Below are 224,470 nucleotides of genomic sequence, written 5' to 3'. Positions count from 1 at the left end.
CTTAGAGTGGCTGGCAGCAAAGGCTGACAGACTGCCCAGTTTGAGGACCAAAACCCAACGTGATCTTCTGGAGGAGCATCTCTGAAAGGCAAAAGGACCAGGTAACTTATCTGCCCACCCTCTGGCATTGCAGTACTGCAAAACATGCTTTGGACTAACCACCAGTGAGGATGTACCTGATACCTGTGAAGATGACAGGATGACATACCATGATATCTGGGAAGATGACAGGAGACCAGTTTTCATGCTCATGTTCAGGTGAACTTGGAAACCACTTCTCCTGTGACCTTGGTGGATTGCTTAGTACCTAATGGTTTATCTGATTTTGTGTTACATCCTTCCTTATTTATGGTTACAAACTCACAACCATTGAGATCTCTGCCTCTCTCAAATGTGGTTGAAGTCACTAAATAATGCATAAATGTCATGAGAGGACTGAAACTACAATCTTAGAGGGTTTTTTTTGTGAAATTCAGCTTAAAATGACATGAAGCAAACAGTATATTGCTATTACCCTGCATTTTACTTGTTTTTCACCTGCTTAGCTGCAGCAGCAGTATGTGCTCTCTGCTTTCCTCAATTCCAGTGTAGGCTTGTCTTCAAAACGTTAAGGATTGGACAGCAATATTTTCTGGTTCATTGAACAAATTTGAATGGTCATACCACAGCAATTTTTTTGTTTTTCCTTTTTGGTACCTGTAATGGAAGAGCGCAAGTTTAAATGTTACCAAATCAAGAAGAATGTTTACTGTTTGAAAACCAAATATTATGAAACTAATACTCCTTTTGTGACAATGAATGTTTTAACAGAACAGGTTGTTAACAGGTTTACATTATTTATCTTTGCTAAAATAGGCCATGTAAAAGCTTTACCCTGATCTTCAGCCAGGTATCTGATTGAGTACTTTGAGCCTCTTCCTGGAGCACCAGCCCAACAGCTCTCCGCAGCCAGCTTCTCTGGCAATCGAGGAGTCTAATGAACAAAGCCAAACACTGGGTTAGGAGCGTGATTGAGCATTGCCTTTGCAAATTAAGACATCCAGGCCGTAGCAATTTGCTACTCAATATGCCTCCTTGCTAGAGCTCTGCCATTTTCTTCCGGAGTACTGGTTTCTGGTCTTGCCTCCTGTAGTCCTTGATTTTGGCCTCATGATGTCTGTCTATTCTGTCCTGGTCCGTGTCACTCCACTGGATTCTGACCATTCTGTCTCCTGTAGTGCCGCTGCAGTCATTATTGGCTTTGCTTTTGCTATTTAGCGAGATCTCTTCTTCCCTCTGGAGTGTCGCACCCCTTTCTGATAAGGCTTCTTGATCATCTCTTCTGATTGCTGTCATTATAGCTAGGCCCTTAAGGATTTACAAGATATACTTTTTAACATAATACAGAAGGATTTAAGTAATTCTAATAAATAACAGAAACACTAGCTGCAGATGAGTGCTTTTAGTAAATTAGGGTATAAGCTGCTTTCAAAGATATCAATGAGAACTTTGCTATTGATTTAAATTGTACGTTGTTGTGCAAGCGCTTATGGTAACGTGCTGTAGGAAAGCAGTAAATACCACGTAACATATTCTGTATCTTTAATAAAGCCTTGTTAATATATAGGTACTCTTTGCAGCTTTGCTATTAAATCTTTCAGAGGAGGAGGATTTTCTGTGTGTAATTTATACAGAATTTGGATTTGTAGTATCAATGGCATTACAAAATTCTTTCTTCTCTGTTCCATTTTTCTTCCCCCATTTTGGCAGCGATAGTTTGCAATAGCAATGGGAATTTAAGGGTGTCACTTCTTTTTTCCCCAAGAATGTTGTTTAAATAGAGGGTTTCAGATTAAATTTACTTTAGAATGAAGCAAATGAAGCATATGAAATATGAATGTGAAATATATCACATTTTAAAAAGCAAAATTATAGTTTGTTCTTGTTAGATGAGAACCAGCAGATGCTGTCAAGAACAGTTCTTCTGTCCATCCTATTTTCCAGCACACAATCTTTTGATGCCAAATCCCTCTAGCATTTGCATATGTCCACCAGGACATGGAACTGCATCTTTGCAGCTGAAAGTGGAGTGGCTGTTCTTAACCTTGAATTACATTTGTCCTGAAGGCTTTTCTAATCTTCCCTTTTAACATAAAAAAAGATGTATGCTAGTAACATATTTGTATTTGTGTGCCTGGTGCAACTCCCGATTGCTCCCCTGCACTTTACAGCAGGAGCTGTCATCTGTTTGAACTCATTACTTTTCCTAACGGGACCAAGCGAGGGTTATGCAGAGCCAACACAGTTCAGAAGACCGATGGCCTCCAAAAGTAGACATCTTTCTGTTTCACCTACCCAGATAGCTTAAGTTTATTCCCTGGGTGTCCTCAGTTGTCGGACTCCAAGGCCACGAAGGTGTTGAGGAGAAGGAGAAGCCCAGGCTGTCCCCTGGACCTGCGCTCACCATCCACAATACCGCGGTGCCGGCATTCCCCTGCAACCCAGGCAGGTGTTGCAATTAGGAGGGCTGGGCGATAGCTAGATGTTGGCCCATGTTAATGGCTCATTGAAGAGCTTTTCTGAGATAAAAGTAGGACAGGGGATGGGTACGGGGGTCGTCTTGTGTATAATAAAAGCTGAACCAGTAACCTGTGTGCATAAACCAGCTGGAGCTGATGGCAGGGGGAGGCAGTGCCAAGCACGAGTAGAACCTGGAGGTGAGAACATCACCATGATTTATGGAGTCCTATTACTAAAAATGACACTTTAATAGTCTCTGCATGATTTTTTTTCTTTTCTGGTTGCTTTTTATACTGCTATGAATATGAAATCTTGGTGCCTGCTGTCTGTTGACAGCAAACAAATGTGGAAAAAAACCCCTCTGATTTGAAGACTCTGTTAGCTTCTCTGTTGGCCTACTGATAGCAACATTTAACCTTGGTTATACTGTAACTATATTACTGTTTATTGAGCAAACTGTAAAACTAAAATAGAAAATTTCCATCATATGAAAGAGACTGTAGCAGCACAGATGAGTCATACTTCTATTGTGTTTTAATTTCCACTTAAGTTTTTGTTGGCCGGCAAAATATTATTAGTTTTGCATTACTGCTCTTAAAAGTACTGTCAGCCAGTGATAGATGGGTTTAGAACAAAGTGTTTCAAGTCAGCAAATAATAAGAAAAAAAAAATATCTAGTTTTAACTCACTGGTTGCCCAGTATTGAATGAGAATGTTATGGGTTTTGAGCTGAAATTGTGCACGTGTAAGCAATATACTTGCTTGTTGTTGAGATTCTTCATTTTCACGTTTATGTGAAAGTGAAGTAAAAGTATGTAAGACACTTCTTGGGGGTTTTTGTGGTTTTCTAATTGTGGATTGAAATTGGAATTAACTTAAAATCACAATGTAATTTTTTTACATATTCAATAATATTGAAAATAATAACAAAAATATAATATTTTAAAATTCCGATCAGATTTATTAAGAAAAGGAAGTGTAGCCTAATAGCTAGTGACTTGAGAGGATGGTTTGAGATTCGTATAATCCTACAAGATTCAAATCAAGAAAATATTGTCTTTTCATGTGGAGTCTTTAATGGTCAGAAGCTGTTTTATCATTCCAGCAGGCTCTGGGTACAATGCAGTGACTTTGCTCAGTTCAGTACTGGAAATAAATGTAAACTGCTTGAGTATTATTTCTACCAGTGGGTTACAGTGAGTTCAAGACTTAATATAGTTTGTCATAAACTGAAGTTTAAGTAAATTTTATTTTTAAAAGGAGAAAGAGTAAATTAAATATACAATTTGGTATTTTATTAATTGTTCAGTATACTGCCCATCCCAAATCAGTAGCATGAGCAATTTTAATGATTTTCACTAGTGAGATCCGGTATCCTTTTGTAGATAAGGATACATAAGATTAATTTATGTACCATTTAAACCAAAACAGTACCTCTGGAAAGACCTGACATTTCATCCATGTAGAGTAACAGGCGTTAGGTTCCCACTAGTACTGCAATTATCACACGTGCCGAGCAAACCTAGAACTGCTGGGATTTTGCTGAGTCTGATAAGCACGTTCATTTTGGTGATGGGAACCGGGACGAGGAGATGGTGGTGAGGAAGGAGGCTGGGGGAGGTTACTGCCAGAACCCTCTGTCCCCAGATCATCTCCAGGAAAGGACTGTAGGATGGACCGGCTTGGTGTGAGGCACGGGCTGAATGCCCTTAACTTTCATAATTAGAAAAAAAAAAAAAAAAGACAGCTTAAAACAAATTTTTCTTGTATATTACCATATTTATCACCACCATTTGCTTAATAAAACCATTGGCTATCTCATTATCTGTAGTATAGCTGCATTAGGACATTATCCACAAAACTGTCAGCCAGGCATCAGATCTGTTTGTTTACTCTTCATTTGAATGATGATATGAAAAGCAAACTAGTAGCTATATGTATCTTTTGCAAGGACTTTTTTTCCTGAGCTGTTTTAGAGAATGGCTTTAAGTGTTATTTAAACACCAAGACATCTTAAGAAGACAGATGATAGGAGGCCTAAATGGAATTTTATTCTAATTTATTAGTGTTTTTTTAATGTAATGGGATGTCTCATCTGTTTTCTATTCTCTTTATGTTGTTTAGAAAAAGCAAGACCAGCATTCTCTTTTCAATTCATTAGAATAACATTCACACATACTGTAGACTTAACGCTTTCCAGAGCTGGAACAGCAGGAGGAGGAGGAAGAAATAGAGATAATTAATAGGGAAGAGAATAAAGGATATTTTGAACTCGGATTTGAAATGAGATGAAGAGTCAGCTAGACAGTATTAGTACAGTTTGTTCCAGATGACGGGAACTACAGACAAGAAGTTTGGGTAGGGGCCAAAATGTCTGATGGGGCAGCAACAAAAACTAGTGCTGTAGCAGTGCGGGGGATAGAGAAACATCAGGCTGTTTGTCAGAGAGTGCTTTTGCTTTATAAGCTGATGAAAAATATTCTCTGGAAAGTCTCTTGGAACAAGTTGGGAACTATGTTTGTAAAAATATCAGTGGTGGTGTTCTATTTTAATTTGAATGAGAAGGCTGAAATATTTTCATGGCCTGGAATATGAATTTCTGGGTTTTGGGGAGGTAAAGTGGAGCATACAGAAGGGATGTTCAGCAATGAAAGAGGAAGCTATGCAATGTAATGGAAAATGAGCAAGGTGAAGCCTTTACAGATAGTGGTAAATAGTGGTGGTGATAGATTTATGGGCAGCTGACAAGGGATCAAGTGGAAGGCAAACCTTTAGTCACCCAGCAGTCAGCAGGCTTTTGCACTTGATGAAAAGGGGCCATGATTTAACCCAAAGAATTTGAGAAGGAGTTATATGGGCTATTCAGATTACCTACCTCAAATTCAGAAGATGTTTCCAACTGTAGAAGAGGTTACTGCAGAGACGAGCAGACCTGCTGTGTCAGCAGAGTGTGGCTGAGCAGTTGTTTTGTGAATTCATGGCTTCAGTTTTCTTTACAACTTTTGGCAGCAGGCGTGAAACTTTCCGAGTGGTCATTGCTGCTCTGATGGATGATAGAATGAGAAGTCTCTTTACTCTAGAATTAATTTTCTTTATTCTAAGATATTCCAACTGCCTCTTTAGGATTTGAGTGATGTGGCTATTTTTTATATTTGCCCACTAAAATATGTACACCCCCCGAACTGTTATGTCACAGGTGTCTGCCTTTCTCTATACTGAGGTTTATTCCTTTCTCTGTGGGTATGGATTTCTAATGCTTTAGATCATGCAGAATGGAAAATGCATACATAAAGTTAGTCTAGTTTATTTCTTAATATAAAAAGAAAAAGTATTTTGTGGCTACTTCATTGTAAGTACAAATTTTACTGATTTGTTTCACGTTCCAAAAGATTTCATTTATTAGTACTTGTTTATCCTTACTAACTTCTAAGGAACTTGTAACTTAATAACTTATTTAATGAAGCATGAGATGTGCATTTGTTGCACATTACAGATGTCTTCCGATAAGCGAATACTGCGCTCCTGCAAAACACAATGCTGCAGTACTGCAAATAAAAACTGAGTCAAAAGGCTGAGAACTTTGCCTTTATGAAAGATTGACTTTGCATGCTGTGGTTGAACGTTTTGGTTTTTTTTTTCATTACTGTTTGAACTGAGCTGAAGTTGACATGGCTGTTTTCCTCTGGTCACACAGTTACTGTCACTGGGAACTGGCAAGGATCAATGTGCTCCAAAATAAAAGTTTGTTTTGTTTTAACGTTAGGAGATTGTTTTCATGTGACACTTCCCTGGCTCAGTGCCTCTCAGCTGCTTTTGGTCACTGTCACTGTTGGGTTTCATTACAGAGCTGTCGTAACGCTGTGATCGTCAACTCGAGACCCAGAAATTCCCACGTCATTGCTTTGGCCACCATTTTGCATTGATTTTGCCTGAGGTGTTACAAAGTTCCAAGCCTAATCAGGTCGGTAGGAGTTTTGTTGCAGACATAAATGGAGTCAGTCTTCCTTCTTTGGCTTTTACCCTACAGTCATTGTTCAAGCCAAAATATTAGGGAAGTCAATGTGAATTGGCATGGCTATACTCTGCCAAATCAAGTCCTTCTTGTTGTTGTATATGCAGATAATATTTAGTGTGAATATCTGCTTCATTACAGATGCAGAACTAAATTTTTGGCCTTTGAATTTAATGGGAATTTTGCCATTGATATAAATCAAGCCAAATTTTCTTCCAGAAAATGTTGTTAATGTATCTGAGAGAAGTGTGTAGTTAAAAGAATTATGGAATGTAGCTTATTTTCTCAAGGTAGAGTAACCCTTTATGTGAGGTCAAACTTCATTATAGCTTTCAGATGCAAGCAAAAAAGTGAATGTTAGATAATGAGTGATCTCTTGATCTTGAATTTCTGTTTACCTCTGTAGAAGAAAGAAAATATAATTTTACATGTTGATTAAGAAAAACACCTGCTTTATTATTTTTTCTTCATTCTCAGTAACGATGTTGCTCCTTCTGAGAAAGTTTCACCTTTTATGTCATCTTAACTTTGAAAGTTTCCAGAAAGATAACTTTGACTTTTTCCTTTGATAGTGCTAAAGTAAACTGCAGCACCAGAACCTTTCTGCAATATGTTAGGAAGGGCTATGAGGTCATGGTAATGAAATCTGGTATCTCTTATAATAGTAAATACTTAGATTAAAAAAAATTTAGAGTCTCTGAAACAGGAGGCAAATGTATTATCTTTGCTTTTTGTAGGAGTGTAAAGGTAGTATTTTGGTTAACACATCAGAATATAATTGGATGGACTAAATGATATTGTTTATTTTCAAGAACTACACATGTTTCTGTGAGCTTTGAATGAACTGTTGAGTATTGAAATTCACCTACTCATTATTTCTGCACTCTTGCTTTTCAGTTACTTTCAGTCATGGCCCTTATTGAATAAATCATTAAGTACAATCTTATACAAGTGGGGCAATATATCACAGTCTTGGCTCTAGCAAGGTAAAAAGGAGGGGTTTTTTGTCTGTTTCTTTCTCCTGTAGGTAAAATATATCTAATGCTAAGTACTGTGTTGTATATGCTTTCAGGCTTAATGAAGAGCAATGCATGTTTGATGAAGTGACAGTGAAGTGAGACAAATGTGATTCAAGTTAAGTGGTGGTGGGGAAAAGCTTCTCAGAATAGTTAAAGCACTAAAATCATACTCATTGAAATCTGTGTGCAGATATGCTTTGATTTCTTAGGTTGTGAATCCAGTGACCAGATTATGGAATAATTTGAGGTAAAAAACCCCAAACCACACACTCATCATTCAACCCCTCTCCCCACCTTAATGTATGATTTCTGATCTCCAGAGCAGGAGCAATGGCGTTGCATCCAGCTTGCTTTGCTCTGTGCCTAGGGCCAAAATGCAAATTGTGCTCGCAGAGGCTGCTGAAGAGAGAGAGTGCCCAAAATGGACTAAAGCTGACTTACTTCAGGACATGGTTTAGTGGGCATGGTTGACGGTTGGACTCGATGATCTTGAAGGTCTTTTCCAACCTAAATGATTCTATGATTCTATTTCTCCTGCGCTTACTGTTATTCAGTGGGTTTAAAGTGTAGAAAATTCTGAGCCACTCATCATCCGTGGAAAATGGTATTTCCTTGATTCAAATGGCAAGATTTTTTCTAATTCTTTACAGATATAGTATTTTTAATAACATGCAAATTGCATGGGGGACTTCAACCACCCTGACATCTGCTGGAAAAGCAGCATGGCAGAGCTATAGGCAATCCCGGAGACTCCTGGAATGCATTGAGGATAAATTCTTAAGCCAGGTAATAGACAGCCCTACCAGAGGGGGTGCGATACTGGACATGTTGGTCACCAACACAAATGAGCTAATTGGTGACGTCATGATTGGAAGCAGCCTGGCCTGCAGTGATCATGCACTGCTGGAGTTCGCAGTCCTGAGGGGTATGGGTCAGGCGAAGAGTAAAGTGAGGACCGTGAAATTTAGGAAAGCAAACTTCCTGCTCTTCAAGGAATTAGTCAATAGGACCCCCTGGGAAACTGCCCTAAGGGACAAGGGAGCAGAACAGAGCTGGCAGATCTTTAAGGATGCTTTCCATAGAGTGCAAGAGCTCTTGATCCCCAGGTGTAAGAAATCAGGAAAGGAAGGTAAGAGACCGGCATGGGTGAGTCAAGACCTGCTGGTCAAACTAAAGGGTAAGAAGGAAATGCACAGGCAGTGGAAGCAGGGACAGGTATCTTGGGAAGAGTACAGGGATGCTGCCCGGTTGTGTAGGGATGGGGTCAGGAAGGTCAAGGCACAGCTGGAGCTGAACTTGGCAAGGGATGCAAAGAATAATAAGAAGGGCTTCTATAGGTATGTCAGCCAGAAAAGGAAGGTCAAAGAAAGCGTACCCGCCCTGATGAGCAAAACTGGCAAACTGGTAACAAAGGGTGAGGAGAAGGCTGAGGTACTCAACAACTTTTTTGCCTCAGTCTTCACTGGCAACCTCTCTTCCCACATGTGTCAAGTGGATGGACCGCAAGGCAGGGACTGGAGGAGCAAAGTCGCTCCTGCTCACTGTAAGAGAAAATCAGGTTCATGACTACCTGAGGAACCTGAACATACATAAGTCTATGGGACCTGACGAGGTGCATCCTAGAGTCCTGAGGGAACTGGCTGATGTAGTTGCCAAGCCACTCTCCATGATATTTGAAAAGTCATGGCAGTCAGGTGAAGTCCCTGGTGACTGGAAAAAGGGAAACATTTTTTAAAAAGCTAGAAAGGAGGACTCTGGGAACTACTGACCTGGCAGCCTCACCTCTGTGCCTGGAAGATCATGGAGCAGGTCCTCCTAGAAGCTATGCTAAGGCACACAGAGGACAAAGAGGTGATCAAGACAGCCAGCATGGCTTCACCGAGGGCAAGTCCTGCCTGACCAACCTAGTAGCCTTCTATGATGGAGTAACTACATCAGTGGAAAAGGGAAGAGCTAAGGATGTCATCTATCTGGATTTCTGTAAGGCCTTTGACACGGTCCCCCACAACATCCTTCTCTCTAAATTGGAGAGAGAAGGATTTGATGGGTGGACTGTTCGGTGGATGAGGAATTGGTTGGATGGTTGCATCCAGAGGGTAATGGTCAACGGCTCAATGTCCAGATGGGGATCGGTGGCAAGTGGTGTCTCTCAGGGGTCCATATTGGGACCAGTGCTCTTTAATATCTTCATCAATGACCTAGACAGTGGGATCAAGTGCACCCTCAGCAAGTTTGCTGATGACACCAAGCTGAGTGGGTGGTTGACACCCCTGAGGGATGGGATGCCATCCAGAGGGACGTGGACAAGCTTGAGAAGTGGGCCCATGTGAAATTCATGAGGTTCAACAAGGCCAAGTGCAAGGTCCTGCACCTGGGTTGGGGCAACCCCTGGTATCAATACAGGCTGGGGGATGAAAGGATTGAGAGCAGCCCTGTGGAGAAGTACTTGGGGGTACTGGTGGGTGGAAAGCTGGACACGAGCCGACAATGTGCACTTGCAGTCGTCCATAAGGCCAACCATATCCTAGGCTGCATCAAAAAAAGTGTGACCAGCAGGTCGAGGGAGGGGATTCTCCCCCCTACTCTACTCTGGTGAGACCCCACCTGCAGTACTGCCTTCAGCTCTGGGGTCCCCAACATAAGGAGGACTTGGACCTGGTGGAGCAAGTCCAGAGTCCAATTGCTCCTGGTGGAGCAAGTCCAATTTTGCTCTTGCTAAAATGTATCCAGTGGACAGGGCTTTAGCTAATTCATCTGTTAACTATTGCCAATGAAGACAGTGTTTTCTCTTCATTTAAAGGAAAGGACATTTAAGTGAGAGCAAATCATGAAATGGAAATGGTAGAGGTATGCATATGGTAACAGAAATGTAGCATGTGTGTGTATAATTTATTCCTTTATACACAAAACAGCTGTAAATGTTTTAGGTTAACTTTGAAGAAAAATAGTCTCACTGTTCTAGTAAAACTTTACTATTCCAGACTGCAGAAAAACCGTAGGTGGGAGTGGGGACATATAGACTTCTGATAAATCATTTGCTTATACTGTTTCTCTGTGCTCCAAAAATAAACAGAGGGAAGAAGGGATTTGAAAATCATTCATGAAATGTTTGAATTTTTAAGTTCCTTTGAGTAGGACCTAGTTACCTCGAGAGGTTGGCAGCACAAATGTAACCATAAAACGGGTTGGATTATGTGATCCGCAGCTCTTTCTGAAGGCTTCTTTGGCCAAAGAACTTAGCTGGACAGAGAGCTCTGTTCGTCTAGTACGAGGTTGCTCCTTTTCTGGTTTTTAGGATTTCTGAAGCTGGTAGTAAGTCTTGAAGGCTTGTGTTTGCTAATACACCATTCTCTATTGCATGCATCTGGAAACTACGCAAATTGTAGTTGACAATGTGTAAAAGTATAATGGGAACAGGAAGCTTAGAGGACTTTCCTTCAAATTAAATGCTGCTTCATGGCTTTGCAATGAGAGACAACTTTTCTTCAGGGAAATGAAACCGTTTTATCAAAAGAGCAGGCACCTGCCACAATAGCTCAGGTCCTTCTAACAAGGGGAAATTTAGACACACTAATAATTCAGACTATGTGTTGAAAGGGAATGTGCCCTGAAAATTGGATGTCTTGCATGGAGAGGATGTAAAAACTTGCTCGAAGCATTCATACCACCTGGGTGGAGAACATTAAATCCGTTAGTTATGCTGTATGGATGCTGCTGAACCTAGTTACTTTCTATCTAAGCCCAGCACTTTTGGTGGTTACCATGTTGTACAAAAGTGATAGAAGTTTTACAACCGAGGGGTATAATTAACTAATAACATGTTAAGAATATATTTGTAAGGTATTTTTGTCATAAGAGAAGTAGTTGAGTTGACATTTAGCTTACCTAGGCTTAAATGGAATGAGTGCAGAATAGTGTGAATCAGAGGGAGAATAAATAATGAGTGGTTTTTGTTAAATGCAACAGGACTTAGGTTAGTCATTGGCTTAAAAAAATACAGTATTCATACTGTTTTGGTACAGTGTAGTATAGCTCACAGAAAACACTACTGGCTTTCTCACAGTAGTTTCAAATGGGTAAGTATATCTTGCAATGTTTTAAAACATAACTGAAGAGCAATTTAAATTTTTTAAGGTTACTCCATTCACAGCCTCTGTAAATGGCAACTTCTTAAGGAAACCTAGCAATATTTTTATGGAGTTCAGGTAATATTTATCGTACTGACACCTTTAGAGTTTGCTTTTTTTCCTTTATGAAAGGAAATTTATGTAAAAATGGCATTTTTAAGAGTCAGCTGCAAGTGTTGATATCATTGGGCATCCCAGCTTCTCAGGGGTGTTTTCAGAGTTTGACTCTTTCACCTGCCTGCTTTTTGAGAAATACTTTCTTGCCAGCCTGACTGTCAGACATCCTAATAATTTGCAAAATCAGAGGTTTTCCTCTTCTTATCATTGGAAATGCATCTTCCACTCTTCTGCCATTTTTATGGGATCTTGTATTCCCTGAAGATGTATAATGCCAACATTCCTTGTCTCTTTTCACCCTTTGCACAGATATTTTTCTCATTTATGTATTTTTCTCATTATATTGATGCTTACCAAGAGTCACGTTTTGTTTTCAAAATTATCTTTCTTATATCCTGATTTTTGTTATTGGAAGCAGTTTATCCAGAAACGAAAACGTGGTTGGGTTTTAAAATTGCTTACCTTAACTGAATATGTCTTGCCTAATTTAAAATTCCTGCGTACGGATTTTTGTTGTCCTCACTTTTTGGGTGTGTGTTTGTAAAGCAGTGCTTTGCAAGTATAGGGCACCATGTATTTCATCATCCAGGCTATAAATGCAGGAGGGCGACCATCTCTGCTTCTTGTTGTCGTCACAAAAATAGAGATTTTCCTTTTATACAGCCAAGAAACTCAGTATCTGAGGTTGAGCAGTTATTGGTTAATTAAGCAGCTCTTTGTAGACTTTGTAGACCATACGTGCATGATGATTTACATCATTTTTTAACATTATATATTACACTACCAATAGGTTTCTTTTGTCCAGATTATGTATATATATATGCCTTTTTTTTTTTTTTTTAAATAGAAAAATAGAGGGGAACTTCTGAATTGTTATTGCAAATTTTTGGTCTTTTTTTCTTCCTAGATTTGCTTGCTTTGTGACTTGAGCTGGATGTTGATACACAGTAGCTCAAAGCCTTCCTGCAAACATGTGGTATCTCAGATTTGTAGAAAAGAAATTCAGTAAGAGGAGCTCTGTGTGTATAGAAAGGTTTATAGTGAGAAGTAGAGACTGCATTAAAACTGAATGCATAGGCGTAGTATGCTAATATGACAACCATGCCAGATTTCCAAAGTAATCCAATGCAATAACTTTAGATATTATTTCTCCATCAAATAGTGAATTTAAAAGTTGACTCTGTTACTTAGATATAGATGCAAAATTCGTGTATAGTTTTTGTGTGTACTTGTGGTTCTCCAAGCACCTATTATAGGTACAAGTGCTAAATCAAACGATAACATAATTTATGATTGAATGTCCAAAATCAATTTTCTCATATGTGAAAGTATTTCTACAAACTATGTTGTAAAAGTAATGTTTTGAAATATTTATTCATTTTTAGGAAGAAGAACCATCAATAAACCACATCCTCCAGTTACAGAAGTGACACACCACTATATGCAGTTCCTTTGGGCCCCAGAAAAAACAGCAGATGGAAGAGGATCATAAGGATGATGGTTATAACATTCAGTTGAAGAAAGGAGATCCAATGCTGCATACTTACGGAGTCATATATACGTAGGTGCAAAGTTAATGTGGTACTGTCTTCAAATTTGTAAAGCATTTTGAAGCTGAGAGTGATTGAAATGCTGAATATGTGCTGTAAATGTATCTTTTTCAAAAGTAAAATGTAAAATTAGAATTTTGCATTATATTATTAACATTTAAAGTAATTTATTAATACATATCTGAAATAATATCATTTTTACTGTAACTATTAGTATGGAATATTTTTCTACTCTGCTGTGTGTGGATTTTTTTCAGAAGGGGGCATTGCAAGTCCTGAATAATTTCAGAGCTATTGCATACCTAGTAATCTGGCATGTATTCCTTCTTCTGATCTATCATGGTGTGATTTCTTATGTAGAGAGAGTCAGTCCATGGAGGGATAACATGCACAACTTCTATTGACTTTAGTGGGGATGTTGGGTTTTTTTTACCTTGCTTGTGTGTTGGGTATCTCCCAAATAACCTCTTGACAATTCTGGAGTCACTTGTAACAAACCAATACCTTCCATACGCTTAGATAACATATTCACTTTTTAGGTAGTCACAAATGAGTACTGAGTCTTTCTGTTTCCCTTTCCTCTGAACTAAATACAAAGAGCTGGTGGTAGTAAAATTCGAGTTTGCTGGTTTGGTTATAAAGGCTGCATGCTTTTGTCCTTTTCCTACAGATGACTGTGTTTTCTAGTGACACATATATAATGTCCTTCGAAAATTTACGTAGGAGAGTTTGTCACTAGGTGGCAGAATTAGACTGTATTAGTACTAACATTTTTTATGATTTGTCCAGTTGGCTTCTTTCTATTCCATAAATACCTCTTTGACTATACCCAGCATTCAAAAATATCTAAATGTTAAAATGAATTCTAATAAATGAAGCTCTTTTGAAGGAGTATTTTTTTTTTTAAATAGCAGGTATAATATGCTGGACTTCAGAATTGTTAGTAAATATTTGGTTAATACTTCGCTTTGGATTTGTGATAAAAACTACTCTTCTGAAATCTTCACTCCCACATTTTAGAAGTATTTTAGTATTCAAATTTGTAGAAGATCTGTAAATGAAAATGCCCTTTGGTGATTGCCAAAGATGTATAATATTCAGATACTGCTTTAACTACACGTGCAGCTGAGGTACTTATATGTGCAAATGTCTTTTCTTTTCTCTAAATGCCATTTTTCATATGAGAACAGCTAATTCACAGGCCCAGTTAGGGTTAATTACAAAGTAGGTTTTTCCTGTGGGGGACAATTTTAAATCTCTTTAGCTGGGGACACAAGCAAAACTGAAAAAGCTGTGCTCTAATTGGAAAAACAGTCATTATAGCATTTGTATCCTGGTCTTAATTTGTGACTTAGGTTATATTGCAAAAAATCATTGTGTTGCAATAGAGGTTATATGTTGGTGCCTAGATTTGACAGATGCATCAGTATGGGAGCAGTGATGCAGAACTTGAGGACATTTTATTTTGAGGGATAATGCATATGTTTTGAAAACGTTGTAGAAACATCTCTGATCACTTGCTATGTGCTGAAATGTTTGGAAAGTGTTTGGAATATTTGAAGGAACATATGAGACTTTCTTTTCTTTTTAGAGGATGTGCTACACAGCATGTTGTAGGTGGCTGTGAGCCAAGAATGTCCTACAGATATTGATTAAAGGTCACTAGCCCTAAAGGAGCTTTCGCTTATAGTCCAGTTATCTCTGTGTTCCCTACTAGAAAGTAGTACAGATTTTAAATTATAATGAAGTGACTAATTCAAGGACTCCTTAGACAGATTTACAAAAAAAAAAAAAAAAAAAAAAGGAATGCTTAAAAAAATGTGTTTTCTGAGCAGACATTAGGAAAATCACATAATTTTAATACTCAGATTAACTAATAGGGACTAAAGTTATTCTGTAGATTAAATTGTAGTTATAATAGTCTCTAGAGTGTTCTCTAACATAATTTTTAAAATGAAGAATAAAAGGTTACTTGATTTCCTTCCTCCTTTTAAAAAAAAAAAAAAAAAATTAAAAATCTTTTTTCCTTAGCCAAGTAACAGTCGTTCACGGTAAGCCGGTGGAAAAGCAGCTGCGTACTTTTTATGTAGCCTATCTCATGTCTGCTGGATTTAGGAAAAAATATGATTGTGATACCAGAAATGATTCTATCAATGAAAGTGCAGGAAACAGCATGCATGTCTACAACTTACTTGTCACTTATATTCTCAATAAAAAAATGTTATTTCTTTTCAGGTGTCTGAGACCCTGGTCAGTGAATACCTTGCCTTGAACATGTTGTGCTTCTAAAGTTGTTAAAAATTGCTGTTGGAGGTGTCCAGTGGGATGAGACCAACCATATAAAGGGTGTTCTTAAGCAGACAGAAGCAAGAATAACTTCTGTAACTGGCAGATGTTCAGCTATCATGAGAATAATATAAAAATTATTAATGATAAAAATAGTAAAAATAAAATAAAAATAGTACTTTTTTTCTAATAAACATTCTCAGGCTTAAATAATGTCTGCTTGGAATCAGGCAACTCATTTGCAAGTTTTTCAGAAGTTCTATTTTTGCATATTTTTAGATAACACCTGAAATTACTTCAGGAATTAGTTTTTTACCATGAGCCTTTTTCATTAATTCTCCAAGTTGGCATTGCAGAAGTTTTTTCCACAGTGAAGGAGAGCACACCTAAAATGTGAACATGTGTTTTTATGGATGCTTTTGATGTTTAAAACTGATAGTGTTTAAGAATTGTTGTATAGAATATTTGAGACACTTAGATGCAGTAAACTTATGCAGATTCATTTGTTTGGAAGCACTTCTTCCAAAGCTGAGACATTTCTTCATGCATTTATAACAAAGCTTCAGCTTTTTAAGTAATCAGAACTTCCTTAAAATATTTTTTTAGTTGAAAAGTGTTACTGTGCAAGTTGCCCAGATCATTAGAGGCAGCATCTAATGTCTAGCATAACCTCTGCAACAGGATTTTCTTTTCAAATTCTTGCTCATGGCTGAACTGGAATAACTGTGGAGAATCCACTACAGTAGTAGGTAAATTGTTCCAGAGATTAATTACCCCTGTTAAAAAGGTACACCTTGTTTCTGGTATATACTTCCTTAGTTTCAGGCTCCAGTCGATGCATCTTAGTCTGCCTTTGCCTACTACGTTGAAGAGCTGAGATGTCATCATGGGTTTTAGATACTTTCTAACTGCATTCAAGCTTTTATATTACATAACTGCACAAAGCAGAAATCTCTTTAAGTAGTTTTGCTGTAGGTTGGTTGCATTGCAGATTAGACCGTGCTGGTTCAAGCAGTCCTCAGCTTGATCTAACATCCAGAAAGTCTTAATACTAACATGTCAGTTCATACTATCTAATACACATGTATATAACATACATATGTGTGTTTGTGTGTGTATCTGTGTACATATACACGTGGACTAAATAGAAAAGGTTGTATAGTTTAAGCCTGAAATAACTTGTTGCACCAGCTGGTTTTTGTTACAGTTAATTTGTTTAATATTCAAAATATTTTAACTCTGATTTTTCAAATAGTGTCTGCATATTATACACAACAAAACGAAATAGGTTTCTAATTTGTATTTGGCTGGAAAGATGTTCAATAAATCAGAAAATAAACTGCTCTATTTGAAAGAAGTTTTCTCTCCCCCTTTGGTAAAGTACAAGAGAATTCTGCTTAAATGAAGCATGCAATTTTAATCAATTGTACCCTAAGAAAAGACGACAAACAGCTGCTGCTTGTTAATTGGTGAATGTCATCACCAATGGACTTGTCATTTATTCACTGCTTTTGGTAAATTCTGTAAATAAAGGTGTTATCACCATGCGATATGACTGCCTGCACGTTTGCAACTGAGCAGCTCAGATAATACATGAAAAATTTATTTCAAAAGACAAATATGTGACCTTCACCCTCACAGATTCATTGCTTTCGTCTAATAATCACATTTCCTGTGAAAGGTCAGATCTCTTGTGTGAAACCAAGGGAAAAAATGTATTTAATCTCCCTAGCTAAAAGATTAATTTCTTGTTAAAAATTATACCAGACTGTGAAGATTTCCTCACTCTGAAAAAGGGTTCTTGTGGAGAACCACAGACTCTTGTGGGCTGGAAGGGACCCACAGAGGTCACCCAGTCCAGCCTTCTGCTCAGATCAGATCTAACTACAGCAGGTTGCTCAAGGCCTTGTTCGGTTGAGTTTTGAAGCTTTCCACGGATGGAGATCCCACAGCTTCTCTGTGCTCTGGTTCCAGTGTTTTACCACCTCATGGTAAAGTAAATAGTTTCCTTATATCAAGTCAGAATTTCCCGTCATCCAAAGCATCCATCGTGTACCTAGGGAAGAGGCTCTCCATCTTCTCTGCACCCTCTGTTTGGGAGCTGGGGGCAGCCTTTATCTCTTTTTTCCTCTTCTCCATAGTCTCCATTTAGTTGTATTTATTTTCCACAAGTTCTTTGTTACTTTAAATTATAGCTCCTCTTTTTGGTTGGAATTTTGTGCTACTCCCTTTTTCTGACTGCTGATTTGCAGGTTTGCAGCGGAGTTGCAACGTTTTCCAGGGAAGTATAATGTAGTGAAATACAAGACTTCAATTCAACTTGACAAAAGTTTTGAGTGTTTTCTGCTTTCCTTCCTGTTCTTTCATACTTTTTCTCTCTTGTCTTGTTCCCTTCTGTATCTCCTTTTCTTTTCCTCCTCCCTGCAAGTAATTTTTGCAGCTAAGCACTGTCACTGTGCTCAGTTGTTATGTTCTTATCTTTTGTTCTGCCCTTGCCTCTAGCTTTGTTCTTCCTATTTTGGTTTTGCAACTTGTCTCTTTGAGCTTCCATTGCCCTTGTTTCCCCTCTTCATACAGGGGATGGCTGTTAGGGGCCTCTCTACATGGTTCTGGGACTATTCCAGTGTTACGTATTTACCTGAAAAATATTTGCTTTGGGTTACCTAGCAAATAAACACAAAGAACTATAAACATGCAAAATCTAAACATAACCTCTGTTTTCGTTTTAATAAAAAAGATGTTAAAATTAATTGGTGAGCAAAAGGATACAAAGACTTCATTTGATCCTATTTTGTTTACTTTAGAAGGTATTTTTAAGACAGACTCTGAAGCCACTTCAAAGTTTCCAAAGAAGGCCATATCTGAAATATTTTGTCATATTAATGATATCAGATCTTATCACAACTTTGAATAATATATTACATGAAACATAGCTAACTGAAAATTGTGATAAGGGTTCTGTTGTTGGAGTAAGTAAACCGGAAGCTAAAAGATATCAGAATATTATATTATGAAACATGAAGATTAATAATCTACCAGCAGGAGCTTAATACTATACGACTAAAATGAATGTGTCCAACTCTTTTTTGGAAAAAATGCTTTGTGCTTTACTTTCTATAGGAGAACCAATGGATGGAGAACAATGCCATTGCCTGTTAGTGTAAATGGTGTAAAGGCAGTTTTTTACATTCTTCAAGGAGGGTAAGAAAATGTTCTGGTCTAAAAGAACAGATTTAGAAGTGTTAAATAGCATTATTATGTTATTTAAATGTTTTAATAATGGTGTTATACAATGTTCTGTAAATGTTATTTACATTATAATTGCCATTATAATGTTATAATACCATAAATGACATGCTATTGTACTTTCAAAATTCAATTATCAGTGTATCTTCTTTTATATCAGGCTTAGCTGTTACATTTGCAGATTTTAGCTAAAACTTACTCTGCAAGCATTCATATTGAAGCAAAAACGGACAGAAGAATGGAAATGGAAAAGAGAGGTATAGAGTAAGTATATTTCCTATATGACACATAGAGACTGTAGGACATATAAATATTGCTGTATATATCTAGAATGATATCAATATCTGTATTAAATTATATGAAGTACCTTTTATATCATTGTTTTTTCATATCTGGAGACTGTGATTTACCATCTAGTTCAGATCACAGTTAAAAAATATATTGTTGATTTTTGTCTTGGGCTGTCTGATATTTTCCAGATTTTGCTATAGGTGTTGAAGTTGAAAACAATTAAATTCCCATTCAGACCCCTGGCTGGAGGTTACCATGCCCTTAGCCCATGCCTAGGGTGCAGGTTCTCATCTGCTCAGTTTAAGCCATTTAGCTTAATATCCAGTGAGTGTGGTTGGAGCTGGTTGAACTTGCGCTGAAGCAGATTAGAGTTTCCTTGCGGACTCTCTGGAGGGGATGATGATCTCCAGCCAGAGAATTGGTATCAAGCAGCTGAGGGATAATAGCCCCGTAGCCATGTATAGAACAATTGTGCGTCTCTGCCTTCATGTCCGTGTTGTTCAGGGAACCGGTGGGCTTTGACAATCCGCTTTTGCCTCAGTTTTTAGCACTGAATGTTGTAGGTTAGAAGTGATGTCTTTTACATGGGAGCTAAAGAGTGGAAACTTTTGCTGTATGTATTCTTTACGTATTACGGAAGGTCTGTATGTACTCAGCTCTAACCAATAGTGATTTTTTTTCCCCCCTCACTAATCCATGTGTGCATTCGTAGATTTGCAAGGAAAGAAATCAAACGAAATTAATATCTTTCTTTAAAAATGGCTGTCCCAAGCTAAACTACAGCAGACTTCCACATAACATGGGAGCACTGCCAGATAAAAAGCAGGCATCCTTTTCTGTGTCAGACCTCTCTGCTTCACGTACGTTTTGTGAGGGAGTTGCTTGAAGAAAACCTATTTCTCCATATTCAAAAGCAAACGATCACTGTACATCACTGTACACCGTGCTGTGTGTCCTGCTGATTATCTTCCCTTGTACCCTGAAAGTATTATTATGCTATTTTCACTGAAGATCCAGTATGTAGTCAAATGCCAGTTTCTGTTTATTGTAGGTCAGTTTTTAAGTCCCTTTTACTGAAGGATTAAACAGCTGCAGTTAAGTCACTTAGGCAGGTGAGTTCAGTGTGCTGGATGTGCAGAAGCACTGTTTAAAAGCATAATGCCGAAGAAAGAGGGAGGTAGCTCAGAATTAATCTGCATTAGGCGTTGCTCTTCATTTACAGAATTTCAGGAATTTTCTGTAGCCTAGAGGGTGCCATCCAAATAATGTCATTTTAGGTCTAGGGTTCTGTAGGTGGGTAATTATGTCTTTTATTTCTAGGCTGTTACTAAACGCCACCTCCACCCCCTGTGTTAAAGGGCATCAGCTAGGGTAGTCCAGAAATTACAGAACCTCAGCATAAAGACTTCTTTAGGGATTCGGCAGATGCTTCTTAGTTAAGCTGTAAATCCATAAAAATCCTTGTGTGCTGATTGCTGCATTGTTTGACACCTATTCAACCCCGGTGGTTGGCAATCACAGAACTGATGATCGTGGGGAGGCTGATAAAATTGTTGTTAGCCTCCAGCAATCCTACCCGGAGAACCTGTATTCCTTCTGATGATTTTTGTTAACTGTCTTGGCTTTTTCTTCCCTGGGCTCTGGTGATCCACAGAAGTCATTTCTCCCAACTGTAGCTTGCTACTCTTTAGTAAGTAACTCATGTGCATGTTCTTGCGGTGTTGCCATATTTACTTCTCTGGTGGGACAGCCACACAGCTTCTGTAGGTCTTTCCCTTGGAGCATCCATGTGTCTGTCAACTACTTTCTGCTGATTTTCCCATTATTTTGGTAAACAGTGCTGGTTCTTCTGGGCAGCTTTATACCCCACATGCAGCTGTGCTGTCCTGCATGGAAATTTGATAAATTGTGCAGGAGGGAATGGCGTTGCTTGGTTTCTTTCATGTCCTGCCCATCATTCTTGGACTGCTTAAAATGTTTCAAGAACTGGTGGGCTCACTCTCTCGTATATATTTTCCTATACATATTGTCCCAAAGTTTTTAAGCTTTCTTCTGCATTCATTGAAGAAGTCGATGTTATGATTTACTGTCTTTGCTTGAAAAAAAAATGCATTGCATCATGTTTTCCTCTCTGTCAAAGTACGTATTTGCAACAAAGGAGCCAGGGTTTAAAAACTTTCTGAGCTTATAAAGTATTTAAGGTTTTCTAGCTAAAATTACTGTGCAGCTCTACATTCAATGGGTAACAGTGTATTGTAAAACAGGATAGTTACTTTTGCTTGCTGAGATAATGTTTGTAGACTAATTTTCTGAATCGTGAATTGCATTTACCCACTCAACCAGCTTGTTTAAGCAGGGTACATGACATGCTTTCAACACTGTCCCTCGGGCCTCATGTGCAATTCTTTCTACAAAACCATTTCACTGCAGTGTCAGCTGGACTGTGACTCTACAGCTGACTGAGGATGATGGACAGTGATCACACTTGCATTCTGCTTTCGGCTTAATTTGCTTTATTTACATTTTAACTACATATTTAGTAAATACATTGATGTGGTGTAGAATTATTATATGAGTGACTGTGTAAGCCAGTATAGTACTGTATTTTGAATCACAGTATACTTTGCTATATCCAAGACAACAAGCCTTTTAATGTGAATTTAACCATGGTGTAGCTGACTCTTTGCATATTCATTTCCATGGTGGCCAGTCTGCTTACTAGTGGGATAAATATATCCTAGTACTTGGGAAAAAGCACTGTGATAAATATAAATGGTTTCTCATTTAGAAATGAAAAAAATAAACAGAAAACTTCATCTATTGGTAACTGGAACTTGGTTTTGACGTGACTGACACAGAAATGTTATTTGGCAAAGCACTGCATTGAAGACTCATTAGTTGAGAGTGTCCTACAGTTTTGTTAATTGTAACCTCTGAGAGATAAATGCAGATAATTAAGCACCAATCAGATTTGAGTCTGACTGTAATACAGAGAACTGAAAAAAGATAACTGTCTCAGTAAAAAAAGAAGGTTTTTCACATCAGCATGTTGAGATTTTTGGAATAGCTATCAAGCTAGCAGTGGAAAAATTCTCGTTACACTGAGGACTGTATGTGCTAAATTTTTGAAAGGCATAAAATAATACGGTTGCTTGTAATAGCAGGAGGCTGGACTTGATGACCTGGAAGACCTCTTTAAGTCCTGCATTCATAAATTTTAAGACACATGTACATGTATATATATCTACTATCTATAAATATATAGTATCACAAGAGGTGCTGTGGAACCATGCTGAGGGACAGAAGAGTCATAGGAGCAGAGGATGTCAGCTGAAAATCAACACAATCATCTGATATTTTAATCATTTAAGAAAATAAGTAAAAGAATAATCTCTGATGAGATATTTCTTTAGCTGGAGTGCTACAATATTATAGGGTTCTTTCACCGTACTTTTATTTATTTATTTATTTTATTTCTTATTAAATTGTATCTATTTTAATTTGCTATTATGGTTAAGGTTTTAAAAACCAGAATGATTTTAAACTAAATGAAGTGGATCATCCAAGAACCAGTGGTGTGGCTAGTACAGTTAATGATGTTGAGAGCATCCAAAGCACAGTATTCAATAAAAAGAGAGAAAGGATGAGAGTGAAAATTCAAGACAAACACTTGTTAGTCTAATGTTTTAAACTTCCCCAATGCCTTCAGTCTGTCTAATCCTATAGATGCTTAAAGTCCACCGATGACTTGACAACAGACAAGAACTCAGGCAAGGGAGGTTTCTGGCTGGATATGAGAAAAAGCTCTCCGCCATGAGGACTGCCGAACAGTGGAACAGGTAGCCCAGAGAGGTTGTGCCCCGTCTTCATCCCTAGAAGTCTTCAAGACCGAACTAGATAAATCCCTGAGCAACCTGGTCTGACCAGAGCTGACCCTGCTTCGAGCAGGAGCCGGACTAGAGACCTCCTGAGGTCCCTGCCAGTTTTAATGATCCTACGATGAAGGCAGTTCTAGACATTCACTGAAGAAAAGGTGCAGAGTTTAAGATCCTACCATTTGAGCTGGAGATAATGATTAACTAGAGAGCTGATGGAGATGTTAAACAGCTGCTGAAAGCTGTTCCAGGCACACACACTTGACTGTATTGAAGCATGTGAAGAAGTATCGGAGACACCTGCCTGCTGGTTTTATTTTAGTGGTTAGTGCCACTGACCTCCAGCAATAGGTGGTATAGAAATGCAGTTACAAACCTCTGGAGAATAAAAGCATCTTAAATACCTTTGCCTTTTAGGCATGAGAAGGGTGTTTTAAGAATTTACCCAAGCAGAAGGAAACCTATTTTCAGAGCCACACTTTGTCTCTTCTGGAATAGAGGTGTAAGTCCAGGTCCTTTAGGTTTCAATATTTTCCAGCTGATATATGGAAATATAAAGGTCACACCCTTGCACCAGAGTGGGAATTGAGAATTCAGTGAGAAGAAGAATGACATTTGGTGTAAAATGAAGGTGATGTAATGATATCCCCTTTCTGAACTAATGGATAGTTAAGGCAGTAGGAGAGTTGAGATTCAAATGTGGATTTCTCAGCGCTTGCTTCTGTGCTCGTCTGTCCTCTTTCCCTCCTCTGAATTGAGGCAACCCTTCGAGAGGTTTCAGAAAGCTCTTAGGAGGGCATCAAGCTTTTAAAATATATTTATGGTGTAACACCTTGCCTTCACAAGGTCAAATATTTCAGTTCTCGCATATTAGAGTGAGGCTACCATTGATACATTTTTACTCTTATTTATCAGAAATTTGCATGGTAGTCAGCACGCAAATTTTTTTTTAACAGTGATAATGATGTCCTGGTTTTGCAGCAGGTTAATTTCCTTTTCTTCTGTATTTTTAATATTACAGCCTGATGTTAGCTACTTTTGCTGGTCACCTGGATATGGTTACGTACCTGAGATCACAAGGCGCTTCTTGGGAAGCCAGAGATCTGGGAGGCCATACAGCTTTGCACCAGGCTGCAGGCAGAGGACATTGTCATGGTATTGAATGGATGATTGGTGATGGCTGTAATGTAGGTTTTTCATCTATACATTTTGCAGAGAAGACAGCATTGTCCAAAATGTGAAGAGGTTAATTTTTTATACTCATGTTAGTCCTGCACTGATACATTTCTGAATCCTTTGGGCAAAGGAGTGCTGCTGCTTAATGGAAACTTATTTGCCTGAAAGGATGATGACAATGGCAGGGGTTCAGAAGAGTGAAGAACTGTGAAAATGACTGAAAAATGGAGGAGTGGATAAAACCCTACTAATATGATAGCAATAAATAGAATAACCTCTAAGTCTTTAGGACAGTGTTGCATCAATTGTAGTGATTTTGTAATTAGATCTCTCTTCTTTAGCTATATTTAATTAATGGGAAAATAACAGTTCCTTAATAGGGAACAGGGATTAAGGAAATTTTCTCATTAGTAGTTGATACAGGATATAATAGGGAATTGTCCTTGCCTATAATTGTACATTTTTAGGTTTAATAAAAGCAGGATATTTTGTTTTACTTGCAGGTTTCCATGAAACAGGAGATAGGCAGCATTGCCTGGTTTTGGTTTCACATCATAGAGAGACACAAACGTGTGTTAGCAAACAAAATTGGACATATTTAGTAATGGCTCAGTAAATATCAGCAAATAGATGGTATAATTTAATCAACATGGTTGCAGTTGATAAGGTGTTGAAAAGCTCTGATCAAGACTGCTGGGAGGCTAAATGACAAGCTGAAGATTCAGAGATGAGGATTGATGGATATAATGTTATTCTAATTGAGAATAGTGGAGAACCTAAAGCACTGAGAAATTAAATTGATGACCTGTAAAACAAACTTAGATTAAGAAAAAAAATCAGATCGACAAAGGCTGCTGCAAGAGTGCAGACAGAGCAAGGGGCAAGAGAAGACTGGGTATGTGTTAGATAAGCTTAATGTTTGCCTAATGGTTTTCTTAAAGGTGGGCAGGATAATATGTGTTTTAATAGTATAGGTGTCACTCAAAACTTGTATACTGTGGGATAGAATTTAGTCTTGTAGCCCTTCTGTAGAATTGAGGGTGAGGCTGGGTTTTTCTCTCCCCTTACAAATCCCCTTTCTTCCACGTGCTGTCTCGTTTGGGAGCTGTGAGTTGTGATGAGGTTCCCTGTCCCTCAGCTCACGTCACTCTGCTCCCAACATTAACGTAAGCATATGGTTACTCAGTCCTGGCGGTTCTCTGGGATGAGGGAGGAATGCTGCTTGACTGTCTCTGGAGGAGGGTAGGAGGATGTAAACTATGCAATGGAGATTTGGCACATGTAGCAATGACCCAGCTCTGGAGAGCAGGATGGAGTACCTTCGTTATTTACCAGGTATTACTCTCTCAGCTGTCAGTAGGTTACCAGAGTTTCTGTCTCAATAGCTTTAATGCTGCTGGATATTTGTTATGCTAGTAATTTTATGGCCAAGGTGCTTACAGTTATATAATTTTTGTTACTTAATGCATTTGTAATGCTGTGCAGTACAACATGCTATTCATGCTTATGGTTTGATGCTTTTAGATGAGAAGGAAGGAGAAGTTATTTACTGGGAAGTGCAGTTCTCTGAGAGGCATTGCCCCTGGACACATTCTGCTGTGGGTGAACATGTCCTGAGAAGTGAAGTTTGGAAAACTTTGTGTTTAGCAGTAGCTGCTGAGAGGCGTTTGTCTTAACTTTTTTTCATGTTGTTTCCAGAGTATAAAGGGCAGTAATGTTTTTTGTTCCTCAAAAGACAAGAGACTTTGAAGAGGAAGGGCAAGGTGCAGGATAGTGCCTCTCCAAGAACAGTATTGCACTGGGAAATAACCTTTCTTCTTTAAGCTTTGGCCCGTTTTCTTGTTGTACTGTCGTTGACTTAGGGCTGCTATTGGAGATGAATATCAATTGGAGGACTAACAGATTCAACACTTTCTCCGGAACTTCCTTGCAGCCATAATGTTTTTATTGTTGCATTTCTGTATCCTCAGTACTTGGAATAGCACATTCTGTAAGAAAGGCATTGAAGTTGTTTGGTATCTGATGAGATGAGCTCTGTTCACCATTAATAAAATTGCTGAACCGATTTTGTAACTGTATTTAAAGCATTCTGAGACTCCAGTGACTATACAGTCACTCAGGATAGAGATTGTTATGACTTTTGATTTGCACTCTGGCTATATCATAGACTTCTATAGAAAAGTTGGTCCTTATTTTTTGGTGTGGAGTGCTTGTAGCTGTATCCATTCTAATGGAGTCAGCTGGTGAATATGTTTACTTGGCACTAACTGAGCCCTCGAGGAGACCTTATCCACACAAAAAACAATTTAAAGCATCTGTGATTAGAACTTGGTGCTGGGAAAAGTACCAGCTTTGCAATAATAGAGTTTTTTGGACAGAGGGAATTGTCAACAGTCATCATTGGCTGAAGTGGTGAAATAAGAAATGAATAAGGTTAAGTTAAAGTTCCAGCAGTAACCAGACCTCTCATTGGAAAAAAAAAAAAAAGTTTTGGCTACAGCCTTCAGAAACTTCAGTACATTCCAGATGGGGGGAATGTAAACAGTCAGTGCTGAGATGGTGTTCAGGTGCAGCTGCAGAAAATGAAGAAACAAGGTCTCAGGGCATTTCAATAGACTAGAAAAGTCAAAGCTGTAGGAGAAGAGAAATCTGAAATGTGAGTGTATTGAAAGTGTAATTCATCTGTTCCAATCAATCCATTTAACTCTCTTTACTGTGATTTGTGATAGTGCTTCTGGAGATTATTAGTGGACTGTTGTGGTTTAATCCCAGCCAGTAACTAACCACCACGCAGCCGCTCACTCACTTTCCCTCCACCCAGTGGGATGGTGGAGAGAATTGGAAGGAAAAAGGTAAAACTCGTGGGTTGAGGTAAGAACGGTTTAATAGAACAGAAAAGAAGAAACTAATAATAATAATGATAACACTAATAAAATTACAATAGTAATAATAAAAGGACACAATGCAATTGCTCACCACCTGCTGACCGATGCCCAGTTAGTTCCCAAGCAGTGATCCCTCCATGCCAACTCCCCCCAGTTCATGTACTGGTCATGTCGTCACATGGTCTGGAATACCCCTCTGGCCAGTTTGGTTCAGCTGTCCTGGCTGTGTCCCCTCCCAATTTCTTGTGCCCCTCCAGCCTTCTTGCTGGCTGGGCATGAGAAGCTGAAAAATCCTGCACTTTAGACTAAACATTACTTAGCAACAACTGAAAACATCAGTGTGTTATCAACATTCTTCTCATACCTAACTCAAAAACATAGCACTGTACCAGCTACTAGGAAGACAATTAACTCCATCCCAGCTGAAGCCAGGACATGTACATCTGTGGTTGCAAAGCTTCATGGCAGAAACTAGAGAAAAAGGGAGGGGGGAAAAAAGGAAAAAAAAAGAAGAGATTCCTTAGAGAGGCTTGTATAAGATCTTCCTTTGTAATCACCTTTAGGTTTGGGATTGGCTTGAAAGGCTGAAAAAAAATTGTCTGGCAAGAGAATTGTGCCCCAGCAAAATTTGTGCTGCTGTACTCTGGAGCTGAAAGCTGACACTGGGTGTTACTCAAGTAGTAAATCTGGAATTTGGCCTTATCCTCTGGCCTGGTATAGCAAACGAGCTGTACCCACAGTGTGGTTCTAGGGACCTGGGGCTCCTCTCACTCCCAGAAATACCAAGTGTGTGTACCATCTGAGCCAGGCACAGTGCTGCCGTGGGAACGACTCGAATCCACACGCCTTGGAAAAACAAAGATAATGCTCCAAAGACAGGCCTGGCTGAAATAAGAAGGGAAAAAGAAGCTCATTCATCTAGAGGATTGGCTAGGGGAGCTGTAAGTCTGTCAAAAAGACAACAGAGCACAAAGGGGATACAACAAAAGAAGGAATGAAAGACAGAGAAAGATCCAAAAATGATAAAGAGGGAATATGTGAAGAACGGGTATGCTGGATGTGGAAGGGCTGAGATTGCGCACTTTCTTGAAGAGAACTGAATAGCAAAATGCAAGCGTGAATGTGCTTATTGCAGGGCTGCTAAGGTGCACATATGTGCTCTGTGGGTATTGCTGAGACAGAGGGATCTATCTCTGTGCTCACCTGCGGGTTGCTGTATGTGCACTCCCTCCGGCGGTGGGTAGGGATACCCGTGCTTGAAAGTGGAAATGCAAGCTTCAGAAGGTTAAAAACATACGAATCACATTAAAGCTGCTGTCCCGTAGTTTGTTATGTCTTATTGAATGCTTGAGAATATTGGAATTTTATGTAATCTCTGCGCTAGTAAATCCAGAGGATTTTCTGTCTTTGGAGCTGTTATTTGTCTTTAATTTAGGTTAATAATTTAAGGTAACAGGTTGAAAATAATTGGAAAGGAAGGAATAGTCCAAAATTTATCCAAAATACATTTTTAGGGAAAAGAATTATAAGAACTGTATGTATTCATCAAATGCATACATTTTTCATACTTTCTTAATGCACTTCAAAATTATGCTAGTGATAAAGAAGGAGGAGTTTGATTAATTTTTGCAGATGTTCCTGACCTATGTTCTTATATAAATATGTAGGTCTCATGCAGACTATTTGGGCATTACCTAAAAATTCTTCCAGACCATCTGTTTGATGCAGTTTCCAAGTTACTAGGCTTTACTTACTGCCAAAATCAAATTAATGGTTTCTGTACCAACGTAACAACTCTGCGTTGCATCCTTGTGTGGGCTGTAAGTAACAACAGAGGGTATTAAAGTGCTTTGGTACTTTATGCTTTGTTAAAACCTTAGTCCATACTTTAATGCCAGCCACCAGCACCCTGGATTAGGTTGGTATAGGACGTAGATTAGACGTTTCAAACAGGATTTAGGGTTATTGTTTCAGTATGTGCTCCTCAGGCTCCAGGAGAAAGTCCCCAGACCTGCAGCTGCAACAGCTAGCTGTTGAGATTGTTTTCTCAGGTATTTTTTAGGATCTTATTTCTAATGTTGATGATTCTGCAAAGCACTGATTATTATGGCTCTCCTTCAAGTCTGTAGTCATGCCTGGGGCTGCGCGGTACGAACGCATGTTGGCACGTGGCAAGTAATGTAATGCAACTCTTCTAAAGTGTTCTTCGTCAGACTTACAGGTGTCAGTACCACATAATAAGAGAGAACTTGTTCTGTTGCTGCTGGGAAGTGGAGGAGAAACTGCTGTTAAAAATGAGATAGCTAAAGTAAACGTAGCTTTGCCTCTTTTTTTGTTGTTGTTGTTAAAAGGAATATGCTATTGGTTTTGCTTTTCGGTATTATAAAGGACTCCTGGAAGACTGGAAGGTTTCACAGGCGGATATGAATAATTTCTATATATTGATTTTTCTGGCTCTGGGTGTATTTTTTTAAATGTATTTCCTTCTCCATTTTTAATGATTTTGTTTGGAGCTTGGTCAATTTGTTAGCAGACAAGAAGAAAAAAAAAAAAAAGAGAAAAACTGCTATTTCCCTGTCTTCCAGCTCAGAGATGGGTGACTCAGATAACTTTGTTTTTTTTCCACCAAAAAAGTGAAAATATTAATACTGGACCTCAGTGAAATGCTGTAACTTGCCTGTTTCACCTCTAGTATTCAGTTTTCTGGGTCCTTGGCACTCGTTAAATTGTGGAGCTCAGCCTCCTCTTCAGAATGTTCTTCTGTACTTAAGTGTATCTGTGGGATTTACAGTCACTGTTTTCTTATAACAAAACCAAAACCCTCTTGCCTGCAAAGTTAGATGTAAAGCAAGAAATTCAAATAAACAGACATGCTTTTTGGCATTCCCCTGAGGATACTGCAAACTGTCTTTAAGCTGCTGGAAATTAAATGCTGAATTATTTTTTTCTTCTCTACTGCTTCCCTCTCTTCTTCAAGACCTTTTTTACTTTCATGACTGTCCCTTTAGTAAACAAAAAATTAGCATTTCTTACCCAACCTTGTTAATACTCATCTTTAAATTTTCCAAGGAGATGCTTCTTTACTTCAAATTATGAGCAAAATGCTTGTGCAGCAAATTTAGCTTCAGCTCTAGAAGTGAAGATTCAAGATGTTAGGGCATCTAATAATTCTTTCAGAAAAGTGTATTAGGCTACAACTAACCTGATGTCTCTTTGTAAAAAATATACTTTAGCTTTTGGTTTTCAGAATTAAAAAGTAATTTACAACTTCAGTAGTAAAATAATCTGATATAAATGACCTGAGGTCTTTTCAGACCTGTGTGACAGTGACACTGATGGGAAGGTAAAAATGTTCAATTCTACTCAGAAAAAGATACTCTTCCCTTTAAAGATGTAAAACCTTTATTTTTTGCATTTGACTTAGCTAGCCTGGTATTAAATAATGCCTTAATTTACTTTAAGTTACTGCATTATTGTATGTAGGGTATTATTGCATGTAGCCTGCTCTGAAACGTGAAAGGAAATGGTATTTTTATATCAACACATTTTTAGTAAGAGGCCATGTCGATTGCAGAGAAAGAGAAATGGTGGTTAATTCCTATAGAGTGGTGAGGAATATTTGTAGTTTAATACAAATTGCATTAAATTTTCACAGTGGGAAGACTATGTAGAAAGTAGTAGGACACTGTAAACTTTGAGAACAGGGTGTAGAAATTATATGTTAACTCATCTTAACCATAGCTGGTATTTGGTGGTTGTAGCATAAAATATGCACAGACTAACATTTCAAATATTTTTTTTAAATGCACTGTAATTCTTTCCAGTTTGTAAAATGAAATGTTCTAGTGCTGTCAGGTACTTGCTTTGCTTTGAAATGGCCACGCTGCCCGGCACCCAAGGAACAGCTTGTACAAACTTACAGGGGTAACTGTATGTGAAAATACAAAGTTTGCTCCAAGAAGAAGTAACTTTCATTTTTTGATAAATTCTAATCTATATTTGTTACCTTTCACGATAATGAAAAATGCAATGTGGCTTTCACTTTACTTCTTATTTTATTCTGCTTTTTATTCTAATTATACGGCTTATTCTACCAGTCCTCAACGCATCATTGTTTTAAGCCATGATGTGGACAAGTTGCCGGAACAACAAATACATTCATAGAAACATGGTATTGAAAATTGAAAGTGGAAATTAAAATACAATTAAAAAATAATTGCAGAAATTACTTGAACACTTTACAAGAAGAAAGCTTCTAAAATTGTTGCAGAAACATTTTACTTGGCTGGGGAATATACTAGTATCTCCCTGTGATATTACTTTACTATCTGCTTCTTATGTATAGATGGCTTTAGAAAAAGGACCATATTTCTAGGATACACTTTCATCTATTCCTTTTTTTTAGGTCATTTTTAAATCAGAAAATATTTCTAGCATTCCTTCTACTTTGGGATAGTATCTGCAAGGAAAACTGTTAACTCAGCATTTTAAAAACAATGACCAAAACTTTCCAGAGAAGCCACAGCAAATTATGGAGCCCGGTTTGTTGTTAATTTTTCTTTATGTGACGCAGACGTCAAACTATAGCAGTTTAGGAAGTTTTCAGAGAAACCTGGACGTGGAGAAAGGGGTGCGATTTGACTGGAGGACGAAATGGGAGGAAACGAGTCAGGAGGATGTGAGTGAGAGGAGAAACCTGCTGCCCGGGAACTGGGAATGGTGGGCAAAGAGGCTGGCTCTGGGTCACGGATATCGACCAGGAGGGAACCAGAAAAGTCCGCCTGGCTGCGATGGAGCCAAGATGCAGGACTCTGTCGTCCGTTTGCTGGCAGCAAACATCTGTGACGCTGATAATCAAATACACGCTTTGTCTTCCGCCCGCTGCTGCTGCTGGAAGCCCATCTACTGCTGCCGCTTCTTACAAAAAAGGGTGGTCAGGTAGAGTCAGGCATGCCATAAGGTATGATTTATGGGTTTGGAGGTAAAAAGTAGTCTTAGGATCTCTTTATATCAAGTAACATCAAGATTGCAAAGTCAAGCACTGAAAAATGCAAAATTAAGTTGCTTTTTTTAAAAAAATACAGTCCTTTCTTCCAAATAAAGCATAATCTTATATATAGCATAATCAGGTATTTATTTTTTCCCCACAGGGTCATTCACACATAAATTACATAAAATAAAAGTAGTAGTATGTACACATTGCTTACATTTTCTACAGTGGAAAGGGTCTGCAGGTAATGATTCCCCTGCTCTTGCAAATTTGCCAAAACCTGCAGGGCAGAGAGTTGGAAGCTTTTTAAAATTGCTGGCATGCTCACACACAGCTGAAACGCAGCTAATGCAAGGCCATTCAATGCCATATACTTAAAATCCTGAAAAGTGACCTGTCTAGTGTACTTGCCCAAAGCTAATTCTGGCCCATGGAGAAGCAGGTAAACTACTTCTGCAGTTCTAAATTTCTGCTCTGTAATCACTCGAACAAAGGCTGCTGTGTGAGGCTTTCTCCTTAATGGTAGTCGCTTTAAATTCTGGGTCTCTACCACATGCTCTTTCTATGACTTCAGTTTGCAGGATAGCCAATGCAGCTAATGTTTTTTTTCCTAAATGGCATGCTTTTCTTGGTTTAACTAAAGTTCTTTTATTTAGCAAATCTCTCCTTTTTCAATTCTGTTTAACAGAAGGAAGATCTCCTCGGAATATCTACACATATTAACATCAGTGACATGCCAATGAAAGGTACAAGAAAAAGGCAATTTATTGCATAGTTGGTTTTTTTTTTTTTTTTAATACATGAGACTGTACATGCAGAAAGATGCTCTTTTCTCTTAGCATGTTGTATTTTATGTTGAGGAAACTCTGGCATTTTCATAACCATTTGGGTAATTACATAGGCAAAACACCAAATATAATGAAGAGTATATTTATTGAGAGAGAGTACTTAAGAATGAGCAGATAATTCAGCTGTCGAATTACCAGATTGTGTTTGCTTGAAGCACCTTCAAGTGGAAGATTCCACTAGAAATGCACATGTAAGTTAAAACCTGCTGCACTGGTAAAAACCCACTGGCATAGAGTGTAAAAAGTTTAGAAAACTGAAGTTTAACTGAAGGATTATAAATGAATGGTTTGTAAAAATGGTATGCTGGTCTATCTGCGTTCATGCCACGAACAGCCTGTGATGACATATTAAGCAGTTAATTACTCACCAGTCCTAAATTATTTTTTTTTAACAATAGCACCTTCTCAAATAAAAAATATGCTTTGTATTTTTAGATAGCCTGCCTTAAAGAGTTTTTAAAAAGTTTCTATTCCTTCTCTTAGTTTGTTTACAATCATAAGAAACACTTTGTAATGTTATATTTAAAAATATATAAAATTATTCTTGTGCCAATGCTATGCGCCAGAAAGTTGTGTATTCATAGGTATGTTGAAGGATATAAATTTAGATATGTAAAAATTAAACTCGTAGTAAAGCGTTAAGAATTTATTGTTCATTTGTACAGACAAACAATACCTGTATACTTCTTCAAAAAAAGGGGGGGGGGGGGGGGGGGGAAGAGGGTAATAGAAAAGAAACAACTCTTTCTCCTGAAGATGATATTGGGTATTTGATTCCTGAGTTCTGAATTCCAAGAGTTCAAAACTTTATCTCAATACGCTCTAGGCTTTTAATGCTTGTCTCTTAAAAGTATTATGTGAAAAGGGAAGCTGCCTGTAATGTATGGGGCATCATTAAATTTTTGATAATGTGTGGTGTAGTTATCTGGAAGGATGGTCTGTGTGCAGAATGAGTTCTAGCATTCCTGAGTTTAGAAATTTGTGTTTTGGGGAATGCTTGTGAGATAAAGAATGAATTTGTTTACTGTTACATGGTAATTTACAGTTAAATTAAAAAATACTATTATTTGATTGGAAGTTAATAAGAGGATTAATATTGTATACTCAAATGATCAGAAGAAATCAGAATTGAAATGAAGAAAAAAGCTATGTATCTATTTCTTTTCTGAGCTTTTGAAAAGGCTCTCAAATTATTCCATGAAATTAAAAAAAAAAATCTTGCTGCTCTGATAATTGATAGCTTTTAAAAAAATCTAGGAATGCTAAACCCAAGAGATTTGATGGGGAGCAAGAGGGTAAATATGCAATTTTCTTTTTGTTTACTGCATATTTATTCGTTTTCTTTGATGGTGTTTTGTACTTACTGTTCTATTCATTAGCATAATAGCAGCATTGTCATGCAGTGCTTTTGGGAGAGCACACTGTGTTCTCGCCTTGTCTCTGGAAAGGGGACTTGTCTATACCAGTGTCTGATGTTGAGTAGGTAGGAGGCTGAAATATGTGTATGGGAGAAGAAGAAGAGAGAAAGGAAAGGCAGACATCAGCATAGTCTCTTTAGAAGCTCTCTCCCATGAAGATAAATTGAACACTATAAAACCCTGAGGATTTTAAGGATGATGTACCTTAATTTTTAAAGGGGATTTAAAAGTTAAAGTTTGCTGAGCATAGAAGTAGATGAATATATTATGACAGGACTTAAAGCCTGTGCTGACAGCACTTCTTTGAAACCAGATACGACAGGTCCATACACTGAGCAGCTACCACAGGGTAGCAAGTGCTAAATTTCACATCCTGGTGTATCCCATGGTAATTTGTTTGCTTACACTGTCCCTAAGAATGTAAAACCATTCATCTGGTTTTCACAATGGAATTTTACATGACATCTGCATGTCTAATCATAAAGACACTAATTTGGTGTGAAAACATCACACAGCCAGCTACTACTCACATCCTGGGGAAAAAAAATTGCACCAAAACAAAAGACGTATTTGATTAACACCCCCCCCCCCCCCCCAAATTACAGATCCTTTTCTGCCTGTAGTATTTTTTATCTGAATATGTATAAATATATTTGCATATCTGCTAATTGGAAGGATTCCAGATTATATGACTCTTATATACATTGCACCTACTTGTCTGCTTTGCTCTGAAAAAAAAAAATCAGCTTGTAGTGTGCCAGCAACTACCTCGTATTGGTTTCAAGTAATGGAATTTTTACAGGATATTTGGGTTTGCTTGGCCATGTTTCAGACAGGGAATTATGATTTTTTTTTTTTTCCAAACAGCTAGAAAACTCTAGCTTTAGCCATGTCTAACATAAGATAGTAACTCCATTAGATAATATGTACAGGTAATCATACACTCTTACCTGTAAGACTACATTCCACATCACTGGATACACATGCTTCAGCATCTTGTTTTAGAAAAGTGTTAATAGTTAATAAATTTGACATATACTTTTCTGCTTAGTAATCTACTTAGTTCACAGCTTGTTTAAACGTATTTTTTCCCAGCTTGTGCGCTCTCTCTCTCTCTCTGACCTGTTAAAGGCAGTAAAAGGTGTTGCATTAGTGATGCCCCGTTGCCTCTGGGCTTGCACTGCTCAGCTGCAGAAGCCAAGGATGTCCTCTCACACCTCATCCACGATGAATGGTTGGACTTTGCCTTCCTCTAGCAACAGCAGATGTGATACCGGGCAGCGTATCAGCGGATGCTTGTACTGTTTGTCAGCTCAGGAATAGGCTAACGGCCAGGTATGGGGCTCTTTGAAGGGTACGAGCCAGTTTGTAAGACCATCCAGGCATTTTAATCTAGAAACTCCACTGTGCTGGGACTGGGGACACCCAGCAGTGTCCTTATTATCATTCTTCTGCTGTCTTCCTCCATACGGGAACGCGTGTGTGTGTTGTTTCTGTAGGGGTGAAGAGGGACTCACCTGTATGTTCAGCAGGTTCTCAGCATCGCCCGAAAAGCTTTCGAGCTTTGGTGTGCTCGCGTCCCAGAACAGATGGTCCGTGGACAGTCCTGGACTCGGTGTTGGTGGGATGGCTGCTTGCAATTACGAGGGTAGGATTGGGTACCCTGTATGGGTGTTTCTATACTTGTAAGACTGCATAGGTGTGCCACGTTTATTTTAAGCCTAAAAGTTACTTTAAAGCTGTAAGTTTATACATGTGCTAAGTCTTACCTAAGCTGGTGCCATTAAATTCTGATGCAGATAATACCAACTTTTTAGTCATTTAGTCATTCATTTACTACTTACAGTTTCATCTTATGATTTTCAGCTGTTATCAGAAACATTTTGATACGGCATGATGACTTGCCATTCTAAAAATGGGAGTATTCAAACAAGCAAACTGAGATCATGTGTCTGCTTCAAAGTGAAATGCCCCCCCCCCCCCCCCCTTTTAGGTTTAAAGCTACTGTTGACAGGAAGAAATTAATGTTTTAAATACAAAGTATGTAAAATACATAAAAAGCATCATTTTGCTTTCAACTGCATTGCTGAGCCTAGGATAAGTTAGCATCCTACTGTTGTAGTGATTCCCCATACATAAAGCACTGTTGCTGCTATTAGAGTTGCTTTAAGAATTGAAATGCTTTTGTGAAGCCTTTACTTTGCTATTCAGCAACAAACTAAACTATGGTTTATTTTGGTTTATTCAGCTTATCAATAAACATGAGTGCTATGTTGCTACAACGTGGAATAACTGGGAAAATTAAATACAATTACACTTACTGAAATGCGATCCAAGTTTCTATCAATGCTTTTATTTTTGCTTAAAGAAACAAAAACTACAAGCAATGAGGAAACTAACCTATATAAGGTAATAGTTCCTTCTCCCTCTATTTCAACTGATGTTTGAGAATTGTTTTTATTACAGCATAGGTGAAACAACTGTATTCAGCAGTGCTTCTGAGAAGGTACAGAAGAGATCAGATGTAATGCTACCACATAGTAAAAAGAAAGAGATGAATTTTTTCCCATGTCTTAGGATAACCAAAGTCTATGTATTAAAATATGCATTTTGATTTTCAAATCAAGAAATCCAGAACAATATTTTAGAAGTTAAATACAAAACAGTAGTAAATATGCAAAATACAGTTGATAAGCAGAGCAATGAGGCAAAAGAAATAAGTATAATAGTTGATTCTTAAAATGTAATTCTTTGTAATGCTTGGCTTCCCCCCACCCCCTGCGTGTAATGTATTGTCAGTCTAAACAGGACAGCTGTGCAACATAGTGAGATGGTACTACCTTACACAGTATAGCTGAATTTAATTACCAAAGCATCAAAAAGGTAATGACACTGGGAGGCCTGATATCTGCATTAATATGTACTAACCGTATTCTGTTTGAGGAAAATGAGGTTAAAAAAATACAGTTTTATGATATACAGTACTTCTTCAGTAAGAGAACTTGTCCGAAGCGAACACATCCTCTTTCAGCACAGATTTTTCGACGATTTCAAACAGTAACGTGAAAACTGAAATTACAGTACACCTGCTAACACTGAGTGATCCTTTGGTTATATATATATGTTACGCATCTGTGTGCAGATATCGGGCATTTCACCATGTTCCAGAAGAGATTTTTTTTTTTTTTTTTTTTACCCTGACATCTTTATTCATAAGTTTGTTATGAACCTTTGAGATTGAGTTGTTTATACATTTGATTTATCCATGAGTATCAGCACTCCTTAAGAACAGATCAAAACTAAAAACTCTACATAGGACCAATAGAGCAGAATTATTCAAGTTCAATGAAATATTACAAAAAAGGCTTCCTTTTTAGGAAAACTCAGCTATGGTAAAAATATCTACTACAGTGCACTGCACTGTAATAAATATTCAACATAAATTAATAATTTACAAGTACCTGAGCAAGTATACAGAGCACCATAGCACAGCACAGCACCAAAGGCAGTAGCTCAGAATTCTTAAAAATAATGCTGTTTTAAACATTAAAAATCTTAAGTATTGTCATAAAAATGAACTCCAGCTGGAGTTTAAAGATAGTGCAAACTTCTGTCTTCACTTTTTAAAATAAAGGTGTCAGATTTTCTGGTCATTTCATATCAGCAGTGTTGCTGGACCTGGATACCTGTGGTGGATGCTTAGGAGCAGGTCTGTTGGAAAGAAAGAAAATAAATAGCAAATTGTTATTTAAACTTTTGTTAGTTCTCACTGCCAGCATCATGCTTGAGGCATGAAGATGAATGGTAAAACCTCTTAGAGTTACCCAGGTTAATGTCAGACATGTAGCATGGGAGTCTCACACTGGGAGGAGATCAGATGTGTTACTATATGCACAAATCTCATCAAGAAGCATAAATGGTACCAGCAGACTCCTTTTTCTTTTTTTCCAGTTCACGTTTTAATTGCTGCCTGGCCAGTGGGATAAGCTAGCTCGATGTTTCAGGTGTTGTTCTTTAAATTCTTTATTTCTTTGGGTGCTCATCAATTTTGCACCTGTTCAGAAATGCTACTTAATGCTGTGGAATAGCAGTTGGTTTCAAAAAGTTGTACTAGTCAGCTTGAAATATTATTACTTTCAGAATATCTTACTAGAATAGACAGTCAGGAGCTTAAACAAAGTTCACTCTTGCAGTCTTTTTGCTAGAAGTATTAGGAAACTAACTTGAATCTATTTTTAATTTTCTAAGCAATTAAGTGCCTCACTAGTAGAGTTCTTGTAGCTTAAAATACTACTTTTATCTTCCTTGGAGCTCACTGTTTATTCATAGGAAAGTGAAGAATATTAGGTAAGAAAATACCATTGACTATGCCCATTAACATTAGGCATAGTTATTTCACTTCCAGATAATTTTTCTTCAACGTCCTTTTTTTAAATGTTTTTTTTTAATGTTTTGGGTATTATTTTCAGATGATATAAATTGATGTTCCATTGTGAAATGTGCGAACGGAAAATTCCTTTTATTGGTGGTTGATCTTAACAGCATTCAGTTCTCAGCCTAATTCTGTAGGTGGTCCAAGTAGGAATTTTTTTTGTGCGAGAGCTTTGTTTCTCTTGAAATTGGTGCTTATTAATTCATTTCTTTTGCAAGGAATTGTATTTAGTGGGCAGTTTTTGTAAATATACAGTCAGGTGCTTGCAGTGAAACCTTCATATGCAGTATAAATTCTCCTAATTCTGTGGAAATCAGTGCAATTGTGCTGGTATGCTCCCAGTGAGAATCAGTCTGATACTGGGTGCTTTTCTATAAGCAAATAGAAAAAATGGTTGTCGCGTAGCTCTCAGCAATAGTTACAGCAGAACAGAGTTACTCAGAGCACAGCGGATCTGCTCGAAGACATTTTAGACCTGTCATTGAAGGAAGTACTATCTATCAAGCCATTTTGATCCGAACTAACCTTACGGGAGTAACGGGAGGCAGAGCTTTTGTGTGTCCAGGCACTGCTGTGCAGGCACTGTTATAGCGTGCTTTGGTCAGAGGGTCTGCTGGCAGAGGCTTCCGAGGAGGGTTTGGTTTGTGGCTCTCCTATTATAAAACATAAAGTCGTATTAGTCATTGGCATAACTTACTTAACGTAGCAACAGCTGAGACAAATTGAAGATAAGTTCGGAGTAGTTACTCACTTAAATCTATCTGGTGACAAGCCATAACTTATTTTTAAGAAACAGGCACTTATATTTAAAAAAAAAAAGGTTTAATACTGTATTTTAATGATTTTATTTCTTTTGATTCTTTACTCTATAAATACTGGGTGCATCTATACTGGAGTTAATGATTAATTGGTGGTAAATGAAAACAACATAGACTGAATACATAACATTGTAAAAGCAGTTATATAGAAAGCTGGAAATACTAGAAATGACTTTAAAATGCAAATTCAGATGACCACAAAAACAAACTGCTCAAGTCCAGTTTGAATTGGTAGCATCTGTGGAATTTTTCTGAGAGATGCTGCTGTGCTTTCATTCTGTGGAATTAAATGTTTCATTAATAAAGAACAGAAGTCATCTGCTGTCAGGCATGAGCTAATGTCTCTTCTGTGTGGTCCTTGAAACACTGCAAACATGGTAACATGTCTATTTGTGGTCTTCATTATGAAGAACTGGGATAGATTAAGCGACTTGCTCAGGGCACAAAACTCTCCAATATATCCAAAACCTCACTTCGAGTCCTTCTACTATTTGAACTGCATAGTCGTGCTTTTTCTAAGTAATGTTACTCTTTATTATTAGTTTGCCATAACTATCATTAGTAAAGTTGACCAAAAAGAAACAAGAAGAGCTTACAAGAATAATCTAGTTACAGATCCCCTGAAAGACGTAATCAGAACAAGTAATCATAGGCATGAATTGCACATGAATAAAATACAACTTCTCATTATTCATTTTGAGCATCCCTTTGTTTTCTTACTTTCCATGGCAAATGTTTTCTCTTTCAAGATGGAAATGCAGGTTGACTATCAGTAGGCATTTCGATAAAGAAGGAAATATGGGAGCTAAGTAAACCTTATATATATAGTCATTTCAAATTTACAACAAACTACAGTTTAAAGCTGTATATAACGTCCCTCTTCTTTTTCACTCTCGGCATAACATGTACTAGTTCTTGAGTGAATCACAAATAGCAACAGGAAAAAAATTCTTATTTTAACTTATAGCCAAATCTCATATCCAGTATAAAAATTAGTCTCAACTGTCATCCAGAAGAACTTCCTCTATAAACCAAGATAAACTTATCTCACTCTAAGAAGTTTGTCTGTGAGCTCTGTCTTTGGGGGTAAAAATAATTGCAAATATTCTTGAAATAGGCCTGGAAAATGATGAAATAAACAGCTTGTTTGTAAATACTCTATGTAGCTTTATCTCAGGGCTATCCTGTTGAAAGTCACAGAGTTTAATTAAACACTAGCAAAGGAAGTTCTTCAAAACACGATCATTTCCCATGATACAGAACTAGAACCTTAAAACTGTTAAGAGAAAAAAATCTTACCATCAGGATTTCTTAACCAAAGTTTACTTTGTGCACTAAATTTCTTGCACAATGAAATCTTGCTGTGTTTGTGTGTTTTGAAGTGAAATATACCAGTTTGGAACAAGTTAGATCACAGCAGAAACTGATACTTTTAAAATAACTTAATTATCCCTACAGTAAAATAGAAATCTAAGTTGCTTCTGTAATAATTTTGTTGAAAGTCATAATGTTTATTCCATGGGAGAGTATATGCCTCATCGCCTCAAGTGTGACAGCATTTTAAAAAAAAAGTTGTTACAAACACACAAACATCAGCATTATAAAGACAGCAAACAAGGAATGTATCTTTGAACACCATAAAGCCTTTATTCCCTTGACTGCCTTCATGGAAAAGTGGCCTTTTCCCTCAAGTACTTTTACATGATTAATCACATGAATTAGTCTGATCACATGAGTATTTAGCTGTTTGCTTGATCAGCCCCTAATTGTTATTGCATGATTTGTATTTACTCTTCAGTTGGCAGAATGCTTAGGTACCATCATTGGGAAGAGGAATGGCTCCAGGCTCAGCAGTCTAGAGAAACAAAGATCTCAAGAGCTGAAGATCTGGTAAGGATGAATGAACAAAAAGAGAGGACAACTGCCCTTGTTTATTTGTTTGTGTTAATTAGCTGTGCCCTATGTCTAATCACCACCTGCAACACCACAGAGTAGGGAAAAATTGACTTTCTGAGAAGCTCAGAGCAGCTAAGTACTGATGGGACCCTATCAGTTGCTTTTTCCCCCCCTCTTTTTGCAAGGGAAGCTGGCTGAAATGGCTAATCCAGACGTGGTGATCTAGAACAGCTCTTCAGCTATGGAATGGGCATCTTCTCATGGCTGAGCAGTAAGATAATCTTTGATGCCTAAGAAAGGGTAAAAGAAGGAGGGAAAAAAAAAAGGGGGGGGGAAGGGAATTCAGATAAAAATGGGGATGGAGAATGTGTAATAGCTGAGATGAAGCAAAATGGAGGAGCACTTCATAGAAAGGAGATGCCAGCACCGGAAAGTGCCACCAGGAAAATGTACATCCTTAGAAGGAGAAGAAAAAATATTTGAAGATATAAATCACATCCCCAAAACTGATTACAGGATGGTCTTCCTCAATCTATGTAGATGGGAACTTAATTTGTGTTACCCCTCTGTGTCTAAAGCCAGTCTGAGGTGTCATAGGAGAGGAATTCACAGAAATAACTGTAGCAGAATGAGCGGATGGTGAGCCCAGCTCAGTTTTACTAGGGGAAAAGTGAAAATACAAAGCTATATTTCCTGTAATAAGGATGACCTGTAAAAGATGAGATATATTTTGGTAATAAGATGATGACAGTATCAGAGGCAGCAACTGAATGCTAACAGGAACAAAACCAAGCAGAAGTGATCAAATCAGAACGCGTGGACTGAAGCCATGGTTAGTATAAACCTGCACTGTTTCCTTGATTTCAATGGTGCTGTGCTGATTTATATTGACTGTGAATCTGGCCCGTAAATAAAGTATGTTTGCCTTGCAAGAGCATCTGAAAGAAGAAAAAGCTGTTTATCAGTCAAGATTGGTAAATATTAAACTTGTCAATGGTTCATTTGCCAAGGGGTTTCTTTTGTTTGTTTTTTTGTTGGTTTTGTTGCGTGATTTTTTTTTTACTATTTTACTTACATCTGAAAGGAAATTTTATAGCAAATTAATAATCTGTTCATTGCTGTCTCAACAGCCACTAGAGGGGAAAAGAGTTGTCTTAAAGTCTATTTAGTATGTTGTGCCTTAGCTATCCACTGCTCGAAGCCCAGAGGCAGCAGGAAAGTAGCTCGTGCTTAAATATACCTCTCAGAAGGGAGAAGCAGAAGGAGGCAGCTGTGAAGCCACAGAAACAGTGAATGGTTTCAGATACTCTTCTTCAGCACTATACTGCAGTACTGAGCATCTGGATGATATTATGAATGTAGCAATGATTTTTAAAGTGCTTCCTCTTGATAACCTGATGGATGCAGTTCCAAGAGAGTGCTGAAGCAAGATATTAAGTAGTATCTATATAAACTAGACCAAAACTATTCTCAAGTTAATTTACTTCTGCCAAGCTTTGAGGGAGTAAAATCGTTAACTTTGAAGAAAAGATTTTCTTCCCATACAGTGTTTTCTGTGTCCCTAGGGTATAAAAAGTAGCTGTTTCTGACAACCTTGAATTGATGTTATGGACATAATTTTGAAAGAAGCCACTCTTCCTTATTCACTGGGTTGCCTTGAGTTGATCCCATTTGCCCTATTTCTGTTTCGTGCAGCAACTGAAAATTGAAAACAGCAATATTTTGCTTGATGGAGTAACCATCACAATTAATTTGAGCTGCCAAACGGAAAAGCTTTTTGGCAGTTTCAGATCTGTCAGTCTTTGGTAATGATAGTACTAGAGATCTGGTATTCTACCTTGCACTTCATGTGGGATTTGAAGGGGAGCGCACTTAGGAACATGAACTGTAGTGCTGCATTGGGCTGCTTTGATGTGCGATGACAGGTTGGGGCAGGTACAGGTGCACTATCAGAATGAGAAATGGTTACTTTTTCTTGGAAAGCCTTTTCTCTATCTGTCTTCTGCTAGTGGGAGACAGCATAAGCTTGTAAGTTGCTAGATAAGAAGAAATAGAAGAAATTTCTTTTCTTTTTTTTTTTTTAATGGAGTCATTTGATTAAGAAACAGAAGAGCACTTGCACCTAAAAATCTTAACTTTGACCACTGTGAAGTATGCAGAATGTTTTAAGGAATGCAAGAAAATAAACAATGAAACCATTGGAGCTAAAGACAAAAGCAACACAAACCAATACTACTTCAGATTTCCTATAAAATTGATTTTTTAAAGAATCAGTATTTTCTATTCCCCTGAAAAGGAAAATAAATGACCAGCAAGATGGGAAAGGGAAGAAGAAAAAGCTCAAATACTTTGAAAGCAATTAATAAACTGGCCACACTTATAAAAGTTGGTCTAACCTGAGTGATTCAATGCTCAGACAGACAAAATTAAAACTAGATACATTTTATCCGCTGTCATAATGCGTAAGCACACTGACACGGCAGCTCAGCATTGTCTCATCCCTTCTCGTTTCTGTGTTATTTTTACAACCACTTTTCAAAGCACTGCACTTCAGCAACTGCTTCTGATAGCCATATCCTCGTATAAATCATTGGGAAAGTGTCTCGGAGGAGCTCACGAGGTTGCTGCGGGAAGAAGGTGCTCTGGCCTTGGCCATCCCAGCTCAGCTCAGATGGGCACAGGCACTCAAGACACGGCTGCTTGAGTATGGATTTGCAGTAACTGCATCCAAGTCAATGTGATACTGTCGTGATTTAACCCCAGCCAGTAACTAAGCACCACGCAGCTGCTCGCTCACTTCCCCCCCACCCACTGGGATGGGGGAGAGAATCAGAAGGAAAAAGGTAAAACTCGTGGGTTGAGATAAGAACAGTTTAGTAGAATGGAAAGGAAGAACATAATAATGATAATAACAATAATAAAATTACAATAATAATAAAAGAATTGGAATATACAAAACAAGTGATGCACAATGCAATTGCTCGCCGACCGATGCCCAGTTAGTTCCCGAGCAGTGATGTGCCCCCTCCTGCCCCAGGCCAGCTCCTCCAGTTTATATACTGGTCATGACATCACATGGTATGGAATACCCCTTTGGCCAGTTTGGTTCAGCTGTCCTGGCTGTGTCCCCTCCCAACTTCTTGTGCCCCTCCAGCCTTCTTGCTGGCTGGGCATGAGAAGCTGAAAAATCCTTGACTTAGTCTAAACTCTACTTAGCAACAACTGAAAACATCAGTGTGTTATCAACATTCTTCTCATACTGAACCCAAGACATAACACTATACCAGCTACTGGAAAGAAAATTAGCGCTATCACAGCTAAAACCAGGACAGATACTCATTTAAGATAGCTTGGTAATAATGACATTCTCTTCACTTTAATCTTGTACTATATCCAGAATATCATAATGTCTACAAAACCGAAATAGCTGAGTGCCTGATTCCTTTGCTTAGACACAGTCATGCTACAAATGCAACCAAAAGGGAGAAGCCAGTGACCAGAAAAGCAAGAAAATGGGCAATCTAATACAGACAACTGCACAGACAACTTCATCTACTCTGAATACCGTCTCGAGATGCATCTTATTACAAAAACAAGGGTTACCAGCTCTATTTAAACATTGCAATGAAGGGTACACCTACATGAAATAGTGTGGGTAATTACAAGTCTGCTTTTCAGATCTGTGCTCTGGAAAAAAATATGCAATTCATACAGCCCTTGGCAGAACAGAAGCACATCAAGTTAATATACCTTTTGCTCTTGCACAAGACATCTGCAACTTGACTTCCTAAACTACATCACTGGATTTGGCACCTTGCTAACAAGCCGTACAGTTTCCCTCCAGTTGGGCAGCTGGCAAGATGAGCCTGTGTTTGCCTGTAATATGGAGCTTGTTTATACTGTTGTGTCTTTTGAGTAGTGAAGAGAGAGTTCAGGATCCTAAATTTTAGGATCACAGCCTCAGTTGGCATAAACCAATACACCTACACCACATTTCTAAACTTGTACAAAGTATAAAGGAAATACTGTGGAAAAAGGCCAATATGAGAGATGAGAAAACATTCGTTCTTCTTCACCGCATGCAGATACTCACACACTAAATATTAAATAGAAGAGAAGCTTAAAGCAAATCAACGGTTACCTGGGCAAACCTCAGCGTAGGGTTGGCTGGCAAGGGTCTTTCAGGCACAGCTTGGTGACATGGCAGTTGGGGAAGGGGTGGTAGGACTCGCTGCGGTGTTTTTAGTTGTGGCAAATCGTGTGTCTTCACAGGGTTACTAATGTCGATGATCTGATAAGGCAGCGGTCTTCTTGGACCATCTCTCTGCAAAACCAACCCCAACCAAAAGTTATAAACTTCAAGAGTTGACATAAGCAAGCATTGCTACTTTAATATCTATGTTATTCGCTTACTTTTGTCTTCTACTCTGCTTTTATCTACCTCTTCAACCAGAGAAGCAATTAACAGCTTCTGGAGTCCTACTCAAGCACCAATCCTTCACCATTCAGATAGATAATAGTGTTCTGGTGTAAGCCGGCTGGCTCTATCCTGGAGACTAAACTATTTCTTTTCTGCACTTGACATCTCCACCTGTCTAGAACTTGGAAGCCATAAATGTATTTTGAAGCCTACATCTCCCATTTTACATATTGTTAGTTCTACATGATATTAAGCTCATGTAATAACTGTGTTCTAATAAATTACTTAAATGAGATCCAAACTACATAATACGTGGGTTTTTTTTCTTCTTTTTTTAAAAAACTATTTAAGGACTCACTTTTTGTATGTTTGTATTTTGTGGCTTCATGGTGAGATTTTTACTGAGAGACCTGGTATGAACATGATTAGGCTCAGATGAACTGGAAGGTCTTGCTGGACTCACAGACCTGCAATACAAACATATATTTATTGAAAGCAACATTCTGCTTTATAACATTTTTTTAACAGTAGCCTCTTTTCAGAATGAGATTTTTGCAAGGACTTTCTGACTTTTTATAGTAAACAAGGAAAGTAAAAATTGTCTAGTGCTCCTGCAAGAACAAAAATAAATATTGATTTTTTTGAAACCAGTAGTCTGTTAAATTAGCTTCTGCAATCTGTGGAAATGCAGCTTTGTAACACCCAAGAGACTATTCTAATGAATCTAGCATTTAAACAGTAATGACCACAAATATGAAAGTTTCAGCTCACTCGACTGAGTTTAGATAAAAGGCCATGCAATGTAATGAAACTATTTCAAGCAAATGAAAAAAAAAGGGCAATACTTCCTTTACTTCTTAATTTTTTATCACAAAAGAGCTATATAGTCAACCCCAAACCTACATTATTTACTGACAATCAATAAAGTTAAACTAAACCAGGAAAAACACCACTGTTAATACTTGGTGAATATTTTTGTTAAGGCTGGCTCTTTCTAACATATTCACACTGTTCTGTCATGAATGTCAAGATAAGAGCTGCCATGTTTACAGCTACTTTCTACTAATATCTATTAGAATATAATTAGGGAAAATGATCATACCTTAGCTTCTCTATTGTTGTCTTTTTACTTGTAAACAACCATCTCATGAACGTCTTCCTTTTCAGATACATGATTGATCCAGCAAAGATAAGGCACAGAATGGTTATCAACACTCCTATGGTTAAACTCTTATTATCTGCAACAAAACACATTGAGTTAACTTCTATCAAGAGCCATCTTTACTGAAATGTGTTGTGTATATGGAGGAGGACATTGCTGCCTGGCCCGGGTTTCTAACTGCAATGCAGGTGAAGTGAATAAACTATGAATGAAAGACTAATAAACTCTTATTTCTTCTAGCCTGATGCTTGAATTTTGGCCTGCTTTGAAGTTATTTCTTTAACATTGGGGAAAAATTGGTCTATTCTATTCTGGTCCAAACATGAACATCTCCATGTACTCTCTCTGCATCTATGGCCAGGTCCTGCTTAGGTTGTCATCTGCAAATGGGGCCGTAAGGTCTATGGGCTGTCGGCCTCATCCAGACCTTTTCCTGAGCTGCCGGGGTGGGAGGGAGGCAGAGGCTGAGAGGGAGAGAAAAGGGACGGAAAGGCCTAGATCAGGGTTTGGTAAAGTGCAAAATTTAAATATTCTGTCCCTCAAACATAAGCAGTAACCCTAGCTCCTTTAGAACCAGATTTTAAGGGTTTCATTGTGCTTTAACACCAGGCAAACAGTCTGAAATTTGGGCCACTGTGGTCCAGCCCACACGGCTGTCAAGTCGAATCTGGAGGCAAGCGAGGTGCCGAAGGAAAGACTTCAGCGACGGTGTTGTGTGCTCTGAGGGATGCAGCGAGGGGCTGCAGCCTGCTGTACTTGTTCCAGGTTTCAGAGTGCTTTAAGCTGCTTTAAGTACTTTCCTGGGACCTAAGTGAGGCACAATAGTGAGATGAACCCTGACGAGATGACTTGCAGCTGAAAGAAAGCCTGATGGCCTGTATCAGAAATAACGTGGCCAGCAGGAGCAGGGAGGTGATCGTCCCCTGTGCTGGGCACTGGTGAGGCCGCACCTCGAGTCCTGTGTTCAGTTTTGGGCCCCTCACTGCAGGACAGACATGGAGGTGCTGGAGCGTGTCCAGAGAAGGGCAACCGAGCTGGTGAGGGGTCTAGAGAACAAGTCCTGTGAGGAGCGGCTGAGGGAACTGGGGCTGTTTAGCCTGGAGAAAAGGAGGCTGAGGGGAGACCTGATCGCTCTCTACAACCACCTGAAAGGAGGGTGTAGTGGGGTGGGTGCTGGTCTCTTCTATCAAGTAACTAGTGATAGGACGAGAGGAAATGGCCTCAAGTTGCTCCCGGAGAGGTTTAGTTTGGATATTAGGAAAAACGTCTTCACCAAAAGGGTTGCCAGGCATTGGAACAGGCTGCCCAGGGAAGTGTTGGAGTCACCATCCCTGGAGGTGTTCAAAAAACATGTAGACGTGGCCCTTCAGGACATGGTTTAGTGGGCATGGGGGTGTTGGGTTGACAGTTGGACTCAGTGATCTTAAAAGTCTTTTCCAACCTAAATGATTCTATGATTCTACATACGATTCTATGATTTTTAGGAAGAGGTAAGCAGCAGCTCCAATCATTATGGATATGTGATATGATCATTGCCTGGAAGAGAGGATGTTGTGATTCATCAGAACTGCTGACCTAAAAAATGCATACTCCCACAGTAGGAGAAACATCTTTAATCTTTGCTCGGGTAACCTATCATCGCTGTCTCAGCCTTATCCTGATTGATTTTCAGCCAGCTGGCTCTCATCTACTGGCCTAAGCTCACTTCGATGCTGGTGGACACAGTCAGCAACACTGACTGAACAAACTACACATGGGGCTTCATGGGGCATGAAGTGCTATGCTTTTTACCTTATAGCACTGCAGAATAATAAATCCCTCACCATCTCCAAAAGATTAATAAAAATCAGTAATCTAAGATTACACAATTTAAATTAATTAACTTCCCTACCTAACAATTAAATATTTAAGGCTTCTTTGTAAGAAAAATATAGAGTGTGAAACACATTTGTTCTAAGTCAGTGTGCTGGTTTTGGCTGGGATAAAGTTAATTTTCTTCATAGTAGTGGGTATGGGGCTAGGTTTTGGATTTGTACTGGAAACAGTGTGGATAATTCAGGGATGTTTTGGTTACTGCTGAGCAGTGCTTACCCAGAGCCAAGGGCTGTTCTGCTCCTCACCCCACCCCACCAGCGAGGAGGCTGGGGGGGCAGAAGGGGTCGGGAGGGGTAAAATCAGTTACTAAATACTAATGAGACCATGTGCCTTGCTTGACTAAGATGAAAGTATTTTATTGAGCTAATCCTTCTGTAATTTGATTGAGATGTGCAAACTACTCAGATTGTAATCCAAACCACCCCATCAAGTGTTCATATTTAAATCCAGGTGTTAGCGATAGAAAATTAGGCTCTCTAGCAAATTCCATATTTGTTTATTCCCAGTATTATTGAAAGTAGCACCATTTTTTTGAGAAAAATGGTGAAACTACCACACTATATTTAACTATCGTTAAAACAATTTTCTGTTAAATTGAAGTGTTGGCTTCCAAAACGCAAAATGCAAGAATTATCAAAGATATCCTATATTTGTCTTCTCCACTTAGCGTTGTCTGTGCAGCACTGTACTATAATATATTTTGTAGCTCCCCAGATACTTAGCTTTCAGGTAAGCTGAAAAAGGACTATAATGCTTTAGAGCAAATCTTAGAAGAAAACATTTAACACACAAGTAATCACACTTGTTCAGTGCCTGAGCACGGTTTCTTTGCTATCTTACCAACTGGTAGGTATTTTAAAAAAAGATTGTTCAACAGTGAAATCACAATGTGAAGCTTTGTCATGGAAATGACCGTGATGTCATAAATCCAGTATTACAATTCACTGCAGGATCTAGCATGTAGAGAATACATTTTGGTTTTGAATAGTATTATTCATATGAAAACATGCAGATAATTTTCCAGCAAGTTTTAGTTTATATATGTATATATGTATATGTGAATAGACTGCTTGTCCTGTCAAGTACTCAGACATAAATCAGAAACATCTCTATGGAAGTCACTAAAGTTACAGTACTCTGGAGAAAAATTGGTATGTGATGATTATCAAATCCTATAAAATTCACAATGTGTAGAAATAATTCCTTCTGAGGTTGGCCAAAGGTGAAGTAAGATACTATAACCAATGTTCTGCAGACTGAACAAGGAGAAATTGAAATACAAATTCTAGAAAATGCACGTCTCCTACTACTATCATATGAGAGAGCAACTTCTGGTAAATGTGTGGAAGCTAACTATAAAATGTAGTTTTAATCTGATAGGGTCAGAAATCTGCTATTTTCCACAATACAAAAGATCCTCCTTAGAAGGACCATATAAAATATATTTCTGATTTTTGATTATGCAATAATTTTGCATTTATAATCATTGCAATATCCACTCTTCATTAGGCACATAACTATAGAAGCAGGTTGTGTGTACAATAAGGTATTTCTATCCTGGTGCACTCAGTGGAGAACACTGGAGCTTGGCATATCTCAAGGTGAATCCAAGAGTACTGCAACGTTTATCTACCATGGCAACAGGATTTGCTCAAGTGTGGGAGTTAGCTCCTCATCCTCGGCTTAAATCAATACCATTTCCTACTTATTGCAGCGAGCTGCTAAACTTGACCATGTATCTTGAAAATAAAGGCAGGCAAAGAAAGGCAAAGAAAAGAACCCGCCAGGACCACTGTGCCTTCAGTTATGCAAGAAAATTGATGCACTCAGCCTGCCTTGGTTTTACTTCACTAAATTTTCAGGTTGGTGCCAACGCGTTTGGATTAAGCCGTTTGATTTACTGACTTATTTCCCAAGCTTGCCAGCTCATTGCTTACAGGACGAGAGTTGTATTCCCACTCTTTATCACGGAAACAACAGGTAAAGCATGAATCACTACTAACCTGCTTGCCTAATTGGTCCACTGTCCACGCTGCCACCAAACCCTGGCTTGTCACAGTAGGGGGGGGGCCCAGTCAGCCTCGCAGTGACAGTTCTTTTTATTGTTGCAGACCTGCAAAACAAGACAAATGGCTTAACATGAAAAGGATTACCCTATACATCTGAGAGCAGCACTGGCTGATAAGGGCTCCTAATCAGATAGCGACGCATCTGAAAGAAATAAAACTTACAGAAGGAAAGAGATGTACTGGGATCTGCCTATTGGCACAACTAAGATGGCACAGAGCGACTCTGAGTGCAAGACACCACGGAGTAACAGGGATCCTAAAAGAAGCATTATTTATTTGGCAGGTAATCGTTTGACTTGCACCAGCTGACAACTTCAATAATATAAGGATAATCACACACCTCTTAAGTCTTATTCTCTCTTTGCCTCCAGCAGCAACATTATCTGCTTTCTAACTTCTGTTCCTTCTGCCTTCGTAGGAACAAGAGTCTCTCTACGCTCCTAAGGCTGTAAAGCTTTGTCAGCCCACTTGAACACTCCTAGCCAGCAAGGGCTTGCACTAGGCTGCATACTGATTTTTCCACTGCTCAGGTCCGCCAGCTCTAAGAGGAACCAGTTGCTGGAAGAACACGCGAAACTGGAGTCAGGGCTGAGGAAACCCTCCCTTTGACATCACACCTGCACTGTCTATAAAGATCCAGTCCTCAGTGTTCTGGTGGTTTTAATCTGAGTTAAGGAACAACTAGCAAGACCTGATTTACCAAATGCTCCCTTGCAGAACAAGAGAGATCCAAAGAACTGGAGCCCATCGTTAACATCAGCCTGTTCCCGCTGCGCAGAGCAGAAGGAGCCGGCAGACTCGTGGCTCTTTCTTCAGGAGGTGTCTCAGTCCCAAACACCCATTAAAAAAAAAGGCTGCTTTTTATTTCCTTTTGCTACCACCCAAGCAGTGGCTACATGTCTAATACAGAGGGTAAAGCTCCGTGCTGTACCGACAGAATACATGAACTGAACGGGCCAAAAAATTCTGTTGCACGGGACAGAGATGGCACAGTCTCATGTGAATGTACAAATTGATTTTTAAATAAAGTTTTTGGGCTTAGGGCTAGTTATAAATATGGTCCTAAATTCTGTGCTAACACTGATCATCACTCATCTACCTCCACCATGGAGAAACCATTCAATAGATTAATAAATGGGTTTCTCAGTAAGAAACTAGTTAGTTCACAGGAGTTTGAAAATACGCATTTTTCTGGCAAGGTCAGCTGGCAGGCTTTCAGAAAGACTATACTGACTGTGTCTGCAGAGTATTAAAATATCATTCACATAGCTTAGACTGGCTATGGTCATGTAAAATGCAAAAAAAAAAAAAAAAGATTTACTTTTCAAAGACAACAAGATAATTAAACATATCATTTGTTAAACATTATTTTTTAAATTAAAGCACTACAGGAGTTCCCATCTACAATTCTACGAGGTCACTTTTTGCTACTCAGGAGTCATCAGAGGTTCTCCATCATACAGAGATAAAGATGCCAGTCTAAGCTGATGCTCATTCCAGCACAATGATAACACACAGCATCATCAACACTGCACAGTTTTTCAAATGCGGGATGATAAAATAAGTTAAAGCAAATTAAAATCCCTTCTCAGGAGAGGACAGAGAATTTCCTATGGCTCTTCCAATGTGGTTGCCACAGCTTTTCACAGAAACAAATAGATCATCAGCAAATCAAGGTTAATAAGGCATAGCTTGACATAATTAACATTTTCATAATATAAACTAGGTTTCAAACTGCTTTGATATTATTAACTAATATCATCAAATTTTTCATCCTGCACCACTTTCATACCATGAAACTCATCAATATGGTTTTGCTTTGTTTTAATACTTTTGGAAATGCTTTTCCATTTGACTCTTAATTCAAATGCATATTTTAACTTCTCTGTATCTACATAGAAACTGTATTTTTTTTTAATGTTAATAGGAATCCTTCACGAAGGAAGGTTAGACTTCAAATTGCTTTGAAGATGACAAAATTCCTTTTTATCACAGACTGTTAATTAAGAACAAGATAATTACTACTTGATAAATATTTCTTTGTTAAATAAAAATAATTCCATTTCTTGCAGTTCATATAAGGGACACTAAAAATGGAAATACATAATTAAAAAGTATTGCAGTGACTTTGACTGATATGTTACAAACAATCAGAGATCCCAAAGCTATTACATAAAATGATTTCTTGTCCAGTGTTTATTGACCGATTGTAAAAAACCTGTTCCTATAATGCTTACTCCGCGTCCATGGCACTTTGTTGCACATCTGTGGACACCAAAAACACTTGTATTCTGGCACCGGCGATTAAGGCAAATCTGCAAAATAAGAGAAAAGGAGTTTTAACAGGCACAGAACTGCTGGTGCTCACAAGGTATCATGTCCTTCTTTATATGTCTGCTCATCCATCAATGGTTCTTTTAGCAGTTACAGGTTTCCCAATACACAAGCTGCATTGACAACATGACATTGACAAAAAGATAAGGACACCAGAATTAGGTGTCGTCTTCTTCTTATGCCTTTCTAAGTCTTTCACGTCCAAATCTGGGGAAGCTGAATCTCGATCGGCATCCTGGCCAATACGGAATTTTAGACATAGTTCATTTTGGGTTGATATGCTGAGCTTGTGTAAATGAACACTCACAGTTTCACTGAAGTGGAACTAGTGGCAAGCCGCTGGGGTTTGGGGGGTTTTTAAGCCAATTTAAAAACCAGTAATTTGCATTTTTTCAGGACTAGGAATGCACTGAGCAGGAATCTTCCGTGTACCTGATCTGGCTGCGTTTGTGTCTTCACAGCAGCAGGTGGTTCCTCAAGGAAAGGTTCGGGTCCCCTCGTGGGGTAAATTAGCATAGTTCTGTTTATATCAATAGTGCAATACTTTTTCATGCCAGTACAGAACCTGGACTCAGGACAGCCTGAATATTTAACTGAGGTCATTGGTATATATGGGCTCATCATCGTTCTTCAGCAAAACTGAGACCTTTCTAAGAGTTTTCCCAAGCTAAACAATTTTTTTGGTGTCACATATAAACCAACCATATTTAAAGTGTAATAATGATCTTACAGGAAATGGAAATAAACAAATAGCATATGCAAAGAAATAAAATTCAAATTTTTTTTTCTTCAATCATTACGGGTAAACTTTACTCTGCCAATATAGCTGAAAACTGAGGTAAAGCAAGAGTGGTACCATCTAATAGTACCATCAAACAATCAAACGACTGATGATGATGTCAGTAATAAGAAGTTATCCTGCTCAAAACTGAAGAAAGAAGAAATTAGGACTGGAATAACTGTTACTATGTTATGTTGACGAAAAAAAAAGAAAAAAAATCACTGCACAATTTTGCTCATGTTTAACTGCAGTTCAGTTCAGTAGTACTAAAAGTCAGTCACAATAATTAGCATTAAGCAGGGAATAGTGTTGAAGGAGACGACAGGGATGCTTAATCAGGGCACTTATGCCCTGGGGAGAAGGAAAAATGGAAAGGAAATTAGAGTGAATTGGCATCAACATGCACGCATGTAGAGAATATGGTCTGATTACAGCAGTATTCACAATTCAAATATTCATAGTGCAGTAGCACACAGAATTTTGATCACATTAAAATGGCTGCATTTCAAATTGTGTATCTTCAGCTTAGAAAACTCAAGAATATTTAAATTCATATTCTTAATCCATAATACAAATGCACTAATGTCCTCAAAGTAAAACATACAATTTCGTAAGTATTAGCGTGTGTATTCTATAGTGTGTATGTGTATGATTAGATAGATTAGAAAGATTAAATACTCATTAGTAAAACATAATAGGGTGCTTTCCCAGCGTTGAATTTGCTTTGAAAAGACATTTTATAACAGATTGACTTAGAAATGTTGTAAGGGTTGTTTTCCTGTAACAGAACTGTAGTTTCACTAGGGACATATTTTAAACCTGTTCCCACTGCAGTGTGATAATCCAACATATTTCAAAAGCATTCAGAAATTCAGAGGCTTACTTGAATTTACCAGAAATTATCAAAGCACTTTTTTTTTTATTTTTTGCAAGTAATCCACTGAGGGGATAGAAACCTTCATTTCAATAGTTCTTGGACTCCTTTCCATTCCTCCCCCCCGTAAACTCATGGCTGTCTCCCATCTTTCTCTGTTCCTTTTCTCACAAAAGAAAAACCGAGAATGAGGCAGCCATATGAAATTTGGACTACATTCACATAGGATAACTCACAAAGTTTGCAAAATATGATTGCAAAAATCAGTTTTGGTGGCTGAACATCACTGGGTTTATATTTTTCTAATAGTGCATACAGAGATTGCTTTTCCTGCAAGAAAAAAAAAGGGGGGGGGTTGGGGTGGGAGCCGTAATCAGCAGATATAATATATATTGAAACCTAAAGTGAAGTCAATGACAGTTTTGGAATGCCATAGACACTGGGAAAGTGAATACATTGAACTTCTCAGAAATTCATTAACAAGCCTGTAATGTGTTTTGCTGTGCTGCTGTTGCAGAAAACCTCTAGCCTACATGGACAGATATGTGGGACTGTCCTCAAAAAATCTGTTATAAACTTGAGCAACTTGCATTGCATCTGCAAATCTGTAATCCAGAACAGTGGCCAAAAGAAGAAGGGAGTAAAAATCTGACTCACTGTGAGCATGAGAAACAATTCTTTTGTGGAAAAAAAAAAAAATCCCAAAGCAGAAAACAGGCAGTTTAGTACAAAATACTTGGCAGCATGAGGGTAGGAATGTTCTCCTTGTTTGGGAGCATTTCAGAACCTTACTTTTCCATCTTCACACTTGGTTCCTGACAGCACAAGACCAGGATCGGGCATATCATCACCCAAATACACGTGGGTACCACGACACAGAATCTTGCCACCTTCCTGAAGTGGGATATTAGTTTCTATGGAAACAGCATTGGTACCAATTACAGGTCGATTTGCTCCTCCTTGACACTGGATTTTTCCACATTTAGCATCTCTGAAGGAAATAAACAAACCCAAAGATTAGTTAAACAAATTTAAATGTTATAAGCCCTCTCCCACCACCCTTGCACCTGTTCCTGTGTTTGTAGGGAGAGACCCTACCTGGGTTCACATTTAGCAAAGGAGCTCTTGGAGTCCTTGCCACAGTTGCCGTAAGGATCACCTGCAGAATTGACTCTCTCAAAGCAGATCCCAGGAGCAGGTTTCGCACCTGAAACAAAACCTAATCAGAACTTTCATCTCATACAAGGTGTTTTTAATAATTTTCTTTGAGCTCCACTGATGCTTTAGGGGAAGGTAGCATGTGATCTGCATATTGATGAAGCACAACAAAACAGTTGTGCTGGATCAGCATGCTAATTGAAGAGCCCGAATGTGTGGGTTTTCCACTGTTATTTGTCTCTCTTGGCAATGCTGAGCAATAGACAATGCAGAACTTATTCTTTCTCAGAATTTCTCTAGATGATATCCCTCTTGTGAATCCTCCTAGGACACAAGAATGTCTAGTGAATGCCAAATCTAGTTTGGTGAAGAAAGACAAAGGCCAGCTGGTAAGTTAAGTCCCTTCTTTTTACAGGAGTCCATGTGACTCTAGCGAGACCCCACGAGCTGAAGCCAAAGAAAATACTTTTCAAGAAAGGCCTTTTTAAGTAAATTCAGAACAACTAGAAACCAGAAAAGATCCAGTTGCAATCTAGAGTGCTACGTGTCTGTAAAAACATGAGCACATGACATGGCAAAGAGAATACACCGCTGTTAGCTCAAGCTAATGTTCTGAGGAGAGGAAGGGAACCCATCCCCACCTTAATCCTCAGTAAATCCACTCCTGTGGGAAAAGACCGACTTGAAAGAAGGGTCATTTCTACCTTGGTGGTAGAAGTAGGAATCTGGAAGACAGGCAGCATCTGGTTCTTATCTACTGTAGTCTTCTGTGATGGAGACATATCATAACAGCAAAGGAACTTCCCTGGTGGGAGTAGTACTGGAAATGTTTGTGCAGACAGATTACTCATCCCTACATTTTAGGAGTTAAAAGGTACTATTAGAACATCAATTCTAATGTCTTATACAGACAATCTCCTGTCCATTTTTCCCCAGATTATGACCAACTATTGAATATCTTCTACGGGAAGATAGATGCAGTCATCTGAAATGTCTAAGAGGTGGAGGATCTACTTCCCTGGTTTGACTGTTGCAACAATTAATTAGTCCATGTTATTAGAATTTAATCCCTTTTTTTCTATTGTGAAGTGTGGCTTTTATTTCCAGCCAGTAATTGCTGCTTCTTGCAAGATTAAGAGGCCCTTTGCTAGGACCCTTTACTACTCCATATTTTCTTTCCATGAAGATAACTAAAAGCACAATCAAGTCAGAAGATAACTAAAAGCACAACCAAGTCGTTGCCAACTTTTCAACTACTCCAATACGCAGACCTGCTTTGAGGAGACAAGGTGGTAAGGAGCTATGCTGGCTAAGACTCTTAACAGATATCTGCTGGATACATTTTTGTACTTTTGATAGCTCAGCCAAACAAAACCAAAAAGAACTGGCAGCAAATGATGTGACAGCCTAAAGGCTGAGAATACACCATTTCTACAGTGTTCCCTGATCTTTAAGAGAGACAGAATATCTGAGTTAATGTTATATTTTTTTCCAATGTTTTGAGCCACTTCCAAGTGTGTATGCCTCTAACTGTGGGTAAAACATATTTATTTAAACCAACCTGAAGATTTCATCTGAAAGCCTTCAAAAAGGAAGAAGGTTTTTCTAAAAAAGGGGTTAAATTCCTGGACATGAAAATACAAATATGATTGTAAAACTTCCAGTTAGTGTGGATCTTTTCACTAATAAGTCAGAGATTAAAGCCTCAATTAATTATCTGCATTTCACAGTTAGAAGCTTGACTAATACTATATACTGCTGAACAGCAATCTAATGCTATTAAGGACAAAATATTAAAACTTGGAGAGGCTTAAGATGGCACTCTCTTTTCCTTCTAACATTTTTATATACTGAAACTGGAGAACTCTGAAAGAAAGGCACAGAAGGAACAGAATATGAGCTGTTGGTTCCCTGGAGAGCAGGACAAGAGCTTGAAATTCTTTGGAAGATTACGATCAAGCTTGCTGAGTTCAGAATATTTCTCAAATCTGGAACTATTAAAAAGGACTCACACAGGATTCTTTCACTTCTTTTCATTAAGCCACAAGCAATAATCAAAAAATCAACAAAAGCATCCAGACAAGGCACTGTGCAAAAAGCAAAAGTAAAATTTCCATTTTCAGCATGTAGATTCCTCCTCGTCTTTCCAGGGCAGGAACATTAACTATTCAGCTTGATACAAACATTAACATGTGCATATACTATGCCAGCTTTAGAAGGGAAGGGGAGGGAAGAAAAAAAAAATGTGCTGTAAGCAAGAGGCCAAATAAAACTGCTTTTTCTCCCACATCTGCAAAGACCAACTTGCTCAGACCCACCTCGGCAAAGGAATAAGACCCCACCTACCATGGTCACATGCGATTGCTACGGGTCTCATTTTTTTTCTTGGCCAAGAGCTTTGTGCCCCAACTAGTTCAGCCAATGGTGTATCATCGCAATGACTGGAGGCTTCTTTGGAGATGTGTCAGCAGCAGCCCCGAGCACAGACACACTGTCCCCAGAGTGTTGTCTGGCTCCAAAAGCTGCCAAAAGCAAAATGAGTGCTAATGACCTGTGCTTTGACCGTAAGTGACCTAACAAAAACTTGTTAAAAAAATGGTGTTAAAAAGAGAAAGGGCTTATTGAAATACTAAGAGAGTTTAAGGTATTTATCTTCCTCTTTCACCTGGTGAAAAATTTTTGTTTGGTTGGTTTTTTCGAATGTAGAAATCAAGTGTGTTACATATGATGGAAAGAAGCCTGCAGGAAGAAGAACACATCTGCAGCATCCTTGCAGGGCTCAGACAGCCCGATAATAACTCCAAACAATAATGCCTGACAAGAAAAAAGATCTCACAGAGTACAAAAAAACGCTCCCCTGCCAGGCTCGGAGCAGTCTGTGTATGAAAACACCTGGTACCCAATGATCATCTGCAGCCTGGAAACCAAAATCTAGCTTCAATTTCTGCCTTTGGTATCAAACCAAAGCACGTTGTTGCTTGGGATTCAGGTGGCTGTTCCCTCTCCTGACTTGTTTCTCACAATATTTGGACTTTTTAATAGATGAAAACGTATCAGAGTGTAAGAAGCTGAACAGATGGAGCTACCAAGGTAAAAGGAGGTTTTCAGAGGATGCTTAAGGAAGAGAATTGTAATGTTGTGTTTCTGGAGGAAACCCATTTATCATGACTGCACCATATAAACTGAAGCAGAAAGTCCTGTCTTTCTCTATTTTGCTACCTCTACAGGCAAAGGGAAAATGATTTGTAAAAGATTTCCAGTGGTTATTAAGTGCTTTGAGCTGGATAAACAGAGTTTATTTCACTTTGCTATTGATAATTATAGTATCGTGACCCTGTAATTAAGGTCCTGTCAGCCTTTCCACACCAAGCCTTATTCAAGGGATTAAATCAGCCGTTTCAAACTGCAGAAGGTCAAAGCTCACCACTGCAGTTGTCAGCCTTGAGACTTTTTTTTTCTCCAAATGTGTATATTGATGAGCCCACTTCTTTCCCTATATGGTTGCAAAAAAAGAGATGTTCTACGCTTTTGGATGCGATACAGAAATGCTGTGTCATTTCAGATCAGTGCAAGACCTGCTGCAATGAGAAAATACCGTCACGGTCTCCTGAAAGAGAAGAGAGAAATTTCTGACCATGGTGCTGATTCCAAGAACAGAGAAACACCCGTTATCAGGCTGACAGCGGAAAAGAAAGATATTTCAATTCAGTTCCCAACAATGTCTCAAGACTTATGTAAAAAAAAATAAAATTATACAGTGTTTATGGGTGTGGAGGGGAAAAAACCCCAACCTTTGAGTAACAGACTGGAGTTCTGTTGCTCGGGCTATGCCAACTAGCACCACGAACAACTGTATAAATAAATATAAGCATAAAAATACAGTTCTCTGTCATGTGATTTGCACCTGGATTTTATATCTCATTGTTTTACTGCACTGATGATGCAAAGCAAACTTTCCACATGCTCCCTTGGCCTCTCTCTTCATCTTGTTAAGTCTGTGCAAGAGCGAGATGGGGTTGAGCTGGGGGGTTTTTTTGCATTCAAGGAGTATGCTAGCTCTTATTACCTCTGAGAATATGGCTTAATGCCTTTCACATCTCCAAAAGAAAAGGCCTGACCATAAACCTGTGCTGATCCAAATAATTTGATTTTACTGAATTCAGAAATTTACGGTGCTTGCATAGATTAGTATTTTTGCAAAAAAACCCCGAAACAAAAACAACCAACAGTTAGCAATGGTTTGGTCAGCTAGCTTAGATGTGAAGCCCATCTATTTTGCCTATAGGGTTGTACTTGGAAAAAAATGCAAACCTCTTACACCAGTTACAGGCCTTTGTAACATATATTGACATTAAAATTAAGATTGTTCCTGCCTAAACAAATGGCCATGTCTATGCAACAAGTTTAAGTATGTTCTAATTATTAAGTCAATGCCTGCCATTTGCTTCCCCAAATCATTGCTTTTTTCCCTCTTGAGGAAATGTAGGAAAACACACTGACAAACATCTCCTTTCCTTCCCTAAAGAGTCATTTTCTTGTCAATGTAGAAAAAGCCATGAGTCTAAAGCTGAGAACCTTCTATTCCTTGGTAATCAATAATTTCTCTCTCTTAAGTGGCTTTATCTGCGTAGCTAGTTGCTCTTGGAAAATGCCAATGGAGTACTAGACATCACACAAATGCATTGCTATCGATGTACTTTTCAGTCACACTACTATCAATAGGTCAGATCAGTGCAATTTGATATTTTTGAATATGAAACAAAAAGGTCACAAGCAATTCATGCATGTAGCTCCTTAAGGATAAAAATTACATGAATGAAGGTGAGAGAGAGTAGAGAAATTTGTGTGTTCTGGGAGCAGACTGGAATGAACTTGGTCTTTAAGAGGAATTTATGGGTGTTTTCAGAGACTGTCCCAAGGTGCTCCTCCCCTCTTTCACACCAAATTTTCCATGCTACTGCATATCGGGAATAGCAAAAAATATTCCTCTATTTGATTTGAATTTATCTGTTGAAAGTAACAAAAAAATCCCCATGGAAATGCAAGTACTTCTTTCTGGAAACAGGTTCCTACTGCTCAGCCTAATGTAAACAAGCTCTGACAGTGCTCATCATTTTTCTTTAACTAGATCTAAAAATATTAAGATTGATGTTTATCATTGGGCTACTGGACATCTGTGACCTGATGAATAAAAAAGATATACAAAAGAAGACATTGATAAGGAATTCAATATACTGAATATTATTTCAAGAGAAGTTATTGTGTTTTGTTCTGCATGTAGGCTTTCTCCTACTGGAAGTAAGAAAAAAGGAATTAATGTAAATGAACTATGATCTGTTTTTTCTTTACAAAAGTATAGATTTTTTTCAAAAAACCACACAACTACTCCTTCACTCCAGTCCAACACACGCAGTTGTTAAAAACAATTCTAATCAGTTACAACAATCTGGTAAAAGGTTCAAATGTATCTTTTTGATACGAAGTCCGGAGACAATATCTTAGAATGTCAAGTCTCTTTCTGCTGCAAGCAAGGGTGGAAAGAATGGTTTTTTATCTGTACCATGATATTTTTCCAACTACACAGCCTACCTAGCCCTCTTCCCATCCCACCCCGCATCTGCCAGCTCATACTCCAACCAGATGTAAGTGTGATCAAGTGGTGGATATTCACATCCTTAGTTTTTAAATCCAGAATATAGGCCTTGGTTTTTGCTTGAACCCTATCTGCTACACTGTTTGAAGGTTTCCTTTACTGGCATTATTTCTAATTTAAACTTCCAAAAATGAATTAAGCCTTTCAGTTCAGGTTTGGTAATGTCTCAGCCTCCCTTTCAAAACCTTTATCCTTGGGTATTCCCAAGACAAATACGGCTCTTCCAGTTAAAGTCTGTTTGAGCTCTGTTCTTAACAAAGTCATCTTTCTCATGAGTAGCCCCCCATAGCCTTGACCACTGGAGTCTCCACGCACAGCAGTGCCCATATTGAATAGTCCCAAGAAAGAAGACAAGAAAGAATTAGGGGAGCCTGGGGGGTTTGGAGGACTTGCTGTGTTAGGAAACAGACCTGGCAAGGGAGCTGCAGCAATTCAGCTCCCTGACCTTTAGCTGAATTTTTCTCAGCCACTGAAATTATTAACAGTCTGACCGAGTAACTTTCCATGGCATGGGAAACTGGTTCATAAGGAGATTTTGCTTTATACAAGAGAAAATGTCTCTGTGTCCAGGGGATTAAAAATCCCAGTATGACTAAGACTGGAGGCTATAATTGTACATGCCTATATGAGCTCATATTAACGCTACGACGCGAGTGGGATTCGGAGGAGTATATCAGATACGTGGTTTGTTCCACGTGGGGAGTTTAATCCTGAACTGGAACTCCTCTAACCTGTTCTTATACCCACATGACGAAGCTAACCTGCTATCTGTATCAGTGGCATTATTTCTTGAGATGCTTTAATGCTCTTTAAAACAAAAATTGTGAACGGTCCAAGTCTCTGTGAAGTTAAAAAATAAATCCTTCAATAGGAGGGTTTTGACAAGGGAAACATCTGTGTGTCATTATATTGATACATAAGTTTTGAAACAGAGTTGAAGGCGGAGAGATACTGAATTGGAAGAGGCTAAGGGAGCTGAAAAAAAAGTTAGTTTAAAAGAAATAATTCAATCTAGCTCTAAATAATGCTTCTCTTCAGGAGAGGTAAAAGTGGTTTTCCCCTTTGAGAGAGGGGGTGAGTGAGATGCTGAAGGAGACATGACTTGTCCCCAGCGATGCGGGAGGGAATAGCAAAATGCTGAGTTAGTGCTTGTATCTCAGTGGAAGGGCCACAGGACATTACAGAAAAGTGAACGGCTTTCCTGGGATATCATGTTTCCGATAACCCAAGAACTCATGCTATTACATTTTTGCAAAAAGTAAGTAAATTCCCACGGGAGAATAAAATCTCTTTCTGCTTGACTGCGTACTGTGCTAAGAGCACTGTCAGGAGGTACGCTTACAGGGTAACACCAATTAATAAAACACACACAATGATACAAGAATCTAATGTTAATGTCAAATACTGAACTCTCTTTTGGGATGTAGACCGGCGTACACGTTTCATAGATGAGCAATTTAGAAGCTTACATACCAATCTGGAAAAGGATGCAATTTCAACCTGTCAAGAGCATTCAGCACTTCGTAGGATGACATAAGGCCATATCAAAGTCAATATTAAATGATTTGTCTAAGTTCACCTAGCCATTTGCAGCAGTGTTGCAGAATGAACCTAGTTACTGTTGCTCTCTACCTCCTGCTGCAAGAAACGAACATTACTGCAAATCAGGGATAAAATGAATCACGGCATGATTCCCTCATTATTCAGTTCCCCATTTCAGAAAAGAAGAGCTACAGATTGGTACTGTATAAAATTCCTCCAAATCCCATGCTTTTTTTCCCCAAGTCTGTCTCATAAACAGATCTCCCGGTTGTCAAGCTCACCTTGGCCCCAGAGCGTGATACACTGCTGCTCGTGGGTCTGGCATATGCCGTTGTAGCAATAGCCGTCCACTCCGTGGCACGCGTGCCCGTCGTGCAGGTACACGTTAGCTGGGCAGTGAGGGCTGGCTCCTGTGCAAAACTCTGGCAGATCGCAGGAATTACTTGACTCTCTGCAAGAAATCCCCGCTGGTTTTAACTGCAAAACAAACAAAACCCCTTAACTGCTGTAATTCCCATCAATCAGAGTTATGCAGCGGTATAACCCATGCAGCGCACGAACAGCTTTTTCCACTGGCTCTGCACCAACTGACCGCAGAGGACAGTATAAGAATTATGCAGCTTTTTAAATGCATTTATTTGACACATGTTGCGAAGGGTTTGGCAGGAAGGAGGGCCAAACTGAACTCGCAGCTGCAAACATGGCTCACGTGGCTCAGGTCAGAAGGTAAATCCAGCCTTTTGTTAGTTTTCAAATACGAACCAAAGTTTTCAATCCTGCAATCATACCTAAACATCACGGGCGCAGAAACAGCTTGGGCTGTACTGCAGAGGATGCTCTGTAGCACTGACCGAAAGTCAGACCAGAAACTTTTTCATCCATATCATCCATATCATCCATAACAACAGAGCAGTGACCAGGGCAGCCAGCTGATCCCGTAACGTTATGGTACGTGTTATGTTACGGCTCACGAAGCCACCAGCCCACCTGCCTTTGGATTCAGGACCCTGACAGCTTCCTGGAATGGAGGTGCATTTCCTCATGGAAATGTCACTCTGTCATGGGCATCAAGATCTTCTTCAACTTATTTATACAGCTAGTCCATGTAAGTGTTTCTGTCCTGATTTCCCTGGATAACTACATTTTTTTCAGAGCTGAAAGTAACTAGTCGGTAATGGTGGAACATGGCAATCTGAACATTCCCTTATCAACAACCTTAAAAGATGGGTGTGCTCTGGGAGCAGCACTGAATTTTAACTGCATCACCACAGCGCCTTTGGTAAAAAGCAAAAAGACATGAAGATTGATTTTGCTAAAAAGCATTTGCTAGCTGTTTTGATAGCTTGCTGCTACTGAGCTTTTAGGCAGATGGTTGCCACAGACACAATGGAAACTTGCTGAATGCTTTATTAGCCCATATGCAAGAGATGGTCTGAGAATTCAAGAAGGTAAATGCCTGCGGCAAGTTGGCTTTTTATAGTATGTTAGGAATCCACAAGAGCTGATGATCTGCATTAAAAATATATATGCTGTTGATAGAATCAATATTTTAAGAGTCTTCCCATAAAAAGAGGGTCCAGCATTTAATGACTGCTTGCCAGAGCGCAACATCCATATAAGCATGAAAAGTATCAAAGCATACAAAAGTTCCTAAAAAACAAGAGGTTTTGCATGAGCAAATGAAATGGCTACAAATAGCACAGATACCATTGAAAAAGTCTGCCGATCAGCTCCTTCGATAACGGTTAACAATTTGAGAATTTTTTTTAAGTGCTTACATGAAATGCAAGTGTCTTAATGCTTAATGATACCAATTTGCTTGTTCTCCATCCTTGCTTACTGCTCTGCAGTTGGGAAGATTGCGGAATTCTGCCCACCCCACAGAGATAAGAAACGTTCCCGTTGGTTCACCTGGCAGTCTTCGCAGCAAAGTCCATGTGCACACACTGCTCCCAGTTTCAAAGTACAGGTAGTTGCATTACAGCACCGGTTTGTACATTCCTAGATGGAGGAGAAATTTAGAGCAGACAACTTTCAGTCACAATGAGCTGTAAATCAAGAGGCTGCCTATAGCTCCGCCAAGAAAAGCTAGGCATAAAATAATGAATTATGCATGAAATTCTACAACTTGATCCAAACAGTCTTGTCTGTCCTTACATTCAACAAGCGCAATAATTGTAGTAAAACCAGAGAAGTCATTGAGAAAGGCTGGTTTATTCTAGCTATGGATCCAATCCCAAATATCACAAACAACTCAAGTATGCTGATACCAATCCGGATACAGTAGTACGGTGTTTTATTTCCACAAAAGTCAGTGGAACGATGCCATTGCCTCAAGTGAGGATCCAGGGCCTGTGTTGCAGTTACTGAGCATCACGACTACAGCTCTCTATTTTGTGATAGTTGCTCACCAGGCTTCTGTATCGCATGGAGACCGGTGGCTGCCACAAAGAAAGATGATGACACCGTTCCATGTAATCTCTTATCAGGGTATGCCAGTAATAGAGCTTTGAGAAATGAAATGAGTATGAATTGCATTCTCACTAACTGATACATCCCAATTTCACACTTACGGATTAGATGGTGGCATGTGTGGGCTTTTGCAAACTTTATTTTCAGTAGAAAGAGCTGGTAAGAAGTTTCAGAAAATAATGGATTTGTTTTTCCCAGATCATGCTCACAAACTGCAAGTTACATCAGCTGTGCTGGAATCTCACCTCTCTAACAAAAATAGCAGCAGATAAAATTGCTCTTCAGCTGTGTTAAGTCAGTTTGATTTAACAAGGGATCACTAACAACATAGGGAACACAGGAAAAATAAGTGGGTTAGAATGATGTTCACAGCCTCTTGTTACTTTATTGGCTTTTGTAAAGCTTTCCAACTGGAAGATAGGGCTACCATTGCACTCACAAATAAAGAGCAAAATGATTCTCAGCATTTCACTGTTTTCTTAGATAATATCTGCCTGAACATACAAAGCTAATTGTGCTGCTCTGAAGCAGTGGAACAACTTCCTGCACCTATTTTTGATCATGCCGGAAGGCAGCAGGCTATGCAAATATTTCTGTGCAGCTGCTGTATTTAAGAAGTAACATTCCTCTGCACAGAAGCACATTTTATAAATTCACCTCAATAGCAATCTGAGAAAAGCAGAGTGGAGGAAAGCATTGTCAGTCCAATTAATGTACTTCTGAAACAGTCAGCTCCTATACCCTGTCATCTGGCCCTACACCAGCCAGCCATGGAAAGCAATCGGCATTCCACAGGCAGACTGGGATAAAGACACAGCTCTTTGAATGATGTTACTGCAGCCTTTGAAATTTCCAATTGCTCACTCACTTATTACTCATTGTAGGGAATGAGCTTGGTAAACAGTTTTTGTGCCTAGGCTATTAAATTGTCAGGAATGGTTTTAACACAAACAGGCAAGCAAACAGAAAAGGCTCAGAAGGCTTTTGGAGGCTGGAGGCTGCCACCCAAAACTACTGCTGTGCTGTAGTTTATTACTATTAGTTATTATTGGTAACAACAGCAACGATGGGAGTTGGGTTTCTTGGTGTAGGTCTCCTGGGCTCATCAGAGCATCTCAAACAGACTAACGCAACAGCGATTCTAGCATCACCTACATGAAGCCAGGTACTGTAGACAGGACATCTTGTTTTCACCCCCTTTTTTCTAAGAACACAAGATAGACCACATTGGGCCAGCCTATAACCCTTCTAGTCTTGTGTCCCCCTGACAGCAGCCAGCAGAAAATGCTTGAGGACAAGAACGTGAACACACACACGATACCTTCCTAGTCTCCTGCCTTTCCCTTGGCTCCACGGACAGTTTTAGCACCTCTAACGTTCAGTGGAAAGGAACTCGCAAGTAATCGACACAGTCTGGGGAGCAGCTCCTTCTGCTTGTTTGAAACCTGCCACTTTCTAACTTTATATGCACACTTCTTGTTGGGGAGCAATCGCTCCCTACTCACTCTTTCCATTTCACTCACAATTTTATCAGCCTCTCTCACATTTCCCTTCATTTTCTTCTTTTCCTGCCAGAGCCCCTTCAAAACTTTGAACCTCCTTATTGCTTTTCTTTCAACCTTTTTCATTCTGCTTCATCCTTCCTGAGATCAGGGAGGTGTAGGAAAAAACTGCACATGCAGTTTCAGGTGGAGCACGCTGCAGATTTATAGAGGCCTACTGGTGCTTTGTTTTGTTTTCCTATTTCTTCCCGAGTAATTTCTAACAGCCTATTTACCTTTTAGACCACTCTTGAGCACTGAGTTGACATTTTCATGAGACTATTTATTGCAATATGAAGTCTTGTTCCTCTATGGTCAGAGTCAGCTCAGAGTCCATCATCTTATATGTGATGTTTGGGATGTGCATCACTCCGCGCTGAATCCCATTTGTCATCTTAATGATCAGTCCAGCTGTCTCAGAAGGTTCCTCTGCAGTTCTTCACAGCCAGCTTTCATCTCCACCATCCTAACTAATATCACCAGCAAATTCAAGACCATTCCTCTTCCCAGACTGTTTATGAATATGCTGAATCATGTAGTCCCCAGGACACATCTCATGGATACATCACAGCAGATTTCCTTCCACTGCGTAAAATGGATGACTTATACCTGGTTGTATTTCCTATCTTTTAAGCCAGTTTTCACCCGTGCAATATTCTCTTGTCCTACAGCTGCTTAGTCTCCTAAAGAGGCTTTGGTGAAAGGCCTTGGTCTAAAACCTCCCTGAACTCCTAACAGGCTGCAATAACAGCATCGTCCTTTCCCATCCACTTGTTAAGTCCTTCACAGCACTGTGATAGGTTTGTAAGACAAGATTTCCTGGCACAAAAGCTGTGTTGACTTGTCCCTGGCATGTCACAGCTGTTCAGGCACTAGCTCTTAATTACATTTGGAAGTAATTTGTCTGCTTCTGATATACCAATTTGTAGTTTTCTGATTCCCCCTTGCAGCCCATTATAAAATTAGCTACATTTGTCACCTTTCAGTTCTCAGGGACCGAAGATTTTTTTTTTTTTCCCCACCTTATTCTATCTTCCCATTTGTAATCTACTTTAACCCTCCTTCCACAGACACCGTAGCACGTCAGACATTTTTGGTAATATAATTCAAAATGAAGTTGGAGCTTAATTGGCAATATAATCCTTGGTCAGGTCTTACACCCTTGGCCTGGTGGCGGGCATGCCGGCATACATTATACTCAAGAAGATGACCAGCGCCTCATGCACATGAGACCGTAGTGCGGATGGAGGTGATCAAACATTTCCTACGGTATTAGCATTTCCAGAGTTGTCTGAAGGGTGGGAGGTGGGCTACAGTCACGACTCTCCACTCTCATGAGTCCATTGCTGTCCTACTGCTAAGGAATGTCAGTGAGCACAGACCTCAACACGGGGCTAATATTTGACTTAGGGTAAAGGAGAAATATCCCTACCAACCACCTACATCTACATGTTCAGACTGATAGTTAATTCTGATCACTGACAAAAGAAAACTAGCATATGTTATTGTACATGTACGTTGTATCCATGCCATAAAATACTGCAATGCTATCGACAAAAGTCAGCTGGTATAAATGACTGGGCAGTGAATTATTAACTAATCTAACGGGTTTTCTGGTACAACTCAGATTATAGCAGTAAATTCAAAATTAATTTCACTGGGCCAAAGCTGCAGTTTTCCAATATAATTAAAAAGGAAAAACATAGAAAGAAGAGGCAAATCAAGTCAGCGCTTGCTGACGTTAAGTGGCTTTGACTTGAAAAGGTATTGCTAACATTCAAAAGTGAAAATGAGAAAGATAACTGGGTTAGAAAGACATTTGCAAGCTGCTTGCACTCTATTGACTTTAAACAAGAAGATAAGCCTGCTTCCTCCAACCTTGTTACCCCGAAGAATGAGTGAACTGTCAGAAAATCCTTATGGCTTGTGTAAATCCAATACACTGTATAGACAGGATACAGCAATATCTCGCTGTTTTAACTGCCCCGATCTATTTTGTCTGCAGAACCATATTTATCACAGGAAACAAATGCCTCATCTGCTGATGTATTTAATTCAGATAATCTGAGAGGAGTTCAATACAGCCAATGAGCTTGGGATGCCAAAGGGATAAGGATGTCGGCTCGGATATTGTTTGACCCCCAGGTTTTGCCTATCTCCTCCTGATCTGAGCAGTCCTCTGACACATTCACTAAACTAAATGGAACGATCTTTGAAGTAGTAGCACTCTTTTTGGGAGGCAGTAAAGTCTATTTCTGTTAGTAAGGTAATTGGCTAGAGGCAAAGAAAAATCTCATAGTGAAGGAGGGAAAGGTCTCGTACCTAAAAACTGAAGCTGTCTGCAATAAAAAAATACCTAGCCAATATTAATATTTATATAGCTATTTATATTAATATTAATATATGAGTGGCTTCTCATATAAGGAAACAAACCTTCAATTAACGCATGGTATCTTGAGAAATTTCAACAATGTTAACAAATTTATTTTGAGTCTAGCTTATTAGCTAGTACTTAAAGGAATTTCTGTTGTTAGGAACATGACAGTTAGTCACGATTAGTCTGTTGGACAAGCCACGAGAGAGTTTGTTCTCTAATGGTGAATCAAGCACATTCTTAACTAAAGCCCTGCCTGAACTTTAGCAACTCAAATGCAAGTCAAGCAGAAACTCCCTGCATTTCTGAGGAGTCTGAGGTTTAAGATAATAATAGACGCAGAGAAGGGAGAAATTTTTTTTACACTAAATAGAGTTAAACATGCCAAACCAATTCTTTACTGTTAAAAACCTGCAGGCAGGAGGTGAGCAGTAACTCTCAGGTGGTGTCTTACATCAGGTTCCCCGCAGTCGCACTCCTCTCCGTCTTCCACGTAGCCATTCCCACACTTCTGCCCACCGAAGGACTCCTTGACTTCAGGCAAGTTAAACAGACACATTCCCACTCCTTTTTCCAGGCTGTTTTCCAGGTCCTTTCTACTGCAGCTACTGAATACCATGGGAAATGGATAGCTAGAAGAAAAGTACACAGCGACAAAAAGACAGGTAGTATTATCGGATGAAAACGTCTCTTTCCTGTCACGCTGGTGACCTTTCAGCACATCTGTGCACTAACAAGAAGATTGCATTCATTTTTTTTTTAACCCTTTAACACAGGATGAGATACAGCAATTCACGGTAAAATTGAGCCGAACACATTTATAATAATTTCTGACTATGAGTAAGGGAATTTCCATCTTTTTCACTTAAATTTGTAGTGGCTTTTAAGGATTGGAAGTGTTCACATTTGGAATTCCTTCTCCCTCTTTTGCATATGTAGTTATAGAGCAAATTTTGATCACCATCCTAAAGAAATGCTGGGCTTGCAAGGAGGATTCCTGCATTTACAGGACTGCAAAACATCCTAATCCTTCTTGGAAAATTTAGCCTCAAATGGCAAATTCACTCATCTTGCTCTGCAGTATGGCAAACTTCCTGCTCTTTTCAGGAAAAAAACAACAGAGAAAAACACCGAGTTACTTGATAAGAGCCTGCTTCTGCAATTCATCAAAATTGAGCTTGGGAACTGCGTGATTAAAGCAAATACAGTTCTTGTTTTAAATCAGGATGACTCTGAGACGCTACCGAAGATACCCATATTTTGAATTCACACTGCTGAGAGCAGGATTTGGCCCTGCTGTGCAGGTACATAGCGGCTTTGATTTCTTTTGCAAAACACATGGACAATGTTAGCAAGAAGATCCAGTGTAGTACAAATATCACTATGTAATTTGTGTTTTTCTGTTGGAGGACTTAATTCCATTTTTACTAATGAATGTTTGCAGTTTGACTCACAGATATGAGACAAAGTGGCACCTGGGTCTGGCCATCAGTGTCATGTCCTAAAGTCTGCTGTGCCCTCTCTGCACTGGGATGTGCACATGGTTATCTTAAATCTGTATCACAATCAAGTCATAAAACAGCATCTCCCCTAAGACTTGGTACCTTCGTCGCTGCCGCTCTGTGGTCCAGCAGTAGTTCAACATTATGGCAGCACAGGGAGCCAACCTGCTAATGACTGGACTTTATTCACTGAATGCTTTGTACCACTCACGTGTTGTTAGGGCATAATCTTTACAGACAAGCAAGATAATAGATGGGAGTTCTGCACTGCTGAACTTCAGACTTCGATTAATCTACTGTTGTTTCTAATATCCTGAAATGAAAAGCTTGCTTTGTGAATGATGATGCCAATAGGTATCAGAAAGGGATCGTTTCTATTAAAATAACCAAATGTTTGATAATCACAAATGCAACAGAGCTTCCTATGCTGACATAAGGAGGTTAATTAGGATCTTCTAGAAACATTATGGGTACCTTATGGAACAGAATTTATTTTGTGCCTATTTAAAATTACCTCTTTTACAGATTCTTTTGCAATAAAACAGCCAGCCCATTGGAAAAGAACATAAACAGGACTCTGAAGAAGAAAATAATTTTCGTGTATCACTATAGGGCTTGTCTAGTTAAACTAAACAGTTCTGTGATTCACTGACATATGACTTCAGAAAGTTAATAGGCATCTCCACTTAAAAAGCTGATTTCTGGAAAACATCAACGTTTAGGCAAAATGACAGAGTCTAAGATAAACAAAGAAATTTCAGAATAGCGTAAGGTAGGAGTCAGACTGCTAGCTGCAGCTCTGGGCCCCAAGGGAAAACAGGGAAGGTACTAGGAGTAATGGAATAGAAAATATAAAGGCACTTGGGAAACTTCCTACTGACCATTTTATATTGAGCAATTGGAGATGTTCTTAACAGGACACCACAAACTCCTGTCCTACTCTTAGCTTGATTGGAAAAAAACCCACAAAATTTTGTGTACGTGACTATGAACAAGTAGATGGATGTACACTACCATCAAACACCAGAAAAAAACTCAAGAAACCCAGATACATCTGACTGATAAATCCTGCACAAAATATATGAGTGCTTGATCAGACATGATCCTTGTATCAAAGTATGAATAAATGAATACTGCATCATCCAGGCAAGACCCTTCACTTCAGTGACACAGATTTACTTTGATATCCACTGAGATGAGACAGGGAGACATGCATACCTTACACAGACTGAAATCAATTCAGGAACACAAATAATGCATTTTTCCCTGTGCCATATGTCTCAGCCACACATGGATCATGAGAATAGCTCACCAGTCAAAACTGTCAATATTTTAGGGCTGTTCCTTTGTATCCATGAATGCTCAGGGTCATTTGCATGAATGTGAGATGTGTCTGTCCATCACCGGGAGAATAGAATCCTTACTCTGTACCAGAGGTGAAGTAATGTCATTGTTAATGAATGAGGTTTCTGTTTCCCCCCAAAGGAACTTCAAGCTGTTTCCTATTTTGAACTAAGAGATCCATTCATCTTCTGGCTTTTCCTGCTCTTGACGCTGATTTCCTCAGCTGACATCAGTGCAGCACATGTTATTTGATGAAATTTTCTGAAAATACTTTTTCTTTACCAAGTAAGCCCAAAATAAAGCAACACAAAACCAGACATGAACCCAACAAGTGGAAACAGAGAGCAACCGAAGGGTAACCACACCATGCAAGAGAAGATCCCACATCAATTGATGCCAGTTGGTATTTCATTGGAAACATAATTGATCTTTAATACCGTCATATTCTGACATACAACCATTCTTCATTTTTTTGACAAAAAAAAATCCCATGTAAAGCCACAGCATTTGATCATTGTGATTTTAGGCTACATTTTGGCACTCTTAGCAATTTTAAAGCTTTTTCATCAGAAGCATGAAATCCCTGGCAGATGGGAAGGGAAGCTATAGATACCAGATGTCAGTAGCATTAGGCACGATGTTTAAGTGAATCTGGAGCTTGGGAAAAATGATGAAGTAATGGTCATGTGAAAGAAACTTGTCCTCTGAACAAACGCAGCAAGCTTCCTTGCGCTACCATCTTAAGAGGCTTCAGACCTCACCTGGAAGGACTACCTTTGGTGGGAAAAGGTAATGGGGTCTCCACAGCGAAGTCAGTCCTTGAACTGTCTCCAAGATTTCAGTAACATGCTAAACAGGGATATTTGTGCTTTCCGTGGTAGCTCAGACACTTATCCTATTGGAAAAACCCTCAGCTACCAGCTCATATAGGCCATTGGAGAACCTTCCAAAGGTGAAAAATTCATTAGCAATCAGTATATTCCATTGTCCTTCACTCCAGACATTTGCTTTTACAGATCCTTATTTTTCCACAGTTGGGAAAAGAAAGGAAACTTTAGTCCAAATTCCTATTCTAAGATGCTGAATAGCCCACACATTTTCTACACTCTTTCAATCTGTAGATTTAATACACAATGGATCATTTTGTCAAACCATTCTGGCCGTGGGTACAACTCTACAGAACTCAAATTGTGCCTAGCACTACACCAGTGTCTTCAGTGGGTTTGCAGCAAGGAAAATAATTTCAGAGTCCTTCTAACCCTCTTGAATCCACAGCATTCCTCAGTGTCTCTTGGTGCTTAAAAGATGCACTTAATCTCAAGCAATGGATATCCTAGTTACCAGCAAAAATAGCTTTGACTGCTCCTGCAGATGAGAGCTTCACAGTAGTAAAAGGATGCCTGGTAATTGATTCCTTTAGAAACAGAGTCTGGTCTTGTCCCATTCATTTATATTTCAAGCACTCAAGCCATTCAAATGCCAGTTTCCTTTATGTAGTTTTGCATTTAGCCTGTATTAGATGGCTCCTTTCACTAACTAAGTGAAGTGGCATCATCACTGCGTCAAGTCCCTTTTAAGAATAGAGGTCTTTGTGCTAGCACCGTGTTGCCCAGCATAGACTTTTTTTGCATGAACTATAAAAGTTCCTCTCCATCATCTCCATTTCAGAGGCATTCCCCCTCTTAACGGGCTGAATTACAAGAGAGTACAAGCACAGCAAGAGAGTCACTGCCCCAGAAAATTACAGCCTTAAGAGATCAGACAGCCAAAACATTCAGGAGAAACAGAGTGGCTACTGATTCACGCAGGGTAACACAGCGGGTCAGCCACCGACCTAGCACCGATACCAGCGCCGAGGCTGGTGTGCCACGTTCACCATCGCTGTTTTTCCCATTGCTCCATCTGGAAAATGCCTGGAGGGGCACTGTCTCGGGCTGCAGGAGATCTTTGCTCCGCTCCAATCCCTACCACTGCATTGCAGCAATACCTGGGGAAAGCCAGCTGAAGAGAAATTCCCTCGGTTCCTCCAAACCATGTCTATCTACTTCTTTAGGCATCTAAACATTTAGTACCTTGGATCTACCTCCTTTGTGTTCCTCCACCATAAAACACAGCATATTTTGCTGTTTCTCAAGAAGCATCACTGAAGTGGTGATGCCATCAATGCTTCTGGCAATTCTCTATGCATTGCACAGGAGGATAAACTGAGGTTCACAATATCTTGAAAACTATTATTTTGATTATTATAATTATCGCTATCCAATCTCAGGATTTTTTTCTTATTCAAGAACTGTAGGACTTTGATAAAGTAACCACCCTGTTCTCTCAAAAATGTTGGTATATATACACACACATACATTATATGAATATATAAATTATGTATCTATTTATAGGGTTCATTTATTCCAGTTCATATCGCAACCTGATTATTCAGCATTATGGCAATGTTTGTACAGAGCCTTTTACCGAAAGGCCCTGAAGTGTTTTACAATTATTCACTCAATTAAAATGCACAACAGCCCCAAAGAGCTCTATTAAGTACCACCAGGCCTTCCTCCCTAAGGTAATATGATAATTGGAGATTATATTAATTTTAAAAGGGCATTTTGATTTTCCAGAGCATACTTATTGAAACAACTGTTGACTAGCTGATTTCCAAAGGTGCAGAAAACTGGGACCGGACTTTGTCCAGAACGCTTGAAAAATCAAGCCTGAGAGGCTATATCTGGAATAGCTAAGGTATTAGCTGTGCTTTTTAGGAGCACGAAGGTGCCCAAGGACAAGAGGGATGCTGAGTCCCAGCCCTCTGAGTTGGAAATTTCACTAGTCAAGCACCTGAATTTCCAACACTTTCCATGCCAACACCTTGTCTGAACTGAACGTTGCAGTGTCTCTTTGTGCCTGACTCGACCTAGGACCCTTTGAGATTCAGAAATATGAATACTTACTCTCTTTAGTCTCCAAAATTCTTAGTTTTTGGCTGCACAGTGGCTCACAACTGGAGAGGAGGAGAGCAACTCAGATCCCTTTATTGGAGGCCAAAGACGTGAGTTTGAGCTCCCTCTTGTTCAGACTCTACAGAATGACTTACGCAAAACTGTGTAGGTTTTCTGTTGCATATCCCAGTCTTACATAGGAACCTACAAATGAGGGGGGTTAACTTAAAAAATAGAGATAGGGTTGCTTTTGTTAATTCAGGTATAAGTTATTTTTCCATGCAAAAAATGTCAGCAGTAGACAGAATAACACAAGAATAAACCTCTAGAAGGTGGAAGCTTAAGCGACATGGATGTTTCTAGACCCAGTGAGGTGTTGATTTCAAGAAACTATGACAATTTTCCAGCCTCCTCTAACTCCCGATCTAATTGACATAATTCTTTCTCACTAAAAGGCAGCCCCCTTGGTTTTAACCTTCTAGACTTTATTACTGCTTTCCATCTCTTGAAAGCAACTTTTTATGGTCTCCTAAGAGAGATGAGCCTACTAGAATAAAACTGAATTTGCTATTAGATGACATTTTTTGACACTTCAGCTATTCTGTACAGCATGTATGTTAATGAATTAGTAAGCATAAAGAACCTCACAGAATTAGGTATTAAGCAGGAGATAAAATCCGGTTTTCTTTGATATTGAAATAGGTGTTCAAATACTACACATCCCTTCATGTATCAAGCTCTGTCATTACACATTATTTCATACACTTCATGTTTTAACAGCAATTGTTTAAAATTAGATAAGTGCCATAATATGGAAGGGCTTTTTAATCTATTATTTAAACAATGTCTTCATTTGTAAAGTACTTCTGAGGGAGAAAGACACAAACGCAGTTTTAAAGTAGATCCCCCAAGCACAATAAGGGGAGACCCTAAAGGTATCTGCAGATTCGCAAAAGCTTTGGGTGGGAGAGAATGGCAAACACCCAGGACAACTGGGAGGAGGGGGTAAACTGGAGGACTCTTTGCGCTCCTGGAAGATGTGCAGGCGCTTGCAAGCAGCACATGATAGAGCTTTGTACAAGACACCAGTCCCAGAGCTGATGGGCCACATCTTTTTCGGCAGTGTTGGAAGGATTCAGCTAAAAATGTAGAGTGGTTTTATATATATATGTATAAGTATTGAAATGGGAAGTTTGCTTCAAAAGGCGCTAGATGTCTGACAACTCATACTTATTTTTCTAGCCTATTTTTCACTCTCTTGCTCCTCTTTTATAGTTTTAATCCCTAGAGCATCAATAAAGTAGAGCACGGAATTGGGCCATGTAGTTATACATGACATCAAAGCTCTTGCTGTCTGAGTTCATGGTCAGTGATTTAAAAATTTCTCCTACAGCTTTTGTCATGTTCACTACATGGTAGTTTTTACACTTCCAATAAATAACTGTGAATATGTCACACTAGTGGTTAATTTAATTGATGTGTAGTGGCAATGGCTTGTTGTGCTACAATGAAATTTCCAGGGTTATTGAAAAGAAAGTCTTTCCAAGTAAATGTTTAAACTTCACACACAAATGCTTTAGCTTCATTTTAATTTGGCCCTGGGGACAGTGCAGATTCCCAGAATGCATTCAAGTAATCTCACTTCAGGTGCCTAGACTGGATTGCCATAGCCCCAGCTGAGACTTGACCTCTCCCATTAAACTGAAGGTGAAAATTTAACTACCTGAAATATTCAAAAAGGCAGATTTATAATACTGAATGTGGGACTTCTGGGCAGAAAGCAGCAATGAAACAAACGGCTGGATGGTTCAGGAAAGTACGTTCTGCAAAGGAACAACACTTAATGGCTTTATACAGTATACACTGTCGTGGCTTGCTATTTCTGCAGTCACAAAACTGCCAAATAAAACATTATTAGCAGTTACTTTTACTTTGACAAATGTGTGGTCAGAGAAGTTTTTTCTTGTTGAGAGGCCTATTGTGACTTTCCTTTCTGTGTTCTGGGGGTGAAGCAATACTAAACCAATTTATCAATCCTGACAGTATTCTGACTATATGCTGGAGTTATCTGCATTGCAAAAGCTCTATGGGAATTGAACTCAGACAACTGTTCTTCCTGTTGGAAACTAGACAGCCAAGGAAAGTAGCTATAATCAGTTTGAATTTGCCTCTGGCTCATCTTTTGCTCCGTTTCCTTTTAGACCACTACCTCATTAATAAAAATTTGCTGGATTGCCCGGAGTTCAGGTTTCACAATCTACTACTTAGAAATTGAGGTTAATCCAATGCTGACTACAGTAAAAGTGAAAAAGCAACAAATAGCAGAGGGAGGGATGAAAAGGCCAGGTCAGGTCTGGTCCCAGGCTAAAGAAAAGCAGGGCAGCAGGCAGACGCTGCCTGCCAGCACTTGCCAGCAACGAAGGAAACAAAGGGTAGAGAAGAAGCACAACCAGAATGCCCTGTGTCTAAGTTTGTCACACAAAACACAACATCCTCAGCACGTGACGAACAAATAAAGACAAACGGTCCATCCCGTTGCTCAAAATACCTTGCTGAAGATCAGCTTCCTACTGATTTCTGGTTAGATAAAAGGCACCCGTTGACCTGGCTTGAAAGGCTGGGGCAGCGCGACATCATGATGACACTTCATTTAGTTCCCAACATGATTTTACAATCAGCTTTTGTTTTAGGCAGTTACATTCTGATTTTGTCCCTTGAAAAATCTTGGAATTGTTTTTTAAATGGGTCAGGAGCAGACTGGGAGAAAACATAAATAAATCTGACTTCGGGAACTGTTTTGAGAGAAGGACTTTACAGAGAGCATGTTTGGGTGAGGGAGAAGAACAAAATAATTTTTCAAAAACCAAAGCAGACCAAACAAAAGGGAATATTGAACCCAAATTGTAATACAGAAAAATCAACCCATGGTATTTATTTATGGACATTTCCCCCTTTCACCAGTACAAGCTCCTGTCCTGCCCGTGTGTATCCTAAACACAACTCGTGATATGCTGCACCCTAAAGAATGAAAGAAGTATACTCAGTTATCCTCCCAGCTGATGTTGTGATCACTGTGACCAGCTTGATTTAAAGACCTGCCATACTGCGGGTACTTGGCCTTAGCAGACGGATTTGGATGAGGATGAGCCCGTACTTCAGGTCGGCAGATCAAATGACAGCAAATTAAGGGAAGAGGACTCCAAGGAGGGCTAAACAAGGAGGAACCCAGGCCAGGGAGAAGAGATTTGGGAAGCGGTCCTCTGGACAAGGTACGTGAAGAAGCTGGCAATGGGAAAAGCAGTAGCAGAAGCACTAAGAGAATGAAGCTTATGGGGATGCCAGGCGGCGAGACATGGGTGCTAGAGAAAAATGTCTGAGCCCCACAAAAAGCTACAAAGAATATATACCTGGGGGACAGGCTCATATTGATTTCACTTAACATCGGTACTACCCGGTCTCTTAATAAATCAGGACTTTGAGACAGGAGTATCAGACTTGCAAGCAGCATGGCTCAATTTTTTTTTTCTTTTAGAAGATCCAAAGGAAAGATAAGTGCCAGAAATCAGACTGCATTCCCCCAGCATTTCCACCTTCCTTTCTTCTGCTACAAGATCAACACTGAGAAAAAAGCAGTTTATCCCATATCATCTAAATCACCTCAGACAAATGGAAGTGGAATTCTTTCAACCCCCCCCAAATATAAAATAACAATTAATCACTTTTTCTAGCTTCTCTTTTCTTTTTCACAAAGCTCAAACAAAGAAAATAAACTAATTAGTAGCAGCATTGTATGTAACCATTATTTCAAGCCATGAAGAAAGAATGGACGCAGCCACGATCTGAGACTTAGACATCCTTAAGCGAGCAAATTTAAATTTTCACTTACAGGAATGAAAGGCTTCTGAGAAATCTAAAGGAATCCATAGGTATCCTAATGAAATCCTGGCCTTATTGAAGTCCATAGGAGCTTTTCTACCAAATTTGAGGGAGCCTGGATTTCACATCCAGTGCTGGTCGGCTGCCAGGAGAACATCAGTGACGCAGATGAGCGCAATCTCCATGCTATGTTAGAAGCAGCCAGAAAGGCTCCCTAGGACACCAGTTATTTCACCTCTTTATTTTCAGTGACTTTACACTAAAATAGGTGGTTGCTTATCTTCATCTCACCACTGGGGCTGTGCCATTCAGTTTTAAAAAGGTGAAATGGGGCCTACGTGCATTTCTGCCACAAGAATCCACAGTAAATGCATCCGGGACTTTGTAATAGGCTTTGACGTTAGAAAAGAAAAAGAATGACTTTGCAGGAAGCAATTGTTGGGGTAAAATGGACATCTTCTATTGAATTTTAAACATTTTGCACATCTATCCCAGGCACAAAAAAACTCTGTGATTCCCATGACAACTGTGGCAAATGCAGCTGTAGGCATCATTTAATTACAGTGATTCAGCCTTCCAAGTCAACATCAATTCCTTAAAGTGCTTCGGGGCATACAACACATGTTCAAAAAGGAGCATTCATGTGACCTTAAGAATATGCCCTTTTAGGTATGTTTCCATTTATACTCTGGGAATTTGGAATTCATTAACACCAATTAAAACTGGACATTGTGTGCTTAATTCTCCATGCACTGCACTACAGATTTATCGCTGCAGGTTGAGAAGTTTTTTTGATGAACCAGAAAGCTAAGATAAAGGGAAATGTCCTTATATGATTTGTTCTCATGGGTCATGGCAATAGCAGTACTGCAGGAGAAAAATGTCCCTTACAGAGCTATATTTTCTATGGATATTACACCGACAAGACAAAACGCAGCTGAGCTCTCACATACCAGCATCCAAGTCAGTAAAACTGTACCCATTCTGGATACATCACATAGTAGAAACCACGACTTGTCCTTAAGTATCTGCTATAAATAATCACACCAGAAGTAAAATGTGTTTTCATTTGAGAAGTAACCTCTCTCCTTGTCAGCTTCACTTACAGAAAATGCATGCTGTAAATCTGTATGAGTTCTCCTCTAGAATACACCAGAAAAGCCAAATATTTTCACTTCTAACAGCACATCTACTGAAATGTGGAAGACTAAACTAAAATAAAAAGCACTATCTTTTCTTTAAAGACCTGCCCCGTAGCTCAGTGTGCTAATTGCCAACAGTGACCCACTCCTGTAAAGGACTGGGAAGTGTGCAATGTATTTCAACCAACACTACTCATTCTTCAACGCACATCTTATTTACCACAACAATTAAATATATCTGTAATGTATGGAAATTATTAACAAAAAGGAATGCCAAATGCAGTTAAGACATGGGGCTACTTGGAGTTAAGTGAAAGACTGACATAAATCTATTCTGTAATCTCATGGCTGTTTCCTACTAAAGGAAGGACCAGAATGCAATGTGCTAAATTACTAGGGCACAGGGATACGTTGCTTAAGTTTTTTTAAAAAAGCAGTTGCACTGCTGGCACAACAGACCTAGCTCTGTCACAAGCAATTTATTACATCGGTATATCAACTTTATTAAAAAAAGAAAAAGACAACAAAGAAGTCTGTCTTTGTGCAGAGCTCAGCTCAGACTGGTTTGGAAACATAAACAGCTTCAGAGTTTAATTAGAAACTGTTTACATCTTAAAGATAATTTCATTTTCTTCAAATTGTAACAGAGGTAATTCCAGATAGTTCTGCTGACTCCACAGTTTAATGTCTTTAAGCTGCCAGACTGAAAAATGCAAAGTGAGGTCTGCACAGCTGAAAACAAACTGAGAGGGGTCAGGAAATACTGCACTAGCTAATAATGGTTTGATTAACGTTTAACAGCTCTGCAGCTACAAGATGCTGTGAGATGTCTAAAAAGAAGAAAAGACAACCAGTCAGTAAATTAAAGTGTCCTTTCCTACACTGTATTTCTGATTTCTGTCCCGTTTCTAGCATGACCTTTTGCCCCCCCCCCCTTTTTTTTTCTTAGCTTTTTTCTTTTCTTTTTTTTTTTTTCCCTTGTGAAGTGTTGGAATAACTGGTTTTCACTTCAAGTTGATTTGGTACCAAAGCCAAAATGCTGTTTGCATGGCATACCTGACCGTCTCCTGAAGTTAGCATGCTGGAAATCTCTGCAGGGTGTATGTTTTCATAGCCCAGTTTGGTAGACTCCAGTTCAGAATTTGAATAACCAAAATCAAGGTGACCTTATATCCTGCTTCCTTGAGATCATTTTTCAAAAAGAAGTGTGATTGAAACTAATACTTAATACAGTAAACGATACATATGATTAGTACTTTCCTAACTTGTCCCTAATAGATTTTAACTATGTTTTATTTATTTACATACATTTTTATAATGTAGTTAAGTATATTTTTTTTTGTATGGCAGTTTAAAAACAAAAATCAAACAAAAGCAGAAGACAACAAGGCTTCCTACAAAAGCCTTTGAGAGTCAACCCTACTGAGCAGAACGGTTCTCTAGGAGACATCAGCCACCCATCTATCATGCAAATATATATTTATGCATTATAAAATCAGCATTACTGTTACTTGCCTTCTTTTGATGTGCAGTCCTAAATCTCATTAATGATAATGGGTGATACACGAGGGAAGAACAGACCTGCAGCACCATCAGAGGACATCAGTTGTGTAACATACTTTAACGACAGGGTGCTGTTCCCCCAGACGCTGCCCTTGGTGGGGAAGGCAGACAAAGAAGCTGCTGAGCATCTCCTCACCCTGACCCAATCCTGCTCTTCACAGTTACCCGGCTGCATCGGGATAACCGTGTGCCTGAACTGCCAGGCAGATCACTAAATAATCCTCATTAGTATATGTTCTTCTGCCTCCACAAGCCTTGTTTTTAACTTGGATGATTTCCATCATCTGGATTATCACGTAGCCCCACAAAACATTATTCGAGTTCACCAGAGGTGGAAGTAAACTGCAGCACAGGAGTAAACCAGGTTGGGGTTTAGATCCACAGGCCAATTTCTCTGCCCAAATCCCTATATCGTGGTGTTTGCTGTGGGTGTAATGTGATAATCAGAAATATCTGATGGCTTTTGGATAGAGATCCTGTACATAGATTCTATAACTCACATGCCCATGACCTACCATTTAATTTTACTTTAATAGAGAGAACAAATACCTAATCCAAGTTGTGACACCTCAGTGGCTCTGGGGACCATTTCCAGAAGCACCCTTAGACCCCAGCAGTTTGGGGAAGAGGGACCATACTGATTGCTGGACTCCTGAAATACCAGTTACATGCAAGTACTAAAACGTCTCCTAGCCCTACCCTTACATTGAGCATGAACACTGGAGAAATCTTAAAAGCTTGAGCACTGCAGAATCTGAATCAGAGCATTTACACTAGGAAAATCAGGAAACAAAACAAAATAAGACCTTCAACCATGTGAAAGTAGCATGAACTGGGCATGGGGGGAAGAGGAGAAAGCAAAGAAATAGCTATTTTAGATGTCTGATAATATACTTGCTACCACAAAGGGCTGTCAATAGAAGGGCTGACAATAAAACCAATTTTTCTTTGCCAGCAGAAATGGAGGCCATAAATGACACAAACTAAAGTGTACTGCACCTCCCCTTGGCCACTGAACTTAACACACAAAAGGAAAGTGTCAAATATAACTGTTTCTCACTTGCAGGACAGCTGCCTTTCAAGCCTAACTTCTCCCAGATCATACAGCACTACGCTTTCAAAACAGTTGGGAATTGGCCTGTAACATGCAACAAAGAACAGATGTTTCCTAACCTGATCCTTGGATGCCTTGGCCACTCGTATAATGAACCTATGGACCAGTTTATCACCAGTAAGGGAAATGGGAATGTTCACATTTACAGTATCTTCTGTGCAACTCATAGTCTTGCTTTTTAGCTACCCGGAGACATCTGGTACTATTACTCAGGAAAAAAAGCCGTATTTCCACTTAAATATTCTATTTAGCCTTAATTGTAAATAATGTACTCAGTGTTCAGCGCAGAAGACCTAATTGTTCCTAGAGGGAATTAAAATATAGTACGTACCAATGCTCTTTTTCAGTAGTATCTGGAAGAAGCCCACCTGATGGTCCTTCCCATCTTTAATTTTTCCCCATTTCTCCTCAGCAGTACTTAAATAGAGTCAATTAGTTTAACCTGGGACTGTCACTCAGCTGATTCTTAACAGATCTTGTTTTGCTCTCACTCTTAGTCACAAGTATGCATCTTCTCATTGTCTATCTCTTTGAATTCTAACATAAAGGTTTCAATTTTACTTAAAAACAAACTCGTAACAGTGGGTATTTTTTTGATTGGTTGAAAAAAAAAAAGGCTTTTCCAAATTTCAATATTAAATGAACGAGTAGTTTTCTACACACTTTGTACGATTTCTACTATGTGCTCTTTCTGTGTTCCTCATTGTTCTCCCCCAAACCCTGCCTCCCAAAACTCAATAATTAAAGTGAAATTGTGTACTGAAAGGCAATTACTCAAAATTAGCTGTTATTTTCTACCGAGAGGCACAGTTCCATAAAAATCCTCTAAAATGATCAATAGCTGAGAGTTTAAATAATTGATCTCAATTCCATTTCTCCTTTTTCTTCACTTATGATCAGTGCACAAAACCCAGTCCCCTGGCTGGAGCAGAGCCTCAAGCTATCCTGCAGCACAGGCAAAACACAGGCATTTCCACCAGCACGAAGTCACAGTGTAACAGTCCAACCTCCACCTCCCTGTAACATATGCATTCATATTTATCTGAGTAAATTGAATTTAAAACCTGACTGAATCAGAAAAAAACCTGACTTTAAATTCTAGCTGTGAAAATGGAAATGGTAACACAAGATCCAAGATAGGAACAGGAAAAAAAAAGGGCAGGCATAGAGGGATTCAATTCATTCTTTGACTTTTCAAAAGGAACATCACACTAAAAGGAACATGACAAAGAGGAGACGTTGTGCGGAGAAATTATCATAGAAAAGCTGCTTCCTTGTTTTTGTCCCTGGCCCAGACCTTCCTGTGTGGCACCAAATGGCTTTCTGTCCCTAACACTTCATGCCATGACTGAAGAGATATTCTTTCATTCAAAAGTCTGTTGCAACGGCCATGCCCTCCCTCACGCATCAGCTTCTGCACTTCTTAAGTATACACCACTTGTTTCATGTCTTGAACCAATAGCCCATACAGCATGTTTCTTTTCCAAAGGGTTTGTTATTTTAAATTCGTGGTCTTTGAGGAGAAGCAATTTACACCCAAGGTGGAAATGAGAGTCAAAGCAGACTTACACGACCTGCTGCCAGACTGTGTTTGATGTGCAGCAGCGTTTGGAAGACTGGACACAAAGTGGCAGTGCTTGATGCTAGAATTCAAGGGCATTTGAAGGCATGCCCTTGCAGACACCGTCACGGTTCCTCAGCACAAGCCCATCCTGCCTTCCTGCTATTGTACCTGTTTGCAGGGACAAACTCCAGGCCGGTTGCATTTTCCATTTGTAATCTCAGTGCAACGGGGTAAGTGGGGTCTGCGGAATGGGTGTGTAGAAGTCCCCATGATTTATAGCTGTCAAGATAGCTTTCAGCCTACGGTTAAAGCATGTACCCTTCCAGGTCCATATGAGCTATTTCATCTCACAATACACGGATAGTGAAAGAAATGGGGTGTGGGCAGTAGGACAGAGCTGGAGAGAAATCTCTCATTCCCATAGCCAGGTGCAAAGGGGACTGGAGGAGAGACTACAAAGCAGCCCTTTCCTATCATCCTCTTTTCTATCAGCATGGTGAAAAACCTGCTTCTGTCTACAGAAGTGCAAAGAGAGTTGAAACAAATGGCTCTATCCTAGGAGCCTGCCTGGCATTTCAATTAGCTGTGGCTGGGATGATTCAGCAACAAGAAATGTTCCAGCAACAAGAAATCATCCTGGTAAGAGCAATACGCTTCTGCGAGAGGACAATGAAAGAAGCTTTCATTATAGCGAGTCATGGGACTCCACAAAGGGATGGAGACTACAGTAGGATCAGCATCTGAATGACCTTGGTAAAACTAGCTGTCCTTAGCGGATTCCTGGTCTCTCATTAACACCTAGACTAGGATGGGGGGAACGGAAAGGCATCAAGGAATACTTTCTGTAAGAGGGAAGGAAGAACATGTTTCCAGTATGCTCAACTTCCCCGATGACGAGTTAGTTGTGTAAGTCACCTATATATAAACTAGAAGAGCATGCTATTGGCAAGGACACAGATGTGCGGGTGAGGGGAAGTAGAAACCCTTGGGCCTACAGGAGGGGAGAAGACTAACTATAAAAATTTTCCTTCCCTTAAGGCTGGCAAGAAATTTCAAGCATATATGAACTCTTAAGCTTTCAACTGCTTTGGGGCAACTCACCCGATTTCAACCCCCATGGAGATACCTGTGCTCAATTTTGATGAAGGAGCACATAAAAAGTGCATTTCCAAAATTATTAAGTAAACCAGCACTGCTAATTGGCATAATTTTCCTCCGCAGCTTGTGCTAAATTCTGCTTTTAGTTGCAGTGGTATAAATCTAGACTAATGCCTTGGGTTTCACCAGAACTCTTCTGTATTTATCTAGCTGTCAGGAAGAATATTCTCACTCCTAAGAGTGGAAACTTTAGGGAGATACTTGGAAAACAAGTGGAATACTAAAATGGCCTCACTGGCTCAGCCTAGTCCCTTAGTTTTCAGATACTTCGAACTCAGTAAAAAGATTTGCAAATCTCTTTAAGACTCCTTATATCCTTCTTTTTCACTTGGAACAGTCTATGGTCAAAACAATCTAAAAGAATTGGCAGAATACCATTAAAACATATGCATAAAAAAGGCAACAATGTGTTAGTATTAAATATTTCCTTATTGATCCTATTTTTACAGCAAAACCCCAAACTTCTACAGTGGGATTTATGTGATTTCCGTAGCAGATATTTGAATCTCTAAAAGGCCTGGAGTGCCTCAAATTTTGGGTTTTATGTGCTTAATTCCATGTTACACAAAATATATTTTGCTAAAGTAGCAGGTCTTCGAGGCATTTGTAGCTCACACACAAGTGGTACACATCTTGCTGGTATCTTTTAAGAGTAAAAGCTATAGGAAGCTCATTAAAGGATAGCTCCAACAGAGTTTAAATTCCACACTGATCCCTGGAGATTTTTTCCACCGAGAAGTAATTTCCAAGACCTCTTCAAAGACTGAAACATAAGAACTGAAAGAAGTGGCAGTAATTAATGAAATCACTTTTAAGTAAAAAGCCGTAAAACATTCCCTTTTGCTGCACAACCACACAAATGACTCCAAAATTAAGTTTACAGAGGCCTTTCTGTTGTAACCCAGATATTTCCTATTCTTTTTAGATATCAGATAAGGCCTTCTTGGGGGCTTGTACTTTTTACACTAGCTTCAGCCCAAGGACTTTTTTTTTCTTGCACTTGTTAAATCTACCTAAACCCAACAGAAATTAGAAGACCACAGAGTGAGTGCCAACGAGTATACTGAGAGAGGAGGCTGTCTTTCTAAATGTATATGGCTTCCCTGGGATGCTCTTTGTTTTGATGTTTTTGCTAGTCTAAGAATGCATTTCAGGGAGGGAATATTCACTTGGCCTTCCCTTAACACACACGTATTTCCAGAGCTGAAAACTCTTCGGTGTTCCTTGAATAATGGTGCTCAGAGGAATACTACCGTTGGTCAGATGTTGGGCAAATATTCAAAGTGTTAATTTTAAATTGGTAAAATGCAGTTTGGCTTAAGGCATAAAGTATTCTCCCAGAATACTTATTACAAATTGACAGCACAGTATGAAGGTAAAGCCTAAGGCTATAAACCTGATGTTAAAATTTCCATTTATAAATCAATAATCACTGCAAACAAAACAGCCTACTCAGTTCTGTGAATGCCACAATGCTTCCTCAGGCACAAGTTGTATGTAAGTTTGGTAAAAAATCCAAAGAGAGCGTTGCAAAGCTGAAGTGTACCTGATGGCCCCCTCCCCAAACTGTCAAACCTGTGGGGTGCTGGATCTGGGCACGGTGTTTCTGAAGGAAGCACAGCCTTTAACCTGTAAAGTGCTACAGAAATCCCAACATAAAGTGAGCTGAGCTGCTTGGACTCATGTCTGAGGAATACACAGAGCGGCTACACAAAAAGATATACCCAAAGGACTTTGGTGCGGATGGCAGGACCAGGGAAGAGCTATCTAATCTCACGTTAGAGATACCTTTACAAGATGAGTTCAGAAAGTGTCTAGAAATTTCTGTCCTGGGAGCATCTCCCGTGTTTATTTCCAAAAGCGGAGTAACTGGATGCCCCACCAGTAACTCAGCTGAGATGACTAAAGCTTGCGTGCATCTTTTGGGAGCTCAGAGCTCAGAGCCCAGACCTGTCTGCCCACTGCTTACCAGCTATCACACCACCTCACCTCAGAGCCCTGTTTCCAGTTTCAGTTTGTTTTCACAGTGTGCGTATGAGCATTGACGTGCTGCAGAATGCAATTCCATATGGATATTTACTACCTATTGTTTTAGAAGAGCCAAGTTCTTTTTCTTTTCCAAACTGTAGAAACCACTCTCATTCTCCTCCACACACACAACTCTCTTTTGTTTGTCTCTTAACTTGCTGTGCTTGGCCTCTGGCCAGAATCCCTTTTTCTGCCTTGAAGGAGGGTGACAGCACGCCTTTGAAGAAACGCCAAGGCTGCTGTTAGGCTGACCAGCAGGGAGCAATCCTGCCCAACACTCCCTGGCCTCTCCCAGATCGCTCTCCTTCTTTCCCACAAACAGGCAGTCTCGGAGAAGGCAGAGGTTAGAGCTGATCACAATTCCCAGAAGAGATTTGAAGTTTAAGCACATGCAGAGAATGCTGGAGCTGGAAGAGACATCAGAAGATCATCTAGACCATCCTCTTGCCCTAAGACAAATCCAGCTGCACCTATAAGACACTGCTGACAGATATTTGTCCGACTGGTTCTTACCAGCTTCCAGTCACAGGCAGTAACATTTCTGCAGGCAGTGCAGTCCAGCACATCACTTACCATTAGAAAGCTTTGGTGAATCTACTCTCTCTTACTGCAATTTAATCCTACTAGTTCTTGTCTGCATATGGACACGGAGAACTCATTCATTACATCGTTCAGTTTCTAACAGTACTTTAAAATACAGAGAAGCAAGCTGTAACTAGTTACCCTGGTCACGGCGCCTGTACTTTTTGTGTCTGCAAAACCACTATGCTTCCCTGTTAACATAGCGCCTTTATCATCAGCAGAGTGACTGTTCAGCACTGACTCAGAGAGGTGACCATGGGTTCACTGGCTTTATTTCCCACAGTGGCTTATATCTTTTCTTGGAAGATCTCCCTCCGGCCACTGAACAGCCCTAACCTGACCGACCTTACAGATCTAATTTGCTCATGCTAAAACTTCTACACACTTGTAACAAGGGGTGAAATGCAAAAGTTTGTGCAAAACTAAAAACGTTCTCTGCACAAGACAAAGGCTTTACAGAGAGTCTAATAATATATTTCCTGCATTACTTTGTTTCCTACACATTCGTCCTACTCTTGGCCTTGGGACGCTGCTCATTTCCTATTATGACTGATACTCAGTTGGCAAGATGAGAGAAGGTGAAATTCTGATTCAACACTTGCAGTGCAGTTTGGTTTCTTGGTTTTTTTTTAAATTAACCAGTTCCTTACAGCATTTTTGTCTTTCCCACTGGTAACATGGAAATAGAAATGTACAACGGTGCATGTCATGCTCTGATAACAAGTTTAATTGTTTCAGCTTGAGGGGGATAACTGCGAGAAGATTTGACAGGTGTTGAAAAGGTTTTTCTTTTTTCCCTTTAAATGTTCCTGAGACACAAAATGACACTAAAAATTTTCCACTATAACTGTAACTTGCCAGTGCTTACCCTTGCACTTACCCAGTAGACGGGTTCATGATGCAACCCCCTTTATCGGTAGATGCTTTGCAGTTACAGCCTCTCTCCAATGTATCGTGATTCATTCCAAAATTGTGTCCCAGTTCATGAGCCAGTGTGACTGCTGCACCTAGAGGGTTTTCTGAGTGATCCTTAAAAAACCCAAAAGAACTAGTCAAGTCAAAATATAAAACCAATTCAAAATACACATTGCCCCTCTAAGGTCCCATTGCCTGTCCTTTGAAATGTTTTATAAACTTACCAGCTGTAGTTACACTGTTGTTAAATGTACACAATTTTAAATTCATCCACATTTACCAAGTGCAGACCGGGAATTTCAGGACAGCCTATTTGTCCCGGCCATCCAGTTTCCCCAGCACATTAGACATTTGAGACCATTGGCAGCTTTGAACATCTGGGCCATCTGTTTATTTAGGGCTTAAAATTCGCCTGCCCAATAAATCCCCCAAACTCCCAAGACTTGGCCGTGGCAGAACACAGTCACCCAGATGTGGGGTGTTGGAAAGGGTAATCATTTATGGCTGAGGATGAGTGTGATGAGGGAAAAGCGAGAAGATCCTTCATGTCAGGAGGTAAATTACAAATGCAGCAAGAGACTTCACTTGGTCTATTTAATATTCTTCAGACTGTTTCTTTAATACCAAGAAGTCCAAGACTTCACAAGCTTTGTAGGAAAAAACAAGTACCTTTAAAAACCTCTTTTTTAAAATGAAATGACAAAGCAAGAGAAATCTTTGATGGCGTCTTATTAACACCTATGAATATTCTACATTTTGCAAGTGTCAAATTGAAATATTAACATTAATCCTCATTGAAATGCTGATTTTTGGGACACTTATTTCCGAGAAATTCACTGCATGATCTGATTACAGGCTGCTGATCAGACTGATGTTTTGGCTTAACCACAAGTAAGAGACCTTTCCACATTGATCATTTTCCTTGAGGGAAAAGAAAATCCACTGTACTCATATGAAAGCTTTCCCTAAAGGCAGAAACATGTAATATAAATGCATGATCCACTATTTATCAGTCAGTAAATGGAATTACTATGTACACCTGCCTGCTCTAAAAGCGTATATGAATATATTCAGTTTAAATAACTCTTTTAGTATCATCTAAGCCAACCTTCAGACTAAAAAGAAGGGAAAGGTAAAACTGTCTAAAACATTAGCTATATATTAACGACGCCCTTAATGTGTGACTTGGGGTAGATTTAAGAGTTTCTTCTTTCATCTCTCTGTGCTAATATCTTTAGTAAATCATTTCTCAAACAGAAAACAAAATAAAAAAGAGAATACAGCCATTCTGAAAACAAGAAACTACTCCTTTACATTCCGAATAAACTCAAAAGAATTTTATCATTTAACAAAGGGTTTCTTTTTAGTTTTTTCTGAATTTTAAAATTTTAACATAAAAATCATGTGACTAATGTAACAGCCAGTTTGTGTGCAGTTATATTCTAAGATGTCTGTTTGCTGAAAGAAGCTGTACAACCTGTCCTAGTAAAAGAAACAATGGAGTAAACCTACGTAGCAAAATAATCTGTAATAATCAAGAAAATACATACTCCTGCACAATGCTTACATAAGGAGGTATCTAGATACTAGTCACATACAGATTGATTTATCTTTATACTTATAGTAATTTATGAAACATTTAGAGAATTCAATGTAATCAAACCTGATGTCATAAAAAGAGCACAACTTCTCACTCAACTGGAAAACAAACCAGGACCGAAGATCAAGAAAACAATGAAATAATTCCATATAATTTACCAGAGACACATTGGAGTGATGCCTTGAAATGTGGGCTATGTGGTCAAGACAGAAACTCCTCCAAGCTTTGAGCTACCTAGACAGACGACAGAGCTCAGTTTTTCTTTATTTTGCCCATATCTCTTCTACTTACTGAACAGAGATTATACTCATCTGAAGACCTCTAAAACTGGCAATTAAAAATAAAAACAAGAATTCACACAGTCTGCTCCAGAACTAGAGCAATAAATGATCTGAAATGTAATTTGGGTCTTGAATAGGCAAACAATTATTACAGCCCATGCAGTTCTCATTACTTGCTCAGATCCACTTGGAATGTAATTTTATCAGTTTCTAGAGAGGGTTTTTAAAACAAGGAATGTGATTTCTCAGCAAAAGAGGTTATTTGAAGACAGCATAAATGAAGATTATCAAAACAAACACTGACATGTCCCATTGATACTGAGACCATTTAAGTATCACAAGGACTAAAGAAATGAATAGCAATGTGACTTTGATTTATTCCATCAGGGTCTTTTAACAGAGTTAACTTGAGCAGTAAAAGTCATTACCAAACAGTTTCACAACCACTGAATAAGCAACCATTAAGACATTATAAGCGGTTGCACAAAACATGCAGCTGCTTTCAGCTGGACGCTGCCTCATTCCACTGAGACCCAGATCAAATCGTAATAATAAAATACTGTCACCTACAACTGGAACAGGCAAATGCCCCAATCCTGGTGCTTCCATGCAGATTCACTCTGTTGTAAGAATAAGTTTCCTAAAACACCCTTCTATTTCATTTAAGCAATTCACTGAAATGTGAGTGCCTCAGTTCCACACTTGTCATTTAGCCTAACTTCCCACTAAAGTCAATAGAAATTTGGCATGAGTGAGAATACTACATTACATTACAGCAACGCAGCAATATTTTACTTTTAAACCCATTAATTTAGTGGGCACTCTTGAAACAGAATGAAGACTGAATCATCTGTCAAAGACTTGCTTTAATGTCAAATTCTGTTTGGTCTTTCTACAACACAACAGAACCATCACAGTAAAATAAAATGATAATGCTTTTAATACACCAAAAGCTTCTCATGCTCAGATGCCTGCTCTCCCCACTTCGAATTTCTCTTAAAATTAGTGGAAGACAGGGTGTCACCTACCACTGAGAGAATTCAGCCCTATGTAAAAGTAGAGAGGGGCAGGCTCTCAGGGAGGCGTGACAGAGGAATTTAGATCATATAGTAGAGCTGAGTAACTACAAAAACAGTCAGGAAAATCAGATCATACAAGGATGACTCCAGTTTTTGTATTCAAATGTTATTTCTCATGCGATCTCACCATCGTCTCTTCTTTCAGATCGGTTTTGAGACTGGGAGCTTTTTGGTATTGAGTGTTTGGGGTGGGATGGGTAAGAGGTTGGCTGAATTATGAGGATGGCCAAATGTTCAGTTGCCCAGTGTTGAGATGGTTGAGCGCTACAGCTTCCCCGATTAACAGTTATTCATTCTTTCATTTCTGTATCTTCCAAATTTAGAGCTTTCTTCTGTAGGTACTGGTATGTGTAAAATTTTTTTGTATACACCTGAATTAGCCTTTGTTAAGTAGGGGGGAAGGTTGGGCATCTGCCCATTTGGGTTTTGAAGGTCAGTGTTTGCTTGTTTGGGATTTGGCTCCTTTTTGAGGATTTGCTTAAAGAACTGGCAAACTTTTCTAGTTATTCTGCGCAAGCTTCGAGTTAATTTGCACCTCAAAAGTTTCAATTCACCGCGGTGGGAGTCTCTGGGAAACATCGCGCTCCCCTGCACGACTGAAGCTGCAGCCTGGCCCATGATTCATACACAGACACTGGGTTTCTCCTGGACATATAAATCAGTCTCTCCTCTGTCAGAGCCCTGAGAGTACTTTAAAGAAATGCTGATTCTTGTTTTCTTGTTACTGGAATGAACTATTTTTTTTGTTTCTGTTTAAAATGACAGTTTCCAGAGTGAATAGGACTGACTTTGCAGTAAAACACACTGTAGCACATTTTAAAGCTTATGCTAAAAATTTAAAGGACAAAAAAGTCATCATTAAGGGCATCTCTGACTGCAGATAAAGCCAAAGCAGCGTCTGCTGGCCTGAGGGTGAAATGGATACGATGGGGCTGACTGCCTCATATATGCTTTTGCCAAGATTTGGAAGTGCACTGGGAGACTCCTACAGCCTTTTTGTCCTCTTTTCCTCCTTTTCCTTCTGTACCTATCCCCCAGGTATCCAGTGAAAAGCTGTAACAAACACCAATTAGAGACTCAGCTTCTAAAGCTACCAAGAGACTGAAGCTTTTGTCTTTTCTACAATTTTGACGTGACTTTCTCCAAATTATGTGATTTGATTGTTCTTTCCCATTCTTTCCTATACCTCAGCTTCCCTGCTCACCTCGTAAATCCTCCCGGTCTGAACCATCTGTACATCATCTTCCATGAATGCACACACCACCCCAGCTTGGCTTCTTGCCCACTTGTCCAAGAGACCACAAAGGAGCCCTGCATTGCGGACCGACCTCAGCTTGCACGCCAGTCAAGACGGAAAGCGATGCAGGAGCTTCAAGGGGCTTTGAAGAACTGGGAGCTTTGAGACCATGCAAATTCTGAATGTTGTGTGTTCCTGAGCTCCCACCTCATTTATGTAGGGATCTACAGCTCAGGTGTCCAGCAGAGCTGGAGAGAACTACCGCATCACCTAAGGTGCTGGAAGTCTGGACAAAGCTGTAGGAAACACAAAGGTTTTTCAGCACGTGTGGGCTGAACTCAGAGAATATCTAAGAGGTTTTTAGGGCTCCTTGGTTTTCTGCTCTGGGCTTGAGCTCTGAGGTCACCAGCTGAGGCTGCAAGTGGCCTGCAAGCTCGGGGAGTCCACATCTAAATTTATATAAAGTACTTCTACTGCAAAGCTTAGTTAACACAAAACTTCTCCCCCTGCTTTTGCACAGAACAGTTAAAAATAAAAAAAAAAAAAAAATCTGAAAGAAAATATTCCAGAACTAGTTCCAGAAATTGGCTAAGATGTTTACTTGTATGTTCATCGTGTCTAGCATCTAACAACAGCATTACCAGTAATATATTTTTGAGAGAGGCTCAGGTAGAATAAATGTTGCCATTGTTTGTTCTCGTTGTCTGGCAATGTAATAAAAGCACTGCGCTGCAAAAATGGAAAATAAGGCCTTACACGGGAAACTCTGTAAATACAGAATAAAATCAATATAATAAAAGATTCAGGATAGACTGTTGTTGCCTGTAACACTAGTATACCTAAGTGCATAGTAAATACATCCTCTGGTTCTCATCCTTCACAGCACCTCAGCACCTGATTTAATGATAATTAGGAGTAGAGGATTCTTGCAAAGAAGTCATGCTATATTTTAATGAAATATTTTGATTTTTTTCACTATGGAAACTATCATTTACAAGCAATGTGCATGTAGGTATAGATAATATTGGGACTGAAAATGGGACAAATGGGGCTGATGTTCTGGTACAGAATACAGTACTACAATACTTGAGATTGTGTCGCACCCGTTGGGCCAGTTTCAAGTCCCGTGCTTTTAACCACTTACCATGACGACCCCTCCAGACTGCTCTGCAGTGCACATGCTCATTATGGGCGCCATGCCAATGGTAGTCCCTTGGAAGTACACCCCGCTGCAGGAGGGCGGGAAAGGAGAAGAGGAATCACAGAGTCACCATTCAGTGCCAAGATACCGCCCTATTATTTTCACTCTTGTATTTCTGCCAATCTCAAACAAAGATCCCATTTCAAATGTGTCAGCTCCAGACATTTGCAGGTTTGAAACGATGAAAAGCACAGATTAGTCATGCCGACTTGCTGAACCACAATGAGAGCATCCCTGCTATGAGAAGGATCCATTTGATCACCGTCCTTTGGGTTTACTGCTGCAACAGGACCCCTCTTTCCTTTCTTTTTTCCCTGACTGAAGTTGGGAATAGAAGTACAAATATAAAAATAATGTCTCTAGCTCAAAGAAGGGTTATTTTAAAGCAGTGGGAAGTTTATATGCTACTTGTTATAATATACAGCCTGGAATGTAATCATTCCAAGCAAAGTATTATGCATAGAGACTACTCAGATATCTCATGAGGAACAGTTTGGAAGGGCTCACTCTATTCTTACACACCTAATATACGAATATCGATGTAACGAGTAAAGAGCTCCTTTTAATTACTAAGATGTCAGGTATTTTTATCTTTATAGTATAAAGAATACTTCATTGATCAAAATGATACCTGATTCAAGAAAGAGGTGCTTCTCTTACTCACTTTTTTTTTTTTTAAGAGTGCTTTTACTTTGAGCATATTTACTCAATTATTTTAATCCAGGAAATAGCAGCAGGGTAAAAGATGTGCATGATTTAATTTCTAAGTCACAAATGCAAATGAATTGTCCACTTCAGGCTGCATTTTAAAGTTTACTGAGGTCTTTCTACTAACAAACAGGCTTCACATAGTGCTCCCTCAGCTCTACATTTGGGGTGAGGGCAGGACTGCCTTTTTCGGTAACAATTTAGACTGAGACCAGCTTAAACCACTTGTAAATTCATACCCTAAGTATTTAGCAGCTTATTACGCATCTACACTTCTACATGAGTTGTATTCAGGAAAAGCCTACAAGTAATAGAGCTATTGCAGAGCTGAGGAAGGAAATTAATCTGAAGCATCTGCTGAAAGGCTCTGCAAAAGGCTTTTATGTTTGATGTTTGCAGAGGGGAAAGACAAACCCTCAGGAGCACAGATGTTCCTCCCAACAGCTTAGCAACTGGGGAAGAATTCAGTACAGCTATTCTCAAATCACTGAAATCCCGGTGATATTAAATAGAGTGTGAATCTACCTTATCAGCTGTGCATTGTCATGGGCTTTACGAGGTAGCAGTTTTAGCTTTCTCCAGTCCAGAAACTCATGGAGGCTGGTGAAAGGGTCTTGAGAAATAGAGCACTTATCCATGTCATTCCATACTTCCACTCCAACCAGGGCTACTCGAATATTTAGTGGCCTATAGAACTAATGAGAAAAGAAAAATAGAAACACGTCTCTAAACCCCATTTTAGACCACATTGGATTAGAATATTTCAACGGAAGCATAATGTGCATATGAACCTTTCTTGCAGAGGCTCAAATGGTCTCTTCTCCAGAGCACATGTGAACACCTGACAGGACTGACTCAGCCAAAATATTTCCGTGACTTACAGAAAACAGTTCTGACCTGACTAAATACTCATAAGGCATTCAAAGACATTCAGAGATATGCTACTTCTCTATGTTCCACCCAAGTTTGGTGTCTTCCTTCAAGATGAAACGCTGCTACTACCTTCACAGGTCCTTCACTTCTTCTGAACAAACTTGTTGCTACGGCAGATGACTCCCTCCACAGCTGCCCTCCGTCACTAGCACCAATGCAATTCAAGAGGTAGAGGCAGCTGTGCTGTACTACGCTTGTGATTCAAAATAGGAGCTGAAAATGCAGCCAGAGTCGTCAAGTCTTGCTCACGGCAGATAAAAACAAGTGATTCTAGCACTGTGGGCTACAGACACTATTATGCTACTGGTAAATGCCACAGTTGCTGCAAGAGGGGAGACGAAGCAGCATTAGCAATGGAGCGGAGATAACAATTCTAATGTGAGACTAACGTGAAGAAGGATTCAAGAATCAATCAAGTTCGGATTTGGCTGACAATCTGAGAAAAGCATATACTAAATCTTTGTCTTGTTTATATGCATTACAGTCATTTGGATAACATTGGCATTTGCTGAGCATAAATTAAGCGTGAAACATAAATATATTATAACATGCAAAATTAATTTTGAGCAGGTAACATATAAACACCTGTCCTCCAGTAATAAGTCAGCAAGACAATTATGGAAGAGGTGGAGGTGTCTTCAGCAGCTTGTTTTTAATCAAGAATGCTTCTCCTTGAGTTATTGCCCTTGAAGTATCACTTGATAAGTTCTCAGCTAAATTAAGACTCCCTCAGTTATAATTTCACTACTGGACTCCTAATTTTTCCTGGCCATACTGCACAACAAAAATAAATTTTTTTTTTTTCAAAAGACACTGTAGAGGATGCTTAGCGTTTATTGTTTATTGTCAAGAAATTACTTAAAATACAAAAAAAATCCAGAGTGTGTCTCTTTCCTATTGGTCTCACTCAGCCATCAACTTCTGCTTCCTTAAGCACTGCGTATTTTTAATTCTGCTATATTCCTTGGGGTATATATCTTATTGACAGTGACTTCGCAGGCCCTTTGTTGGCCTTACAATTGGGCCATCCCCTGCTGCTGCAAAGGACTGTGTTCTCCAAATTCCTCCTCAAAATTCCTCCTCCTTTTCCTATGGGCTGTTCCATATGTGATTATCCCCACCCTCTTCCCAGGTTAATAAAATCCTAGGGCTAAATTGTACTTCTTCTTAGGAATAGTGTTTCCAGAGATATATGCATTCCATATATAGCAGAGCAGAGCTCACAGCTCAGTATGTTGAAGGGCATATGAAAACTTTAAGTCTACTTTGTGGAGGTTTACTGGTTGGAGAGGAGCATTGCTCTGAAATACTGGAGTATTAGGAAAGCAGCAGGGTTAGCTCCTTGGAAGGGTGGGTGGATAAGGAGATGTGGCAAAGGTTGTGAAAGCTGCGGATCTCAGCATTGCGGCTTTCTTAATTTACTACTAGAAGAAACACAGATTTCACAGCAGCATCCTTCAGAAAGTGTAATAAGTTTGGAAAAAGTGAAATAATGCTCGTGTTCTTACCTTATCAACATAGTTTGCAATCTCTATCAGCCTCTGCTTAATTTTTTCCACATCCTTGCCTTGCCTCTGAAACTTGGAATGTAAAGGATCAATGCACTAGCAGCACAAATATCATAGAGTTTCCCCCCAACAGCCACCTTACTCTGCCAGCATGGTTGGTGACCTTTGGGAATTACACAGTGCAACCAAAGGCCACTGCCAGACTCCTGTTGGCTTCATGGGACCACGGTCTGCCTCAGAATAACCACAGGCTATGGGATAGGATTTTGGTTCTCACGAAAAGATTTTAAAATCCCTAAGTCTTACATCAGGACCTTTCAGGGACTGCTGTTTTGTGGAAAAGAAAAGGTTCTTCTGTTAGCTGTTTCGGCTCTTGCAGCAGAGTGATTGTAATTCCCTAACTAGCAGTGTTCAAGGAGACAAAAAAAATGTAAGCGGCAAAATAACTCAAACCAAGATTTAGATCTTTGGCTGCCATTCAACACTCTGGAACATTTCTACAGCCAGTCCTGGTTATTCGCTTTGAAGCTCTCTTTGCAAACCGTCAGGAAGGCAGTCGTGCTTCATGCAATGTGATGGTAAAGGACTGCTTCAAAAGCAAGTGCAGGATCCTACCGTGTCTTCCAAACAGTGACAGTCCCGCTGAGGGCAGAGTCAATAGCAATGAAGACTTAACCTGCTCAAGGAGATCTTGAGCAGTGAATTCGTATTTGCCTCTTCTTCAATTATTGCTAGATATCCCAGTTATTTAAGAGTCAAATTCCTTATGAAGTATTCCAAGAAATTTTACAGTTGACTACCAGTGTTCTTCTATCTTAATAGTGCCTTCCATTGCTTAGGCCTAATTAGGGAAGAAGCTTTACTTTTGAAAACCATCATATTACTGTCTGAAGCACATTACTTGCAATACCACCGTCGCTGAACAGAGCTACCCGTTCCCTACCCATGCTTCCCATAACGTTTTAGTTTTAAGTTTCTTACCTCACGATTATCTGCCACAATAACAAGCTCCACATACTTCGTTGTCTTCAGAGTCTCCCTCTTGTACTGCCAAAAAAGATGAAAATAGTATTTTGTTTTTGCAATAAGTGACCCTTGGAATCAGCTATGCCTCAGTCCAACAAAGTGCTTGCAAGAGGAGATACACAACATCTCAGACTTCCAAAGATTTCACTACACACAAGTTTTTATTGTATTCCTTCTCCTCATGGAAGTTTTCCTTTTATCTACTACAACAGAAATAGTCTACATGGTACTTACAAACCCCCCCCCCTGGATTTAATCACAGCAAGCAGGAAAGTGGTGCAAAGTCTCTCTCAACCTTTCAGCTTTCTGCAGTTGAAATGTTTGAGTTATCTTTCCTCACAGGAGAGTATCATCTCTAGCAGAAAGACCTTTGCTATTTCCAAGGCACATTTAAAGAAATGATGAGATGACTTTTAGCAAAGATTTCACACAATAGACAAACTGGCTACTAAGAAAAATGAGAGATAAAGGGATATTGAGTGAAGCAGAGAAGAGATCAAGTGGTCAACTGATAAATTATGTAGGAAGAAAAACCCAAGAACAAAAACTGCAGAAAAAAACGGAATGAACTGTCAGTGTCTGGGGAAGAAAACTAAGACTCTAAAAACAGAAGGCACACACTTCATTTTCTATCTGTATATTCATATAAAACAGCTGGTCATGCTACTTGCAGCTCTAAATGCAGGTCTAAAAGAATCATAATGCTTAGCTGCAAAAAGATCACTGAAGAAAATGAAGTTATTTTGTAATAGTACTAATCATAGCACAGCTCCTCTGCTACCCTGAATTTAAGTGACCTATAATGCCTGTAAAAGTTCTGTGATTTACAGCAGCTGAGCATCTATTCTGTCATTCCTCCCTTGTTTCTGGAATAAGACAGGGAAAAGAGGGCACAGCGGTATATCTGATCTTCATGCCAGAACTTAAGGAGCTTAAGCATGTGTATGACCTACTAACGACCATGATGTCTTGAACTATCCCAATGCTCTATAACCTAAAACATGACTAAAGCTTTCCAAAGTAAACAGCTCCAAGGCAAACTGTGTGATCTCCTAAGCTAAATCAGTGCTGGACATCACCTTCCAGCCAAATTTCACAAAGTTTTCTTCACGTTACCAAAGTGTTCCTCTCTGTTATCTGCAGATTAATGATTTTGAATGTTTTGCAAGCAGCACTGTGTTTAGAGGAAAGTGACAGATGTAACCTTTAGTAACTCTGACTTTCAAACTCATATTTAATAGTGTTACACAGCCTTCAAACCACAATAACTGGAAAATAGTTAAGTTCCATTTGGACAGCATTTATGAACCGAGAAAGCAATATAAGCTGTCTTTATTAAATAAACATCAATGATACAAACACTTCACAGGTGTACACTTATTAGGGGGTCTCACAAATGAGCTCAGGTAGATATTCTTACAACTTCTCCTGGTATTGGGGTTCTCTGTCACCTTCTTGTGCTCTGCTGGAGGCAACCGTCACCGGCATGGGGTCACGGTGTGTGCACAGACTTGGCGCACGTGCCCATGCCTCGTCTGCCACACAGGTCATCGGCAGAGCCCGGTGATATGCTGGCTGGGAACCAGGACGCCAAGGAGACAGCATCTCCCCTCCTGCTGCTCCTGGAACAGCAGCAGATGCAATGTCAAAGGGCCTGCCATGTCTTGGTAGACTTCAGCGGAACCTATAGTGCTCTGGCAGAGCTCGATTTACCTCCCTGCAAAATATTCCAGACATGAGTGAGATGCCACATAAGGCAAATGACCGTGTGGGTGGAGTTTGTGATGGATTTGATCTCTCGGACACTAAAAGTCTTACATAAACCTGAAATTTATTATGCAGTCCTGACCAGAGATGTAACCCCAAGGTGCCTCAAGTCTTCTTCCAAATGAAGGGTAAAAGATGAGACATGAAAATCCAGGTACAAAGATATAAGAAGAGCTCTGTTACATCAGTGAGTTTAAACCATTTACTTTTTACCAAGAGTAAAACTGTTTGGGCTGGAGAGAGTTAGCCTGAGAGAAATTGGCTAGCAGGCTATAATCATGTAAGCCTCTGGTGACTAACTTGCATAACAAATCCATTCCTGTGATTTGCCCAAAGGCTATGTGCATTCCTTGGATACAATATCTATTTATAAAATATACCTAATTATGACTTCTTTCAGCTTGCCTTCTGCAACCAACTACATCAATGCACAATCCATTGACTGAGTTAATCCTTCAGAATTAAAATGAAGAGTCAATAATACAGCTGTGATACATATACACAATGGGAGACGATATGCTTTGCTCCGCTGACCGTTGTCTTTCTCCCCTGCTCCTGCCACACCTGATCCTATCACAAAACTGCTGTCCCATCCTGCTGTAGCCCTTCCTCATGCTTCCCTGCCTGGGAATTGGCATGGCTTGGATTCACACTGCAATGTTGCAGCCTCTCTCTTTCTCCGTGATCCACTTGCCCGGAACAGCTCACCTGCCTGATCCGTGGTCCACCAGCACCACCAAAATGGCTTTTTTGTGTGGCTACTGAGAAAAAGCCATACTGTAGGGCTGTCTTATGCATCAGGCTTGCTTTCTGTAGGATCCTGTCTCAACGGAGCTCAACTGAAAAACACACTCCCTGCTGCAATTTGAGGGTCCACTGAGTTATGAAATGACCCAGTATTTATAGAGACCCAGCTCCAATGGGGCAAAACATGTCTGCACACATCTGTTACATTATCTGACTTGCTCTATTAAGTCTCATGTTTGGATCTGGGAAGCTGAGTCTACTGTTTGTCCCATCATTTATCTGTATTTAAATCTAACCCGAAGGCTAGTCTAACTTTGTGATATATTGATCTCACATCTCAGCTCTGCTCAGTAAGAATTTAGTGTAGGTAGTTGAGTGAAGGGTCAGGGGAAAAAAAACAAACAAAAAACTCTCCCAAACCTGTCAAGAAACCAAAAATTTTCATCATGCCCTGAACCTGAGATTTCTGCTTGCTTCTGTCACCCAGTGTAATTTGGAGCAGCCTTATGTCTCCACACTTTGCAGGTCATCTTTATTCAGTATGTCCTGACAGCCTACTTGGCTGATGACAAGATTGAAATGTGAAAACTCACTCCACACATTACATTTGACAACTTTCAAAATTCATACATTAGAAGCGTATCCAACATACTCATTATATATATTGTACCTATCCATATGATGTGGCTGTTGACAGGTTTTATAATTATGTCCACTGAACCACAGCAAAAATATTTTTCTGATATTTAAGGTGTATTCTGGCTCGTAGTTGAAGCCATCAACAAAATGTGAGAACCATGAGAGTAATAGTAAAATTGCTTTGATTGTATCAGCTAGTTGCATGCACACGTTTTATTTCAGTTTCCTAGTGTTACCTTGATTACTTCAGTGAAATTCAGTCAAAAGTCAGAAAGACTTTGGGGGGAACCTTAATAAAGCTGTGAAAAGTACTTTTCCAATGCTTTCAACCTACACATATTTTTAGAAATATGCTTAGCCCATAAAATGCTATATGCAAAAGCTAATGCATTAGATGTAATATTTATTATTCCTAAAATGTAAAATAACTAAGTTCTGCTACATAAATAACATCTAGGGATGCCATTTAGGTTGCTTTCCTTAACAATTAACTTGATGCAAAGGCTTAGTAGTATATGCAAGTATAAATCCCAATATGTGACATTTAATAAATGCTGGGGGCAGATTTGTATCATTGTATAATTTCCAAACACCTAAACCAGTCTTTTCTACAATCCTCATCCAATATGCAGATGAACTTATTACAGTATTTCCTCTTCCTGATTTTTAGCTCATTTAATTTTCTACAGTTTCCATTAGCTAGATGCATTTCACATTAAGTGCATTTCTTCCTACATAAAACCAACTATGATAATAACATCTGTAAAATAATATGGTGAGAATTTGTTTTGTCTGCATAAGATACTTTCTTACTAGAATGTAAAGGTTCAAAACCCAATATTAGCAAAGCATCACAGTTATCATGCTCTCTTCCATTTTGGGTGGGCAAGAACTTTACCGAACATTGCTCAGTGTTTTTATGGGGTCTTAAATTCTGGCTATAATCATACATGAACCAAAATATATTACCACAATATGAAACCATAAACTTTTCTGTGCCATCTCATTACCAAAAAGAAAATAAAAAGCAAGCTACGCATGCAGGATCAAGAAAAAGTAATAAAGCTTTAGCAAATCATGTAAGTATATGCTTAATTTTAAGCATGCACTTAAGCACATGATGTCAACATAAGTTGACTATATGGTTTAAAGTTTTGCTCAGTAGGGACTCTTTGTATCAAAGAGTTATGGCAGGCAGTAATGTGGAAATGCTACCAGAGATGTACTCGGCAAACCACAAACATAAAAGTGCATCGTCCACCTACCCTGCCAGCTTGAGAATGGTGTGGTGTGTCATTGTCACCAGCTCTCGTGGCAGAGACGTCCAGCTGGTGGCCACAAGATCCTGGGGCTATTTTCAGATTCTCTGCTCGGTAGATCTTGTGTTCACTTGTAGCGCCTTCTAATGGCTCCAGAATGTAGCTTTTGTTTTCAAATACAATAATTCCCCTGTTACAGAAGAGAACAGAGTAAGATACATGGTTTTCAAGAGCTAATGTATGTTTGTCTACAACAAAGTTATAACAAGTTTTAATAATGACGGAGTATGAAAAAGCAGAATGCTGATTTACAATGTCATGGTCGAGTGGAGCATGAAACATCAAAGGTGTATATTTGTCATTGCAGCACACTATACTTTAAAAGAAGCAATGGCTCAAAGAAAATTTTCCTCTTCTGAAGTGCTGTACTGCAGAGCAAAATTATATTTGTGTTTTATGTGTTTTCCATTCTCCCAGTGATGCATTGCCATTGCTGAGTGGAGTCACGATGTGTGTGCTTCTGAGGACCCATGGCAAACAGTAATGAACAAAAGCATGGTGAAATGCTTTTGTAAGAAAAGCTACAGAGTGAAAGTATTCATTATGATCTGCAGTGTACATTACACCTTTTAAGCCAAATGCTGATGCAAGCATCAATTCTGCCAGATGAAAGAGGCATTGCAGTATCAAAATGGATTATTAAATACTGCACAGTGGGGCAGCAGACCGAAGCTCAGATACATGAACCGGTGGATTCCTGTTTAACTCATTTTACTACCCCAAATAATAATTTTTACAGCAATACCACCTGCTCTCTGAGGATCTCAAAGATTTTCCATCAATGAAAGCACTCTTATTGCACTACTGGAAGCTACAGTATGCAAAGAGGAAAGAGGGGTTTAGGAAGAGGTACGCTACCTTGCTCCAAGAAACATGTGGAAGAACCTAGGATATGTAGCCAATTCTGGGCTTCAGGTGCTGCCTCTTAACCAAAAACCTGTCCCCCTATATACTCCAGACAACTCACCAAATAAAAGCCATGCTTGGGTTCTTGTGCCAGGTCCTGCCCAATTATTCTGAGCTGCTACAGTAAAACAAAGTTGACAAAAGGTTGAATATCTTTCCAATATGGCTGTTCTTTCAGCTCAGCACAGGAAATATAGGCAGTGTGGTATGGGTGTCCATGGTCTGCCCATGCTGGAATAGGATTTCTGGTACTATATGCCATAAAGTAGGACGATCTCCATCAATACCGCTGGAATTACTAATTATAACTGCAACTGTAGGACCACAGAGTAAGAAGACTGCTCTACTGTACACCAGGACTGGCACAGCATAAGAAGGCATGAAGTAGGTTTACAGACAGGGCTCAGGTAGAAATTACTGTAAGAGAAAGGAATTTATTATTCTGTGCCTAACTTGCGAATGTATAACTTGCATCCTGAGCACATACTGCCAAGCACACAGGAGAGTCCTACATAATTCCTACATCGAGCTGGACACCAGGTTTTGTCACGTAACTGTGTGACCAGAGAAAGGGACCCTTTAAAACCCATTTCTCTTTTCTAAACTAAGGATAAGGATTTGCTTATGGGGTATTGTAAGCATTCATCTATTAGCCACTACACTGAAGAGTGCACTGCGTTACTAATTTCTTCCTGCCTTTAAATGATGAAGGCATTAATCCTTAAGCACTGGCAAGGGTTCAGCAACAATAAATACAATCTTCCTACCTGGAATTCCATGAAACTTTTAATTGGCAAAGGCGTTCTTCCTCAATTCCTCCTCTAAACTGCTCTATACTGTCTATATATGCTATTAAAGAGCAATTATTTTCAGCCCAAAGCTGGCTGCATTTTATTAGCATGTCTTTTTGGTGTATAGGAAGTGTCTGCTCTTTTTATTTCTGTCTGTACCGTAACAAAGGTAAGGTACTACAACCATTGTGAGACTGATACGTGTCTCTATACAATTCTTCTGCAGAAAGCTAAAAAAAGAAAAAAGAAAAAAAGAAAAAAAGGAAGAAGGGGAAGGACCCAGAAGCAGGTTAATGACACCATACAGACTGATTTAAAAATAAAAAGTAAAATTATTAGGAAAAAGCTGCCCTAGCTATTCTATTCTTAGCAAGATATGATGAAGCAGCTCAAAGTTTTTGGCTTCTTAACCAGTTAACTGAAATTTTCATTCCAAGCTGACTGCACAGTTTTGCTACAAAACATCATTAGCATCAGTTCAGCCAAGGCAACAGATGACCATTTTACTGTTAACTAGAACAGCTAGAAGTCCCAGAGGAAAAAAAAAAAAAAAAAAAAAAAAAAAGACTGGAAACCCGTGATATTAAAGGCTGTGCAAAAGCATTAACAGAAGACTGCCTGCTTTACTGATCTGAACCAAGAATCAGGGTCAGATGATTCATTTGTAGCTTCCTTAGTACCCTTGGCAAATCAGGTAAGATATATTATTTACCCATCGCACAGGCATGCTGCGTATGATGGATCACGGTTAGAAAAGCAGGACTGATTTATCACAGCAACCCTTGTAGCTCCAGTCAGGATACACTATAGCCTGCATGACATACGAGAGACCTCCGAGCAGGTCACCCCATGCTTTGAGTAACCTTACACCCTACAGTTCTAAATTATTTTCAGATCTGCCTTATTCCTTGAAGAATTAAGGAAACTAGGACAACATATTCCCTTTACTCCGATAATCAGCGACTCTGTAATCAGCACAATCAAATAAGGATTGTTGTCTTTCCCTTGTGCAATTAATCATTTAATTTTGGAGGCAGCTGGATCCATAAATGGAGGCAGAAGTCCATCAGTCACTGTTTGAAATGGGCCAGCCTGACCATCTCCCTTTACTGACAATTCAAAACCAATGTAAAACCATGAAGGGTTTTAATTTTAATGTTAAACATTATCATGCTTAGAACATTAACTTCAAAAAATATAGACTTAAATAATTTTTTCAGAAGCCAGCATCTTGTTGTCAAGAGTTCATAGCCAAAACATGCCACATCAATGCCAGGTTTCCAATGTACCCCTTGTATACCCAGCAACTGCCTAAAATAACTAAATAACCATTTCTTTACCCCTCATTTTCTTTAGCTGCAGAGGATATGGACAAATGGTCAGATACCAGAGGGATTAATTTTGTTTTGTATTGAGCACGCCAGAGCGAGGGCAGCCTATTCAACTTGCCACTCAGACTCCCAGCCCAAGTGACAGCAGGAGCCTTTAAGAACAGTTCCACCTCTGCATATGAAGTAATCCCGTGGTAAAAAAAAATCCACAGATTCGGCATAAAGGAAAATATACTTTTCATTTAATGCACACTTATCCTTTGAGTGCTGCCTACAGGATATCAGCACTTGGCTTGTGACCATCTGTAATAAGATAATGAATATCAAATATGAATTTTCTTGGCCAGATCTCTGTTTTTGACTAATTTTCTTTTCCTACAATTGCATTTTTCTCCCATCGATCAGTGCCAAGCACAGCACCTTAAAAATGTAACCAGTCAAAAGCTATGGTTTCTTTCATTTTTGGTGTGGCAAGATTAGATGAACAATACCTACCAGTCATTCAGTACTAAGCATTTGATGCAAATAAAATAAATCCATAACTACTTTTTCTGTCCACTTTTGTCACGTGTTTCAAAAAGCCTCCGTTACTCCTACACCATTTCTGTGTCATTCTCTTGAACGTGGTTCTCCCACATTCCTGGGTCAGCCTATGTTCCCCAAAGAACAAGATGGTGCAACTTTTCAATTTTTCAGGAGACATTAGTGTTAAATAATATAATGTTTTCCAATGTGGCAAATAGACAGTATATTCAACTACAGATCCCCAGCCAAAAATTATCCAAGGAACTCCAAAGGGATTTTGGCAACTCTGCGAGTACGCCAGAAGTGGCTATTCGCTAAGACCAACTTCTCCTGAAATCTGTGGGATTTCTACCATTACCTCTACCAGGCAAAAGACTACCAGAATTCCCAAGCTTATAAATGTTTGGGGAAAATGCAATATAAAATACACGTTTTTTGATCTCCAGGTCAAAATTCATGGCATGTGTATTTTCCCCAGTCCCAAACCATACTGATGCTGGGAAGTCAGAAAGATCTTGCAAATGAGCCAGGCAGGAAAGACAAGAGACAACTCAAGCGCTAAAACTATCGGGCTGTCCTTTTCATCACTGGTAGAAGAGAGGGAGGAGGAAAAAAAATCTGTACCATACAGCATGTCCAGAGATCAGTTCACAGGCTCCAAGCCAACTGGAAGCAGCTTCAGTGTGGTCTTGAGCCTGAGCTAATATTTTACTCTACCTCTCAACAGGGTTTGGACCCTGCTCGTGTCTGGTGGTCAGCACCATATAAACCACAGCCACATTGCCGCTAATCAGCTCTAAACATGAGCGACTCATTGGTATTTACCTACCGTACGCCATTATATGCCATATGGACACATGGGGAATGTGTATATGAGATGGCCTATGATGGGAGAACTCTCTCCATCTCAAAGAAAAAGAAATTTAAACATAACTTAAATAATTAATTGGTTATTAATAGCTGTTTAACTTGCCAGGACTCTCTCAATTAGGGAAATGCAATTTGGTGGAATAATTCCACTATTTACATTGTCGATAAAGTAAAATACGATTTTTTTTTCTCTTAAAAAGAAAAACCAAAACAAAACCTAATGCAAGACCAGTCGTATTTCATAAATCAACAGACTTTAGGAAATCTCAAAATATAAATGGGATTTTTCTTTTCCAGCTTGTCAGCAGAAGCAAAGGCCCTGCCAACATAAACCATCAATGCATACTTGTCTGAGAAATTGTGATGCTGAAGTAAAACTTGGCTAGGACAGCATTATATGAAACTGTTATATATTATTCTGCTGTACTATACAGGGAAAGTTAAGTAAATCAATAAATCTGATATCCATGAAAGCAATTAAACATTTGGTTTTAATGAAGCTCAAAGTTATACTCATTTCTGAACAATAATAATAAAAAGCTCTATTACCACTGGAAGAGGAATGTAGATGTTTTCAGTTTGTAAGAAATTAATTAGGCTATAGAGGGCTGTCATGCTTACACACCACATATTCACATTAAGTCTGCCTCTGCCCACAGACACAGTGAAAGACTGCGCAGTACTCGCGTGCCACCTAAAAACCTACAGAACCTTCATCTCATAATTAACGCTACAGCTTCAAAAGTAAAGGGTCTGATCCCACAGCTGTACTACTGATTTCAGTGAGAATCGTAAGTGAATAGATAACAGAATTGGAGCCTTGTGGCCCTGGGCTGTTGTTCTCATGATGCTTGTGCTAGAGGTATAGCAGTTACTCACTGCAGTGTGACTCAACATGCATGATATCAGAAGGTGATCCATAAAGTGATAGGGCATTTTTGTTTATTTTTCTTATACGTTCTACATTCTCAGGACATTGTATAACAAATTCCCAGGCAAGTAAGCAGGCAACCAAACAAAAGAAGAAAAAGAATGGAGTAGTGAATGAAAACTTCACTTTTAGTCTGTTTTAATAAGTTGCAGATGAATACTGTTGGGATAAATGAACAAGATGACCTACCGACTGTTTTTCTAACGGGCTAGGTGATCTTTAGATAGTCTCAAAATGGTTTGGTCATTCTTTAACTTAAAGGACTGGCAAATACAGAGAATGGGAGCTGGACTCCAGAGGCAGAAGCATTCCCTTCTCCACCACTGCCTCTGGGCAGCCTTGGACAGGCAATTCACCTCTTTCTGCATCAGTTCCCCACCTTTAAAATGAGGTAAATTTTAGTAACCACAGACAATAATTAATCTGTTGATGAAAAGCTTCACACAAGACCCAAGTAATGTCATTATCCTACTATACTGCACATCAGGATTCTATTAAAATAACAAGTCTGACCCAAATCAACAAAGGGCAACATCTCAAAGGGAGGTTAAAGCAGTAGCATTACTGGTTTTACATATTGCAGTAGTGGTAGAGGTGTTCTCATGCAGACACATCATTAGTCAAATATGTTTTATTCCAGCCAATGCCTTTCATTAACCTGAAAATATATTCTATAGCACAGTGTCTAAAATTTAGTCATACCCAGAGACTACTGTAGCACGCACTTAATCCTTTCTCAGTGCAAGACAGATTTGTCCAGAGTGAATGCATATTGGTCTGCAACTTTGATGCCTGGAATTTAAGCAGGGAGTTACTTGAATTGGAAGCAATAATGCAATTTCATGTCCAGCATTTGGGTTGCAAGAAACAGTAATTGTGTTATCAGAGAAAGTGTCACATGTGAGCTCAACTGGGAGGGTGACAAGAGAGACCAAGGAAAGCAGAGAAAAATGAAGAAGGAAAGAGGCATTAGCATCAGTGCCAATTTAGTGAGCACATTTTATAGCACTGTGCAGCAAACAGTGTAGCGATAAAAGAAGGCTTGATTCAAACTTGCACATCACATCGAGGCTCATAGGATGCTTTTTCAAGTCACAAAATGTATAAAAATAGTTTTAGGGGTAGGTTTTTGGGGGGGGGGGGTTGGGTTTTTTTTTTGTTTTTGGTTTTTTTTTTTTTTTTAAATTAAGTGCTGTCAGACACAGACTTGATGGAGAAGGGGCAGGCTCAAACAGCCGGGTACAGTTTATCTCTCATACTTCTCCTGGCAGTAGCAGTGATGCTTGGGGGATTACTCTGCACCTGGGGACAGCGTGCACATAATTGTCAAAGAATGGACATGATGTTCATCTCAGATCACAGAGGTGATCGTGATTCAGGAGCTGTTTACCACTTGAACAGCCAGAATACAGAAGTTATGAAACCCCAGAAGCTGAATGCTTTCTAACACTAAGCTCAAAAACCTCCAGTAGTTTCACGGTCAGATAACTTACAAACCATGTGAGATGTTTATATGAACTAAAAGCTCTTCAGAAAGTATGGAGAAAAAGCACACATCCAAACCAGTGCTTTTCTCAGCTGGGATTTTCTCCTAACTTCTTTTTTGGATGAAATGTCCCCTTCTGGGGGGAAATCATGCTTGAGGAGTCAGGAGGAATTTAAATCTTTTTCTCACTGGTTTCCTACTTCCATGACTTTTTTAAATAGTTGATGTCTGGAGTGTCATATTTAAATCCCCTCTTCAGCTGACTGCGTCTGGGATGCAGTGGGTTCAGCCAGACCATTTGAAAAACGGATGGCTCTAGTATTGGCAGCCTTGTGTAGCATAAATATGTAATACCATTAAAAATGACTGTCTGTTCAGTTCTGGGGCCTTATCCCCATCACTGTCACTGTAGACACAGCATCTTTCAGTTGCCGATGAGGTTGGACAATGACGGAATACTTTTTGTATGTGAGAACGGGCTTATTATCTCACAGTTGGGTAACTCTGAGGGATTCTTAGGATTTTCAAGAGCATTTTAGTGTTTCAGAAAGAAAAGGCTTCCTGTGAGATTTGTATCCTTAAACTACCGAGGCATTTCTGAGAGCACTTCTCAAGCTCCCCCCTCCAGAGAGGTCACTGCGGATGCCTTTGTAGCTGCACATCCCCGTGCCAGCATCCTCTGCCAGCCCCTGGACCATGGAGATTGTGCTCTTCTTCAGGCTGCATTTTCCTGTGTATTTGCTAGGTTCTGCATTTGCAGAGAAAGTAATAGGGGAAAAATCATTCAAGTTTATACAAATTTATCACAGAAGATGTGTGTGGTGGCTACAGGCCAAAATTATTTGCTAAAAACTTGAAGAGCCTCCGAGCTAGATAAACAGAAGGGTATTTCCTGAGGACAGGCAGGAAACGACTTGACTTTGTCGTACCTTCACCTTCCCACAAGCTTTGACGGTCTAACTGGCTTTCTTATCCAGATGGAAGCGCCGGAAATCCTGATTACCCATTGTTCCCATTTCGCACATTCAGCATTTACTGTCTCCTCTCTGCCATTCAGCTCTTCCTCCTCTGGAGGAGCCAGCAGGATACAGATTATGGCATGATTATATTCTCCTCTAACCTGCATTTTAGGCAGCTATCAGTATCAATCCAACTATTTATGCCATTGTAATCCTACGTGAAGGGAGGCACTGGAACGTTATGTCTGAGAGGATGTAACATAGCTGGAATACGTGAGGGTCTGTGTATAAGAGAGGCGAGCCTGCTTCTCATCTATCTTTGTATCTCACCCCCTCTGCCTGAAAAACGTAAACTAGTCAAAACTCTCTTAGTTTGCAGATTTCACTCTTGATTCTTTCTGTAGCTCATCATAGAGTAATCATGTCATATTTACAAGCTAATAACACACTTCAAACGCTCAGCCACACGGCTGCACTGTAAGTGAGAACTTGATGGTTGCAGTAGGTCAGAGCAAGGTTGCTCCGGCTCAGCACCTTGTCTCTGGACCTGGCCAACAGCAGGTACTTAGGGTAAGATATAAGAACATAACAAGCACCCCCCAGTTGGTACCCCCAGCTCTGACAGCATGAGTGTCAGCGACATCTTTGGGTTTCACAGCCCTGGAGAGGCTCCCCCAGCTCCCCTCCCCAAATTGTCTCATCTTTTTTGAATCTACTGATAACTTTTTACATTGACACCCACCTGTGACAGTGAGCTCCACAGCTTCATTATGTGGTGAATAAAAAAGTACTTTCCTTTGCTCTACAGTTTCATTTGATGTCTCCTAATTTTGGGGTTATGAAAAATATTCAGTAATTGTCCCCTCTTCAGCGTGACATCCAACCTTGTTTCATCATACCCCTTTCTCCGTCATCTCCTTTCAAAAGTGACAATTCCTAGTCTATTTTCTCTTCTTGGATAAAAGCTGTTCCATACCTTTGATCATAATTTTTGCCCTTCTCTGTACCTTTTCTGGATATAATGCTTCCTTTTCTGAGATGGGGATGGGGAGGGGAAAACAAGAACTGCATGCAGAATTCAAGATGTGAGTGCACTATGGATTTATAAAGTGGTAATGAGGGTTTTTGTTCTATCCTCTATTTTTGTCTCAGTAATTCCTATGATCCTTTTTGCTTCTTTGACTACCGCTGAGCACTCAGGCTTCAGAGCATACTAAAATGTGGAACCTATTCTTTATGACTAGTTTCATGTCTTTTAATGAACTCTCCTAATCTGGGGGAAAAGACGCAGTCCCTACCTATCCACACCTGGAACAATGCCCAAGGTGCCTGTCTAGTAGGAGTGGGAGAATATTAGTGCTCTGAGATTTCAGCGAGCTAACAGCTTGCACTTCCTTTCATTAGATGTTTTTCAGGCGCTGAAACTTCAGCTCCATGCAACAGCTGCGTGAGGTAGGTAAGAATCATTAAATGAATTTCACAGATGGAGAAACTGAGACAGAGAGATTTGTCCAATTCACTTAGAAACTGTCACAAAGCCAGGAACAGACCCTGAGAACGAGACCAGTCTTTCCTTCTACTGGCTGCTGCAAGTGAAATGGCTGCTCCAGGGACTGTCCTCACCCAGGGCTCCATGGCCACACGATGTCTTATGTTTCTGCCCCTGCAGCTTGCAGTCTTTATCATGCAGTGGAAAAACCAGGGTGCCTACTCTAGCAGGTTGGTGGGCAAGCACATCATCCTATCCTATCCTATCCTATCCTATCCTATCCTATCCTATCCTATCCATCTCATTCTGTCCTATCCTATCCTACCCATAACCATTCTTTCAAGTTGCAATACTAGTAAAGTTGCCAGCAAAGTAAGCCATGAAGTAGTTTTGAATTGTCCTATTTCTCTTCATATTATTTCAGACTGGATCACCTGCAGTAAATCATAGAATCATAGAATGGTTTGGGTTGGAAGGGATCTTTAAAGGTCATCTAGTCCACCCCCGCTGCAATGACCAGAGACATCTTCAACTCGATCTTTCCACTCAAATTCTCAAGGGATATATTGCCACAGTAATGTTTTGGTGGCAGAGGTATACAGTGACCTGTGGGCCTGATTCTGGAAGATGCTTAGTCCTGTCAGGACCTCAGTGCAGCTACTTGGGATTTCACACCACCTGGCCTTTTATTCCTAACCAGTTTTAATGAGAGGGCCTGGGTGGTTCAAGGAGCTGACAGTGCATTATGAAGCCTTTTAAATAGACATTGCTGGCTCAGATCAAGCACAGGTAATGACTGGAAGTTATTACTATTGGCTATCAGGCTGTGAAATGAGTTTTGTGCAGTAAGTCAACAGGCATCCTTATCACAAACTGTTCTCGCTCATGGACACTTTCTTAACCAACCTCAGCAGCGAATGCAGCGATTACATGGGCACAGATACTGACATACGTCCTCAGTTGTTCTCCTGCTAGAGCAAAACACGCATTGGCAGGGAAACTTATGAAACTTTGTACTGAAAAAGATGCTGCTACACTTTTCCTATGGGGAAGGAGCCTAACACTGTCAGCTTGCACTTTGGGGATTTATCTGGAATAGTGCCAGATAAGAGAAAAATGTCACTGCCAGCATATGTTGCCTTGACATACCTGACTATCTAAAACTGGGAAACAACACTGTGAGCTCAACAATTCTAAAAAGAGCACATTAGAGAACAAAGAAAATGCTTTTAATGTGGAGAAGAGTAATTTCTCTTGAGAGTTCTTAAATGTTTAGGTAGCTCTGGAACAAGATATTGGTGCAGACCCTGTCCCACAGGGTGCAAATCTTCCCCGTGGACCTTGCAGCAATACAATCCCTTTAACTAAAATACCAAGAGCACTGCATTATATTTTTACAGACTGCGAGAACGACTGGTGAATGCAGACTGCCATGGTCCATACAAGGGGTTAATTAGAGTAACCTTGCAGAACATGCCAGATACATACCCAAGCACCCATAAAACCCCTCTCTGTGTGGGAATGAGCCACAGCAATCCCATCCACTACAGCGAATGGGTCCCTCCAAGAGGGAGAGGGGTCCTGGTAACAAACTGTTTGCTCTCTCTGCTGCTGTCTGTCCCAGAGCTCCGTCATAAAAGCCTTGATAATGCCATTACTGCACAAAATGCAAAACCAAGGGGAAAAGACTCCAGCTACTCATGCTGTTTGTAGAAAAATTAAGCAAATCCAGAAAATGTTGAGATAGCTGGAAATCTGACAGGAAAACTGGGTTTTCCGGGGAGAACACTAGAGCCAATTTACAGTTAATTACTGTGATTTGGAACAGCTCTGTGAGTAAATACCCGTCTCTGATTGTCCAAGTAAGGAAGATAATTGTTTCCTGAACTGTGTCCATTGTGTATTTAAAATGTTGTCAGCCTGTTCTTTTCTCAAACCTAGAAGAGGTTTGGTTTTCGGCACTGTAAATCTGCTACTCTTCTGTTAACAAGTAGCTAAAATCCTGATGCTGAGCATCATACCTGCCATGAACGCAATTTATTGAGCTCCACAGCCATATTTATAAAGCAATCTCTCCTAATGATGAGACTGCTGGATGATGCATGGGTTTGCAGCTGCAAAGCAGTCCAGCCATCACTGGTGAAACAGCTTTGAGGACAAGGAGGACTGGAGGGCCACCGGGCACTGCTAGCCCAAAAATGTGCCAAGCACTGCGCTGCTGCAAAAGGGCATAGGGAAGCATGGGCAGCAACAGAGAAGGGAAATCATGGAAAACCCCCAGATTGCATTACCTATTTCTTTTTTCTCCTCAGAGCAAGTAGAGGCAAAACGTTTTTACAGAGATTGTACCAACATTTGAAAAATGGATATTGATACATTCATTACAAGGCAAAAGAAAAACTCAACGGGTACTAGGATGCTTTCTTAAGGAGCTCAAGTACTACTAATACTCAAGTATTACTGAAATACTGGCTCACCTGAGTCCAGAGCAGGTACTGAGACTGACTGAGGAGTCGGGGTACCCTCGTACATTGCCGTGGTAATAGCAGTGACCCTGATTGCAAAAAAAGAGAAAACATTTCAATAGTCATAAACGGTCTTTGCGCTCTAGTTTTCTCATGGTTTTCCATCCCTTTTATTTCAAAGCGATTATCAGTTTCAGGCTACAGCAGTCAGAACCACACTGACAGAACCTTTCCTGCCCCACTAAATATTCACCGTACTTAACAGTCCAAATGGTTCCTAAATGGAAATCTTGGGTGTTTTTTTAAACCCCAAAGTGTGGGAGTGGGTTTTTTGTTTTGTTTTGTTTGGTGGTGTGTTTTTTTAAAGAGGGTCAATGGTGTTTAAATTGCATGACTGACCACCTTTTTCTGTGTTATTTTAGTTAAAGCTACAATATGGAATATTTTATAAAATTAATCAGGTGAACAAATCAGCTGACACATTTTGTTACTTTCTGTAGAGGCACATTTTTATTCAAGGTCATTCACATCTATGTATGTCTATAAGAGGTAGCTATGTATAAAAAGAAGTATAAAAAAGCCAGACCTAACCCTATAGTCTGAAAAAAATCACAGAGCAGATGAAGGGAAAGGGAAACAGGTTGGAAAGGAAACGTTTTATTGAATTACCCAACCGAGTGGCTGCATGTTATTAAGAACAACCAAGAATAAGAGGGTCTTCTATTTTGAGAGGCAATAATCCAATTTCATTTTGTGGGCTAGGTTATTGTATTTCCTTAATAATCTACTGCTTGCAAAAGGCACCCACAACAGAGATACTTTCTCAGCACATATACATATCTGTCTGGAATCAAGGTTAATTTTATTGTTGACTAAAGGTTATATTACATTCCCAATTATGTGACTGACTGGAAAGCAATGCCTGTGTCACGTCCAGCATTTCTTTTCTCATGGCTCCTTTGAATGCCACCTGGAAACTGAAAACACTGTTGTAAAAGGTTCCTATCTTATTAGCGCAAAGGAAAGTTATCACTCATGCTTCAACCTGACAGTCATCTCACCGTGCCTTTTTATTATTTGGTTCATTCACATCCATCTAGCTGCATTAATTAACCTTTTCAGTTTTGGGGCATGGCTTTGACTTACAAAGCCTCACATAGCAGACTGCTAAAGACCACCTTGATTTTGTTAAAGAAAGCAATAGGCATGAAAACGCTAGGCAAGATGGAGTAATTCAGATATGAATTTTCTGCAAATAAGGTTATACCATGAAAAATATTTATTCAGAGCATTTGTGTTTCCAACATGAGCAACTGAACGCAGAACAGCAACATCTGACTTTCTAAATTCACATCTCAATAGCTTTTCTCAGTGAAAGAAATGACAGAAGCAGCGTAATAGTGTTTTTACTCTTGGGCATTTTTATCATCAGTACTCATAAAGAGTCAGTAACACATTAGCAAGGATAAAGCCACAATAGAAGGGAGGAAGTCATAGACTGAATTTTTGGGGGTTTATTGCTTCAGTCACAATTGCTGTGGATGTCAAAGTTTTCAGTGTAAGTGTACTATTTCACTTCATAGTTCAGAGCTCTTACGAAGGCAGTCTTTGGGGTTTAGCATCACCGGTGTTAAGCGCAGTTCTCAGTTAAAAGGGGAAGGGAAAGCTGATATCTCGTCCCACACAGGCTGCTGCTGCGGTCTAGCTGTCTTTATCAAAGAGTGAATTATGGCAAAGGTCCTGATTTCTTTCCCTCTCCACACACAACTTGTCATTTTATTAACTTCGAGCTCCTTGTTGTGGCCCATTTCACAACTTCTCTGAGATCCACATGCTATATGATGCCAAAGTTCAATACCGAAAATGTAAACTTATCAGACCATGGCCTGCAATTGGACCGGTAGAAAATTGATTTCTAGCTCAGTAACTCCACTGAACTGCAGGATTTTTTTTTTTTCTCCTATCACATCTTTTTATACCTGTAAACTAATATATAAAATGGATGACCCCCTAAAAACAAATAATTACCATGGCTGATTTGTCATACTTAAAACAGTACTCTACCCTTACTTGAGATCATTTAATAAAAAAACGCTTTTGACAACTGCAAATTTTTCCAGTGCTATAAACCAGAAAAATAACCTAGACACTGACTAGCATACTAGAGAAACTCCCCAAATGACAGCTCCACAAACCTGACTTGGTTTGACTTCCAAGCAGAATTTGACTAAGCAACTTTCAACGGGAAATTGGATTTGGTTTCAACTACAGACTATATTGATGTCCTCAGTGAAGAAGAGATATAAAAATAAAATCACAGAGACTTATCTTTTTTAAACCATATTGCAGCATTTAATGAAAAATGAATTCACTGATCTCTCAAAAAAAATCTTTTAGGCAGCAAAATGCACTGTCAGTATTAATCATGACTTACTACCATTATGAAAACAGATATTTTTTTTTAGTAAAGGAAAGCCTAGCTATCATTAGCTGTACACATATTCATGTTAACGTAGGTTAATCTGTCAAAGACTTGTGTGCTTCATTTCTTTCCTTTTATTTCCTTTAGGAGTCTATACAACCTTCCTGTTTCTAAAACAAATGACTATTTTCTACTAAGCTGATTTTGAAGAAGATATGAGCATCCAGCAAAAAAGAAAACACTGAAAGCTTTCACAATGATTGCTTTACTTGGGAGGTCTGGAGCTATAATGAAGATGCTTTTTCAGAAGTAAGATGTTATGCATAAAAATAATGCCTTTTACTGATACCAACAAAGCCCATTATGGATAGGAACACAAAGCACGATGACTCTTCTGACAGTGTCAATAAATAAATAACATAACATAACAAATACTTTGCAGCACTTAGGCAGATAAAAGATAAACTTTGTAATTAAAATCGCTTGCTGCATTGTTTCTAATTAAGGCGTTCATACTGTCAGAGGACAAAAACCTTACTGCCTTAAAGCCTTTTTTATTTATAAAAAGCAGTTTTTAACTACTGACTTTAACACAGATCATAGTAGCCATATTTTTTTATATATGCACATAAACATACACATACATACATACATACATATGTGTATGTATAAAGTACATCCATAACAGTCTTACGGTCTGGTTTAAAAAATAAACCCAAACAACAAACCCTCTCTCCCAAACCTCAGCCATGGCTTCCCCAATGTGGAAAGACACCCAAGCCTTCAAAACCTCTGATGTGAGCTTCTGCACTATAGAAATCAGATATTTAGGGCTTTCTTCCTAACCAAACCAGGACTTTCCTCCATAACTGATCAACAATGACTGCATTTATTATAAAATTTTAATGGGTATATTTCCAAGAAGCTGAATAAATCTTGCAGATTTTAGAAGTCACCTGGTTGAAACCCCAAAGCTTGGCTTTAAAGTCTCTCTCTAAAAATTCATGTGTAGGATCACAGCAGTCAAAAGGTACTGAAGGCAACAATAAAAAAAGATCACACATCGAGCTGTTTCATCCCATGGCTCAGATCCCGGCAGAGAGCACTTTGGGTTTTAACGATGAAGCATCATGTACCCACGAAACACCAACCTTACCGTGTAATTGCGTGCGAGAACCACATCAGTGCCGTCTTTCAAATAATGTGTTTCTGTGAAGCTGCTGGCTAACAGGCCCCTGAAAAAAATAGAGCACACGTAATATTAAGGCCACATCACCTTGACTTTGTCCTTTAGTGGTTCCGTTTGAGATAGCGATCAAAGCCAAGCATTAACGATACAATGACTACTGGGGCTGTGTGCGAAATAAGAGAAAATATAACTCCAAATACTGAAGCTGCAGTGCATGAACACTTCCTTCATTAATTGTAAAAAGACTACAAGTTTCCAGACTGCTTTCTCTTCCAAATGAGGACTGCATGCCAGCATATTTCAGTATTGAACCTTCCATGTAATTTTCAACACATTCTGAAATCTAGACATTTGGAGTATTGTTAAGTAATGGTGGTTTGTGGAAAAGGAAAATGTTTTCCCTGTGTTACTTATTTTACTATATAATGTATTGTATTCATCAGCAAGTGACCACCCAGAGACTAGTTTAGCTCTTGGTAAATGAAACAAACTTCTTTCATTGATGCTCAAGGAAAAACGCTCCGAGAACTTTACAGAAGTTAGAGAACTGGATTTATTCCGATCATCCGAAAAGGATATTCATGAATGGAAATCTAACAACTTGAAATAACGTATCAGGAGTTGGTAGAAGACCATGTCTGTGATGAGATATTTTGTTCTCATTCTCTCCACACTTCCACTCCTGTCTTTGGCAATGATATAAAAAATTTTGACTTGCAATTGCCATTTTCCAGAAATCTCCAGAGAAGGGCATGTGTGTGACAGCTATGAAAACTTTTCTTTTTGTAGTAAACTCATGGAATAGGGAAAGCAGCATCTGCCTTTAAAAAAAAAAAAAAAAAGAAGTCTTGCTATTGATCTGTTTTTCAACTCCTTATCTAAAGAGCATTTCTAACAAGGCCAGAAGGAAGAATACATTTCCACATTTACTCCTAACATAGGTCTTAAGCCATGCTCCTCAACACAAACGTGCTTGAGTTTTGACAAATATTCTAGTGAAATGCAAAAGCACAATATGGAAGAAACCAAACATAAATGCCAGCATTACCTTCAGAAAACTGGAGAGTTTGGGCTATTGAAAAATCTTTGGCACAGTGTTTCACAGTGTTCTTTCTGTTCCACTTCAAAGACGCATTTCTCCCTTGGGTTGTTCATTTGAACAAACCGGGCCCTTTTATTTAAAGCTGGTTAATGCTGCACTCTTGCATATATATTAGTGTGAACTAGCACACAGTCTCGGTGCACATTTCTTGCACTTTATATAAACATTAAAACTAGAACATGAACAAACATTTAATTTTTGTTACTGATTTATTTGCATCACATTAATATCCAATGGCTCAGTCACGCTCGGGACCTGCTTGTGCTAGGAACTGTACTAACACTTATTAGAGAGAAAACCCATCTTTAAAAGCTTCTATCTTAAGGTAGAAGAAAAAAAAAGATGATGAAAGAAGACCAAAACAAAAAACGAAAAGGAAAAAAAAAGGAAGGAAACGGCAACGTAAAAAGATGAAGATAGCAAAGCCCCAACACAATGAGTATTCAAGAGCAGTTTCTCACTTTACATTTTTCAGCTTGTGGGAAATGTTAGTATATTAATAGATACCGAATGTTAAAACACTGCAGCATTTGGTGGGTTGTAGAGGAACTGCTCTGGATCTCAGCCAACCACCACACCTAGAGCAGGATTTGGTTGCCCAGCCAAGCATCTAGTGTTGATTTAGATACTCTCTATATTTCACCAACCAGCTCTGTAGGGACACCTCAACCCCCTGTGGTGTCTTGGAGGGCACTTGACACCAACGTTTATCTCACCTCTTGTGCCTGCAGCCTCTAGAAGGCCTGCCTGAAACAAAGTGTGCTGTGTCCATGTTTCCTACTGTCTCATTATCACAAAGAGCAGCTGCTTTCTTAATTATCATTATTATTTATATAACAACAATGCTAAGTTCTGCGCTTAGCAGGCATTAATTACCTTTGTAAAGGCAAAAGGTAAGATTCCATCGTCGCTGAAGCCAGCAGAGTTCTGCTGTGCACTTTTTGGAAAAGGGATTTTATATAGGATACCAGAGCGATTTTTATTTAATGGGACAAAATACAGGCAAGGGATATGGTAACAGATGTAGCATAAGGGCAAAATGATTGAGCAATATACTTGCTTTGTGCTCTGCTATTTCCAAAGTGTTTGACAGCAGTGATGATAAAGGTGACCTTTCTGCTTCTGTTCATTCTACCCTCAGGCACAGATTTAGAAAATATTTCATAGATTCATAGATTTTAATACCAGAAGGGAGCGCTGTGATCAGCAATCCCACCTGCCGCATTACATAGGCCATTTGACTTGAATTATTCTTCTAGTACGATGACTGTGATGGAACCACATCCATTTTCTTACTGTATAAAGCCCTTGTCTGGACCTCCCATGATGAAGAAGCTATCACAAGCCTGATAAGTTTTTAACAGTTAATTAAGCTCAATGTAAAAACACTGCACTTCTTTGTATCTAGATTGACTGTATCAACATTCAGTTTCCAGCCACTGGATCTCATTCCCTTACATCACTGCTTCATTTTCATTTGAGTCTTTCATGGACAGTTCTACTTACCAAAGTGAGGGAATATTGCAGGCAAACAAATTCCTGGTGTAGCTGTCCTCAATCTCCCTATCAGGATGGAATTTTGTGGTCTACCCTGGTGAAATACTGGCTGAACATAAGAATTCCCAGTGTGAGTAGTAAAAGACTGGTAAGAGCACCAAGATGATGGACTCCCACTATTGGACCAACCTAATAAAATAAAAAGCAAGCCCTGATGTAGAAGCTAAAGAAGGATTTCAAATCACAGAAATTTCATGTACCACTGAAGGACCTTTTTAAGAAAACGAGGAAGTTTTTCAGAAGCCTGCATTAACACTCCTTCAGTTTAGTAACTAAGACATCACTGCTGAGAATTCTGTTTTCCTGCCACGTACGGTGCCAGTACTAGTTTGAGAGCAAGACAGAGGAAAGGTTTTCTCTGCACTGTAGAGGCTGGGGACCTCTACGAGACATGTTGCCAGGGAGTCCAACAATTTCTGGCAGAGAAAGAAGCTGTTATCCCCACTTTCAAAATGCCTAATAGCTTAAAAGCTGTATAGCCGTATAAGCACACAGCATTAGTATCCAGGGACAGCAAGTCATGTAAAGGCATGTCTTGAAAGGTTATGAAAACTAAGTGTAACAAGCACTCAAATTCCACAACCGAGTGTGCACCACTTCACTTTCCAATTATGGCAATAATTTTTAACATACCAAACAATGAATTCAACATATGTGTCTATTAGGTAATTTAATTACCCCCCCCCCCCCCAAAGATATGCAAAGTAATAGATTGATTTACTTTTCTGGTTTTGACCCACAGTAAAGGAGATTAATAGAGGAAAGTAAATTAATTTAGATGGCAAGCTACTTAACCTAATTGGATCAATGTAATTTTGAAAGAGCAGGGATCAAAATAACATTAATATATCACAGTGCAATTCATCACCATGTCTGGAGTTTCAAATGTTGTCAGCTACAACGCTCAACAGTACCAGATGATTATCAGTTTTTTGCACTGCATGAAGAATCAGAAACAAATGCTTTTGAGAACCAGATCAACTGCTGGATACAATTAAAAAAAAATCAGTTGAAGCAACACCACAACTTTCTCATTTAGTGTCTGAAGATGCAAAAGTGCAATTCTTGAGTTAAATTACTTATGTACTTAGTTGCTGTGTTTGTCAGCACCGTGGATTTTTTCACATTTCCCAGAGCCAAATTAACATGTAGAAGCTTTGATGGCCCAGAAGGACAAGTTTTATCCCTCCTGATCTATGACAGACACAGCACAGGCTTCATCATCCTCTGTAAATCAGTAGGAAGCTTACCCGTCAGATTTGCTGAAACATTTTCAGGTGTCAAGTAGCTTCCACTAACCTAAGCCTCAGGGAATATGATGAACATTATTTAAACTTCTAACTCTCACCTTCCTGGCCGCACACAATGTGAACTCTTAGGTGGTTTGTTTGGGGAGGGGGAAAATGTCCTGTTTCAAACACATCACATTTTTTACTCAATCCATTTAATGACAGGAATGGTAATTTAATGCACCGCCTCTCACTTGCAAATGAGAAAATCAGTCTCTGCTCTCCTGGCACCAATATATTATTCTAAAAGGTTATAATGATATTTCATCACCCAGGGAGAGTCAGAAAGACAGAGTCGCAGAAGTTAGAGATGGCAAAAAATCTAGTGGATCATACAGATGGCCTCCCTGAAAGCCAAGTATGCTGTAGATCAAATTAGGTTCTGTCTCGTCGAGCTTCAAATGTCAGAAGCAATGCTGATCCCACCACTTTCAATGGGAGATTACTTTGCATTCCAACAGCTGTTACTGTCATGATGCATTTCCTGATATTCAGCCTTTCCTAGTTTTTCCTAGTTACACTTCTTTCAGTAGCTGAAACAATTCTTTTCCTTCTTGGTACATATATCATTCAGATAGGTGCAGATTATTATCAAATTCTCCCTTAACCATCCACATGCCAAGTATAGAATATCAGGCTATAAAAAATGACAAGAACTGTGTACTTTTCATGTTAGTGTTACTCAGGAAAAATCTAAGCATCATCACAGTAGGAGCAGACACCAGGGTTTCCCTTGGTGATATAGGAGAAACCGGTAGACAAAAGCCTAAGGAGCAAATCTCTTTCTAACAGTACACGGGCTTGTTTTTCGATCTGTCTTTTAGGATGAAACTTCTTTGGTTGCCCTCCCTGTTCCAGGTCAGCCCCCTGCAATACATCTGGGGGAAGACACCAACATTGTTATCCATCAAAATGATCTACAAATCTCTCAAAGCTGCTCTGTGAGACTGAAGTGACATCCAGCAAACGAGATTCAACAGCACTGCTTTAAAGCCAAACGAAATGATGTCTGGATGGTCTAGTACACATTTCTTCAACATATCCTGGGTGGTACGTGGCTCACCGTTACACATCTCAGAAGTACCATGCCTTGCTCTGGCCTGACATGGAGCATAAAACTTGACCTTTGCTTCAGTAGGGAATCAGGGCTGGCAGAAGACACTCAAGTTTTTACAATAATAAATCCCTGCTTCTGCTAGCACTGTCTGATTGTTAGTGCTAGTGAACGAGCAGAGACCTGGGCTGCTTCTCCTGGGCAGGCGCTCTGTGGCATACAGCCCAAACCCACCAGCACTCCCAGGGATGTGGCGTCATCTGCCTACTACCATCAAGCGTTAACGAGGACTTTGAGTTGGGGTAAAGTGAAGCAGGAACTGGACACTTAGCTAAAATAAACGCCTGAAACAGAAACACCATGAGCAATTTCTAAAAGCAGCACTGTGTTTTCTTTTGGATCTCATGGAGGTGTAGAGCAGCCTCAAACCTGAGCTAGAATGTTGTCGACTGTTTGATTCTGAGGTCTGACATGCCTAGGAATGAATCTTGGGTAATCTGCATACACACTGCAAGACTCACAGCACTGAGATGTGTGATCTGATTTTAGTTTATGCAACTCCTTATCCTGTAGAAAGGTTTGGAAATGCAGCCCCTGATCTTCCCCTTAAATCTTGTTTCAAATACGGTCACACATGGACATCTGTGTTCTGGGGTCCAACATCAGAGCAGTGCGCTCTTTGGTTAGGAGGTTGCACAGACTGCTTTTAATGATATAGAGAAGGTGCTGTGAACCTATCGAGCTTTGGAGACGAACACACACTTTTCATGCCCTTAAGTTTGCTCTTCTGCTTCCCTTTGGTTTTGATTAACTTGTCAGTATAGTTACTCTACTTTAAGAACTGGTGTTTTAGGAAGAACATTAAATATTCCTGTGACTTCTTAAATGATAACAGTCAGCTGCTGTACCTACTCTGTGGGAGCATTGATCATAACAAGCCACTGGTAGTGCAAGGCTGTGGTGCTTCCCTTCTCCTCAGATATGGTGCCTGCAGCTCAGACAGACATCTGACCTTTACTTATACTTGTTACTCTTTCTCCTCCTTCCAAATGATAAAGTGCCTGTTTTCTCCCCCATCCAAGTACTGCCTCACTCTGTTAGACAAATTCGTATTAAAAGCCCTCCGGCTATGCATTTTAAACCTTGCCTACAAATGGGGGAGGCGAGGAGAGTGAAACAGGATGGCATATTGGCAGTTAGAAAAAATGTCATCTAAACCTCTGCCTGCTGACACCAGCATACTCCATTAATTCTTAAGCATCTCAATTCAGGTCAGTTTGACCTTTAGACTGGAATTAGTTGTTATTTCTTCAATTGCCGTATTTCTTCGCAGGTATATCCATAGGAATAAACAAGTCAGTTAAGGCTGCTGCTTCTGCGGTGGTGGTCTCAGTGCAAGTACCTCCTGATATTCATGAAGGCGATACTCACAGAGGCGTTTTTCAATTCTTCTTTCTCATTACAATATAACGAATGAGTGAAGCATGGGTAATGAGTTTCCCATGCACAGGCACCTAACATCATCCTATTCACAAAACTACCACATATTCTTTAAACACGCCACATTCTTTCCCCTTGTTTAATTATCTTAAGTGATTTGAAATGCTTTTGGACATTTTCCCATTGAATGTCTCCACTTCATAATATCCTATCTGCTACACTCCAGTGTGCTGCCATAGAGGGACTGCAATGTCATAATTGAAGAACCTGAGAGATTGAAATTTGCAGAGCTTAATTAGCACAACAATTCTGAGGAAAAGAAGGGAGCAAAATAAAACTATAATAGCTAGGAAATCAACCAAGCATCCAAAGTTTCAGTATAAACTCCATGATAGTAGCCTCTGGCCTATTTCACATGGTCTGTAGATAGACGATTTGAGTTGATCATACACTACGTTTGAAAAATAGGTCTCTCTACTTCTACCCAGTTCTTTTAATGCAGAAGTTTATATAATGCTGTGTTTACTGCAGTCCATGTCAAAATCCCACTCCCATCCCCTTGCACGAGCGGAACAGTATCTGGCACAAAGAGCAGATTTCCATAAACACATGCTACAATGCCAAAAGTGAGAGCCGCGCTCTGCGTTGTCCCTAGACAGTGTGTTGAAACACAGGTACTCTCAGCGATAGCTGCTCTCCGGTGTGCTGGGGCTAGGGAGGCGAGAGGGACAAGCACAGCATTTAAAGCCTAAAAGCATCCCGTCTTCAGAACTAGTCACTGCATGAGGTTTCAGTGTATAGAACACAGCAAAGAACAGTCTAAGCAAACAAATCTTAACAACTAAGGGAGAAAACCACCTCCCTAGCTGGCAATCACTGAGTGATTGAGAGCTTTCTTGTTTCCTGACTGCTTGGAAAATAAACCATAAACCTCACCTCCCCAAACTTCAATAGAAAAAGATTGAAATGAAATTAAGCACGTCAGTGGCCTCCCATGCTGTTCCAGGCTCTCGGCTGTACACCCTGCTTCCATCACTCATTGTAATGTTTACGGCAAACTTTTACTTGCCAAAACTGTAGCACGCATTTTACCATTCTAATTCCAAAACGTTAATGAAGACACTACTGCTAACCACTGTTGTGGTGAAAGCATGTTCTCCCTTGGAACAAGATTAACAATGTTTTCCAACAAAGCAGATGGGTAAAAACAAGTTCTCTCCCTAAAATGGCTTAAGCTCGGCCAAAACCCTCAGGGTAGTCATAATGGGACAGCGTTAGGTACCCTGCAACTCAGGTGGTCATTAAGGGAAGAAACAGCTCACACAGCATGTGTGGGGGAATGAGAAGAATACCAGCAAGGTTCGCTCCCTCTCCGCAAGGGAGCTCGAAGACACAGCAAAACTTCTCCCGCACAAGACGAAATGGCATCGTTCACTTCTGTGAGCTTTGACTAAAACTGCTCATCCCGCGCACCGAAAGTCAAAGTCAGAACAGGTTTCCCAGCATCCTGCCCGTGTTAACCTCAAAGATGTTCTGACCTTGTTTTTCACCAGCCAGGTCCAACATACCAGAGCAGCATTTGACGGTTTTCAGCATCTGTCTCACAAAATTGTCCTAGGAGAGCTCCTTGTGAGGAATATTTTATATTACCTCCTTGAGCTTCCCTGTGTAGCAGAATAATAGAAATCATGTTATCGGTTCAGCTGGGCAGTATGCCATGAAAAGCAAACACCTTCAGTAAAGGCTCCAGAGTAACACTGGCCACAAACTGTTGTCTGCTACAGAGAGGTGACAGCGCTTATGGGCTAACTAACTGATTTCTGATGGAAAAATACAATTCTGTACATTTAGGCAAACTATGGAGGCTGACTGCTTTTGAGATACTTTACTGTGTGAGCTGTACTAAGTAGTTTTAACTTAGAGTAATGGAAGCGGCTGTGAAACCCTGAAGCAACATGTCAAAAGTAAAGCATTAGGCTGGAAATAACCACAGAACTACTACACCTCTGAAGTATCTATGGCAAAGATCAAAAGTAATGTGCACTGCTACGCTGCAGGCTGAACCCAGACAAATTTACGCAACTCAGTATTCCGAAATGGCTTTGGCTAAAGACTAACACGGCTCTGAAACTTCTGGCTCCCCTTCCATGGATCTGTTCCTCAGATGACAATACTGTGGTTTCTGATGAAATGCATACTTCCTATTATAATGCTTCCACTAAAACTTGTACAAGATAATCTAGGGGCTTTTTTTTAACACTGTGATCTTGCATGCAGAATACAGCATTGGAGTTACAGATGTAGGCAATGCAGACAGTACTGTAAAATCATGGCTCGAAAGATTGACTAGAAAACATTGAGATGTTTCAGAAGCTAAGAAGTACATATATCACAAGTGGCAGACATAATATTTTAATGCATTGTTTTCTAACATCACAGTACTGCCTTTCATAAAACAAATGCTTTATAGTCCCTGTAACACTTCCAGGATGGCCTATTTTCATTAAATAGTAAGTTCAGAGATACTGGGCTGGAAAGCTGTCAAATTCTATTTGAAATGTTTCATTCAATTAAATATGCCATTTGTAGCTGAGTAAAATTATGCTGCTGAACAGATGTCATTGGGCAAATTGTCTAACTGTACTTTCATTCGAACATTTTCAGACTAGTACAGAATTCTATTTAAAACATCCAAGAAAACTAGTCCTAACATGGAAAATTTATAAACACAGAAATTTAAGCAATTCCAATGAAAAATCAGAAGTTATTAAAATATAACTAACAAAATGTAAATAGTGCTGTGGGATTACGAAAGATTATATGCAAGCATATGCTATACTTTTAGAAAGCCAGGCTCTTAAATTAATGAAAAGTCACTGAGCCTGGGTTTATTCTTAGACTCTAACCAACAATCACATCCTCGCCGTATCTTATTCTTGCTTTTGAGTGTGTGCCTGTAGGTTTGCATTTGCAGTTTTAATTCAAATGAAGTTGTCTTGCCATTTCTGCCAGTTTGTTGAAACATAAAATAGTATTTTTGTTTTACTTAAACCCACAATTTCTTCCTTGCCACAAGAATGAGCCATTTGCTCTAAGTAGGCTTTACTCATATTTCACTTGCAGAACACCATTGACTTTTACAGATACGCCTTCATTTTGCCCTATGCCTCACTGTCTTTCTCACTAACCTTTTAAAATTCTGGACTAAGAGGGCAGAGATGTGTAAGGATACCTTTGTGCAAAATCTGTGTTTAAGTCTCAAGCCTACAAATCTGGTAAGCACGCTCATTTAAAACTAAGTAGGTGCAAAAGCCATAAGATTGGCTGCAGGTTGTCAGACCAAAGGTCTACCTAGTCCTATATTCTGTCTCCAGCAGTGGTCAATACTAGGGAAATAACTCGTGAAGAGGACAAGTGTGCCACATTTCTCCAAAATACCGCTCCCGCTCTGCCTCAAAATTCTTTATGAGCCAGGGACAAACGTGGGGTGGAGACTGAGATTAAGCAAGAGCTCACTCTCCGCTGACACTCTTCCTTTCCAATTAAAGCAGTGTCTTCCATGAAGATCAATTAATTTGGTAACACAACAAGACTGCAGCTGCAGATTTCAGGCAACGAGTTCAGGCTAATGGCAGCAATTACAGCGTGGCATGCTCGAAAGTCAGCTCCCGTGGAAGTCAGTGGGTAAGGCTTTAACTTTGGTGCCTAGCACAATTTTACTGGGACAGAAAAACAGCCAGTAAGGTACCCACTGTCTCAGTAACCTGTATGCTTTTGTTTGGAGGCTGACTATGAATGCTCGTGTGGTTTTCAAGTCTGTAAGGGTTATTCTTACCGGAGCAAGCAAAGCTGCATGAGATCACCGACTCCTGTTAACACTACTCTGATCCAATAAAAATACAATCGCTTCCTGGCTTTGCTAGCAGCATCATTTCTTGCATGAAGGTGTAACTGCACATTTTCTAAACCACTTCTGAAACAAGCACATCCTCCACCGTTCAGGCTTGAAGACGGTGGGCTGCTCCTGCCCTGTACCGACTGCCTCAGCCCCTGCAACAGGGGAGCACATCCCAAACGCTGCATCAGCTGGTGGCATATGGCACTTCAGGTGACTGGGGAAAGCCTGGAGTGATTTTTCAAGTAACATTAGGCTATACTCTCAGAGGGTGATGGCTCATTTCCAACTAACTCTGCTTCAACATATGACTTGAAATTGGGATGAGGCGATTCAGGTGTTTGCAGAACAAAAGCATGGGCCTGAGGTATCAAGCAATGAGTGAGTTTATAGGGTGGAGGCATCTGAGAGAAAGGACGGGGGCTGAAATATTCCTCCTTCCTTTCCTCTTTCTTACCCATTAATTACTTTCCTACATTCCCTGCATTTTACCTTAGCCATTCTTCATCATCTTTCCATTCTCTCTCCTTTTCCTCACGTTATTCCTCCATAGCCCTCCTTTCATCACCTCTGACATGCCTATGTCTATTATTACACTGTTAAAGAGGAGATACATTTTTCTTAATAAGCAAGACACAAAAAAGCAAAACAACCACATTGGTGCTTTTCTTAAATAAATTTCAAATCCGCAAGACGGTATATGAGGCTGGCAGTTGCCAGGGCACCAGGTAACCAACCGTACAAGACGTGACTTCAGTGGGACCTCTAATGGAGATAACACAGATCATCATCCCTCTTTGTCACATCAGGCTCCATGTTCATGTTTTTCAGGCAGGAAAGGAAGAATGGCCAGTGAAATCAGGACACTGGGGTAAGGGTAAACTAGGGGTTTAGATTTTTCTTTGTTTTTTCACCTCTCTCTGCTGCACGCTTCCACTGTATCTAATTCCTTGACCCTGCCATGTGTCAGAACCCTTTCTGAACCAATTAAACCCATTAATTCAACAGCAAATGACTGCAGGAAAACATCAGATCGACGCCTGTGGCTGTAGCTAGGTGAGCTGGCTCACCGCAGACTATGAGCGTGGCAGAGCTGCAGCAGACGGCCGTGGGAAGGAAGGGCAGGCAGCGGGGCTGGGGCGTGAGGATCCCTCCTCCCCACTCCAGAGCAAGCCTGTGGCCAGAAACACAATGAAAAACCCCACAACATCAGCTGCTTCTGCTTTTACTTCTTTAGGAATAGATTAATATCAGAAACAGATTCTGACTTCTTGCTACGGTAAGGTTTTTGCTGGCCCAGGGGTCTAAACTTGCTTCTCACCCACTTCAAGGGCATCTCATTGCACTGAAGTCACTGAAGATATGCTGGTAAACAGCTTGGGCGAGAGAAGGATCAGACACTGTCTTTTAGCAGTTAAGACACAAAATTATAATTTTCTTTTCAATTCAAGGAAGTAATTAGTTTATAATAACATTTAACATTTAGTTGCTGACAGAGATATGACACTTATCTTACATAAGTCATTTTAATTATTCCTACTAACCAAGACCTCAAAAATATTGTGTACTCTAAGCTAACAATGCCTTTCCAGATATTTTTGGTTCTACTGTCATTTGAAAAATTGATGCCTAGAGCATCAGCATTTATCAAGCTCATTATAGATTTCATCCGAATGACTACAGATAATTAAAAGTATGCTTCATTTTTATTGTAATTTTTTCCCCCTAACACTATCATTTTTATTGTAATTTTTTCCCCCCTAACACTGCAAAGTAATTCTGTTGTTGCTCAGGGTTTTAGGAATTAACGTAGACTCCTCTGCCAGAAAACAAAGTTCCACAGGATTATATACAAACTATTCATATATACAGACATGAGTCAAACATGCAGAAATTATATGAGCACACACACACACACATATATATACTTTGGAGCACTATATGCGTTTGCACATACTTAAAATAGTCTTAAAAGTGAATGGCTATTTCAGATACACAGCTTCAGACACTTGGGTAACCATCCTCTGAAAATCAATCTTCTCTAAGGCACTTGGTCTAGTTGGACACGCAAAATCCCTCTAGAAAATGTTTGTCATACTTATATTTATCTGTTACCTCTATGAAATAGATGCACATGATGCCCCATCATCTTACACCGCACAGAATTACTCAACACTTAAAGCATATGGACACTACTACTGCAGACATGAGTGGAACAGTCTTGGCAGCACATTGCTTTATTTTGTCTAGGTTGTACTAACTTAGAAGATGCCCAGACTGAAGGAACAAATCTGTTGAGAAACTGTTCAACAGGATTCTGGAGAGCCATCCTTCCTGACCTAAGATTTAAGTGATATATTGAAAGTTGTTTAGTGATGTAAAACCCATGGGGAGACCTCTGAGCTAACTCAGCTTCCTCTGCATTGGGAACTATGTCATGCACATATAAAAAGCTGGATTGCTGTATAAATGTAGGGCATGCATTTCCACACAGCACTGAATTAACAGCAGTTTAAATATTTTTTTCTACTATTCATGGATCAGGCTATGTCTGTCATACCTGAAACTGCTACGATAATTGTTAATAATGCTCACAGAAAACATACATGTGATATTTTTTAACTGTTTATGAGTTTGCAATAATTAGTACTACGCTGAGTTTGACTTGCATAAGTATAATACATTGCACCTAGAAACCTGCTTCATTCTAGGATCCGTAACAGTACTTCAATTAAATAACATCATGTATGATGGATTTTCCTTGGCACACCTTTATCATCAAATGCTTTATGTTTTTACATGACTTTCCAGGTTACTTTGAAACTAAAATTACCCATAAATAGCAATGGCATTAAAAAGCAATTACAGATACATGCCTTTTTAATGCCTCTATTATAATCCGCATTTTGGTAAATCAGAGAGAGACTATTCAATGACACAGGCACAGAAGAAACTCTAATCATTTAGTATTAACATCCATGTGAAGCAGTGCTAGCAAAGAGGTTGGTGAGGTAGTTTCAGACTGAGGTAAGAAAGAGGAAAAAAAATATAATGAGTAGAATCTGACATAAATATTAGGAAATAGATCTATATTTTATAAAGGCCATTTTATCCAAGACAGTTCAGGTTTCCTCCCACTCACAGAATGAATTCACAGTGAATAAGCCCTTGACTCATGAGAATATTTCACATACAGATTTGGATTTTATGTAAATTATTTAAGTATGTTTTAGAAAGTTTGGGCAGTGATGTAGAAATGTTCCCCTGCCTATGCATATCAGTCAAAGAAACAGCACTCATCACCAAGGAATTCATAAGGGTAAAAGTTTTGCCAACAGGCTTAAGACTAGACTGTGGCATGGAAAAGATCAGACTCTATTATCCTATCCCTTAAATTTGGCTCCTCCTGACAACAGGAGGAGAAAGCAGTGCCTTGGATCAGGCTGTGCTAGCAGTACAAAAACCTCTGCCCAGAACAGCACATTGCAAACTGGAGAAACCTAAACCTGAAGAATGTGGAGACGTACATTAATGCCAGTCCGTACCCAAAAGGCAAATTTTGCAACTTTCACATCTGGAATATCAAAAGAAAGGTTAATTACATGAAAGGATAGGATTTTTTTGCTTTATCTCCTGGTTATTTCCAAACCAGTCAGAATTATCTTTATTTTATTTGAGTTACACTCAAGCCAGGACATGTTCCTCCATGTTGTTAGTGTTGGATAGCATCGGATAAGGCAAGAGATTGTTTTTAACAACAGATAACTGAAACAACAAAACCCCTAGAGTAAATCCCACCAAAAGAGTTCTCCAAAGGAGAACTGTTGAGACACTACAAAAGGCTCGAGGTAATCAATGCATAACTGTCCACTGCATTGCAAACACAAAAAAATTCTGTTTGCTTTCTTGCACATCGCTGAATTTTTACTCTTTACATTTATTTATGTCCCAAAAAAACACATACGATATTTTATTGTTGATTGTCCTACCTAAAATAAAGGGTGATTTTTTTTATTTAAGCTGAGCTCTGCCATTAGGTCAATACTAGCAGGGAAACCATGAGGCTGTTTTACTTGACGAGAGATGTTACACTGTGCTGCACCGTAGGAATTAGCTGCAACGCTTCCATAGCAAAAAGCAGGAGATAAAATTTTATCAGTGCCGTGCCAGCTGCCCAAACAACGCAGCACGCACTGAAGGTGCACGGAGGCTTTCTACCGCTCGTGTGTCTGTCTGCTACCCAAAGCCGGACAAGCCTACAACAGCGTTGTCGATAAAGGTTAAAGAGAAAGCACACATTACAGAAGAGATGCCAGGTTGTCAGGGAGATCTAGATAATACTGAACAAAAAAGCTCTAACCCAGCTCAGTTAGGTGAGGGGAGAGAAGACACAATCACAGCTACTAACAAAAAAGCGGGGAATTCAACAATTTGGGAAACGTGTAATGGGATACTGAGCCTTTCCCCTCCAGACTTCTGGTTTTAATTAGATCCTTGTCCAAAATAATGGAAAGGTTTTTAGCAACTGATGGCTGATGTGTAGATTGCAAAAAATGAGCTGGTCTGAGATTAGATAGTGATATCATAGTACAATACATTCAATCTAGCCACATTCCCCTTTCCCCTCTCAATTCTGCCAGCTGCCTCTTTTGTTATCAGTCTGAGCAGGAAGGAGATACCGTATAAATTCCCAACTATTCTCCTGCTATTAGGAGACAGGAGGCAGAGCATGACCGAGGTGGATGAAGTGGGCAGGGTATCGACGGGTGCAGTAAAACTGGCTTACATGTTGCATGCATGCATGCAAAACTCCTCAATGCCAGGGGTGTTAGTCCAGCATCTCAGACAGCTAACAAATGCAATAAAAGGAACACAAGAAAAACAGAATTAAAGATAAACACCTAGGAAAATCAAAGCAACAACCACCAAAGAAGTATGTAGCATTTTTCCTTAATATTAGTAGGCATTGTCCAGGTGTCAGTAATGCTTTGGGACATCCTTCTACTGCTTTGAATGCTTTTCTTCCCTACCTCCTGACTATTTTTTGGGGGGAGTGGTTGTTTTTTCTTAAAAAAACTCCTTGATTGCATTCGCATTTTGGCCTAATTTTCCACATAGGAGTCAGGCCCTTCATTTCAGTAATAAACCACACGTACCCTGCCACGGATTTAGGCAGGGTAGAAGTTTTTATGATAACCACTGTTATCATAGCTCTAACATTTTTAGATACCATTAATGAAGTACTGCTACTTGATTCTGCCCTTTAAGACTAAACTGCTTGGTCCTGGATTTCCCCTTGGACTGCTCCAATTTGTCATGCTCCAGGGAGGATGAATATTCCAGCTGTACTTCAGAAAGTGCAATGCCCTGCAATTTGCATGACCTTCTACGACATGCTGTTTCCCCATATCATAACACACCAAGAGAGATGAGCTTTGGTCTGCAGCCCAAGATACTGGGGGGTTTTTTCAGCATCAAGAACTATGAGGAAGTTTTCCTTGGAAGATGGTCCTCAGTGCAGCAGTTAATTTCTTTACCTCGATCTGATAGAAATCTTTACTCTTAAAAAGTGCATCAACTGATGAATGTACATACTTGGTTTCATAAGCGTATTTTGGACACACCTAGAAAATGCACAGGAAGCAGTATTTCATAAAAGTTAGTGCAAATCAGCAGAACCTTATTATCTCCTACCGAGCTATGGCGATTCATATCAGCTGAAAGAGATATGACAATAAAAAATAGAATGCAAAAGAGACTGGGTCTTTCGATTAAAATCAGGCAGCAAACAAATGAAGCTGAGTTTTGAACTCAATGCAAGACAGTAATTGTAGCTTATGAAGGAAGAAAAAAAACCATCACAGCACTGGAATTCTAGAAATCTGCTCTCCTAAGAGGAAATTTTTCTTATCCTTTCTGATGGATGAGAGGCTCAAAGTACAGTGTCACTGAAACAGGAAAGTAACTGCAGCTACAGAAACCCAAACCTGCCAAGATACAGAGAGTGCTGCCAAAAAGGCATTTTAAACTTTAACAAGACCTGACCGGAGACTATTTGGCTTGTCTCAGCTTCCTGATGGTTAAAAGCTGGAAAGGTAGCAGATCCTCAGCAAAAATACCTGGAAAGTCTAGGTGGCAGAAAAATGGGCAGGAGTGTGTCTGGAAGCGGGAGGACACAGGAACATCAGTTGTCCGTGAGGTTTCACCGCTGGACGGTTTGCTGATATCTACAGAGTTTTAAAGATATTGTTCACTTGAAAGCTTTTCTAAACATATCAGCTTGGCTTGTGACTCTACACCTCAACAAACAGAAGGCAAAGCTTCCCCCACTTCCCAAATGCCCCTCCGCATCTCACTGAGCTTGATTTTGTTTATATTTCTTCATACATTTTTTTCTTAGACGGTCTAGAAGCAAGAAAGCCTTACAATTTTTTGAGCTGCGAATGGTTCCAGTAGGAAAGCAATGACCAACCACCCTATGAAAGGATCAGCAAGAAAATGTTGACATTTCGTATGTTTGTTTGTATTTGAAGAATCCCCATTGCCAATTACAGTTGGCTGCTGTCAGAGAGCATTACCCCTAACAAGATCTCTAGAAACACACAACGAACATGATCTTGAAGTTTCTAATACTCCAGATCAGTAGAAAGCTTGAGGACAGTGATATCATTCTGCCAACAGCTGTCATAAGTAGTATGGTTTCATCTTGTTGTTGGCCTAACAACTGTCTTTTCCTTTTCTATTTCGTGCTTCAGCATATCTTCAGCTGTCATAACGGATATGTCAAGCAATATCACCCTCCCAACAATATCAGTTCAAATTACTTCCCAGAATATTCCTCTTCTGGCCTCTCAAAGCCATGAGTCTATTTTCTCAACTGCAGTCAGTGCAATAGTAGAACTAATTCATTCTATATCAGTGTATCTTTTCCATAAAATACCAAATTCAACATGTCAAAGATTAATCCGAAAGGCAAATTAATGTAAAATTGCTAAATCACAGCACTTATGTGCTGAGTTGCTGTAGAAAACTTCACAGCTAAAGGAAGAAAACCTTTTGCTTACGGCATCAATGCCAAGGTAAGAGAAAGACGCATTCTGCAGTCCAGACCGTCTGACTACCCACAGACTTTTGCCCACCAGCAAAATGAGGAATGTGCAATGCTCTTTCTCAGCTTTGCTACTTCCTAATAATTATCTGCTCCTGGAATCACAGATGTGAAGAACATAACAGTTTACAGAGAAAGCCTCAAGAAAACAATACCTTTCCAGTGATATAGATTTAAACACGTCTACAAAAAACCATCCAAGATGGGGGAGGAAGGGAAACTGTCATTCTAAGGGCTGGAAATTCAGAAAAAGCTGCCACATGTAACAAACACGTTACAGGTCAGCCTCCATTCACTGATGCAGCTCTCAGTGGACTGTTCAGACCCCTTTTTCCCTATGCAAACATCAGTGTTTAGGAATCCTTTTCTTTTATGAAGACACAGCTCTTGCTGTAGCAGAGCCTTGAACCTACTGTGTATTTATTGTAAGGTGTCAGCTGTGGGTAGCAGTGAAGAAAGGCTGACAAATCCTCTTTCTCGCTGTATGTCTCTATGTTAAAAAAACAGGTGTGCCGTAGCATGAATATTTTATTTCCACAGAGAAATTATTTCCTCATTATAATGTACTAGCTGCTCAGCACAGCTGATTTCACACTTGGTTGGTGTAGATGCTGCTACAGGTCATACAGTCGCTTTCTGACACACAAGATAAAAACCCGTCTGCTGGAGTCAAACCCCAAGCTGTCTTCATCAGAGTCAGTATTTCACTCAAATCATTACAGCAAATATGGTTTATCTGGAGGTAGAAGAAGAAAGGAACAAGCCAGCAGACAGCATTCAATCTAAGACAGACATCCAGAAACATATCAGATAATACATAGGAGAGCTAAATTGTGTCTCTACAGAGGTAGACATGCACCAAGTATCCCAACAGTGAAGTGCCGCCAAGAAAATGAAGTCTAGTCAATTTAAATTGCAGTGAAGAGTATTTTCAAGTTTTCTCTTTTCCCTTTATTCGCCTGCCAGTTGTGTGTGGGGGGGTACAATTTCATCTTCCTGTTTTGAAAAACATCTCCTCCTCTTCCCAATGGGTAAAGCCTACCAAAACTAAATAGGAAACTGCAGAATTATGGCTGGGATCCAGCTGAGATTTCAGCACCCATTTAAGTAAAAACACATGCTTATTTCCAGCTCTCTTCAGAGAAGTCTTTAAGCACATGGCCGAAGCTTTTTAAGTTTTCTTTTTAACTGTTTGATAAAAGTAAATGTTAAGTAACCAAGCCCTTCAGAAGAGAAGCAGCACTCAAGTGTGCAGGTGTTAACTGGGACTTGTACAGCACGTAAGCCTAAGGTTGCTCAGGGCACTTTCTGCCAAGATGTTTCTCTATCTGGAAAGCCAACATGCAACAAACAGGAAGAAAAAAAAGAATTGTCCTTCACCTCCTTTGTGTACAGTAACTGTTGAAAACATCCAGACAGAAGTATGACTCTTAACCTTGGCCCATTTAACAAACAAAGAAATCGTCCGTAAGACACAAAGAGCAACAACAGAGTACTAACACTCAGTGTACCTATAAAACGTGAGAGCACAATTTAGACTGCAGCAGCTCCTATATCCAGGAATAGACAGGAAAACACTGGCTCCTCTGAGCATGAAAGCAAATCAAACATCAAGAGAAGAGAGTATGACAAGTGCCACCCTATCCTATCATGGAGGAAGATGGATGGTTTAGCAAAGTCATTCAGCAGGTACAGGCAAGAAAAAAGTGTTTTCATTAAAAAAAAAAAAAAAATTAGAAGAAAATCACAATCTGACCCCTCTATTTTTGCTAATTCACCTGTTTTCTCTCTCCAACTATCCTTAGGTATCTTGCCTAAGTGGCTAAGAAATCAGTGTCCTCTGACTACTTGGCTCCTGCCTCCCAAAAACCAGGCAGGCTCTGAGCTGCTGAACATCAGCAGTCACCAGCAGTTTGGTTTCAATGGTCTTTATGCTGCTACAGGATCTCTGCAGCACACGACATGAGGCCAGCTTTTGCTTCCCCCAGGTATTCATGGTCATCCATAAGTATCAAAAGTTTTCTGCCTTGCATCTGATTAACTCCCATACAAGTTTGGAAAACAGTACAAAAATCTTCATTAAAATAAAAGAAGCGATAACTATAGAAAAGAGAAACCACCATGCTATTTACAGTTCCAATATCAGCAACTTCTGTACTCCACGCAGAATGAAATCCAATAAAATTCACTGGAGAAATCTCAATACATGTAGAGAAAATGGAAGAGAGACAGGGATTATGGCTCTGAAAAATCAGAAGACTGCAGAAGCCTTAGAGATAAAGCACAATTTACAATCTTCTCAGTTTATTTATAGCAATTTAAAAGTATTTGGAGATTGCACCAGGAAATTGGTGCGTTGCTTCTACAGCAGACTTGTCTGTCTTCTTCAGGCCAACACCAGGCGCTAGCTAACCAAGCAGTCTGCAACAGCAGTGATCCCCATGACATCCAGGCTTTCCAGCATCTTAAGCCAAGCAGTGCAGAAAAGCAATAGAAATTGTGGTACGGTACGAGGGAGGATCATTATCTTATATAAGTGATCCAAATGGTACTCCGAGGTGTCAGTGGTTACACAATTTCCAGAATACAAGCATCTTTTCCATGTGGCCTCCAAAATGTTCATAACCAGCTCAAGCCAACCACTATGACTTATTAAACGTGAGACTGCAGCTAGTTCACTATTTCTTACTGCTTTGCACTCTAACGGTAATACCTGAGGCTTCAATAATACTGTGACGCAGTGTTAGACTTCTGTGTGGGTTTGTAAAGTGCTGAGTCACTGTAAATGGATTTAAAACATCAACTGATAACAGAACAGGATTTTCAATGTAAGCATGAGAAAAGAAAGAAAAAGAATGGAAATGGCAAGAAAGGCCATTAGTCTAACTGCTATAGACTGGGGAGGGCGTTCATCCTAGGTAAAGGCTTTTGTAAAGGTATTGATCCATCATTATAAAATGAAATAAGTCAAAGGGTTAAAGTATAAAGAGGTACTGGCAGACTTTCATTTATGGAATTGCACTATGATTGTATCTCACAGTGTGAAGGTGAATGAGTTTTGCTGTTTTACGGGAAGACTGCTAAGGAAATTGAAGAGTATGTCTTTTGGCATAACTCTCAGTCCCTGCTGAGGCTTGGTTATACTTTGAGAAGCGCTAGGATAGACTTAACCCTTCCATCCCTTACAAGAATAACTATCCACCATCTCTGAAACACACCCTCAAGCTTCCTTAATATGATGAAGAAGGGAAAAAACCCCCATCTGATACTTAAAGGTCGACTAAAAGAAACATGTGAAATAATACTCAAGAGTAGTCGGTAATGAGGGAGACAAAAGAGAAAAATGAGCAGCAAGAACCTCTTGGCTCTACACCTAACTCCTCTATGCTGAAGCACCTTCAGGAACTCTCTTCATTTGTCCAACTCCTTCATTTCCTCATTTGTGAAACGCAGTTACGCTCTCATGCCCCAGTACTGCAGACTAGACAGTTGTACCTGTAGTTCTTCACCATTTAGATCACGTAGCCCTATGGAGTCTGGTGCTAAAAGACATATATAGTTCCAGGGTTACACAAGCTGAAGTGTTTCATGGCTAGTTTCATCCGACTTCTGAAGCAAGATCTTTAAAATTCCTAATTAAGACTGAAGCATAATTCAGACGCTTAACTTCAAGAGCAGAATAATGAAAATAATACTAAAAATCTAGCAGTATTAGGGGACAAACATGGAAGTGAGGAACTTCCATGCTCAGATGAGGAAATCGACCTCTATCCTTACCTTTCCAACAAAACTCTACTGTAATCTTGTTAGCTGTGTCTTCAAACAACATATGTTGTGGTGTTCTGCTGTCAGATATTAATGATTTAGCAGTTTTAGACTACCTCCAACAACTATGATATTCTATTAAAATTCTTAGTATTCATTACCTTTTAAAGAAGTTATTTAGCCAGTAAGAAACAATGAGGAATAGTGTGAGCACAGACGAAAAGCTGGCAGTAAATGACCTCTATTTTGTCCTCAGTCACAGTAAGTTTCCAAGCACTCATCTAAAAAGGTTATTATTACATTCACACTCTTATCCACCACCTTTGTCCCATTTCATCAAAAGGCAAAGCTCAGAGTCATGGGATGAGTTACAGGTAAATAACAATTACGACTTCTTTCAAGTGTAAAAACTATTCTTACATAAAGTATTAAAAAAAAAAATAATCAAAAAATCTTGCAAAGTCATTTATTTTTTCAAAGATATAATCCCTAAGCTGCTAGTTTTAACATCTAGGTGGAAGGAGAACCTAGAGAAGAATTCGGCATAACCAGCTAAAATACATTAAAATTATAACTCACCTTTCCTATCTTATGTATTTTTAATACATGTTTAAAATCATACCCTGTTCTTCAGGAGGAGAAGGCTTTCAAGTGGTTTGTAAGGTGCAGACATGTGCAATACAAAGGCAATACAAAGCAGCCAAACCTGGATTCTGACACGTTTAATGGCTATTTCTCTAGCTCTAAATTTTGCAATGATTCTATAGAAAGTGACTTTGCCTGTTCTTGCAGTCACAGACTCTGTGATCTTATCATCTTGGCTACATCTTACTGAAGAGACCTCTTCAGCTTCCCATTGTACTCTCTGTCTCGTAACTTCAGCATTTTACTCTCCTCAGCTGTATTCCAGCCTTTCTTCCATTGACATATTCACCATTATGTCTACCTGAATGGCATCCATTTGCTTCACATTTTAGGAAACTGAGATTTTAAAAGGGAATATGTGATAGAAGTTCCATCACCTATAACAAAGGGCTCAGAGTTTGATCAACTGCTGAGTACAACTTAAAATCCTAAACTGAGCCAGTGAGGCACTATTCAGCAGGCTAGAAGTTACAGGTAAATAATAATGATAATAATACAATTGTATTTCAAATCCAAACAAGAAAACATGTTAATGAGTCTAATCCAACGAGCAGGAGAAATTTAGACGGGGCTATATTAAATCCAGGATGTTTAATATCCCAGCCTTCATTAACTTAAGAACATGTCCTTGCATATCATTTCTTAAAGCAGAGTAACAGAGGCTTCCATGTGCTTTATTTTTCTCAGGGCATATTTCATACCTCTAATCACCCTTCCTTTCCTTCCCCCATTATCAGATGGCTGCAGAAAACACCAAACCAAGAGTGACTTCCAGCTCACCCATGCCACTTTATGGAGCAATATTATAATAGTACGCCTGCAGGGTTTTCACTATGAGCTACTCTCAGTATCAAGAATGTAAGAGTTTAACCTGGATTCAGGAAGAAAGCCACTGAACTAGCATTTTAAAAAGGCTGAGACCTATAAAACAATAATAAGCAAAAGGAAGTTTTGTAACTGAATCTTTGTCAGCACTGTTGGAGGAAAATAGGTCATGTCAAGGAATCCTGATTTCATTTATTGATATGATTACATGTTTGTTTTTATAAAGATGATTACATGTTTTAAATTGCTGTAAAGCATTTGACCTAGTACTGTACAGTGTACTGACTAAAGATCCATGTACAAGACATGCTAAATGAAACAGGGATTAACGAAGCAGGAAAATTCAAAAAAATGAGTGTCAGTGAAGAATGCCCTTATTCAGTTCCTGGTGGGATTTCACAGGCTTTTATAGCAGGCACTGTGTTATTCCGCACTGTGATCAACAACTTTGAAGTAAACATAAAATATGCAGCTTACTCAAACTTGGAAGGAATTTCATATGATGAGAAAGAAAGCACTACGCTGTTAATTGGGCCACTTCAAGGAAGTTGTCTATTACTGCAGCAAAATACAAAGGCATTGATCCATTAGAAACATCTCCACATCAGTGGCGGGTTTGATTTTCTTAAACAAGTACGATGCAGCATATACCCACAGAGTAGCGAGAAAGAAGAGAGGAGGTTTTTCTCGGAAAGCAGTCACTGTAGAAGAGTACAGGGTTGTATGTAACAACATCAGCCATCCAAGTCTCTGGACGTGAGAAAAAGCGGCCAAGTGAAAGAATGACCCAAACCTGAGAGAATCAGGAAAAGTACCCCCAAATACCAGAAGACAGAGACAATTTGGTGAGTAGTTCAAACTATAATTACAGGACCTTTAAGAATACAGCAAAGAGGAGAGAGAGAGGCAGCTTAACAGCTCTGAAGGCTTCATAAAGGAAAAAAAAAAAAGAGAAAAATATTGAAGGAAGATTCTTCTGATCTAGACTGGGATTCTCTGGAAGGTCTGAGTTATCTCACCAGGCATGTCAGGGAGCTCTGCGGCAGCCGAGGGAGATCTGCACTGCGCTGCCAACTTAAAAGCATGTCCCAGGTAGCTAACTCTGCCAACCCCTCCAGCACAGGCATAACTGAATAGCATCCAGTAGTCTGGAATAAATACAAGGTCAGACTAGAGAATACAACAGTTGGACCTCATGTTCTGTACACGTTTGCGTGTAAATGTCCAACATGGAGGCAGAAGGAGAACAAAGAGATTAGATGCAAAAATATTTCAAGGAGAAACAGGCTGCTGGGAATGCATCTCCCAGGGCAACACAGCATGAATTAGGAATCGTGGATATAGGATGCTCTGGCCTTTTTTACTGTACCCATGGAGGGGACAGACAGCAGCATATTAAGTGGCTTGGAGAATACCGAGGCGCTTATGACACTACTAAGTACCAATGTTTTAAACTAAAGCTCATAATAGTGAGATCTCAACTTCTGTGTCATACCTGACCTTCTGAAAGCTACAAATTTCTTATGCAGAGAACACAAAGATGAGGAGCATTGCTGGCAATAAATCTGGTGACTGCGCCTACTCGGAGGCATCCTTCCTCTTTGAATTTAATGGAATTCTTCTCAACCGCTATTGTACATGTTGCCTGTAATTACTACACATCCATCAGGTTATTGTGATGCAAGTTAAAATATACTGCAGGACAAGTTGATTTTTTTTTTAATACAGATATATTTCTTTAAATTATACTGTGGCCCGAAAACACAATTAGTCAGTTAGTCCATGTATTAATTTCCAATAAGGACTTCTGCTCAGAATTAATATGAATTCACCACAAGCACCATTTTTTGTTTGGATAAACAAATTAGACATTGCTTTTGAGATGGACAAGTAGCAGATAATAGTGTTCAGAGAGCCTGCTGCCTGCCTGGGAATGCAAGGTATTCCAGTATAATGAGATATTGCAGAGCATGAGACTCGATACTTCTTTAACAAAATGGCATTTCTCTGACCTAAGTCTTTCAAGGTTAAGTATGTAGAGCAGCTACAATGTGTGCGAACAAAATCTACACTGATTCTCTGAACAGATCACATCTATTTTCTATCTCAAGTGTAATCTAAAAACATCAAAACCATCTGATTTCCCTCTTCTCCCCCCCGCCCTCCCCTCACTGAAAATAGTGGTGGTGCTTTCAGGAAAAAGTCCATGAAAGCACTACTCTTGCTCGGAATTCGCTTGTGATTTTCAAGCATGCTTATTTCGACAACGTATTTCTTATCTGTTTTTTGGAATATTTTAAAACCACGGAGCTGTGTTGCAGTATATACCTCTCCACTGCAAAATTCACCTAGGAGCAAGTTAAATAAAAAAGAGTTAAAGAAAATATCTACATGTGCGATACAAAATAAGTAAGGTGCAACCACTGGCTCTTACTAAATGCAATCTGACTCAATAGTTTAATTTACTTTGCTGGTGTATTACCCTCCCTCTTCCAATATCCTTCCTTTCTAAAGATCTCCCCTTTACCAACAACGTGGACCAGAAACTCTTGTACTGTTGTAAGTTTTGTCATAATTTAATGTGTCCTTTAAAACACACCAACTCTTCCTACATGAACTCATTGCAAACATGATTTATTACCTCCCTTTCCATTTCATCAGCCAGTAATCAAATTCTTAATGTGATAATATTAATGCCAAACAGATTTCACAGGAAGAAATATGAAAACATTTTCCATATGCTCCATTCTTCCTGTTTCTTGACTCTTACTAGCCGAGAGGGCACAGAAAAAAACCCCAGAAATCTGAAGGCAATGTGTGATGCTCATTTCAAAAGTTCTCAGTGGTGACGTAAGCAACAAAAAACCCGAAGAAATAACCTCAATTGTTTTCTGGCTACCCTAAATATGAAAGCTTAAATGTTGTAAAATTGGTAAATCAAGCTAGTATCTGTGCTATGCAAGGCTTCCGGAAGTATATATATATATATTAACCATCTATTTACAAGATAACTCTGCCTTCAAGTCACAGATGATCACCTTGGAAATGAACAGAACTCTACATACATAAGTGAAACATTTAAAGGAAAATATCAAATACTAGTCAAAGACACAATTGCTCATTGTTGGAAGATGTCACATGAAATAAATACATTTCATTCCCTGCTATACATAAGAGTAAGTAAAATCTGTCTGTAGGTTGGCCCAATGAAGCATCAGAATGCAAAATGGGAAAAACTAGAAATGTAGCTACAAGTGTTTAATAGAAGACCCTAAATTTAATATCGTTTCCCCTTTCCTGGCAAGAAAAACATGAGGGTGGGCAGATGCAGACACTGTTTTCACTGGCTCTTTCAGTGAGACATTTGCCATCTGGTTTGTTGAGGTAAAGTGAGTTGAGAGAAAAAGCCAAGATCTCTCTTTGAATGTTAAATGAGTTGTTTTCTGTTGGAGAGTAGATATTAAAACTTAAACTGCCTGGGTAGAAGGTTCTTTCTCTTCCCTTAAACAACCATTCAGTTGTTAATACACTATTCAATTATAAGTAATGCAGCATATATGAGAAAATCTAATGACACTATAACATTTATAAGTTAAAAGCAAAGGCTTGATATGCTGACAATGAATTGCAATTTTTATCTCAAGGTATGTATGCTTACCCTTTCCAATGTTCACTTTCAATTCTGTAAACTATTTTTTCACATTTCATGTATATTTATGAATATACTATTACTGCCAAATTCCTAGCTTAGCTATCCTTGCAGAGCTTAATACATATTCAAAAGTCACAGCTGTGACTAGGAGGAGATGAGTATTTTTGTGGAAACCAATTTTTCTCACATATCAAAATGTATTTCCTTAATTTATTGTCACATGCTTGTTAAACCATATTTTAGATTCTTTTCCTAATGCATACTTATGCAGAATATGTATTGCAGTTTAGAAGACTCCTACAATTGCAGTCCATACTTATTTAAAGAAAGATTTCCTTCAATTATGAAATACTGTGGGCAAAACACTGGCAATAGCATTTGGTGCTTAACAGGAACACTTGGAAAACTAACAAAACTCTAAAGTTTTATTAACATGCAGGCTGTTGATGACTCTCCTATAATATCTGTGACAGTTATTATGGCTGCTCTCAGAAATTACTAATTAAGTAACCCAGTAATAAGGATAAAGGATGACAACTGAAATAGATTTAATTCAAGATAAAAATCCCTCTGTATACTACAGAATATACTTGTGCTTTATAAATTTTGGGAAAAGCTGTCTTCGAAAAAGAAAACCGGGAATTTACTGTTGATCATTCAGTATTAACTGAACAAATGACTTTTAAAATCTTGATTTCACTGAAAAATGTGACTGCTGGGATAGCTGTAAGTGTCTGATGCACGTGATGCTACTCATAGGTAGAATGAAATGGTATTGGCCCCCTTGGCAATGATCCCGTACAAAGGGAAGGTTTTGGGTAAGCGTATAAAGGGTAGTTTTGGGGAATACATAGATCCTAATTTTCTCTAAAAGTGCGGCTAAATGTTTAATTTCAAATGTTACAAATTTCAGTTCAGTAAAATCTAAGTTTGGACCTATAAAACAACGGGAATTTTCAAGTGGTCTTTCCTATCACTGATGAACTTTCATTCAGGCAAAGGCTACAAGACAAATCAATGAGACTAGCGAGGCCAGCAGAAGTGGCTCACCCAGCTAATTAGTGCCTCAGCCATTCTCTTTCCAGGCGACAGAAACTCCCATTTATTCCAGTGGACTTTGTTGTCCTGACTGGTGCAAGAGCTGTGTTTTTGCAGTGTAACTAATACCATGCTTTAAACCCAAGCACGGACAAACCAAAATGAGTTATGTGTTATTTAGGCAATATGAAGAACCAGGAGAGAGCTGGTAGATAGATTAACTAGGTAGAACGTCTTCTGTCTGTACCAGACAAGCATTTAGCTAGCGCATCTAAAATACACATTTCCTTTCCTAGTCTGGACAAACTCAAAGAACAGTAATTGTTACTTTATAACAAGATATGCAAAGAATAAAACATCTGGCATTAAGATACAGTCTGTTCTGGAAAACAATATAGATGTAATGTTTTTGCATACTTTGCACATTTATAATGGAATGGCACTATCTCTAGAGCATGGATTTTCCCAATATCATTTTCATCTGGTGAGTGAGCCAGTTTGTTAACCATCTGCATATGTGCAGTATAGATTTTAAAAGTAATTATTTTTATAGCATTCCAAATTGCTATTGCATAAAATAGCATATATTTTTTAGTTAAACAGCCGGAGGTTACCTAAGTCATAAAATAGCATTTTGCATTCATTTTAGTTTAGCTGTTGTGCAACTAGAAGATTGTGTACATATATATTTTGTCTCAAAGAAATGCAAACATTTGGATTGAAGTTTTAAGGTCCCTTGCTGGTGACAATATTTGAAGGCAGAGGTTTTGGTGGTTTATTTTCATGCCTTCAGGGATATACTTGGGATAATGTCTTATACTTGGGATGATGTCTGTCATGACCAAAGTCTACAGAGATTTAATTCAGATGGAAATTGTTCAGGTAGTTTTGCAGGGGAAGGGGCTTCATTCGGGTACACAACTCTCTTCTCTTTTTCTACTTTTTCCTACTGAATGAACACTACTGAAATTCTGGTTTACAAAGGATAAACAATGTCTACAACACCCATTTAAGGCTAACCATGGGCTGCGGTTGTGCTCTTGTTTTTATTGTTTGGGAATGCTTGGGTTTTGGGGGGGGAGAGGAGGATTCGGTCTAAAGCCTTCTGCTGTATAATTTGTGAATTAAGTAATTAGGAATACCCTAGGTTTCTGAAATATTTACAAATATAAATAAAACAGGGCTGAATTGCAACTGAGTAAAAATGACTTGGCTTCAAACGACAACTTTCAGTAGGCGGATTCATGGAGACAATAAAATTAAAGCTGTAGTTAAACCTTCATAACAAAAACCTCCACTGAAAAACAAGTGAAGTCTAGCGTGCATTTAAATTTTCCACGTACCCAAAGACAGCAAAATTTCTCTTCAAGATAGCCATCATACACAAAATAGTTGCTCAGCACAGTCCCAGACTGGCTGAGCTGCACCTTCACTAGGACAAGCTACTTCCAAAAGATCTCTAATTATTTGAAAGGTCAGAATGAGGCTGAATACCTCAAAACCACTGAAAAAAATTACCGAAGGCTCTTACTTTATTTTTATTTTGTTTTCTTTCAGAGAAGAGCATAGCTTGCAGTTAAATCCACAGAAGAATTCATACAAAGTTAGGAGGCTTCTGATAAGAGAGTCTTGCAAAATATTACACTTTTTTGGCCTCAGGCAAACAATTTTTTTCTGGTGGATAAACAACAATATCATCCTACTAACATGTGTAAATTCTATTTCTTCATGCACAAATTCCGTAATTATTTTTCAGGCTTTGATAAATAGCATGAATTCTATATTATGCATGGTCCTCCCCTGTAATGAATAAATTTGCTTTTAAAAGTCTGCAGCCATAATAACTAAATAGGAAGTAAACAAGAAAAACAGAAATAGGAACTGTTTCAACATGCTGATTGTAAATAAGGTAAAAAAAAAAAAAAAAAAGGCAAAACCCCTAAAGTGTATTCAAAGTTTGATAATGATTTCCAAATGAGACTATTCTAAATGTAACACCTTCAGACAGCTGTAAATTTGATCTACAACAGTAACAACTGTAGCAGTGATTTCTAATCAGGAATTACTAGCCCTATCATGTCTGGTACATTTTTTATTCATAGTTTTATATTTTTCTTTTAGCATCCATTTAAACAGAGTTGCATATTTTTTGAAATAAAATGAGAGAACTTTACTGTGGCTCCATCAATTTAAAGCAAATACAGAAATGAATATTTTTGCTTTTGAACTGCCACTGCAATGGAATTCCTCTTCCTTAATGAAAAGCGTTCACCAGTGCCAAGAAAGTTTTAAGATTTTAGATCCATAATAGGTGCATGCAGATGCCTCCACTTCCATGCCCTCACCTACACACCTTGAAAGCAACCCAAAATTTGATCAACACGGTAAGATTACAAAGAATAAAAATCTGCCTATATGATTCAGACTGCAGAAATTAGGAAATCAGATTAGGAATTAAATAATATAAGGTGTATTAAGCACACAGATATGCACAAGCTGAACTTCTCTGAGCTTTGCAGGTCGTACCTGCTGATGTCATCAACCAATCTGGTTGTGGAAGAGTGCACAGAAATTTTTTTCATATTAGGCCTACTTTCTCCAACTAGATACTTGTGTGCATACCTATGAGTGTGGGAAAAGTACCACTGAAATCAACATCATTCACATATTCAGGGTTTGCACAAGCTGCAGACTTGGAACAGGATATGGTACTGTGGACTGGAATAGAGCAAAATACTGACTTTTTTCTGCTTTACAGAAATTTGCTTGTGTTAGTCTACTATCACTAATTATTACTTTGAAAATAAAGTCAAGGAACCCGGGCTACATGTGAAATAGTTTTCTCCTTGGTGCTAAACAAACTAAACAAAGAGTCCTACAGAGCTTTCCGTCAGTATCTCTGAGCATTATTTCTTTATCATAGAAGACTCCCATTAAAAAGTAGAACAATTATAGACACCAAAGAGAACTTGCACACTGTAGGACATACTTTAAAAATCAAATTATTTAATTCTTTAAGAAATGTTTAAGTGAAGGGAACCCATTATTCCCACCATCTGGGAACCCAAGGTGGTTTTGTGTACTTGCATCTTCTCTTCAATGACATAGTTATTGCAAACCAACAATTTCTTCTACTCTGTAAACCAACTATTCTTCTTCAAAATTACATGAGGTATGGAAACAACGTGCAAACAGCTGTGCTCTAAAGCTCTAAAAATGTTAGTTAAGAAGTTGATGTATTACAGTGATCTCATCAAAATATGTTTTTTATCAAAATATCTCTTTTTGTGCAAAAGGTAATTGCTTAAGTCTATGTAAGCTGAGGTCTTTTTGTACTTTTCCCCTTCTGGAAAAGTAGAGCAGAAAAAAAGCCACGAAATAATAGTTAAAAAGTCAGTGATTCCCACCTGGCAACTACTTTGAGTGCCACTCCAAAGAGTTGCCATGACAATGTAAAGTAGTGTCACTACTAATAATATTTTATTAAATCAAGATCTAGTTCAATTACAGCAGTTCTCCGTATGATCAGTTCACTTCACTGGAGAGCAAGGATTTCCCTCTTCCTGTGTTTAAGGCAGACCTTGTGTGCAATATGATTATTCAGCAGTGTGAGATGACAGACAATTCAACTTTTGCTCAAACAACCTCATAAATCTCTGCTCACATCAACCAGATCAACAAAACACGACTCTTAAAAACCACTGCCTTTTGTAACGCTTTCTTGATTTCATTCTCCTTTCTTGGTTTCCCATTTGTTCTGGGATTTCTCTCTCTCTCTGCATACAGTTGTATGTGCGTGAGAAAAACAGAAAGAGAGGGCAAGGGAGTCTTGCATCAATACCTACACTTCAAACAACAAAAGAGGGGTCAGAAAAATTTGCCCACTCTGACCTGTGATTTCGGTGGTTATATCCCCTCCATGCAGAAGGACAAGATTCAGTTTTGAAGTCACTACATATTTACATAAATGCACCTCTATTTACCTTTTGACTGCCCGTCTTTTGGTGATGCCCTTAGGGCACACAAGTGCTGAAATCCTAAATGAAGACACAGCCGTGACACTCACCGTAAAACCGGTCAAGTTGACAACACTGCCTCGATGCAGAAAAGTAAAACCAAAGCAGCAGTATGCCACGCAAGAAACATTCGTCCCCCACCAACAAACATCAGGTTGGAAGTGCTAGAGCAACCACCAAACACTGCATAACTTAGCACAAACCGCTGCATTTGCAATGGTCTTTTTGGTTTCCCCCCAGCACAAGTGTTTTGCCCCGAGGACAGTGGAAATGCCAGGTTCTCTCTCCTCTCTTGCAAGCCAGCCTATTTTCTTTCAGGGCCCAATCCTTGGGGTAATTCCAGTGCAACGAAGAGCAGTATGCCCAACACCCTCCGTCGCAGCTCCCTGTCCCAAAACAGTGGGCTTCCTTCTGGAATCCAGTTGCAAAACCAAGGTCTTGTGTACCACATAGCACAAAGCTCCTTGTTCCTGCAAGACTATTCGTCAAAGTATATAAAATTATTACAACTGACAGCTACTTATGTATGTGGAAACTGCTTTTTTTTCTGGTATATTTTAGTCTACAAGCCAAAAACAGTTCTATGAATGTCCAAGGGTCTGAAGATTAGAGCAAATTAAGGGCACTTCACATCTGAATGATAGCATCTGCTGAAGTGAGGGTGGTGAGAGTGGAAGGTAGATATTTTCACTTAGCCTGTATTAACTTTGTATTTTTGATTAATTCATCTTAACTTTCCGAGCTTCCCTGTGCAGCAAAGTCCCCTGAGAGCTTGCAAGAGACAGTCATTCTCGCTGCTGTAGCAGCTCCTGTCACTGGAGGGCACACTGCTGCTGCTTTCTCAGGCTTTCACAGGCTCATCACAAAAATTTTCGGACAGATAATCTTTTTTTCCTTTGAAAAAAAAAAATTATCTCCTTAAATTATCTGAATGCACAATTCTTCCTTTTATAGATCTCCGACTACCAAATTGTGCAAGAAAAAAACAACCCCCCCCCAAAATAAAAAGCAAAAAAAAAACCCCAGAGTTTTTATTTCCTGTGTAGCGTTCCAGACAGTGTAACTATTCATTAACTTTAAAGCATACAGTTTAAAATTCTGTTTTTCTTTTGGTCTCGGCTTTATATCCTGGAGTTCATTTAGACCAAAACCAAATCCTTGGCTCTGATTCTACCCTTAATATTAGGAAAATTGGGCTTCTATCCATTTAGGCTGTTATGCTTATTCAGCATTTCCTCTAGATACTTGAGAAAAACCTGACTCAGGTAAAGCTTCTTCTTAAGGATATGCATTGAACCCCAAAGAAAATCCTTTTCATTATGCCTGTGCTCCTCTGGCAGAGCTCTCTTGGCTGCCAAGCATCCAGATAGTGTGAAACACTGAGCTATGGTGCAAATTACAAAAGAATTAATAAAAAAAAAAAAAAAAGGAGGGGGGGGGGAATTTCTTCCTAAATGTTTAAAGCTCACAGGATAGAAATCGTAAAGCAATGAATTCTCTGAGGCTACCTGTCTTACGCAACCCCTGTGTAGGACGTTGGGGTAATGGCAGCACCCCTCCGTATTCCTGCCAGGTTCCTCCTCACGATGCTTTTGCTCCACCAGACCTGAAGAGGGAGACCACAGAGGCAAATGCACAAGCAGATTCTTCTGAAATGGGCCCTCTCTGTGATTTCTCCTTCTTGCCACAGCCTACAAGATGCAAATTTGAGCCACCCAGCGCCAGGAAATATGTTTCACAATGCTGACGAGCTCCTCGGTATTTTTGAAATCGTATTGTGACCCATGGCTTGGAACGATTGGACACAACTACTGAAGAAGCTTTTTGGAAAGCAGTTTCATTAGCACACATGATTGGCCTGACTCTGCCTGAAAAGTCAATGGTAAAACTCAAAGTGATTTTAATGAGAGAAGAAGTAGGTCAGTACTGGAAAATCTCATGCACAGCCTTTGTATTCTGTCACTGATTCCTTGTGATCCCCAGAGAAAGAGGAATAATTCTGGATCTCCACGAGTAAACCAGGGAAGTCAGTTTTACTGCCCTAGCTGGGGTTTTGTGCAATCTTTACAGCATAAGAGTTTAACTGTGATGCTTGCAAATAAATGGCAAATGCATCTTTGCTGTTGTCCCAATCTTTCAGACCATCTCACCGTAACAAGTTTCCTTAAAAAAAAAAAAAAAAAAGAGCCCAACATTAATAGAGTTTTAGATTAAGATATTTTAGAGTGCAGTGTAACAAGTCTCACATAGACGTAAAAGCTGCTGGAGGACACATACGAGTGTCAACAATTCAGTGTCAGTCCCTAAAAGGATCAATTCCTAATTCCCTGACCAAATCAGGTTATAACACAGCCCACACTGTTCAGACTCAGAGGGTTTCTTAGCTGCATTTACAGTCTGAGTTTGTCTTTGCCTAGAATATGTGTTATTCGATCCTGCATACCTCCCAGCCCAGACCCTGAATGCTTCATTTATTAATCTGATATTATTTCCTCTGTAGGCAAACGAAAGGATTCACAGCTGATGATTCGGACTGGTTGTTAAACAGCTGGGTCTTCTTCCAAGCCTTTTTCACGCTATGCCTTTTCGCATGCTTGAGAGTTCAGCTACAGCTATGTTATACAAACTTTTCAGCTCAAGGAACAAATTAAAACACTGGAATCCAAACCACTTTAGATTGGCAACCACACAATCGCTGAATCTCCCTAAGCCATAACAAAACTGTCATGGAGATCAGGCCCCTATTTCCAAAGCCTTCATGGAAGTTTTCCATTCTGGCCTGGCTCGTCACATCGCTGACATGCAGTGACATGCCGATTCCCATGTCCTTTCGGTAATGCCGTACACCCCAGTCCCCGCTCTAATGACAGACTTCACCGGCACAGAGAAGGACCAGCCCTCCCTGCAAGGCTCTGATTTACTGCGCAACGTACGTGCGTAGGTTGTATTCCCCACTCGGTGCCCACGTGGTCCCCAGGAAGGGAATGCTCCTGCACTAAGGACAATTCATCGGTCCACTTGGTCAACCCTAGAAAAGGCCTCTGGAGAAAGGCAGGTAGACATAAACTGGAGGTCTGTCCTTCCAGGTCCCATAATCCTCTGCCAGAACTGCATTTCCAAAGCGTCAGCTTCCTACCAGTGAGGAATAGCACAAGAGAACATCTAAAATTGGATAAACATGGCTAATTATCAAGGGAATGATAATTGTGACAGTGAAATATGATGATCTACTAGGTCAAATATTTTCTTCAAAGAAACATGCTTGAAAATTATATTGAAAGCTTGACTTAGACAGATTGCAGGGAACCGATCCAACACTATGTTCAAAGATATTTTTCCCCTGAAGAAATCAGTCACTGCACTACACAAGGCTTGCACGGACACAAGAACAAACACAAAAATAATTTAATGTTTTTTCTGACTTATCTTCCTGTGTTAACATCATTAGCACTGATCCATACTGGAATATCAATCCAATCTTGCATGCACGTTTTCTTGCAGTACAAGTTGAGGTCTTAAATGACATTCTGGAAAGTTAAGTTCAAGATGAGTTAAAAAAACAAAATGTTAATATTGGCAGTATCTTTAAAGCACCATCTATAGATAATTTGTACCTGATAAAGTAATATTTTCTATTCAGCAGATAAGACCTCCTCATTACATATTAAAACTGGATTGTAGCTTTGCTTTCAGGGAGCCTAACTTTTATATGCTCAGATATCATTAAAATTCAACAGGCCACAAAGGTTCCCCCAATATCCTAGGTCCCTGATTTCACATTTCCACCCTCAAATGACTAAATTATGTTGTTGCTTGATAAAAATCACATGACATAATAGTTCACAAAAGAATCACAGGAATGCAGGACTAGAAGGAATGACCTGGTAATAAATGTTCACTTTGGAAGGGTGTATATAACATCAGCTCCATTCATCTCAGGTTGAAAAATTCCCAGAATCTCATAATACAACAAAAGCCTTCAGAAAAGAAGCCCAGAAGCCATAAAACTCCTGTGCCACAGGAGGACAGCAGGAGAGATCAAAGGTGTTGCCACTGTCTTAGATCCCTCCATCAGCAACTGTTTTGCTAGCTGAAAACACCCAGACAGCTAAATTACCTGGAGACATTTGTACTTGCTCATCTACCTCCATATTATAGAGGAAATCCTCTGCTACTGACTATCAAAATAAATAGACATTCTTAAAATTAAAAATATTACGTTCAAACAATATTTCTACAGATGACCATCTAGATATAATATTAATCCTAAATTAAGTACAGTTGCATCCAGATAAGTTACAGTCGCATCCAAATAGTTTACGGTTGCATATCGTTATCCGTGTCCATCCAGATGTTCTGGAAATCATTCATTATACTTACATTCCGTAACAATAGAGATAGTTACATTGTGTAAACATCCTATGATTTATTGTGTTTTTAATTGCTATAGGAGTGAAACTAGATGTCTAGAGCACATTTTACTGACCACAGCATGATGCAAAGGTCTTCAAATGTAGACCACGTTAGTAGCCATAGACACTTGAAGAAAGCAATCATACCGAGAGGTCTCAGCCAGGAGGACACTGCCTATCATGGCTACGGGCCATGAATGATATTATGGACACCTTTGGAAATCATGATTATAAATTTATTAACCAAAGATGAGCATTAGGTCAATTAATCATTAACCTAACGATGAATGCTAGGTCATTACATCTGCTCTAATAAGCTTTTTCTACTACCTGTTGTACGAGATCACCAGCTACTGTAAATCAACATAGCTCAGATAAATTGGTGTAGGGCCATTGATTTTATGTCAATGACAGATCTACTCTACCAGTTCCCTTGCTCTTATTTTTCAGCTTTGCCTAACCTACGCTACTTACTTTGCCTGCCCCTGTCATGCTGTCTAACACTCTAACACAGTGTCATTCTGGCAAGCTGATGCATACATTAAAACACAGAAGAAGTAAGAAGGTGGAATTTGTTTAGGAAAGGTGCTGGCAGCTGCAAGACGTCAGCTGTATTTGTAATAATAAAGCACTCTTCTGGGGAGCACAAGACACACAATTTTCAATAATTAATACAAAACCCAAGCTAAGTCAGTAATTCTAGCCAAGGGTGATAACATGAGCATATTTTATTAGTAGAACACCATCCATTTATTTTTTTCTGGCATACAACATTACTGCTTACATTCTTTCATGGCATCTGAATTTGTATTATGGTCCTACATGCTACTCCACCCTCAAAGCACAAGAGCTTCTCTGTACATCATTAAATGTCTATCTGTTCTTTTGGCATATTGAGCTTTCATATTGGATAAAGAAGCTTTTTCCCTGCACTGAATTCTCACCTCAAAAGGGCCCATTTGGAGAAACCTTTTAAACACATCAAGCAGCAAAGAGTGCTAAAAGAGTGTCCTACCCTTCCCTACACAGGGCATGCTAAAGTCCTGTTGAACCACTGATTACTGCAGATTGCTCCAGGAAAAAAAAAAAAAAAAGTCCCTTGTAAAAGATAAAGAAAACTGAGATTTCATATTAATATCAACAGACTTTGATCTAGCAATATATCTACCAAATGTTATTCCAGTATCACATTCTAAATCTTTGTCTCTAAAATGATGTGGATTGTCAGAACTTCATACATAAATTTATAAGAGACCATCTTTAATTTCATGCAAATGACAGTCCTAAATGGCCCTAGTAAAATAGTCATTGTCTTCTACTATCATAAATTTCAAACTTCTTTCAGTTTTTCATGAACTCTGAAGATGAATGACATTCTAACTGTTCTCATAACACATTGCTATGGCCTTGGCCTTGCACTGTGTTGCCATGCTGAAACAGTAAGTTCCAACAAAAAAGCTGATATCAGGCAAAAGTTTTAGCAGTTCTGAAATAAAATTCTCTATAAAGTCAGGACATTAAATGTTTTAACATGCTTTAAAATGGCCCTTTTATTTCCTAGGTAAAAATGTGTGCCGTATTCAGTTCAAATTCATGATTATTTTGGACCCTCATACACTCTACTTTGATTAATTTGTTAACTTGAGGGTTTTGTCCAGCTATCCCATTTTTGTTGTACTAATGACGCTACCTACTCCTCCTTCCTGACTGAATGGCTAAATGGTTTCCTTCAAAGTATTTTCTCAGGACTAAAAATAAGATCTAGAGGATTTTTCCAGAAATACCTGTCTTCAGAACAGAAAAACTGGAAGCCAAATCTCCCAGCTCCGCTCCTGTAACCGTGCTGCCATCCTATATATTTACTAACTGTGTAGTGATCATAAATGTGACTGAGCTAGTTCATCCTGTGGCCAGGCTGTGATGTGAACTTACTTGGACCCAAACATGGCCATAATCTGGAAGACTCCTAATTAATAGATGAGTCTTAATGAGTCTATTTCCATGCTACTTGTCTCTCAGGATTAAAAAGAAAACTGTCAGGTCACCAAGAGCAAGGTATTGGTTCTTGAAATGCATCCTGAGCTGTGACATGCTGTAACGGTTGGGTCACAGATATAAATAGTTCAAACCAATTAACAGTATAGAGGTTCATTTAATACAGTTATGGGGAGCAATTCTACATCTAAGCTGCCTGCAGACCTTCTGTGGGCTTTAGGGACGTGAATCAAACATGACAGCGACCTCTCAGGTGTTATTCTACATCATTACAGAAATTTTACTGTGGCCTTTCAGGGCTAAGAGAGTCAGAAATGAACACGCTGCTGCTGACACAGGCATTCAGTTCATTCAGGCCCGCTGAAAAATCACAGTCTCAAATCTTTCCATAAAAATGTTACAAAAGTTGGCCTTGGAAGTCACCCCTATGTAATTAGTACCTGTAATATAGAACAGAATTACTACATGTATGGTTCAGGGGCCGTATGAACACATACAGTGAATTATTCTATGTCATGACAATAATTAAAAAAGAAATTCAGAGATACCTTGCGAGGGAATGCGGAACCAGCAGAGTATCTGTGACTGTTCTTAAGAATTAATGAATAATTTTCAAAAGGAGGAAAAAAATCAGTGGCAGAAATGAATGGTACTAGGGTACCTTTGACATGCAACAGAACAGAAACAGAACAAATCAAATTCACTACCGAGAACATGAAAATGATAAACAAACCATGACTAAGGAATCACAGGAAACAAGAACAAGGGTAGAGCACGCTCCTCTTTCCTATTCATCCATGGAGAGATTAAAAAATGAAACATTCCTTAACCACCACTTGATGCCTTTATTTCAGAATAAGGGTGTTATGGTCCTTCTGCATTTAGGATATTGCTGCACAAAATATACTTGTGAGTGTAAATATAAGAATCAGTCTTTGAAATCTTTCTTTTACTTTGAAGATAGATGTATCACATGAGGTAGCTGTGTCCTAGCAACAACATAACTCTTGCTAAACTCAGGCAATTGGAAGATCAGTCAAATTCAGACACAATTAAGATTAAATGTCATAACTGACAAGGTATGAAAAATACTAGGCCTTTCCAATTTAACTTTTTTTTGATTCTCATCTCCATATCTTTTGCAATGATTCATGCAATGACATTAGTAATACACAGAAATAAATTAGAATTGACTTTCACTAAAATATCTGAAGAGTACATTAGCTCTTCTCTAAGCGTGTCTGAGTGGAGTTCCCATTCTCCTCTGAACCAAACGCACGCAGCTGATACAAAGCACAAACGTACCCAAGCTCCAAAGTGGGTTATTTTAGTACTTAAATTTAAGTCACATCCTAAACCTCTTTCTAAGCCACAAAGCTCCTAATTTTTCCTTGACTGGACCTCAACTCAACACTGTTCTCAAGTGTTTGTTCATTTGCTAGTGGATGCAAAGACTTCTGTCTGTGCTCCATTTGAGAAAATCCTGTGCTTCTGAATCCTATGTTTCCATCCCTCCTAAATATAAGGTTTTCTATTTTTCTATAGAAAACAGGATTGCTTCCTGTTCTATATAGGCTTCAACAATCAAAATCAGACAGCCAATTCTGGTGTCAATAAAATTGTTTCTTCAAGATCCCAGAGAAAATTAAAAATTACACATTAGTATAGAATCAGCATATTTTCAAGTCTCTTAAGTTATTAGGTTTCATTTTACTTCTCTGCTATCACATATTTTCCAGCAGTTTTCTCTTTGCATAAGTTTTGTAAAGCAAAGATTCTACCCTGTGACCAATTTGTTCTCTCTTATTGCTACCTGTTCTCTTTCTCTCTACCTCTTCTCTTCTTTGAAAACATCTTTTCATTTAGGCAACTGAAAATAATGATATGGAGAACACACAGGAACTGCTCATGGTTGACACTATTACAGCTTTACAAATTAAGATGACCTTAAATGAGTAATGTGTCCCCTTGACCTAACCTATTCTTCCCGTACAATTTTTAGTCAGGAATTATCACGTCGTGTCGGTTTCCTTATACTTCATTCCTGACATAATTTCCTAAGGGGAAAGACAGTTTCCCAACATCCTCTTCCAGTACCAGCTGGGCACTCTACCTTGTACCTCGTGGGCAACTTCCAGGGTTAAAGTAATTTGCATATTTTGGTCCTATCAATAGTTGCACTGTCAATCACATACTTGACATTCTTCCTTTGCTTGGACTGAGGTATTATCTTAATTTTTCCTTATCTCTGGATTGCAATAATCCCTTCCTAATAAATTCTGTTCTCAGAGTCCCTCCAGGAGTGAAAACCAAAACAAGTCTTGGCAGACCAGCTGGGTGCATAGGTGATCTCCTCACTTCTAGGGCTCACCACAGTGATTCTTGTTTTCACTAACGGCCGTTCCTGTGCAACCTTGCTGCACAAGAAAGATTTTCCGTAGAAGATACCTATGCATAGAGCTTACCTGAGCCTCTTTTTGCTGCCATCACCTACACAAAGCATACATTTGCCTCTCTAGCTCTCCTTGGCCTGCCGTGAACAGCTAGAAGTGGCATCCAGGATGGAGTACCCCATGGCATATATGCTGTGTTACGTAAACCAGGTTGCAATCACAGCCTCCTCTCATGCCTTCTCAGGAATCACCTCACTGCATGATTTCATGCCTGTGTGAAAGCTACGTGAGTTAATTCTGTCATCTTGTGACATCAGCAAACCCATCCACATTCGGAGTGACTGAATCCCCTCAGATTCCTTACCCTCATACTACCAGCACTGCCTCTTCGATCTTCCAGACTGTTAATCACAATTTCTCTACTACCTTCAGCTCTCTTTCACATACTCTCTTTTTTTTTTTCCTTTTATCATGTCAATAGTATCAAGGGTTTTTTTCCTATTGACCTCTACATTTCAGTGTTAAACCTTTACCAAAGGGGTCTCCATTTCTCCCCTTTTCCCCTAAATCATCAATGATGGTAAAAGTCCTACTCCTTCTTCCACAAAAGACTTACCCATATCAATTTTGCTCTCTGTCTACATCCAGTTCCTCCCTCAGACTCTTTTGTCACTACTCCACCACATTGTTCTCTACCTTTGCTCAACTGCACCATTAAACAAAGAATATGACAGTCTCATTTAATGAGTTTCTGCTCTGTGTCTGATATTCCCATTAGTTTACTTCTGCCAAATATATTTCTGCTAACAATGCAGAGCTCCAGAAGAGTTAACTGGATTCTGATCCAGCCCATGTCTAAAGTGAATTATTGATTTATATCCAAATGGAGATGCATTTCTGTTCAGTTACTCCCTACGTGCTTTACACTCCCCAAAGTGAAAATACCCAAACGCTTTAGTAGGCAAAAGCTAAATTTTAGATTGTTTCTTTCACCATCAGGACAATTTTCCCCTGTGCCACCGCACCGTGAATCCAACATTTCACACATGAGCCAAGGATGGCATTCCTGAGCAGTGACTGTCAATGAAGAGCCTCAGCCCCAGTGGCAGTGGTTTAATTTTGGTATTGATACGAAATTATAATCACAGCTAAAGAGACTGCTTATATCCCACATTCCCATCTTAAGCATTTGCTTAAAATTTGGTACTCTGACTCGTGTGTAACCTACGCACAAGTCCTTTCTTGTATTCCTCCTCCAACGCTTCTAATAATGCGCAAGCACTACACCGTGTTTTACAACCCCACAGCAGTGTCAGAGTACTGCTCAAGGCAACTGTCACAAGCAGTAGCAGTCTTTTAGGTGATCCCTACAGATAAAGTAAGGAAGAAGAAATTGCATCTGGCTGGAATTAAGATTAACTCCATTTTTAAGGTAAGGAAGAGCTCAGGTTGTAGACCGTAATCACCAAAAAAAATGGATTTCTCAAAAAATATACAGTAACGCAAAATTTTGGAATCTTGTGGGATCTCCAGCTCTTGGGGATTTCAGTTATCACCTGCTGAATTTTCACAAACATACCTGCCCTTGCGTGGTCTTCAGGAAACATGACAAAATCCATAGAGCTGAGATCAGATCTCAGGACATGAGTCTCTTGCAAAACATGTCGTGCTGCAGGCTGAACACCCTCCCCACAGTCTACCTGTATGGAAAAGCCATGCCTTTCTTTTACTAAGAGGAGTATGGGAAAGCCAACAAAAGAGGGATTTTCTCCTTTCAGTTCTACTGCCAAAAGTGAGAATGTTTTCCTGCTGAACTGAAAATAGGTAAGGTCACATCCTGCTCTGTTTTAACTCTCAGACGTTGACAGACCATTCAAAACCTACCCGGTAAGACTACTCAAACGCAAGGGCTGCTATGGTTTCAGCTGACTGTGTGAATGAAAATAAGCAAGAAAAACTAACTTAATAAAAACGCTACACCTCTAACTGTCTTAACAATGGGTGAGTAAATGTTAGGAAAACCTACAGATTTCACCCCAGTGCAGAAAGCCTGTGCAAAAATCCGACAACAGCAAAAGCCCTAGAGATGTGGTTTCGGTACACTACATGATCTCCCACAGTCCCTCTGCTCTTGAAGTGATTTTCACCTTGCTTGAACTTTGTAAAAAATGTGTCTAAAGAAGCAACGAAGAACATTTGAGATGAGAAAAGCAACCATGTTAGGATTAAATATGTATGGTAATGCCAGTGCTTCTTGTGGAAGTATACAAGAAAAGCAGCTGGCTATTAAGCCAAGTAACACAAGACAAGGCATCCACCTCTCTGCAGACTTCTGATATTGTAAGGACAGTTTCCAAGGAGAAAGCTAATATCACTGTAATACTCACTTTCTCCAGTAAAATATATATACTTTTGCAGAACAGGAGTCACTTCTGAAGCTGTACCAACAAGTAAATTATTCATACCAGAAGAGATAAAAGACAGAACATTTCACAGAGTAAGATATTTAGACCCCCCTAGCTCTGAGAGTGTGATCATGCTCCTACTAACTGGGCATACTGGGAATCAAAATGAACCTAAATTAAGTGGTACAAACTACGCATATAAAATACATAAAGTTGATAAAAAAGAGAGCTCTCCCATACCTACTTTTCATCTTTCATGTTGAACTAGTTCAAATAGAATTAAGCAAAGATGCAATTAATCAGTGCTCTTACACTGTGCTACTTATCAATATGTGAGTGTAAAAATTCAATAAAATAGGATGCTTAAAGGGCTGCTAAATGTATCAATATTCAATTAAATAATGTTAATAAAGCCATTAAAAGAGAATTAACAAGGGTTTACATAGGAAGTATCTCTGTCTGACATTAGGTGGCTCTTTAAACATTTTCTAAAGAAATACTGTAAAAAGCTATTAAAATATTTATGCAATGCTTGCATTAGTTCTATTTAACGGGCATAGCAGCAATAATATCAGCAGTTTAAAATGCCTCGCTCCTCAGCACCACATGATTATCCACCAGTTATGAGAGATAAATAAATTCCCAGTTTTAAAATGTTAATGCTTTTCATTATAAAGAAAAGCTCTTCAAACCCTTCATTAAAGCTCATGGCTTCACCAAAATTGGATGCTTCCAAGTATTTGTTGGGAAGCTAATATAAGAGTATGCTGCAGCAGGAACCCGGGCTGGAGCTTGCCACCAGAGCTCTCGCCCGCTGCTCAGCAGTTCAGGTAGCCCCGGAGGAAACTTGGGTTTCGCCCCAAATCTTTGTTCGCTGTGAACTCAGGCCTCGCAGGCAAACCCTTCACGGAGTGCTTAGAAAGCAAGGAAGATTATTTCATTCAAAGAGATTGTGCTGGTGCAGCAGTTCTGGGGTTTGTGGCTCCTCCTCTATTACCGAGTAACAAAAAGCCTCCTAGGACTTGTTAAATTAGCCAATGTAATGAAGTCCAATTCTGTGTTATTTGCACAGGGACTGGAAAAGATTTCATGTTTCCATGTACATAAACAAAACCTGGCTCAGCACACCAGGGACTTAAGAGGTTTATAAAATATAAAAGACATTCACATTAATCTGTTAAACAATTCATTCTCTACTCTGCCCTTTCCTACTAAGTGAATTCATTACTTATTAAAAATATATATCTGCTGCTGGCCCTTTTGCTCCCAGTGACTCACCACTGGACCCCGACACCTTGGGGCTCACTGGTGGGGCAGCGATGCTGCCCTTGGGGCACGTCCAGCGGCGAGGGGAGGAGAAGGCACTGCGCTGGCAGCACAAGCACTGGCAGAAAATTGAAGATGCAAGTATGTCTCTTCCTATTATTAGAAGGATTTGGGTCCGTAACAGTGTCAGTCTTGCTGTAGCAAGAGGGACAGAAAGTCTTTGGGACTGCACCATTGATCTGAATTAAATTATTAGGAGGTGTGGAAATGAAACAAATGAATTCACCCCCTGGAAAATGAAAAATAAAGCAGTCCCTATGATGCTGCCTAGACGATGGTGAGTATTGTTCTTCCAGGAATTGCTAAGCTAAGGGAAAATGCTTGTTGCTTGCAGAACAGCTTGGGCAAACTTTGTCAAGATAAACCCATCTTTACATTCAGGCATCTGTGACTCCTCTCAAGGAACTGTGCTTGCAATTTTGATGGATACTCCTGTAAATTTATACAAAAATCTATATTTTTTTCTGAAAACAACAGCACTTATTATTAAAAAGGTCAAACAGGTGCTACTAAATAAAAATATCTTAACAAGAACTGCTTGGGTTTTTTTAAAAAGAGATCATTATACCAAATCACTACGCCTCTGAGTTCAAAGTCAGTCAAATGCATGCCCTACTTGAGCATTATCCCCACAATAATTTGGAAAGACATTAATTTGCCACAATTTACATCCACAAAATAAAGTGATGAAGGCTTTTAAAGATGATACAACTCCTCTATGAACAAAGATTGTGCTATTCTTCAACCCAAGTGCAAGTAAAAGTGAAAATAGTAGCTACTTGCTTTTGATTGCTTTATTTTCAGAAGACACTAATAGCTACCCACTTCTTTAACAAAACCAAAAAAATTTTCCTATCACATTCCCTCCTCTCCTCTCCAAATATTTTGTTTTGGAAGCATTTATGTTACAATCATTGCCGTCTTTTATGCTACCTCAACACTATCGCCCAGCTAGTAATGTGACATTATCTACTTTGCATTTGGGGGGGGGGGTTGTTGCTGTTTATGTAGGGGTAAGAGATATATTCTATTTTTCATTTCTTGTGTAGCATTCAAAACCCCTGCTGTTTCATAAATTAGATTTTTATTTGTCCAACTAAAACTGCATAAGCTATCCAATGGGTCTGTGGAACAAGTTAAACTATTGTAGCTTCCACCAATCCAATCCAATCCATCTCAATCCAATCTCCAACTAGATTAGTTTCAAATCTAATCAAATTATGATACACCTAACAGGCACTAGCCAGTCCGTAAGGGGAGATTTGCCCATTTTCCAGCCAAATGCAGTGGGTCTGCACACTCTTATTTTCATTTTGAATCCTCTGCCAAGTTATCGTACAGTCATCTTTCATCCAGTGATTGTAAGAGTGTCTTTTTTAAAGCCCATATCCAGCCAGGGGACACATCTAATACAGGAAATGGTATTGCACCGGACTTGACACGTACTGCAAAGAAACAAATGTGTATGTTGAATTTATGAGTCACCCCAATACATTTATTAAGCATTAAGTTGTGCTTTTACAACTGGTCTTCATCAAAGATATTTCATCTGTTAGCCAAAGCGTCATCTTTTCTAATGACTCATAATGAAGACTCATTCCATTTAGCTTGATTTTACTGGCTCATCAGCCTCTTGTTCTCAAGGGGCTAAGCTGTTCTTTTCAGCGTGTTCAACCCACATATAAGTGGCCATTAACTATACTTTCTCATTATGTAAGAATCAGCTAATCAAGACTGACCAAAAAATAACTGATGTTGTGATTAAAGAAAGGGACACATCTGCTTGGAATTATCCAGACCGCTGTTTCAAAACTGATAAGGCATTTACTGCCTTAGTATTAAATTATAACAAGAAAAAATGATTTTGGGGGGTGGGGAGGACAATGTGGAGTTCGCTTTACCTATCACTCGGAATGGGAAGAGATGGAGAGCACAAAGTGCAAGCAAGGACCTATGTCGAGGAGAAAATGCAGAACCTGTCTGTAAACCGCATCAATACAAGTGACAGAGGGAAGCAGACAAAAATTCTAGGCTTTATGTGAGGGACTGTATGTAATGTAAAGAAAACTGTTATTTCCATGGTTTTCAGAGATGTAGCAAAGGCTAAGTTGTAAAAATATCTCTACTTCCATCTCCTAATTCCCATTCAGGTTTTTTTTTTCCTTTTTCTAATATCCAGAATAAAAATAACATTCATATCTATCAAATTCTTTTCTCATGTAAATAGGCAACCATTTCCCTGAAGTCAGAGTGGGCTGCATATATGTATTTCTGATTAAGTTTGCCTAGGAAGCTTGCTTTAACTTATTTCTAAATGTCATATGCAACTTTTCTGAAGCCAAAAGTTTACTTATTTTGATCAGAGAGCAGGAGATACATACGTCCTCTTCTTCTTTCTTTTGACAGAAGAACTGTAATAAGATATGATCATTTTATACATAATCACTAGCAAAACACAGATACCAGAATGCTAGTCAGATAAAATACATAATGTGATAGAGACCGCACTGAAACTGAACCATAACTAGAGCTGTAACTGCACATAACTCTTTTTTTTCCTTGGGGGAAAAAAAGAGCATCAGATAGGAAGAGGACAGTGTGCTTTTACTGGACTAAACAACACTGAGAAAGTGCAAATATGTGGGTCAGATGAAGGAACAGGCAAGCTCTGCCCTCATCCCGAGAGGACTCGGGAAGCATAAATTGCCAAGAACAGTCGCATTTAGGGGGAGTATTACAGTGTACTCAAATTACCTTATTCATACAAAAAGCATACTTCTACACACAGCCAGGTACTCAATTTTTTTTCATAGCTACTTCAAATGAACAAGTAGCAGGTAGTAAGATAAAAGCACAGAAATAAATTGGACCAATTTCTTGAAGGAATCTGTCTGGATTACTGAGGCCAGACATCAAAGAGGGGAAAAAAAAAGTGCCCTATTGCCAAGCTTATGTTTCCATATATGTATTTCCTCCACACTCAGACTCTTCATATAGACTCTGCTTTTTGAATCATCCCTCTTGGCCGATATTGCCATACTTAGTGCTCATATGCTGCTTTTCATCTTCAAAATGTGAACAAATTAATCCTCAAGGCTCCGCTCGAAGGAAATGAAATAAATAAATACCGTGAGTCCTATTTCCCAGCTGGGCAGCCGGCGGTGGGGAGGTGAGCTGACTTGGCCCGGGGCTACAGAGCTGGATGCGACGGGAACACCTCCCGGCCGCGCTCCCACCCCACCACGCTTTGCAAGCGGGTATTTATTTCTTCGGCAGTGCTTTCTGCCATCCTCTGCAGCCCTGAGAAACTGCTCTGTCACTTGGACAGGAACTGACATTTTCTGGAAAGAGTCTCAAATTTAGCGTCCAGGAAAGTATCTGCTTCTCCTCTGAATCCAGCCCTATACAGAAGATTCTTGTCCTTAAGTACCTTGCATCTGGCTTTTTCTCTCTTCTTTCTTAATTTCTTTTTTTTTTTTCCTTCTTCTTTTTCTATCATTTTCTTTTCTTTTCCTTTTTTTTTTTTTTTTTTTTGGAGGAGGAAAACCTTCCATAAGTAAATGCAGAGAAACAGCTGTTGCAGCAAGCAGCTCTGCAGACATGCCTGCTGCCTGAGTCACATACGCCTCTCTCAAAAAATGTAAAAGAAACCGTTACATCAGTGATGTTGAATCAGATTGTGCCCAAAGAAACATCCAGGGACCATACTCTTCTCCTGTCGATGCGGGGCATTAATTTCTTCCTCCCGCTGCCCCTCCTCATTCCCCATATTTTGTGAGACAGGAGGACACAAATATTTTTAGAGTGGGGGTCTGTGTACACCGGCCTCCTTACTTGCACCCCTGGCAGAACAGAAAAGCTTGAAATGCTGAAGACTGCCCCACTTTGTCTATGGAAATTCATATACACCTGGAAATCCCTCTCAAAGGAGTTTTGAAAAAGGGAAAAAAAGGGCAAAAAACAGCTAAAAGGGAAAAGAGGAAAAAAAGAAGAAAAAAGAGAAAAGGAAGAAAGAAAAAAGGAAAAAGAGAGCCAGATTAGATTAAAAATTATGTGGCCATTGCTGCACTCAATTCCTGACTGAGATTTTTAAAGGAAACTAAGGTATGAACTCTTCATGAGACCAGAATGACTAATTTCTCTTTAGTCCCTTAAAAAAATTCCTACACTCAGTGCTTCATAAAGGTTTGTTCTTTTAAGGCTACAGGGATGTAAAACCATGTCCCAGGACCTCAAAACACAAATCACCTGGGACAGAGTGCAGGGGGAAGAAAAAAAAGTCTTCTTGGACCTTCATGTATCTAAACTCCATGACCACAGAATGGCAAAGCTGCCAAACCTTGGGATTTTACCATGACTGCAACAGTATTATCAGGGGCTTGGTTTGGGGTTTGTTTTGTTGGGTTTTTGTGTTTGGGTTTTGTTTTTTTTTAAACTTACGATGGAGCAGAAAATCTTGAGGATATATATCTTAAGTATCACAACAAAAGAGAAGGTTAAAAAGAACTTCAAATACTTGCATCTTTTTTTTTTTTTTTTTTTTTTTTTTTTTTTTAATTTTTTTCCACTTGTGCTGACATGGACTTGTATTGCCAGGACATGGGTCATCCTCCTCCTGCTATGTCCCTTCTGTTACATCCACCACCCAGCTAAAATCCTAGGAGTGCGAACTCAGGGAAGGGATGATTTCCTGAATGTACCACCATACAAACAGGTGCCAATAGCAGCAGCAATCTGACATACAGATAGTCCACCATATTAAAATATCAGTATTTTCGGGAAACCATAAAGTGTACCTCTTCCTCGCAGATGTGTATTTTGTGCTTTGGGAATGCACGTGCTGTGCCCAGCCCCATGCCTGGTGGGGATGCTGATCAGGTTCCCAGACAGGGATTATGAGCAGAACTGAATTGTTCCTTTTGAATACTTCTTTTCCACATGCAACATAAAATAATGGAGAATTCATCTGAGGAACTGTACTTCAGTGTACTCTGTATTTACTAACCCTCTAAAAATAAATACATGAAACAGTGAACACTATAAGCAAATGAAATAGCTGGCATCTTTCCCTATAGAATTTTATGAAGGCAACACTGTCCTTCTCTCTGCAAAGCCTTCAGGAGAATTTCAGATCCTAGGAATCAAGCGTGTGCCAGCAAAATGCCACTAGATGCAAAAAGAAGACAAATTCTAGAGACACTGGACGTACTGTCACATACCTGCTCTTATTCAAAGACACTGGACCCCTGGGACTGAGCATCAAAGTGAAAACATCTAATAGAAAATTCATTAAAAGCAGGTTCAGCCTCAATTTTGACTTGAAAACTCATTTACAGTCCTCCCTGTGTTTCAGAAGCCAGAAAGCAATATCCACAAATGTTTCTGAAAGCAGGAGAATCCTCTTGGTTTTGGCCTGGTATCTTTACATGTGTTCTGAAAAGGAGACCGTAAATCCCGGGTAATGACTGGGCATGTGACGATGCAAAGCAGAATTCAGTGCTTCCCCTTTGCTGCTATTGAAACGCCGCTCACTCTTGTTAGAAACAAATTTAAAAAACCCCAACAAACAAAAGCAATCTGAAACCTGCCCACGGAGCAGATAGCAGAAACACGTGAGGAACACCCAGGAGGTTTGCGAGCAAAGCCTGGGTCCAGCTGGACGCACCCGTCCTTCGCCTGCCAACCTGCAAAACGACTCGGTGTTGGCTGCGAGGCCATCGCTCCTCGGGCGCAGAACGCTTCTGCGCCACGTGGGCTGGCATATGACTATCAGTGGGAGATTACGAGCTTCCCAGAAAGTTGTTTTTCTCTCTTGTCTCTCCCCTAATTATTTATTTTACAGTCCTAGATGATTACATTTTGCTTGTGCGTTCGTTATCATTGCAATCGAGCTGACTCCAGCCCACCCGCGGGAGGGAGGGAGCACACATTCCTATTGTCTTCTGATAGCCAGCTCTCCTCCCCGACCTCTCTGCTGAGCAATGTCAAAATGAAATGCTGAAAACCTCACATTCCGCAGTACAAAGGGAGATTAAAACACAGTTCTGAAAATATAACATTCTACTGCTGCGATATATGTAGAGAGCACAGGCACTTCTTTATGAAATTTGTTGCACCAGCAAGTATATTTCCCTCTCCATTACTGTTATGTATTTAATTGGAAGGCACAGCTCTAGGGCTGCTCTGACTGACAGACACTGAACAAGCAAAACCTTGTGTTAACTTGGTTCAAAGCTGTCGACTGATGCAGCTCTGGAAACTACTATTCTCAGGAAAACATTTGTGCAGAGAAAACAGTACCTGTCCTACCCATCAGGCTGTAATTTTTTTACACGCTATGTGAACAACGTTTGTAGTTCTGCGGTACATACAGCTACGTTAAACTTCCCCATATCTCGGTTTTCCCACCTGAGAAAGGGGATCAGTGCCCCGGTCCTTCACGCGTGCCAAGGCTGCCGGGCAAGGGCGGAGCAGCACTGGCTCTCCTGAGCCCGCGTACTCCCCCAGACCCGGGGTCTGGGAATAGGACACAGTCCTCTCTGCTCTCCAGGGCCCTTGGCACAGCCCCATTGCCCCGCTGTTTTATGGGGCACGGGAGAAGAAGTTTGGCTGTGTTAGAGATTATGACATTCGGCCACAGGAAGGACTCCGGAATAGAAATTCCAGTCTTTTTATCCTCTCCACTGCCAGCGTATTGTATCAGCATATAAATACCTTCTCTCATTGTTCCTTTCTGTTGGTGTATTTATGTAAGGAGAGGAAAAACAGATCAAGAAAGCAGCAGTTTCTCTCCTGCTGGAGCTGAACCCTTTCACTCCAACACACAGCTCCAAACCGACACAGCCAAACGTAGCCCCAACCACACAATCTCGACTACCATTGCTAATACCAACCTACGCTAATACTCTCTCAATTCCAGAACAAATCTCGGTGTCTCAATGCCCACACTAAGTATGCCATCCTTATACCACAGATCTACATCAAACACCTGTACCTTTAGAGCCACGGATTGATATCAGCATTACTGTAGCTGCAAGAGCTGAATCTTCACATTTCAGTGTGGTCTAGACCATTTGACTACAGCCATTACAGAAGGGAAAAATTGTTACTGCCATTAAAGTGAAACTTTTGCTTCAATTAAAGTGAAATCCCAACTGTCAGCTCACGCTGAAATGCCGCAGTACATCTGCCAGCTCCAGCATTTGCAGATAAAACAGTCAGGGGTCACAGTTTTTTTGGCTAAGTTACAGCACAGAATTATAATAGCAAGTATATTCTGAGAGGTCCCATTTCTCTATTTGGTATTTGTTTGTTTAGATTTGTTTCCTCTATCTGTATTTCAAGCCATTGACTGTATATAAGCATGTCAATTCATTAACAAATTTTGTCAGCTATTTTCTTTGGCACTGGAAATGGGTTGTTTCCCTGCTAAATTAATCCAGCTAGAATGTCACTTGCACACAAATCAGTGCTCCTATTCAGAAAGGTCAGGCAGAAAAGAGGAGAGCACTACTTTTTTTTTAACCAAAAAAGAATACAGAAGATTTCTGAACACTAAAGCCTCATTGGAACAGGTCACATCAGCACTGTGCATGAAGATGCCTACTGCCTGCTTTTCAGACCGAGGGAATACTGCTGGAACCTCCTCTGTCCTGGAGCTAAGCATTCAAAGTGACCTCCAATACTGGACCATTACATCCCAATAAATCCCTGGTACGGTGTCACCATGTAGACGTGGTAAATGTGCAAGGGGGATGGTCAGAGATGCTCTAAACTTATGGAGATCTCTGGGATCCTAGGGGATTTAAAGGATAAGATGGGGACTTATACCATGGCCTGGGGTAGATTTTGCCTGCTGATAAATAGCAGAAATTTTACTGAGAGAATAAAAGACAGCAATCTAACCCCATCTATTCCCTTTTTATATTGCTTTCTTAAAGGCTGTGTTACAAACCCAACGAAAAAGAGAGTAAAGTTATGCGGAACTGAATAGTGAACTCTGCTTCTCTAAAATACTTGACCTTTTTCTTTCCATTTCCACGTTCCCCTGGACACTGCCAATGGCCCGTCAGCCACGACCGCACCGATCGCACCCTCACTGCTCCCTCTGCAAAGCTGGTCAATGAAGTCCCAGCAGAAGGAAACCGTCCGGGACACACCTGAGATGCTGCCGATGCCCTGAGGGCAAAGCCATCCTACCTCCACACTTGCCTTCACATGCTCTCGACTTACCTCAGCTTTTTATCTTTATCTGCCATAGACTCAGGTATATAGAGGAGTCAGCACTGAAAAAGCTCTCTAACATCTGTTCAAAGTTATATTTCTTTGACATTCATAATTATGACCTTTGTCAGCAAATCATTTAAGCATGAAATTAATTTTGAAAATAAGTAATTCCACTGACTTTACCTGGATTACTCATATGTTTAAAGTTAAAAGAACACTTAAGTAGTTTGCTGTATACAGACCTATTTCTGACAGAGTGTAAAATGTTTCCAGTTGCAGAAAAACAGCCAGTAGTCACATACCGTTCCACTCTCCAACTCAGATTTAATCTTACAGGGGTTTTGTTTCATTTACACAATAGTAAGCCTACTTTCCTCTAAGACCCTCGTGCTGCAATCAACTTTAAAGGAATTTATATGTGCATACATTACTGTCCCTTGCACAAGAGAAGTGCATCAGTATTATTGATGTAATGCACACCAGTACAGTCAGCTGCTCTGAAGAGTGGTTTATTTTGCAGCTGATTGATGATTTGCTGATTCTGGAAATCTCTGGAAATGACAAGTGTTTCTAAAACATTTAAGGTACTAGAGAGCTTAAGGTTCTCAAGAGTGCAATCATATTTTGCAACTAAATCATGGTAAGAAATGTACTTGCAACATAAGCTCGCTAACAGGTTTTCTATGATTGACAGATTGGATTCACAGCAAATAATTTTGTTTTTGCAATTGCAAATGTGCGATGCCTGAAAATTAATCACTAAAGCGTTTAATGAATATGTACAAAAGTAATCTTAACAGCTGGAAACCATAGAGAAGATTTTAAACCCTAAGCTGTGAAGTTAGGTACCAGTAACTCTTCCAGAACTAACTTTTAACATCCTGCCCAGTACATATGAACACATCTTGCTGAGTCTAAATATCAGAAAGCACCAAACTGACATTAAATATTTCCATAGATAACAGATGGTTTAACACATCAGTCCCCACTTGGGGTTGCCTAATGCATCTGAATCATGTTTTGAAATACAACTCAAGGTTTGGAAAATCTCTAAGGTTTTCAATAAATGGAGTTTAATGTCAAGACTACTCAAAGCAGCTGTTTCTACTAACCATGGAAAATCACATCCAGTTTTTTTTTGCATAACCCAATGCAGAAATTATGTAATTTAGGGGTCCCATCCACCTCCACCCCCACCATTCTCCAAGGAATAACATGCTTTACATGAAACTACAGTAAAATAACAGCACACACATCAGATATGTGTTGTCACTTACTAGTCAGGAAAAGATGTTTGTGTTTAGCGCTCTACTTCTACCTAAAGCATCCTGATTTAATGGCTACTCCAATGCTGAGCATCAATGCCTTCAAGGCATTTGAGCTGCATGTTTCATGCCAACATCAGGAAGATGGAGCAGGCTGGAGGAGACAGGGTCCATATGCACGTCTGCTGGTGCTCTCTGCAGCGCTGGAGACTCACGGGCAGGAGCTGCAGCCTGGAAACCTTCTCCAGGTATGCAAGGACCTTCTCGCACCTCCGGAGTCCATAACCTACCAATCTGGCCCGCTGCCACCAGCTGTTATTCCCCATTCTCTGCTCAGCAGAAATGCATTCTCTCATTTCTCTCCTGGACATTATTTTTCACTCCGTGAACCTGCAGGACCCCCTGGAAGCGGCAACGCGTCCACGCTGCTTGCTTCGTGCCCCAAACGCCTCACCTCCTCTGCTGCCGTTTGCCTCTCCCCGCCAGCGACAACACGCCCAAAACCATCATTACAGGCAGAAGAAATGCAACCACCAATTTCCACAGACAAACACAGAGGCCTTGAGATTGTTTGCCCTGGGGGGCACAGACCAGTCGTCCCGACTGATGCACTGTGTTATTTACAGAAACAGGTAACAAATAGACCTACACACACACATCCCGATGCAACTTCTGCATGGACTTGCGACACTCAGACCATTATTTCTTCTGAAAATCAAAGTCAGTAATACTGGAGAAAAGGAAGAAATGATTTTGCAAAACCATGACTGACTTCTTCTGTAGTTTGGGATCTATGAACTGCCCCGTATGCTACAAATGCTACGTAGAAGCTCCCGCTAAGATGAGGAACCTCATGTTGTTAACACCATACGCAACTCTTGTAGAATGCAAATCTTCTGGTGGATACACCACCATAGAGATAGGTAAAATAAAAAATAATCATTGAGAAACACTGTATTTCTTAAGGAGCAGATCTCAACATCTCTAAATCTGGTTAGTCAGACAGATGATCATAGAGTTAATTTACTGTACTGTCATGTCCTACTTCTAAAAGAGGTGGAGATTGCATCTTACAATTTTCTAAATCTGACTTTACTACAGGTACAGGAGAGTTTGGTATGTTCAGCAAGGCCTGTATTAGCAGTTTTATGTTCTTTTAATCGCTGACATGGAATGTAAATAGTTTCCTCAATTGCTGCATACTTCCCATTCCTGAAGGAAGGCACACCCTTTGACAAAGATTAAGAGAATATAAAGTTAAATTCCTGTTTACAAAAGGAGTTAAATCCTCCTCTAGTTACTGAAACAGAGCAACCTATGCATGGGGGATCTACATACCCTTCAAGGATAGGAAATGAACAACTAAGGAGCATTAAAAATAATGTAAAAAAACCCTCAAGATTTGGGCCTGTGTTGAATAATAAAGTGAACCGGATTTTATTACAGCTAGGTAATGTTAGGGTTCATCCAAATGACTGGAAATAAAAAGCGTTTTGTGTTGTTTTACTACAGAGGACTAAAGAGGTGCCCCGTCGTTTTCCATTGAAGTTGTCCATCACCAGCCTGAGGCAGCATGTACCCGGCCTCCCTCGGACATTTGCTTTCACACGCACATTCCTTCCCCTTAACACATAAGGCTGCACCGCTCACGTCTATGGTCTCTCTATTACAGTAAAAAAATACCTCTGCTGCTTTTATTTCACAGCAGGGAAACCTACAGAACACAGAGATCCTTGCTAAGATTTATAAAAAGTTTTCCCTAGGTTGAGAGTGATCTCTGGTTTTCCTTTGACAAGCAGCATGTAGTTGTCCTGATCTGGGTTCCCACAATACATCCCTGAGATGCTTTTAGAGGAAAAGCGGTTGGACAGTTGAGAAGGTAGACTAAGACTTTGATGACTTTGGTTCCATTTGTCATGTACTTCCAGAGAAGTAACTTCATTTCTGTATGGGTCTGTACCCCTTTGTAAAAACTCTGCTGGGTTTCTGCCCATGGGATCCTCTCGACAGCAGCCCCTGGTATCCCTCTCCAAAAGCTTATGGACATGAGCAGGAGCTGTCAAGAGCCCATGGAAGAAGATGCAATATTTACAACCCACAAACGAGGGTTCAAGCTCCGCTTTGATTATGGGCCTCATGAACAGCACAAACATCCCATCATCAGCCCCTTGCCAGCAAACCCAGAGAGCTCCTCTTCAGAAGCCCAGCAGGGGTTAAGCCCAAACGCTTGACTCGTCTTCCCCGAGCAGACGCCAACGGCCACTGCGCAGAGGCAACCACAGTCGCAGGCAGCATTAGGAGGGATGAGTCCTCCAAAAAAAGTTCCAAAGACAGTAGGATTTTCCAAGTTACTGTAAATAAAAGGGCTTATCACAGGAAAGGAGGACAAACCCAAATCAAATAAAAGTAATAATGAACAGGAAAACACTGAGAGGCAACATGTCCATTTTCAGTCTCACATCAATGCAGATGACCATTGAGATTCTATTGCACACACATAAGCAGTGTGCAAATGCACACACTCCAAACTGGAACAAAACTCTCTTGTTAGGGGCCTGTTCCATAAAGGACCAGTAGCAAACTTGGCTCCAGGTTACTTTTAAACTATCAATTTTAAAATTATAACCCTTCTCTGAGAACCTCCAGTACAAAGTGAACATGCACCAAGGGTACTTACTCATTCCTCTCCAGATTGATGACTAGATGTTTACTTTCAGCTTGTATTACAAACTGCAGCAGCGCTGGGTGATTCTGAAAAAAGAAAACAGAGTTGGCTGAGTCCAAACCCCAAACCCATCGTCCTGCGCCGTGCTCTGCCAGGGAGCTGGACACACGTCTGCCGTTGCAGGGTCAGGCCCCGCTTGGGAGAAGCGAGCAGCTACAAAGAGAAGCGTTTGTGGTGCCGCAGGTCTTGAGCCGCAGCTGAGCGCGAAGAAACATGGAGAGGCAGCGCGGCACCGCAGGATTTCACACCCGGCTCTCCTGGACCCCACGGTGTGCCCTTCGGCAATTGCACCGCTTGCGACTTTGCACATCAGAGTGCATCTTGCCTGCGAAGATAAGCGTAGCGATGCAGTACACATCGGTTCCAGGAGACATCTGATACAGTTTTGAATTTTCTCTTTTTCCTCTCCGTATAATAGCATAACTACATTAAACACTAATATAATCTCTTATTAATGCTCAATCTTGCTGAACTATTTTTTAAAGTGAGGTACAGATAATCAGGTTTGGGCATGCACGACCATTTTCAGTTTAAGATATCCACATTCAAAGCCAACACCTCCTGCATTAAGAGCAGACCTGCAGTGCTGTGATCACAGTCAGCAGGGTGGCTCTAACAGAAATGCTTTTTCCCTTCAGGCTGAATACACTAAATATTCACACATAGAACTGCACATGTGATCTAAGACCATCATGGAAACTAAACATAAAGTACGGTCATGCTGAACTATGTTTTTGCCTACAAACAGCTAAATATTTTAATATGTATTTTATACTTTTCATAAGGAATAATTAAGTTTTAGCTTAAAAAAAAAAAAGAATTGGTGTTGAAGCAATTAGGAATATGGTCAACAGTATCATCCAGCATCTCTGTGAGAATAATAGACAAAGTATTTGTACATATACAAGTATTTAAGAGAATTTTCTAAACAAGACATCAACAGCAGAGCACACGGAAATCCCAATTGCACTCCAGCACGGAGCAGGGATCAGGACATCTGGATTGCATTTTCAGCACCATCACAACTGCGTGCAATCTTCATATTGCCGTCCCCCCGATTATAAAACAAGTTCTTTTTCATCTCAAGCATCCAAAGGTAAAGCCACCGGGGTTTTTGGCAGCTGTGGAAGAGCATCAGAAAGGTCTGGTGATCCTTTCTCCCTTGGAGGTGGGATGGAGTGGAGGCTCAAACACTCGTTTGCAGAAAGGGGCAGCGCACCTATCCAGGCTCTTGAAACTGTACTTCAAACGAGAAAGCACAGCTTACGATATGCTAGTTACTCTTAATCCAAAAGGCTGGACTCACATATATTTTAAGAGTGTTTACACTTAAGTTACATTTCATTAAACAAACTTACTGGATTGTGAGACACTATTTCCTTGTTTTGAAATTCTGACAGTAGCTCACTAAATCAGTTGTTCCTCTGTACACTCAATATGCTTTTCTGAAGATTTATGTCAGCCAATTGCAGTACTGAAGCAGGATAATTTTAGGGTTATAGTATTTAATTGATTTATTGAGAAATGTGCCTGACTTTGTGATTGCTACAGCAGTGCCTTGATGAAGTCCCGGCTGCGTGCCAGTCAGAGCACCCCGCCCATGAAATGCAATAATTTTTAAATTATTTGGAAAATTGTAGAAGTTTATTAAAAAGTGAAATTATGAGGAGGCTGTTGTAGACTAAACAATACTGTAATTTTGTTATAATACAAAATAGCTGACAACTCCCCAGTGCTCTCAGACATTATTAAGCACAGATTGTGAGCGAGATGCCATTGCTTTCTTCTGAGTGTCCTGCCCCACTGCTTGTGCAAATTCAAACATGTTTTCCCTCTCCCCATGCAAAACAGTTACAATATTGAAATTCTGCATCTTTGTGAACTTTGCAGAAACTAGATCCCACTAGAATGCTAAATAAATGCTTCAGACTATCCTTGGCATTCAGCAAACACATGGGAGTCATTTATTGGCATGAATATTTAGAAGCAATGTTGATTACCACTTTAATATTAGTGCATTGGTTCCAAACCCTGTAAGATATACATACTATAGAATTTTGAGAGAGTAAAATACAATTAATTACGATATAACACAATAAATAATTAAGATATTGCAGTAGCACAAATGGATCCTTTTCAGCTAAAGGCCCTCTGCTAATATGTAAATGATAACTATGTTTATTCATGAGTTCACAGTGGTACTTATTTGACAGTCAATTGATGTTAGTGAGTCCTAAAGTTAAAAAAGCAGCTGCAGAATAAAACAGACTGTTACAAGACAAAAACATCTCTCACAGAATTCCTAAAGCTGAAACTTCTTATTATCGAGCACAACGATGTCCCCAGTTAGGATGGTGGACCGCGTTGCATGAGACCCAGGTTCAGATTCTTGCTTTACCATAGATTTTTCTTTCAAACAAATGGCTCATTTCCTTGTTTGCCATCTGGGAAGAGATGAAACTATACTTTTTCTTATTCTGACTGGCAGTCATAAGCATAAATACAGTAAAAATTACATATTGCTCAGGTGGTATAGTGATTGGAAACACATAAGCACTTAAAATGATACCTTTCTAATGTGAAAGAAATATAAATATCATTCAGAACGGGCGGTTTAGGTTTGTGGGGTTTTTGTTTGGGTTTTTTTTTCCCTTTTTTTAATGTATACACTTGTGAAATGAACTCAGAACTTTTACTTCTTTTGCAGCGGTGGTGGAGTCTCCCCTAAAGTATTTGCACTGTTCTGCTACAAGACCTTAAAAGCTCATTTTGAATCTCATGAAGCACTGTAATACTCTCCCCTTACAATCAATATTTTCAAAACTGAGTTGCAAGATGAAATGGGAATTACTATACAGATATTAGATCGCTGTTTTATATTTTCTGCTTAGAATAATCGAAAAAGCACGTTGTGAGGGCACATACTCTTCTGCTCAGAACATTTCAGAAAGAACCACTTGTTATAAGCCTTTCTTAAGAACCACAAAAAATAATTTCCATGCTGATACCACAACTTATTCCCACATTGATCCCTTTAAAATTATCAAATGTGAAGGTAAAGCGAACCTTATGAAAGTAGCATTATTTAAACCATAATGAATAATTTTGTATGGTTCTACCTTTTCTCTATAGACTTATGCTTTCTAGTTCTTTCCACTCTTAAACTACAATTTGCTGCTTTCCTTTTGGCAATGTTTTTTGTGGCATAAGAGATTTCATCAGTGCATGCAAACTGTTCTCTGACATCCTAAGAGGCAGAACTGACTTCAGGATGATTGAAGTAGTACTCTCTGTAACTTTCCCCTCTTATTTAGAGGATTTACTTTCAAAATCTACATCAAATTGTATCAGCAGAAAAGGAAAAGTATTTCCCCCATTAATTTGCTCCTCACTTGTTTGCTTGCTGAGGGATGTTGGTTTGAATTGGCATTAGTGAAACTTAATATTCTGAAGGAAATTAGTGAAACAATAAGTTAAGGCCAAGCAAGAATTCTCTCTGATAAAGCAGATTAAAAAAAAAAGAATAAAGCACTACCTGAACAACTGGAAGCTGGTGAGACAGTAGCCCATTTCTGAGTCAGAGAAGTTCTCTTGTTTTCTTACAATGGAATTAAAATCACTACGCACTAGTAAAACTAGTTTAACTAGTACATATTTTTCAAGTACTATTAATTTTTTTCCGCCCTTTTAAATCCCATTGATCTCCAGATCTTCATATAGAAAGAGAAAAGAAAGGATGGTTTGGGGATTAAGGGCTTCCCCCGTGAACCTGGAGACGGTGTTGGGAGCCCAGCTCTACCACGGACTTACATCTTGGCTGGGACAACTGCGTTTCATCGTGGGAAACAGCCAAACCTCCAGCTGAGCCAAACTGTCACACCTCGACTCTTTTTGCGCTTCACTTACCCCTTCTACCTCTTTCCTCCAACTTCCCTCTGCAAAACAGACATAGGTATAGTTTTCATCCTCCTGTCTTTGTCTACTTAGACATAAACTGATTTAAAGGCATGCTTCCTAAACACAGATTTGAGCGAATAGTCACCTTCCTTCTGGTGAAGGCATCAAGGCATTACCAGAACAGTAGTTCAAAAATAGCAGTAACACTTTTTTTCCTTTAGCTGCTCATGTTTTATCACATCGCCATGAATACCAAGACAGAGTCTCAGTAGCAGATTTTGAACTCCTCATACTTTCAGGGACTACTTTCTAATAATAATGGTATGATAGCGTCAAAAAAAAAAAAAATTAAAAAATCAGTTTTTATGCCTGAAATACTAGTAGCTGTCCATTTGGAGTAGATTTGTTCACCTTGGTGGGATGCCCATTCTGGAATTTGAATATAAAGTAGTTGTCACTGAGCATATTTTTCTGCACAGTAATCTAGGAAAAAGTCTTAATCATTGCTGGATCATCTCTTCCTTTGGGCTGTGGAGTTGGCACGCACTGTGATCACACTGCAGTGCTGTGAGCTTTTCCCTTGATACTGACTACTGAGATTGGGATAGAATACTTCAAGTCATTTCTTATTACATTTGAAGAGACAGAAAACTGATGAAGTGGACAGTCCTAATGTGTATATCTTTGCAGCTTCCTCCCTATAAGAGAGGAAGGATTTTATTGGATTAAGATACATGAGTTAGACCAGCATGTACAGACTTAAATAAAAAAAAAAAATTCTAGCAATTACAGAATAGAAATAAAAGGAAATATCTATAGACAAGGGAAAGAGTGTAAATAAACTCAAAACAGCAACATTAATTCATTTGGAAAGAGAAATGCATTTTCAGCTGTATCAGATGTCCAAATCCAGTATTTGAGAATAGAGATCAGCACAAGAAATAGAACAAAAAGGGAGGATTTTGCTTCTCTGGTTTCAAAGTTTTAAATTATATCCTAACATGGTAGACTGAAATAGGCAGGTTTGTTTAATCCAACAAAATGGTTTCCAGTCCCTCCAGAGCTGCTATTAACTTTGCTAAAGCCAACCTTGCGACAGGGCCAAGTTTGCATGTGCGGTGAAGTTGATCAACACCCATGAAGTGCCTGTCTCACATGCCAGGCCACAGTTTGCATAAACTGTCCTGACAGCTCTCTGGTGGGACACTCCTAGTCAAAAATGGGTCAAAACTGGCAAGATAGTAAGGGAAAAAATAATTATAAGGAGAACTATGGAGTGCAACTTGTTGTATGCAACAAGGGTCCCGACATTCAACATGGAGCAAAAATGAAAAGGCAGCAAAACCTCATAGACTGTCACATTTAATAATTAGTTGCCAGGCCTTTAGTTTGAAGTAAGAGAAATCACATCATCAGTGACAAGCACAGGAGAAGAGAACCTGGAAGCCACTCCAGCCTTGCACAAAGCTTGTCAACCCTGTGGAAGACCATAGGAACACAGTACAATTTTCGCAGAGGATGCATAAAGAACATAGAGATGCAAGAGTCGAGCGTCATTGATTTTGACCAGCTACCACAGAGCCAGCCTGGCTCTGATATGTACGTGGCTGTGGATGATACCTTAACACAGTGGTGTTATACAAGGCAGTTGGATGCAGAAGCAAATCAGTGTTCGTTTAAAAAACAGTGAGAGGAATAGCGAGGAGACGTCTCCATTACATGGAGAAACCAGAGTATGTTTCTGAAACTTTAGCATGTATCTAGAATGAAACTAAATACATAGCCCATCCATGCAGAAATTACCCACTCACAAAAGGCCAAAGACAGCCAATGAGGACTGTTGCCTTTCGGTTAACTGGTTTCCTCTGGCATTAACACACATCAAACCAGACTCCATGATATGATAGTCAAAGTACTACTCTACCAGGGGATAATTTGGGGGTATTTTTTAATCCAGGTTCTTAAACTCTGCAAAACCACCAGCATTTACTCTAAGGATAAGACCCATTTACTTTCTCCTCTATGGTCCTGAAAACAGAAATTCCAACACAAAAATGTGAGGGTCAGAAGTTTATGTTATCTCTTAAGCATAGCTTTGGAAATGAAGGACTTTTGAGATAGATCAGATGATAGCTACATTCCACACAAATCTAGATGCTTTTTCTTGTATCTGAAGAGCTAACATCAGGAATTAGAAATTGCGTAACTGAGGAAAGAGTACATTATTTCCAGTAGGGATAAATTCTATGCCATTTTCTGATATCTGTGTGAAAATACCTTTTCCCCCCCTTCTTTATCGCACACTGACGTTCTGTGTTGGTGCCTTCACAAGCTGAAAGGTATGTTTATAGGTATCAGATCTTTGGGCTGATATTACTCCTCTACTATCTGTAATACACAAAGAGGGAAAAGCTGGGAAATCTATAAGAAATAAAGCCACCTAGGGAATCTTACCATGATAACTGGAATTTAATCCAACAAATGCAAGCTGTCTACAAAGTATATACATTTAAGATAATTACATTCGGCAATGAATACTATAAATTGCATGCATTGCTTTTAAATCAATAAATATTTCTTCCTTTTCTTTTGGCTTTAGTTTAGAAGCGAACACAAGATGTTTCTTGCAAACACCTCCAAAACCAAGTGATATTTCATGCGGACTTGAAAAGTATAAACATTTAATTCATATTGTTTTGCAAGTTCCTGAGGGCAGTGAATTCAGCTGTGCTTTCCTTACTGTCAAATGACAAGCATGTATCCCTGTGGCTGTATATAATGAGTAGCAACAAAGAGAACAGAGTGTTTTGCAGGTTTGTTTTTTTTTTAATGGTGTAGCAAAGAACCACAGCCCCTTAACAAATTGGCTGAGCCACTCCAATAATGTAGGAAACCAAAGAACTTCCAAGTTGGTTCTCAACTTTAAAATGAAGTGATTCTTTGGAAACAGCATGATCATGCTCTTCTCTGTCTTGCTGACTGTACAAATAGATGCAAGATTCTTCTAAAAGGAAGGTATAATTTCTAATCTAAATTTCTTTTTTTTTTTTTTGTTTTTCTTACCTCAGCGTATAGCAAGTCAATCTGCGGCTTGGAGGTACTCAGGCTTTTCCACCCTTTTCCTTTCCTGCTTCCTACACTGCCAGTCAGCTCTATGTAACCACCACACGACATAACAAAAACCATCACACATGAGGTCCTAAAGCAGGGACAGAGCAATGGCAGCAGATCTTCTGCCCCTTCCCTGGCTTCCTTACAGGAATAGAAAACCTCCCCATGGAGCTCATGTGACACGCATAAAATAGGAGTAACGGGACAACCTTGGGAATGACCCAAATTTAGCAGACTTCTCTTCATAAGCCAAAAAGATTTTCAATTAAAATGGACCAAAAAAAAAAAAAAAAAGTTTTGGTGCACTGCCTCTATACCACTGGCAGTCCCAGCCTCTGGCCATCAGGTTATTTGGCAACATCTGCTGAAGCTCCTATGAATCTCTATAAAGGACTATTTAAATTAACAGTTCCTCGCTCACTGTTGGTGTCCCAGGATCCCTATCCAGAGTTAAAATTTCAAGCAAACAACGCTCAAGAAAGAGGAAACTGAGAAGTTAATTGTGCCAGACCAAAATCAATAAAACTACACAGCTCTAGCGCACAGTTTCCTGGATTCCATGCAGAAATACAAAGCTAATGACTACTCTGGGAAAGGGAAAGCATGCTTACAATTTAGCTACATCCTTTTTGTGAGGTATTCCTGATTTATATTTTTTTTAAATTAAAGAATAACCTAGCTAAAACATGTTCAAAATGCCATAACATTATGGATCAAATATTTCAGGAGCAAATCCAAAATAACCAGTTTGATGTTTTAGAGAAATCTGTATCTTCTGAGGCTGAGTTGTTATGCTATGAATTTATTTGGTGTCAGTAAAAAGTCAGGCATGAAAGCTGAATTCAACATTTACACCATATTTTCATTATCAGGCACTGAAGTTGCACTAAAACACATTTATGTGCGCTTGGCCAGCTAAACAGGGATTAACAGAAAATTCCCAACTTTACACATTAAAAAGAGAAATGTAAAATGTGTTCTTTCTTTCTTTTTAATTAAATCTAAGCACTGCAAATAGGGCAGCCTGTGTTTTTAAAGCAGCTATCCAATTATCTGCTCAACTATATTGGTTAAAAATAGGTCAAAATCAATACTCCCTTTTCAGGACAAACTTTGAAACAAAAATCTTTCAAAGATTCCTAAAAACAAGTTCAGAGAACAAACATGAGTGAATTATGAAAAAGGGGACTGGTGTTGCCAACACTTTGAAAAAGCCGATTGGGAGCGAGCTCCGCTATCCTCTGTTTCAGGATGTGGTTTGGGAGAAGGATGCGTGCTGTAACACAAACCAGCCAATGCGAGGTATTGAAGCCCTTCCTGTATCTTTGCAGCAGGGTGGATGCAAACCAACATAAACCAACACTCGGTGTGTATTTATTACACTTCTCTGCGTGCCTGATGACCTGCAAGGAGTCTGTTCCGCATCTGGGAGCGGGTCATTCGTTAGATTCACGAATCACAAAGGAAAGAAGAAAGGAAAATGCAACAACATATGGTTTTGACCGAATGGAAATGACTGCACCAAACTGTGAACTCAATTTTGTATTAAGAACAACTAATAAAAATAATAAAAAAATACGTACGCTTTTAGCCAGCTCTCATTTATTGCGATGTATCCCAAACAGACCCCTGCCTAAGGTGCTGCCTGCCATCTCTTTGAAGGACTATGTCCGCAAAGCTATCCAAGGCCATCAAATTTTGTCGTTCAGGTACTGAATGGAGCTTCTGACTTCATGGAGCACAGGACTTCCCACCCAGACCGTCAGTACAATTGGTAGGCGCTTAGCTTGGAAGCAGGTCAACAGCAGTAGTGCTTTTTAATCCAAGTTTGATGGAGGGGTGTGTTGTTTGCTATCACAACCTGTTCCCTAAACTGGCTGGAAAGACCGTGCCCTGCCTGTCCTCTGACACACCGCGACCTCGCCGAAGAGGTTGGCCGGAAGGTTGATTGCACCAATGCAGATTTTAGCTTTTTGAAAGACCTGCAAATATAAAGGTCTCTTTAATAGTAAAAAAAGACTTGTTGAAGAGTCTGGTTAAAAGAGTGGTTAAAAAAAAAAAAAAATCCTTTCCTACATTGTTTTTCCTTACTGTGTTGCCCAAAAAGGTTAAAATAGAAATACCCACAGCCCTGTAAGTCTCTGGGGGAGTGTCTGCGTGACCTTATATTCAGAAAAGGCAACTAGATACCACACAGCTTTGGAGGTCCGAGGAGCACGTGGCAGCTCATTCTCCCGGTACCTGCCGCCCTGTCAGGTCTGCTCGTGGCAGCCTTTTACTAACACCTCTGGACGATGGTGGGTCACTCTGTTAGAGGGATGTTTAACACCTGAAAGTTCAGACCCAACATCAGAAATTTTTCCCTGACTCAAAAATGGACTAAAACCTGGCACAGGAATGAAATAACCTGGAATTTGCTCAAAGTAAACCCATAGTCATTATACAGTATTTACACTGTACGTATGAATCACAACTGTTCATTTTGCTATCAAACAGATGGGAGCAAAACGTACCTCATTGTTGGAATACATTATGTGCTGCTTAAACAATGCTTCGTGGAAGGCTGTGCAAAGAAAACAAACATGTCTGTTCTGTAGTAAAGTGTTACAAAACAAAACTTAATAGAGCTGGCAGCTAGGAAGCAATCGCAGTGGGTCTGGGTAGTCTTAGCTGTTGAACAGAACTCATTGCAGACAGTCCTTTGCAATTTGGGTAATTATAATGTGAATGAACAGCTGTTGATATTTGCCAATTTAAAATGTACGTAAACTTCTTTGAGGGCTATGCCATGTAAATTTAGTAGAACCCATTTGGGTTTAAAACTACACATAGCTTTAAAAGTAAAATTCCTGCTCTTTGTAAGGACACTGGGGACTGTGACCTCCTTTTACTAGAAGTTTGATTACAACATCATATTCTTCCCATGTACTCAAAAAATCAAGGTCAAGCGTGGACTGTGTCAAAGACTGCAGGTCAACTGGCTACCCACTGTCATTATATTTTACGCACCTTATTCCCTTTGTCCTGCTATACTTTCTGTGAGTATTCCCATCTCATAGCTCTACATTTTACCACTCACACATCCACTGTGTTACAACAGAACCGGAGCTGAACAGCAAACATGACCCTCTTCAGAAACATCTCTTCTTCTGTGCACGTAATTATTGCAGCATAAATTTGCGGGGAACCCACAATGTGCTGTGCGCTGCGGGAGATAAGAATTATGATGATAATTACTTCTAAATTCCCAATGATAAGAAATGACACGTCCTCCAGATTATATCTGAATATGTTCTCCACAGTGGGAGTTGTCTGGCATGCTGAGGAGGGCGCAAGCAGATGAGCTCCACGTATTCTGCATGGGGACTGTACGCACAACGTATTTGCGTATGCTGGGGAAACAGCAGGTCAAGAGAACTGTGTTTCAGGGCCAATAGCAAATTAAGTCCGTTCTGAACTGTGCCCATTATTGACATTATCTGAGCCACCTGCCCACTCCTTACGTCCCTTCAGTGTCACCTGCATCCTCAGAGCCCCCTGCGACTGCAACAGTCCCGGGATGGAGGTTTCTCCACATCCATACAGAAGGGTTACAAAGCCATTGAAGAGCAAAAATGAAAACCATAGTCAGCTCCCTCCCAATATTTCCATGGTTCAGCTAAGTAACATGGAACAAAATAATGAAAAATACAGTAGTGACTGTGTCCACTGAGAAGCAGACTGAGATGGCCACCCATTTCACTGAACTGAAAGTCAACTCAGAATGCTTCAAGAAAGCCCATAAATTATTCTATCACTGAAAGAGGATTTCAGATGCTTTTTGTTTCCCGTCAATACAAATCTGGCTGGGCTCAGTAAATTATATTAAATGCACATGTATCTCCTTCAAGCCACATTTCATGCTCTCCAAACATCTTTCTCTAAATTAGATCCTTTCATATTCCTTGAAAAGCTCAGTTCTTAATTAGGAAAGAGTTCTGATTTTCCATTTTCATTAATTCATTTGATTTCAAGATTTTGAAGCCAGAGTAATTGCAACTAAATGAAACTTATTGAAAGGCAAAAAGATACAATCAGTTTCAGACAATGAGAAATTTAAGAATTTTTTTTTAATGCAAGTAAAGGCTAGGTCTAAATGTCCTGGCTGAACTGAAACCTTGACAATGAAACAATCTCCAGAGAAGCAATGATATATGTTTTGCTTCTCTGAATGAACTCGGAGGGTTGGCTAGATTAATGCTTAAATCACTTAATTATTTGGCTTAATTCACATGCTGTTCTTCACTTTCAGATCCCTCCCGCTCCCCTCTAATCACACTGCTCCACTGCACCAGGCCTGTGCCAAGATCTCTGAGCTCAGACTTCATTCTCTCTAAACATCTTTTCATATTATGTGGCTCAGATTAAATCTTCTTCGCTAATTTGTTATTGCAATCACAGATGTGCTTCTGGATTCAAGTTCCCTTTTGCATCACAAATACTGGAATGCAAACCAGAAGTGAGGAGTCGGTATCTAATTTCCAGTCTTTCAAACTGTAATTTGTCTCTGATGATCTTTTGAAGATGATGAATGAGTTATACAAAGACAGATAAAATATTAATACTTTTTAAACTAATGGAAGGGGCGATTTCACCCCACTCTTGGGCTACTCAAGATAACTTGACAAACTTTCCAAAGCTGTACTTCCAAGACACATGAATCATTTTTATATTCTGGAATGTGCCCTAAGAGAAAGAAGGATCTGAAGATTTCCTAGTAAAGCAAATGATATTGCAAACCTGTGGGCAGCATCTCACATTTTTCTGCTTAATTAGAAAGAGACTTACTTACAGATACCCCATCTATACATTTGCATTCCCATAGAAAATAAATGGCAAAAAGTAGTGTGGAAAGCTCAGAAAACTTATCTAAGAAAGTACTCCCTAGAACAAAAGCATATGTTTTATTCTGAATGATACCCAGAGGTTTAATGTATTAATGACCAGCATTATTTCTTGCCACAAAGGCAAAGACAAAACACAGATGAAAATGCCATTGCTGTTAATATATAAACAAAAACCTGTAAGCAAAATGTATCTATTAATTATAAAATGCATATTAAAAGATATCTAACTAGATTATAGAAAGCTAATATGCATCTAATTCCTCCTGTAGATAATTTGCTGAAGTATTTTCAATTGCTAACTGAGCTTATAGAAAATCTGTCTCATTTCTTCTTACTCATAGGTTCAATAAGAACAAGCTATAAAATGATATTTCTAGAACAAGCTCTCTCATGACATATCAGATAAACTTGTGGGTCTAAAAAATAACCCCTGTATCGAGGTTGTAGAAACTGATATTAAAGCTCAGCAAAGATCTGCTTTACACTAAATTGTCTAGAAATAGCACACCCTTTCTCCATTGAAGGGCATGAGGTAAATAACTGAAGAGGAGGTAAAAACAGATAATCAATTATTTCAGTTGGCTTCAGGTTTAGTGCTGAAATTTTCAGCCCCTTAGAGAAAAAAACAAAAATCAATATAGCACAGTATTTTGAGATAACAAAGAAAGAAACATCTCAAAGGCATTTGCAACGTGTGATAAAAGCATAAAGAAAAGTCCGCTGTCACCTTCAGCTGCTCTACCATACATTGTAAATGAACAAAAATATTCCTGTTTCTTCGCTGAACTGACTTGCACAGGGTTAGAAAACAGAAAAACGAAAATTTTGCAGAAGGCTCGTAAAATGTTCCAATTACCCAACTTCAGTGTCATGGATCAATGCAGCAAAACAGAACGAGCAAGAATATTTTTCAGTTCAGCTAGTGGATGCTGGAGTCAAATACCCATACGGACTGTGGGAAAATAGACCTTATCTAGGTAGCTTTGAAAGTATGGAGGAAAGCAGCAGTTGTTTGTGCAGCTGAAAGATGAGGAGCAAGTGGAGTTATATGCTGCAAACTCTATTTCAAGATCTTCCAAGATCTTGAACCTTTTCCCAAGATCTGCCTGTGCAAACCCCAGGCTACCAGAGCATCCCATCACGGGAGAAGACTGCCTATCTGCTTTTCTGGACAGCTTTCAGTTGCTTTTATGTTAACATATCATTCCAGCATGTTTTTACAATGTTTCCCTCTCTTCTTGTCACTCCATTAGTGGTATGAGTCCTGCTCTATTTTGCATGCCTTCCCCAACAGCAGAAGCCAGTGGATTAGCACAGGTAAGACAGAATAATAAAGGTTGTCTGAGACAAGTCTGTTTTATGTGGTTTTGCCTGAGCAAACACAGTAAAGCTCTGACAACACACTGATTTAAATGTTGGTGATAATCTCAAATTCTCTGTTTCTTATTTCAGTTTCAGAGAATTTTTTCCCCCAGGACTAGACCCCAATGGAAATTTAAATACAAGAGTTTCCCCAGGGATGGGCTATGATACAGAGAGTATTTAGGTATTCGCACTAGATGAATTGTGTGCCATATGCTGTTGAATTCCCATCAGCTTTGGAGATTTATTGTCTTCTGAGGGAAAATTCTCGCTTTTAGACACAGGGGAGCCTTCCTTTTAGACCTAGACCTACAAACCAACTATCGTTTTTGGGGGGAAAAAAAAAAAAAAAAAAAAAAAAAGGAAAGATAAAATGGAAACAGAAAAATCATATTTTCCAGCTTAGCATTGGGAAGAGCGGGTAACCACAAAAGAGATATATTACTGAGGAGCACTGAGTGAAAAAATCTGTTGAACACCTGAAAATTTCTAACAATAGGCCAACCACAGCATTATCTGCCCCAAACACATCACGGTCTGCATCCCATCTACTTCCTTCATAGCTACTGACACAAAACTGCAGAAAAGGTACTGAAAGGAAAAAAAAAGACTCACAACCAGCTCTGGATGGAACATGTTTTCCTTCAGATGATCCTTCAAAAAAAACAAACACCAAAAAAACCCCAAATCTATCACCATGTCTCTGTTCACTGCCAATTAAAAATAAGACAGCTCTGCAACACAGCCCAAGCGATCTACCAGGACTTTACTACCCGAATGTCCCAGAATATGTTTTGAATTACTTCATGCTTATTGTAAACAGTTGAAATTGTCATCTCAGGATTTGGTCTATTTATGATGCACTGCAGTTAAATCCTCTCCTCCCTTCCCCCTTCCTGAAAATCTTTTGAAGCTTTGATGCTTCTCAAAGTAACAGATGACACAGATCCGAGTCTGCTGCTGCCACCCAACATTGTTTATGGCACTAGACTCCCAGAAAGCCATGGAAGGGCCTCTGGTGAAGCCTGATTATTTTTGTATAATAAGTTTTCCATAAAATCCAGAAAGATATACAAAACGGACTTCACCCAGCTTTCAAAAGATTAATCTCCCCATGCAAGGTTTGTTTACAACATTTTATAGCGTACACTTCGGAAAGAGGCAATAAGGAAAGTGCTACTACAGGACACCGTCAACAGTTCACATGGACACCGTCTTTTTTCATAACCTGTCTCAACAGAATGGCTTATACATCTCCTTCTTGAGCCTCCAAAATTCCTCAAAGAAAGGATTTCCTCAGGCTGTCTACTACTGTTTTCTAAAACTATCTTGCATTTTCATAAGAGCCTTTATCACTGCTGCAAACGAGCACCTATGAGGCAGAGATGTGCCACTATCTCCGTTTGCAGGTGAGCAACTACAGCACGGAGAAGCTAATTGATTTGTCCATGATTACATGGGAACTCTGCAACACAGCACAAAATTTAACAAGTCCTTCCAGAGCCGTAACTACTTCCTCCCTAAACCAAACCTCTTCAGGTTATAAATATCCCAGTCTCCATGGCATCCTGATCCACTGTGTGATTTCAGTGTCCATCCTTGAATTAATAATAAAATTTAAAAGAACAAACAAAAGGCTCAACTGCTGTGAGGGCATTTTCTCTTTGTCCGGTTGAGACAGGATTATAGTTAATGTTTTAGTTGTCTGTGTATTATTTAGAGTCAGATTCTAAGTTGTGCAAAACTAAAAATTAGAAGAGAAAGAAAAACTATGGGGCAACAAAGTCCTAGCCAAGAAACCCAAGTGTTCCCTCTGAAGTTTTAGGTATTCAGAAACTCAGAAAAAAACCAAAACTTATACTTTGAAAAGTAGAGATGGCAAAAGTTTGCGAAGCAGGTCTTTATAAAGGAGAAATAATGGTCTCCACTGTACATCAAATCATAGAAAATGTGGCTTATGGGACCTCAGAGGTTCCTGCCCCATGCCAGGATCAATTCTATCTCTCATTAGCAGCTGTTTCTCTGGCTTTTCTGAAAATCAAGTGCACTCTGAGAGACTTCAAAGCTTCCCTTCCTCACTATATGCATGTAAATACATCCTTTTCTCATTATCTTCATTACTGAGCTCTTACTTGTAAGGCCATTCTTCTTGTCCCTGCAAGACAGGGAGCATATCTAACAGTGACACAGAAACTAATTACCCCCTCTTACTTTCCTGCAGCCATTTACATACTGGAAGATTTATCATGTCTCCTCCCAACCTCTTCCTCTCTCGACTGACAGTCCCAGTTCCTTGGTCCCCACCGTGGGCCACGGTTTCACACCTCCATCCACTCCCTGCTCTCCTTCCTGTGTTCTCCCCTGGTGAGCTCGCTCGCTCTCGTTTATTTTAATGGCTGTTCTCCTTCCCGGCAATCATTCCGTGAGGATCTAGTACGAAACACGTACAGTCTCCAGGGCTGCGGTCTCCTGTGAGGTTCAATGCCTCAGTGGTCTGGTCCCCATCAGCAGCCTCCTGCCCACACTCATGAGTACTCCAACCACTAGATTATTAGTTGAACCCCACTCTTGCACTTGAGCCATTCAACACTCCTTTTTTTCTTTTCAGAAAGCGAGAAGTCCAACCTTTCATTGAGGTATGCACCTAAACTACTGAATTACCACTCCTTTACAGCCCTTTAAAAAAAAAACCAAAAAACCAAACTTAATGCTGCACCGTGTTGCATATTTAAATGAAATTCAACAACGTGAGTGCATGAAACTTTGCCTGTTAAAACATGACATATCGCACCAGACTTCTGGGGTTTGTACTCTTGAGTCATACAAGTTAGCAGAATGCAAAGAGGAAGGCTTCTGGAAAGGTTCATTAGTGTCTCTATAAATAGCAAGTGTTTGCCAGATACGGGTACCACTACGTTGTATAGCCAAGTGTCAGCAAACACAGTATAGTTAGAGCGGGACTTTGAAGCACAGGAAGAAGCCAGAGTCTTCTGGCAGGTTTAAAAGTATATATAGTCTTTTTGGAAATTTTCACCCAGGCTTATCAATGTATAAATAGAGAAGGGCTCTGCGGGGGTTCCCCCTACTGTGCTGATTGCCTGAGATGACGCGGGAAGAAGCAGTTCAGAGCCTTATCACAAAGCTTAAATGAGAAGTCGTGCTCACCAGAAGACTGAAGAGTTTCAGAGAGGAACTCAGGTGGACAACTCATCAAGATGCACAAGAAAATAACACTTAAGGACTGAATGAACTGCTTGCACTTGGACAAAGAATTAGGGAGAGCAAAGATGCCATGTGTGTACTTGTCCCCTGAGGGACGCCTGAGCAACTGACTCTGGACTGCCTTCGCTGAGGGATGCTGCATTATTCCCTCAGACAACAGTTACTTGCTTTTACATAGAGACTGTTTTTAAAAAACCCTAAATTTCATGATACCTTTGATAAAGAAGGTTTATCAACTGCCCCCCCCCCCCCCAACAACTCAATCAAATTTTAGTTTGTAAATCAAAATTCACAGATAAGAATCCCTTGCACATACAAACTTTACCTTAGGCTAAATATGTGGGAAATAAAGTTATTTCCTTTCCATGTATTAAGGCTGTGACGGTGACATTGCATCAACAGACAAGATACAGCTCCCTAAAATTGAAGACGCAAATTTGCACATTCCAAGAGATGCAGAGGAATGATTTTGTGGGGTAGGTAAAGACAGCAATAAATTGCCGTATGACTTTATTTTATGCTGAATAAATTTCTCACTAACTCACAGTAGACTGTCAGGTGCCAGACAGCACACCAAAAGAACAGACCATGAAAGTAGTTTCACTATTGCTCTTGAGGAACTTTTGAAACTCTCACTGCTATGACAAGAAAATATACACATAAAATATAAAAATATAGAATGTCAAAATGTAAAATGGCATGGTGGCTGCTGAAAAAACAAAGCATGCTGTGGTATTTCCAAATCATTTGGCTTGATTGTGATGGCTAATGTAAGAATTTGCATTCAGCTTAAGTAATATACCTTGGTGAGACACAGCTTTGTGTTTTACCAGTGATATAGTGATTTGTCTTTCACTCAGAAAGATAAAGATTTTGCTGGAATAACAAACCAACATTGCCTTTGAAGACTTGAAGCAGAGACTGGGCTCTCCATCTAAATTGTTTAGTAATGAAGGCTGTGAAGAATTTTTGTTATTTTTCTGTGAAAAAAAAAAAAAAAATCAATTTCCTGTTGTTTCTTGCCCCAAATTATTAGAATTATAGGAAATACTGTTCAGCTCTAACACACAATAATGGAGGAGCCCCACAAGGCACTTTTTTCACATACATCAACCAAAATGTCTGTGGCAGCTGATCCTGTTGCAATCTTTAAGCTCTTTAATGATGACACAGAAAATATCCACACTTTCAATGACTGAATACTGGTTTGGTTTTTTTTTTTTTACAATATGCTTTTTTTTTTTTTCCACTGGCTAGTCCTAAAATTAGAACGACACTATCTACATGTATGAAGTTCATGACATTGGCAAGTACGTTACAAGGACACACTGATAAGCTCGCTGCTTCTAAATGTAATTCCTTCCTAATAACACGTCCTAGCAAAGCGGAAACATTGATAGGAATTTTACTTAATGGTATATATCTTCCCTCTCAAATACTTGGTTTTATGGTTTGATTTCAACACACAATCTTGCTGTAACCTTATTCAGCCATTTTTTCCTCACATATTGTTGCAAAAAATTTTCAAACCATGATTTAAGAGCTGAATTCTGAGACAAGGTTGGAAACAGAGTATCTGTATGTATGTGTAGATACAGATGATTTAGATATAGATAGCAATATAGATATCGATATACCTACTATATTGATACAGATACAGATATACCTACTGAGAAATTCAGCAATGCGGTGGGGAGGCCTCAGGAATCTCTTTTGAAGAAATGGCACAAAGGTAGCTGTCATTCTCTCCATCTCAAACACACAGATTTGGAGAAATTGCTAAATCCTAATTCTGTGAAGGCTGAAAATAGAGTTGATTTCAATTCTACACATAGAGATTTCTTTTTAAATTAGTTAACAAAAAGATGGATGGAAGTGTGTTAAAAACTAATAAATTAAATTTTAAAAATAAATTGGTGCTTGATGATTAACTTGCATATTTGAGAGCAGTAAAAATGTACCCATGAAAGAAAAATACATAATACACTAAAATACTATTTCTCAAAATGTTGTTTAAAATAAAATGTTTTCACATCACTGTTAATCTCCTTCAAAGAAAGGTGATCATGCTAAACTTGGGAGATCAATATGGCTCATCACACACTATAAAAATCCCAATTAATGTTCTTCATAGTACTTACAAGCTGCTCTTAAAGTGCCTCCAAGATTGCAACAGTGAAAATCCATGTATGCAGCATTGCAAACACTCCTCCTCTTTAATTCTTTGAGAACTAAAATCTTGAAAATATTTGTTCCCTTGTTCTGACAACACATGCGTGATTTATCCACACATGCAAGACATCCCTCTTACCCCCAGAGCAGCAAATCCTTGCTCCCTAAAAGTTGTACAGCAAGAGTACAAATACAAATAACACTTCTAATCTGAAAAGGCCACTACCAAACTCAAATTGATGTCCCACGGCTTGGATTAAACTTTATTCCCATTTTAGAGATGGAAAAGGGCAAGACAATAAAAGGGGAGATGTTTGACTGTACAAAGAAAACAATTTAGGTTTCCATCTCAAAGAACCCCCAACTGTTTCCATCCGTATCTTAAATTTGCCCTCTGCGACTTGCAGTGTTCCCAGGCTCTTGATGCTTGGTCTCCATAGACTAGCGGTTTCCTTTCCTCTCTCCCTCCTATGGGGATCCTGGGAAACAACCACTTTGGTCTGGAGGGCTCCCACAGATCACAGTTTAAACCAGTCCAGCCCTATTCCCTTTTTTCCTTTATAATCAACATGCCATGGCAGTAAGCGATTCTGCACTAAACTTGCAATGAAAAAAGGAGGTCAATATTCTGAAATATCTTTTTGTTGCAATTGAAGCCTTTTACAACCAGAAATGTTAAAGTAAAAAATAGAAACTCAATAAAGTATGAAATACAGTAATTTATGTTTAATTATGGGCATTTAAGCTGATTTTAATTTCTCTCTGCAGGGCGTACTTTGCGGGTTTGGTTTTGTTTCTTACACATGCCACTCACTTATTCACAGTAATTTACATGCTTCAATGTATCTCAATAGCTACTTCACTAACAAACATGACATCTCTTGGCAATAAAAGGTTAAAATTCACTTTGCCCTCTGACTATAACAGAAATACCTTCACAAGCTAATGACTGTAACAGGCTGGTCTGTTCCCGAATAAACATTCTAGGGATTTCCTGAGGTGTTGTTTTGTTTTGCCTTTTCTCCCCCCCCCGCCGCCCCCCATCTTTTTAATTGAGGGAAAAGAATTTGGAGGGCACAGCCAGCTTAGATGTTATTTCAGTCAAAAATGTGTATATGTTGTCCTTCTATACACTTTTTAAACTGAAAAAATACATTTACACAGCTTCTGGATATTCATTTTATAGAAAAAAAGAAATCTTTAAAGCTTATCCAACTCATCTCCTTCTGCCAGCTTTCCTTGCCAACTCTTTCTTAGTAATGCCAGTAAATGCCAAAAAAAGTCTGGTTTAGACAATGTTTCTGTCTGTTGAAACCAAGAGAAAGGCAGTTTCTGTTGGAGATACTCGATTTAGGGATCCCACTTTTTCTTCTGCTGCTGAAAACGCACCCTGACCGTGTCAGCGTAGGCAGAGGGGAGTGTGCAATGTTGAAAGAGTAATATGCTAGAAGTTGCTTTGAGGACAAAATTACACAGTTCCTCTTATTGGCCTTTCCTGCAACAGATTCATTTCCAGAAACTCCCCTCTCCTTTGAAAAAGGCAGATTCAGTACCTGCCAAGGAAACAGTCCTTTCTGGGGCAGGGATACTGTGGCTGTTTAGATTAACACATCTAAGAGCTTTTGTCTCATCATCACTTGCCAGGAGTTGAAGCAGACCTCCTTCAGCAGCATTTCTTTTTCAGTACAAGATGTACTCAATGTGAAAACATCTAGCGAAAGATGATGGAATGGGTGAAACTAGAGTAAATAATGTCATCTGAGAGACACCAGTGTAGGATTTCATCCAAGATTGCTGCCCAAAGGAGCCTGCCATCTCCATCACTCATGCAAATGAAGTGTGCCAGAAAATAGCATCCAACAACGTGCAAAAATTAGGCATCTCAATGAAGATCTGATCCTCCCCTAGCTAGGCAGCAGCTCTGACTAAAAACGTTTGCTCCTTTGCCCATTTAAGTGGCTCGGGTAACAAATACAATTCCCCTGAATACTAAAATTATCTATAGGCTTCACTTTAAACACACAATGTAAAATGCTGCCACCTCAGAAGGTGGCAAATCACTCCAGAGGGTGATGACTGGCTGGGAAGGGTTTGGCAGGTTCACCCCAAAAAGACCATTTTTGTGGGGGTCTGCTGAAGCGCTCCTCAAAGGATGCGGTCAGCGGGGAGAGAAGGAGCAAACGAGGAGATGAAGCCTGCCAAGAAACCGCCCAGTAGATCCTGGTGGAGGGAGATGGCCAGAAGAGGAAAGGGGACCAAATTCATTCAGCAGAAGCAAAATAAAGTTGATCCTAAGGCAGGAGACACAGTAAGGGCCAAGGAATGAGGGCAGGACCTAAGAGCACTTCATTTCCTGAGAGTGATTCAAACTTCAGAGGAAACAACATATTAGTGTCCTGGGACTTGAGGCAGAGGATGAAAAGGCAATGACAAAGTCAGAGCTGGAGATCTAAACGGGGCTTTATGCATTCTGGTTTGCTGAGGAGCAACGAGAGGCGACAAGACCCCTCCTCGGATTCAGTGGCCCCGCCAAAGCGACCGCGTGTGTCTAACCGCTGTATCAGGGTGAGCAGACACATACTCCGGTGCCACCAGCGTCGCTAGCAGATTCATCGTTACACTGACCAGAAATATCACCGGCACATCCTTGCAGGACAGGGATGAGATCAAGTCCAGCAAAATGCCGGCAGACTCTGGCAGCATCCCCGCCACGCACACGCATCATGCAAATGGAAATGCGTCGCACAAATTATCACCGAATGGATTTCTTCTCCAGTCTCACTAAGCTTCATCACTCCACTGCGCCTACAACGCCATAAATTGCAATCGCTTTGTTAAATTAAGCTTCGAAAGCTCAATTATACTTTAAAACTGTGTCCTTGAGGAAAGACAGTGCACAAAAGGGACACACAATTTCCTCAAGAGACAAATGGAACACAAACTTTCTGCTATGATATCAAAATGATACAGATCATTTTTTCCTCATCTACACAAGCTTTTCAAAAACAATTGGCAGATTTTTTGGCAGTCATTTTATTTCTAGAAAAATAGCAACACTTTGAAATCCTTTTATTGTCAAGATATTACTTTTGCGTTTAAAAAAAAGCTTATTAAATCAATCCTAATTATTTTCTTCTTATCAAGCTTTAAACTGCATATAACCTCTATGATTTCTCATTAGAATTCTGAGAAATGAGAAGTAGTCCTATAGAAGAGGTAAATCAACTGGGGTTTGAGTAAATCATATTGAAATAGAATTATAATTCAACAACAAAGGCGTCAGGCTTGTTAACAATAGGACTCAGTGGATCGACCAGCTAAATTTACCTCTTCATCCCTGAAACATACACTGAGTACAATTCAATTTACTGTGGCTTCCTGAGATAAGGGTCTTCATCACAGCGTATGTCAGCAGCTCTTAGTTTCCATGGTCTTGCCCCGCTCAGAGGACTTTAGTCCTTGGAGGGGCCAAGTGCTTCTGCCGTTACCTGCAAGCCCTCAAACGACTCCTGCCGGAGCCGAACACTCCCTACACCAAGAGCATATGGCGGGAGAGAGCCTGCCGCAGGAATTGCGTTGTGTTCAGTTTGACTCAAGGCAATCACAATAAGAATTAAGAACAAGGGAGATTCTCTTTTTGCCTGTAAAAAAATGATCACATGTTCATAGTTGGAAAGCAAAGTATTATTTTAATCCAACACTGAAATTCATACCTTACGCTTGCAAGATCTGTTGCAAGAGACGTGAAATAGCCAAGTGTAAGCTAAATTAATTCAATATGGAAATGCCTCCGTACAAGCACTTTACAAACCCAGCATAATGCTGCATAATTGCAAGAACTTAGTTTTAGATTTTAATACCACGTTAAAGGGTTGCTAGCATTAATCGCATCATTAAGATCAAAATATCTTTTCCATTTTATTACGGAAAGTATGATCTGTTTGTTTGGGTGTTTTGTTTTGTTTTTTTTTTAAATACCAGTCTGCAAACTCATGTCAAAGAACATCGCTTCAGCCCCATCACCTTACAGGGGAACATATGAACGGATTCCTCAAGCTCAAATCTGAGACACTACCTCATAGCCGGTGGGTCGCAGGCAGCAGATGCAACAAAGCACTTCTGCAGAATCCCATCGTATACAATTGCTGGCAGAGGGAGGCCGGGTGGTACGGGGAGACAGAGCTCGCCCAAGACTATTATATCACTGGCGATCTTTACTGGCCAAGTATGACAAAATTCCTCCCAACAGCTCAGCATGATACAAGCTCATGAAAGGGACTTTCACCCTATTGAGGGCTCCAAGATGCTAAGGGAAGGCTGGGGGGGGGGGAGCGTCTGGTGGATGGTTAATATAAAACTCTACAGTTTCTGTTTATTGAAATAGCAATCTCTCTCAATAATATCCGCTATTTATATCGTGCATAAACTATCGCACAAAACTTTACAAACTTAACACACTGTATCACTTAAGCTAAAAATGAAATGGGCCGTTTTCTGGGATGAATCCCAATTGCTTAACACTTCCCAGTATGCCCAAGCGTTTCAGGCAGGAAATGAATACTAGTATATCTAGTTGAAACTAGGGCACTGATTCAGTGCAGACAGAGAAAAGAATTTCCCCTACTCAATCACCAACACAAAGTTTTTATTGGTGGTCCCAACTCCAGGAATTTCTCAAGCCTGTAGCCACTATGCAAGATCCAGCAAGTCCCTAGAACCAGGATACACCTACTGACATTTCTAAAAAACTTCATAAATGAAATTATCAGATTGATCGATTGGTTAAACACTTGTATGGGGCTGGCTGAGAAGAAGGGAACGTGTCTTCCGCTGTGAGGACCTCCTCTTGCACAAGACAAGGTGAGAGGGATGGCTTTAAGCTGCTTTTGCTCACCCAGTGAAGCAACCCAGCCCTACTAGCACAGTCAACAGAAATTCAGCCGAGTACCAGAGGAGGTGACACACTCCCTTTCCTAATAGCTTCAATGCAAAAATTATGCTATTTCCGAATTAAACAAATGCAGAAGAGTTATTAAATAATAGAGCATATTTGAACTAATTAGCCTTCACAGTGGCCTTACAAGGCAGGGGTATAGGTATAATAAAAAGCAAAAGAAATAACAGATTGTTTACTAGGCTATTAAATTAATGACTACCAGGTTACTAATTAAAGGCTCAAGGAGCAGATCTCCCAGAGAATTTTATCGAGGATTAGTGCAGTTTCTCACACCGCTGAGGCTGTCTGTGCCAAGCTACATTCCCAGCTGATGACACAGCCTTAACAGCATGCACAGCTCTGCCTCTTATATTTGATACTCATGAGTCATAAAAATATGGAGAGGACTATAAATTCTGTTTATGCCTCTCTCTCTTAAGATATGTAAAACAACTATGTAAAAGAGCTATGAAAGCTGTCCTCTTGGTCTTCAAAGACTTGTTTAAGCAGCGCTGTATGATTCCTCTTAATACAATTGTCTGGAAGTCTAAACTTTGGTAATTATTTCAAATGAAAAAGAACAGCAGGAGGCTCTGTTGAAGGGAATATAAACAATTATCACTTGCACGAAGGCTATGCCAGTTATGAAATAAACTTGAATGGGCTTGCTCTTGAAAACACTGAGCACTAAATTAATTATCTGACATAGCAGGCCTCTCAGCTGTACTCCATGCATCAAATCCTATCTCAGAGTCACGCGAGAACACCGAGAGGTGCAGCAAAGAGGGGAAATGTGAACCGCCACTGAGATCTTGTTAAATTGGGGTCTTTCTAATGGCTGCACCAATAACTTCATAATAATACTGAAGCTGGTGTGCACACCCTAGCTCCGGATGATAGACTGGACTATGATAGACTGTGCCTATTCTGCCACTTTGCAAGAGAAATGCAGTAATGCAAGAGCATAAAGATAGCATCAAATGGGTAAGGCTCATCCCTGCCTGGCAGCTTCGAATATGTTCTTGAGTCTCCAGCATTATCCCTGTGACTTTTTAACAAATTTAAAGTTATTTCTTGTTCCTTCCAATAATTTTTTGTTCTGATAGCAAAAATCCCTATTTCAGTAGCTGTTGAATTAGGGCCTTACATTGAAGGCATGAAAAAAAATGCAAAATTTGAAAAGAATCAGTGTAATATCTGATACATTTGATAAATCTGGAGAACCATAAAGATAACTAACAACTGTCAGAGCACATGGTACTTTTACAGATAGTGGAGAACTTCACATTGAGATTCAAGTAATCAGTGTCCAGGATGACATACAGATAATCAAGATTCTGATGTTTGTTTATGAACGCAATCCATAACACAATACTTCACGAATGAGGCGGGCAGAAATGCAAAAGCTACTTCTTTGCAAGCTCAGTGAGATGCAATGCATGCTAAGCAGTAAAAAATGGTAATCTTCTGCCACTTTACATGCAGAATCTTTTGAGCTGTGACAACCGTACACTTAAAAACCAGAAGAAATATGGTCTAAGTATATATTTATAGCTGGCCTTCATCTTTATCTTTGCATTTCATTGCTAAAGTTTATATTCAAAGTATAACATAACACCAAGAAAGAAAAAAAAGTGTGCTACATGAAAAGGAACTGTCTTCTCATCTTTCTTTTCTCCTTTTTTTTGAAAACACTTCTTTAAGATTTCGATTTGCAAACCTGATTTATACTAGCCCAGCCAAAGGAAGAAAACTGATTCACACTAGCTCAGAATCTGGCCTTGAAATCTTAAACTTGCTGCAGCAGTTTTAATGTTTTCTGAATCCAGCCCCCGCCCCTCCCCCCAGGGGAAACAAATTTCTGATCTATTTGGATTTAAAAGTCATCGGTGTTGGAGTCATAGGTGTTCTTAATCAGGGAACCCTCTGCAGGTCTGCCCACCATGGGCATCTTTCTTTTCCTTCGCTTGTCTCTAACGCCAACAGCAACAGATCCGAATCTCCTGGTGTGTGGAAAGCCATCCAGCATCTGCCACCAAACAAGAGCTCTAGCTCTCAGCAAGGTGGGGCAGTGGTTGCTTTTCCAATATACTTTTTATACATTGAGGTCAGTGGCAGTACTTTAAAAGAGTCAGGTGAGACTCACTGTGATTCACGTGGATTAAGGGTCTAACCCATTGACAGGTATGTTGTGTACATCTACTTTCTCATGGTTAATTATTTTTAAGAAGTTACACAGCAAGATTTGCTCCTTGTCCTCTATACATCACCCAAATTTAATGTTAAAAACCCAAATTCTCTGCACCATTTGAAAGCAATTTGGACTGGCAACTTGCAAACTCAAAGCAACCTAAAGCATTTCGGGGCTTTCCAGCTTCTCATGTGGCTCTTGGGAAACCGTGCTGAGCCCCATGCTGCCTGGCTACAGGTCCTTCAATACCTGCCCAGGTTCAGCTACCTCCAAATTTGTCTTTACGAATGGCAATCGTAGCCTGACTGGAGCATACACCTACGTATGGAGCAGTTTAATGTTGTACTCAGATGGATACAGAGATCGGAATTACAAAAGTATGTGCATAAGCATCAAAAGAGGCAAAGCATCACCCAGTAAGAAGAGTCGCACCTAACTTGCTCGTACGCTTATAGAAACCAAAGAGGATTAAACCTTTCAAAGCACTTGATCAGCCTCACGTTTATATCTGAGTCCTTGTAGGTGCCAAGGCATGGCATTATAGATGCCAGCACAGCCAGGACTAGAGAAAAACCCCACACCTGAGTGACAGATGCCACAACCTGAGGACTCTGTGTTTACTTGCATAATTGATCATATCATGTATGCACAAAATGCTTTCAATTTCCCAGAAACTTGATGCATTTTAAGACCTGGACTAAACCCTGGATACCGAGCCAACTTCATTAATGAGTGTGTCACTCCGGGAGAATGAATGTCAGCTTAGCACAATGCCACGCTGGGATCCCCCCCAGCATTACAGCTATGTCATGTCTGCCCTGGATGGTCTCTGGCAGGCAGCGTTTCCCCACAGTTACAACCTTTTCAGCATAGAAATGGAGCCAAGAAACCCTTAATGCCCACGTGAAATGCTTCCTGCCTAGCGCTTGTCTCTCCAAGAGAAGGCACGTGCTTCAGGCTCCGGTCTAACACAACCAACATTACCTGACCTACAGCTCCTGTGATGCAGGGATCTGGCACACATTAACCAGTGTGTGTCCCTAACAGGGTGTGAGGATAAAAGCTGAAGCCAAACAGATGGTCTTCTAAAAATCTTCCCTAAAGTGTTCTGTGTACTAAAACATCACTTACCCAACTCTCATCAAACTTGGCTTGATTTGCAAGTCTCAAGCCAAGTTTGAAGAAAAATATTTAGCTGGAAACATGCGGGGAAAAGAGTCTTTTTCCTGCACTTGAATAATATAAAAATGAAACAATTTTGTTCAAACCTTAGAAAAAATCTAAGAAAAATAGAACCCAACCCTCTTGGGTTTAAACCAAGCACTGGTGAAAAAAATCGACACAGAATGCAAAGTGATGAACAAATGAAAAAGAGAAGTGGAAGGAGAACCGGAGCTGTAATGTATAATGAGCTATCAACACATTCTATAATGCCCACAAAATTTCAGCAAAGACAGAAATCACATCTGCACCGAATATGGGCAGCTATTGTTTGAAAGCACAGAGCAACGTTGCACAACACTTCAGGGTCCTGATTTCGCTGTCACACACCCACAAATACAGTTACTCATCAGTAGTCCTGACTAGCAACAGCCGGGTACTCAAAATAGTAGCCACTAATTTTAGCAGCATTTTCAGGATTAGCAACAGAATATTATATGCAGTTAATAAAAGAATGTAACTGGGCACCATTGAAATATTCCAACTGAAAATGATCTAAATTTTCTGAATGCAACAAAGGATGCCAAGAGAAATGTTAACAAATACTAACTAAATGATCAGCATTGTACGGTTGCAAAAACATACATGCATTTCCATAGTAACGTCTCGTAAGTATACATATTTTATTTTTTAAATGTGCTTCACTATATTAAGTGTTTGCATGAGCATATGCACCTTTTTAAACAAGAAAGAAGCAACAGCATTTCTGAAATCATATTACCACAATGAGATCCTGGTCTTAGTCTCTTATAGCTTTGACCTGGGGTGGGGAGGGTGGGGAGAAAATTGATCTGTCCGGTAAATGATAGGTTCTCTCCAGAAACAAAACCCTACATTTATACTTAGGGAAACCCAAATTCTTTAAATATAATTTGATTACATGTCTGATTTTAAAATTGGATTTTTCTTACCATTTATTTGAACTATTCTTAGGAAGTACCTAAATTGTTAGATGTCCTGGAAAAAGTACACCCTAACTGTATTAAAGTAAAACCAGGTTAAAGTTAAGTAACTTTTTTATTTTTTTCCTCTCGGTAAATGTAATTTTATTGCTGCTGAAATAGCAGGCCTGTGTGTTTGTGCCATCAGACAGTGTGACTAGTTTCAGCTTTTTTGCTTCTGCTCTGCACAGTGTACTGCATAGACAGCCCTCAACAACAAAGTCATTAGCTTAATAATAATTCCTGACAGATTCTAAATGAGATATTCCAACAGATACTGCAGTGACTCCTGGGGTAAATAAAAGGACAGCTTTATCTTCAGGATGGAAAAGAAAGAGTAGGCTGCACTAAATGACTAGCAGGGTTTCTCAGGGACTAATTGTTAAGCAGGAGTATTTACGATCAATGGATTGGAGAATGGGACTATCATTGCGAGGCAATTATCTATACACAAATAACTTTAATACTTTGGCATTTTTATAACCACCACATTATTTATTTTACTATGTATTCTATTGCAATACCATTCCCCTGGTTACAAGTACACAGTACTTCATACTTTTTTTTACTTCATATAAAATTAAAATAAAACAGAGGAACACTTGGAAATGAGTTGAAGAAAAATAGGTCCTATTTAAGCGTCAAATACAACAGTATTTAACTTTTGTGCTTTTGATCAATATTTATGTGACAAGCTATTCATTACTCTTCTCCTCTACCAGTTTAATGCTGTTGTTCTTCCCACAGCCTGATCTGCACTTTTGTGTATTTAATTTATAACAGTTTCCATGGAAAAGAAGTATTCAAAGAAAAAAAAGTGCTGATACAGCACGTGGATCTTTCTAACAAACCACAAATCTTTTCTAATGTTCATCTTAAACTGAAAGCAATTCTGGGAAACAAATTAATGATATAAATCACATTATCATTACTCACATAAAGATACTCTGTTGTAAGTCTTTCAGAAAGCTACAGTGAGTAGCTAAAAGAACTCTATATGGAGAATGCCTGTTTCTAATTAAATGATCTAAAAATAGAGTTGCACATACATCTAGGACGAAGCCATCTGTGTTATCTCTCTAAGATAAGCCATTATACACCCACAATGATATCCCTTTCATCACTGCAGATATTCAAACCTAGAACTGGCCCTTCTTTCCCATTTAGGAAGGGAAAAAGAAAAAGGAAGGAAAATTTTAGTCCAGACAATGTTTTTTTTTTAAGTCAGATCCCTTGTTTTGAAATCTCTTTTCACACCTACTTCTGTCAATCAGCAGCATGATTCAAAAATGTGTCCCACAAATGGTGACAGTAGTCAGGTAGGATTTCTCCATGAAACACTTTCCAATGCAGTAAAGAAAGCTGTTTCTAATGGGTTGTCTGGGCTGTTTGCATTGTTTGTGTGTGATGTTTTTTGCTTGGTTGTGTGGTTTTTTAAACTATTTAAAAATTTAACTTTTTTCTCCTCATTCTGACAATTAAAAGAACAATACAAAAAGTAAGCTGGAACAAAACAGGACCTGAGTTAAAAAGGTTGGGTAAGAGATTCCCATGATATCTTTGGTGATAAACAACAACAACAACCTGTCTTCATACTTCAAGCAGGAGACCAAGGAGACAGAAAACAGCCCTTTTCTCCTAAAACCAGCTACCTGTATTATCAGCCAATGTCTGAGGGGAAAAAAAAGAGGAAAGCTTATCAGAGCCTGTCAAGAGGGAGAAACAATCCCAGCTTAGTCAGAGCCAGTGACAGATTATCCCCTTGTTAGGCAAAAGGAAAGCAAAGTGTGAAGGGAGACTTGCCCTCGATTGCATTTGGGGGCCATCTCCCACGATGGGCTCCAGGTAATGCCTCAGGCTGCAGTCAACAAAACAACATTATTTACACTTTTCCTTAAAGTTCTTGCTGTCAGACTGTATTTAATCAAACGTGCTTGTTATACTTGCCCCTCCTTCAGTTTTGGGGCTCTTTTGCTGTTGTGTGTGATACAATCTCAAGCAATGGATGTTAGCCTCTTCAAAAAAAATATTTCACTTCAAGCTTCCATTTATGCCATCAGAAATAAGAATGTCACTTTACAGTAGAAAGGTATTCATTTCAAGCAAAGACTTTATCCACTTTCTTAAATTAGGTAAGTAACAATTTTAGACAGCAGACTACAAAAATACAAAAAAACCCACTGTGCATTTACTTTCCCCTAATGCCTTCCAATTGTTATACATCTTACAATAAAATAATAGGCAAAATGAGACTAACCTTTGAATAAATGCCATTTACTGGTCTCCACTGTTCTCCATTCAAAAGGAAGGGAACTGTTATCTCATAATCTTTTGACTGGTCCTTTGGCATCTGCTGTCTTGAGGACTCCAATTTGCTGTCCACATTCTCGCCTAGGGACAGGGAGAAGCACTTCATATTAGTCGGGAACAGCATCTGACAACATGAACCTTGTTATTTAAGGGACCTGGCAGCATATTTCAAAAGGAAATAATTCAGGAAAAGAATTAAACAATAAAACATTGTGGGATCGTACTGTCGATGTCAAAACCTACACAAATTTCTAAGAGAGCTGGGGTTCTGGGAGAGAAGTGTCGAGGTGATTTCCACTGTTGATTAGATGGTGCATTTCTGTAGCAGCAGAAGACAAAGACTGCACGTAAGGAGTAGAGATACCAGGATGCAAAGCTAAAGAGTTGGGATGCAAGACTTAAACAAAAAAATTTGGAGAGGTATTGGCACCACTATTTAAAGTGTTAAATTAATAACCATACTAGAGTTTGGATTTTGTTTTCCATTGAAGATGATAACGGGGGGAATGAAGTAGGTGGCTATCTTTTCAGTGTCATCATTAAGAGGGTAAGCAAGCTGCAGGGATTTAAAAGAGATAATATTTTATCAGGACTATTTTTCCATAATTAAGGTAAGAAATTAGCCTTGATCATTCCACTCCCCAATCCCTCTTCTCCCCATCGCTCTTCCCAGATACAGTTGCACTGGATCAGATCCAAATCAGAGGTGGTAGGAGCGGGGGACAGTGCCCCTGGGAGTGTTACGGGAGCCCTACTCTCCCTGGGGTGAACAAACCCTGCAGCTGCATGACATGGGCTCCCTAAGGGCAGAGAGTGACCCCAGATTTTCCCTTATGTCCTTCCCATTTCTGTGATGGGGTCAGCCGGTCCTCACGCTTTGCGAGTTGGAGTCACGGCATAGATGTAGCAACCCCATCTGGGGTTCCGGAAAGCTCCAAGTTTATCATATGCAGCAGATTTACCATGTTTAATCCTCGGTATTTTATTATCCCCCAAACACTTAATGCACCATCTTACTCTGCTAAACACAGATATGTATGGTTGTACTCCATTTTAACTAGTCTGAACTGTGTACAACAAAAGACTGAATATTTACGTAGCAGCCTCAGCATTTCTATATGGACATGCAACAAGGTCACAAAGTACCGAGAACCCCATAACACCAAGGATGCACATTCTCATTAGTGAGAAAAAAAAAAAAAAAGTCTGGAAGAGAATATAAACTCTCATTGAAATAATGCTCTACTCCCACACAGTCAGATGACTTCAATTCATACTACAATGTCAAAAAGCTATTTGCATGCAACATTTATCAAGTGTTTTTCCTCTCACTAAACATACTAATGGTATTGCGCCTGTCAAAGCAGAGTCCTAAAACCCAGTATCATAGTACAAGAGCTGGAAATGGTATTGAGAATAAATCTTAAAGAGAAGATAGGGATGGCTTCCAGGTGCCGTGGGACAGCCAAAATGCCAGTGGGATTCGCCACACTCTGGACCTACCATCACACTGATCTTTCTGGTGCACTGGGACCCCACGAGGATGACGCCTGAGTCTTCGCTGCTGCTCTAGAGAGGTGTCCATCCATTAAGATGGAGAAAGTCCAGCATCACCTTTCTTCCTCCTTCTCCCCATTGCCTTTGTGCTAGGAGGTGCAGAGGGAAGGCGACAGGGCAGCGTTTTAGCACCTAAACCATGGCTCAGGGCTGAACTATGTATGGGAGTGGGAGAAGAGTGGTAGGGTCAGACCTGCCCACACCGCCCAGTGCTCGGTACTGCCATCCCAGCAACCTGACCTACCCTCTTTGGTCACCTAACACGCTCTGAGGACCAAGAGCTATGTTTTGAGCAAAATGACCCCAAGTTAGTCACCGTTAGAATTAATTTAAAAACATCTATGCAGTCATTACGGTTAAGCCGACATGAGAGGAAGAGAAGTTCAGTATTTTCCAGCATGCTTTTAAAAATATGACACTTTCCCTAAGACACCAAAAAAAGACCAAGATAAAAAGGTAAAGTATATTGGGGAGAGGAAAGTTGCCTGTTATACGGGTGTTCCTGTAGAGAAAGGGTTCTCAGCCCACCCGCAGTGCAGCCCGAGCCCAAGCGCCAGAGGTCTGGGAGGACGCAGTGTCAGCCCTTGAAAGGGATGCTCCAAATCCTGCACACGATTGGGTTCACTCCTGTGGAGGTGTATGAGATACCATCTCATCTGCCTAGCAGGGTCTAGACAGAACCTCACAGCTCTTTATTCTGATTATCAGGCATGAAGCTCCCTGCACAGAACAGAAATTTATGAAGCATATCTCAGAGAAATGAGAAAAGTTTGGCTCTAGCCTGATTTTTTTTTTTTTCTTGGCTCACTAGAGCAGTCTCAACTATATGAATTAAATGACTCAGGCCCTTCTATTATTTTCTAGGATTTGCATTCTGAAAGTTTCATGAGATCTAAGTTTTAAGAAAGCTTATGAGCATACTTTTCCTCCCATGGATGCATTGTCTACATCTCTTCCATGCAGTCTTACACCATGGAGCTGCAGCTAGATATCAGGAAGCATCAAAGTCATTCTGGTATTCCTACCTGTGCAAGTTGCCTTTCTTATTAATTCTGAAAAGCATTAACATCACAACATTACCCGAAACAGAAGAAAAAAGGGAGGAGGAGGAGGGATCAGCATTTGTGCACAGATGTGTTATTCCCTCACTACATGGCATGGTACAGAAAGTGCAACTGCTATAAAAATATCATGGGAAAAGGCAACAATATCTACACAAAGTGCGGATCAGTTTTCCCATTCCTACTTCTATTCCATCACGACAAAGTGATGCTTGCTGTGCATAACAAAGCAAGGTTACAATGAGCAAATTTAATCTTACACACATGCTTATTTATCTGCACACTGAAAATGCATATTGTGCAGAAGTGTTGATAGTCTGGAGACAGACATCAAGACAGGTTTATAGGCAGCAGTTATATCTTTATTGGAAAAGATAATTTATTTGGGGGAAACAAAACAGACAAGCTTTAGGGTTTGCAAACTCTTCTGAAGCCATAGCATTTATAAAACACAAGACCAATTTCTGTCTAGTTGCTTTCCTTCAGCCAAATATTTTGCTGCTTATCTGAATGTTTTTATTTAAATTATTGGGTGTGATAAAAATCACAGCTTCCTGCAGAAGGCAGAGAAAGCACTGCAACCCAGTCACGGGGCCTCATGCTGAGGAGCACTTGGGCACATGCTTAATGTTTTGCACTTGCTTAACTCCCAACTGTCCTCAGGGTGATATATGCACATTACAGTTTCTTTTGTAAATCAAATAATGACGTTTTTTTCTGATTTAACATCATTATATTTACATCCTGTGTATATTTCTGAAAGACTACAAATTGAAGAAACCTGTATAACTGGCAGGTAAACTCTAGATAAGTCTTTAGATATAAAAGTAGGGGGAAGATAAAAAGGTAAATCCTTTAAATAGGATTCTGCAGCTGATTGCAAAGCTTCAAAGAACACGTTGCAGAAAATAAGGGATCACAGCCAACGGAGAGCAACCCACACGTATCCATCTGAGATGGGAAAGATGACGGCATCTAAAGGGCCACTAAGCCTCACCGAACAATGGGACACAGACATAAGAGACATGGGTAGAGGAAGACTCTAAGTCAGGAGAAAAAAAACCCACAAAAAACATAAGAGATTCAGGCCAAAAAACCATAGGCGTAGAAACCGAAGTTGAAGTGTGCAGGGAACTTTGAAAAAATGGGACAAACAGATGCGCAGCCCCAGAGCAGCCCTGAGCCTGAGCAGCGGTGTGGGCTTCTGGGTACGTATAAAGGCTGCTGGCAACCTCAGAGAGCCTTCGGCACGCACGGCCCTCACCTCAGACAAAGTCGGAAACACCTAAGAATTTATCCCAGTGAGGGATACTTCACCCAGTCTCTCGCACAATGGCTGAACAAAACACACTCCCAGTTTTCTTCTGCTGGTTTCGGGCCACCTATCTCTGAGCGTAAGCCCAGCCGTCCCAAAGAGCATCCGAGGGGCACCGCGAGAGGAACGCGGCGGGATGGGACTGGGCATCTGCCCTAACGAAGGGTTTCCATCACCTCGATCACATCCCGTGAGCTCCCGGTGCTGCAGTTCTTCATGTGCGTAGACGTGCTGGTATTTCCTCTCTGCCACTCTTCATCTCCTTTACCCATTTTCATTATGATTTCTTTGAAGCTGGAACCATTAGAGTTGTTTGCATTACATTAATAATGAGGCCTCTTCTCTACAGGGACTCTTGGTATTACAGCAATATAAATAGTGTAATAATTGAAATCAGAGAATTTAAATTTTGGTAACGTGTCATGAGAGGGGAAGAAAATCAGGCCATCTGTATTACCAGAAACTTTTATTAGACCCAGGTTTCCTATCTTTTGTGTCACATGCACCTACTTACTCACCTACTTATTTTCCATTTCAGTGAAATTCTGTCCAGTTCTTCCTGACGCAAGCTCGCCTCCCACTTTTTCACATGAAAAACTTCACAGTTGTGTCTATCTGTTTTCTATTTTCAGCCTGCACTGAAGGTAACGCTTTTGATCCACAAGCAGCCCACAAGCTGATGTAGCGCCCTTTATTCTTTTTTTTTTTTTCAGTAATATAAAAGATACTTTGTACAAATGGTGAGATGAGTAGATGTTATCTGTCAGTGACTTTTGTGCGGCTTAAATATTTTTCATCTGCCATGTACTTCTACAACTTTTCTTCTTTGCACAGTATCATACAAGGACTTGTTGGCAAGGAAGTTAAAAATACTTCTCATCTTTTTGCTTTGTATTTCGGTTCCTCCGAGCTCTGTGCAAAATAAACTCCAAGCATGCAACGTGACATCTTTGTTTAACGGCTGCTGCCTCCTGAAGAAGCCCAGACACACTTCAGATTTGCATTTACTTAAAATTAATAAGCTTTTAGCCAGGCAGTGCAATTTATTTGTCCTTATGATAAACAAAAAGGTGAATGCTCTCAATACTGAGTGGATCTGGATAAAATAGGCTGAAGTGGAAGGAAAAAAAAGAAAATGACCCCCCAGCTGCACACCCCTGCTGTCCTGCTGGTGCTGGTTTTGCTCCCCGCTCCCCTGGCACGGCACAGGAGAGAGGAGTCAGACCTGGGGGGTTTATAAATACCATCCATCTGTGAACATACAGATTTACAACAAAGCCAACGCATGATGCTGTGCTTCCTTCCCATTGTGGATGTGCGCCTTCTGGGAGTCCCATCCGCACATCTTGTCCCACACACATGAACATGATTCTTTTAGGGTCCCGAGGCACCCAAGGGCTCTTACAGCCCCAGCACCCCAGTAAAACCCAGTCCAGGGCCGATGGCCCCAGCCCCAGCGAAGCTGCGGGATGCTCCAGCCCCGACCACAGCCCTCTCCCCGGCACATCGCGCCCAGACGCCCTTCATGTCACCCACTGCAGTTACTGCCGAGTTATGAAAATAACACTAGCGGCGGACTAAAAAAGGCTAAATTAAATTAAATTATATTATCATTATGTTACCTTTCATATTACAAATGGGCTCGAAATTGTAAGTCACAGCCTATCTACTTTTTCCTCTGCAACAAAACACGAATGCACCGGAATAATCTTAGGATAGAAAAGAATAATAGAACTGAGTAATCTTCCTGCAAACTGAAAACAGCTAACGGCACTGCTCAGTATCTCAGGGCTTTGGCAATGCCGTGGAAGACAGAAAGGGCGTACTTTATCCATTTCCCTCCTTGTTGTCCTCAGCTTCCTCAGCTTAGTTCACAGGCAGTGGGATCCACGATTGGGACGGGTCATTTGCATGGTTCCTTCCTACGGAGGAAGGGCAATATACATGGCTGCATCCAGCACTCACCGGACCATCGGCAATTAGTGTTGTGGCAGGGAACCGAGGCATCCCCACAGGCTCTGCTGCCAGACAGCTTCCCCATAGCCCAGGATACCCTGGGTCTGCTCTGTGCCACCAGCCCCAGCAAGCTGGGCAGGAATCCCAGCAGGACCACTACTGCCGGCAGGGATGCCCATCAGATGGGAAAGAGCTTTATCCCCCTCGTCGGTCGCTTTTCTCTCATGTCTTAGTCGGGACAATTCTTGTATCATCTCCAGACTCAAAGTAGAACATTTTAATCCAAAATGATCAAGCTTACACACTGAGAGAGGAGGACCAAGCATTTGCCCTTCAAGATGGGGGTGAACTTAGGAAATTTAAGAAGGGGGCGAAACTGGGTAAGGAGTAGAGACTACCCACCAAGCACATCGCTAACCAACCAGGTAATGGAAGGTTTCTACCAAGGTTCAGTAAGAAAATGTATTAGGATCAGTCTTAGTATTTCTGTCAGCAACCTTTACTCGATGTGCCCGAGCGTCCTCCTGAAATCCAGTGCTCCAAGTTAGGAGATGATGTCTGCACAGAGAAGGACAGGAATATTACAAAAGAATCCAATAACTTGCAGGCTGGAGCAAAGGGCTGAAACCAAGTAGTACAGAATGGAGGGTCGTACCCTCAGGGACTAGCAAGTTTTCTGCTCTAAGCAGTAATCTTCGAAGGCAAACGACACCAGAAAGACCCATACATGCTATTCAGTATAACATTGATGTCACATGAAGCAAAGACAGCCCTGGAACAATGAGTCAAAAGGGGATTTTCCAGTGAATATCAGATATTGAAGTTACTCCTGAGAGTAAGCGATAGAAGCGCATCTGGAATACTGTGGGCATTTCTCCTCACCTACATTCATGAAAGATTAATTCAGCCTGGAGCTGGTGGATTGGAAAGGCCGCCAGGGTGAGCAGGGAAGTGGAAAGACTGAATTACAAGAAAGGAACTAAAAGAATTATTTTGCATAATCTAGAAAACCAAAGATGACAGGACCCATGGTTGTCCTTTAGCTTTATCTACCTCTTGGTATTTATCTTGCCAGTGCTGATATATTTATAGATGGAAAGAACATAAAGTGGCTGTACATAGAGTTAGATAGGATTGCAGTATAGAACTTCTGAGCAAAGAGGATCGCATCCAGGTCTTGTGCATCAAGGAAAAAAAAATTAAACATGAACTTGCTTTAAATGGAAATTGTTAACATTAGGACTCAGACTATATCATGCCAAAAAAAAAAAAAAAAAAAAAAAAAAAAAAAAAAAAAAAAAAAAAAGTGTCAACTATCCAACTATCTGGCCAAGGAGTGGGGACGTGTGCTTCCAGTCCTCTATTTCACTCCATCTTCTAGCAAAAGCCAAAACATTACCCAAGCTAAACATTATCCAGGCAGAGATCTTGCTGAAACCACCTTCTAGAATGGTACCCATCCTATTTGACAGGAAAAATAATAAACTGCCACTTATTAATACAACAAAAAAGCAAAATATAATAATGTCTGATAAGAAATATGAAAATGCTGCAAAATTAAGCAGTACAAGATTTCCAGTGCATAATGGTTAAAGAAAGCAAGCCCAGTAACTTGCATAGGGTCAAATAAGCAATAGCTTGCCTTAAAGTCAACCATCCATCCATCTTAAATTTTACACTAACCACCAGCTGAAAACACAGACACCCTCTCAAAAGAAGGGACAAAAATCAGAAACTCCACCACACTGATAAGGTACATCCCATTATCCCACTGACAGCATTTACACAGCTTTAAAAAAGACAGCACATAACATGCCAGAATCTGCCCTTATCTGTGTGTAAGCACAAAAGTCTGGGCAAGATTTGACTGTGCATAAAATAAAAATCTTATCTCCTGCAGTAAAGTTTTTATTAGTTCAAAATCATAAATTATTTTTCCAACTAACCTTTGCACATCTAAGCAGTACATTGATTCTTTCTACAAAATCTAGTAAAGTTAGTCCTTTCATGGCCTGCCTGGAAAATAATTATTTAAAAAAAAAAAAAAAAAAAAAAAAAAGGCAAGCCACCTAACTAAACACAAAGTTTTACTTGTTTCTCACTCCTCCCCCATTCCCAAACCCAAGACCTCAGGCATTTAAGCACAAGTAACTTTTGGAAAGCAACTAATTCCATGGATCTTCCTGGGCTTGAATCTTGTCTTTTCCTTCACATTGCAAAATTACTACTCATGTACAAAATTTTTAAAACATCAAAAGTCAGCAAAGGTCTTTGATGAGCCTGAGGACAGGCAGCAGCAAGACCACTCCACACATTTCTGAATTTAATTTTCTGTTCTTTCTGCTTCTAATGGAAAAAGATCCTTTCTCCAGCTTGACAGGTCTGTCAACTTTGAACTGATCTGTGTACAACTTTGCAGCGTGTCCACTTGATCTTTCACACTAAGCAGCTTCACGAGCCCTGACTGCTCGGATGAGAAATAGGAGTTTGAGACGCACTGATCCCCTTTAACTAAACAGCATCAAAAACATGCTTTTTAATATTTCAGTTTTATAATTCTAAGAACTATCTCCTGTCATCACTTGTTCTTGCATGAGTTATTCCCTTCCTAAATCTAATTCTGCTGATGAAATAATCTGCGACAGGAAACAGCCCTCCCACCCCTCCCCCACAAAATCCCATAAACTCCATGGAAAAAGTCATGTGTTCAACATTTTAATATGGACACGGGAGTGAAAGCTTAAATTTGAAGGTAACTTGCTGTTCTTCTCCACCAAAGGCTCTGCTGTCAGTGTCACTGCGCGACCAGCTGAACAAACTAATGACACATTTTAAGGCAAAAAATAGGGAGAGAGGGGAAAAAAAGAAAAATAAAATGTTCATTGTGGAACATACCCCCTAAGCAGTTGGATCATCTTAATCTTCAAGCTTCTGTAATACAACTGTTGGAAGGCTCTAAGTCTGCGCACAATAAAGTGCTTTATTCAGGGAACCATATGACTCCATCAGTCATTCAAGCACATGTTTGGCACAGATTGAAAGTGAAAAGCATAGCTAAGTCAAATATTTCAAAACTGAACTTGTCTTTCTAACACACATGGTTTATATATTGGTGTAATATCTATATAACTTTTCAGTTCTCATATACGGTAATGTCATGGCTAAAGTACAAAATGATGTCTGCTGCACTAGGCAGCATCACGCTTCTTGGGAGTTAACACATGCCAAAAAGCCATTTACTAGAAAATTAAAAGGGAACTATCACACTTGACAGGTCCTCAAGAAAACTGTAAAAATAGCTTTTGTTCATTCTAATTCTTGAATATCTATTTCCCGAATCAGGATGCTACACCGTTCTTTGCTAGAGAGCTGTGCTGTAACAAATCCAGGACAGCCGGTTCCTTCCTCATCACGCGCCCGAGATCGGTCCCCTCTGTTTGCAGATGAAATATTGCTTATCGTACAGAGTTACTCCTGCTGATGCAAATGCGATTAAAGCAATCTTGGGAGAGCACAGTGTGATTAAAGCATAAGTAATGTGAGAAGGATTTGGGCTCTCATTATACAAAATACATATTGAAATGCACTCAAGGAAAGAAGCCAGTATATCTCAATATCCTCCCTGTTCTCGAGAACAAAATGTGACAAGTGGAGTTTTGAGAACAACATTTGCCATTGACTGCAGGAGGGGGCAGGGAAACTGCAGAACATTTCAAATAGTGAAAACCAAGCTTTATTACGTGTATAGAATATATACATATACTATAGTTGGGAAACAGCTGTCCGGCCTCATTTGTGATGTTGTTATGTTTGACTGAAGAATTACTATTCAGGGCCAGTCCAAAGACAGCGTTGTCTTTTTTTCCTAGAAGAGAACATTTCAAAATATGAGAGAAATAAAGCAGCGAAGCATTGAACTGGAGGGCATTTCGGCACACCAGGTCGTGGGTACGTATTGAGAAGTTCCCCCCACGGAAGAGCTCAGTGCTTGGAGTTCACAGAAGAGGGCGAGTTGTAAATGCAAGATTCAAACCCAAAGTAGCTTTGAAAAGTAAGTGACATAAGGGCTTTGGAGAACTTCTGTCCTCTTGCAGAAGAACCTGTTTTAAGCTTGCTTCTTTTCCAAGCCCTGATGCACACCACATAGAATGACTGCACCAATGTTTCTCGTGAAAACTAGCAGGACAGGACTAATAACAGGTGAAAAATACCGAGGGTTTCACAATGCCTTTCCCACAGGTATTTCCAGGATGCCATAGTGAAGGATGTCTCATCTTAACCCAGCATCACCCCAGCATCGTCCTAGCATAGGCACTACTGGGGCACATCTGCTTCTTTCTAAACAGCTGCTCCTTCCCCAAAGGATCCCAGTCCCAGAGATTCTCATGTGGATTATAAACTCAGCCTCACACCCGCCAGCATCAGCAAGGCAGCACCTAACAAAAACACTTGCTCAGGAAGAGGAAGAGTAACCTGTGCTTTACAAGCACAGACACAACTAATCCATAGAGCTCCAATGTCAAAGAAAAAAGTACTGAATATATTCACTTTTCAGCAATGAGTCCACATAATTACACGGACATCCAGATCCAGAGTTCGTCTCCAGCTCTGCCCCTCAAACCCTCGAGAAAGGCCGCTTTCCACTGAACAAAATTCAAAATTACTCCACAAAATACAATTTCCTCTCGGTCTTTTAAAAGGTACAGTACAATCCTTTTCTCCAATGATTTACTAGCCTCCCTCACTGAGTACAAGGAACCCTTAGCATAGCTGTATTGAGGGATGTTCCTTCCCGTATACAATCATCGGTGAAAAAAACTATTGAGTGGGAGTTTGAGTTGTGCTCGTCACATGCACACAAATCCTTCATTCAGACGTTCTCTGGGAAATCACACCGAAAACACAGCAAATCCAGCTGAAGCAAATTTCAGTATTAATTTAGGTAAACGTGCATGGGAAATGATTTGTAGTTCTTTCCCAAGCCTAGCAAATGAGCTACTGGGCTGGGGAGTTAATCATCCATCATGCATTTTTGTTTGTATGGGGAATACCTGCTACTCGCATTACACAACAGCAGAAAAAGAAAAATTAACTGCACCTGTACTAACATAAGCTGTCACCGAAGTTTGCCTTCCTATTTTTTGAAACGTGAATGAACAGAAAACTTAGAGTTACTTAATGTTCTTGAAGCCACCTATCCTGCTCAGGTTTATGTGTGTGACCTCACAACAAATGTCACCATAAGCACTGGATCGGTCCATAACTCCTGACTTTCACAGGCTTCTTCAGGAGAAAAGCTACAGGAGCAATGAACATTTATTTTTATTGTTTCCTCAGGGCAAGATATCTCCCCGGGTCACTAACACAGCTTTGCTCATCTAGCCTCTGATCCTGTCAAGCAGATTTTAAATGAATAGCACAGAACATCAGCACCAGGTTGTACTGATCCCAGCTGAGGATCAGACCCACAAACAAGGAACGTACACGACACAAAATAAATAGACAAGCTCCTTCTTTCTAAAGTGTGAAGATTTCTTCTGCAATGGCCCTGCCCTTTCCCCTCAACCACAAGTGTTTACCCAAAGTGTATCTTCAGTGGGGTGCATTTTCCTCACTTAAGAGGCAATAGATGAAGAAATAAATACTCTTTCACTTGGAATGCTTACCTCATGCTTTAAAAACCCTGTCAAAATGCAAGAGCGGTTTTTAACCTGGATACAATTTAATGCCTTCCAATTCAAAAAGGAACGTGGATCAGAAGTGAGGTGCTCTACCCTTCCCTATAAGCTGCAGAGGCCACATTTTATTCTCAGCTGTAGCTCTGTCACTGCAGTGCTCTCAATGGCAGAAAAGGAAGGCAATATAGACTTACATAACCTGGACTGAATAGTTCTCCTCCTCACGTCTTCTAATCCTTGAAGTAACAGAGGATCTTTAGCACACTACCATCACTGCACACAGACAGTGCTGCTGAATAAAGATATTGGTGATGCTCAGCTCCACGCACGCTCAGGCCCATATGCTCACCTTATTAAATGTAGCATTATGACAAAGTCCAGTTTTTTTATTTTTTTAATTTTTTTTTTTTTTTACATGCCTCTGTCAAAATGAAATCCCGTAAACACTTGGATTCGGTGAAGTTTATATTCTAATATATTCTTTCAAAGGTAAGCAGTCACACATGAGGTTTATTTCTCTTGCTTGATCAGCTGTTTTCAGAATTAGAACACATTAAATAGAAGTAAGAAAACAGCAAAATTTCACCATTGTCAGAAGAAGGTTTTTCACTTAATGCATATGACATGTACTATTAGACTAAATTTACAGGGACTGACAAAAATTCCTCTTAACAAATGTCTCAAAATAAACTAGTTAAAGATTCTTTTGTGCCAAATTCTGCATCCAGCTTTTTATGTCTTGCTGTTTATCATCCAGCATGGTTAACAGGTCATGAAACATTTCACTTCTTGCCTTATTAGATCATATATTTTGGACAAGAAAGAATGTGTTCGTCTAATCAACGGTTTCATGATGTTGACCTTGTGAATGGACAATCCCCCACCCCCAATCTAACCAAATATTTGTCATCCTAGCTCCAAGTCATGGAAAGCAGCAAACTCATTTATATGGGGTGTAAAAAATTAATGAAACAACATGAAGTGTTTTAGCAGAGGAGTCAGCATTTCTGATTAGATGATGCAGTTCATCAAGTCACTTTCTGAAGCTCCGATGCCGACATCACACTCGATGTCAACGTAGTCTCACACTCTTACGTGACACTAAAAAGAGAAGGGTCAACGTCTGGGAGCAGGGTTCTCCTAAGAAACAACACCTTTTCTCAGTTAGTGTGACCCTTTTATCAAAAAGGTAAAAATTTAGTACAATTGAAGCACTTTGCTCTGTGTTAGGCAGAAACAAAAGGGGTTGTCCTTTTGGACTGCACCGTCCTGTCAAGAATCAACTGCAACCCTCTAACAGACTTACTCAAGGCGTGGATTATTAATTTAGTTTGTCATAGATTGGCCCTGGAGACTCAGCAGGGCCCATGAGAAGCCTCTGCAGGTGCGATTAAGGCCTTTAGTGTCATAAAGTTTTGGAGATGATGTGCTTTTGTCCTAGGAGTAATCGGAAAACCTGATTGAAATGCAGGTACAATGTGCATGCAACAGGAAGAACAAAATCTGAGATGATGTGGAGTAAACCACAAGAACTTGTAGAGGAAAAAAAGCCATCAGAAAAAGGGATTAAATAAAAAATCCCTCCAATATGACTAGCATGAAGGGCCTGGCATCCCTAGCAGGACTGGATGCTGCCCGAGATACAGAGCTGGGGAGAGCCTGCTGGCGTAGCAGAGCCTGGCCGTATAAACGTAACAGGATTTCAGACCTATTTGCAAACACCCTAGAACTGCCACTTCGTGGTTTACAACAATTCTCACATCGAAAGTCGACAGAAAACCCACCTCGTCAGCCCTCAAACACGCAGTCTCCGAAAGTCAGGTTCTCGGACGGGAGGTTTGGCAGCACCCTCCGCGGAAGCTGGGCTGTTAAAACACCCTGGACACACGCGTGAGGGTTTGCTCCTCCGTCCCGCGCCGGCCGTATCCTGCTGCCTGCTTGGCAAACGCAGCTTGCTGCTCGCCATTCGCACGCAGCACCGCAGCCCTGGAGTGCAAACGGTGCTGCCCAAAAGGATGCACGCGAATACTAATTGCCCAGCTGGACTCCTTGGGTGATCTGCACTGGCAGCGTGAGATATGCTAGAAACGTAGGGACCGCTGGTGATAAATCTGTCAGGATTAGGATACGCGAGGTCTGAACAAGGCTGGTGGAGGACCAAAAAAGCCTTTGCGTGAAGTCAGCCTTTTAAAAACAGAATTTCATGATCAATAGCAGCGGTAGCAGCTGACAGCCTCAGTGGAAGTAACAGATAAACACAGCCCTGATCCGCTGCAGTCACTCACGTGTCACCAGAAAAGTGCACCGGGGCAGCCTCTGCGCCGCACGCAGGATGAAAAGCCGCCCAAAACGTAGCCTGTCAATCATTAGTTCAAGGATGCTCTTTGTGGCTGGATGGCGACCTTTCCAAAAATCTCAAGGAAAGGAAGACATGAGATGTCCGACAAAACACCAGCGAGCAACCCGGCAGCTCCCCAGCGAGTGGGAGAGTTAATGATGCGAACACGATTTGACGAGTGGGCAAAATATCCTCAGCTGGTGTATTTTGGCATGGATCTATGGAGCCCCATGGACAGTGACAGCTCATGCCAGGCTATCTGCAGGGGACCTGATAGGGATAATCGTCAGACAAGAAGGTGATTATGCACAGACCGTAAATATCTGCCACAAACGCTGGAACAGTTTGAAAGAAGACAATATTTGAAAGTGAGCTCTAAAACACAGAATGTGTTGGAGAAATCAGGTTTAAAGCGAGAGACAAGGAACGATTTCTTCTTCTGTAATTTATCTCCATTACAGGCAATGCAGTTGCAATCAGTAACAAAACTAAAATCTCACAGAAAAGTTGTTTTAATAGAAGGTACAGAATTTTCGACAGCAATTTTAGGATTTTCTTTTTTTTCTGCTCTTCTTCCAGCTAACACCTAATATCCAAAAGAGATTGAAGAGTTTCTACATACACACTAATTTGGAGTTTACCTTTATACACCATCACTTTCATTGTCTGCCCTGCAGATACAGGAAGGCCTTGACTCTGCAAAAAGCTTATACAGATATAGACTTAAAGGCATTTGACTAAATCTGTAAGATCAGAGCTTATCCTACTAGATATTATCCTCCACCAGCATAGGAAAGCTCATTTTGCTCTGTTGAGGCTGCTACTTCAGCTAGTTTTCCTTTTTGTCCGTGAGGTCCTTAGCCAGCAACCAAGAGCTAGCAACACTGAAAATGGGAAAAGGCAATTGTAAAACCATAAAAATTGGAAAGGAAACTAAAAGTGAGTGGCAAGGCTGCTTTTAAGTTGTCTAGCTCATAACCTGATAATTTCTGTTTAATATCAGAGTTGTTACTAGGGCAGTCCCACATTACGCATGCCTCTTGCCACGTTTCAAAACCGATTTTCAAAGGCATATCATAACTTAAACTCCTGTCTTAATCACTAAGCATGTGTTTATGTAAAAATTAGGATGTCCTGGCAGCACCTCAAATCACTAACACCGGGCCCAGAGCAGTCGCAGCAGTAAAGCCAGCTGAGGTAGAAGTTGCAAAGCTTCAGAACGCCCGGTCGAGATGCGTGCCAGCACAGCTAAGAGGACTTTTCGTCACCGGGCAGCTTTGCTGGGTCTAGAAGCACGCGGCTGTAACTTTCAGCACCTCTGCGACCAAGAAAGCAGCACATGCTCTGGCAAAGCTAAAGCTGTTCTCTACTTCCACAGGAAAAAAATGGAATTTAAAGAAGAGGATGCTCGCTGAGCACACTGGCTGCAGATGCAAAAGAGCAAGTTATACACACGTTATGGAAAGGAGTAGGAAAGACGTAGCAAAGCGAACCCAAAATCCAGCTGAGCTGCGAGGGTCAGCAAGCACTGCTGTTGCTCAAGCTTAGACATCTGAAGATGGGCCCCATAAAGCTGAGCAGCTGACGCAAACTTTACAGAGAGCTTAATCCCTCAACGCAAACGTAACCTTAGAGCTTCAGCTTGGCTCTTAGGGAATCCCCAAACACAGGTAACAGGATTTCCACCCCCACGTACCATTCCGCTCTCTCATCTCTGTGCTAGACCTAACCCACCTACAGTCTGCCCCCTTATTTTATTGTAGGGACAACTACTTTGAGGTATGTTCATTTCTTCATTTCTGTCGTACGTGAATGCCTGAAGCATCTTATCTCAAATTTTCCTGGATGTGTACTCAAGTTTACCCTCTCCTAGCACACCTCCAAGATGTGGAAGGACCTGGCCAGCCCCAGTGGCTCCCACCCTCAGAGGAGGGGTACGTGCTGCCTCCACCCAAACCAACCCACCTTCCACCCACGCAAAGGGAACAGCCACGAGGGGACCTACTTCTCCTCATCTACCTAAGAATTTCTGCAGCTTTTATCCCCAGTATGCTGATTTGGTGTAAATACAAACGTTGACAAAGAGAAATTAAGACCCCCTCGCAAAGGCAAAGCAAAGCTTCGACTCCTGTTAATTTATTAGCATAAATCCTAGGTGCTCAATTAAATGCAACACCTTGCTCTGTCTACCCCAGGATTTCAACGTGCTGGCTAACATGATAACGTATATCTCTATCTTTCTCTTAGCAAGTCCAGAGCCAAAGTCCCAGTGAAAGTTGCTGTGCATAAATTTGGAGCCAAGCAAACATTTACAAAGTTTAAAGTTACAATGAAAAAAAAGACCCAAGACAAGAGTTTGTAGTAACACATAGGGACACGCGTACTCTTCAGCGCCGTTACATATATTTACACAAGAGAATCTCCCTCCCTCTCTCACGTAAAATATGCACTGTCAGCTGCCGCTTAATGAAGAGGACAGGGCCTGGGCCCTCCAGTGATTCCTGAATAAGCCCCAGCCTTGCTGTACAAAGACACAAGTCACTTTTTCTAGGCTGTTCCCCCCTCTGTAACACGGATATCACAGAGCCAGCACTGCAAAACATCTCTAAAACTGAAGCCACCGGTCCCTGACTTGCCTTCCCTTTGAATGAACGTAGCGGCGACTAAACTTTTACCCAGCAAGGACGCTTTTACCATCAGTATTTGGCTTTTTTCGGGCAATTTTTCCCAGCTGAAAACAAGAGTCCAAACTCCGAGAATCCTCTCAAACCCTGAATTCAGCCTCAGCCCGCTGGGGGGGGGGAGCTGTTTGCAGGGGACCCTTAGGGGATAACCGCTCCCCCCCCCCCGCAGCGGGGACCCCCCCAGGGCACCCCCCGGGGCAGGGACACGAGTGGGGTTGGGGTGGGGGGGGGGGTGCCGGGGGACGCAAACCGGAGTTTTTCGGGGAAAGCCTTGGAAATCCTCACTCCGCGCAGAGGAGCGGGAGTTACGCGGTCCCAGCCCGGTACCGGGACGCCGAGCCCCCCCCCCCCCCCCCGGCGCAACCGCGGAGCGAAGCGGGGAGGGGGGCGGCGGAAGAAACGCGGCGGGGGGCGCAAATTCAGCGGCGGGGGGAAGCGGGGGGCCGCTGCTGGGTGCGCTGACTTTTGTTAAAAAGCATTTCTCTGCTGCTGGTGCCCTTAAAATGGAGCGTGGGGTGAGGAGGTATCGCAGGAAAAAATAAAATAAAATTTAAAAAAAAAAAAACCAAACCTCTTTCTAGATCTCGCTAACTTACCTTGAGCTCTGGGGGATGCTAAAAAGAGCCAGCTGAGGCTCAGCAGCAGCATGGAAATCTGGGCTGGGGGGTGCGGAGGAGGGAAGCGCTGCTGCTCTGCATGGAGACGCTTTGACATCTTAGCCCAGACTGAGGGAGACAAACTTTCATCAGCTGGGGCTGGAGAGCAGCACCATAATATACAGTTACAGAGAGGAGCGAGCTGGGACTCAGGATGTGAGAGATTTCCTGCATGCAGTTAACTCCAAAACCCCTCCTGCTCCTCCTGCATGAGCTGCTGATGAGTTGGGCTTTGCTTTCTTAGGGGGAAAAAAAAAAAAAAAAAAAAAGAGTTTTTTGGTTTTTGGTTTTGTTTTGTTTTTTTTTTTTTAAAGAGGTTTGGGTTGGTGGTGGGGGTTGTTTTTTGGGGTTTTTTTTTTTGCTTTTTTTTTTTTTCCCCTCTTTTTGGCAAGGAAAATTCTGTTGACCGTTGCAATAAACGAGCAGCCTGTCCGTGCTGGCTTGCGCTCACCGCGCTCCTTTACCATGGAACAAATGAGCTCCGCGGCCGCCCCTCCGCGGGGTCCTACTGCCCGCCGCCGCGCAGGCAGCGCCGAGCACCGCGCAGGGCCGGGGGGGGGGGGCTTGGGAGGCTCTCCCCCCCCCTCCTCTGCCAAGGTTTCCCCCATTTTTTGCTGCACACGCAGCCCTGGCTGCTGCCTCTGGAAAGTCATCTGCGTACGTTAGAGCTCGGGGATTATTTATTGGTTTCATAATTATTTCGGAGTTGTTTCTGGTGCCTCCGACTTATTTTATATTGTTGGGGGTTTTTTTTAAGGAAAAAAAAAAAAACACAACACACCCACAGAGTTGCCAGATGCATTTTTTAAAATCTTCCTCATTCAAATTATTATTACTGACTGTCTGGGAGAATAACCAAATACAGATCATCTATTCCTTAACCTACCACCGAAATACATATAATGCCCACATGTTGCACAGAATGCTGTAGAGCAGCAGAAAGAAAGAACCTGATCCTGTAAATCCTCACGGACTTTTATTGTGTGGTTTTATTTTTAATTTATTAAGATTCTTCCCAAATCTCACCATTTGGATGTCAATACTTAATTCTGCAGACTGGCCCCATGTTCTTTGTGCATGAAACGGTTGGCAAAACTGGCCTAATATGCGTCTGCATGCCAACACGCACAATAGCCATGCAATCCCACTTAAAAAATTGATTTTGGAGCTACGGATTTGGGTCTGTTCTGGTGCAGAGGCTGGTAGCCGCTCACGGTGATCCCGACTACGCCTTTCCCCAGCTCGGAGGATAAATGAGCCAGCAGAAACTCAAGGGGTGCAAAATGCTGCGGTTCCCAAGCGGGAGCCCTGCACCGTGCCCGCTTCGTGCCGTTGACAGCATCTCTGAACAGCCCGGCGGGACACTCGCATCCCCGGGGTCACGGTGGTGATGTCAGGTCGTCTCAGCACAAATAAACCCGGAAAAGAGCTGGGATTGGGAAGCATATGCAGAAAGGCCTCTTATCGGCTGCTTCACAGCTAAAAAGTACATTTTCTCCCTTTACCCCTCCACCCAGAACTAGACCCATGGACTCAGCGCCGGTTGCTCTGAATTTCGAACTCTCTCTACATTTTACCCCTCAAGTCTCACCTTGCAGCATGAGTTTTCTTCATCATGTCCCTTCCCAGGAAATCTCATATCCTTGCGAGCAGTTGGGGATTATCCTATGTATAGCTTTAAATACCCAAATGCTAATTTCTCCCTGCTCAACCATTATCAAGTACATTTTAACAGCTATAGTCAGCAACACTTCATCCCTTAAAATATAAACTAATGAACTCTATCGACTATCTCATTAAGGACATACGTGCTCCACACAGCACACTGGTTAAAAACGTTAAAATTAAAAGAGAAGACTCGTTTGTGGAAGGCCACCGTAAAAGCCATGTAGACATCTTTGTTCTTTGAAAGTATTTTCCCCATTAAAAAATTCAGTCAAAGGGAACTAAAGACTTCTAAATAGAGTTTT

At 39.8% G+C, this 224,470-nt stretch overlaps 1 protein-coding gene and 1 long non-coding RNA gene across 3 annotated transcripts; one reads left to right on the top strand and one right to left on the bottom strand.

Moving 5' to 3' along the window:
* The first annotated feature begins 28,722 nt into the window (after positions 1–28,722).
* Positions 28,723–51,928, top strand: LOC115348390. 2 transcript variants are annotated; one of them, XR_003925807.2, is made up of 5 exons: positions 28,723–29,134; positions 41,395–41,479; positions 47,073–47,255; positions 50,657–50,804; positions 51,430–51,928. It is a non-coding gene; the product is annotated as an uncharacterized LOC115348390 (long non-coding RNA). The 2 variants fall into 2 exon arrangements; XR_003925806.1 differs by lacking the exon at positions 51,430–51,928 and adding an exon at positions 51,054–51,250.
* ADAM12 (ADAM metallopeptidase domain 12) lies at positions 36,666–222,663 on the bottom strand. Its single transcript, XM_030030998.2, is given in 24 exon segments — positions 36,666–38,050; positions 39,297–39,424; positions 45,627–45,809; positions 46,264–46,372; positions 47,008–47,143; positions 50,946–51,009; positions 51,011–51,055; positions 53,249–53,326; positions 55,793–55,991; positions 56,099–56,207; positions 63,635–63,830; positions 65,265–65,354; positions 70,195–70,372; positions 89,430–89,578; positions 94,806–94,890; positions 96,096–96,265; positions 98,012–98,083; positions 98,993–99,058; positions 103,456–103,639; positions 115,275–115,351; positions 118,841–118,919; positions 174,959–175,032; positions 205,203–205,336; positions 222,441–222,663. Coding segments are annotated over 24 exon segments (2,784 nt in total). The 5' UTR covers positions 222,559–222,663; the 3' UTR covers positions 36,666–37,989.
* Between the last annotated feature and the right edge of the window lie 1,807 nt (positions 222,664–224,470).

This window comes from Aquila chrysaetos, chromosome 11 (genome assembly GCF_900496995.4).
Source record: "Aquila chrysaetos chrysaetos chromosome 11, bAquChr1.4, whole genome shotgun sequence".
In the NCBI taxonomy this organism is placed as follows: Eukaryota; Metazoa; Chordata; class Aves; order Accipitriformes; family Accipitridae; genus Aquila; species Aquila chrysaetos.
This window is presented reverse-complemented; position numbering and strand designations above follow the sequence as displayed.